The 278,059-nt window shown below is 40.8% G+C and overlaps 7 protein-coding genes and 1 long non-coding RNA gene across 13 annotated transcripts; 5 read left to right on the forward strand and 3 right to left on the reverse strand.

The window, feature by feature from the left end:
- The first annotated feature begins 22,343 nt into the window (after nt 1-22,343).
- KLHL7 (kelch like family member 7) lies at nt 22,344-48,404 on the forward strand. Of its 4 annotated transcripts, XM_053939156.1 has the most exons (12): nt 23,064-24,722; nt 24,813-25,290; nt 26,555-26,657; nt 27,634-27,727; nt 28,858-28,982; nt 30,723-30,898; nt 33,571-33,745; nt 34,922-35,064; nt 39,734-39,974; nt 42,957-43,158; nt 43,425-43,522; nt 45,109-46,374. In XM_053939156.1, the coding sequence occupies exons 2-12, from the start codon at nt 25,228-25,230 to the stop codon at nt 45,390-45,392; spliced, it is 1,704 nt and encodes a 567-aa protein (XP_053795131.1). In that variant the 5' UTR covers nt 23,064-24,722; nt 24,813-25,227; the 3' UTR covers nt 45,393-46,374. The 4 variants fall into 4 exon arrangements, with proteins under 4 accessions (XP_053796659.1, XP_053794406.1, XP_053795841.1 ...); XM_053940684.1 differs by lacking the exons at nt 23,064-24,722; nt 24,813-25,290; nt 45,109-46,374 and adding exons at nt 22,344-22,566; nt 48,366-48,404; XM_053938431.1 differs by lacking the exons at nt 23,064-24,722; nt 24,813-25,290 and adding an exon at nt 22,344-22,566.
- Nucleotides 48,405-48,438: 34 nt separating this feature from the next.
- LOC128783473 (nucleoporin NUP42-like) lies at nt 48,439-50,801 on the forward strand (the record flags this gene model as incomplete). The annotated part of the gene is made up of 3 exons (XM_053934246.1): nt 48,439-48,450; nt 49,577-49,661; nt 49,795-50,801. Coding segments are annotated over 3 exons (678 nt in total), but the record flags the coding sequence as incomplete, so codon positions are not given.
- A 3,169-nt stretch (nt 50,802-53,970) lies between these two features.
- LOC128800371 (nucleoporin NUP42-like) lies at nt 53,971-60,964 on the forward strand. Its single transcript, XM_053965482.1, has 7 exons — nt 53,971-54,085; nt 55,460-55,715; nt 56,392-56,486; nt 56,824-56,900; nt 58,764-58,850; nt 59,976-60,060; nt 60,194-60,964. The coding sequence occupies exons 1-7, from the start codon at nt 53,977-53,979 to the stop codon at nt 60,787-60,789; spliced, it is 1,305 nt and encodes a 434-aa protein (XP_053821457.1). The 5' UTR covers nt 53,971-53,976; the 3' UTR covers nt 60,790-60,964.
- Nucleotides 60,965-80,374: 19,410 nt separating this feature from the next.
- Nucleotides 80,375-98,135, forward strand: GPNMB (glycoprotein nmb). Its single transcript, XM_053958419.1, has 11 exons — nt 80,375-80,521; nt 85,426-85,575; nt 86,276-86,419; nt 87,725-87,904; nt 88,972-89,130; nt 89,591-89,899; nt 91,094-91,216; nt 91,907-92,009; nt 92,909-93,114; nt 94,616-94,703; nt 95,448-98,135. Exons 1-11 carry the CDS (start codon nt 80,452-80,454, stop codon nt 95,599-95,601), a joined length of 1,686 nt encoding a protein of 561 aa, XP_053814394.1. The 5' UTR covers nt 80,375-80,451; the 3' UTR covers nt 95,602-98,135.
- On the reverse strand, nt 93,087-100,273 carry LOC128796604 (uncharacterized). The gene is made up of 3 exons (XR_008433851.1): nt 100,015-100,273; nt 98,248-98,335; nt 93,087-93,175 (listed from the first exon to the last, which is right to left on the reverse strand). It is a non-coding gene; the product is annotated as an uncharacterized LOC128796604 (long non-coding RNA).
- A 130-nt stretch (nt 100,274-100,403) lies between these two features.
- On the forward strand, nt 100,404-108,654 carry MALSU1 (mitochondrial assembly of ribosomal large subunit 1). The gene is made up of 4 exons (XM_053964193.1): nt 100,404-100,581; nt 102,140-102,318; nt 105,033-105,114; nt 106,316-108,654. The coding sequence occupies exons 1-4, from the start codon at nt 100,404-100,406 to the stop codon at nt 106,492-106,494; spliced, it is 618 nt and encodes a 205-aa protein (XP_053820168.1). The 3' UTR covers nt 106,495-108,654.
- A 1,448-nt stretch (nt 108,655-110,102) lies between these two features.
- Nucleotides 110,103-222,865, reverse strand: IGF2BP3 (insulin like growth factor 2 mRNA binding protein 3). 2 transcript variants are annotated; one of them, XM_053962691.1, is made up of 16 exons: nt 222,814-222,865; nt 222,047-222,268; nt 220,737-220,797; nt 197,888-197,936; nt 153,085-153,136; nt 152,928-152,991; nt 144,447-144,731; nt 142,147-142,281; nt 141,456-141,578; nt 138,893-139,028; nt 136,945-137,076; nt 121,963-122,082; nt 117,874-117,948; nt 114,882-115,013; nt 113,647-113,760; nt 110,103-112,728 (listed from the first exon to the last, which is right to left on the reverse strand). In XM_053962691.1, exons 2-16 carry the CDS (start codon nt 222,219-222,221, stop codon nt 112,627-112,629), a joined length of 1,755 nt encoding a protein of 584 aa, XP_053818666.1. In that variant the 5' UTR covers nt 222,222-222,268; nt 222,814-222,865; the 3' UTR covers nt 110,103-112,626. The 2 variants fall into 2 exon arrangements, with proteins under 2 accessions (XP_053818666.1, XP_053818675.1); XM_053962700.1 differs by lacking the exon at nt 222,814-222,865 and having other exon boundaries at nt 222,047-222,273.
- A 26,620-nt stretch (nt 222,866-249,485) lies between these two features.
- On the reverse strand, nt 249,486-273,564 carry TRA2A (transformer 2 alpha homolog). Of its 2 annotated transcripts, none has more exons than XM_053936930.1 (8): nt 273,339-273,564; nt 264,309-264,442; nt 262,747-262,912; nt 260,184-260,372; nt 251,983-252,098; nt 251,412-251,516; nt 250,636-250,703; nt 249,486-250,464 (listed from the first exon to the last, which is right to left on the reverse strand). In XM_053936930.1, the coding sequence occupies exons 1-8, from the start codon at nt 273,372-273,374 to the stop codon at nt 250,454-250,456; spliced, it is 825 nt and encodes a 274-aa protein (XP_053792905.1). In that variant the 5' UTR covers nt 273,375-273,564; the 3' UTR covers nt 249,486-250,453. The 2 variants fall into 2 exon arrangements, with proteins under 2 accessions (XP_053792905.1, XP_053792896.1); XM_053936921.1 differs by having other exon boundaries at nt 251,412-251,519.
- Between the last annotated feature and the right edge of the window lie 4,495 nt (nt 273,565-278,059).

Here is a 278,059-nt window from a genome sequence, read left to right on the forward strand (position 1 = left end):
GAAAAACCCAAGTATTTTCAAACACAATTCTGTCCCCTGAGCTGGTTTACTTCTAGTTCTGCAGTTCTGAGAGGACCAAAGAACAGGCAATGGAGCAAAGATACAGCAGTGCAGGAGGAGCTTATTAGCCTGCATGCTCAAACCCAGTGTCAGGAGGGAGACTGGCTACTGATGTGGCTTGTGACATACTAAGTGACCCTGATAATTGCAAACAGAGGAAATGAGATTATGTTAAAATTAGGCATTCATTTTACTGTTATTAATGTGTTATACCTCTAATTATTATCAAAAGTAATGAATCATCTGCAAACAAAAGGCAGGCAAATTATTCTCGTGCAGCAGATAACTGTCCTTCAATGTCAGGTCACATTAGCAAAAGAAAATAGTTCAGCTTATATTACTTCCACAGATTTTATTTTTTTAACTCCTAAATTATTTTAGTGTTTCAGGCATTCTTAGCACATTAGCCTTAAATATTCTAGATGCACCAAAAACATGCAATAAATTTTGGTTTTAATGTGTTTAGATTTTTATGCAGAGATGTACACATCACTTAGTGCAGTTTAGTCTTAAGTTTAGGGCAGAGTTTTTTGCCATTAGCAATCCATTTCAAACTGTCCTCTCAGAGGAAGGCCACAAAGAATCAGAAGTCTTGTTCCACATTCACAGAAGTCAGAACTGCTCAGTGCTCTTTCACAAACAGTATTTTGAGGAAGAAGATATCTTCAGATTTCATAAAACATTCCCATTTCTCAGAAATATAATTTGGAACCTAGAGCTTCTGCCTGCTTCATAATTTTCAATCTCTGCCTATTCATTACAAGTTCTTATATTTAGATATATAATGGAGTTGTAAGCTTCTTTAAAAATAGAAATCCTTGATAAATAAATACTTAACAACCTTAATCTCTGTCATATGACCATGTTCTTAAAGCTCAATTCAACACAGAGACCGTTTTTAAAAGATAATACATCTGGACCATGGGAATAAAATAGCAGTTATTTCCACTCATCTGATCTCAGACCAAATCTGTAGCCTATGAGACACCAAGAAAGGCATGTTTAGGGAGAGAGACAGAATTCCAGAAGGGACAATTGCTTGGTTGTCTGTCCCAGTGCCAGCCTAGGCCAGGCTGGCTGTGACCAGCCTGTGCTCCATGCATGGGAGCAGCCCTTCTGTTTTGATTAGGATGGAGCAACACTCGCTGCAGAATTAAGAGCAGTCAGTGCTCTTGATTAGAAATTCAGCTAAGATTTTCAAAGATTCCCAGAACTCACCCTACGGTCCTACAGAGCCTTTGATTAACTCCCCTAATTGGGTCTGCAAGGAAGCATTGAGTCGTTCTTCAAATCAGCAGAGGTCCAAGAGCTTTGTATCAAATGCAGAAGGCTCTGGAGACTCCTGGTCTGGCATTCTTCATGAAAACAGTTTCAGTAACCAAAGCATGTAAAAAGTCAGAGAGAAAAAAAGTAAGAAAATCATGCTGAGCTAGGAAGTAAAAACAGATATCCTGAAGTTTCCTTTCTAATAGAAATAAGATGACAGAACTTTTTGTAAAAAAAAAAAAAAAAACACAAATTCTGCAATTTTTATTTTAGGACCTCTGAAACCACTGGCTATGATATTTTGACAGTGTCAGATGTTCAGTTCTGACTTATAGTTTTCTTCTTTATGTTCTTGTTTCAGCCATAAATAAAATATTTCTATAGCTTTATCTTGAAAACAGAAAATAAATCAATATCTTCCTACAAAATGTTACATTTTATCAAATCCATGTTTTGACAGAAAATTGCTCTAGCAGAAAGCTCTTTACCAGATCTTTCCAGAAACTGAAAAATCACTAGCTAACATCTGTTTGATTCTGAAACACTGAATATGTCACAGTCTTAGGTTTCTCATATAATCACAAAGCATTTTAAAGGAAACTGTTTGAGAAGAAAGGATTCTATAACCATTTTGTTGGTCAATTTTTTGAATAAAGACCTTTTACTAGAATTTCAAATTAAAAATAAAAATCATACATTACCATAGAACTATAAAGAAATATCCTTAACTTATAATTTGTGATAAGTTTTATATATTCTAAATAAAGATAGCTTTTATCTTACACTTCTTACCAGCTGGGAGTTCTCCTGACAATCTGGAGTTCTCTTTACTTCGCTTTTCATGACAAAGCTTACACACAGGCACAACACTACTACGGCTTGATTTGCTAATATTGCAAAGAAGTATTTATTTATTCACTACAGTAGAATCAAAACCAAAATAGTTAATTTATTGTACTATGCAAAGGCTTTCCAAAAGTTTAAATTCACGCGACTCAAATTTAAAACTGCATCTGACTTGCTGTTGAAGGGCAGTTAACTAAACAGTATGTTCCACATCAATATTTTGCACTAAGGGATGATGCTTATAATATCTGAAAATACAAGATAATGGATTCTGATTTTTATTAAACCTTAAGGGGAAAATGCTATAATGATTTGATAGCAGAAAAAGCTTTTTCTTACTATACCACTAATATAAGGCAATATTTAAAAACATAGCAACCAAATCATCATAAACATAAATAATATATAAACTATCCTCACTAGTCAAGAGCTAGGATGCCCATTACTTTTTCTTCCTGACACTTAAAAAATCAGAGGTTAAAAGCGTGTATGTAGGTTTGTAAGCACAGCAGTTCACAAGACTAATTGTTTGAGTGGAAAGACACAAGCATTGCATCAAAGCCTGCGTAGTCCAAAATCTTAGAAATGAGCCCTCAAGGTAAGGGAGGGGAAGAGAGGAACAGCGTGGAGATTGCTGTTATGAGATGTACAGTCAAACATACAGCACCGTGACAGAACTGACAGCAGGAGAAGCTGTGTTTGGGAGGGGGAAGAGATAAGGATCCACTACAGCAGAGCATCTCCTGTGAGTCCTGTGGCACACTGCCCACGCACTCAGCACTACAGTCCTTCCTGCTCAGCAAAGGACTGAAAGAAAAGCTGCTACTCACAGGCCTGCTACTCAAGACCTCTGCCTTGGTATTAGCAGCTCAATTAAAGTATCACAGCTATCTTAATTACCACGTCTGAGCTGGGTTTCCTCTCCCTAACCACAGCTGCAGTGCCTGACTGGGGTCTGCTCCTCGCTGTTTACACAAGGAGGAACAGAGAGGGCTGGCGAGGATGCAGTGAGAGACATGAGGAAAAGCGCTACAAAGCAATTCAGGGGTTTTTGAGTTTTCATGGTTCTTCAGATGCTTGCTAGTTGTTACTCCTACAGAAAATTCCTCTCCCACCCCTGTGTGCCTGGGCATGTTGGCAGTATTCTGAACATGTGTATTTATTATCTTGATGCTGGACTATGAAAAATTAGCAGCTCGGTTTACAAGGGCTGTCAGACAGCCTGGCCAGCCCAGGAGCTGCATATTCTTTTCGTGAGAAACTTACTGTCATGGGATGTTCTGCAGGGAACGAGCCCAGCCGTGTCCCCCTGGGGCAGCGTCCGGGGCCGGGGCGATGCCGGCTGTGTGCGAGGCTGCCGGGCTGCGCTCGCCACTTCCTCCCTCGGCGTGCGGTGAGCTCATGAAGGGTTGTGGCTGTGGTTGTACTCAGAGCTACCAGCTGACATTTCACTGCTTGCTCTTGGGTCACGCCTGTCAGCTTTGCCTTTGAATCCCAAGAGCTGGAAACACATGCATGCGTTTTTATGTAGGAAGCTCTCCCTTCTGATGTAGGCCTATTAGCCCCAAAGTTAGGGTGCTAGAGCCAAGCCTAAAAAGTTCATGGGTCCTCTGCTAATCCAGAGAAGCAGCCTGGACCCCCTGATGCTCAGCCAGTGTTAGGAAGTCCTCAGGCCATGTTCTGTGGTTGGCTCCACACAGAACTGTGAAGCAGCCCTGAAAAACAGCATCAGTGTGTCTGCACAGAAGCATCTTTTTGGTCTGACCTGACCCCACTGCCATGGCCACATCCTACTGTCAGCTGTAGCTCTTCCAGCAAACAAGAACCAGCACTGGCTTAGAGATTTGCATTTCAAGCAATTCCCCCAGGAAAAGTTAAGGCTTCAATTACATTACTACGTTTCATAATCCTGAGAGAGATTAATGTTTATTTTAAAGCAGATAGGATGACAAATTGCAAGCTAAGCTGCAAGGGAGACAGAAGGTTGGCATTAGGAAATCATAGACTCATAGAACAGTTTGGATTGGAAGGGACTTTAAAGGTCATCTTGTCCAACACCCCTGCAGCCAGCAGGGACATCTGCAACTAGAACAGGTTGCTCAGATTCCCATCCAACCTGACCCTGAATGTTTCCAGGGATGGGATGTCCACCACCTCTCTGGGTAATCCGTTCCAGTGCTTAACCACTCTCATTATAAGAAATTTCTCCCTTACATCTAGTCTCAATCACACTCTGTTACTGTAAACCATTATGCTTTGCCCTATCGCTACAGGCCTTAGTAAAAAGTTAGTCTTCATATTTCTTATACGCCTGCTCTAACTGTATTGACAGCAGTGCAGGTGCTGATCCCTGGGGAAAAATGTGGAATTACCATCAGCTCAGGCTTTTAAGAAGAGTTTGAGTATACTTGACCCTGCTCAGAGAGAGATACAGAGAACTGAGTGATGTCTCTTTATGATTACCTTTTGGAGCTTCTGGGCTTTTATCTGTGATACTTATTCTCTTCTCTCAAAGCAGTGAGTTAGAGACTAAATATCTTAAGATTTAAGTGAAATTAAATTACAGTGCTATGAAATGCTTTTAGAAAAAGTATGGGAACACTGCTAAAGGGAACATAAGTATTCTTAAATAGGACAATATATCTAACAAATATCTCAAATATTTGAAGCAAAATCCAAAGTGATTATGAGCTAGGTAGTTATCTTTGTAACCTTTTCTGATAGATAATAGCTAGATTTGTCTCCTGCTTTTATAGTTAATAGCTATATCTTCACAGTTCTTAAAATGTTACTGTAAGTTTTTTTACAGTTTGCTTTCATTTTTAATTTTGATAATGTAACATCCTATATTTTCTGAAGATAAAAGACATACATTTTTCCCCATGTTCTTTGACACTGCCCAGACGAAGTGGTAACTTATAAGCAAGTGTATTCTTTGCAACCCTTTCATTACCCGATTTATTTCAATAGAGCTTTATGGGGCTTTTCTGCTATTTTTGCTTACTCAGAATAGCCAGACAGATGTCTGTTTTTGTTCTGTCAAAAGCATCAGTTGCTTTGTTTTTATTAAATACATTGTTCTCCTGCCAGCAGAGAGCCTTTCCACTTGGTCAAGGACAAAATTCCAGCCAACATTTTTTTTAAGAATGTGAACAATGACAAAAATCTTGCCAATAAGAATTGCTTTCCTCTTAGTTTTGAGAGGTCATGAATTTGTTCTAGTTATCTGGCCATTTCCCCTAGAATTTATGTTAGCCACAGAGACTTGCTTCAGACTGGAGTAGGGAGGAGAAGCAGATTCTGAAGTTAATCAGGCCATTAGTGCTCTGCTTTCTTGCTATCTGCTTCCCCAAAGCCTACCATTTAAAAAAAAATAAAAACTTATTATTCATAGGGCTATTATCTAGACAAAAGAGAACATTCAAATGGTGTACTTATTATTTTATATAGCTGTACCCTGTTGATTTTTAGAAAGTCACATTTCAGCTCAGCAGCTTGCTTCACTCAGCTCAGCTTGTGCTATGTTTTATCTGATGACATCTTACATATTGTCAGTCTATCATGAAGAACACAGACGTAGCACTGTCTAAAATTAAAAAGGGACGACGCTCACTAAATACATATCACAATGTTCAAACAAAACTGTTGGGACTTCCAAGGTGGAGAAAGGTGTCTGATATTTTTTTCTAATCCTGAACATCATGACCTTTGTGAGAAACTCCAATCAGCTATTGAACAATAGCTAAATATATTTTCAATAAATCAATATGTGTTCAATATGTTTTTCAAATTATATACATGCGTATGTTGCAGCCTTGCAGCCCTTGTGCAGGTAAAATTGCCAATGACTGACTTGTCTCTTGGCTTTTCTGGGGATTTGTTCTCTGTTGGACAGATTAAAATTATACCTGGTAATAATACAGGGTTGTGGATTTACTCCCTGCTCAACGACCCACTCAGGCAGCTATGAACCTTAAAACTGACTGGACACCCAGCAGCTCAGGTGCTGATGGGTGTGGAGACATTAACTCATGGTAAAAATGAAATAGGAGAATCTGGATTTTCCTTTGGAGAAATTATTTCTAAAGAGGATTAGGGGAGGGAAGGGGGAAGTTGAACAGAAAGGGGATGATGCCTTTGAGCAAGACAAGAAACTGTATACACACAAGAAGCTGTATAGTTGTGGAAAAAAAAAAACAAAAATAAAAGAATCTACAAACTGAGTATTGCACATGCATTTCTTCCCATATACATCTATATTTACGACCATCTTCAGAGCATATAGACATCACTGCCATGGATCATGGTCTGGTGTTTTACTAGTCAGCATGTTTTTCAAAGCATTATGGAAAGGAAAAGCTCTCCATAAATGCAAAGCGTTGAGAGAATTGCCTTGTTTTGACAGAAATAAAGTCTATTACTGCAAAGCTTTCTTCCTGCCTTGGCAAAGGAGATGTCATTCCCAGTATCCCCGGCAGTATTCTCCATTGCCACGATGACATCTGCTGGAGGGGATAGGGTTGAACAAGGATTTTGCTGTCCAGGTGTGAAGGCTGCTATGAACAGGGCTGGTGTAATTTCACTCACTGAGAACTCCTACAGTATTGAAACGTGTGAAGAGCAACATGACAATGTTAGTGTTCTAGATATTTTAAATTGCAACTCCCTCAAGAGACACATGAGAAAAAAAGGATTAGAAGAAACAATTCAAACCTCATCTAATATGGGTAAATAAAACTGGCTCATCCAGATAATTTTAAATTATTATATGAAAAGAAACTTGTTAAATAGCTCTTAAAAGATTCAAATATGCATTAACTGTAAAATAATATGTATTATTGTGCACCCCAAAGATATGCTAACCTGAACCACAGGTTTGTTAAAACAAAGGAGATATTAGAAATCTGTTATGCAAAACAGTATAAATTAAAAAGAAAATATATGCAGTGCTTTGCATATGAGGTTTTTTGTTTTCTCCACAATAAAATACCAGATGCTGGCTAGAAAAAATAGTGTATATTCTTGGTACATTTTCACTTCATATTTGCAAATGCAAATAGATCTTCACAATAACTGAAAAGGAGTTACTCAGGAGAAAACTGAAAAGGAGAATTAATATGTTTTCTGAAGCATCATATCTAACTTCTTTTGTTGGAAATGAGTTTCTGCAATTTGTTTGAATGAAACTGAAGTCACTACTCATTGTAGATGTTTTCTCAAAATAAAATTTTGCAGGGAAACACACTTATTTTCCTTTAAGCCCATTCCACTGCCAGACTGTGGCTGCACTTTGGCTGCCTCCTTCCAGCCTCCAGAGGTCCACCACCTGCAAGAGGGGTGGCATGTGCCAAGTCATTCTATTGTCGTTTTGTTTCACTCTATTCTGTTCCTTTTCAGTGGACAGGAGCAGAGAATAATGATGTGGGGCAAATGCTGTGTGATAGCAGGTGCTGTCTGCAGGCTCAGTCTGTCTGGAATGGAGAGGGTGTGTGTGGATTCTGGCTCTTGCTTCTGAGTAGGTTTATGGAAAAATTTCCCAGGAAAGGAGTGCACACAAGGGGCCAGATTTTGCCATGAAACCAAAGGAAACAAAACTATTCCTGATCAAATAAATTTGCAAATAAATAACCCAAATCCTCCTGATTAAATAAACTTGCAAATAAGTCTGCACAAACACAGATTCACTGTAAAAGAGGGCTTTAATTAACAAAAGAGCTTGTTTGCCTCCTGGAGCTCCCGTTGCTTTCTTGTGCAGGAAGAGAAACAGTAATGGGTGCTTGCAGATGAGGAGGTAGTCTGAAATTAATGAATTCTTCAGAAAAATCACTATATACAAAATGAGAACATTTTTTCCACATGAAGAAAATTCACTGTAATAAGGGTGAGAGGTGAAGACAGAAGAATAACATGAAGGAATCATTTTTGTTGAAGCAAGAAGAGAAAAGATGAGACTAGAGTGAGTATCACAAGAGCCTTTTACAGCAAGGCCCTGAATTTTAAACTTGGCAATACTTAAAGAGACACTGAAAGCTTCAAATGGCAAAATTAGATCTTGGTAGTGACAGCAGTGTGAGATAATTCAGGATAAACTGGGAATGAAGCAGTGTCTGTGGCAAGCAGGCCAACAAGGGAGAGCACCATGTATGATATGTGCTGAGCAGTTGCTTGGTCTACAAATGGGTAGGAATCCTGATGTGCCCTTTATCAACCTTCCTGAGCATGCTTGTCCTGCACTTCAACTTGTCTAGAAATCAGAAACACATTGGCAAAGTAATTTGGCAGCAGATGACTGCTGCTAAAAGCAGCCATCTACTGCCAAAGGTATCAGGGTTGGCAGGCTGGGAATGTGCTGTCAGTGCCTGGCAGCTTAGGAACCAGTCACAAGCTGAAAATACTATACCTCTATCAAAAAGATAAGAAGATACTTCTAAAGATTTTACAAAAGGCTTTTTCAAACTACTCCACTTAACCAGCAATGATGTTAAATCACACTTCTAGGAAACACTAGTGAATTTTCTTTGAAGAATATCACCCACATAGCTGGAGGAATAGTTACAAGAGCTACCAGTACATGCAACTGTCTAACAGACTCATTCATAAAATGCTACCCTTAGGAGGATTATACATATCAAAAAGGAGAAGACAGCAAAAGGTAAAATCACAGATACGGAGTAGGAAAAAGATATGAAGGGAAGAATGTTCTTTCTTTCTTTCTTTCTTTCTTTCTTTCTTTCTTTCTTTCTTTCTGGGAAACATTGCTTATTATCATTGCTATACTTGAAAAATACCTCTGACCCCAGTCTGAGCAGGTTTTTTCCCACATCCCAGGTCTTTATTATCATCTTTTTTTGTGTGTGTGTGATGAAATATCATGATGCTTCTTCCTGCTGTGGTCCTGTCTGCACTTCCAGACTATTAGTTACAACTGTCTTAGTCCTTCACACATGACTGTGCTTCTGTGTGCTCCAGTGTCAGTGACGGAGGTAATGAATGGCCAACTTAAATCCAGGTCTATGACTTATATATGAAATATAAAAATATCTCTAAAACTGTGAAACTGTCCACACGTACAACTGGCAGGCTTGCCATTCTCCTGGCCCAGGGAGGCTGTGTTGAGGGAGAATGCCTGAGCATTCTCACACCATTCAAGGAGTTGTACACACATGACCCAACACTTTAACTGACAGGACTGGAATTCCTTTACAGAGGGCAGCTCCAGTGAGTCAATGGATGATCCCTTTTGACTCCTTGCTCTCACACACACTGATTCTCAGGTTGTGTTTCCTTCTCCTACAGTCTCAACGCTAGGTTTCCTGCAGCAGAGTCTCAGGCTTTGGATTTTTAAAGAATAAATAATTTAATAGAGTGATACAGCAGCAGAGTCAGCTCAATCTGAGTGTCTCCAGAAAGGGACTGCAAACAAAGGCACCCCTGGGCAATTACACCCTTATGATTTATACACCCATGCCTCATGTGCCCTGCACATGACTTTTTAGCTCAATAGTGATTTGTGGTCTGGGGTGTATGGGACTCATATGGGATATGTATGGGAACCATATGGGATTGTTTCTTCACCTCCACACAGGCAGGCCGTTAACAGTTCTTATTTTCTCCAGTTGCATCTTCTGCTGCCAGCTGTATCCTCTTTCTCTTCTGGTTTGTGCTTCTTGTGTACCTGCTCACCAATAGGCCATGGGAAACTAAAAAAGTCCAAGATCTAGGAAAAATAATAAGCAAAAACTAAATCACCAGTGTGTTATCAATTTTATCCTCATATTGAATCCCAAACACAGCACTGTACAAACTACTAGGAAAATTAGTAAGAAAACAATTTTTTTTTCCAGACAAAAGCATAGATGTCAGTGAAAGTTCACAGCTTGTGGCCTAAGGCTTCAGCAAATCCAGTTACTCATGCTAGGAAAGTAAAACTAAGCAAATAGCATACTAAATCATGAAACATTGTAACTCTAATTGACTCGTTCTATTTAAAACTTACTTATTTCATCTAAACAACTAACATCTCTCAACAGGTGGATATATTTAAATTCTCTTTGCAATCTCTCTCCTTCAGTTTGTCTCCACAGGGAACTTCTGAAAGGTTATCTTCCCCTCCTGTGTCTTCTCAAAGAGTTTGTAAGTCTTTCAACTCCTTTTGATATTCAAGGTCTCAGACTGAAGTTTGTTTCTCCTTGGAGATTGTGTACCATGTCCCTGAATCCTGGCTCATTATCTTTTCAATATAGGCTTGTCTGTTCTTGTGTGGGAACAATTACATGTTCTTTGTTTGCTCTTCCCACAGCCTCAGGCTAAGTAAGATGAAGATGGGACACTCAGAGTCCATCCTGTACATTCAGGGTTTTCCCTCGGTGATTCAGATCTGTATCTTTCACCACATCATTGCATCTCAGTGCTAATAATTTTATTACATACTCTCATTTTTTTTCAGTAACCCATTGTAAGCATCCCAAGCTGCTGTCATTCACACTGCTTGGATCAAAGGTCAGCCTAAATGTTACTCTGCACAAAGAACATCATCAATGGACCCTCATTGCTGATGTTGCATTATGCACATGTCAGCTGCTGAAAGTCCTTCTTACTTCACTGTATAACTTAAATGAAGTTTAGAACTGTGACCATTCTTGCACTGACGGAGTTTCTTTCTTGTACAAATGTCCATACAGAAACTCATTTTGACTAAATTATAAGCAGTCATATTTTCATTTCCCCTGAGAAGTCCTGTTTACTTATCTGTCATTTCAACACTGAGAATACAAACTCCTGAGAGAGATGAAAGTTCAATGGGAAGAACTGGAGTGCAACTCCCACGCAGCTGCCCTGATCAGGGAATGGGATCAGCATAATCTAATCTAATCTAATCTAATCTAATGTAGACACAGCCTATTGGAAGTAATTTCTTGTCCCAAAGGTCAAACAACTTGCTCCGCTGTGATTCAGAGACAGCAGTGTTGGTCTGGAAGTTGGTGCTGAAGCCAGTGGAGATCATTATGCCCTTCCAGTACTTTCTCCATTCCCATGTGGAGTTTCCCTTCTTCTCGAGAAAACAGAAAAAATTAGTCCTTGCAATCAGCAGTGACTGCTCTGGAGCTCCAGCTTCTGCAGTGCTGGTTCCCTGCTTCACTCTAGGTTAGCGTAACTCAGGGTCGATGGGGCTAATGTTTTTAGACACTGGGCAAGATCAAGCCATAGTGACTGCCACTTGTAAAATTAAGATCATTTTGAGCAGCCCTTTGAGCATTACAGTCATGCTTCTTGCTGGCCATGTAGCACCTTCACTTCTCTGCTATGCTGCATTGGGATATCATGTTTATTGGGCCCTTGAGATCAGAAGTTTTATTTCTCCTCTTACAATCGCATACTTGTCCATGATGTAGCCAGTTCATCCAGCCAGACTTTAATCTGCTTTGTAGAGAACTGCAAGAATCACTTATACGAGCAGCTGCTTGACAGCAAACTCCTGCACTACACAGAACAGGAAAAAACATATCCATCTAAAGAAAAACTAAGGAGAATTTTAGATAGATAGATGCAATTTCCCACTGAAATTTATCCAAAGACCCACTGTGAGCTGGACTCTCTGTTTTACTGAGTGGATACAGCTCTGCTGACGTCAGTGGATTTGCAGCTGTTCACAACAACATGAACTTGGCCTTGGATCTAACAATCTTATTGTTTTCAGGGAGGAGAGAGAAGGATTGTTTGTTTCAGATAAAACTGGGTCAGTGATTGTGTCATAGCCCTGCTCACTGCCCAGTGGAAACCAGTAAAGCCTCTATTATATCCCAGTAGCACCAGGGAGACACTAACACACTGCCACAACTGAATAAGGGAGATATCATAGGTCAGTGTGTATCAGGCACTGACTTTTACATACTCATAAAGACTTTTATTAATTTCCTTGATTTTCAGATGATTTTATAAAGGGATAATACACTACTGAAAGCAGCCGTACCATTCCCATCATCCGTGCAGCACGTACTTGGCACCATCTGGGCTTGGATACAGATTACAGCATCCTGTAACCTCCTGTCTAGTGAGTCTTTCAACCCTCTCTTGGTCACCTCCTCTGTCAGCCCCCAGCTATCTGTGCCAAGGATCAGGTCCAGCATGTCCTAGCTGCATAATCTTGGCTTGTATTTTTGAGAGAATTGTGAGGTTGTGAACAAAAGCTGTGAGACAGTTTAGGCAAAAGGAAGGGAAAATTACAGGTAGAGGTGCTGAATAGGGGTAATAAAGAGGTCCAAGAAAATCCAAGAGGAAGAAGACTAAAAGGAAAGGCATAAAATACTATAGGCAGGGAAATACAGAGGTACCACTGTCACTGGAGGACTCAGTGAAAGACAGCAATCTACCCACCCTCGTGATTGCTCCTGACTGCAGAGCAGCTTCTTTTAATCACCATTAATTGTTTCTTTCGAAACCAGCTTCTTCCTACCCACAAAACAAATGTGCAGTCAAATGAACATGACAAATACATCAGTGTCATTATGATTTCTCAAAGCTAGTTTCTCCCAATAGCACATGCATTAGCAACACCAACAATCTCTACTCCTCCAGCAGTCATTCAGCATCCAGGCTACTCCCAGGCTCTCAAGGTCCCCCACCTCTGTCCTATGGAAAACCTCCAAAAACCTCAGCCTGATGAGTGACTGGAGAGAGAAGAGCTGGAGGGGCTAGATATTTCATTTTCTTCAGGTAAATGCTGAAATGATAGAAGTTGCCTGCATAGTGCCTTCACTTTGCTAACCAACCAGTGTTTTCTGGGTTTCCTTCTAGAGCCCTTATTCGCCCTGGGAACTGTCAATTCCCAGGAGAGCGGATGAAATTCAGCTCACTCTTGTGCTAGCCCCAGATGGCACAGGTGTGTTAGCCCAGGAATGATGAGACCAACAGGACCTACTCCAGCAGTAGGATGGAACAACAGGAATAACAAGAAAGCGTTACCACTGTACAGGGTCCTGCTGACTGTAGGATGGATTCCACAGTCCTTCAGTTGATGCATCAGGTCACACCAAAGGATCTTTCTTCTTCTGAGCAAGGTGTACCCTTGTTTCTATTTTGTGAGACCCTCTATCCCGCATCTGCAACTAACAGGCTCTAGCATATACTTACCTCTTCTCAAAGCTTTCTTTTCTTGCATTAGTTCTCCCATACCTCTCAGAGTGGGAGAACTCAAAACTAGAGCCAAGGGTTTGAGACAGACAGCAAGCATTAAGCCCACGTATCACTGGGAATTTGTGAAATCTATTTTATAATAGTATTTTCATAATACAGAAAGGTACACAGGGAAAAAAAAGAACAATCTGCCCTAAGGTTTCCACATTAACCCTCAGAAAGTATTTTTTACATTCAGACATTCAAATAAGTTTTTAACAAGGAGTAAAAAATGTATGAGTCTTAAATGATCAGAGGCCAATGCTTCTTAACATAATCCAGAATAAACTATCACTGAAATGGCATTTTAATCTTCGTGTGATGTTATTCTAGCTTTTAACATCAACAACTCAACATTAATTCTTACTGTCATTAAAAAACCAGATTGTTTCTAAGGCCGTTGGGCAATTATGTGAGTAACATAATATTGTTTATAATTGGATATTTTAGATGGATGTACATGGCTTTGTTCCAAAGGAGGTGCCTCACTTGTAGGTCTCCTGAGGATGACTCACACATTGTTTCCTTGAAGGCATCCTCTTCCAGACAGCATTTGGAGTGGAAAAATATGATTTGTTTAAAAATATATATACACAACTATCATTTATGTAATATATATTTATATATATTATATTTGTGTTTATAATATATAGAACTATTGTTGGGGCATAGAGGCTGTGAGGTTGTTTAAACGATGGTAGAATTCAACATGACAATTCAGGCGGTTTTGTCGTTTCATCTTTTGTTGCTATTAAAAAATTTACATTTGTGCCCTGCTAAGAGCTTTCCTTATATGAGAGTAATCTTTTCTTTTTTTTTCTGGTCTGTGAACAAGAAGTAGTTAATTGGCTTATTCAAGTAGAAGGGCCTGAGGAATACCCCTTGTTTGCCCTGGGAAATCTGTAAAAAGTTGTGAATCGGAACTAACATCAGCTTTTATGTTTTGCAACCATTCTTTGGTAGGAGAGATGGCATAAACTTTGCTCAACTGTTAGTGTTACACTCCTTTTCTGTACCTCAGTTTAGCTGTGGGTGAAGCTCAGAGACAATCTCAGATCAACCCAGACCTTGGTGTCACTGTTCCTACGTTGCCCTCTATGTTCCAACTTAAAAAAAAAAAATAATTCTTAGTTATTAATTTATGTTGCAAATAGACACGCTTAAAGAGTTCATTTATAGATTTTTACTGTAAGGTCAGATAATGTTTATTATTTGGCTGAAAACAGATCTCTGAACTGATGGAACTCTTGTTGTGGAAGACTGATGTTCTCTATACCACAAGACAGCAGTTTTACCCATCCGTTTGGACTTCTGCACAAACAGTTCTACTACTGTCTGATCCAGTTTCCAGCATGGAGGTTAACCTACTGAGAGCTTAGACAAGTTCAGACACTTAAGCACATAGTGCCTGAATTCCCCTACTTAGAAAGAGGATTATTAACACTGAGAGCCATCCCCAAGAGGGGCTATTTAGGTGTAAATCATCTTTCCTGCTAGGTTTCTCCCAAGAAAAGACTAGCTCTTAAAAGGAAAGCACAGCTCTTGGCAGGGACTGGAGTTGTTAGAACATGCTGAAGGGCAGAACATGCTGGAAGAAGATGAGGCAATATCCTATTTTATGTTGTCTCTTCAAGGTTATGGTATTTCAAACTCGCTAAAAAAAATGTATGTTTCAGTGTTCATCAAACTGATGCCCAAGAACTTAAAGCAATAAAATCAAGGTTACTTTTTTTCAATTAATTCCCCTGTACACCTATTTTTTTTTTAATCCTATGCCTTTTATGACCTTGCTACAAAAATCTCCCTTACTAGGATTGCTTGCTTTTCCCTCTCATAGAAGAAGAAGTCAAGGCCATTTTGCAGCATTTAGAAATTTGTCAGCAGGTTCAGGCTCTGCAGTACCAGCCCCTGGCAAGCTCCCATGCATCACAGAGGGCAGGAGTCTGTGCTACAAAGAGACAGAAAAACCAACCCCAAATCCTTATACTTCACAGGTGGGCTTGCTATGTTCAGCTGCTCTACTGCTGTGTTGGTACAACCCATGCTACAGTAGTTACTGAACTGGCTTTAGGACACATCAAATATTATTTTTCCCTTGACAAAAGGACAAAGAAGTGGGCTAGCTAGAAGCATTGCAAACAGCCTAAGTATTTATTGTTCTTCAAAGCAGAAAATCTAAATGAAGGAAAAGGTCTGGAATTGGTTCCAAATTACACCAAAGCCCAGGAAAAACATTCATTTCCAGAAGATGTTAATGATTTTGTGTAACACCTCTTGTAGCAGAATTACCCACTGGCTGGGGTCAGCCAAACAGCACTATAGGGAACCCTCTGCTTTCTGTTTCTTGTTTACTTTATCTGTTCCTGAAAGGAGATTGTTTTCAGAGTTTTAATTTGTCACAGTTACTGCCTTTGGCTGGCTCTGGCAATAAATCATTCCACAATAATCTAAAATGGAAATGCTGGCATGAAAAAGGACAGCTGCCTGACAGAAGGCACGTCCTATCCTGGCTGCCAGGCCAAAGCAGCCTGTCACGTCCCCAGCCTGACCAGTGAAGTACAGAGCGGTTATATTACAACAACAGTACAATTAAACAGCATTAAATTCAGCTAGGGAGAATGCAGGAGGCATTCAAAACCAAATAATGTCTTGCTGGAAGAACTTCCCTCATCCAAACTGTTGGAGCTGTGAGCACCCAGGCAGGCTTTGGTGTCCTGACCACCCTGGCCCAGGACTCCTGCTGGCTGCCCAGGGACTCCAGCTCCTTGTCACCTCAGCTCCACAGATGACCTCAGGATCATCGGCTGGTCCTGTCACAGCCCTGGCTCTGTTCAGATGTGGGGGAAGGCACCCTGCCCAAGAAGGCATTCAGGTGTCAGGATAGGGTCTCCTCCACTGCTGGCTCCCTCCTGGGGCAGCCCGGCTCTTCCTGCTCCCTGGCATAAATGTGCTGCTTTCAGATAAGCACTACTTGCTTGGATGAACAAGCAGTAAAAATTACACAGTACACACAGCAGCTACACAGAGTGAAAAGTGCCAGTTGTGGCTTCAATTGTAAATTATTTAATGGCCCAAGTTTTCAAAGGGGACCTTAATCTTTAATGCAAAAAGGGGAAGAAACCCCCACACCTACCTTACATCATGAATAAACAAATAAAGTATAAATCTATTTTAGTCTCTCTTCCCTTTGCTTGTAAAGTTTAATACAACTGATGCATCTGTCAGAACAGAAAATTTGGGATGCCAGGGGATATTGTAAGCCATAGTTCACATCATCGTAAGAAAACAAGAGTTTTCCTTTCATTAGCACTGAAGGCACAAGTTTAAAACTTCAGAGAAAGAAAAAAGGGAAGAATTTTATTAAAAAAAAAAAAAAAGAGAGAAATAAAGCCATGTGAAAAGAGTATTTGGATTCTAGAAACAAGCAGTGAGAAAGCCTCCATTCAAAACATTAAAACAACTCTCCAATGAAAGAAATCATGACCTCTAGTAAACTGTAGAAGAAAGAGTATCCTGGAAATACTTCAAACATGAAGAAACTGTTCAGACCAAATTCCCCTTGTGTGCTGGCACAGCTTGGTGGGACAAGACATCTCTGCTCAATAGAGGCCACTGGAGCCCAGTGCTCCTGAGAAGACCAGCAGTAAAGAATGTACTGGTCAAAACAGGATTATTGATTTCAGGAAGTCTAAGTCCTCCCATTGCTCATGGGAGTACAAGGAAATAAACCTTTGATCTCCTTAATGTACACAGTAAGGCATCCTGGCTAATGTGGTGATAAGCTCATTTTCTCCTTGAAGTTTATGTCTCTTGTAAGCATCAATGCTATGACTTGTCCTGGCACTCCTTCTGGCATAACACAGTTTAAATTCCTATATGTAGCTGAATGGAAAAAAAATGACTGCTCTGGAATAAACAAAGAACAGCCCTGAGGCTGTTTCTGTAAAAAAAAAAATAACTGGGATGGGCTAAGATTAAAAGAATAAGAAACATTACAATTTGGAAAGTATCTTGCTACTGTGTTAGAAATATACCCGAGACCCTCATGCAGTTCACTTCAAAAAGTTAAACCTGCTGATAATCCCTGGTTTAATAGTGTCTCAATCAAGCATCTATTTTCTTCTTTGATGTCCAATTTCCACTAATCCAGTAAACTCTCATCTGATCATTTGTCACTGATATTTTTGCTCACTGCTGTGATAAGTTAATTTGTATTTCTCTAATCCACTGAATATAAATCAATGACAAACTCAATAGAACTGGTTTTAAAAGCAGTGTCTCCTAAATGCATAATTCAGGCCTCATCTGGGCAATCTTTCTTTCATGCCACGTATGTCAGCTCCTCTTCAGCCAACATGCACTGAACGAAGCCTGTTTCCGATCCCAAGTCACAGGTTTCTGTTTGATTTCACTGCTTCACCTGGACTGCTGGCTCTGCTTGTGACAGCAGCACTGCTTGTACCTGTCAGTCATCCATGCCAGGTGAGTAGAGGGCACCCAACCTGTCACAAAAGCTGACCAAAGGCATTTGAGTCTGTCACTATGCTACTGCCACAAATAAGATCATAGTGTCATATTAGAATGAAATCTTTCAGAGAGCATCACTGTGCTTTCTTAAGCAAGGTGACTTGGCATGGGAAGAGGGAGTCCTTCTGATCTCTGTGAGATCTCTGTGAGTGGCACTGCAAGTTGGTATGAGCTGTTCTCTCTACCCAGCACAACCCTCCTGTCCTCATTCACATTCCTTCTAGGACCCACAATTTTCCTAATCTTCCCTATCTTCTCAAACTCATACATTTTGCCCACAAAAGGCAGAGGCACTACAGGCAAGACAATGGGAAAGGAAAGGTGTGGCCTTGCAAGCGGTGCTGCTTCATCTGAATGAAGAAAGGCATGTAGAGATGGGTTACTAGCCACAGGCTCAAGGGAAAAGACACAGAACTGCAACAATGACAGATGAATTCATAGCATGCCTGCAGATTCCATACAAAGTCCATATCATTGTGACATAATTGATGTCCAGATGTCAGAAAGATAAATTACTTGTAGGTAGAATTGCCTAGTTAAAGTTTAGAGCTTGATATGCTTTAATGATCTCAGACCCAGGGGGAGGTTAACAAAGCCTAAGGGAGAAGGATTCACCACTGATAATGGGCACAAAGGATACAGAATTTACAGGCCACTAGGACATTTGGCAGAGCCCCCAAGATAAGGGGGTTTCAGCAACTGTGCTGATATCAGCTCTGACTCATTTCTCTCTGGGTAAAAGGTCATTTCAGCAGGGGGAGATCTGACCACTGACCCAAGAAACCCACAAATCAAAAGAAAAGGAAAACTGGGCATGCAGATTAATTAGCATGAGAAATGAGGGAATCCTTAACCATAAAAGAAGGAATACTAATTAATAAAAGAACGAGATAACTTGTAGCCAATGAATGCTAATTCCTTCATTTGCTAAAATGTATAAATAGCGAATAGTTTTCCTAGTCGTAGTGCTGGCTTTGGGGATTTCTGACCCAGCACCCCTTTCTGCACAGAACTGTCAATAAATTGACTCTGTGTGGACTGGCCTCTTGCACAATGGGTGAAAGAACTTATTTTGGTGATATTATGAGATATCTCATATATTCACATTCAGAACTTCTACCTCTTGAATTGTGAATCAGAAAAAAACAAGGCACAAGTGAACTGTTACTATTTATAAACAGTATATAACAAATTATTAATGTCAAAGTAACTGAGTAGCCTTCCTCCTGCCCAAAGAAGCACATGCACCCCTGAGGGAAAGGCATGCTGTTAATATCCTAACTTTCACTCCCAGGCTAGCATAAAGAGCTGAACATGTTACCCTGTGTCATTCTGGATCTGTACTTGCTGATCTTCTTATTTCAGTACAATATGTTCATTACTTCAGCTTCTTGATGGAAAGATCTCTACCGCAAGTATGTATTAGAGACTATGATTAAACAAACAATGTTTACCAAACATTTCAGGATATCTATCTATCTTGCACCAGTCCATTTAGCAGCATTAGCTGATGGCTTAAAATGTAATTTGATATGGTTTTGAAACCACAATGGATATGTTACTGTTTGTGTAGGGCCAATGGTTTTCCTATCATGAGCATTAGAGGATAATCCTTTCCTATTTTTGATTTTAACTTCAGTTTGTGAATTGAGGGATAAAATACCATTAAACTATTAGTGTTTGTAGAGTGCATTGAGAATACCAATGTGCTTAGAAGCGACACGGTACATTACAACACTTTCATTTGTATTAAATCTGTTACAAACTTCCTAATCATTTGGATTATTTCAATTTAATTTCTCTGTATTCACAAGGAGCTAACTTTTCTGTCCAGTCCTTACCTCAAAATTTTGAGTAAGAGACTTCTGTCCCTGAGATTACTGTCCCTGTATTTTCTGCCATCCCTCAAAGATGGTGATTTCTTGGTCTTCAAATCTAGTACCACTATATGTTTGGAAGTTTTGTATTGTAGTTTGTATTTGTTTCATTACACATGGCAGTGTGTGTATGCATATGTATCCCAACATAAGATGGACATGGAACTGTTGGAACAAGTCCAGAGGCGGCCACAAAGTTGGTAAGAGGACTGGAGTGCTTCCCCTATGAAGTCAGGCTGAGAAAGTTGGAGCTGTTCAGCCTAGAGAAGAGAAGGTTACGTGGAGACATCATAACAACCTTCCAGTACCTGAACAGGGCTTACAGGGAAGCCAGAGAGGCACTCTTCATCAGGAATTGTAGTGATAAGACAAAGAATAATGAGGAGAAACTGAAAGAGGGGAAACTTAGGCTAGGTATTAGGAATAAATTCATTACTGTGATGGTGGTGAGATGTTGGAACAGGTTTCCCAGGGAAATTGTGGATGCTCCAAGCCCCAACCCTGGCAGTGCTCAAGGCCAGGTTGGATGGGGCTCTGAGCAACATGACCTAGTGGAGGGTGTTGGCATTAGATGGCACCTTCCACTAGATCATGTTGCTCAGATCTTTCCAACGCAAGCTATTCTATGGTTCTGTGTACACACAATAGCTGGTTTTCATCAGAAAGGTGAATAGCATCTTATATAAAATGACATTTAACCCTGAAAGCATTCCAATTTAAAGTAAATCTAGAACTTTCTCACAGAGCATGCCAGCTTCTTATTGGTAAGGCAACTGCTCTCACCTGCCTTGGTATCATGCTCTGCTCCTGGCTCAAAATTCCTCTTGGGGCTGGTGGCCCTTGCTGTTCCCTCACAAACTGTCCATCTTGTACTGTGGTCTGAAGTAGTGAAAACTTCATGAAAGAAACTGGCTCTGTGGTATGCTGTCCTTTAGGGAGTATAGAAGTTCTCCACATCTCAGGTTACCCTCAGTGTCAAATCCCAGTGAAGCTGCTTGCAGAATTCAGGTATGGCCAACCCCTCATTTGAGCCTGATCTGGGTATGTACATCATGTTAGCTCCCTGCCTGTGTTACAGGCAGCTCCCTGGATATCTGATGCTAATCGTTAGGTCAGTAATGCTGCCCACCCCAGGCACAGAGCAGTACAAAGAGAGGCACCACACCGAGTGCTGTCAGGGTCTGGAATTGCTCAAGTGCTCTTTCTCAGTGTAAAAGGAACCAGCAGTAAATTCTCTGCTTAAAAGCAGCTCCCCAGGAAAAGGAGAGGGAGAACTCTGATTTTATCTTTCCTCACGACAGCTGGTGTGAGCAAAGGGTGGGACCTTGGGAGCAACAAGCTGAATTCCTTAACCTGGGCAACTAATCTTCCAGAACATGGCAGTGCACTCGGGACCCAGCACAGATATTTATCCTCCCACCACAGCTATTTCTGTGCATCCCATGGATAAAGCAGGCATCTTATGATTACCTTCAAGATGAAATTAAAACTCTACACGTAAACTCTTTATACCATGAAATCTGAAAATGGCCAGAAATACATTCCCAGTTTTCTCATTTTTTTTTACTCTAACATGATAAAATCTGGAAAGTCAAGTGATAGCCTATGTCGGTTTTGTTTATTTCAACAAAGCAAAGGTCAAGTACATTAAAATTCTTACAGCTCCCATGTAGTAGCAATTGTTAGATGGCAGAACCACAGAATATCAAAGCAAATTTTTAAAAATCCTACCATATGAGATATGGTATCAGGAACAAAGTGGTTGATTCCTTTTATTAATAAAAGTCACACGTTATTTCTGCAGGAATCTCTCTCCCTTCAAGTCATGGCATTAAGCTGTTCAACGCCTTGTTATCTGTGGAATTAATATTCGGAACATAACACAAATGCACAAACAGCAAACTCACACTAAAACCTTGCTTTGGCTGTCACTATCCTATCCAAACAACGAGAATCAAAGCACCAAACATTTTGGCATTATTTCTGGGAGAGGGGTGGCTGCAGCTCTCAGGACAAAGAGATTTTCTTCTGGATCACGTTTGTTTCCTTAGCCAGCCCACGTGAGACCGGGACACACGTCGCCACGGCTAGACGAGATCCCTCCAGCGGGAGCTGCAGGAGCCATTCCCCCCCTTGCTCACACGCGCGGGGCAGAGGAAGCCCCTCCACCCCACGGGCAGGGCAGCCCCATGCTCCTGGGCAGGCGGGGCACGGCAGGGTGTCCAGCGGCACGGCCAGACCCGGGGGCTCCGGGCGCTCCCGTCCCTGAGTCCCAGACCGGGATCGCAGCTCCCGGGAAGGAGCCCCGGCCCCACCCCTGGGCCGCACGGCCCCGCCCCAGCCACGCCCACTGGGCACGCCCAGATGGAGGCGTGTCCTCCCGGCAAAGCCACGCCCCCAAGGGGCCGCGCCCCTCCGGCTGCCGCGCGCGCGCTCTCCACGTGTGGCTGCCGAGCCCCGCCCCGCTCTTTGTTTACCCCGCGTGGCGCCGCGCGCCGGCCGATGGCGTCAGCGCGCCCGGCCCCGCCCCCAGGCCGCGTCCGCCGCGGCGACAGCGGCGCCCCGGGAGCTGCCCGCGCCCCCGGTGTCCCCGCCGCCGCCCCGTGCCGAGCGCCGGCACGCACTGTTCACCGCCCGGCAGCCGGCGGGCGCATGTTCCCGGGCGGGGTCGGCGCGCCGGCGGTGAGCGCGGGCGAGCATGGCCGCGCCCGGGTCGGAGAAGAGCAACAAGAAGAAGACGGAGAAGAAGCTCGCCGCCCGCGAGGAGGCGAAGCTGCTCGCCTCCTTCATGGGCGTCATGAACGCCATGCGTAAGCAGGTACGGGAGGCGCTCGGCGGGGCCGGCAGCCCGCGGTGTCCGTGCTGCCCTGAGGGCAGGTCCCGCTCCCATGCCGAGGGTCCCGCGGGTTTCCCGTCTCTTGGGCCCGACCGCGGGGAAAACCCAGCGGACCGGCACCGGCGGTGCCTCAGGTCTCCGGAGCCGCACAGCGAGAGCGGCGAGTTCCGGTTTCGTTCGCGCCGCTCCTTGTGGGTGCTGGAGGAAGAAGACGCCGTGGATCTGGTTTTCCTTATCTGAAAACGCCTTGCGTGGGGTCGGGCAGGAGTGAGGTTATTGATGGATGGCCCAGTGTCTCCAGTTAGGGCATTCACGGAGCCCTTTTCGAAGCGAGCCCTGAGGGCAGTGGAAAAGCGGTAATGCTGGATTTTTGACCAGAAACTCTTCTCTGAACAAATAGATGGTGTACCCTGTGAGCAGTGAAACTGCAGCGGGAGGAGAGGGATGAGTAGAACCATGGTTTGGTTTCACAGGTAGCATTTTTGTCTTGAATACCTCTGGCCATCGCACTAGGAAGCCAGTGGCAGTGTAGGAGTTTGGTGGCTTCCTCTGGCCTCAAATTGTGAAACTCTTGGGCTAATCAGCTTCCATGGTCAATAGTTTAATGAGTATTAAAGGTGACTCCTCTGTCTACCAGTAGAGCAAGAGTGGTAACCAAAATCACAGTCATACAAGTTCATTTCAGTTGAGCTGTCCAAACTGAAATAAATACTCATAAATAAAAACCATTGAACTAATGGTTTACTGAACTACAAGAGCAGAAGGTTGATACATGTAACTCTTTGCATATGAAGAAATCTTTCTTCTCAGAGAAGGATCTAGATTGGTTGTGGAACTTTGTTTAAGAATAGTGATGTGCAGCCAGAGTTAAAGCTGACTCTGAAGCCAGACCATGTAGGGTCTTCACACCTGGCACTGGCATGTGCTGTATCTTCTAGGGTTTAGTTCCTTGTCTTCCAGTGTTAGTCTTGCCAGAGGCTCGGTCCAGCTTTTAATGCTGTCTGCGCCAGCAGTCTGGGTCCTGACCTGACAAGTATTGGTGTTGGTTCTGCTTTTCTCTAGCACTTCAGCCCTGTTCTTCTCTCAGTAACAGACAGTCAGTTACGTGGTCTGCATAAACCATTTCATGCAACTAAGCTCTTATGTATGAAAAATTAATTTTTTTGCAATGACTTCAGGTAGTAAAGATTTAAGGCCTGTGATCTATGTTTTTTATGTTGGCTTTGTTTCTGGTCTAAAAGTGTAAACATTTTCCAAGGTGTGGCTGAATTCATAATTTGATTCCTCAGCATTTAGTTCATACCTCTGTCATTGTTTAAAAGGAAATGCCAGATGCTCTTATGATTTGTAAGTAGATATTGTCCTCCTGTAGATATATGTGCAGTCCCCATCACAGAAATTCACAGTGCTTTACCATGTCCCTGTTCCAGTGTGTGGTACCACATTGTTCTGTGTAAGTACCTCATCTTGCAGTATAGTGGAGTGCCAGCTTTCATGAGCCACTCGAAACAAGGAGGGAGAGGGTCAGGATTAAGGGCTGTGAAATTTGTGTGTACTTCTGATTCAGATTCCAGAATCTGTTATGCCCAGGGAGTAGCAGCTCTTAATTTTGCCTGCAGACTTCACATCTGACCTCAGATGAGCTTTACATATCCCACAGAGTGCTGACTAGTCCAGAAATTTTTGCAGATTTCATGAAACTCGTACTTCTTTTAGGAGTTGTTTGTAAGAGGAGCTCAAGTATTACTGAGGGAGTAGGGGGAGGTGTGGTTATACAGGATAAATTTGGGAAGTCAGCAGTAGCCAGAGGAAAACACACTAGTTTCAGCTCATTAGTTGTGCTAAAGTTGTAAGAAGATGTGTAGTCAGCTCTTTCCTCTTTTATTTTGGTAAGTCATGAACTATGCTGTAGTTACAAAACCTGAATATGAGTTAAAATTTCCCTGTGATGGAAATGTCAAGGTGCACATGCAGCTCTAGATATTTAGCTCATTAGTTAATCCTGTAGGAATCTGGGCCGACGGGAACGTACAGCTAATTTTAAGCAGGCTGCTTTTTGTGTGAGCTGGGATGAAGAGGAATCCTCCATGAGTATAGGAATTTAGAGTAAACCCTGGACATACCTGCATTCAGTACAGGTGAGATGTTGGGGCCAAGTGTGTTTCATGCTTGGAGGACTTGATGCTTGTCTCCAGCATTGATGAACCACATCTTTGTGGATTTTCCAGAGCTATTGCACAGCATGTGCATAAATGATTTGTTGCAACATTGGAGCTCAGGGGAGGTCAGCCAAGAATGAAGTCATTGGGAATGAAGCTGGGATAGAGCTGCAAGGTGTTGCTGAACCTGTTATTTAGAAGGTGAAGTGCTCTGCAGAAGCTGATGCTTGGGTGTGTCCTTTGGTTAACACCCGTCACCTGTTGCATCATGGAGGTGACCCAGTGACAACAATGGGTCCTTCTGGAAAGAAGTGCAGAAATCCTCAGAAGAGCATTAGTTGAAATGGAACCATCACACTCAGAAACATCCCAGGGAAAGAAGTTAAAATGATGGTCTGTTTGGGTTGGCAAATGCACCCAGACTGGCCTTAGAACATCTGAGGTGTTTCAAATGCTGAGCTGAGGCATTTAAAGTGTCTTAGAAATGCAGTGTGGAGCTCAAGCAACAGCTGCAACTCTTGGCAAAGCTTCGCCACAGGATTTTATGGTATCTTGTACTGCTGGTTTCCAATGCTTGTTTCGAATCAGAAATGTTAGAAATTTCAGCTTTTAAAGGATTTCCTCTGAAACTTTTCCAGAATGGTCTCTTTTTTTGTTGTTGTTTTAATCATAAATGGTTTAAAACTGCAAAGGAAGCTATAGGTCACCCCCATCTAACTTCCATGTTGATAATATTTTTGAAAGTATTGTTTATATTTTGTCTAGTACGTGCTTTGGAGTGTCCTGTAAAAAATAAAAACAGGCATGTTTAAATGAACTGTAAATGTGGGTTATCAGCCCTAGATAATATTGTCTCCATGTGGAAAACACTGTCACAGTTCTAAGCTAGTATATATTTCCCACAGTATAAATGTTCTTTTCTGGGGCTGGCCTTGGGATGGCTGTACATAGATGTTTTTGAAAGCTGTTCCATGAACTTAAGTTAATAGTCCAAAATGATTTTCTATTTTTTGAGGAAGCAATGCTGCTCAGTTTTTCTTTCTTAATACATAGTTATAATTAACTGTAATATGATATGCATTTATTTCACTCAATATGTTCTTAGAAGAGATAGCATTTCAGAATCTATTCAAATTATGTGTTTTTCCCCCAGTCCCTCCTGACAGCTTTTATAAATTCTGTTGCTTTACCTTCTCCTTTTAGAGCATGACAGTTCACATGCAGAGGAGAAACTGGCTGCCTACATATAAACAGCAAATAAATGACAAATAAATTATGTTTTGTTTGGAAGCTAGTTGCTCATCGGGTATGACCAGTCAAACCCTTCCACAGAAGTGATATTTTTTGATCATTTTCTTTAAAATGCTCCATTGAATGCTTTAAACTCATTCATCACTTTGACTTCAGTTGAGAAATAGGATGGCAGTCTTTTTAGATATGAGGTTCCTGTGAATTTTTTTGAAAATCAGCAGCAGAGTAAAAGAGAGCCACTGTTAGATGAAAGCAGTGCAGCCCCTCCTAGATGCTGCAGAGCCTACATTATTGTAGGCTGATATAAAACCTACAGGAAATACTTTGATCAGAGTTCATGTTATTTGTGACCATCCTGTACAAAATCATGGGTAAACTGATGTTTGCTAGTTCTCCAGGCTACTGAGCTTTGACTTCCAGAAAATCTTTTTATCACATAATGCTCTTGAGTGGTGTGTTTTTACAAAAAGCAATGAATTTCCATAAGCTGTTTTCAAAGAAATATTGTTGAAATATTTTCAAAAATGCTGATTTTTTGTCTTTTTTCCCCTCTGATTCAGAAAACTCTTTGTGATGTCATTCTTATGGTTCAAGAAAGAAAGATCCCAGCTCACCGTGTTGTGCTTGCTTCAGCCAGTCATTTTTTTAACTTGATGTTTACTAGTAAGTCTTTTGAAAATTGATTAATTTTAAACTTTCATGATGCTATTCTGTTAAATTTGTCTGTCAACCTGTTTATCTTATGAAAGTGATTCATTTGAGGGATAAGCATAAGTGAAGATATCTCATTTTGTGTCCTACCATTCATCTCTGTTCATCCTTCCCCTCATTTTTCCTTCAACTCCCTTTTGAACAAGTCAAGTGTTCCTTCATATATAAGCTCTCTTAATTAATAACTAGGGCCTATACAGTGTATTAGAGTTGATCTCCCTTCCTTAACCTGAAAATTGGGAATTTTATGTTCCCATTACAGAATTTGTTTGCCATCAGGCATTTCTGCTTATAAATTGGGCTGTCAGAGGGTAGAGACATGGTTTAGTGGCTGGAGTGGATGATGTTAGATCTTTTCCAACCTTAATGCGATTACCTTAATTCTGTGATTCTGTAATTCTTTCCTTTATGCTCTCTTTAAAACTTCAGTTATGTGGTATTTTATCTTTTGTATGCCTTACCCATGAATTGTAAAATTACTGTAAAATCAAAGTTGAGTGGAAGTGAAATAACCTTTCATTCCAGTGGTCAATGGTGGCCCACCACCTGTGGGCAAACCTAGTGCTGTGTCTGGATGCAGGGAGCTCGGAGCTGTCCCCATTGTTATCAGCTTGAATGTGGAAATGGCTTTTGACAGTGGTAGTGCTAACATGGCAGTCTGCTGCAGTCAAAAACGTCTAGGACTTTTTTTTCCTTAACACAGTTTATCATAATTTAGATAATACAAGGATGTACTCACACCAGTTATCTTGTTTGTTCCACTGCCTCCTTTCCTGACTTGCATTAACAGTCTTGGGAAAACAGCAATCAACTCTGAGCAGTTTTTAGCAGGTTACCATTTTGTATAATTGCTTTATTTTCTGCTGTTTGCAAAACATACAATAACTAGAGTGACTTCTTGATTAAAAGTTTGTCTTTTAATCTGCAGCAAATATGATTGAATCCAAGTCCTTTGAAGTGGAGCTAAAAGATGCAGAACCTGACATTATTGAACAGCTCGTGGAATTTGCTTATACTGCAAGGTAGTTTTGTTATTTAAAGCTCACACTTTTCTAGGAAACCTGCCAATTTTAAATGATAAAAACTTAAAATAATGTGTTTGTGATTCATCAGTTTTGTTACCATTAAAATTCTTTCTTTATTTAAAGCCTGATGTGACTAGGCATTCTGTCCTTCTTCCCTCTTCCTTTCTCTTTAACCAGTAGGAAGCCCTACAGACTAAAGGAAATTGTATTTGTCTCCAGAAAGCAATTCAAAGCACTTCAAGCTTTTGACTTCAGTGTTGGAGTCAAATGATGTTTCCCATGGTTCTGTAGTTCAGGTCCTTATTGATGTCAGCAGGGTCTCTCTTTATGGCCATAGTAGCTGTGGCACAGAGCCATTTCCAGGAATTATACCTTCATCTCAAAACAGGCAGGGTGGATAACTCTTCTGTGAAAGTGTTTCCCCCCCTATATCAGCTTGTCCCTGTATTTGGGGGTTTTGTGGTTTTTTTTTTTTTTTTTTCTCTTCCAAGCCCTCCTCCCCCCCAGAGCTCCTGCAGATGGCTCGGGTTGTAAACAGTACTTAATCAGCTTTAATCCAACCTATGGATGGCAGGCCTTTCATCTAATGGGGTTAACTCTCATTAGGGAGGCTTTCTCCTTTCTTTTGAGAGCCAACTTCTTGTATAGTCCATCAGTGGTAAGAGATGGTCTGTGTCATCAGCCCACCCCAGCCACATGATAGCCAAGCCCTAGACTGTGGCTTCCATAACTTCTCTTGAAGCACTGCAAAACTGGTTGTTCTGCTTATGCACTTTGGGCAAATCAGCCAGACCAGTCCTTATGGAGTTTAAACAGATTTTGCTGATACCTGTTCGGAAGTTGAAAATGGTCATTAAAAAGGTTCTGGGTTTGGGGTTTTTTTTACCTTTTGTGAAAGTGGTTAATCACACAACTCATATCAATAGTATAGGACTGCAGAAGACCTGTGTTAAAGGCTTTTTCTTCAGATCCTAGGACTGGTTATTCTTTACCTGCCTGTGAAAGATTCTTGGGTAAATAGGAGGGAAATCATTTTGCCATTTATGTGAATTTGTGCAAGTTGCTTTTTTTATTGTCGCAACTTGGGTAATTTCAATGATGCTAATTTTACACCTTCTGTTTTGCAGAATCTCAGTTAACAGCAATAATGTCCAGTCTTTACTAGATGCAGCAAACCAGTATCAGATTGAACCTGTGAAAAAAATGTGTGTGGACTTTTTAAAAGAACAAGTTGATGCTTCCAATTGTCTTGGTAAGAGAAGTAGACTTAAATTTGCAGTTTATTTTTTAACTTTGCTGTATTGTCTGTCTGTGGATAGCCATAACACTTGGCTAAATCCAGGCATGTAAAAATAATTTTTCTCTGAATCTGAACTGTTGCCCTTTGCCACAGGGTCTGCTGACTGTGCAAGGTCTCATCCAGCTTGTCAGGATGCTGGGGCTTCTTGTTTGTTAGAGAGCTGCATGTGTTTAGTGAGGTAGAGCTTTCAGTTGTTACTGTACTTGCAGACAGAATTTTACATATTTGTAACTTTTACAAAACTAGCATATCTTTTACAAATATAAACAGAGTACGTTTAGGCTACTTTTGGTTTTATTCACTTTTTGTTTTGACTGAAAACAATGTTACCTGGGCAGGTTTGATATCATGTTTTGTAGCTCTAATGTCTGGGTGTTACAGAAAAAGTAAACAATAGAACTACATACTTTTTCATGCTTAAGACTTGGTGCACTTTATATAATCAGAAATTTAAGAGAAACTTTTTTAGTGTTTTTTATTGTCATTGTTAGGTAATTCTAGTAACATCTCAATCATATTACAGATGTTTATAGCAGCAATAGAAATGTTTTGCAGAGTATATCTGAATTACAGTGATTCAGCTGACACTTCAGTGCAGTACAGCTGCAGCTCTGAAACAGCTGCTGAAAGAAAGGCACTACCTGAGGAAAATACCACTTAGGCTTGCTTTGAGGCATATTTCTACCCCGTGGCTTCTGTTAGGTGGAAAATTAATTATGGTCTCTAACACTTCCATATTTCGTTGCTAATTTATTGCAAAAAGATTACAACAATTTCTCCTTAAGGCATTGTTTTTAAATTGAAGCATGTTTTGTGCAGATTCGTAAGCAAGTACACAGTTAATTTTAAAAAAAAGTATTTGAAAGAAACCATGGCTTAATTTGAATATTGAAATTTTGTCATATATGTGGATCTTGTCTTTCTAGTTTGCATTTTACTACTCTGAGCAGCTCAGACTAACTGCAACCCATATGTTAGTGAGTTGCTCCTACCCCAGTTGCCATTTCCTTTGAGAAGGAAGACTGTGGCATGATGAGAAGTTGCTGCTGAAAAGCTCTGTGCTTACATGGTTTTTAATGGCAAAGTTGGCAGTGGTGCTTCTCAGCTGCTATTGCTGTTTATACCTTTATGCCAACCTTCTGTCCTTCCAGCAACATCCATTTGACTTTGTGTTGATCTGCAGCTGTCTGTGCTAGATCTATTGAAAGATCCCAGTTCACCATGACTCTTGAAGGAAACTGGGCTTGGTTGGTGACTGATGGTGCATGAGCAGGTCAGGAGAGGTTGTAAAACATGGATCCAGTTTCTCAAGCTGTTCTGGTTAGACGTGGTTAGTGTGGCTTGGCTCAGACTTGGTTACGGTACTGTTGTCTGCTTTGTAATTGGTCAAGAAACAGTGAGGAAATAGGGCTGGAGAGACAGTTAATACAGCAAGTGTTGCAGGTCTGACTCTCCAATTAGTTCAGTAGGAATAGGGATCAGCAGCTTGTCCCTGACTTAGTTTGCCTTGAATTGCAATGATGAGTTTTGATAGCATGTGTTTTAATGGGGGGAAAAAACCGGCATGCTAATAAATATTAAACTGGAATTGTAAGTATCACTGAAATTACAGTAATTGTATTCTATTTTAATATATTAAAGGTAATTGCAGTTCAAATTTAAAAAGGTTTTTTCCTTAATTTTCCTTCATAGGCATAAGTGTGCTAGCAGAATGCCTAGACTGCCCAGAACTGAAAGCCACTGCAGATGACTTCATCCATCAACATTTCACTGAGGTTTACAAGACAGATGAGTTTCTTCAGCTTGATGTTAAGCGAGTGACACATCTCCTGAACCAAGACACATTGACAGTGAGGGCAGAAGACCAGGTGAGATCCCTGTTTCATAGCAGCTAAAAGCATTGAAATTAACTATCTTTTTTTAATCAAGAACTGGCTTCAGGTATTCAAGTATCTCACTGATGTTTCTAGAGGATATGAAGCACATAGTGCTTGCTAAATTATGGAGTAAAAGGTGCATCCTAACTTGGTCAAAACCAAATATTAATAAATATTCACATTTCAAGTGTAGTTTATAGATGTGTTGTTTCAGCAAAGTTGGAAGAAAGAAGTCACAGAGGGAATAAACAGTTTCCTTTGTCAAGGAAGCCCTGTAGGGCTTCTTATTCAATAGTACATGAGCTAAATTGTTTGTCTTGTAGTGGTTGCTTCTAGATTGGGATTTATGTGCTTTTGGTGAAAGTGGACCACTCCAAAGTGATGAGCAAACTGCATCTTAATGGATACACATTTCTACCTGAGTATGGCCTAGCCTGTTCCAGAGAGGAGTTTTATGATGGAAACATAAATATATACATAAGCCTGGGGAACTGAGGGACGTGGAAGTAAGATGAGTAAAACACTGAAAACTACACACATTGTCAGTGGTGGATTGTTGGAAGACCTTTATTTAGGGACTGGACATAAAGTTTAGGTGGCTGAAAGGAGCCTGGAGTTCACGCCATTAAAATTTGTAACCTGTGGTAGAAATTATATCCGTAGCTGTGCCATTTGGAATGCTTGATTCAGCTTAGAGCACAGCCCTGAATGATTATTTGCCATCTTGTTCTTCCTACTGCAGGAAAATAGGAAGCATGTAGGTGTCTACACTGCAGCCCAGACAGGTGGTTGTAGACTGGCAGTAGCAGTTGAGTGGTACTTGTAGCTGCTGGGCACTTGTAGCTTCTTAGTTAAAACTGTTGAAAACAAAGTGAAACCTTACCTTTGTAGCTCTGCTGTTCTGGTGCTTGAATTAGGTCATTTAAGTTTGTGTGGGTATGGCATCATGAGTTGACTCATACCTCTGAAGTGCAGCAGAGGGATGTTGTAGCTGAGATGGTGTGTATATCCTCTTGGAAATGGATGTTCTGCTGACTGTAAAGTTTCCATTGACATTGACCTCCAACCGGTAGAAGAATTGATTTGAAGCATTAAGGTTTAGATAATTGTCTTACTATATGGTGATGTAACTTATGAAAATAAGAATTAGTATCTCAGGTGATTGAATATGGTAGTTGGTTTGTTACAGGTATAAATATGAGTAGTGTCACAGCTCAACATTCTTGTTGAGTGCTGGGAAAAGTTCAGACCATGGGGTAACATTCTCAGAGCTGGAAGTGTTGTTTGGTTTGCAGCCAAAATGACACTTAGGATTTACATTCTTGAAGTTCTATTGGTAAGGTAGGATGGCGTGCTTTAACCTGGCAGCAGTGGTAGAAATGTTATGTATTCAGCATGGCATCATTAAAATTCCTTTAGGAAACTGATAGTGTGCAGTAGGAAGCTACAAAAGTTTGACAATTGCACTACAGGAATCATATTTCTCAGGAGTACTGCTAGAAAGTTGACAGATACTCTAACTTTTGTTTTGGTGTGGAGCATAATTATATTTAGCAAATGGGGGAGGTAGCATTAAGTACTGTCTGTCCTATACAATGTTCATGTTCAAGTCATTCTGTTGAATTTCCTTAGCTGATGGAATTGAGCCTCTAATTATTTTCTTTGCTATCCCACATTGCCTGGTAATTTTGCAGAGTTATAGCTGGGATGGTCTAGTCCTGAATAATTCTTCCATGAAGTGTCTTTCCATGTCATATCTCTGTCACTCAGCACCAATCACTGTGACCAGTTTCAGCTACAGGTGTAGGCACTGCCTGTGCTATTGCTTACAGTGAGGTTGTCCTGCCACTTCAGAGTCAGTGCTACTGAGTAAACTTGCTGTGTCTGAGAGCAGCATGGAAGTATCAGAATATACATGAAATCCTGGATTTTTTTTAGTATCTTCCTGACCCAGTGTCCAATTGTAAATAGAGCAGATTTCTTGATTCTCTTTCCTGTTCTACCTTCCCTGGCCCCTAAGAATACCCATTATCTTTTCCTGTGAGGAGGAGAAAAAGAGGAGATTCTCTGGTAAATTTAAAGTAGTTTGCAGATGAAAGCTTTGATTTAAGTGGTCCCCTAAGACACAACAACAGCAATGTATTTGGATACCCAGCATGATGATTTATTGAGAGAGCCAGTTTATCACCCCAGGAGACAATATCAAGTAGAAGTTATTTCATTTCTGTGAAAGCATTACTAATGTTATGGCACAGAACTTGAAGAGTATTAGATTTAACCTGGTACAGGAGTTACCCACATAAATGTGATTTGCAGATTCATGTTTTCCATTTGGAGGGAAAAAAGTTAAACAGCAGAAGTAGTAGGCTTTTGAATTTTGTAGATGAGATTTAGTCAGTGGTTGTGCATTTGTTTTATTTGTCTGAGTGTTGTCTTTTTTGGGCTTGGTTGACTTTTGTTGTAGGTTTTTTTTTGTTTGTTTGTTTGTTTTGTTTTTTTTGATTTTTTTTGAAAGATGGCAATGGCATCCCCATATAATGAAATGTTAGTATAGATTAACCTCCAGCAGGCATTAGAATCAATTCATAGCACTAAGGTTCTGTTACTTGTCATGCTGTGTGGTGATGTACCTTATCCCTTTCTCTCCTTGTCTCTTGTTTAAGGTTTATGATGCAGCAGTCAGATGGCTGAAGTATGATGAGCCAAATCGCCAGCCGTACATGGTTGATATTCTTGCCAAAGTCCGATTTCCTCTAATATCAAAGAACTTCTTAAGTAAAACTGTTCAGGCTGAACCACTTATTCAGGATAACCCAGAATGCCTTAAAATGGTGATCAGTAAGTTGACCTCTAGCTGAAATCTTTGTGATGTTCTATATAATTTAAAAAATGCTTCGAAAATTTTTGAAAATTGTTTGCTTTAAAATGCTCTAACATTTTCACATTAAATCCATCTGTGTTTCCTCTAGGATGCTGTGTTTAGGTGAAGTTGGATTAGCAGATTATTATTTAAATAAAACTCATCTTATGTAACAGTGTGACTTTCATTTGTTTTCTCCTAGCAAATGGCATGAACTCCATGAGAAGTAATGGAATGGAGATTTTGTCAGTGACTCCTTAGGGTAACTGAAAGTTAGTCTGCCTTTGTGACAGGCTTGTAACTTCAATATTGTTCATGTTTGTATGTGCATTCGTAAAATAAATATGTCAACATTTTGAATAGTTTAAAGCTTTCCTAAGCAAATTAGAATTTTAGGTGTATGTTTTACTGGTTTTATCTATTATATACTGACCATTGATCTTACAATGATTGATCCTACATTTGCACTCTCAGGATGCAGATGAAACAGGAAACAAGCTTCCCTTTTGTTTTTAGATACCATTTGTAAAATTTTATCATGTAAGAAAGAAAAACAATTTCATTAGCAGTTAACTAGTTGGCTTCAATTTAGTGTAGATCTAAAAATCAGTACACAACTGTTTTCCTTCAGACTCAATGAACAGGATTCAAATTAGCGTATATGTTGGTAAGTATCTGCTGACATTTGACATCAGAGTCATACTTCTTGTGTGACACCAAGTTGGGTACATTGTATAGGAAATAAGGATTTTTGTCTGGTTTTAGTGACTTGTAATGCCACCGGTATTTTTGCACTCTTTGGAATGCTTTCTTTTGGGTTTGCTTCCTTTTGACTGTTTCAATGCAACAATCTTAATTGCTTGTTAATATTGGATAAATTAGCTGATCAATCCATTGGTCCATGCAGTCTGCATCTCTCCTGTGTTCACATGGAGCAGCCAGTTTGGAATAGGGTGTAAATCTGGATGTATGCTCTCACCCTCACATGCTGCTGTGCATTCTTCCATTTTGAATCAAAGCTGTTGGGATGTAATGTAGAAACTTCGTTTTCCTCTTTTCCTTCCCTTCCATCTCTCCCCCATCCCTGCCTCTGAAACCTCCCTATCCATGTATGAGCTACACTGGATCTGCAACAGTTGTTGTCTTCCTTGCAGGTGGGATGCGGTACCACCTTCTTTCCCCGGAAGACCGAGAAGAGTTAGTGGAAGGTACCCGACCAAGAAGAAAAAAACATGATTATCGCATTGCTTTGTTTGGAGGCTCTCAGCCCCAGTCCTGCAGATATTTTAATCCCAAGGTAATCGTTACCTCAGAATGCATTAAGATTCACTGTTTGTAATCTTACCTGTTTTCTCTGCTGATGATATTAACTAAGACATAATGATCTACAAAATGGTCTTAGGAAGGAAGTATTCCCTCCCTCCTGGGTATACAATTGGAGGAATATGGTTAATTAAGTATTTTTAAGTCTGTGTACCTAGATGTAATACTCCATTTTGAATAGAATGATTGTGTTTGTTTCTTAGCAATATTAGATATGGAGAGTTGATCAATCTGTCTGAGTTGAGCATTGATTGGTATGTGCATTTCTCAGCTGCAAATAAACAAAAGGTCACTAAAACATCACGCAATTGGTTAGGAATATATAAAAGTCTGTATGCATGTGCATGCATTTAGATGCATTATACATTAACTCAAAGCAGTTTTTTTAGCACATGTTAATTTACTGGCTTGTATGTTAGTGTAGAACCCAGTTTTTATTGGGTTTTTTTAGTGCATTTATTGTAAATATGCAACCACTTCTAAATCCCAATGGTTCACAGTTTTGTTTGTTCTTAAAAGTATATAAGGAGAAGAATGGGGAGCCAAGTATTACATAAGTGGAAGAGAGTGAATTTTTACAACAAAAAAAACTTAGAGCTGATCAATTTAGAGCAAGCAAGTTCTGTCTGAAATTTGTTCCTATGTTTCTTGAATAAAATCCAGTCACAGGAATGGTGTATATTTCAGCTATGCAGATTAAGGGGTCTAAAAACATCAACTGCATGCAGAAGGATTACCCATACCCTGTTTTACCAGGCAAGCCCATACAGAACAAATTTGCTACGTAAACATCATGGCTGTCATAAGTTATGAGATCCCATGCATGTAATATTTTGTTGAAGAAATTCTGGTTCTAACTCAGCATATTAAATGCTTGTTAAAATTTCAAACAGTTTTGTGTGCTGTGTGAACTTCATAGTCAATGTAAGCCCTGTCAAATCTAATTTTGAATGAATGAGCCTTTGGGATGTGTTTTGAACTTTTCTTTCACATTCCTTTTGTAAGATAAAATTCAAGCCGCCTTCTCTGAGTACCACTCAAGTCTGGGGGGGAAAACCCCAAACCTACCAGCTTTGCTGACTTAGCTTGAGAGACACTTAATATGTATTCCTATTGAGAATTCAAAATTCTTAACTAATGACTGCCTTTTTCCCTTACACACATACTCAAGATAAGCAGCACTTCAGATGGGGGTAAGGAGGTGAGGGGTACAGAGCAGATAATTCTCTCCTTTCCAAGGTCTAAGTTTGGGAAGCCTTTGATCAGGGCATTTGTAACTTTTCAAGCAGTTGCATGGTTTTGGCAAAGAATTCTGTTTTGTAGACAAAGAGTAGTGTCTGTGAAAGTCTATATAAAGCATAGGATAAAAGAGCTTTACCTTTCATAGACTACTTGTCCAGATATAGCACCAAAAAATAACTGAATTTGGAAGAAATTTTGAAGAATTGCCTCTTAATCAAGACTTACGGCCTTGCATGAGGAATAAGGATTGGGGGAAGAATGGGGCAGGAAAATTTTAAAAGTGGGTAATTGGAGATCTTTATTCTAACAAGCATGTGTTCCTTCAATGTTTTCCTAGTGCTTATATGCTTTCTTGGGTACTCTTAGCTTTGCCTGTCATGTCTTGTTGAAAAGCTTTTATTTAATTTCCAATTCTTAAGCTATTTAAAGGTCCTTTTCTGGATGTTTTGCTTGAGTATATTATTTTAATCATTAAACTCTGACAATAGCTCATTAAATGCAACAAACCAAGGATCCAGAACCCCCACTGAATTACCATTTAAGTCACTTTAATTGGTCTCATCAAAAGATGATTGGAAGGTCACAGAACAGAGAATTAAGCTTGTGTATGTACTTTTGCAAGGTTAGGTCCTTGGGAAAAATTGGAATTTTGCTTCTCTTTTGAGCTGATTGAATAGTGACTTAGTCCCTCACTTCTGATATGAATCAAAATCAGAAATTGAATTAAATTGTTACATGTCACATAAACAATTCAAAACAGAGGTTATATTTTTTCCTGAAAATATTTTCTTGGTTGCAATATGAGTTTCCAAAGCTGTTATATGATAAAACTAGTGCAAAAAATCTTAATTTTCACTGATTCCTTTGCACACAAAATTAGTCTCTAATGCTGATAGTCATTTCCTTGTTGTTGGAAGGGTTCTTTAAATAAGACTGGATTGGATGCTGTGTTTTATTTGTTGAGAATGTTAGCAGAATTATTTTAAGACTATATTTGCTATCTGTGTTGCACTGTAACTGGTATTCCTATTGATGCATGTTCTTCATCAAGAAAGCAAAATGATGCCATGGGACAGATGCAGATGGGCATAACACTTGTGGAGCAGTCTGGCAGTAATTTGAGTAGACATACATGATGTCAGAATACTACCAGTCCTAGATGTTCTATTAACAGTTGTGGGAAGCATTTTCTTGTTGAATTTTTCACAGAATTAAAAGAAAATTCCCTAGGTTGGGAATAAAATACTTGTTGCTTTACTTTATGAATTCTCAGTACAGAATTTATATATGATTGACATTTTGTGTCAGCAGTATGCTTATTCTTTTGAAATTACTATCTCTAGTGGCCAGAAATGGTTGGAAGTTCTAAATTCTCAGCAGTGCAAAATTCAACAATGGCACATAAAAAGTAACAGATGCCTGGCAATGCTATTTCTTGATGATCAAAGGAGCCAGCATACCTTTTATAAGGAGATAGAGCTGTAGTCAGTAAGCTATTAGTGGGGAGGTTGCCCACAGTGGGCCTGTCTGCTGGTTTTTATGACAAACTCGGAAGAGGAATCAATTGAAAATGAGGAAAAGTCTTAAAGAAAAAAAGGTACTTTTTCACAGGGCCTGTAATTGTGTGTGCCATTCTTGTCACAGGGTCTTGAGGTTGTCAGGAGTTCAGGTAGTTTTAATAAGTGATTCAATAAATTGATGAAAGAGAAAAAGGTATAGCTTTTGGTTCTGGTGTCCTGCATTGTAGCTTGATGAAAACAGAGATCAGCAGGGAAAGAGTCACCATATACTTACCTTGGTCTGTCTTTCCCTGCTCAGTCCCTGAGAACAGAGACTTGCACTGCCCAGGGCTGTGTGGATCTTGACTGTGGTGTAAAGCAACACTTCTGCATAATTCTTAAATGTGTTAAATTCAAAAATTGAAATAATTCTATGTGGTACAGACTAACATCGAAGAGCATTGCAAGAGGATGACCTAAATTGCCTCCTGCTGAAAGAGGAGGATACTGCTGAGTATACTCAAGTTATGGCTTTTCATTTGATAAAGGTACGGATGAAATGGATACATGAACGGAAGCCATAAAAGTGGGTCAGGTCACAGCCCTTTATAACAGTAAAGGAAAACAACGGGATATTTTGTAAAATTGCCAGAAGTTTGAGCTAGAAAGTATGTTGATCTTACACAATGCACTGAGACATTTTCTTAAGATTTATGCAGCTATTTATTTTGCCATGCTGTAGTATGGCTTTCCTTTCTAGGATGCCCCAGGACCTGTTTCTCACCATAAAGGGCCACATGCAGCTGACAGCTCTTCTTGATATGGGGGATGCTACAAGAAAAGATTGTAAGATGTTCTGGACTATAACATGCTCTGCCTCTCTTTCTTTGAACCCCCATGTAGGAGTCGCTGTTCTTCCTCATTGACCAAGGTGTTTGAAGTATGTCCTTGCTAAGAAAATGTAATGATGTAACGTCTTGTGTGAACCATTACAGTGAAGGTCATTCAGCAGGTTGAGGTAGAACTTCTTGAGGTGGCACAGATAACAGTTAAGGTCCCATACTTTCCTGTTCAGTATAGGATTCAAGCTATGCTCATGGAATATGTGAGATGCTATTACTCAAGAAGTGTTTCTCGTGCTGTATGCTATCCTGGTCTGCCATCAGTTGTTGAGTTTGGTGTTTTTAAGGCTTTGGGCATTACTGCTCATATTTGATACTTGCTGATTTTGCCAATCGATGCAAAATCAGTTTCTAGGCATCATAACTGCCAGTATTTGTGATGGAGCATTACCCTATTTCTCATGCTATCAACTGTGGATAGCTATAGAACATTTGTGTTTTGTAAATTCTGTAAATAAGCTTCTAGTTGTCATGGTAATAAAGTATGTATCAGAGCTTTTTTACTGAGTTCCTTGTCAATTTGGATATTATCTTCTCCTTTTTCCATTGTCTTTGTTTGGTATATTCTGTATTTTATTATTTTTTAGAAAGAATCTGTTACTATATGTAAGATGTCTTTTTCCATTGCTATAAAAGAAAATGCAATCCTACTTTTTTGGTTACATGCATTGTTTCTAACATGATAGCAGCAGGAGGTCAATTGTGTTGGAAAAAACACCAAAACTGTTTTTCAGGAAAGCTGTACTGGGTGCACACAGGGAATGTGGAAATAGAATTTCTTAATGTCATGGTTCATTGCAGCTAACTATGTCTGTGTCTAAGAGAATTTTTCAAGAGTACGCCTGAGGAATATTCTTCAATAAACAGTGTTCATGTTTGTTTTGAAAAGGAACTTAAAACTGACCATATCTAAATCTCTATGAAAAGCTCTGTTTGAAAACACTCACTGTACAGGTAAGTGTTATAATCTATTAGACATTACTTGTTCTTTGTAATGCAGGATTACAGCTGGACAGACATCCGATGTCCCTTTGAAAAGCGCAGGGATGCAGCTTGTGTCTTCTGGGACAACGTAGTTTATATTTTGGGTGGTTCCCAGCTCTTCCCTATAAAGCGAATGGACTGCTACAATGTGGTGAAGGATAGCTGGTATTCCAAGCTAGGACCTCCAACACCTCGAGATAGCCTTGCAGCCTGTGCTGCTGAGGGCAAAATTTATACATCTGGTGGTTCAGAAGTGGGTAAGACACTAAAAATCTTTAAAACAAACAAAAAAGCACAAAGAAAGATGGCTGGAAATTTTTCTGGTTTTTTGCATGATTTTGTTGACAAGAAACTGCACGTTGCCATGTTAGCCTAATGAGTTTATTTTCCCATATTTAGGATTTTATCCCCCTTTGCCCAGTCCAACAACCTATTTCTGTTGTGTTTTGAAAATGGTTTCACTGATTGAAAAGAATAATATTTACATTCACTGGAGTAAAAAGTACACTGCCACTCTTAAGTTAAATAGGGACAAGATTGGATGGAGCTGTGAGCAATCTGATCTAGTGGAAGGCATCCCTGTCCATGGCAGAGGGATTGGAAATAGGTCCCTTCCAGCCCAAACCATTCTATGATGGTGTGATTCAATGAAATATATTTTGCAAGTCCCACTCCTATGTTTCTTCTGTGAATCCACAGAATTCTGTGTAATTTAAAATTTTCTGGAATGTGTGACCAGAATAGCTGCATTTTGACAATAGCTTTCCTTTTATACAGCATATGTTGGGCCTAATGAGGTCTTTTAAAGGGGGTGAAAAAGTGAAAAATCTTTTACAGTTACTGCTTTTGGTGGTGAAATTGTACTTGGTCCTGTAAAGGAATATGTCCAATTTTTCTGTCAAATGGCAGAAGTTATCTTCTGTTATTTTGTTATTTTGTTGGCTTGCTTCCACAAATGAAGAAATTATACTTCCTTTAGATGTTATTATTCAGTATAGTAAAGAAAAAAATAATAAAAGACCATTGGGATTTTTTCACTCACCAAAAAGCCTAGAAGGTGACTTATGCTGTGGTGTTGTAGGAACATTTTATTTTGTATAAACATGACACATCATCAACAACCCAAAGGTTGAAATGCAGGCATGGTATAGCCATAAAAATAGTTATGGTACTAAAGCTATGTTCTGGGGAATAAAAACAAATGGGAAGAAATACTAGAAGGAAGATCCTTTTGAGGTCTGCCTTGCTGCAGAGGGAGGTGAACAGAGGAAAAAATTTTCATGATCAGTGCTTAACATTGATAAGTCACTTAATGGAGGTTGTAACACTTGGGCCATGTTGTCTGACCTCTAAAATATATTAAGAGGTTTAATGTAGCAGCAGAATAAGCAGTTCCCAGCTGCCACCTCGTGTAGTGAATGTGAAATAGCACCTTTCCCATTACTTGAAATAGGCTTAACTAAGGCCACATTGGGCAACTTGGAACACTACATCATCTCATAAATCTTCACAGTTTCCCATGTTTCAATTCATGGGGAATAACAGTAAAAATTTTTGATTGTACAGTGTATTTTCTAATGCATGGTAAATAGTTAACACAACTATAGTTGAAGTTTTAATGTAGCAGTTCTCTTACAAATACACCCTCACATTACTGCACAGTTCCACTTTGCTTTCCATAAATATTAATCAAGACAGAATAGTAAAAGCTAAACATAAATAATGGAGTTTAATTTGCCGGTACTTTTTCTTCAGAATTCAGTGAATACTGAAATTCCGTCTCTCCTGAATCTAGTATTTTCTAATTTGAAGCAGGCAATTATGTTGAAAGCATTAATCTGATAAAATGCTGCAGTGTGTTTAGCTGTAAAGAAATCTAAAAATTGCATGTTTTTTCCATCAATTGAAGAGGTTGGATTACTGTGCCAGTCCATTACAGACAATATGGCTCATTTCCCCTTCTTGATTTGATGGGAGTCCTTTTGTATTTGCAATAACTAGCAGAGTTTGGAAGCTGAACATACCAGATTCTTCCACTCTTGTTTCAGTGCAGGAGAAATACTTAACATTATACTGAAAATTAAAGCTTCTACCTGTTAAAAAAAAAAAAAAAAAAGACAGGTCTGCTGGATTTTCCATGGATGGGAATTTCTACAACTTCAAAGAATTAAGAATGTCTATTTAGATCAAAGAAAAAAAATGTCCCACTCTATACAGTTTTTGGTGATACTGAGAGTGTCAGGGTAGAAATGAACAAATGCACACGTTATAGGGGAGTGTGTTCATAGGAGTAATTTTGGGTCTGGAAACATAGTATCCTGTTGAAGGTTCAAATCCTCAGCTGGTGGTGCTGCTAGTATGACATGCTTAATTTTTAAAAGTAGAAAGCCAAAGTAAAACAGAAACAAGAAAAGGGACTTTTAACTGTTCTAGGTGAATATATCTTTTGAAACAAAGGGAAGAAGGATGTGGTTCTATTCTGAGAAAGTTGTATTCAGCCTTCCCTGCCTTGGCTATGATTTGGTCACTTACCTGAGCACGAGTTTTGAGCCCACGTCTATCTTCTTTAGAAAAATTGCTTTTGATTTCAGTAATAGTTTCCTTGGCTTTTGAGGGAAGAGTACACAGACCCTGCACTTCCAGGCAATAAGTATCTACCAGTCCTCAGGAAGAAAGTAAATTGGGCACAGGTAGCTGTTTTGTGGTTGCTAATAACTCCAGGAGTATGTTATGACATGAGCTATCAAATTCCAAAGGCAACAAGTGTTCTGGGTATTGGACAAGTCACATTGCTTAGAGGAAAAAGACTCATGAACCTGTAGTGAGTTTACAAAGCTGGTTTTGTCTTCACATTTGAAAGTTCAATATATTTCCAAGTAGAAAGAGTAGCATGAGCTGATGACAATGGGATGGGTAATTTATATACATCTCTATTTAACATTTATTCCTCTCCAAGAAAAAAAAAAACCCTTATCTTTTTTCTTGTTTTTAAACTCAAATAGCAATTTTATAAACTTACTTGCATATTTTGGAACAAAAGAATCAAAATAATTACAAGCATGTGCTTTCTGAATAATCCCAAATTTAAAGCTGGTTAGTTCTACTTTTGGAGACAGGAAAGCAGCTTTCCCTTTTCCACTAACAAACAAAGCATCAATTTGATAATTGCTGTTAGAATATTGTCTTGAAAGACAGCCATAAAGATTAATGCCACTTTGGTGGGTTTCTATTTTTTTAAGGCAATTCTGCACTGTATTTATTTGAGTGCTATGACACGAGAACAGAGAGCTGGCACACAAAGCCCAGCATGCTGACTCAGCGCTGCAGCCATGGAATGGTGGAGGCGAATGGGCTCATTTATGTATGCGGAGGGAGCCTGGGAAACAATGTTTCCGGAAGAGTCCTGAATTCCTGTGAAGTTTATGACCCAGCCACAGAAACGTAAGTGTTGTTTTAAGTCAGGTTGGCTTTAGTCACTTGTGTGTTAGCTCTGTAAATGGCTGAAGTGTAGATGGCTACAGGAAAAACTCTGGTAAGAAATTTTCCCTGAGTAAGCATTAAGAAATCAGTTATTTGTAGTTCTACTTGAAAGATGTTTTTTCTTAAGCAGATTTCTTTGAAATTTTATTTTCCTAATGATAGGTTATACTTACTTTCTATGAACCATATGGTGATTTGTCCTTTTCTGTTTGATTTATTTTCCCCAGGTGGACTGAACTGTGTCCAATGATTGAAGCCAGAAAGAATCATGGGCTGGTGTTTGTAAAGGACAAAATATTTGCTGTGGGTGGACAAAATAGTTTAGGTACTTTAATTCTATTAATTCTCTATCTGGTCACAAAAGGTTTCATGGCATCATTTTTCTCTTTTGGAATGAGTTCATTCCACTCTGTTCAGCTGAAAAGCTTTGAGCAGCACCATCAAACATGCCTTCTTGTCGTCACATCGGCGTTGCCTTCTTCCTTTCACCTCCCCACTTCACTCTTTCTTATTTTTCAAATTATTGTAGTAATGATAGTCAAATTCAGATATGCACCCCTACGGTAGCCCAGTTCTGAAGCTAAATCAGGCAGTGGAGAAGATTTTTTTTGGGGGGGGGGGTGTTTAAGTTATTCATATTTTTTCAGAGATTTTAGCATTCTTTTGCGAGACAGATAAAGGTCTTTTAGGAACTATTTTAGGAACTTTAGTCTAAAGACTTAAATCTAGTCTGATGTTGTAAAATGGTGAAAATTTGAGACCTCTTTTGACTGCTCTAGCTTTGAAATATGATTTGCTGTCACAGCCAGGTCAATTATGATCAATTATAATCTGCCTGTCTCCTTGTCTTTAAAACTAGAAGAACAATACTTTACAAGAAAAATTGAATTTTAATTGCACAGGGTTTCTGAAATGCTTTTCAAAATGGAAAATTCTCATTTATGAGGTTTTTTTAATCACTTTTATTTACGGTAAGTGGAATTCTTGATTTCAGATGAGTGCTATTTTCGAATATAGTTTGATTTTTAATTGGCTACTGAAACTATTCCATCGTGGTTGGTTCCTAATGCAAAAATAATAGATACATTTATTGCACAAACACTTTATCAATCCATAATCTGCCATCTTGCAAAATATAAGTGTATTCACTGAATGCTCCTCTTAGAATTGTTAAAATTGTTCTTACTGTAATAAAATGAGGAAGAGTTATGTCTCGGTTGGAAAACTCATATCTATTAATATGATAGATTTCTTAATCTCTCAGATCTAATAATTCAGTACTGGAAGTGAAAACTGAGTTAAATAGGGATAGCAGCATGTTTATAGCTATTTTCAAGTGTAATTACTAGCATATTTCATGAATAAGCAAATCTTAGTCACAAAATCTACTCTTCTCTAATAACTTCTGGTTCCTTTGGCCCTTTTCAATGGGAATTTGGTTTTTACACTTCAATGATTTTAGTATCATCATGACAAGAGACCTCCTCTATCAGTAAATTGCCAGTTTTGGTAAAAGTACCCATGAGCCCTCTAGAATGAAATGCCATTGCAATAGGGAAGTTTTAGGGAAGTTGCAGGTAATTCCTGAGTTTTAGCCATAAGCTCCAAATCCATCAGAAATTTAGCATTGAAGGTTCTTCTGTTCATGAAGTAACATGTTGGAATCTCTAGAAAGCATCTAGTGTGAATTTGTGAGAATACATCTTACTTTCTATCTCCTTTTCACTGTTCTCTGGTTTTGTATTTATACAAGGATAAGCTGCTAGTTTAGAAACTGGGGTGTATTTTCAGATTTGCTTTTTTACGTGTAGAGTTTTTGAAACCTTGAAAATAAAGACTTCAGTTTGCATGTTCTAGTGCAGTCCATACAGTGCAACATAATAAGCAGTTATCTATCTCATTGCTTTGTAGGTGGCCTTGATAATGTAGAATATTACGATATCAAGATGAATGAATGGAAGATGGTGTCTCCAATGCCATGGAAAGGTGTAACAGTGAAGTGTGCTGCTGTGGGATCTATAGTCTATGTCCTGGCTGGTTTTCAGGGTGTTGGTCGCTTAGGGCACATTCTTGAATATAACACTGAAACAGACAAGTGGACAGCCAACTCCAAAGTCCGTGCTTTCCCAGTGACAAGTTGTTTAATCTGTGTTGTAGACACTTGTGGGGCAAATGAAGAAACTCTAGAGATCTGAAGACTGTAGGAGACGCTGAGGCATTCTTCAAGGACTTGGGAAAAGATGGTTATTGGTGCTTTGCTTCCATGTTTTACTGAATCATGTTAAATTTAGTAACAGGAAAAAAAATGAGATGCAGTCTTTCAATTTGTATATACAGCATATTGTATAACGTGGATTTTGTCATGCCCATTTTCTTGTCTGTTTTAAAGAGATGGGGATGTGTTTTGAGAATCCACTTACCTAGGTGATATCATGTGGCATCTTCCTTTGAAAGGACTGTGAGTGTGGCCTTGTCAAACAGAGACCCAATCCAAATATGTAGAATGCCTCTAAAGCATTTGATAAAGAAAAAATTCTGGTTAAATGGCATTTTACCAAGATCAGTTGCAGAGACACTTCCTTTAATGAAGGTGAGTAAATACAGCTTGGCTCATGAGAAAGAGGAACAACAGTTTTTTCTCCTTCATACCTACCTGCAGAAATCTTACTGGGATGAAATGAAGATATTTTCTCAGGAAAGACCAAGGACTGCTGTCTAATAAAGATTCCCAATGTTTCAACAGCTCTCTAGGTCATGATAGTTGCCCTCTTCCACTGAGTTTCTTCCATCATTTGCATGACTGCTTGTCAGTTTTTTAAGGTTAGAGAGGCCATACATAAAAATTAGAGAAACACTTTGATGGTCTCTTTGGCATTTTGTGGAGCCTTCACAGAAAGACTTTTTGATTTTATTTTTTTTAATTACACTGAGGTAGGGAATGGTGGGGCAAGTCGACGACAATTGTGCACTATAATTAGCAAGTTGGAAACTTGGAAAGAATTTTTAATCTATCTTCCCAGGCATCAGACTGTACATACTGTAGATGCCAAACCATTAGCAAACATGGGAACAGGAGCGAGAAAAGCGAAGTCAATACAACAGATATACTGATTTTCTTCTTGAAAATTACTGTTTTTAAAATGGCATGAACCAAGTCATTAAAGATACTTTACAGAAGTCTTCAGAAGTTGCGCATGGTTATTCATCTCTGGTTTAGAAGCACGGAGTTCTGTAAATGCTTCCAGCCCACATGATGGCAAATTTCTTCATGCAGCCTCAAAGTCCAGCCTCTCAAACTCTGGGTGTCATCGACATTGTGTGCCTCTTCCCAGTTCTGGAAAACTATACAAATGACATCTGTTCTGCTCCCGTGCTAGTTTATTCATAGCTGCATTGTAGTTTTGTCACCTCTCTTCTAACTTGCTGATTTTTTCAGGTCTGTTTCTATGAGACTAGTGAGTTAACTTCAAAAGTTGGTGCTTGCCTACCTCTACCTTGCCCATGCTGTGGATGTTTAGTCTGTTTTAGTTCTGAAGTTCTCCTAAGAAAATCCTGGTTTTTCAAAGTCAGTGATTCTTTGTAGACTTGCTCCTCATTTCCTTCCTCATCCTGACAACTCTGCCTGTATGGACAGGACTAGATGTACTTACGGCCTCCGTTGTGGTTCCTGCAACTCCCTTCTTTATTCAGCAGTAAATGAAAGGCACGTGACTTTTTTTGTTTTCCCTTGCCTTTTCACTTCTCCTGGCCACGAAACGTGTCCCTGGTGTCTCCACTCCTTGATTCCGAACTGCTGGAATTCTGGAGGGAACTCTGTGCCTTTTAGACTGGACAGGCTCTTTTATCTGTTTTGAATCCGCTTTTAAACTCACGGCCCGCGTTGTCCCCAGGGGTGAGCAGTGCCCGGCACGCCGGGGCGGCTGCAACGCGAGGCGAACGCGCTCGTCCTTCGGCTCTGCGGGGCTGCGGCCGCCTCGGGGCCCGGCGCCGGGAGCGGCATCCCCGCTCCGGGCACCCGCAGCCCCGGCCCCCCGTGCCCGAGCGCGGCGGGGCGGGCGGGACGCGGGTGCTGCGGGCGGCTCCCGGACCTGCCCCGGTGCCCGCGCCGGGCGCTCCGTGCGGCCGCTGCCGGCGGGAGCTCCGGAGCAGAGCGGGCCGGGCGGGTCTCGGCTGGGGCTGCCGGCGGCAGCCTCTGGTTCTGCACTCGCAGGATTGTGCTCTGGCTAAAGGACTGCGGGATGGGCCGTGGGGCCGTGGGAAACCAATTTGGGCATCTGAGCTGCCAGGAGCAGCGTGCAGCAGCCGCGTGTTGTTTCCATTCTCACCGGCTTCGGCAGCTTTGGAAGGCGAGGGACTAAACGGAGAGCCCAAGGCTGCGGTTGCCTGTCTTTATTCCTGCTCAAAGAGCCGGCGTTTGCCAATTCATCTGGGGCGTTTACACCTCTGGAGGTCTTTAATGAATCCTTCGTGTCTCCGACTGTAACTGTTTCAGGACAACACAATGTACCAAGGCCCATGGCTTTGTAACTATGGAGGGTGGTTAGAAGTATTAATCTGTTTTCTTGGAAGTTTTTGATTTTTCCTGTCCTTGCAGGCTTTTCAGATGTCTTCTTTCAGAAGAACTGCACCTGGAGTACTATGACAGCAAACAGTATAATTGGGAAATGTGTAAGCAGTTTAAAAATGATGACTCCTGGGGACAGTCTTTGGGATAAGACTTGTTACCAATCTTCAGGTGGCAACTCTTGACTTATTTATCTCCCAGCTCTAGGAGATGATCAGAATATCCTTCAATTCCTGTGCACCAAAGAGAATGCCAAAATAGCAGCTGGTCCATATGGTCTGCCATACCACTATCTTTTTGCCTGAGATCTCTGGCTCAGAATATCCGATCTGATATTGCTCTTTATGTAAAGACATAAAAATTTGATAAAAGGGAAACAGTAAGAGTATTTAAAGGAATCTTGTATTAATACAAAAAAAATCATCTTTTCACCTTGAAGTGGAAGGAAAGCAAAATTCCTCTGTTGGATTAGTGAAGCTTCTTTTCTGATTCTAAATATCTTTGTTTGGTTCAGTTGAACCAAACACTTTTTTTTTTAGGGTTTTTTTTTTTTAATGTCTTCCCCAATAATAAAAATATGTACTTTCTTCCTCTCTCTTTTCAGATTGATGCTGTTGAACTCTTAGCAGAACAGTGGGGAAATTGGCTGATTCAGCTGAAAGCTTTAAATGCAGTAGCAAAAGCACTTGGTAGGTGATTACAAATGGCAACAAATGTCTCTGTGCCTGATGTCATTTTTTTAATGAAGTCATTTACACAGATGTTTATTATGGTTACAAAGACTTCTGAGATGTGGCAATTGTGATGTGCCACCTGGGCATATTCTCTGGACTCCTGAAATCAGTGAATTCCAGGTGTTATTATAAACCTCTTCAGTTAATTGAGGAAAAACGTGCATAGGGATGGTTCCATGTTAGCAAGGCAGCAGCTGGATCCCAGCTTGGGAATACCCTCATTGCAAGCCACGGGAAAACAAGCAGAGCTTAAGTTTGGGATCTGGTTGTGTGCATGACCAGGAAGAGGCCAATCATCCCCACCACACCTTTTTTCCCATGTGCTGAGGTTGACTCTTCCAAGAGAGGATCAACAGACTGGACCAGAATTCCCCTCCAGGACACCTTAGGAGAAATGGAGCATGTGGCCAGTGTCAGACTTGAGACATGGATGAGAGACAAGCTCTTTGGATAACATTTGAAGATAGAAAGAGTCATTGGTCCTGGGAAAGTGACAAACACTTGTGAATGGAGATGTTTTTTCCGAAGCTAATGCTTGAGTTCAAGCCCATATGGAAAAATGAGGGAGGCAGAGGAAGTGGCTCCATTTGAGTGCAGTCTGCATGAAGTGCAGGGAAGGTTGAGGAATGTGATCCCAGCCCTTGGTCTGTTCAGAGCTGAAGGTGGACAAGCAGGATTTGGGCTTTACCACAGGAGACAGTAACAGACACAGATGTGCTGAGGACAGGAGCAGAGTGAGTCAAAGCTGTGCCCTAAATGCAGTCACAGAGCACAGCCTGGAACAGTAAGAGGTGAGACTGAGAGCTCCCAGGGGGGATCAGGTCATTGACTGACAGGCAAAAGATGGATCAGTTGTAACAGACTTGCATTTCTGGAGGGTTTTACAGAGAAGAGCAGGTATGGCCTTAGAGCAGTTAAAGCACTGCAAGAACAGGCAGTTGTGAGGAGTGATCACTGTCCAGCATGGTCTGAGTTGGGTTCAGTAGGACTGGACAGCTCTGGCTTTGTTTCAAATCATTACTGAGAGAGAGTTCCCTGTTTTGGAATCTAGTTTCCATGTGTGTTTCTGGCATTTTTTCAGCTCTCTGCTTTCAAGTCCACGGGCACTCAAGCAGCACCTGCCTTTGGAATGGGAGGACAGCAAACCTCAGGCTTTGGGCTGTCAAGTAAGTTCCTGTTGTGAGAGCCAAAACATTTACACATTCTCTGTGGTTTGCTGCTGCATCCTTGAACTACAGCAGTTGTTTAGTGTCCTTGGGCTAACAATTCTAATATTTTTTGTAAATTCTCTACTTGCAGGCTTTCCTGTGAGCAGCAGCAGTACCAGTGCCAGCAGTTTCTCCTTTAAAACCAGTTCCAGCCTCATCAATTCAACATCATCTGGGAGCAGCCCTGCTGCTGATGGGAGGTCTGCTGCTGCTGCAAATCCTCCTGCATTTGGGACAACATCCTCTCCTAGCGCACCCCAATCCGTTGGCCTTGGCAGCCCGGCCGCTCCATCCGCAGCCTCCTTCTCCTTTAAAGCAGCTGCCACGGCTGGTGGCTTTGGGACTTCTGGCTTTTCAGGCTTTGGCAGTGCTTCTGCTGTCAACTCTGCAAGCACCACTCCAGCAGCCTTTGGAGCCTTCGGTGCCACCGTAGCCACTTCTGCCTCGCCTTCGAGCGGTGCTTTATTTGGACAGAGCGCCAGTGTCAGCTCAGCGTCTGCTGCAGCCACCAACTCCAGCCCTGCCTCAGAGAAGTTATTCACACCCAAGAGCGAACTGTCAGCTGAAGAGTGGCAACAGTTTGAAGCAAAGGAGTTCACAGTTGGAAAGATTCCTATTAAGCCACCACCATTAGAACTTTTAAATGCTTTTGACCTTTTACATTTATTCTGAAATGTTGTTAATTTTTATTTCCTCTCTCAAGTCTCTTTGCTGAATTAAATGCGCAAATATAAACTTTTGAACGTTATTTTGGGATGGACTTCTTACATCTGAAAGATGAACTGTTTAAACTAAAATGGAACATTTCCTTCTATATGCTGTCCTGTGAAATTCTGTACAAAACTGTACAAAAAATATGGTGTCAAAAGAAAGAATGTTTCAGTTAGTTATTTAAAACCTACTCTTGTATCAATGTATTGTCTCCAAATGTATCCTCTGTGGTATGTAGGACTGGCCACGAAAGCTTTTTTCCCCATTGCCCCAACAACTGGTATTGTAAATTTATTGGTGAGCCCTTACTGATAGTTATTACTGAATGTGTGCCTTTGCTGTCTCTCAAAAATCAGTTGTTTTATTCCCCAGCTTTACTGAAACGAGATGATCTGTGAGGGATGCCTCCAAAATTTCCTCCAGTCCCCTTCAGTCATTATCAAAATCCTCCAGCATCCTAATGTTTTCATCTTTAAGTTGACCCTTCCTGTCCACAAATGGCACATGAATTCAGGTCAAAAGGAGGGGCCATTTCAGACCCCACAGCTCCTGCCTATCATTTTGGCTTCTCTAATGCCATTCTCTTTTCATTCACATTAAAAAGGGGTTCACTATAGTCTGCATATCCCACCAACTGGGGTTGTGATTCAGCATAATAGTTTCCAAAAGCTGATTCCTTCAGGATTCTCTCATTATGAACCAACAGATCATTTCCAATTCAAAAAAATCAAAAGTAGTACAAGGAACATGTCCAGAAAAAAATGGCCGATGCTCTGCACCCACTGCTTCTCTGTGCTCTCTATTTTGAGCTGTATCCTTTTTATCCATCTCCCCTCTGTTCTTATAGGGGTGTGGAATGAAGGGAACTAACATTTTTACATAAAACCTCATCCCCTTTTCCAACATCCACTGTAAGATAATATTAGTCTGCAATGACACATTTTCCCCATACTCCAATTTAAAAGTGGCTACCAGTGATGACAATATCTCTTCTTTTTATCTTTAGTCACTGGATCTCCTCTAAACACATTCCAGTTTTTGGGGATGCGTCCTAGACAGCTATGAGGAGGAATTGTGGATTGGCAAATTCCCATCATTAAATTTAATAGCATTCAAGTTACACAATTCTTTTACCCTCAGGTCCAGACCTTCAGTAGTTACATAACCCCAGTCCCCCTGATTGGTTACACTGATAAACATACACCATTTGTAAGAGGAACACTAGTGCACCTACCAGTCCAAGAATCCTATTCCCCTTTTTGCACTTACTTGAGTCCCTCTGCAGCATTGCACCTTTGAGTTGCTCACCATCTTGATACTGGAGAGGATCTGATGGAGTCTGCCATCAGTTGGTCAGTACATGCTGCAGACGTGTCTCATCCAATTCTCTGTTGCCAGAGGAAGCAAGATGGTCTAGTCAAGGCTTTTGGCCATCCCACCTGGATACCCAGAACTCCCAAATATGGATTCTACTGGGTGCAAGAAGCAGATTTGCACACAGAGTTCATAGAATATCCTGACTAGGAAGGAACCCACAAGGATCATCGAAGTCCAATTCCTGGCCTTGTACAAGACCATCCCCAAGAGTCACACCATGTGCCCGAGCTCTGTCAGGTTGGTGCTGTGATAATTTCCCTGAGGTGCTTTCTCCAGCACCCAACCAGCCTCTGGCTGAAGAACCTTTTTCTAATACCCAACCTAAACCTCCCCTAACACAACTTCAGGCCATTCCCTCAGGTCCTGTCACTGGTCAGTGATGAGATCAGTGCCTTTCCATCTACTTCCTGAGAAGTTGTAGATTGCAACTCTGTCTCATCTTCTTAGACTGAACAGACTAAGTGCCCTCAGCTGCTCCTCATACAGCTTCCCCTCAAGGCCCTTCTTGATCTTCATTGCCCTCCTTTGGATGCTCTCTACCAGCTTTATATCCTTCTTATACTGAGGTGCTCAAAACTGCCCCCAGGACTTGAGATGAAGCTGCCCAGTACAGAGCCAAGCAGGACAATCCCTCCCTTGCCTGGCTGGTGATGCTGTGCCTGGTGCACAGAGATCTTTGTTACATGGCTGTTCACATGGGTGCTGGGTAGGGAATCCCTAAATGTAGCACAGCCTCTGTGTGCCAGCCAGCCACTTTTATACACTTCAAACAGCAACAGCTCAACATCTCCAAGCTATACTGTACCTACAGTGAGAGGACTAGAGAAAATGGCCTTAACCTGAGACAGAGGCGATTCAGATTAGATATTAAAAAAAGATTTTCACTGTTAGGGTGGTCAGGCATTGGAATAGGTTGCCCAGGGTGATGGTGGAGTCACTGTTGCAATATGTGGTACAATTTTCCTAAGAAAGGATGCTATTTAATGCTTGATCTTTATATATTTTCAAGCCTAATCAACAAGAAGGGAGATTTAATCCCTGAAACAGCAGCTGGCAAGCTCTAAATGATGCTCATATGTTAGAAAAACAAACTACTTGTAGGTAGAATTGCCTTGTTAGGGTTCAGGGCTGGACATGCTTCAGGGTGAGGTTAACAAAGCTTGGGAAGAAGGAGTTACCACTGATCGTGGACACAAAGAATGCAGAATTTACACGCCACAAGAATATTTGTCAGAACCCCCAAGATAAGGAAGAAAATAATAAAAACAACTCAGCAACTGTGCTGAAACCAGCTCTGACTGGGTAAAAGGTAATTCCAGCAGGGGGATCTGCAACCACTGGCTCGTGGACCACCAACCCAAGAAACCAATGGACCCACAAGAAGAGAAAGACTGAGAATGTGGACTAATTGGCATGAAAACTAAGAGAATAATTAACCAATAGAAGATAATAAGAATTAGTAAGAGAGCTATGTAACTTGTAGCCAAGGAATGCTAATTCCTTTGTTTGCTAAAATGTATAAATAGCAAAAAGTTTTGATAGCTGGTGTGCTTGATCTGTGGAATGCCATCTAGCACTGGGCTTGTGGAATTCTGAAATAAACAGTCTTTCAAATGCGTAATTATTGGCTTATCACTGGATAATAAATCCAATTTTTGCAGACAACATCACCGTCCCTGGGGGTGTTTAAAAGGCACCTGGATCTGCTGGGTGATGTGGTTTAGTGGATTACAGTGATAGGGATGGGTTGGTGGTCGGACTGGATGATCCTAAAGGTCTCTTCCGACCCCGATGATTCTGTAGCCATGGGCTATACATCCCTTAGTCTTCCCGTAAAGACACAGCACAGAAACGCTTTTACCGCGCAGGCTGTGGGGAGAAGAGCTCATGTGAGAGAGGGGCGGTCACAGCCGAGGGGCGGCTATTTTACTGTGTCCGTGACTGCAGCTCTGCACAGCACAAATCAAATCCGAATTGGCTTTACCAGCAGCTTGTTACTGCACTATCCCTTGGATGTATGTGCCGACCTACCGCCGCCTCTCGGTGCCGGCCGCGGGCCCGGCTGGCCCGGCCCGGAGCTGAGCCCAGCGCTGGCCCGGCCCGGAGCTGAGCCCAGCACGGCCCCGCCCGCGGGGCCCGCCCGGCGCAGGCCCGGCGCGTCAGAGCCGCGCGACGGCGGGCGGCCATGGGCGTCTGCCAGTTCTTCCTGCGGGGCTACTGCCGCTTCGGGGACCGCTGCTGGAACGAGCACCCCCGCGGCGGGGCGGGCCGCCCCGGGCCGCCCCCGGCCCACGGTACCCACACCGCGCCGGCACGGGGCGGGAGGGCGGGACTGCCCGTCCCGGGCGCTCCGTGCGGCCGCTGCCGGCGGGAGCTCCCGAGCAGAGCGGGCCGGGCGGGGGTCGGCTGCAGCCTCTGGTTCGGCACTCGCCGAGTTGAGCTCTGACGAAGGGTCTGGAGCACAAGTCCTGTGAGGAGCGGCTGAGCGTGCTGGGGGTGTTTAGCCTGGAGAAAAGGAGACTTGGGGGCGGCTTACCGCTCTCTGCAAGTGTCTGAAAGGAGGCTGTAGCCGGGGGGAGGTCGGTCTCTTCTCCCAGGCAACCAGGAGTCACAGCCTTAAGCTGCACCACGGAAGGTTTGGGTTGGGCACACAGAAAAAGTCACGAAACATTGTAATGGACTGCCCAGGGAGGTGGTGGAGTTACTGTCCTTGGAGGTGTTTAAGGAAAAACTGCATGTGGCACTTGTGCCGTGGTCTAGTTGACAAGGTGCTGTTTGGTCATAGGTTGAACTCGGTGGTCTCAGAGCTCTTTTCCAACTTAATTGATCTTGTGATTCTGTGACTGCGGGATGTGCCGCAAGGCAGGGGGAAAACAGCTTGGAAAACTCTGTTCTCATGAGCAGCGAGCAAGTTTCTAGCTGCTGTGTGTTGTACCCAGTGAAGGCTGTTTCTATTCTCATCTGCTCTGGGTGTTCGGGGGCTTTGGGAAGGAAAGGGGCACGACAGAGAGCTGGGGGCTGCCGTGATGGCACGGCAGGAATTCACTGCAGCCGCTTGTCCTTATTCCTGCTGGAAGGAGGGTCGGGGTTTGCCTGTAACAACATACATAGGTGTGTCCGAGGTCTCAAAATGAAACTCAGGAGCTCTCTGTGCTGGAGCAGAGCCCCTGCTGTAGCTACGGAGGCAGGAGCCCCTAATATAAACTTAATGGTGCGTTCAATTTAATATTTTTCTGCTGGGGTAGTTATTTCATCAAACAACCTAAGCAAAACTGAGCCAGTGTCTTTCTGCAGTGCCACAAGTTGTTGGCACGGTGATGTAGTTGAAGGCGTCTCTGCTCATTAAGGCACAGGGGAGATCGAACTAGATGACTTCTAAAGGCGCCTTCCAACCCAAACTGTTACGCTTGAGAAGTAAGTAGGACTTGAGAACTACCCTGGGTAACTCACTAGTTAAGCTGACTTAATAATGAGGTTAACTTATTAGGAATAAACTACGTTTTAATTTCAAACTTTTTATTGTCACTGTAAGACTACTTATACTTACAGTTTTTGTTGATGTTGATTCATATCTTAATGATTAAAATATTAAAATGTTTGTTTTTTCTTTTTTTTTTCTTTTCTTTTTTTTTTTTTTTTTTTGTTTGTTTGTTTGTTTTAATTGGAAGTTACTAGTGGAAGAGGAGGAGGAGGAGGATGGGGTACCTCTAACCAGAGATACAGTAATGTTATCCAGCCATCTTCGTTCAAGTCTGATACATGGGGTGGCAGCAGAGATCACGGAAGAGGATTCTTTGGTTCCTCTGACTTTGGATCATCAGGTGGCAGCAGCAGAAATGCAGACTTTTCACAGAACAGGTTCTCTGCCTTAGCCAACAGTCAGAGTGTTGCTGATGGCTCTAAAGACGAAGAGGAGAGACTTCTGTAAGTTACAGTCCTGTCTTACTGGAAGCATTTAGAATGAACACGTTGAAAGCTTACTGACTTCCTAGAGATAATGCAGAGGACAGGATCATGAGGAGAAAGCTGGGACATGGGAAGAAGCATAGAGAACATCACTTCATTTGGTTCTCTGGAATGATGCTGGCATGGGGAGGAAGTGATTCTTGTTTGGGACCTGGGCTGGGCAGATAATCAACTGTGATATTAGTAAGATGTTGTGGTATTTAAGTTGTGATCAGGAGGATAAGGAAGGAAACAGATTTCAGGGCTTGAAAATAAGAAATCAGAGCCCCTTTAAGAAAATGAATTATTTTACTTGTTTTTTTGGTCACTTAAGACAACAGATCTTTCTGCCAACAGCAAAACTATTGGTTTCACAGAGGTGTATTTTACAGTCAGTTACAAGTGACTAGCACCTGCAGGCAGGTACTGAGAAGCAGCAGTGTGATTTCCCAAAGAAGCAAGGTTTTGGAAACACTTTCCATTACTCTTTTTAAGATTACATTAAGAAAACACTTGGTTTTCATGATAGCAGGTTTTTTGACTCTGAATTTGGATTCAAACCAATTGTTTGAATTGATTGCTACTGGCATTTTTGGTTTGACAATAAAGTTTCGTGTGATTTTTCACAATTTCATCTGTGATTTTATTTTGTTAGTGAATGTGTAGTGAAAGACATGGAAATTTGGGAATCTTCTGGACAATGGATATTTTCATGTTACTCACCAATGAAAGAAAAGCCGAATGTCTCAGGTAGGTAATGTTACAGTGTTGTGTAGTTGTGTATTGCTGCTGTTTAGGATGTTTCTGTGACTTGCCACATTGTTGTACCTCTGAGCAGCCATTTACAAGGTGATGATTTGTCTTGTGATACAACAGAAAGAAATATTAGTTGATGGCAGATTCAGTTTGGAGGGTCACCCCTCTGACACTCTGTAATGAATCTTTTTTTTGTCTGTTACTCTCTTTTTAAACTGTAACTCTCCTAAGAGAGACAATGTATCAAGGTCCATGTCTTCATAACTGCAGATGGCAGTTGGAAGTATCAATCTATTTTCTTGGAGGTTTTTGACTATTCCTGTCCTTGCAGGCTTTTCAGATGTCTCCCCAGAAGAGCTGCGTCTGGAGTATTACGACAGCAGAGCAAACAATATCATTGGGAATTATGTAAGTATTTTTAAAATGTTGGCTGGTGTGGACACTCTTGGGGCAGGACTTGTTACTGTTCTTCAGATGGCAACTCTTGATTCATTTATCTCCCAACTCTAGAAAATAATCAGAATGCCAAAATATTTTTCAATTCCTGTGCATCAAAGTGAATGCAAAAATAGCTGCTAGACACTCCTTGACTTAATCTTGTCCCTGCTCCTGTGTGTTATTTGTAGAAGTTACTTGAATCCTGTCTCAGAAGCTTAATACCTTATACACTATCAGTCAGTTTGATTGTTATAGGTGGTTATTTGATACTTTAAATAGAATTTGACCTTGTTCTTTTACATACCTTTGTTGTAGGGAATTAATGATGAAAATAGCAGATACTTCTTTTCTAGAAGCAGATATGTATATACTCATTTGGAAGTAAGACATATGTTTTTATATAAAACATCTCTCTGTGTGTATATATATCATTCCTTCCTTGTAGTCCTGTCAATACCAAGGAAGCTAACAGAGTTTAGTGTTGTGCCAGGAAAGAAATTAGGCTGTTGGATAGATGCAAGTACAAATTAATTCAAACTACATTGCACTCTTTCCTCTTCTTGGTTCTGTGTTACAGAAGGAATTGCTCTTGTCACCACTCTTGCTTCATATGTTTAGATTTACCAGAATTGCATTTTTAGAGACGGGAGACACATAATATTTTTCTAAACTTCAATTAAAATAATAACCCAAAATAATAATAAATAATAATATGCTCTACATGGCTATTTAAATAAATAAATAAATTGCGATCTCATCAAAGCAGAAAATGCAAGTTTTCCTAACTCTCACTGTCTAGATGACAACTGTATGATACAGTTCTCTTATAAGATGTTTAAGTACAGCATGTCTTTTCCGTGTTTCTATTCTTAAACTGGGTCAAAATCTGAATTTTCCAGTTTGTTGTATAGGAGCAGATACCAAGCAACATGATCTTCCAGCATGTGATTAGACACAAAAGAATTATTGATGTTTGTGATGCAAGACTCTTTTGAAAAATTAAGGAATTTGTCTACAAAAAGATTACTCATAATTTTTGCAGGCATTTGTGACACTAGGTGTTTTATTTGTTTAAGGTTTAGGGAAAATTCAATTAGGCGAGGCATCTAATTAGATGTGTTGCTAAACTTAAGTATAAATGTAGGAAATTCAGGTTTGAAATTCCTGAAAGGTTGTTTGAAGACTTTTTAGGTTTTTGCTTAATACTAAATCAGAGTTATCAAGGGACAGATAGCATTTATTGCTGCACTGTTCTGTGCAGTTACCTGATGCATCACACTTAAGGGAGTTGATTTAAATTAAGGAAGTTAATTTCATCAAAAGTAATGTTTTAGGATGATACAATTGAACGGTTATGAATTACAGTGTTTTGAAAGTGGGTATTTTTTTCCTGAAAATGTGGTAGAAGCTAAGGTAAATCTTAGGCCTTCAGCTTAGTGACCGAGTACCTAAGTGGAAAGGCCGATTGAAGAGTCTATTCTCATACATATAAAACTTACATATCTTGTTTTGTGTCATTTTTTTCCCCAAGCATCTAATTCAGAAAAAAAATAGAACTTGGATTTGAAAAGTCCCAGAACTTGTTTGCATGTTACTCCGATGTAAAGTAAAAGGGTTGATGTAAGGACAATAGTCAGAGAGTTTAAAGGAATTCTCTGTTAAAAACAAAGACATCAGCGCCTCACACTGAAGTTTCAGGAAATAAAATATGTTATTGGGTTAATGAAATTTCTTTTCTAATTCTAAATATCTTTTTTCAATTCAGTTGCCAGATGACTCTTCTGTTTTTAAGCCTTCAGTAATAAAACCATGCTTTTATTTACCCATTTTCAGATAGATGCTGTCCAAAATTTAGTATTACACTGGAAAAATCGGCTACTTCAGTTGAAAGCTTTAAATGCATCAACAAAAGCATCTTTGGTAAGTATTCACAAATGGCAACAAATGTCTCTGTGCCTGATGTCATTTTTTAATGAAGTCATTTACACAGATGTTTATTATGGTTACAAAGACTTCTGAGATGTGGCAATTGTGATGTGCCACCTGGGCATATTCTCTGGACTCCTGAAATCAGTGAATTCCAGGTGTTATTATAAACCCCTTCAGTTAACTGAGGAAAAACATGCATAGGGATGGTTCCATGTTAGCAAGGCAGCAGCTGGATCCCAGCTTGGGAATACCCTCATTGCAAGCCACGGGAAAACAAGCAGAGCTTAAGTTTGGGATCTGGTTGTGTACATGACCAGGAAGAGGCCAATCATCCCCACCACACCTTTTTTCCCATGTGCTGAGGTTGACTCTTCCAAGAGAGGATCAACAGACTGGACCAGAACTCCCCTCCAGGACACCTTAGGAGAAATGGAGCATGTGGCCAGTGTCAGACTTGAGACATGGATGGGAGAGAAGCTCTTTGGATAACATTTGAAGATAGAAAGAGTCATTGGTCCTGGGAAAGTGACAAACACTTGTGAATGGAGATGTTTTTTCCGAAGCAAATGCTTGAGTTCAAGCCCATATGGAAAAATGAGGGAGGCAGAGGAAGTGGCTCCATTTGAGTGCAGTCTGCATGAAGTGCAGGGAAGGTTGAGGAATGTGATCCCAGCCCTTGGTCTGTTCAGAGCTGAAGGTGGACAAGCAGGATTTGGGCTTTACCACAGGAGACAGTAACAGACACAGATGTGCTGAGGACAGGAGCAGAGTGAGTCAAAGCTGTGCCCTAAATACAGTCACAGAGCACAGCCTGGAACAGTAAGAGGTGAGACTGAGAGCTCCCAGGGGGGATCAGGTCATTGACTGACAGGCAAAAGATGGATCAGTTGTAACAGACTTGCATTTCTGGAGGGTTTTACAGAGAAGAGCAGGTATGGCCTTAGAGCAGTTAAAGCACTGCAAGAACAGGCAGTTGTGAGGAGTGATCACTGTCCAGCATGGTCTGAGTTGGGTTCAGTAGGACTGGACAGCTCTGGCTTTGTTTCAAATCATTACTGAGAGAGAGTTCCCTGTTTTGGAATCTAGTTTCCATGTGTGTTTCTGGCATTTTTTCAGCTCTCTGCTTTCAAGTCCACGGGCACTCAAGCAGCACCTGCCTTTGGAATGGGAGGACAGCAAACCTCAGGCTTTGGGCTGTCAAGTAAGTTCCTGTTGTGAGAGCCAAAACATTTACACATTCTCTGTGGTTTGCTGCTGCATCCTTGAACTACAGCAGTTGTTTAGTGTCCTTGGGCTAACAATTCTAATATTTTTTGTAAATTCTCTACTTGCAGGCTTTCCTGTGAGCAGCAGCAGTACCAGTGCCAGCAGTTTCTCCTTTAAAACCAGTTCCAGCCTCATCAATTCAACATCATCTGGGAGCAGCCCTGCTGCTGATGGGAGGTCTGCTGCTGCTGCAAATCCTCCTGCATTTGGGACAACATCCTCTCCTAGCGCACCCCAATCCGTTGGCCTTGGCAGCCCGGCCGCTCCATCCGCAGCCTCCTTCTCCTTTAAAGCAGCTGCCACGGCTGGTGGCTTTGGGACTTCTGGCTTTTCAGGCTTTGGCAGTGCTTCTGCTGTCAACTCTGCAAGCACCACTCCAGCAGCCTTTGGAGCCTTCGGTGCCACCGTAGCCACTTCTGCCTCGCCTTCGAGCGGTGCTTTATTTGGACAGAGCGCCAGTGTCAGCTCAGCGTCTGCTGCAGCCACCAACTCCAGCCCTGCCTCAGAGAAGTTATTCACACCCAAGAGCGAACTGTCAGCTGAAGAGTGGCAACAGTTTGAAGCAAAGGAGTTCACAGTTGGAAAGATTCCTATTAAGCCACCACCATTAGAACTTTTAAATGCTTTTGACCTTTTAACTTTATTCAGAAGTAACATGTTTTGAAATGAAATAAAATGCTACTTTTAACTTTAGTTTCATCTCTCAAATCTCCTGCAGGAATAAAATTACCAGTAGAAACATGTGGACGTTGTATTTTATAATTTCTTGGTTGTTTTGGGACAGACTTTTTACATCTGAGAAATGAACTGTTGAAAATAAAATGGAACATTTCCTTCTATTTGTTGTCCTGTGAAATTCTGGGGAAACACTGTTTTTAAAAAGGTTGAGTCAAAAGAAGCAGTGCTTCAGTCAAGTGTTCGCACCCTTTTGTGAATGGAACCCTAGAAAAACACATGCAGTACAAGGCAGTTGGACAGCCTTTCCTTATGCCTCTTCAAAGGTTTCTGTAGTGTTGGAGGACTGTGTGTTCAGAGAGTGGATGGTTCCTGTGTGGTCTGTGCCACACTATGCCCTTCTGTCCCCTGGAAGCCAGTTCCCGTGCCAGTTGAGACAATTCAGCTGTTGTTAGTAGTTTTGCCTGAGGTCACCAAGCCTGCAGGAATGTCATATACAGCCCTGAAAGCATTCATCCTGCAGAAGGAGCTTGTGGGTTGTTATTTTGGTGCCTCTTAGGTGAAACTTGGCAAGCAATAACAAAACTGCCTTTCTGTGAATGATGGCATTTTGCTGTCAGGTTCTCAAAACTTGATGGGTGCATATACTAACATTACCTCTCCTGAAGTCGTGGTGTTAAGGGATCAGTTTTGTTGCCAAGATGCTCTAAAGCAGGCGTCGGGAGTCTTACGAGGATGTCCTAGACTCAGGGAAGGAGAACATTTGCTCTTGACCGGGCCCTCCCCTTAGTAGTCTATAATTGCAAAACCTTATCTTTAAGAGGAAAATAAAAGTTTACTTCAGGATACACATAACTAAATCAATGGTTTCTTTAACACTTGTAGATAACATTTCAGTTCTCAGTATGGACCTCATGGTCCTACATAAAACTTCACCTGTGTTGTGTATCCGACCACAGGTCCATCAGAGACTGGCTTGCTAGAGCAGTGGGAATGACTGGAACAACATCTAGAATGGTAGGCTGGGGTAGACACTCTGCAGCCTTCATGGAGATCCAGGTTCCTCAGTGTGTGCTCAGTACAGATGTAGCAGAAGCTTGCAGGTGTTACATATCTCAGCAGCCTGTTGCTGCTAAACTGCTCTAGGAGCTTCCCAGGCTTAAAAGTGAGCATGTGCTGTTTTAATGGATGTATTTTGCTTAAAAAAAAAAAATTGTAAGGCCATAAAAATCTGGATATTCTCCTGCACACACCCAAACAGTATTGGCTAGATGTTCTCAAACGTCCTTCTAACACATGGAGACCTAGAGGAAGAAGGGAATTTTTAAGTGTTAGGTCACATTGCCATTAATAAACAAAGATTAGGTGAGGTATTCCTAATTCTGATGACAAAAAATAAAAGTTTGAAGAAACATCATTTTTAAAATCATCTCCTCACCCTTAAAAGTTTTTTTAAAAATTACTGTTACAGAGGTATTAGGATTTGGTGTTTTCACAAATGGGCTTCTGAAAAGATGGCAGGGATATGACTTACCTGGCAAAAGGCAAGCTGGGTGTTTGGCTGCAGAAGTAGGGATAAGGATAGGAAAATAGCGAAGGGTATAATATTACTCTAGGGGGCTCACTAAACTGCAGAAAATAGGGAACAATTTATTAGACCAAAGAAATCTATCCCAATATTTGCTCTGTGTTTCTTTTTTTCTTTTTTTTTTTCTGTTAGTCCTTTTCTGCTTTTGGCATACTTTATATCAAAGTTGGTTGCAAGCACAAAGGAGGCTAAATAATACCTTCTATTAGCTACAATTCTTTCATTTTTTTAAACTTCTCCTTTTTGTAACTTTCTTTGTTTGTTTGTTTGGTATATGGCTGCTCCCCTGAAAGTGATAATATTGTGGTCTGGCATATAAAAACATATATAGGGTGGCAGCAAACTCACAGATGTCACTTACTGTATTTTGATTTAGAACAGAAAATATGAGGTGAGTGTCCAAGCAAAGATGTGTAATGTCCTGATTAGCTGAAAATCTTGGTCTGTGAAATAGGCTGGAACATTCAAGCTCCATGTGATATTTTCAAGTACTTCCCTTACTTTGAAATAACAGGATTTATGAGTCACTGAAATTCCTGCAGTGTGGTGCAAACAACCAATTTGAAGAATGAAGTTTTGGTTTTCAAGATATCCTGGATTAATCCCCAGACAGCAGCACTTAAAGTTGGCTGTATACAGGAGAAAAACTCTCCACTGCCCCAGCTGAGGAAGCAACCCAGCACCTAACAAATGGAATTTTCTCTGCCCTTCTTCCTCACATACTAGCAGCATTTGCAGATCTCAAAGTGTGATTTAGCAGCTGAGAAGGGAAAAAAAGAAATGTGTGAACCTCAGAAAGCATTACAATTAGGTCTTAGAAATTAAACATCACAGTAGCCCCATGCTCTGTAGTTTCACAATGTGCAGCAGCAAGTGGCATGGTGGCCTTACACAGAATGAGGGAAGATGGACTGCAAATAATCAGCTGGCTGGATTTAAGCCTCAGAGAACAGGCTAAGGGCATCCACAACAATAAATTAACAACGACCAGAAGGCTAAGGAAAGAAGAGCTTTCATAAATGTGCCTGGGGAGGGAAAGGAATATGAAAAGCCTATTAATACAGGAACACTGAATTGAGATTGATAAGACCAAAATGGTGGAAATCTATTTAAAAAGTATTTGAAATGAGGGATGGTTGAAAATCAATAAGGATGTCATGCAGTAACTGATAAAAACAAGTAAGAAAATATTTGTGAAATGTGAGCTTACTGCAGCATAGTGGGAGTCCAGATAATTTGCTGTATAGGTCAGTAAGGGAATCAGATAATGGACTTGCTACAATTTTGGTAAGTGATATCACTCAGATAAGTGGCAGAACACCAGGGATTTGCTAGCAGACCAAGGAAAAAACATACCTCAGTGAGCAAAGGTACTTAATTTGTTGACAGTTACAAATAATTTGAGGAGATTGTAAAGACAGATGAACTGACTTTTAGTAAGGCATTTGATACAAGCATTTAGGAGGTATCAGAGGTTTATGTGGCCGTGATTAGGGTTAGTGATTAATCAGAAACATCTATGAGTGAATGCTTTTGTTTCTAGTCCATCTCCCATGTCCTAATGTAGGAGAGAGACAGAGAGAGATTTACCTGGGCAACAGTGGAGGAAAACCCACAAATTCTATTTAGACAATTTATCTAAATTGATATCAATTTAAGTAGCCATCTAATTATATTTGACCCCATGTAAGCCTAATGTAAGCTGAAGGAAAAGTCTGGACGACTAGTGTTTAGAGAGTGGGAGCAAACTGTGGAGTAGAACGGTGTTGACAGTAAGTGAGATCTGAAGCCATGCTGGTTCAGATCAGGAAAATGTAGTTTGAGCTGTAGGAATCTCCTATAGCTACAGTAATGCTGTGCTTTGTTCTGAGCCTGCAACTGCCAGAGCTGCAAGATGAGTAGAAGGAGATTCAGAGCGCAAGCAAAGCCATTGGAAATGACAATTCAGGAGGGAACTTGAGAGCTGAATATTTACTGTGTGGTGAAAGCAGAGGCTGTGACATGCAATGACTGTCTTTTTGAAACGGTACCCTCTCAGGAAGGAAGAAACAGGACTTTTCTAGTAATGAGAATACTGAGCTACTTTCAGACTTATCTCAGACAGGAAGTTTCCCACCTGGAAAAGTCCTGTTCTACACCTCTGTTAAGATCTGGCCAAGCCAAAACCAAAACAGGAGAATCAAGTTCCTGCTTGTCAGGACTAACAGCATGTGTCCTCAGGGATGCAGCAGTCAGCGTTAAGTAGATTTGATCCCTTCCCTTTGAAGCAAAATACACCAATATTTTAACAGAGAGTGACAGGAGTGCAGCACTGAGCATTTGGGGCAGGGAGCTGTATGTGCCTGCCACCTCTCCTGGGAATGATTCAGGGTGCTGGCCACAAAGAGGCAACCCCCCTTCACTGAGTTTAAAGAGGCAAATTAACTCTTTAACCCTGGGAGTGAATACACCTCTTGGTCTTGAAACTTACACTTGCCTTGAAACTCTCACTTGCAATTGCCTGGTTCTTCTGTAAAGAGTAACTAAGTAAAAAACCACAGTTCTTAGCAGCTCAGCCTTAGGCAATATGCTTATTTAATCTCCAACACCCTTAATTAATCTCCAAATTTTCAGTATCATGCAGCAGACTCCTTGGTGGGACTTACTCTCTTGCAAAAAAACAAAACCAGATCTTAAAATGGAGGGAAGAAAAGCAAGAAGAACAAGATTTAAATGTCAGTAGGCTGATACACATTTTTTTTCAGGTACATGGATTGCTTTGTCTTTCCTCCACAGCCAGTAGGATTTGTTCTTACCATGTACATGAGGGATAAAAGAACCAATTTTTATGCCTTTCCCCTTCCAGCAAGCAGGTCTGTTACGTTGCTAATTGCATGGTAGTCATCAGAAATGCAATCTGGTGGTTTTAAAGTACCTGCAGCAATTATATCCTGTTCCACCTGAATTTCTATTTTGTTGTGGCAGTGGGTTCTTAGCAAACTAAATGCATTCTGGTCAACATCAAGGATGGCTTCTGTTCTTTGCAAGTCACATGAAATATTCCCTTTGCATATGCCCTACAAACTAACTAGATTAGTTCTAATTATACCAAATAAACCAACCCTCCTGCGTGAATCAAACAAGCAGCATTTGCATGTGTGCGTGTAAAACCATGTCACATCACATTTAAGAGAAGACTGAGGTACAGTTTTGATCTCTGACAGCTTTTCTATCAGAGAAAAGTCTACCCAATGCTGTGGTGTTTTTTTGATGAGCATCTGTGCATCTCTGGCTTGTGATGCATGTCTGTATTAAAGCACTCTTTATAGGCACATAAGATTTTGTTATTGCAGTTTACTTCTGCAAGTATGGCTTCTCTTGAAGTATCTGCAATGATGAAATAGAACTAAAATAATATAAAACTGAAATAAAAGTTTATAACCATGGGTTGCATTAAAAAAAAAAAGAAAAAAAAAAAGAAAAAAAAAAAAGAAAAAAAAGAGGCTGGTATCACTTACTGTTCCTGTATGATAAAAGGACAATAGATGAGGTGGAGAAGAACCTTCTGTATTCAGGACACATGAACTTTTTGGGGCAGAAGAGAGCCTTCAGCATTCTCCCACAGCCTTATTCAGGAGCTCCCATGGGCTGGGGGCAAGCAGGCCCTTGCAGAGTGAAGCACTGCTTGAACTTCACCCCAGGAGCTTGGCAGAGCCTAAAAGAGAGCCTCAGCCTGCAGGCGGACCTGCCTGACTTGAGATAAGACCTCTTCAAATTTTACTGCAGATCCTTCTGCCTGGAGTCTGCTTCAGACATCTCTGTCTCTATCTCACCTACCTGACTTGCTGGAGACTGATTCTTTACTCCCTGCCTCATGTGCCTCCCAGTCCTCCAAGCTCTTGCATACAAGGTCCGCCGCATTTCCATACATGGACTTGTGACTTCCTGAGCCTCCCTGTGCAGGTTTTGCAGAGGGAAATGGCCACCAGGAACCCCTCCTCTCCAGAAGTCTCTACTTCTACCTGAAGCCTGTGTGGGAACTCACATGACATCAGGACACAGTGCTCATGACTTGAGACACCTCCAAGCCAGCCTGAGCACACAGGCAGAGCTGGACATGACAGTGTGTGCTGACACAGCTCCAGCATGACCTGTCTTTCCAGCTGGTGCTGTTTCAAGGTTCTGTCCCATCAGTGCCCTTTGCTCACATATTCAAACTCCCTATCACATGGCATTTCTCGCAAAATGATTCCCACTAAGCCTTTGATTGTGCTCTATAACCTCTGTCAACTCCTCCTGCCTGTTCTTCCCTGACAGCTGCCTCTGCCTGCACTTCTCAGGAGTAGTACATCCAGAAACTCTGGGGTGCTAAAGCTCTTCCCTGACCCTGACAGGACAGTGCTTCTGCTTCTCCAGGCATTTGTCTGAAACACATCTAAAGGTTTCTTTTCCCCCAAAGAACACTGATACAGTGACGTACCTTCCTTCTGGCTTGTGCTCTAGTCCCCCACCCTTCAGTGCACTCGGGACAGAGGGGGCACACATTTTGTCATCCCTCAGGTGTACAACCCAGGAAAGGAGGAGACACCTCTGGGCCTCCATACAGGACTGACTCTAGTCTGTGTGCAAACAGTTGCTTAATTGTTTGTGTCTGATAATAATCAAATTAACTTTCTCCTGTTTTTCCCTTCTGAGCATCACTGTACAGAAGATGAGGAAAAGACAGGAGAAAAAGGGCACAAAATACTCAGGCAAGTTTGCTGAAATTCATGGTACTGTCAGGGGAAAAATCCCAGACACCCTAACTTTGGGTTATATGGTGAAACACAAGCCCATCCTCCTTTTCATAGCAAAGCTTCAGAGCAGCACCTATCAAAGAGCACACATTATACAAGTAACACAAGTGATCTAAGTTAGTTCTTGCAGAAGGAAATACATATGGTTGACAGTAACAGGTCCATACTGAAGTAACCAAAGTATTTGGACACCCGATGGCATATAAGGCTGTCCTGTCTGTTGAAAAAAACAAGGATCTCTCTCTGACCTTTTCTTATGTATTTATTTACTTTGTTTTGGAAAAACATTGGATAACATTAGAGATACTAGCAGAGCGTCTCAATATTACAGACAGCATTGAAGAACAAACAAATAAGTGCACAGAAAACTCGTGATCACAGCTGAAATAAACTGGTTCTGGCAGCAAACTTCTACTTAAGTGGTCACTGGACAGATTCCATCCTTACGATGATCTATTTTGAGAAGGTTTAGTCTTCCAACAATAACAGAAACAGTCACGAACAGAGGGAGTCCTATAAAGCAACTAAAGAGTACATGAGAACAATATGTGATTTTTTTGTTGTTGTTTTAAAAAATCTGTTGGAGTATGTGTGATTGAAATTTAGAGCTGTGCATCCAAAATAATTTACTTAGAAGTCTGTATATATTGCAGTACTTGGTGTACAGGAAGAGGAAATAAATTGCATTTTACAGCATTCCCACCTCTGATGCTGGCTTGTGATGATTCACGCGGCCCTGGAGGTCAGCCAGGGGACTCAGAAGCCACAAAGCCCCAGTGCACACTGTGCATCTTCCATGCTCAGCTCAGCTCAGCTCTCACAGGCCCTCAGTGTGGACTCTTCTTTAGAGAGGACACCCCAGGATTGCGGTGCTGGTTGTTATCCATCTGAAAAATTTCCCCATGAATGCAGGACTCCCAAATACCAATTTTAGTCTCTGACATAGAGCACAGGAGCAAGCAACCTGCTGAGGTCCAATCCATTATGCTTTCTGATTTATATCCAAATTACTCAATTGTAGCAGGTTTCCTAAAAATATTACATGATTTTGATTATACCATCTGATCCTCTGTCTGTGGTTCCCTCTGCAACAGTCTTTTTTTTTTTAACTCCACAGCAAATTTTCAGGAAATTAATTTTCAAAGAAGACCATATTCCCATAGCTATAGTAACAATTGGCAAGGAAGGAAAAGCAGGCTAAACTCAGCTGCTATGAATGCTCTTAGCAACTGGCTGGCTGATCAGCACACATGGAAATCTGGTATCTAGATTAGTTTACCAGACTTTTGCCTCATTGGAGTATTAAGAGGACAAAAGGCATCAAACTATAGGAAACTAGGTTTCATACACACATTCTGTGGCTCAAACCCATCTTTCAAGTATCAAAGTTTCAAGTATCAAAGCAAGATCCTTCCATGTTCAAATATGAAGTTAACCTAGGAGAAAGGAGCTATGTAAGTTGAGATGTAAAAGAACCAAAGTTCATGACTTCACCCTGGGAACTGCCAGCTTGCTGCCAGTTAATGGAAATCAATGAAATTATCCATGATCCAAGAGCTTTGCAGATGGACCTCAAGTGTCCTCTCTCAGGATTCCTAGGGTCCTGCCATTGTAGAACTTTCCAGCCTCCCAGAACTTAGGAGAAAAACAGAGTCATTGCAGAAGATCTTCTATGATGAAACAGAAACCATGAATGATCTTTCACTTAAATGAAACTGGAAATAACAATCTGATGAAAATAAAACAATTGTTATTAGTTTTTTGCCTTCTGATCAGTTTCTAGGAATAATTGTGCATGAACCCATTAATGTATCACTAACCTTTTATCCTTTCATGACACAGTGTATTAATTTGCTTGATCTTTCATTTGGCAGAGAATGGCATTTCTGCCAAAGCATGTGAAATTTTTCAAGACATTTCACATATCCTGATTATTTTGAAGAAATTGCTGGCTCAGTTCAGCTGAGAAAATTTGCATACTCATTCATCTTCTAATCTTAAATGTAACTTACTCCATAAGGCTTAAGGTACAGGAGAATGTGATTGTGACTGAACAAATCCAGACAATAAGAGATGTTTTTCCCTCACACACGGCAGCCTGAAGAAACCCCAACAACCAGTAATTGCCTCTGTTCAAACTGGAGGGAGTTGTCCGTGCATCAGTATATGGAGCCTCCTTTATTCCACAACCATGGCCCCCCTGAAAAGGATCCAAAACATTCAAGGCAACCCAAGTGTGAGTAAGAATATTTAAACTCACCAGTAAACTGAAGCTTGGGCAGACTCCAGAGCATGGCTCAGATAGCTTTTCACAGGAAACACAACTGAACAGTAATCACAAGTCCTCTAACATGATGCAGCTTCTGCCTGCTTGTGTTCCATCATCTCCAGATAGGGACTTCTTAGTTATCATACAAGGCTTGGTAAAACTTTTGAAACAGTCAGGCAAGACTTCACCCATTCAAGTGTAAGAGAAAGCAAAGAGCACAAAAATAACAGATCAAGCCTTCATCCCTCTTGCATCAATCCTGGAATACCTGCACTGCCAGGGGACAGAACCTCCTTCCTGCCTACTTCAGCTGTGGCCCACTATAGCCTGAAAAGGTAAAAGAAAGGAAGCAGGTGTTGAGAAGTCCCTTACAACGACAATGAGAAAAAGATGACACTGGAAGTTTGCTTGGGTCCCCAGCAGGGAGGGGATTGCATCTCTGTGCACCTTCTCCTCTGTGTCCTGGATCACCAAAGCATTGTCCTAACCACACGAAAAAGGTGTAACTGCGCTGCCCATTCTCATTCTCTGCTGCCACACTCTCCCTGCTCCCAAGTGCTGTTATCTGTATTGGCCAAACTGAAAACCACCAACGAGTCCCTGCTGACCCTATGGCTACCAGAAGAGCTTGGGTTAATGCAAGAGCACCCTTTGCCTACAATTAATGAATCATACAGATAATAGGAAAGTACTCAGTAGGGTTGCATTTGTCCAGGGCACCAAAGCTGGCATGGTGGAAGACTGGCTGAGCCAAGGTCATACTGCAGAACCACAAATGAAAGCACATGAAAATGCTCCTGCAGTTCCGGTGCTTGGCTGCTGGATGGTCACTACATGGTCCTGAAATGCTTAGCACAAAGCAGTGATAGCTGATTATGCCTGCTAAATACTGCTGTGGTTCCAACACTAAGTGGTTCTATTAGCAAGTTCGTTTTGTCAGTTCTTAATTGCAGTGAAACCTGGGAAGATAAAAAGATCAAAGGAATCCTTTTAGCTAACCAGATAAGTCTTGTCTTTATTCCTATAACCTTTTAAAATTTCTCACCCTCTTCAATTTGAAAACCTACTGTAGGCTGTTAGAATTTAAATTAATATATGCTTATTTGGAGACTTTAAAGGTAAATGAAAGGTTACATATACTGGACAAAATTACTTCTTTTTAATGGTTTGCAGATACATAAGAAATAGAATTAAATAGCTTTCTGGTTGCCCAAATTGTGCATTATAATTCCCTGGCCAGTAATTTTTTTAACTGAATTTAAAAGCTCTCACTAAAGACTGTGATGTATCTTGAAGATGTATCTGCCTGCTCTCAGCCGTATCTCTGCAAATTATTATTAGCAAAAAACCTGTGTCCATCAACTTTCTCTATGCAAACTTCTCCAAAAGCATTAAGGGACTGACTTAAAAACCAAAGGAGCTGGGAATCAGAAAGGAACTTAACCAAAGGTGACTGAAAGGCTCTAAACTGAGGCCTAGCAAAAGAACCCATCCAACAAGAATGCAATGAGTAAGGATGGAGTGTCTTTTAAGTTCCCTGATTTGTTTTAGTCCCTATTTGCTCTTATTTAAATATTGAATAGTTCTCATTTATGTTCTAACCAGAATTAGCTCCTAAGAGCCAAAGCCTTTCTTATCATGGATACTTGTTTTAACTAAAGTCATCTTAAAGCTCTGGATGACTTGGTGGTCCCCAGCCAACAGGAAATCACCTTTCCTCTTTTGTAAATAACCTGAACATTTCTTTTCAATTTAAAAATAGTATCCATTGCAAATACATTTTGAGAGAGAATTCTGTGTAATTGAAAACACATGCAAAGCGTTGAAATACCACAGGAATGAAAACTACAAAGCCTGTTGTAGATCAATAGAAGACAGAGTTTGCACATCCCTCTGCTTTCAGTGCAGAGTTGTGATGAAAAGCTAGCTCTGTAACGTGAGCAAAAATTTCAAGGAGACTGCCTTTTCTAGAGCTTTGGACTTCTCTCTGTATGAACAGACTATGTTGAAGCTTTCCAACAAATGCCACCTAAAGTCCAAAGCATGTCACTATGGACCAGCTTAAATGTCCTCCCTGTGCCTTTCAGCACAATCAAATAATGCCCCTAAGCCCTACTAAGTTTGACTTCAAAATTTTCATAATGCTCCTTAATTTTTATTTAAAGTTGCTGTAGCTCTAAAAGTCTTGAAGACATGGCACAAAATCCTTAATTAAATACTCAGTGATTTTCGTACAGTTTTCTACACAATTTAGCTGGCCAGAAACATTTTAGCTGCTTAAACAAGAGGAGGTGTTAGTGTTAGAGCAATCCCAAGCAGAGATTGTATTAGCTACTGGGAAGACCATGCTGGCTTATCCAGAGGGAAGGGGAACTGGTTCATGCTGTTTTGGTGGGCTGCTAAACATAATGTCACTTTCAGTCACTTTCTTTCAGAATCCTCCCATTTCATATGACCTGAAGAAATAAACCCAAGTCGCCTTCAAATGTGTTCAATCACTGCAAGCACGCGTCCTTAACAGAGCATTAGGGGTGCTGGGGGAATGCAGGGGTTCAGAAATACACTGCCATTCCTCAGCACAGTGAGCAGAGCCTCGAGGGTGATTATTGCTAATTACAGATACAGCTGCATATTGTTATACTTGCAGAGCTCATTTTCCTTAAAGTATTACTAACCCTCCCTTCATCTGGTTTTCCTCCCTCACTTGTGGAATTATTAATAAATTTTTTACTCAAAGACTAGAGTGGTAAAGGAGTTTCCTTCTTCATATTCATGCATCTTTTTCACAGCTGCAGAAGATGTTTGGAACACTCAATTGTGCTTTCCCTCTCAGTTTGCATGGCTGTGATGAAGAAGATGATGAAGAATCCTTGTCTTGCAGACACTGTGCAAAGCAGCCTCAGACAGAATTGTTGTTTTTAACATTTTTTCTGAAAATTCTCTCTCCCTTCTGTCCTCAGTCACGCAGCCCTGAGAATTTATTCTGAAGCTTTCCACCATGCTCCAGTTAGACAGGGAAATTTGCATTGTAACTCACTTCTGTGCTAAGTGTTAAGACACAAGCAAAAAATTAAAGCAAACAAACTGATCTCACTGTTCAGATAGTTCATCTGCAGTTTGACAAGAAAATTTTGAGCTGTCTTGTCGGGTAAAGACATCTACCAGAACCCAGAGCCGGATTTCTTCTGAGATATTGGTGAAAACCATACCCATGCAAAATACTGATCCAACGTGGCTGCTGCTGACAGTGCTCCAGCCTGGGGCTGTGGTGCCTCAGCAATGCTCTTTACTCACAGAACCACAGATTCTGTTGGAAAAGACCTTTAAGATTGTTGTTAATCCAACATTAACCCAGCACTGCCAAGGCCACTTCTCACCCCACTGCCAAGTGACAACACCACCACAGCAATGACATCCAATGGCATTTTCACTGTGGGGTTCATTTCCTCATTTTCACTCATCAGTGACCTTCAGCTGAGTTTTTCTACTTGGAAGATTATGCCTAAAATATAAACATTTGTATGTTCAAAATAAAAGTATAGGGTCATAGCAGAGGAATATAAATATGTATCTGGGTGAAATCCAGTGATTTGGCTGCCAAAACAGGTAAACAGTTTCATCATTTGCTCCTGGTTTCAGACCTTTGAATTTCATCCTTTGAATTTCATAGACAAATAAACAGCCTGAAAAGGTAAAGAAGCTCTGACTTCCCATTATATTCTAAATAAAAGAAATATAGCCATTTGGATTATATACTACATTTCTTTACTTTTGTCAATGTCTCAAATGAATTTCTTGATTTCTTCTTGATTTGAATAAAATTCAAACACAAGGAAAAGTATTAGTAATTAACTAGTGTTACCTCAGGACTCATCTGATGTAGTTTTTATTTGTTACGAGAACAACACCACAAAAGTTGAACTGACAAAAAAATTGCTCAGTGAAGAATTATTTATAACTTGAGTTTCCTTGGCCTCTATGTCTTAGCAAAACCTGATTTTTCTTGTTTTTATTTGTCATTCTACAACACACCATTCGATGGCTAGGTTTTCTTGCCAAAAGTTCTTTTGCATTACGTAATAATAGAAGAAGTAGGTACTCTGAAATGTAACAGAAAAACAATTAGTAACTAAGAGATCAAATAATATCTATTTTCATTTCATCCTTTTGTTCTTAATTAATAAAAACTTTTTTTTGCCTTCATTCAAATACCACTCACTACAACAGCAGCATGAATAGTCAATGTGTATATATAAAGGTTTGAATGTACAATCCATTTTCCTCCTCTTCACTTATGCTTCTCTTTATTTTCTTCAGTTCTATTCCATTTTTTACATTTTGATGCCACACACAGTACAGGACTAAATTCAGACTATTCCTATTGGGTATAATAACCTTTACTGAGAGGAATGGCAATGACCACATATTGGATCTGAATTTTTTTTAATAATGTTTTTCACCTTCTCTCCAGGAGCAGCGGAACCAAACCATTTGCAGTGTGAGCCATTTGCACTGAAGCCTCTTGTGTTGGGCACCAAAGAGCTCTCCCTTCCTCCCAGAGCACTGCATACAGCAATGCTCTGAGCAACCAGCTGCAATTAAGCAGCGTGGCTGAGGAAAGATTTGTTAAGCTGTTTTGCTCTTTTCAGGGAGACAATTTAAATAATAGATCTAAGAAGCAGATTTTTCTATTACAGGATGCACACACATTTTCTGTAATGATTCTAATTATGTTATATAGTATTTCACATAGCTCTGGTGACCAGTGCAGTCCACATGCTAGACAGATTTTACCCTCAGTATTTCACTTAAGCCAGGGATTGCAAGTAGGCTGCTGTATTAAATCAATTTTTTGGTTCTCACACGGTAACACAGTAAAGCCATGTTAGATTTTCCAGCATTGGCAAAGAGAGCTGAAATAAAATAACCATATTTCAATGCAGATTTAAAACAGAATCAGTGCAAATTTACTGCTCCTATTGCAGAGAATATGAATAAAGGATATGGATGTTCATTTAAGATGACCCCAGAAGACTAACTCCTATGTATTTAATATATTTCCCTGCCCATATGTGATCAGAACTTTTAAAGATTATTATGTAATGCATTTGGGAACAGGGCATTAAAAATACACGCTTGTCCCAGTCAAGCAGCAGTTCCTGTTGAAGTTTCTGCAAGCAGGAGCCCCTCCAGCTGTGGGGGAGAGCAGTAACCCCTGATTTGGGGCTCCATGAGCCTGGTGTCCTCCTCTGCCCTGCCAGCAGAACATCAGAGGCTGATCCTGCCACCTGTTACTCTGCAGCAGCTGAAGATGAGTCGAGGTGGTGATGGATGAGTGGGAATGGGCAAGTTATGGCACAGCTCCTCCTGTGCCTCCCTGGTTAACCCATGGCCCCGGCAAGCCGTGACCACACTGTGCAAATGGCAGCAGACAAACCTGGGAAAACCCAACCCAAACCAAACTCTGTATCATCTCTTTCCTTCTATTTCCCCCCAGACCCCTAATGAGTCCTCCTCAATGCTGTCAGCTACAGAAGGTGGAGCCAGGTGGATCCATAAGTCCTAAGGTGACGGCAACCCCTCCCTAGGAGGAGTACAACAGCTCCACTTGCTCAGTTTGCCTCCCTTTTATGCCATAAATGTTAGAATCTAAAAGGGGCATTTAGATAGCAGGCTTGTTGCTTTGTAATATATTCATCTTTTTTCTCCTCTTGCTATTGCCTGTATATTCACTGCTTGTTCTAGCCTCTAAGGAAGAGGTTACTCTCTGAATTACTGCTGTGAGTCAGTGGGAACACAGTCCAAAAAATGCAGCATTTTGCCAATTTTTTGATGTTAACACATTAAAGAGTATGTTACGCTGAAGTTCAGCTGCCAGCATTTTCATTATTTCTGACTTCTATTTCAGGGAAGTGCTGAGGTTATTTCTTAAGCAGTCAAGGCAATTTCACTGGACCATAAAACAACTGCATTTCCGTAATGAACTCTTATCCCTCACCCATAATAAGTGAAACACAGCACATACAGGGAGTAAGGAGCAACTGAGTATGTTCAGTTTACATTACTTCTTACAAAAGCTTTAAAGGAGCTTTGGCTGTGAAACTACTTCTCCTTCAGTGTCCTTCCACCAAGGAGACTACAGAGCAGATGTTCTTTTTAAGTATATTCCCTTTGATAAGTCACTTTTTTGGCCGGGGTTTGCTGGTTTGATTGTATCTGGACAACTTTTTTTTTAAAGAATTTTTCTCTTCTTCCTAGCCAAAATATCAATTAATGTTTTTAGAAAAACCAGAACTTTTCAGCAAAAATTGGATTGCTCTCTTGAGCTGAATGATACAAAATCAATCTTTTAACACCTGTCTGAGCAACAGGGAAGCCTGAATCAATTTCATTAAAATATGATGAAAAAATATGGGTCTCGTGCAACCATAACCTTGTGCTTTCACTGCAATTATCTACTGTCCTGATTGGAAGAGGTCTGTGCCTCAATGAATCATGGTGACTATAAAATACATCATTAACAATTCATTAAATCAATATGAGAAAAGTAGAAGAGTAAAACCAATGTCCAGATTGTAAATTAACTCTGGCAGCTGCCAAACTCAAAGTGGGTCAGCTGAGGTGCACATACAACAAAAGGCCAAAAGATTACAGAGACTTTGGAAGACCATGGGCTACCACAGCAGAGCCCTGGGACTGCCAGGATAGCTGCACCTCCTCCTTGCACTGTCATCATAGTGAAAAAAAAAAACACAGCAAACCTATCCAGAGGTAATAAATAAACTTACTTCCTTTACATACCTTCAGAAAAGGTGAGTTGTGCATTCTGGATGGTCAGTATCTGTCACTGTGCTTTGTCTTCAACTGCTGGTCATCTGCACGGATCAGCCCTACCATGGGCAGGGAAGATGAATCCACCTATGAGGATGAGTGGGTCAGGGCACTCTGTGGGTCTGTATTTCAAGGCTGAGCTCTTGTGAGGATTTGCAAAGTGCTGCAGATGACTTCTTGGGTTCCCCCACCTTCCCCACAAACTGCTTTCATGAGGCATTTTGGGGCACTGTCACACACATGGTTACGACTGAGCAGGGAGTTTAGCACTTGTAGGGAGGGACCAAAAGAAGCAGAGAGATGGCAGGTTCATTCAAGCCTTCCTTCAAGAGCAAATCTGCCCAAAATTATTTGTATCACAAAAGAAATTCTACATCCTTCATGGTGCAACTTGAGACAATTTCTTATTATCCTGTTGGCTGTCACCTGGAAGAAGAGACTGATCAGCCCCCGCTACAACCTCCTTCCAAGTAGTTGTAGAGAGAGATAAGGTCACTCCTGGGCCTTATCTCATGTTCCTATGCTGTGGTCAAATGCCAAGTTTGGAAAAGATCTTTAAAACATCTTAGAAAAGATCTTGGAAGAAATTTTAGATTGGATATTAGGAAAAATTTCTCCACAGAATGGGTTGTCAAGCATTGGAACAGGCTGCCCAGGAAGTGGGGGAGGTATTTAATAGATGTGTAGATGTGTCTCTTAGGGACGTAGTTTAGTGGCAGTGCTGGGTTAACAGTTGGACTCAATGATCTTAAAGGTCTTCTCCAACCTAAGCCACTCCATGATTCTATGACCAACCCCAACCCAGGAATTTGGGAAATGATTGACTGCTAGGAAACACTTTTAAAAAATAAAAAAAATATTAAAAAATGGTAAAATGCATAGCTTTAGCTAGTACAAAGGCAAAAATAAAGGCACTGGAATTACAAAAAGCCTGTTTGATCAGTTGCAAGGGTTAATTATTTTTACAGTGATAAAATGAGAGAGATGATACTAGAAACTGATCAGGAGCTTTTTTCCTTCCCAGTACAAGAAGAACTGCAGACTGCTAAGGCAGCTTTGTTTACATGTTTGGTTCAATCAGCTGATGCCACTGTCCCATGTGAAGTCAGGCACAGATGATTTCTTCCCAGGAAGGGAATTTGTCAAGCCCTGAGCAGAGTTCCCTTGAGAGATCACTGGTTATGGCAGACAACATTTACCTAAATGTACCTGGTTGTCAAACCAAGATTGTCTTGTTTTCCTTTACTTTCTTGGCCAAAAGCCAAGTTTATACTTCAAATACCCCTTTTTTCCCCCTTTCATTTATTTTTTTTTTCTTTGCACTTTTTTTCTTCTTCTTTTTTTTTTTTTTTTTTTAAAGTTCCTGTGAGCAGTGATAAACAATTCCTGTATTTGTGTTGTGTTGATGGTGGTGTGATAGCAGTGTGAGCATGCCAGCTCTGTCAGTCTAGACATGCAGGTACACATGATGTGTTCACACCCTGTCATCTGACAGCCCTTCAGGTAGCAGAGATGTGTATCTCCTCAATGAGATTTAATAACTGAGCTGCTAAAGCTGTGAAGTCCCAAGCACTTCCTGCCCACGCACTTTGTCAGATGAAGCCCTAAATCTCCCTGAATGTGTGTTTCTTTGCCGGGAGAATGTTTAGGATATATGTCAAACTTTTTCTCCTTTATAGCTGCCTGATTCAATTCACTTGTTTAAATTGCAAAGCTGTTTCTCAGAGACCAAGAATAATAATGTAGAAACGATAAAGGTAATTTAAGATCTGATGATGATCCACGGGTTTCAAGGAAGCCTTCAGAGTTTCAGACACTCATTTTCAGACACAGTCAGCTATGGCTAGAACACTTAAAGAAGTCAGCTCAGTTGTCAGACGGTCCCTTCACTCTTGACTTATCATATTTTCCTTAGCTTTTTATTCTTTTCACTTCCTTTACACTTCTGTTCCCCCTAGCTCTTTCTTCCCTTCTCCTCTCCTCTTGTGAATGTTGGCTGCAACCACACCACAAGTGGACCCAAATATTTTCTGTGTCAGCCCTGCAGGAATGTGTAATCTAAGGCCCAAGAGCAGAGGAGGAAGAATGTGAAGGACTGGAGTGTCACAGTAAAGCCACCTTTTAGTTATTACCCCAGCCCTGGTGGGTTTGGATTCCTTTAACCACAGGCCTGATCCTCAGTGCCTCTGAAGTCTATTTACAACATGTTTAATAATTTCTACCAGCTGGTTCTTATTCAGACTGTCACTCAAAATTTATGTAACAATTTCATGTATCAAATAACATGGCAAAAAACTCCATCGTAACCAACTTTATTGTTTTTAGGCTGATAAATTTTTGGTTTTAATTAACAGGCATTTGTTGTCAGCAGTTTTCCTCTGGAGGTTCTCAAAACCCTCTTGGGAATGAGTATTCAAACTTCCTTTCTCCCCAGCAGACTTTGGATCAGGCTCCCAGTGCTGAACCACAGTGTTTGAAGGCCACTTTTCACTTCTAGGATCAACAACCTGGAAACAAAGGAGTGCAATTAAAGTTAATGTCCCACATGGTTTAAAAAATAATTGTGAATGCCTTCGAAACCTGACATTTCAACTGGGAATGTAGCTGATTGAAAAACAACAAAAAAAAAGCAACAATCACATGAGGACACTGCAGTCATATGATTTTTTTTTTGCACAGTCAGTCACAGCTTTGACTTCGATTTATGCTCCCCCTTGTTTCTGTAGATAATGAGGGCTTAGTTTAAACAAGCCTGTTCCCCTAAGGCTACTGCTGTCACCCTGCTCCTTGGCTCGCAGTAGGAGGGAGGGTTGGCTCCAGCCAGGAGGATGCTGAACCATGGATTCTAAATATGCAAGATCCACAGGACTGGAGATCAGAGCCTGCACTACTGAGAGAAATGCTGGCTAGGGTGCTCTCAGTAGTGGTAATAACTTACACAATTAATAGAAAACACCAGAAAAATATAAGAAATTAAAAAAAAAAAAAAAAAAAAGTAGTCAGAGTTCTAAAATCCCTTTCCATTGGGCAGTGCCTTCATTCTGTTCATTCTGTTGACAGTGCCTTGGAGTGATGGACTTCCACCTGCCCAAAATAAAAATGGTTTACTGTTACCCAGCTCGCTGGTTTCTGGCTAGCCGGTGTCACTTATGAGTGCTGTTCTTTGGGATCACTGAAATTACTACTCAATTCTCTCCTGAGGACTGTACTTGGCTTTATGCCTTGACATCTTACCAAAGCTTGTTCTTCACTGCAAACAACAGCAAGAAACTTCACAAGGCTGCCAGGGCTGCAGTGAAAATCAGCTGCTGCACTGCCTGTAGAAGAACACCTGGGCTGGGCAAGCCCATTGAACCTGAATTTGAACCACTAGGTGCAGTGTTTGCCAATATACACTGCTCCTCTTGAGCCACTGGTTATACCTCATCATTAGGCTGGGCAGCAAAGTGTATTTTTTGTTTATTGCTACAATCCATGGAGTTTATGCAATCAATTGTCTGTGTGTGGGTCACGGCAACTTGGGAGCTAGATATTGAGTGGCCATCATCACACAGGGGCTGTGATGGCACCTCTAGCCATGGTTACATTGGATAGGCAGGTACCCACTAAATGTTTAAATAATATTTTCCTCAACAATCAACTCTGATCAGGAGCCAAGTCAAGAGATGTGCTGGAACTGGCCACTTTCCATTCAGTTTAGAGTTGTTGCCCAGCATATGGGATGAGCCGCGTGGTTAAGTAGCCATGGGTTCATCAAACGCAGTGAGCTGTTGCAGTAACACTTGCAAATCAGGCTGGGGCAAGAGTTAATTTGGATTTCTGGAAATAAGTATTCCTAATTTAAAAACAAATTAAGTACAAAAATTGATCACAGTGCAAAACTAGTATAAAAATGCCTGTGAGGTGAATGGTGTGGCTCCGAACAGGTCTCGCAGTAATCCCAGGGAACGCTGAAAGCAAAGGGAGTGAGTCATAAGCACATGAGCTGAAAGAAGCTGAAGACAAAATCATGCATCTCTGCTTAATTCCATCACATGATGAGTCCCGGGGCCCTTCATTTAATCGGGGAGCAGAGCAGCAGAGAAACTTCACTCTCACCTCGCCGAGAGGAGCGGAGGAGTTTCCGTGCGCAGGCCCCGGCCACGCCGCTCCCGGCAGGTGCTGCCCCGGCCCGGGCTCTCCGGAACCATGAGCGCTGCTCGCCGCCACCTCGCACTGCTGCTCCTGGCCCAAGCGCTGCTGTGCGCTGCCGCCATACGTGAGTGCCTCCCGAACCCCGCATCCCTGCCTCCCGCCTCGCTGTGTTCCGTGTGCCAAGCCAGCGCAGGAAGAGCGGCTGCTCCCAGCGCCCGTGGTGGTTGCTGGAGCCCTGCCTGCCACCCAGTAGGCGACAGCCGGTTCCACCCCGGGGTTGCCTGGCTTGGGGTAGAAAAGCTGCCTGAGCTGGAGAAGTGTGCTAAGAACTGCTCAGTAATCTGTTCCCTGTGCTCCACACGTACATGGAGCTGACTGGAGCTAAACCTTGGCTCTTGGCAACAAATTCTTAGCAGTACTTCCCCAGTTCAAGCATGGCTAAAACGACAGATGCAGAAGGGACTTTGCACAGTTGGCTTGGCTCAGCTGTGGCTGGGAGAGGCCAGGTCAGAAACAGTGCTCCCCACTGGGACACTTGGACCTGTGGATCCCTAACTTCAAGGAGCCCAGCCAAGAAATTAGATCTGCAAGCCACAGTGGGCAAGGAGTGGGTTGATATGCTTCTTTCCGGGCTCCCAATTTGACTCGAGTCTTATGATGACTCCCTGATTCCCAGGGCTGGGAATGTAGAAATGGGGTTTTAAGCTCAAATTCCAGAATGTACAGTATGGAAATTGAAAACCTTAAAAGCTGAAGTCCATCTGAGCATTCATCTAGCCTTGTACCTGGCTCCAGTGGAGAACAGTACTGGACGTATAACTGCGCAGGTCAGGACACTTTCCCAGCTTTTGATGATTTATGGCATTTATAGAATTGCCTCTGTCAGGTGCAGCATCATTGTATTTAACAGGTTTTACTAGACTTTTTCCATCTGTTCATGCATTTTGGGTTTTTACTGCAACAGGTGTAAATTTTTGGGACACACTACATCCTGCCAGCAAAAAAATTCACACCTTAATTGTACCTTATGTGAAGAAGTACCTTTAATGTGCTTAGAACCTGTAACCTGCTGGTTTCATTTGATTCCCCTTAACTTTTGTACCTTCAGCTTCTTCCTCCATGCTGTTCATGGTTCTGTTTTTATATTCACCCCTGTCACCTCTTCTCCAGGCTTCAAGACACAGTCTATTTAGCTGTTCCTCATATGGAAACAATTCTATCCCTTTGTAGCGTCCTTGCCACCTCTCTCTGTATTTTTTCAGTTCTTTTATAGTGATTGAGCTGCAGAGAACAGAGCATACGGTACTCAAGACATGGCATTATAAAATGCTGTAATGATGTTCTCATCTTTGTTCTCTATCTAGCCTTTTTCTAGGTTTTCAACTACCATTGAGTACTGCATTCAAAACTGTAAAGCTGCAAGATCCCATTTCCGAGTTTAGAGCTAGTTTAGAGCCCCTCATTCTCAATGTAAGGTTACATTTAATTCTGTTGAATTTCATACCATTTTATTCTTGAGTAATCTAGTTTCATACAGTCCTCCCCTCTATTACTTTAATGCACAATCCTCAGCAGATTAAAGAACTTTGCTGTTTATCTGTTTTCCAGATTATGAACATTTAAAATTATTTTAACAATGGAGAAAACTGGGCACTTATTCATAACTTTTTGTTTTTAATATCCTAACCAATCATTTACTCATGTGAAATCAATCCTTCGTTCTTATCCCACGGTAACTTAATTGCTTTATGTTCCTTTAGCAAGGGACCTCATCAAGTGCTGTCTGGAACTCAAGCAGACTGCAACAAGCAGGTCAGCCCTGTTCCCATGCTCTCTGTCTCCCTCGCAAAACTCAGAATATGTTTGTGAGCAATGCACTCCTTTTATGGCAAATCGTATTAATGCGCTGTACCTACTTGCTCTGTTCTTCACTGCTGTTCCTACCAGCTTCTCCAACTTGAGCCCTAAAGGGTTTTTTTAATCCTCTAAATCTTCCCTGGAAGTGTTTTTAAAAACTGTCATCACATTTGCCAATTTTTGTTTCTCAGTCACTGAAGCAGTGTTAAGCAAGATGTTACATGCTATGGTTAATAGCTCATTTATTTCACTCTTGAATAACTTCCATACTTGGGCCGTGCTATCTAGACAACTTTGTCATTTTGTTGATTTGTTCTATAATTGGGTTTTTTGTGCCAACATTTCATTTTGAGATATATTCTCTGTCATTGTAAAAAAAAAAATATATCACAGAAACTCCTTGTGTTCTTCCTTTGTGAATGAAAATATAAACCAATTGACCTATTTGACTTTTGTGCTACTCCTTTACCTTCCCTGCATGCTTCTTTTGTGTCTACATCATCTTTTGGCCCTATACATCCTGGCAAGCTTTCCAACTCAGTTTATATTTGGTGAAAAAAAACCCCATTAATTTGTAGTTTTTATGTTTTTTCAAGTTATTCCTCAAATTCTTTTTTGTCCTGCTATATTATGGTTCTATACATAACTTTAGAAAGTTTATGTTACAGTCTGGTGCCATTCCATAAGCCTTTTTACTTCTACTACACTTTCATCCTCTTTAGCTGGGTCATCTTTCTATTTCTGCTGTCCTAACATTGGCGCTTATTCTCTCTTTCATGGCTGATACACTTTCACAGGAAATACTGAACTTGTCTCTGCTACGTTTTTTACCAAAATGAGAGCCAGAATGAGAAAGAAGAAAGTCAATCAAAGATCTCTTCCCCTGTGATCACCTCACCAAAACTATTACAGGAATCTGTTCCTTGGAGCATAACATTACTCTGTCTATTTTGAACTGAATTGCTCTAATTTTGGCTATGACCAACATCTGTTCTTGAGTGGTTTTCATTGTTAAAAAAGAAATACATTAAAGCTTTTTGTTCCTTTAAATTCACCAACTGAAAATCTTCAGTTCCATGTGTTAGAGAAACCAGTGCAGAAGTCTTTCCTTGTCTGAAAAACCATCTTTGTCTTGTCCTGAAGCTTGTGAAATGTTTTATATTTGACTGAAAGCACATCAGAGAGGCAAAGAAATACCTAAGCAGCTTGTGATTTAGAAGCAGTAACAACAGCTATTACTGAACTAGAAAATTAATTCTGAATTCAAGGATTGTTAATGAAAACACAAAATTAAAAGCATTTATAAAATTAAAAGTGCCCCAGCTGTTTTTGATAAATTGCACATTTGGGAAAAAACAATGATTGAAAAGTTTTGATCTGACAAAATCAAAACATTTTTATTCATTAAATAATTTTTAGGTAAAATCAAGGAGAATGGGAAAAACAAATTACAAAAACTATGTAGCCATTTACTTTTGAATGAGACATTAATTTAATGATACCTAAAGTGTAATTGAACTTGCTAAGCCTTTGTGAAGTACTTTTATGGTTGCTAATTTGTTTTTTTCCTGAGCAAAGTTTCTGAACAACAACATTAGTAAATTCTTCTTCTGACCAAGACTCAAAACAATACAGCATGTGAACCAGGTCATTAAGTAAACACCAGTCATAATGTTATGCTTGCTCACATCAAAAAATATTAAATCTGCAGGAAAGACTTGATTCAAGTGATTTAAGTGAGACTGCAGGGAGTTCCTGGAGGGCAAAAGACTGTGGGAGATTGTGTCTCTGAGTGCAAAGTCTGTTCTTTTCCTCAAACTGTTCAGTCTTCAAGAGTGTGGCGAGAGCTACCATGATCATCTCAGAGTGGGGATGGGACTGGCCAAGCAATGTTCTTCCTGCCCAGCAGAAATCTCACTGGGCAATAAAACACCAAGAGACAGCAGCCTCTTCTTCTGAGCTGTTTCTCTGAGTCTCTCTTGCAGTAAAATTAGGAGACAACCACCTCTGAAGACCGTGCTTAAACTGGCTACACCTGCTCTCTGTCTTTCCCAAAGCTTGGAGAAATTCCAACACTACCGGTTAGGTTACAGCATACAGGGCAATTCTTGCTCTTCTTTCAGGCTCTGCATTTTCCCTGAAGTCATCCAGAACTTTGTTGCACTTGGGTATAAATCTAAGTAGCATTCTGCATCAGCTGTACCTTTACAATAAAGCCATGGAAAGCAGAAATTCTAACTCCCTTAATGTTGTGACAGAATGGCACACCCAGCAGTTAGCTTACCTGATTAACATGGCAGAGCTCTTCAAAGCCTCCAGGCTTTCATGGAATTATGTTCATGAGCCCTCTTATTAATGTACTTTTATGGCATCCTACAGTGGCCAACATGTTCCTACAGGTTACTTAGATATTTACATTGCTTTCCACTATGTGTGCTTTGTGGCAGAAAGAGGGATCCTAGAAGCCTGGGAAAAGTTTGTGCCCATCATTTGTAGTAATATGAGAAGAAAGAGGTTATTGAAGTTATTTAATATCGGAGCCATTTCTAAATAAAAGGCATGAAGCTAATATGTTATTGTTGTTATATTATAAACACATTGAATTTACTATTCAACTCTAAATTTCCTTTTCTGGAAATACCAGCTTCTGTTATAATTGGTTCCACCCCTCCCACCCAAACCACCAGCCAACTCACCAAAGGAGCTGCACTGGGTCAAAATTAATTCCTGGCAAAACTTCCACTAGAGCACAACTCAGACACAGAATGAATTTATCCCATTAGCCTTTTACTTGCAGATTTATTACCAGGCAAAGCATTCAGGAATCAAGCAACCTCTGTGCAGAGAGCCTGACTGTTGCAGGGTTATGTAAACTCTTGCAAACCATTGCTCTGATACGGTCAAAACATTGTAAACATTTTTATTCTTTGTCTGGGAAGTTTGCAGTACTACAAGTAGCAAAATATGTCAGTCTGACAGTGGAGGAATTCTCTTTATGTTGATTGTAGCTGATGTAAGTGTTTATAGCTGCAATGATAAAACTCCATAATTTTCTACTGGTGGAAAGTTTTCTACCAGTACATGACTAAAGTTCAGCACAAGAGTAATGTTTTTATAAAGTAGTAGGGAAAATTGCATTATATTAATACTGATGTTTGATTTTCTCTCTAGGGTTTCAAGATGTGTTGAACCATGGAAGCACTTCTCCTGTCACATCCTACAAGAAGCTACAAGGCTGGTCTAGTGATCAAAATAAATGGAATGAAAAACTTTATCCTTTCTGGGAAGAAGGAGATCCCAGATGGAAGGACTGCTGGAAAGGTGATAGCACACTTGAAAAACTGTAGTGGCCACAAAATCCACCACAGTGCAGAGTGCAGGTGCTATAGAGCATTTTCATAGGGGCAATATCCACTGCTGCACAGAATGGCAAGTTAGAGATAATTGGGTTTGATACCATTCCCAGTGGGTTGTCTGAGGAAGCAGAACAGTGAGTTATTTCATAAAATGCTTTCCCATTATGACTAATCTCAGACATTAATACTTACCAAGAAGTACTGATGGTCAGGGCTCCAGCACAATCGATTACATGAAACATGCCCTGGAGGACAGGCAGCTTCAATTGCTACCTCAGTAGGGCACGTGGGCTTCACACTGACAGCTTCAGCAAAGACCATGTTTATTGTCATCTGGTCTGAATTAAAGGCAAATTACTATCCCTGGGGAGAAACAAAAATTTTCTCCTTTGAAATGTATTGACCCCCACAGGTAGAAAACTATATTCTTAACTTTAGGAAGAAAATTAATGGCAGACCAGTAAGTGATCTAGGGGGAATACACTGAGTCCCTCTGATTGTTTGAAGCTGGGATTTTGGTAAGATCTCAAGTCACTTAGGAGCACAAAAGCCCTTAGAAACAGAGTAACCAAGAAAGCATTTCTACTGTAAAGGGTGCATAGTTGATGGCAGGTTCTGCTCCGATGCACCCCTTACTGCAGCAAAGACCATTTTCTTTTCTACAGGTGGAAGGGTGACAGCCAAACTGGACAGTGACAGCCCAGCACTGGTAGGATCCAATGTGAGCTTTGTTGTGACTCTTCAGTTTCCCAAGTGCCAGACGGAAGATAATGACGGCAACATAGTATACAGGAGAAACTGTACCCAGGGTAGGTAATGGCAATTTCCCTGCAGCATGCTCACTCATATCTGCCTGGTGCTGCTGTGAGTGTGTCACTGAGCTCTGAAAGCGTCACAGGTACACCCAATGAACAGGAGCCATGCTGGATTTAACTGATAACACTTACCTGTGCATACCCAGCCTGTGGCACACCAGTTTTTTCTTAAGATAACTGTGGTATTTTTAGTGCTCTGACCCACTGTATATACACTGACCAGGTAATTTGAGACTGACCATTGTTATAAACTTGCCTTCCCAAAACAGTCACATCTGACTTCCCAACAGGACTGTTACTGCTTTTCAGCTCAGGCACAATGTTGCACAATTACACTGTTTTATTTCAAACTTATAAAGCTGTCAATTTGTAAAATGGAGGGGTTTTTTTCAATTATGAATTGTAGAATTCAGTTACCATGTCTGCACAAAAGAGTAAATCTCACACTTCCACATTTTAGGAATTTAAAAATTAACAAATAAATATCTAAAAATCAAGCAATATGTTCCTCAGAAAATCACCCTTTTTCATCTTATTTACTGCTACATGGAGAAAAAAGCCTATCATAATTCCAGTGTTTTAAGCTGCTGGATCTAGAACAACACATGCTGTTGTACCTTTCATCCTCTGAATGCATAAATGTTCAACAAATTTTTTTACTGATCAAAGTAATTTTCATTTCAAGGCATATCAGCAAGTTTTTTTTTGTCAGCCTAAATTGCACTTAACTATCTAATATTTTGTTAACAGCTTATATCCATACTCTACTTAATATCTGCTGTGCTGTTTAGGGGAGGAAACTTCCTATTTACTATTCAGAAAATGACAGAAATTCATATCTAAGTTATTTAAAGGTGCCATAGAAAACTTTTCTGACAAAACAAAGTCACTTCCTTACAATGCTTTCACAGCCACTCTTTGTACTTAAAATTTTAGATTCTGCCTGCCAAATATTTAGGTAGTTCCGTTATCCTCGGTGAAACAGTAGCATCCTGTGTAGTCAAAGCAAGTTTTTGGGCAAGCACTTCTAAATTGTGTCTGGCACATGAGACAGTAAAGTTGTTTTTTTTAAAACCTTTTAGTAAAATAGCACCAAGACAGAACCATTTTGTATTTACATTAAAAACCAAACAAAGCACAACTTCGGGAAAAAAGAATTAACGTCAGTCTAAAAATACCCCACTTCACCTGTTGTTTAAATGCAGCAACTGCTATAACCTGTGGTGCTTGCCTCCTGTTTTCTGACCCTGTGCACATTTCTCAGTTGACCAAGAGAACATATCCTACTTCTGTCCTTAGATCCTCCTGCTTCCATGGATCAGCAAGTCTATGTCTACAACTGGACTGAATGGACTGACAACTGTGGCTGGGAAAACTGCACAAGCAACCACAGCCATAATGTATTCCCAGATGGGCGTTCTTTCCCTCGTAACCCTGGCTGGAGGAGAAGGAACTTTGTCTATGTGTTTCACACTTTTGGTTAGTACTGCAACACATGCCTTGGTTGGGGTGATGCTGCTAACCTTATATTCCCTTTGTACACAACTCACTTGTCAAGTATGTTTTACTAAAAGCGATTTAAAAATTATTCCACACTCTTGAGTGGAAATAATTAATTCCCCACTTTTCCAGAGGGGCCATCAGTTGTTTGGCCTAGAAATCATGGATTACCAGAAGATTCTCTTTAAACCTGCATTCACGATACTACCACTGAAGAAAATTAATTTCCTTTCAGTACTAGTCAAGATATTTTTCTAGAAAAACAGAGAGTCTGAGCAGGTCAGTCAGACAATTTATTGACAGCTCACTGCCATTTAAAACTTCTAGATTTAAGAGAGAACACAGTGCTGTGTATTACCAGTTTAACAGTGCAGTACTTCTTGTCTCTAGGGAGGTGAGAGCTGCCACTGGCTGTGCTGCTGCTCTGGGCTCAGATGTTGATTTTCAATGTTTCCTGCTCCTGAGTTGGGCTATTCCTGCCATTGGTTATGTACTAAATCCTAGTGTTCAGTTTGCCTGGCGAAATCAGTATTGTTGTCAGTATCACTATGAGTAATAATAATAATATTATTCCAAATTTTATGCAGAGGTGATACTATTTACCTACCTCAGTCAGCTGTTAAAAAGGACAAATAATCGAATATATTAAAATGGTTCTAGAGTATGAAGTAAGAGGTATTGTATTGTCCGGCTATGCTGAAAGCAAGCACAAGATTACTTAAAATGCCTCACACCATCCGCTACATAATCCTAATGACTTAATGTAATGTATCTGCTTTGGGAAGTTGTAGATGTCTTGGCAATTCTTTCTTGGATTAGTGAAACTGGGGATATCTTTTTGACAACTTTGAAAAACCGGAATTTATGTGAGTAAATGCACTGTGAAAGTATCGAGTCCTTCAAAATCACCTGTCAGATTATTGGAAGACATTGCTAAACTATTAATTTTGATTTTGACAATCTAAGATTCTCAGAGACTTTGCCTCTTATTAACCAACTTGTGGCGAGGCTGAGGGGGAAAATGTTAAGTTCATGTTCTGTTTCAGGTCAGTATTACCAAACAATGGGACGATCTTCAGAAAAGTTTTCAGTCAACACAGCAAATATCACTCTTGGTGAACACGGGATGGCAGTGTCCATTTACAGGAGAGGGCACTCAGGATTTGTTCCAGTTGCAAGAGCAAAAACTGTCTACACTGTAACAGGTGAGCGTGCTGGAATCAGCTATAGTGACATGCTGGGGGTATTTGTTGCTTAGCTGTTAAAAATTCAGCACAAGCATTGTCTGGCATGAAGAGAAGACATTGGCCTGAGAAAGGTTTTTAGCATGAAAGTGGAATCTCTGGTAAATTGCCTTGAGTATCTAAAGTAACCTTTTTGTCTAGCTCAGTAATGACCCCTCCACTTTGTAATGGAAAACTATTTACGAGAGATAATGCAATCTTCCACAGATGTCTGTGATTCCTCATTTGTTCCCATATTTTTTCTGGCTGTTTCCTACTGACATTCACTCCTCAGATCATAAATCAAAGTAGACACCTGTGTTAAAGATACCATGTTTGCATCTCTCATTCTGGCTGTTGCTGTTCAGGGGCTTTGGAATTGTTTATTGTTTGCAGCCAGGTATCTCTGCTTTATTTATTTACCTCTTTTTCCTCCCTCCAGACAAAATTCCAGTAATTGTGAGTATGTTCCAAAAACATGACCGCAACATCTCAGACTCCATTTTCATCAAAGACTCACCAATTACATTTGATGTGAAGATCCACGATCCCAGCTACTATCTGAATAATTCTGCCATCTCCTACAAGTGGAATTTCGGAGATGGAAGTGGCTTATTTGTGGCCAGTGGTTCTAGTACATCTCACACCTACACTCTGCAAGGAAACTTCACTCTGAATTTAACTGTCCAAGCCATTATACCTGTACCTTGCAGGCCAGTAACACCCACTGCACCACCGCCCACCTCAGCAGGTAAGCATTTATCAAATAGCACTGGCATTAGGAGCTATGCTAAAACTCTATATTCTGATGTTTTAAGTTAATATCTTTAGTAGTTTTACTGTCATCATGAAAGAGCTGCAAGCCTCTGGAAACGCACTATAAAATTGGCTAAGAGACAGAATCAATAAGCATTAACTCTTCTAGGATTCTGTGGTAGGGATCACTTACACATTTAACTCCTTATGCATCCAGTTCTACCACCACACTTACAAAGGTCTTCAGGTGAACATAAATGTAAGTTTGTATTCTCTCTGCCACACCTGGTCTGGAGATTCTAGCCTTGTCTACTCAGGCTCATTTTCTGAGGTAAAATGTAAATTTCAAGTGAGAAAAAGGAATTTCAGAACACTCTTATAGCAAGTTCCTTTCTGGATTGCATTACTCCCATCCAAAATTAAATGAAATTAGATTGAACTAGAAAAACCTAGTCATATTCAAAAATATGAGATTTCCACATGGCATTAACCCAGAACAGCTTTTCCACTTTAAATTTATTGACTAACATATTTTACATTTATTGACTAAACATATTTCAGAATAACTTTTATTATGTTCAGCATTGGTTTATCATCTCAGAGGGTTTTAAGAAGGCCTGCAGTTTCAGCCATAATAATACTACTGTGAAACTGTAAATGTGGCTATATTTTTCAAATTTCATATTTTAATATGTGCTTTTACCAAAATATGGAGTGAGAATGAAACATGAAAGAGAAGATATAATTTTCACCACTTCCCCTCTTCATTTTTCCACTAGCTGTAATGTAGAGCAGTGGGAAAATACCAGCTTTTAAAAAAGCATTTTAAATATTTTATTGGCCTTTGGATTTCTTATATAATTGATTTGGGGATTTTAAAGAAGTACTTAATTGTATTACAACTTGTAGTCTCCCTTTCATTTCACAGAGATGGGTGACTAGCCAGGTGGTTTTTGGAGTGAGGCTCCCCAGGCCACTCTAGGGTTCTAAAGCTGGGCACATGTGTTTTCTTTAGGGATTACTGCCATGAGCTCATAACAGAGATACACACACGACTGCACAGCTGCAAACCAAAGCCACTGACAACCTATGGAATGAAGGCAGTTGGAACATGTGGCTTTGTTCAGAATATCCCTAAGCAGAGCTTATTCTAAAGTTGTTGCACCTCTATTTCTTCTGCCTCGAACAGTTACAACCAGGCCATCTTCTGATTCTGACTCTTCTCCCACTGTCGAGTCGGTGGAGGATAATCCTGATGGAGGCTGCCATATTTACAGAAATGGATACTATGGAAGTAGTATTGCTGTTGTAGGTAAGGATGTGGGTCAACACCTGAACAGAGGAATGGTGCTAACAATGAACAACAAGGCATGGTAGAAATAATGTTTATTTAGATACATTTTTATCAATTACATGAGATGCACAAAAATATCCTTCTCATAGACATAGCTGAGAGTTTTAAGGATTAATGTACAGACATCTAACTGGCTGACTTTGGTTTCTGCCTGCACTCTGCCAGGGGTTATTTGCAGAGGTTATGACCCCTTGCTTTCAGACACGTGGGGCTGGACCTTGGTCTGGATCCCTGCTGATGGCTGACCCCATGTGCTGGTGGGGATGTGCATTGTGTCACTCCTTTCTCTGTCACCAGCTTCTGAACATGCCACAGCAGGAGCACATGGGCTGGGGAGGAGGTTTACATAAGGTTGAACTGACCTTTGAATGCAGAGAAATCTCATGTAGTGGGAAGTGATTTAGCAAAACAAGGAAGTAAATAACAATAATGAGGAAAAAAAAAGGCAGACCAGAAAGGAGCAGCCTCACAAGGAAAGCACTGGAAAATTTCTCAGCTTTCAAAGCCTTCAAGAGGAGTGCTAAGGGAGGGAGGAGGTTATGAAAAACAAGACCTGAACTGAGCGTCAGCCAAACACTTGAGGTTCAGTACACATATACTTCAAAGCTTGTCATGTGTCCTACAGTTGATATGTGTTTCCTCTCCCAGAGGGAATCCTCGAGGTAAATATTATTCAGATGACAAGCATCCAGATGACAGAAAGTCAAGCTGAAAACTCACTGGTTGACTTTGTTGTTACCTGCCAAGGGAGGTAAGTCTGTGAATGAAGCTGTCAATCTTCCCTGTTTAAAACTAATTAGGTGCTGGAATGCTGTATGCACTTAGATGCAGATGTACAAACAAAATTTGGGAACTGCAGTGTTTCTATTTCTTGATGGGAACTAAAGATAATGCAAGTCTCATTTTTAAACTGTGCCAACAGAGCCTACTGCCAGGGACTTAGGATTCAGAGCAAACATCCAGTCAGTGAAAATAAGGAACTGATTGAGGGGAAAAAACAATTTACAATCTCTTGGCCAAGACAAGATTTCAGCACTTAGAGTAAAGTGGGAAGCAGTTTACTGAAATTGTAAGGAAATCCTTTCTTTTTGGCCATGAGTTTTTGACACTTGGAGTACATGGGTGAGTCCAAGCAATTTCTTGGATGCAAAAACATTGGACTAGTATTCGTAAGTCTTAGAAGGTTAGAGTTGAGAGGACTAAGAAGTACAAAAAAACACTGTGGTAATGCAACTGGAATACAATTAGCCTCTCTTAAGGGAGTATTTTCTTTTCCAGCACATGATACTAGTTAAAAGAATCTGCATTCCTTTCTTAAAGATGTGTATTAAAGGTAATGGACTTTATAAGTTGATTTGATGCAGGTAATCCTGTGATCACCATAAAATGTTAAATGATAAGCAAAATAAGCAGATAATTATACAGATTGTATACATGCATTCTATATAAAATCCTCATGTACATATATAAATGTACAGGTATGCAAAAAACCCATACAGTATTAGTAAAATACGCTTAAATCACTATAGTGCCACTGATTTCAACAGGTAGCAGCATAAAACTGATGCACCAGTGCACTGTGTCTATGAACTGGGCTAACTGGGCTGACAGGACTCCACAGATGCAATGTGCTCTCTCTTCCCATGCCAGTCTCCCCACAGATGTCTGCACAGTAGTTTCTGACCCCTCGTGCCAGGTGTCCAAGAGCGTGGTATGTGACCCCGTCGTCGTCACGGATGAATGTTTACTCACCATCAGGAGAGCTTTTGAGGAACCTGGGACGTACTGTATCAACATCACCCTGGGTGATGACACAAGTCAAGCCCTTGCCAGTGCCCTGATTTCTGTAAACGGAGGTGAGTCCACAAAGAGCAGACGTGGGTTGTTGGCAAAAAGCTTCTCCCTGGGGTCATTTCCCTGCAGGGGGAAAGAGCACAGGAATACATAGCGGGGTTCTTATTGTGCCTAGAAGCCTCAGCTGAGACTGCAGCAGCTTGTCTAAGAGTCCATGCAAAGATAAAATGATGATTATTTCCCTGGGGGAATTTTAGCTGTTAGACCTTGGTTTGACTTCTGTTTACAATCCAGTGAGTACAGTAATTACACAAACTATTCAGTATCACAGAATATGAACAGTTCTTAAGCCATAATGTAATTTTCCACAGAAAAATGTTGGGCAGAAAAGCAGGTGGGGAACATGCCAGCCAGCCCACTCCACACATGGAGAGATAGCAGAAACAGAAGGGAATTCAGCTCAATTGAGACAGAATCAAAGCCTGCAGCACAGCTGGCTGCCCTGGGCCCTTCTTTACTGCCCATGGGCCTTGACATGGTTTCTATTTCTATATGAGGATAAGATGAATCATGTTCTGGAATGATCTGTGTAACATCCAGTGACTACAGAGTCTGCCCAGGGTAATTGTTTCTGAAGAGGAGCTTTACCTTTGGTTGGATAAGTATCACTGTGTCTATCTCATAGCTATCAAAGCAGACTTTGACAGAACCAGCTATTAAACTCAGCCTCAGTCAGAAGTCTAAAAGATAGTGCTGCCTCTCTGCTCCCACTTCATTGCCCTCCTGACTTCCTATTACAGTGTCCTAGTGACTCTTCTGAGCTCTCTAATTACTATCAGCCAAACAACTGACTCTTTGTGGTCATTTTCCATAGCATTTTTTGATGGTTTTATTGAATCTAGGTGTAAGTTTATCTGTACTGAAATCAGTTCATTATGAATAAGGCACAATGCCTGACCTCTAAGTGCATTCTGGCTCCTAAAGGTGAAACTGCAGAAGGGTTTTCCTCAACTGTATTCACAGAGACTAGCTTTACCCAATAAAGCTAGTCTGTCTAGGTTTCCTCCAGAGGGCAAAGCTGACTTGAACTTTGGGGCTTCTGCTATAATCAAAGCAGAATTAGGATCTAAGAGAGGTTGCTGCTTTAAATCGCCTTCTGGATGAGCCCATCCAATTTTGTCAAAGTTATCCTATAGTCAGCGTGAACATTTCTCCAGCATAACAAATGGCAGGGATCAAATTAGCTTCACCTTGTGGGGTGCCAACAGGGCCCTTCATTCCTCTCCATGCTGGAAGGGTAGCCATGTGTCTGAGGAGCACAGCTCATATGAGAACTGGCAAAGTACAACTCACACTCTGGTGGAATCAAGAATTACACGGATTAGGATGTGAAAGCACCACCTCCTGCCAGTCACTGACCTCCAATGCTTAGCATATTAAAATTACTTTACTAATTGTGCTTCAATTCATACAGCATTAAGTAAAATTGGCATTTTCTTTGGAAAGCCTATCTCACTGTAAAATAGAGACTAACTTTTAATCAATCAACTTTCTCAATTATAGGAGCATCATCTGGAACAACAGAAGGTGTCTTTATATTCCTTGGCTTGTTGGCAGTATTTGCTACCATTGGGGCATTTGTCCTTTACAAGTAAGTTGCTAGTTTCTGTGATTAAAAACAGTTCAAAGAACTGTCAAAATATTATTTAAATCAACGAACCAAACAATTTAAATTTGCTTTAGCTACATTTTTGTTTCTTTACTATTGCAGCTCACAAATATTCTGGCAAATATTCAATAAAATGAGATTACTGGTTCAGGCCACAAAACCATTGGAAAACGTGCAGATGTTAAGGACTTTCAGAAAAAAAAAAAAAGTTACATTCTGTGCCCATAAGCACAAACAGTAATACTAACAGGCCTGGGAACTTCATCTAAGCAGAAAGCAAACTCAAACTGCATGATGTGATTTATATATGCAGTGAAACCAAACAAATTCCTCATTAAATAATTGATTAATAAATTCTTTGGGGAAAAGATGCTGAGCATTCAGCCAGTAATTAACAGAAGCACATGTTGCTGCATTATTAGTTTGGAAGTTTCTGATGAGACTTTGAGACTGCACGAAGACTCCTGAGTCAAGTGTGTGCTCACTCTTCCCAGTGAGTGGTGAGAAACACACACTTCCATGGAGCAGCAGTACTCCAGTACTCCTTCTCACCAACCAGGCCCCTACTGACCTATGGCTGCCAGACATCAGATGTGATTGAACAGGGAAGGAGGAGAGAGAATGCATGATGAGCACATGATTAGTGCTTTTATGCACTGGTCACATGCTAAATGTGCATCCTCCTTTAAAAGTCTTTCAGCAACTAACTGTTCACATTTCTTGCAGGAGATACAAGCAATACAAGCCTATTGAGAGGAGTGCAGAACAAACAGAGAAGCAGGAGGGATTTACTGCTTACTTCAGCACTTTCAAAGCCATTTTCTTCCCTAATAGCACTGAGAGAAATCCTCTGCTGAAGAGTAAACCAGGCATTGTTTAAACTTTTAGTGTAACATTGACTATTAGATTAAGTACAGTATCTGAACTGTACTTCAATGGGGCTTTCTTGTTGTTATAAAAAAAACCCAGGGAGTAAGGTGAAAGCGCATATAGATGGGATGGTAACTTTTGGGGCTTGGTGCAATTAGCAACATTTAAGTAGTCTTTTATAGAAAAACAAGGAGGTAGTTTTAAGCACTTGCTGTTCTTGCTTGTGAGGTAGGATACACTCTTCTGAATTACTAATACCCCCCACCCCTACACCCTTATCTGGCTTTTCTTATTTCTAAATTAACAACCTGCAAAATTAATCACATCCATAATCGGAAAGTGGGGGGAAAAAGAGGTTAATTAAAAAAAAAAAGAAAAGACAAAAACCCCCAACAGCCAACCAACTTGTAAACAGCTTTTATTGCTGCTTACTGCCTTAGCAGGGTTCATGTCTTTGCTATAAAGAGAGACATGGGGGGCAGGCACAGTGTTATGTCTGTGGAATGAAACATGCCATGGCCTATTCCCAGGCATTGGCACTGAACTGCTGCCACTGTCACACTGTTCAGGAGGTCCTCGCACAGACTTGCCCCAGGCGGGCCAGCTCCCCACCAAGCAAGCCCTAGATTCTGGGAACCACCAGAGGCACAGCCCCCCACTGTGAGTTTGGCAGCAGCCACCATGTTTTTCAGGGTTCAATAGCAGGGGTGCAGCTCATTAAATGTCAGTTGGCCTCAGGGCCAGAAAACAGGGCTGGACACACTTAGCTTCCCACTGGACACGGCTACCAGTGCATGAGTCTCACTATAAACTAGACCACAGACACCCAAGCAATGAGATGAGGCCCATTGGCTTGGCTCTCCCTGTTGAAACTTTGAGTCCCATGTAAAATTCTGAGTTGCAACTGCTGATGCTGCCTTCGCCTCCTTTGCTTCCATTGGTCTTGAGACACTGGACTGGCACCACTGCTCCCAAGGGGCAGATATGCTCCATGTCCAATGAAGGGTCAGCAGAAGAAGGGATCTAGCAGGAAGGGGTAGCATTCAACTGCCTTTTCCTCTTCTCGTTTCATTTCTGTCTTTCCTGCTGTAAAGGCACATAAATTTCTGCTTGCTCCCCCATCCCTCTGACCACTAAATCAAATAAATGAAAACCCCAAGATAAATAAAACACTCTGCTCCAGTTTCTGCTTTTACATGGCACACCTTAGAAAATGTAAGCTTATGCAAAATCAATGTGCCTTCACTTGTTCACTTGTTCACTTGAGCTGCAATTCTGTTAAAAGAACTTGTTCTGAGGCCTTCCACAAGTGATCTGGCCTCATAGCCACACATGTTCATCACTGAGCATCATGGCATTTCACAGTGTGAGACCAGCACAAAGTGCTGAAGGCTGGCTCGCTGGATGATGAGAGAAGCAGGGCATCTTATTTGCTGGATGATGAGAGAAGCAGAAAGGGAAGAGGTTGCTAAAAAGGTTCACAGAGATGTGCAAGCAGACCAAAAATTCTTTATAGCTTATGTTTCAAAAAACTCCTTTGTTGTTAGCAAAGGTTGTAGCCAAAATAGAGGCTGGGAAAATGACCTTACACAATCCATTTCTAAACACTGAATTCTTTGAAGATCTGTATTTCAATGTAATTAGCTTATTTAACATGTCTTGAAACATCTCTGATACATACTGTTTTCTGTTCCTGTGGGAATACATAATTATAAATACACTTTCCTAGTGTTCTAGCAGATCTTCCAAATGCTTATAATTTGTAATCTGAATCTAGTCTTCACTGCCCCTTCCCAGTGTGCACAGACACCTTTCAATGACTTAAGGATAATTTTAAAAAATGCAGATTCCAACATACCTGTGAGATTAATTCTTTAGCTCTAAAATTCAACAGCCCCTTTTCTTCTTTTATTTCCAGGTTCTCCATTATTTTAATTCTTTTGTGGCTATTTCAGTTCTATTATTATAGGCAGTGTATTTGCTATTGTTCCGTCTTCCTCATACGTAACATCCTATTGTCTAAGAACTAGCATCTCAAATTATTTTCTGACTTAAACAGGAAACACATTTTCTGCAAAAATTACTGTTTATGTCCTGTGTTATCAGTCAGGCAGAACTGTAATTTGTATTTGTTGCTCTAGCTTGAGGCAGGACAGGGGTTTAGTGGAAAGCCTAAGATGACCTGTAATGAAGCATGAAAACATAAAATCTGTCACAGCTTAGGATCAGTGAAGATGCAGGCTACCACCTGGGCTACATGCAGAAAACATCTTGTTTCTGCAAAATGCTGCATCTTAGATGCTCAGAGACATCTTAAGCTTTTGCACAGGAAACAGCTTTTAGGCATATGTTAAGAACTTTTTTATACTTTAACCTAAGTATTAGGAATATCTTGCACTATCCCTTTAAGTGCTATGTCAGAATACTACATTTTTTTATTATGATTTTGCCTTTTCAGCTGTAACTTCTATTTCATACATCTTTACTTTTATACAATGGAATTTAACTGCTGCACTGACAAATAAACCATGTAATGATTTTAAAGAGTTCACTGCTTTGTCTCAGAATGACAAACTGCAACATAAGCAACTTGATGAGTTGCCCAATTATTGATCAAAAGAGTGTCTACCTCCATAAAACACAGGATCTGCCTTACCCTCAGTTCACACCTGGCTCTTCCATGGGTTATCAAGCTGATTTTGCAGTCCCCCTTCAAGTGTACTCAGAGCAATGGCATCACAAACCTGAGAAGCAAGGAGACTTTCTTAACACCCAGATGACACAATTTCAGAACAGATCAGGATACAAATGAGCCTCATGTCCTTCAAAGGCAAGAACAGCTGACAAACAACAGATTTGTGAATGTCAGCAAATGTTACAAGACAGGTTTCAAGCATTCCCTTTGGAGAAATAACATCAAGAATGACATCAAAGATAAATGTACATTGTCTTCATAGAAAGAACATCCTTTCAAACATGTCTTCAAGAGAAACAGAAACATCAGTTGGCTAGCAAGTTTGTTATGAATTGCTTTTAAAAACGAGCTGGTATTTCAAACCACTTATTTTGTTCCTTACCCCTTTTTTTTTCTTGAATATTTTTTATAGCACACAATTAAGGCTCATCAGATGTGACATTTTTTTCTTACCAGAAGTATTTTTAACCTGAAACCAAGGCTAAAAAACACCAGTCTCTGAAGGAATTGTAGAGGAATTAAACAAAACTGCAAGAGTCATCCAGCCACTGTGGCTTATTAGCACAAACAATCACTTCCAGCTTCATGCAGCATAGTCAAGTTTTTTTTAATGATAAAGCTTTTATCACTACAGGTCCTTATAATTCACACAGAATTCCATAATCCCAGATTTGTTAGGTTGGAAGGGACCTCTGGAGATCATCTAGTCCAGACTCCCACCCAAGGCAGGGTGACCTACAGCAAATGACAGAGGAGTGTGTCCAGGTGGGTTTGGAATGTCTCCAGAGAGGGAGACTCCAGGACCTCCCTGAGCACCCTATTCCAGTGCTCCACCACCCTCAGTGTAAAGAAGTTCTTCCTCATGTTTAGGTGAAACTTCTTGGTTTTAGTTTATGGTCACTGCTCTTTGCCCTGTTGCTGGGCACCACCAGAAGGAGCCTGGCACCATCCATGACTATGTCTCTTAACCCTTAATATCATTATTTGACCATCATACTTGGTGAGAGTGGGAAAAACATTCTAAATGGCAATTCTCTTAGTATCCCTGTAGATCCCAGGATTTCCAGGGGAAGGAGGTGGAGGGATATGTTTTACCCACATTACATACAAATGCTTAAAGTTCATAATTTCTCAACCCTTGACAACTTTCTCCATAGCAAACCAAGCATAACAAGACTATTAACCTGTGCCCATTAACACCATGCAGGAATTACACAAACAGAAAACATGTTCCACATGAAAATCATGTTCGTTTCAAACAAGGTGCAGTTTTTTAGGCAAAACTGTAGCCTATAAAAGGGGGCAAAAGTCTTGAGCTGGGCTACGTGGTTTAGGTGTACATGCAAGTGCCCATGTACTGTACCTGCCCCTTTCCAGCTGCCCAAAAACCCAGCACAACACAGTGGTGTTTACAGAGCAGGAATGATCTTTCCTCTCAAATCCAGACATGTCAAACCATCTTTAAAACTGATGTTTCTTCAACTGTCCTCTGGCCCACGTTAGTAAGCTATGGTTCCAAAAAGCCTCCTTCAGGGTGTATCCCCAAGTTAACCAGCATCTGTTTTCTGGCTCCAGAATCTATTGGCCAGACGCAGCTGAAAACACAACACATCAGCTGCACCTGGCTGGGCGGACAAGGGAGACCACAAGGTTGAGGAGCAACAGAACAATAGGAAATGGCTTCAAACTGAACGATAGTAGGTTAGCTATTAGGAAAAAATTATTTACTGCGAGGGTGGTGAGGCTCTGAAATAGGTTGCTCAGAGAAGTTGTGGATGCCTCATCCCTGGGAAGTGCTCAAGGCTAGGCTGGATAGGGCTCTCAGTGGAAGGTGTTCTTGCCCACAGCAGGTAGGTCGGAACTGGGTAATCCTTAAGGTCCTTTCCAACCCAAGCCGTTCCACGGTTCTGTGACCCCCGCTCGCTCCTGGACGCCGCAGCCGCTCCGAGCCGCGGAGCCTCAGGCCCAGCGGGGCCGCCCCAGGGGCGCTTCGGGGCCGGCGCCGCGCGCGCATCGCGGCCGGACCGGCAGCCGGCTGCGCCAATCAGGCGAGGGGGCGGCCCCGCCGCCGGCCAATGGCGGAGCGGCGTGCCGGGAGGGGCGGGGCGCGGGCCGGCATGTGGCGGGCGCTGGCGGGAGCGCGGCGGCTCCTGAGGCCGGTCGGGGTCGTGGCCGGGGGCGCCCTGCGGGCGGAGCCGCCGCTACTCCGGGCCCAGCTGCGTCGGGGCTGCGCGGCGACGGGAGGCGGAGGCGGGCCCGGGGCGCTGGGGGCGGCGGAGCGGTGCCAGCCGGCAGGTAGGGCCCAGCCCGGGGCCGCGCTGCGGAGGTGCCCGGCGGGACCTTGAGCGGCGTGTGACGCCTCTTGAAGAAGGGGCTGCCCGGCCCGCGTGGAATCGCGGCTGCGGCTGCGGAGGATCCTCGCCGTGGCCAGCGCGGTGGGATCGGCCGAGACCGCGGACCTCGGGGTCACGGCACCCGCACTGGGCCGGCACGGCCTCCGCAGCGCTTCTGGGAAGTGAGGAGTCGGGGCGGTGTGCAGGGAGCCCGTGCAGGGATCCGTGTGTGAGGGAGCTGCTGCCCGGCCGCAGGGCTGGCTGTGCCGTGCGCTCGCAATCGCCCCCCTAGGTAACAGCCTCACGACAGGTACAAGCCTTGTGTGCACAGGGCTGGTTTGTGGCTGTAGCTGTTCAGTAAAGCTCCTCTAGCCTGGATCTGACCGGGACGAGCAGTGCCTGGTGATGTTTAGGCCATCCGTTCTCCAAGCAGGCTCTGGAGGTTTCTCAGGTGGCTACCAGGCAAATACTTGACTTCGGTAACCGCTCGGTCTGGTAGACCTGTGGCCACTGCTAATTTCAAGATGCATGACCACAGCAAAAATTTGAAAGAGTGCCCTGAGCTGGACGCCTTATATTTACAGAGATCTGATCCAATTTCATACCCCCATTCATGCATATAATTGTAGCTATTGTTCCTTTGTTTGGCTTTTTCTTTATATTGGGAAATTCAAAGCTTGGCTTTGTGCTGGTGCTCAGTCTGCGCTAACGTTCATTTTATAGTGGCAGATTTGCACTGCTGACAGATTCAAATTATGCCTAAAGTGTGCATACAAGTTGCATCTACGTAATTTGGACAAATTAGAAATAAACTGATTTCATGGTGTTAACAGAACATAGTTTCACTGATTTACTGTTTTGTAAGCTGGCTTACTTAAACTGTTGAAGAACTAAAGCTTCATCTAAAATATCATAATGCTCTGCACCAGATCAGACTAGGGGAAAAAGAAAAAAAAGTGGCTTTACAGATAAAAAAATGCAGATAAAAAAATGTCTTCACTCTGCATCACGTCAGCGCCATTTTAAAAATATTGGTTTCTTCTCCTTACGATTCTAGAACAGTTGAATCACAATGTATTATCACAGATTGTTGAAAAGCATTGCTCTGAAATATTCTCAGTTTTGTCTGTTGTTTTAATAATGTCTGTTGGAGTACTTCACGTTTAATTCATCTACATAGACAAGTGTAATGATATTATTGGCTTTTAAATAGCAGCAACAAGAAATAAGTTAGCAAAAACCAAAGTTTCATTTAGGTAACTGTTGCATCTAGTGATAGTGTTGTTTACTGGAAGATTGCTTACTTCTCTTTGCTTCGCTTACTTACTTCGCTTTGGAGGCTGTAGAGATGATTTTGAAAAATCTGCAGTTCATGTTGCATTGTCAGTATCAAACCAAACTCCACAGTGAGTGACTAGCTTAGATTATAATTCAGTTAATTGTTATTTTATGGCTTTAAATGGTTTATTTTTGCAATTAAAAAGAAAATTTGCCTGTACTATTTTTTCTATGCGCTCCAGATACTGTTCTTCCAGAGTTCAACATTGACTTGGTTGTAGCACTGCTGAGGCAAGAAAATGCTAAAGACATCTGTGTCATCCAGCTATCTCCAGAACTCAAATACTGTGATTATTTTATAATTGTGAGCGGATTTTCAACACGGCATCTTCATGCAATGGCAAATTACATGCTGAAAATGGTAAGACAGTTCTTGCTGCTCTTTCTGAGTTTTGGGAATGGTTTTAAGTGTTGTGAGGGGAATTTCCCCAGGATTGCATGTGTAAGGATGTACCAGGTAAGATGAAACTGATGACATTGTCATTTAGGCCTGAATACATCTAGGAAGTAACTGTGGGTTTTTTCCTTTAGCGATACTACACAAAATACAGGTATTATGTTTTAGAAACAGATCTCTCTGTATGTAGAACACTGAGGACATCACAGTTGGGTGACTAGAACATGAATGATGTGAGATGGTGATGTGTCTACCTTTATGTTTGTCCAGCAAGCACCATTGCTGTTCCCAGTCATGCAAAATAGCTTTATCTGGCTGTTCTCAAACCTTGATCCTTAAAATTTCTACTTTCTCAGATATATTGTAAGGCTGGAAAAAAAGTTGGCCTCTTAAGAGGCACAGGATCCTCTCATGAGCTTTAAGCAAACTCGTAGTTAATTGTCACCCTGCTGTGCATGTACTGCAGGAGAGGAGAATCCTCTCATTGCACAGAAATCCTCTGTTGTTTGGCTTTGGAAGAGAACTTTTCAGTACAGTAATGGAGGTCAGAATAAAATTACCAGTCGAGCTTAGAGATGAGGGAGAGCTTTCTTGCCTGAGAAGAGCCATGCAACTGTTAAAAAGCACAGCATGAGGAATATGACCGGCCACATCAGTCAGCTGTCTGTACTCAGCCTGGAGTTTGCCTTCTCACCACCCACTTTATTTCCCTTCCTGACCCTGTTTTTCCTTTCACTTTTGGTTTTGCTTTCTTCCTTCCAATCCCATTGGTTTCAGCTGTGAGACTCATGGGGGAAAGGAGAGTGGGAGAGATGGTTTAGCTTTTCAGGGCCTTTCTGAGCAGGTATGGGGAGTTTCTTGTGTTCTCTGCAGGAACTGGTGCATCTTTGCAAGCCAAAATTTTGCCTTTAGCTGGAAGTTGTATTAATGTGATTTGAGTATGCTAAAACAGAGTGCTTGGTATGTACTCTATTCCTTGTATAACTTGCTAGTCTTAACAGTTTTTCATTTTGCCCAGACCAGGCGAGATCAGTGAGTACCACCTGCCTTGCAAAAACACAGCTGGACTTCATGGCTACACTCTCTGGTGTCTGTAAAAGCAGCCATTTTGGAAGGGCAGAGCCTCTTGGGAGGCATGGTGTCCTCCTGGGCATTCTGAGAAACTGGGAAGCCTGGTCAAGTACTTGGGGGTGGCTGAGTTCATCTCACATTGGAAATTTTCTAGGTAAAAAGTAACTGAAGCTTAAGATGTAAAACAGAGCCAGTGCTCCAGAGTGCTGCCAGGCAGTTGGCAAACTTTACCATCATTCCTAAGCTATTATGATTTACTTGCAGTAAAACAGAGAGGTGCTCAGGTGTAGCATGAGATCTTCTTTCTGTTCTGCTTCCAGGAAAAGGAATGGCAAAGGCCCACATCCCCATCTAGTTTCATGTCAGAGGAAGATGCTAACACTTGGCTGTATTGTAATTGTTCACCTTACACAGCCTCTAAAGACAAGGCTTGGAAGCTTGTAGCAGGGATCAGCCTTTGCAACCTGATGATAGCTGACGGCAGTTCTCACTGGGCTTTTTAGCATTTTGAGCAGACTATTGGAGTCTTTTGAAGATACCTCACAAGCATCTTAAAGAAAGGAAGGTAGAACTGGTTCTGAGTTAACATTTTGAAAGTTTTCCATGCTGGTTTGCAAACTAGCATCATTACCCAGCAGCTGATGTTGTGTGGAGCAACCAGGAACAGCTGCATTTTGTGATAATTGCATTCCCAGTGGAGTGAGACTCATTTGCCAGCCAGCCATGCTGGTACATGTTGTTTTGTGTTCTGTCTTCCATGGCAGAATGGACTGTTGGAGCCATTTCTGTCGATACTGCTTGTATTGACAAGGAGGAACAAGTAGGTTATGGCCAGATCTGCAAGTGACCATGCTTCAGCCTTGAGCTGTCAAATTTTTCCAGCTCTGGTGGGTATTTGGGTTCTTCATGTACTGACTGGGGAGAGCTGAGCCTCTCAAGCTGGCATCTACAAAAGCCACCAGGTGCTGCACAGAGAACTACCCACTTTCCTGACTGACCTTGCGCAGCCCTGCTTTGAGCTGCCCCCTCCCCTCTCTCAGGTGGAAGTCTGTGTGCTGATCCTGCTTCCTCCAGCATGCAGCAAGTGTTGGGTGTGTGCCCTCAAGGCGTAGGAGGCTGGTTTGAATGCCTTCCTCGTGGTGGGGGATGAAACTTGGTTTTGCCCCACTCCCTTCCATCTGAGAAGAGAATAAGCTCAGCATCTCCATTTCTGCATCCTCAACCTGCCAGTGTAAACCAGCAGTGAAAGGTATCAGAAATAAAACCTAGTGGTGGTGGCAGCTGTAGGGACCCAGTAATGGAAAGACTGTTGTAAGCAGTTGTATTTAGTATTCATCTTGATAAAAGATACCTACAAAATTCTTGGACAACGGTATGGGAATCCAGAGCATTAGGATTTCAGATCTGAGAAATCTGTACGTATTTTCCAGTACCACAAGTGTATATTAGCCTTTCTCTTTTGTGCAGACCCCAGGACCAGCATGAAGCAATCTAACCCATTTAAGCTTTAAAACAACTCAGCAAAGTCAAGCTTCTCTGTTAAGTTTGAGTGCTTTTTAAATAAATGTAAAAGACTTAGTTTTCTGCCATGCCTTTTTTTTCCTCAGTACAAGCATCTAAAAGAAGAAGGTGGTCCTCATACTCAGATTGAAGGAAAAGAGACAGATGACTGGCTGTGCATTGATTTTGGTAAATATTTGTGAGTCTGAGAAAAATAAAGTTCTGCACGAGCTCTTTGTTGACAGAAGCATCTCACCGTGAACCCTGGTTGCTGTGGAAAGTTCACAGTACTCTGCTGTTTGGGAATTCCAATTGTTGCTTGAAGTCACTGAGATAAGAAATTATTTTCTATTAAATATCTTTGGCACTGAGAAAAAAACAGTAACTACTCTTCAGTGGCTAAAACAGGTCCTAATAAAGTGAAGGTAACAATAGTGGGGGGAAAGAAGCTACTTCAGTCAGTTTCCTCAGGTTTCTGTAATCCATGCTTGGGTAAATGGGAGCTCATTGTACACTGTCTTACTAGTGAACTGTTGAACAGACTTTTTCACTGTCCAGATCATACCATCACATGGGGTAAAACCTCAATCCTAAGAAATTGAGTTTAATTCTTTATTCTACAAGTGTGAAACTCTACACAAATATAAAAGACTACATTCAAAAAGCAGCTCTCCTTCATGGCTACTTTAAGAATCTCACCCCCTGGCTTAGTGTTTTGACCTAAAAGATGAAAACTTCACTTATAGATGAGTGAGGAGCACTGCAGCCACAGACGTTAAGCCTTGGCTACTTAATGATAATAATTATTTGTGGAAATAACTGAAAATCAATTGGAATTTATGGGAATAACTACATAAAAGTGTATCAGACAAACACTGGAATTAACATTCTCTGCTGTTGTTTGCACAGAATTAATGAAACCAGAAAAACTTAGTGCATCAAAGTTCAAACCTATTTCATTGTAAAAACCACCTGAGAAGTGTGAGCAACACACCTAGGAAAAATTATTTGGCTTTAGCAGAATGCTGACAATACAAGAAAGCTGAAAATCCATCTGTCACCTTGGGGGACTCTTTCAAGTGAAATTCCTTTTGTGTTTCTTCTGTCCCATAGATGTCATAATTTCTGTGGTTTGGAACCTTGTGATAGTGTCTTATTTCAAAGTATTGTGTCTCATATCTTGTTACTGTAGTCTTGGAGTTTTTTCAAAGACTGACCAATTCCTAAAACTGCTTGACAACTGGAAGCAGCAGCTTAGGAAGGGACCTTTATCAGCTGCCATGTTGTATCTAGCCAGAAAGGGGGTGGAGGTCTTGAACTCTGCTCAGCAGAAGGTGTAGTAGTGCTTTACTGTTCCCATTAATTCATTGTGAATTTCTGTTCCGTGCAGGTAACATAGTGGTTCATTTCATGCTGCCAGAGACACGAGAAGTTTATGAACTGGAGAAGCTGTGGACTCTTGGTCCCTATGATGACCAGTTAGCACAGATGACTCCACAGTCCCTGCCAAAAGACTTTATCTTTGGACTGACTCCTAACAGCAATGATCGTCTTGAGACAAGAACTTGAAGCAGCTACTGTATGGAAAGAGGGTGAAAGATAGTCAGTACAGTTGATTAGTACAAAACTGTTTTTATTGGGTGTGCCCAGGTAGAGTTCTGAGCAAGCTAAAGTGAGCAGAATCATAGAATCATTAAGATTGGAAAAAATGCCTTAAGAGTCCAACCATGAAATGTCAAAGAAGGAATCCTCTCAGAGCTTCCCAGGAGAGCCATTGCCTTAGTGGAGTTTGCAGTGAGAAGAGTGGGGCAAAGACAGCTGCTTAAACTGGAACTCATGCTCAGCCTCTAGAGTAATTGTTTTTCTGATATCTTTGAAAGACACCCTGTAGTGGCAGTGCAAAACAGATTGGAGTGCTGCAAGGAGAAACTATGAAATAGTACAGTTGAGATGATGCTTCTTGTGTTAAGCCATTTGCTTCTGGTCACAATAAAACAAGTCATGGTCTGAAGGGGGGACAGAAAACAGATTGGTGTTACTGAGAACATAAAAGCTGAGAGCAACAGTGAAATAAATGTGCTTTGAGTTATCAGAACAGTAAATGAGTTATCCAGCCAAGGCAAACCTGGTTTTAATAATAATAAAAAAGCCCCAAACTGAAGTACTTAAATGACTTGTTTTCATGTGAGAGGATTCAGCTCATCCTGCATGTGCAGTTGACTCCTCTCCTAGCTTTCCTCTCACCTACTTTCTGAAAAGGGACACTGAGACAATACACTATGGCAGTGAAAACCTTCAACTTGAAGTGGGGAAAAAAGTTCTATAGGAAGCCCTTGGTCACTGAGCATTATGTGCTGCTAATGGACTGTTCAGCACTTTAAGAAGTCACTGTTCAGTGCATTCTTAACATGACTGATGCATGGTCTGATAACCAGTTAAAGAACTTCAAGGTGGTAACCAACTTGTCTGTGTTAAGACAAGATGCTTTTCTGTACTATAGGATAGAGGTTTCATCGCTGGATTAGAATCTCTTCCTCCTGGAGAAGTTTGCTCTGCCATGTATCAGAAGGCAGAAACAGGAGATCCTGAGGGTAATCACCTTTTTTTCCACATAGCCCCACAAATTAATGCAAGCCCTGTCTGCATCTCTGCCCTGCACAGCAGCTTCTGTTTGTAATGCTCAAAGCCTGGTTTTGTGCCTATAGCTGTGTTGTTCAGGAGGAAGAGTGTGTTTGTTTTAAAAAGTCCAAACAAACCAAACCCCACTTTTCCCTCTATTTCAGGTCATATTTTCTTGCTGTGTCTTACCTCTGTTTTTTAATGAATGATTGCTTTCAAGTTCACCTGCTCTTTGATGCAAGGCAGCAGATAGTTCTGCAATTACAGGTATTTGTTAAGTGTAGCTAAAACATGCAGATAAAACATCTTTGCCCACAAACCAAATATGTTGTTGGGAAATACAACTGCAGAGAAAGTTTTTCAAAATGCTTCATGACAATTCTTGAAAGTAATCACATGGGAGAAAGAAAACCTTGGCTTACAGCCTGATGGGTTCTAAATCAGGTATCACTCCTAGGAGTAACTTCCACTCATTCACTGAAACATTTCCCTTTTACTGCTGTTGCAGATAAGTAATATGTGATTAATAGAGGTAGGTTCAGCAAACATTACACTATTCTATGAACCCACATTTAGTAACCAGAGCCACATACAGTATCCTGTCTGAAAGAGCAGTTAAAAAGGGAGTACCCAGAAAAGAACAGCTGTGTGAACAGGCTAGGACTCTTAGAGGTGAAAAGGGTTGCTAGTCTCTAAGACAAGACAAAAAAGAAATAACGGGGAAAAAACCCACTAAAATAAACAACTATAGCTGACTTCACTAGCAAAGCATAATGTGAAAAGGAGTTCTATGAACATCCACTGGTTGCTATTAAACAATCAGAACTGCCAGCCTAGGGAAAGAACTTGGTCCTCATCCATTTAAAAGAAGCATTTCTAATCTCTGGTGAGCTACTGCAGCACCCCAACCATGTTACCTGCCAGCCTTGATGATACTATGGCCTGATAGTCCTATAAGCTGGGATGTAGGAATTAACCCAGACAGTCTGGATGATCAGTACTGTGCAACACTAAAGCCCTTTTGGAAAGAGAACATTTGGGAACAATTTCAGTTGGATAGATCAGGTGATTTCTGTGTAAAATAAAAATACCAAACAGTTTGTGCAATGAGTCTGTAGATTCAGCATTCAGTCCTTCTGGACAGGTACATGTTGGTTTGGCTGTGTGAAGGATCCCTTGATGAGATGAACGGGACAAACCACTAAGTGAAACCTTTGTCATAATTTCTCTGATTTCTTGCACTGCATCTGAGTAACTTCATTTTCAAGCCGTGTTTGAGTCCGTCACTTGAGCTAACATCTCTGTTAGAGCCCAGCTGGAGTGCTTTCTCAACAGTTTTTCATGTTTGTCTAAGAATCCTGCACCCTAGCACCATATCAAGCCCAGGCTGTCTTGCACAGCACACATGCTCCATTTAATGGAAAATGATACAAAGAGCGCATGCCTTGGAAATTGCAGCTTAAGAATAAAAGCTCTGGAAGGTTAGAAGCAAATAAGAATGTTATGATAAAGCAAATGCTTAAAACACTCAGGGCTTGAGCTGTCACAAATGCACCAGCAGTACAGAGCAAGGCTTGACTTTTTATGTTGCTCAAATGACAGGGTGCTTTTTCTGAGAAGAAAGCCTGATATTGACATGGAGAAATGAGCTTAGGATGCCCTGTGAAATGTGATACTCTATGCAGTATCTTCTACAGACATAATTTCTTCAATTCCCTCTTTCTGCTGGTTGGTCCCAGGAAATGAGCTGTGAAGTAGGAAGGTGAATGAGTTTGGAAAACAAGTTGGGCTTCCCAGTTCTCTTTGAAAAGATACAGATTTGTGTAATTCATGATGCTCCTTCATTCCCCAACTTGTCCTGCTCATGTGTAAGCATTCAGTTAAACATCTGGTCTCATTTTACTCCAAAGAATGTTAACAAGGAGCTAAATGGAGAGGTGATACCACCTTACTGGCAAGTGGTGTACTTGGGTGGTCATGGTAGGGGTGAGGGGTTGCCAGGACATTTGTTTGCCTGTGTGACTGGTCCAAGCTTCTAGGGCCACATTATTGACAAAGCTTCATCACTCCAAGACCACCACAGTACAGACTGGGTAAAAAAAAACCTGCCTTCCCTTTCCCCCCATGCCCCACCACAAAAAAAAAAAAAAAAAAAAAAAAAAAAAAAAAAAAAAAAAAAAAATTATTACTGCATTTCTGATCTCCTCATGTTTGCCCTGACAGGACTGTCAAGTCCACATTCCTTCCACAGCAAATGAGCCTAAGTGAATGGTGCAAGGCAAACCATGAACCATAGGTTGTCCTACAGGCCGTATATGGCATTGTTAGATGGGAGGGAGAAGATTAATTGCAAGCCACAGAAGTCACAGCTTGTTTTGAGAAGTGCAAACATTGTAACCTGGCTGTCCTAGCTGCTGTGGAATACCTGTAGGCTACTGCTTATCCTTATCCAGTTATTATGGACAGAAAACCAACTTGATCAAAGCACCACAAGTACTCAGGACAGTCTGTCCCTATGCCTCAATGATTTAAAAAAAACACCACACAACTTTATCTGATGATAGGAGTTAAACTCTTTATTCCATTCAGAGGCATCTGGCAAGTAGAGCTGCATTGGGGGGCACATTACAGATGAAAAATGATCCATACTTTCTGGATATTGAAATCATTTACAGTATTTACTTTCTAGCTATTCCCAAATACTCCAAATTACCAAGTCTCAATTGAAAAGAAAAACATGAGATATCATATTAAGTCTAAAAATTTAAGAGAGATGACAGTATTTAAATCAGCAGATGTAAATGCAGCGCCTATCTGTAAAGTAATTTTTAATGGAAAAGAACGAAGTCAAATCCTTCTCAAATGTTAAGAAAGGAACGTCCAACTGACTTAAGCCTCAACAAAAATTAAAATGCTATGTACTTTCCATACTTCAGTAATTTTAAATTCATTGTAAGAAAAAAAATTATCCTAAAGGCTAGATGAAGGTCACTGTCAAAAAAGGAAAAGAAACTCATTTTTCTTTGCTAAAACTACAACATAAGTTTGTGGTTTTTAAACCAATTAGTAAAGAAGAGATGCAGGAAAAACACTTCAGACCATTTTCAAAATTATCTAATCTGTACAACAATGATCTTTGGGAAAATTATCTAGTCTATGTAGTAATGCCTCTATTTCAACATGAACCTAAGAGGTAGATAACAAAATGATGAAACAAATGTTTTTGCTCGCTGTGCCCCTCAAATCAGTGCAGCATGGTGATTCTGATCATCTCATGCACAAAAAACATCACAAAAAAAGGTTCAGAGGTAATAGCATGGCTCTGTCGACCACACACACACAGGCGCGCACGCGCACACACACACACAGCAGTCTTTATGCACCATGTGTTGCCACATTTTTTTTTTCTTAAACTGAGGTAGACTGAAGTTTATTGTAGAAACTTGAATGTGTCACTATTACCACAATCATCATTCAAATTACATTTGGAAATTTAAAAATTTGGTAACTTTCCTGTTATCCCTGCCTTTTGACATTTTTTTTGTTCTCCTCTAATGGTTGGTTGCAGAATGTGCATAAATCCTGCTGCATCTATTATAAGCCAGGCTAGAGAGGTTGTTGTTTTGTTAGTTTTTTTTTTTTTTCCTTGTAATAATTTTCAAAACCTTCAAAGTGGCTTAGTGTGGCCCATAACAGCGGCTGGATATGTAAACTTAGCCTTTCATTATCTTTCAATGTGATCAAACACTGTTTGACCTTCCCCCATCGTGGTAACTGAAAGCAGTATGATGTGATCTGCAGACAGCAAAGACCCTCCTGGCCTCAAAAATGCTCCAGCAGATCAAGTGTTCTATCAAACTGAAGATGAAGCTTGCTCTTTGAACAAAATGGCAAAGTCCAAATGGGCTGCAAATGGTTAAATGTAGCATTATTAGGTAGTGATGGTCAAAGGCACAAAGGGTTCATGCATTCAATCAAGTAGCACAAAAAAAAAATTCAGCCTCTTGCAGCCTTCTAAATTTTTCCCCCAACCCCAGCCTCTTGCCATCACTTCCTTGTCCTGTTCCCAAAAAAGTACCGTCACAAACTTTTTCATCCCATCTTAAAAGAAAACTAAACGGCATTGCTGCTATCAGAATGTTGGCATCATTCACTATCTTTTGAACATTCATTGAATTTTTTTTAAACAAATGATGGTGTTGAAGCCCTCAGGAAATCTGAGGCTGTGTTTTTTTTACCCACCTTACTCCCATCAGCCAGCAGCTAGAAGTGCTCTACTATATTTTTCCCCGATAAGTCTGTAGTACTCCTGGCTGGTGGCTGATCAAATTTTAATTTTTTTTTAAAAAAATAAAATGCTCAAGAACTATTAGCTTTATAAAGTATACAAAATACCAAAAAAAAAGCAAAAAAGGAACAATTTCTCATTGAGGTACTAAATGCCTGAGGTAGTTTAGTAAAATGCATATTTATCTTTTTATGCCCTGGCCAACACCATTCAACACTTCCCTTAGGTTATTAATGGCAGTGTTATGTAAAAATGCAACCAAATTCTTTTTAAAAAATGCCACTTGTTTCAACATTGGGACTAACACTTAAACTCTTGTCAATACCCTTGCTCTAACCCTAGCCCACCCACAAATCCCACCCTCCAAATGTGTTTATTCTTTTACAACTGGACCTATAAGAGCAATGCCTTTTCTTTTTTTTTGTTGGTTTTTTTTTTTCTTTTTTTTTTTTAACCAGTGAACTCAGAAGAGAAAGCTTCATTAAACCAAGTTCTAAAGTTGTTGGGGAATAATAAGAACAATAAAAAAGACTAACGAGTTTATGTTAAATTGTGAGAATAGAACAAAAGGGAAGTGAAGGGGTCCTTATTTTAAAGCTGGGTTTCAAAAGTTTGAGAGAGCCTAAAGAATACATTCTCAGAGACAGCGTTCAACGGTTGCCTGGTCCTCGAACAGGTGATTGGCTTGGTGGAACTTCTGCATAAATCTTCAACAGGTGCTCACCACCTGTCTCTCTGTCACACAGTCTGTCTTTGGTCTGGCATCTGTCTCTGATGGGCCATTTCCTAAACCTTTATTTTCGTCTTGGCTGAGGCTGTCCGCTTTGCAATGTTTTTTGCTGCTGCTGCTGCCTTCTTACCTGAGCCAGTATTTCCTGAATTTTTCTCTGAGCAAGCTGAAGGACACAAAAAGAAGAAACAACCCATCATGAAGTCATGCTACAGTGATTGCTGGTTACAACCAACAAGAGATGCTACCGGGATTAAGAAAATCTGGAATGACTGAATTTCTAGTACTGACAAGATTACTTGTTAATTAAAATACACTTGAGATTAATCATTATGTACAGGCTAAATTTTACTTTTTCTTCTCTTTTCCACCTACCACAACTACTTGCATGGTCAGTTTTCTCATCTGTAATATAGAAAGCATGAGAATAGGAAGATGACTACCAATGTTGAGACTATTGAAGCTACAGCCTTCATTTTGCTCCTCTGGAAATACTAAGGTTTTATAAGAGCCACTGTTTTAATAAAGAGGGTACAATTTTTTTGTACACTAGGGTAACCAGAAGGTCAGACTTACAGGACTTCCCAGCCCCTCCCCCATCTCCTTTCTGAACTACAAGTCACCTGCAGCAAACTATCAAAAGGAATGAGTCTGAGTTAAGCGAAGGAAGGAATCTTGTGATCCTTTTCTTTATGATATTATGTCAACAGATTGGGCAATGTGGATGAATTATATATCTGGGTGTATTCTTTCCAGATACTATGCTATGGCTTGTGTCTCTGTTCCTTCTGAATTTCAGCCCAATCACAACTTGGGTTTTCTTTTGCTTTCAGCAAAGTTTTAGCAGTGCCAGAACCTGCATAAATTGACAGAAGAATTTAAGGAGACTGTTTTGCATATGTGAACGTGCAGTATTGTTATAAATCTCTCTCACAGGCATGAGGAAAGTTTATTGCAGCAAGACAACCAGAGGAGCCTGGCAAGCAGTGCTTTCTGTATCCTGAGCAAAATCCTACACATGGCTATAAAAGAAAGACCATGGAAACATCAAGGCAAATACAGAAAATCATTGCAGTCCTCCTACCTGGCATGCATAGAAGTGACCAGTTATTTTCACAACCACCTGATCATTTTCATCAGGTGTCTGGTCACGAGGGACTACAACTTCTGCACTTGTCAAGTTTTGAAGCTCATTTACCTATAAACAGATAGTACAAGTCAGAAAACTTTAAACTAACAAATGTTATACAACCACCAAGCCTCAAAGATACCAACCATTGAAACATCCTCTAAGCTACATTTTTTAAAACCCCCCACTAACAGAAAGCATCTTTATGCAGCAGTGTGCACTCTGCAAGCTGAGCCTCTTGTGCCTCTTAACATAAATTAGCACCAAGTCCTCTGGGTTTGTAGAAGTGTTTTAAAGACCAAATACAACACACAGGAGGTGTTAAATACATGACTTTAAAAAAGCAAATAGATGCTACAGTATTTACAGTTGAGTTTAAAAGCATAAGGTTAGAAACATCATATAATATAGGGAAGAAAAATGCCAGAATATTTTACACTTTTTCCTTCAAAAACCTACACAAGATGGAGAACTTCAGACTGAGCAGGTGAGAAGTTCTGTTTGTTCAAATTATTTTCAGCAGCTTATCAGGTTTCCATTGTGTTAAGTAGAGGTAAGGTTAGAGTCTTTGTCTCATTAAAACAAATTTTACTTTAGAAATGCTTATCATTGTGCAATTAAAGTTTTAGATTAACAGCTTCTCAGACATGTTTGTCCTTAAACCTCCTGCCACTGCAAGTAATGGAAGAGGCTACACTGCCTCCTGACACTTGACCTAAAGACCCTGTTGCACTCAGGATGGACACCCACGACTGAACCATGTCTTTGTAAATATTATCTAGCTACTGACTTAACACCATATGAAAATACCTGAGCACCAGCAGAGCACCAGCACCTTTTTAGGACTGAAAAAATCTCAGTGATGTTATTTTATACAACAAACTGAGCCTAAGAAATACCATCAATTTAATTGAAAGAAAGATAGGTACACTTTTTTTTGTAATACTGAGGTCTGAACATGTCTTAAATTCCTACCACTTATTTAGAAATGAAATAAATCATTCTAAGATTGGCTTCAACTCCACAGTAGAAGAAAGGAAAATGTAACAAGTACAGTTAAGAAAATAGTTCCTGCTTTAATGTAACATCAAAGAATTACAGTTTAGCTAAAAGTTTAGGCTTTATGTGTATATACACCCTAATATGAAACGTAACTGAGCAACACTAAGGGTTTTATTTCAGCTACTTACTGTTTTGCCTCCTTTACCAATAACTCTACCAGCAGCATAGGATGGCACTTTTATATGAGCCTCAAGTTTCACTTCTTCTTTAGGTCCAAAGAAATTTTCTTCTTTAAGTTTTCCATAGATTCTCCCTTGAGCCTGCAAAATTGCTTTCAATTAGAGAATGTTCTTCTTGGAATCTAGTTAATGTCAAGAAATTCCACAGAAGGGAGAATTCTTAGCACAAAGAAATCTTGACAAAGTGTTTTCCCTAATAAGTTCACTACTTTTCTAAAAGAAGTCTTTGTACCAAAGTAGGAAGTACCAGTGTCCAACTTCAAAGATTGCTTGACAAACCAGGGAACCACACAGCAATTTAACAGACAATTATTATTATGCTTTTCAGTAGAAATATTGCTTTTAAAGGAAACTATCACATTTCTGTAGAGGAAAGAGTGGTAGAGAGAAGAACTGTCAGGGAGAAGTTTTTTTATTACACCCAGATGCACAAAATTGAACTAATTGATTCAGAAACCCATCTTTTAAGGATGCCAAACTAAAAAAGTCACAACACCCCCAATAAGCCATGGTCTAAAGACTCCAACTGGAGCAAAGAGCTTACTTTTACAATACATTACAACATATTGTTTAAAAATTAATAAATTTACACTTGCTCAAATTTCCAAATTAAAGAATCAAACTGCCCAGATTTAAATAGTTCCATGGGAATAGTATTATTCCAACCAGCACACAGTTCCTTTCTCTGGGAAACACACAAGTGCCAGATAGCAAGAAGAATGTCCACTGACAGCGAGGTTGTAAATTTGTTCATTTTTAAACACATTTATTTCCTTATTCACAGCCATTTATCAGTGAATTTGTGAGAAATGGTAACCAAATCTTCTACTCTTTGGCTCCTAGATGCTTCAAAAGAACATACATTACTGCCAAATTATAAAGAAAGGATGTGGACTTCTTTAAAAAAAAGATTGTAGATGGTCTTCCAACATGTCCAATCTTTCAGTTCTTTAAAAAGTCTTTAGGAAAGGAAAAAACCTAACTGGGCTGCAAGCCCCTGCATGGTGAAATGGTGGCCGACATGTGTTGTCTACACTAGATTCCACTTCACTTTCATATATCCCAGATCCAAGGCAACACAGCCACGCATGAATAGCGGTGTCACACGGATGCCGGAACTCTAGGGAGCCTCTGCAGCAGAGGCTCTGAACAGCGGCATGTTCCCATTGCCTTGCTAACAACTAGCACTGCACACTGCAACATCCTCAGGCTGCAGCAGCAGAGGAAGAAAGGAATGCAGCCACTGCAGCTACAGGGGACATGAATCACAGACAGCAGAGCACAATGGAGTAAGGAAAGGATGCTGAAGTCATGGGCTCTGGGATAACACTGCCTCTCCAAGAGCTTACTACTCATCTGACCAGCAACTATTCCCTCTTCAAGTTGTTGAGCACCAGTTTTCATTCTTGGTGCCCCAACAACCACTGTCCTAGGAGAGGAGAGCCTTCTCCTAGGAGAAGCACTAATGAAGTGTGGACCTGGCCCTAAGGCCAGCTTCAGGTTAACAGTAGTGATAAAAGGAAGGACTGAGCTCTGCCTCTGCCCATCCCAGTCAAGAGGGCATTGCTCAAAGAGGAGCTATAATACTACAACGTCTGGAGCTGAGTAAAGTCCCAAGGAACAATCCCTTTCCTTCCTAAGACCCGCATAGCCCAGGAGCACTGACTGTGCTATTACACTGATGCACCTTTGCAAGCAGAGCTCAAGTGTAAAGTAGTGACTGATTGATGTGGTTTTAAACTACATATGAGGTGCAGAAAAGGGACACTTTCCCCCTTGCATGAATCAGGTTGGAGAGAAGAGCTTCCAGAAGAGCCCTGTGGGACTCCCAGTTTATTTTGGGGAGGAAACCTGAGAACAAGCCTTTGCCTACATGAAAAATCAGGATAAGGGATGCCCAAATTTCCTTTGGCATGCTTCTCCTTGAGGGTAAGTCTGGACCCAGACCATAAGAGTATCCGATATGTGAAACGTCCCATGTGGCCAAGCCCACATGTGCACAGAAAATATCAAGGAGATAGAGCTTCCTAGTCATGCTTTGCCTTCAGTGGCATCTCAAATGCATACGGTAACTGAGCAACAATCCCAAATGCATCTAAGTTTGTTATTACCACTGCAAAATACCTGCCCTGATAATTTTCCAAAAATCCTAAAGGCATTAATGAAATTGATATCCCTGAAGTTTGTGCACCTCCTTCTTGCAAGATGCCCTGAAGCAAAAATACAAAGTCAAAAACGAGAACAGGCAAGAAAATGATGCCAGGATACAAACTCTCAAGTGACTTTCTACATGCTCCAGGCCACATCTGTGATGATGCCAGGCTGCTGCACTGAGCTGCCCTGCATCACTGCTAGTGGTCAAAACTCCTTTTGGGGTAAGTAGATTTATCCCTTGACATTTAAGGCAGAAGGCTACTCTGAAACTTCATTTGAACACAGATGGGATAATAAGGTTGAGTATCTCCTTGTAGTTGCAGTGGAAATACAATTAGAAATCTTGCATTTTTCTGTAGAGCTACACAAAAAGCATTTTCCATTTGGCACAAAAGAGCAACCTGGGAAGACTCGATTTCGTCTTGTCAGCTTTGTTATTTCAATTAAGCACACAAAACTGTTGCAGATACCAAGATTAAAAGACTCAACTCAAAGGTGCTTGTAGATAGAAGAAAAATTTAAGAATGTAATATGGCCATGTTTTTAAGCCATATTTTTATTTTACTTCCATGAAACACACACGAGTTTTCAGGTGACCAGAATGTGGCCTCTAATAGTACTGTATTACTCATATTCCTATGAGACACCTTTGAGCAAAATTAAAGCAAAACCCAAGTGTTTACTAAAATTCTGAATAAAGTGTGCTTGGAGCCAAGAATTTTGTTTCCAATATTGTCCCTTAGGATCAAAAGGCCACTACATACTGACAAGTTTTTGTAGGCTGTACCTTGAACTGAGCTTCTGGAGGTCCAGTGATGATAACCATTCTCAGCTTAGCATCTGGTCCTTCAGCAGGGGCAATCTGGAATGGATAAACATAGCTATTGGTAGCTGTCTTTTGAAGGAATAGTTTAAAGCCACCTCCTCCCCATTTCAGTCTCACATTCTGTTCAGGAGTGAAAAAATATTCGTTACAGCAGCAGCATCACACTTCAGTCATGACGAGTTTGTTCTCTTTAAAGTGCATTAATTAGCTGTAATGAAATATGGAGAAACTAAACCATCATGAGCAAATTTACTTCTGAAAATTAAAGACACAGCTACTCATCCACACATGGCAGAATCCCACATGGCGTTTTCATGTGGCTATGAGTGATGTAAGACATGTAGCCTTCAAAAAGACAAATCTGGTTAATAAACTGAGATTCTCATCCCTACCCACTAGCTTGAATAGTCTTTCTAACAAGTTTTGCTCATTAGCAAAAGCTCGCATCCATTCCCCTGAGAACAGAAGATCACTTTACTGTAGTAACTAATCAGATCCAAAACATTCCTCTATACTGGACAATGTGTGACCCAAATAAAAATTAAGCTCCACCAGAGCTGAGACGGAGATGCCTGTAGGGTCTTTAGCATGTCATGTCACCACAACAGTAGGATTTCTGTGGGGGTTTTTCTCAGAGTCCAGTGGTATTGAATAATTCAAGCTAGCCTCCAACATTCCGAATGAATCTTTTGTTTATCACAACTGACATTTCCATTGTTGCATCTAGTATTACATAGCTGCTGTTGAATGAGCAATATATTAAACACTACAGAATTTCATCTCAGCTGTTGGCATAGGGATGTTATTCATATTTAACAGCTGTAGTTTATTTCAGACAAATTACCAGTCACCAGGCATAATTTTCACTAAAGAATTTTGCTAAGGAAAGTTTATAACATTATTCATATTGTACCCTAAGATGGAGAAAGCATTACATACTAGTTATCTGGTTTGCATATCTATTTTTCATTATTTATGAATTCCAATTGGATATATCTAAAAATACACATTAATTTTACAGCAGTACATTTATATGACATGACATTGTGGTAAGAACAAGCACAGACTAAATCCATTCATTCTTTGGAAAAAGTACTTCAGAGGGGCAAAATTTCAGGGCACTTTTAGAGGCAGCTGACTGAACAGAGCTCAGCCTGACAATTGTCATTCTTGTAAAGTGGACAGTTTTGTCTCTCAGCCACCTCTAATTTTCTTAGCAAACATCAGCACCTTCATTAAAATTTTAGGAAAAATATTTTCCATCAAGCCTTCATTACATCTTATGTATGTCTAAATGTTCTGGGATATATCTTGCTTTGATTTCATCCTAGAATATTCTGTTCTTAGAAGCTGGGGTAAAGCATGGCTGAGGGCTGCAAAAGAAACATATACCAACTAACATTTCAATGTCTGAAGAGAATTCTGTGTTAATTTTGTCTGTCTGCCCTTGGAAAAAGTATTTATATACATACAAATAGTATACAAGTGGTGAATTTAACTTCTGAGATTAAATAACTTTACATTCCTAACCAGAAAACAATCTTTTATATGCCAAGCCACAAACTGACAACTTTATACACCCAAACTCAGCTTTCATCAGGAAGGGCTGCTCTGGAAGGAATTCATAACCAAGGAGATGACAATTGTTCACAACAGGTCCAAGCAGCACAGGGTGGGCAACAGACAACTCAAATCTCTGCCTGGCTCTTTTGCTGAATAATTGAGTCTGCTGGAGTCCCACACTGAGCCTGCATTGCCAAGCAGTGACCCCCAGCACTGGGACACAACCTGCGCTCAGCAAGAGCCATGTACACCTCTGAGGTGACAGCCTGAACACTGCAGCCTCATACAGAACCCCAGTGCATCTGCAGTTCAGTCGTATGTCATGGGTTACAAGTTTTGCCAGATCTACAAAGCTCAGCATGAGCACAGAAGAGATGCAGGAGGGTGTAAAACGCTTTCAGCTGTAACAAGCTACAGCACAACTCAAAACAAGCATTATGCACAGACTTACTTCCTCCACAAAGTATGGTTACTGCAGTTTAGCAAGTTAGAAGTTACTCAAGCAGCACTTCCTCCAACTCTCAGCTAAAAGCACAGATTCCTTGATTCACAATTTATTATTTTGCTCCAAAGTTATGACAGAGGGCAAGTTAAAGTGGTCCCACTTCAACATGAGGGAATTTTAAAAGTTTTGAATAATTTACCAGTTGTCATATTTAATACTTTCACACAGAAGCAAGCCTGATGCTTCACACTGTTCTGCAAGATTACAGGTTAAGTTGCATTATTTCAATAGATAAGTACACATGCAGTGTCCCAATTTTGCAAGCATACCCTCTATCTGTATAGTTTTGTTAAGATTTAATCATATTTTCACAAAAAAATGTCTTTATTCCTACTGAAGGAACAAAAGACCAGAGCTCAAGAAAACTTTTATCTGAATTTAAATTAATACAGAAATGTTAAATGCATGGGGTAGAGGGGTGCCAGCCAGTAGAGGAAGCCTGAGGCCACTGTTAGCCGGATGCATGAGAAATACTGGAAATTCCCTTTCCAGTAAACTCTCTTCCAAGGACCAACTGAAGAACTAGTTTGGACGGGTTCTCGGAGGTCCAGGTTGTTTCACATTTCTCTCTCCACCTAGCAGTACCCTTCATACATTGCTTAAACTTCAGATAGAAGCTGCAGGAATGGAGAGGGGAAGAGGAAATACATGTGATACATCACAGCCCCATGCAAGACAGTTTTGATAAAGAAATATTGATACCTCTCACTTCTTCCTGTTTCATTTTCCCCCTAAAAATATGGTTATTAGTACTCAATTAATATAAACAATCTGGGTAGTATAACTATTTAACATTCTGCTCAAAAAAGGATGGAGTTGGGCAGTGTGTCATTGGTTGACTGGCCAGTAAACAGATCAGCACTAGGCAAACCACAAGACTCATTCATCAGGGTTCCCCAATTATTTTGCTCTGTATACTTAGATGAACACCTTCCAAGCTAAGCTCAGCTTCACCAAATTCAACTCAGCATCACCAGCTCCTGCCCTGTGCCCCAGACTTTTGGCATATCCCGGCCATAGCACTCACTAAACACATCACTCCTCTGAAACAAAAATAAAGGCGGCTGAGAATAAAACATTTGTTTTATGTGTGCAGTAAAATGTCCATCTAACAGCATACTAAAGCTACACACTGTACTTCAAATGTACTGTTCTCTAAACTTTTCTTTTTTCTTTTTAAATTTAGGCTAAAACATTTTCTTTACAGCATAAAACAGCAGAAAATATTATTTGTAAGAAAAAAGTGCTCAAGCGTCTAGAGAAGATACTCGTGGTTACAAGGGCATTCATGGCCAAAAGCCAAGGCCTTCCTATGACTGCAACTGGTACTAACCCTTGTACACAGAAAAAGATTTCACTAAATTGACTAAAACTCAAGCTTCTATTAGAGGTCAACCTCTGCAAAACATCCTGCTCTTAGCTACACTGAGGTGGTCAATACACAAACAGCTGGATGTTAAACCTTGTAACAAGGTAAACGTGCTGTTAAGAGCTGACTGGCCCCAGGAGCTTGGAGCAGCACATGGGTGAAGTTACAATACCAACAATTCAGCATGGAGCCATTTGAGCTTGACAGCCCACACCAATCCATCTGGCACAGAGCAAGGGCAGACACGAGAGCAGGGAACTTCAACCAGGCTGCTGTGTTTAGAAGGGGAATTTACCCCACCAATTTTCACTTTACCTAAAGCAAGGAGAAAGCCTTTAAGCACTGCATCATTAAGGCACAAGTCTGTTTCTAAGACCACCAAAGTAGTTTTCTTTGCAGCTTATATTTCACACCTCAGGAGACGTTTGAAAACATGCTTCTAATTATCTTGTCTCAGGGAAGATTAAAAGATGATTTATAAACAAATGTACTATTTATCACATCACATTCTAAGCACGGACTGGGGGAGGATGTTCACGAAAGCACGGCTTGTGCAAACTTGCTGAAAGTGTCACGTAGAATAAGCAGAAAGTTATAGTTGGTGTAATAATACCTTAATAGATGCGCCTGCAAAACGAGAAAGTTGTTTGATGTGCTGTCCCTGCTTGCCAATAATAGCTCCAACTGCCAAGGCTGGGATGAACAGATGAACAGTTTCAGACTCGGGCTGTTGCTGTGGGGAAGAAGGAAAAATGCAGTGAATGTTTTTGAACATTATGAATCAGACTGATAGGAAAATGGGTACAGAACAGGCATGCATGGAAATGAGGGGGAAATAAGATTTCCCCCTGTGATGTCTGAGTATTTAGGGTCTGGCTTTTTTTGGAATCACAAAATCCACAGAACAAGAAAACCAGTTTGAGCCAAAAGAGGATTCTTTCATCTTGTATAAAATACTCACAATTTTAATGCATAGAACTTTACAAAACAATTGAGGAGTTGCTTCTTTGTGAAGCTTTCACTCTTACCTGTGGCTGTCTGGATTCTCTTCCATGTGCAAAACCCTGCAGAAAGAGGCTACTACGGCCTGAGTAGGCAAACTCTTTCTAGTTTCCCACTTACATTTTTAATTTTAGATTGTGCTGAGAGCAGTACAAAAAGCCTCAGAGTTACATATATGCTACAATTTCCTTTGTGTGGGAGTGATCTGGAATGATAGCCAGCTTGAAATCTGCCAGTGATTCCTCCTGTGTAACATTATGCAACAGTTAGAGCTCTGGCAGCAGTCCTCACACAGGCTAGTAAATTAAACACCATGTTTCTGAAAAGTGAGAGGACCCCAGCATTGCACCCACTGGATATCAGGCATCACTGCATCTTCCTATAACTTTCAAGCAGACACCCCAGCTGGAGAGTATGACATAATGCTCAAGATCCTCTCTACATCCTGCGTAGCAGTGATCAAACTGCAGGGTTGCATCTGCCACGGTTGGTCAACAGCTATGTCAGCAGCCTCAGAAGAGCCTGTCCCAGAGGAAGGGAGCACCATCAAGTACACACCATGCTACTGGACCATTGATCCATCCACTTGCATCAGGGCTACGCCTAAAAAGCATTTCACACAAGCCTATCTTTGAACTTTGAAGTATTTAAGACACTACACACCTCTCCTTCTAAAGTTTTTCTTCCTCTGTGTGTCCCTCTTGTGTATTTTCAAAATTTGTTTTGCTCATCCTCAATAAGACAAGCCAACAAGCCCTTTTTGTGTGGAGGTATTTTGAGACAAAGCAGACATCCTCATCCTTGCTTTCTCAGTACCCACTATGCAGACCAGCACCAAGCACCAGCAAGCAGAGCATGTGGGACCAACCAAGCTCATTTAGCTTTGCTCAGTTTGTATCTTGATAGGGATAGAGGCATGTACAGAAGCTCACCTAAACAGCTTTTTCTATGATATTTTCAGAAAAACCCCCACACCACTATATGCAACACAAAGCAAAAAGCAGATGCAATCCCAAAAACAACACCCCCAACTTATTTTTAAGTTTCAGTAACTCCTTTCAAGGTTAAGTCTTTCAAGGCGAAGTCCCACTGCATTAACCATAACCAAATCAGAGCAAAATGCTTGTTTCCAAGTTTTACCACTTCATTTTCAGTAAACACAAGTCAACTGTAACCTCAGGGGATATGAATTCCAGGCACAGCTCCACGTACCAGGTGAAGAAACCCCAAAATAGGATATTGGGAACAGAAACACTTTAGGCAATTGCAACAGTTGCACAGTTTACCCGGTGTTTTCACACATTTAAGGCATTGCGATTCAGAGGCATTTCATGCTGGTTTAAGTCCACACAGATGCAGCTCTCCACTCCCAGCCTCCCCACTGCCTTGGATGCTTTGACACTAGCAGGTTTGCAGATCCAGCTGATTTTTAAGGCAGGCAGTAAGTCCCTCACCCAAATAAACAGAGCAACACACAAGTGGTAGTCTGTGACCAAGGGAGGAAGTACAACAATTAGAGAATGGGAAAAGGTAGGAGCACCCCTTTTCATCTGCCTACAGATCAGTTTAAAATTATCTCAAAACTACACCCTAAAACTATGTATTTGTAATGAAAGATACAGTCACTTCAGTATATATGTTAAACCACTTTCCAGAAGATTACTCATATTTTCCTCCTATTATTACGAACATCCTGAGTGTTGTCACAGTAAGTCCTTTTACATGTTCACTGTGAATCCAGCAAGATTTCCAGCAATTTGGAAATGCTACTGTAGGTACTCACTTGATCCAGCACTTCAAAAAACTGTTTCCCAATGGTTACAAGTTCAGGAAGCATGTGGGTTTTTCCAGTTTTGTTGCAAGGACCCATTGCACTGGCTGTAGAGGCAAGCCCTCATTCCAATCCTGAGAGCTTATCCACCCCCTTGCTTGCTCCTCTTCTTGACCCCTACATTCAATTGTCCACACGTGCTCCAGCTCCTGCAGAAATCCACTGCTGAAGTTTTCCCTTTCACATGCTTCTCCAGCCAGCCTCTTCCAGCTAATTACTACAACACTGCTGCAAATCAAATGTGTAACTTGACTTGGTTTTCAAGAATTTACACAGCTTCTACCTAAACCCACTTCCAGACACATTTCTGTACTATAGAAACAAATCAAACTTCATTATTTTTGTTTGCATATATTTCCTGCCTTCCCTCTGTTGCCCATCTGCCTGCTGAGCAGTTTTCCCCTCTCCTTCCCAAAGCTTGATTTCAAGCCACTTTCTTGGCTGGATTCAATTCACCACTGAAATTCCTTTTGCTGCCTCACCCTTAAACACGAAACATGGGAAGCAAAGGCAACAGAAGACAGAAGATGTACATGTGCCTTTCTAACTGTACAATCACCTCACTGTAGCACCTTCTTCCCATCCCTCCTCATAGCTTTGACTTTTTGATACAATTCAACTTCTTTTCTCCTAAAGGGCTTTAAAAAAGTATTTATGTGAGTTACTGAAGTTCTTTATGCTAAACTTGCATTTTGGTGTAATAGTGATACATGCTTAAGGAATAGTGGAGAATCTGTCAATATTCAGCTGTTCATACACTGGAATTTTTAAAATTCTTATCTGGAGTACCACACTGCCATATACATATAACCAATTAATCTCCAGTATAACATCACACAAGACTTAGAGAAATTATGTTATTCACACTGATTTTTAACCATTCAAAAACCATACTCCTCTTTTACTTCTGGCAGAAATCAAGTCACTAAGGCTTTTGAGAGTATCACAACACCAAGTTCAAATTGCTATCTGTCCATCTCCTTACCCACAATTTTTAAATCCTTTTCTATTTACTGGAAACCTAGCCTGCAAAAACCTAGCCTGGAAGCCTGCAAAAGAAACACATCAAAACATAATGCAATGACAACACCACCCATCAATCTTACAGATGCTTCTGGGGATCTCAGGATGGAAGAAAATCAGCTATAATTTAATCTTACCCATGCCATGCCACATAAGTCATAGAGCTTTCCAGGAACTCCTAACATGAGTTATATCAGAAATAGATTCCTAGACCTTAAACATATGTTAGAAGCACTAAATTTAGGGAACTGATTTCCCACTCTGTGAAATCTGAGCTTCAATGTTCACTCCCTTATAGCCAAATCTGCTTAAATATATACTTATAATTTAAAATCAAAAATATGTATGTGTATATGCTTTTTGACAAGAGTAAGGTCTCCTAGACAATTTTCTCCTCTTCCCCATTCAGTTTATTTCTTCCTCCACATAAGAAAATATTTTATTCAAAGTCAGCCCAGCCCTGGGAACTGACAGGAATGCAGAAAGAAAATCTTTTAGAGTAGCAGCCTAGGTTCACCAAGAGTTATAGTCCATACATCCACCCTAATTTGCAAGTAACCATCTCCAGTATCCGTGATGCCCAGACCACCACTTCTACCTCAGCAATATTTTCAGTATGGGCTCATGGCTAGTCCACCCGAATAAGAGAAGTTTGTCTTATGTAGCTGTGGCACACAGATACCACTGAGATATTCACTTCAGTGGAGAATCTAGGTTGTTTTGGGGTTCTGTGGTTTTTTTTCCAGGGGTTTTGTGTTTTAAGAAAAGAGCTCCAGAAATCAAGATTCTTAGATATAAGAAACAGATTCTTCAAAAGCATGGTGACCAGAAACAATTAGTTCAGTTCATAAACAGCTGAAGATACTTGCTTTATTTCTGCAAAAATCAGTCTGCTTTAGTCACAAAACAGGGTTGATAAGGAATTTTTGTCTATATCCAGCACACTGAACTAATGAAAACAATTTTAAATGCTGGTTTTGTTCATTAATTGGATTCCAATTTCCATCCAAATGTTGCCTGATGAAAATCAGAAGTTAAAATTAATCAAGCAAATAAGAAAATCACCATTCATCATTTTTTAACAGAAAATGGAAAAAATACATTACCCAAAGCAAATGGCAAATTGCATACTTGTATAAATAGAAAGATATATTCAGTCTAAGCAAACGTACAGACTACTCTAAGGCTTTCAGAAAGGTAACTAAAGTACACATGTAAAATTTGATAAGTCAACTTAAATCAGATTTCCTGCTTGCTCATTTAAATCATGATTGAAAATAGTGATCTAACACAGAGATGGAAATTAATCTACCCCACTGGATGACACTGAACAACTGCTGCAGCACTCTATTAGCTCTGACTTTTTACACTAACACAACTCTTTCCTGGAGCAGCTTGGATACACCTCCTTCCATACCTCCTGCAAGTTCCTGAGCTCCAGCCATCTGTCCCTAGCCTAACAGTGCATACCAACTATTTCTTTTCTTTTTTTAATATTTCTCTTTTAAATTCCCACCATCACCATCCAAGACAAATCCATCTGTTGGTAAATCCTGTAACCCCTGGCTGCTTCCCCATTACACTGGGCTTACCTGGAGCCCCTGCACTGCAGGCAGCATCAGGATTATCCCCTTCACTCCAGCCAGACCCTGCAGCCCTACAGGAGATTTTCCTTTCTGCTGCCAGCCCTACCATATTAACTCTTAGGAAACTGGCTTAGCACAGCCATCATTTCCTGGTTTCCAGAGCCTCAGCAAGACTGAGGTTCTTCCCTTCCTTGGGATATTGCCACCAGTCCTTCAGCATGATGGCTACTGCTCCACACTAGAGCTAGAAGCTGAGGAGTCCCAGCCAAGAAAATTTGCAGATTCACTCTTCTTTCTGCAATTCTTGCCTGCAGGGTTAGAAAGATTTGTAGAGACCATCTGCCCTTAGGATAAGGTTGTTATAACTTTTCTCTGCCAGCTCCTGGTGCATCAATCCTATAAACTGCAGAAAGCCACACAGGAGGAGAGCTTTTCCCTTACCTGTTAGATTGTCAGAAGGAAAAGCATTGCTGCTCATCTCACACTTGGGTAACAGAGCCATAGCACAGCCAGGCAAGAATGAAAACCCAGAAAAAGTAAGCTATGACCCTCCAGAGTAGAGAGTGGTAGGTAAAAAGCAGGTCCCAAGCCACTACAGCTGGGGGAATGGACATCCTATTTGAAAATGGCATTTGAAAAACAAAAAGAACAACACAGAACAACAAACAATACACAGAAAAGCCAACAGAGGTTTGCCTCCTCCGTTCTTCCCCAAGACGACCCCTCCTCTCTTGATTTTGGCTGATGCTGCTGCTAGGTCAGTCCATAGCTCCCTCAGTCAGCATGAGTCAGGGCTCATAAGGGGGTATGTTTGTTATTTATGTCCCTCAAGTTAATTTGAGCATTAATCTCAGTCTTTTTCTGCAAGCCTGCCAACAGTACAAAATTTTTTCCAGTCGTGTGCGTAAGTGTCTCCATAGACCCCTTGCTCCATCAAATGCATGTGGTTGGTAAATCCTTGGCAACATTTGGGATAAAGCTGTAAATCTTTAAACATGTTATACCCACTGAAATAAATAGGCTTTTAAGCCAGACATGAATGGGAGAAGGATCAGATCTTTCCTGGTTTCTAAGCCTGTTATGTTCCATGTTGCAAATTAATTACCTTAGCACAAGACATTTATTTTAAGTCACAAAGTCATGTTATCCATTTTGAGTCAGCATCAGGATTTTTAGTAATGAAGGGAATAATTAAGGACTGTTTTAAGACTGCATGGAGCTACCATCTAGCCTAGTGAGGTACTGGTTTTGTTGTTTTTTTTTTTTTTACATAGTAAACAAATCCACTTGGTAGGAGTAAATGAATACAGACAGTAAGTGACTGCATTAAAAAGTTCCTTTTTTGCCTTCCTACCCCCTTCCCAACAACCATGATTACCAAGACAAGGCAGATTTGCAGACAACTCATTCGGTCTTCAGAATACCCTGAGTTTGTCAGGAAGTGAGGTATCATATTATTCAAACCCTGTACCAGATCCAAAGCCAAAATTTAAACCACGTTTTTGCAATGTACTGTGAAGAATTATCCTGGCCCACAGCTATATTAAATGCTCTTATTTATTTAGTAATAAAAACTTGTAACAAGGGGAAATTAACATTAAGCCAAATATCCTTGAAGACATTCTAGCTGCATTCAGTGCAAAGATAAGAAATAAGCTTGAGATGATGGTGAAAGAAATCCTAGTGTATTCATTTTGCAATACTAGCGCTAAAACTTTAAGCCTTCATTGGAAGCAAGGGACTCATTAAGGAAAACAAGGTTTTAGTAGATAGGTCTAACATGATCCACAGTTTCACAACATCCTTGCAGATACCTTGTGGTACCATCTTTTACAATCACTGAGCTGAAGTGAGGCTGCCAGTGCAAATCAACGCACTGCAGCCTGAACTCTCTGCACTCTCCAAGTTTTTTAGTTCTACTTCAAACAGATTTAGGTCCATGCTGAGAGTCTAAAGCTTTCTGCCACATTCACTGCCTGAAAAGCCAGGACCACACTCAGAAGAATTCTGCACTGCTGAATTCAGTCAGTCAAGAAGTAGCAAAACAATTTAAAAGCAGCAATGCACATTTTTCACTTTGATCTTCACGCTAAAGCCTTGCTCATATTGCCAAGCATGAACTGTCCAGCCACCATCCGGCCAGGGTTTCACCTTCCCATGAGCCCCAGGTTAATCCAAGATGCTCCCCTTTAGTGTAACTGCTTCATTATGTGAGAAACACTCATGTCACTAGATGAACCAAGGGCATGACCCTTTCTGGGACACACCGCCCATGCAGCTCTACCTCTTTTCCCCACAGTCAGCCCCAGAAATTGTGCGAGTATCCTCTGTCCATATAACTGAGCTGGTCCTCTCCTTTGGTTGAAAATCTAAGAATGACCCACCCTGTCTACATTTCTATTTTGGGGACTACCACATTCTAGTTCTTATACAGTGGTCAGTACCTTAAGTGAGATGCTACTGAAATCATTTTACTTAGTACTACTCATTCCACTTCTTGGCTCTCAAATTTAGTACTTTTCATCACAATTGTCTCTGAACTGGGAATCTTCCTGGACTACTAGAAGTCACTAAAAGGACCACACATATCAGTAGTTTTCCCAAAATGACAACCAAGCTAGGAACAAGGGAGTAAAAATCACGGAAGCAGAGAAGGAACATTTTCTGGCAGGCTGGTTATAAGGCATTTTACAAGCAGGAACTGGTTTGACATATTTCTGAACATGGCATGAACTCTTTGTTTTTGCAAAATCTGACTGGCCACAATGCCAAAAAAAGCAATCTGCCACCTTTTATTCAGAACAGACAGCCAAAATCAGAAACCAACATAAGGAACAGATTGTGAAAATATGTAAGCAGGAATTTTGCTGGTCATTCACAAGCAGCAAGCATAGGTACTCAGTGTCGCAACACTGTATGACCACCAAAAAGTATATGTATAGAAACACTTCCACTTCAAAAATCATAGCTGTGACACAGCAGTCACATGGGTACTCAAAATCCATAGAAGCTGCCCATGAAATCAGTGGCTTTGGAAGATGCAGGTACTCATCAGCTCTGGTTTATAAAAGGCACTGCTCTCAGATTCCTTGACAGCTGCCAGAAAAACAGGTTGTGTAAACACAAAGATCACATATTTTTCCATCATGTTTAACAAACAAACCAGAGATGGAGCCAGATACAACAGAATGAGCTCTTGACCTACTTTTGTTTCTGGCCTGAAAGAGCTCAGTACACTCTAGTAACAAAATATTTGGCACCTTAAGGAATTCAATTTCCCATTCAGTTTAACATTCAGAAGGTTTGGAACCTGGTACTTAGAGCTTAAGAGTCTGAGATGGTCAAGGGAACTCCAATTAAATCTTCTCATAAGAATCTAAAAGCAGGGAACCAACAAATTCTAATTCTCTTGTTCCAAGAAACTACAAATATCCCTACAAGCATTCAAACCTGCAGTGAAGAATAAACCATTTTTATTTTAAAAAGCACGGATGGCTAGTGATAGTATTTGCATTATGACAACCTTAGAACTGTAAAAGAAGCTATAAGAATAACTGGAGGCTTCAACACCTCGAAAAATAACCACTGACTTGCCGGATCTTTGTACATCATACGGTGCCAACTGCATTTTTTTCTTCCCTCACTGAGGGGTTAGTCCATCTCCAGAGGCAGAATAGTCTGACTGCTCTGGACACATGTCCCTGTCAACACAGCATGGCAGAAACAGGAGACTTTCAATACAGTGGGAAGACCAACCATTTTCTCCACAGGGCAAAACAATCCCACAATGTTACACACCATGAAGTAAAATTTTTAGTTGCCAAAAATGCATCATTAATGAATGTAAGAAATTAAGCATCAGTAAAGGTGTATTCAAGGCACTGAGGTTACAATCTTCAAAAGAAGTCTAATTAGCAGGTAGATTTTTTTCAGACAGTGCTGTTGTCCTACAGTGCCCTCCTCAAGATTGCATGTGCTGCACATGTATGGTTCTAATTTCACCGATATAAAATCATTTTGTAAAAACACTGGCAAATCCTTCTTCGCCCCCCAAAACCACATCCTCTTTTGGCTGAAGGAAAGCTTCTCAAAAGTCATCTACTGCTTAGCAAGCTGGGCAAATTAGGGCAAAGCCGCTTGCAACTACACACACATCATAGATGTACAGACATTACTGCCTCTGGGTAGATCAGACATAACAGTTGCACGAGCTAATCCTATCAAACCCAGACATCCAAAGGAGCCCAACTTCACCAAGTAAGAGTCAAAGTACCTGGAAACATAGGACAGTTTTTCCTCTTCCTTGTGTTTCTCATCTATGCTCAGGGCATCAAATGAAGGCCCTCAATGAAGCAATTTTTCATTTTAAATTACTTTTCTTTCCTGCCAAAAGCACAATACAGTTATTTCTTCTCTTACTTATACAATATAGAAGATGTCTTCTTTCCTATTATTTTTTAAGAAAATGACTGGAGAATAAAGAAGGAATCTTTCTCTTGACCACAACATCTTCTAAGGAGAAAGTTTTCCATTGGTATGTTCCTCACCTGCAACAAAAAGCTTCAAGAGATGGCAAAAAGGAATAAAGGAAAGCAGCCTATCAGCCTAACTGTACAAGACTTTCTTTTTTTTTGTAATCAAAAAAAGGCGGTTTGATTTCTTGTTTTCATTACTATATAAAACTACCTCTTCTTTGTTTTTGTTGGTTTTGTTGGTTTTTTTTCTTTAATTTTCCTTTTTCCCTCTGCCTCTTCCTAGAAGCCTATATGCATATTACATAACCTGAAAGTTTACTGTGAGGCTATAGAAAAGGTTAGAAAGAGCGTTTTGTTTTTTTTTTTTTTGAAGGCAGAGCTTCAAGAAGTTACAACAGGTGTCCAAAAAGGGCAGCAGAGAAAGCAGTCCCACTGCAAGCAGAGGAGCATCTCTTCACTTTAGCCAAGTTTCACATGGCAGCAGTTCATGTATCTCTTCCATGACCTTACAGAAGAAGGAGAGCAGCTGGTGTGAACTTCTCTTATGGAGAAAAGCTCTCTACTTCTCACCTTACTTTATGCTTGAGTTTACCTGCCATGAGACAGAATTAATTCTACTACCCTGTTTCAGGGCATTCAAGGGCAGGATGAGGTCTCCACAGGCTATCCCTTCTTCTCCCATGCCCTTGGGATGCCAAATTTCAGATCCAGAGGCTGCGAAAGAAATGCAGTTGGATGTAAAATTAAACATGCAAAGTTCCAATTATAGAAGGAAGGGTGCAACCCACTTAACCCCAGTAGGTGGGCCAGGTGTATTAATTGCATGACTGTACACAGTTGGATTTTAAGATAAGGATTTCTTGTTTGTTTGGAACTTTAAAACTTTCAGTGTTGCATGAGAACAAAATTCTATTCTTGAGAGACAAGTATGTGCATATTCTCCCCACAGTTCAGAAGACAGAAGCAACAACTCCATCAAAACAGCTTTGAGCAGTACAACACTACATCTGAAGCAGTTTGACTGGCATACTTGTTAAAAGTACTTTTTTTTTTTTTGTGGCAACATATATTCTGGAAAACATAAGCATGGGTGATATTCCCTTTTGCAGAACCTTACTCTCCTCCTCATAGAAATCCCAGCACTTTGTGCAGGTGCTCAGGTCATGACATCTGTTACAAGTGACAGTGGGCAGACTAACAAAGCTCTTTGCAATCGTGTCAGAGCTGCAACACATACAAGCATTTAAGTGCACAGCTAAGGAGAAAGATTAAAGGATAAACAGAATGTGGTGGTTTTTCCAGGCCCAAAAACAGCTGGACAAGACATTGGGTACAAATAGGCACAGAAAGGCTACTTGTCCTTAATAAGGTCACACAAGAGCACAGATCAGTCAAAAAAGGACCATTAGCTTGATTGTATCACCAGGATCATAAGAGTAAAATTATACCAATTTGCCAGTAAAAAGATTTTTTAGCTCTTAATACTTTTAACTGAGACATTTAAATCCTACTTTTTCCTCAAACCGTAAAACATTTCAACGATTCTCATATGTTCTGATTTGCTTGTATTTTAGGAGTCCAGGAAAAAACCAAACAGATCTTGGATATTTGCAAGAAGAGAGAGGAACTTTTAGGAACTGAAACATAATATGCAATTCCATTGCATCCCTTTTCAGCAACAGCACAAAATAAGTGCTTTGAACAGGCAAACAGAACTTGGACTCTGCAAATAATTTATACAATTTCAATATCAAGAAATGTTGCTAGCAATAGGTAAAAATACAAGAAAATGGATGGTTAGTGGTGCTCAGACACTGTTAGCCACATGCAATGGCCACATGCCCATGTGTGTGTTTGTATCTGTCACCAGACGAGTACCAAGGACAACTTGTGCCTTCCTGTGGGGGCTCCACTGCCAGGACAAAGAGTAAAAGCAGCACCCAGATTATTAGTGCAATCTGCATCTCATTAGATTAACTTAGCTGAGGCTTTGGTGCTGTACATCAGGGTTAACCATCAGGGAGTCACATGGAAATCATTCTCCTGGATGTGACCCAGTCCAAGGAACTAAATCAAACTAGTGTTTGAGAACATCACAATTTCCTAAGTTTGTGATACCAGAGTGTAACTGAAGCAGCTGGAGAACAATGTTTATGCTCTTGTCCAATGTCTTAAAGGTTTGCATGAAGAGGGATAGGATGAAGCACCACACACATGTTAAAACAGCCAAACCTATTTAACTACTCAGCCCCAAGCTCCTGAGTTTCAGGATGCATGCTCCATGCATGCAAACATGGAGATGTTGCTCCATGTTTTAGGAACACTTGGCTCCAGCTGTGTGTATGAGCATTCAGACCTGTTGCTAAGCCTGTAACTGTAGCAAAATCCTGCATCTATCTACTATGCAGGTTTTTCCCCTCTTTATACCCATGTTAAAGCAGCAGCAGGAATGTGGCAGATAATTGTTTCAATAATTAAGAGGACGCTTCCGTTTCTTTGGGAACAAGTCCTACACATGGTCACAGCCACACCTTGTCACTTGAAAGAGGTACATATGAACCATCAGCTCCATATGGAGCTGCAATCAGTTTCCATATGGAAACCCTGCTGCAAATGCCCAGACTCACCCACCTAATTCTTCTGACCCAAGGGAGAGCCCCAGGCAAGCCCATCCCCACAATAAGGTGAAGAAAAGATCCATACAAAGATATGACAACAAGAACTTCAAACCCACCCACAGACACAGCAGAGGGGTGTCCCAAGGCTCACTGTATGGCTTGCAAGCCCAGCCTTCAGACACTTGGATGCCAAGAGGCCCCTTGTGATGGGGTAGCTGAAACTGCTGAGAAGCACAAGTTTGCTCAGTCAAACAGGAGACAGGGAAGAACCAGTCCTGTGCAGCCCTGAGCAGAATGCAAAATTTGCACCACACAAAAATAAGCAGGACATCAGCAGGATACACTTCTTTACACCCTGATGCCAGCAGTGTTTTCAGAAAGGATTTCCACTTGCCTGAAAGGGATATCCTCAATATCCACTAATCCCTGCTCCCAAGCATATAAAAGGATGTGCACTGAAAACAAGGTAAAGGGACTTGGGTTGCTTTTGTCAAAATAAGGAACTTGTAGCAAATAGATCATAGGTAAATGGACATAAAGTCTCCCTGGGAGTTCTTAGTTAATTTTTCTTCTAAAACATTCTTTCTCCAAAGCCTCTTTTAGATACACAGATTTCATTTTAGTTTTTAAATCTCTCATTAGTTCTTCTCGATCTCCCCCTTTGGTTACCTTTAGCCTTTCAAATTGGATAATTTTCTCCTTCAAAATACAGCCAGACTTTTTTTCTCTTTCTACCTGTGAATGCCCCAATAACCTATTTAATCAGTGTCTGAAAAACTGTTCCGCTAGGGGAAAAAATTAGAGGACAGTAAAGCTCAAATGTTACAGAAAATTAATTCGTACACAAGCAAGACTTAAAAGTCTCTAAAATGGAAACTAATGCAACCATTAAAGGAATAGACTCATACTTTTTCTTGTTTTCTCTCCTCAGAGAGCAACAAGCACTCCAAGTAATTTGAGGGGCTGACTCACCTGAAGCCCACAGAACCACCTGCTCTTTTCCAAATACCAACACATCTAAGTACAAACAGGTGAGATAATTCCCCTTGTTCATACATTTGCTTTAGAAGCCCTTAATATCTGCCTCAGGGGCCGTATTGCTATCACCCCCAACCTCCACAAAATCTGTGAGTTTATCCCTTCTTTCTGCATGTTAGCTTGTCACACATCTAGACTGCATGGAATGAGAGCCATTTCAGAGGACTGAGCACAAACAGAAGCAAGAGAGTTCAGACAGTGGTCCTTCCAGCTGCACAGTTTCTACACAATGACATTTGTTCCTTGATGCTTTTTTCCAGATGTTGCCATTATCTTATGTCCAGAAACCTGGATACTGCCAGAGATCTTGGCAGACCAAAAAAGGTGCATTTGAGGGGTACAGGTGCACTAGCAACAGAGGAACAGACAGGAGTAACCACCAAATTCAGCACTGTTTAGGTGCATATTTAAAGCAAAAGGAACCACAACAGGGGGGGAAAAGTGGAAAAGAAATTAAAATAAACCAAGTGTTGAACAGAACTGTGGGCTTACAGTATGAATCTCAAGAATAGCAAAATAGTCTGCAAATCTGGAGTAAAGAGACAGGAAAAGCCACACTTTTAATTACCAATAAAGAGAGTTTTATAATTTTAACAAACCACATCTAGTATCTCTTAAGAAAAAAAATTGAGGCAATTCGTTACCACAGATGGCATTTTCTATAATACAGTGAAGCAGAAACCTGTATTGTTTAGTTTAGTCTGCCAATCTAATTGAAGTGCAGAAGGACTGTGAGGGAGAGAATTTGTTTGTCATAAATGGAGGCTCTGCTATTGACAGTAAAATAACTGAGTATAAACACATTTCTATTGTAGCTTTCATTGAAGCACATTTTTCTGATAAAGCCACTATTATACTCAATATAGTTCATAATACATTCATAACACCAAAGTTGTTCGTTCTTACAAACAATGCTACAAGAGAGGAATTTTTCCTGCTCCTTGCAGTGACTCTCTCTTGGCTTCTTCCTCTGGGAAAAATATTTAGACCACAACTACCCATTAGTACAACACTGCTTGAGTTATTTGATGAAGTTTAGTGTGTTGTGCTGCATTTCCACTTTTCTAGCTCATGAAGAGTCGCAGACTCAGCTCTCTAGATGTCACTGTTGGGCAAAGAAGGGGACAGTCGAACCCAGAAGAGTTTGTAAAGCTCTGTCATCTGCTCCTTAAGAGATTTGTTATAATTGTTTAAAAAATTCACCTTGCATTGAGTTGCTAACAACCACCAGCATCAGAAACAGGAAAGAGATGAAACAATCTCCTTGTAAAGAGGTTGTCTTTTCTTGAAGGCAAAACAATATCTCAGTTCCAGTCAGACTCTGGAGCTTTCTGGTGCAATGAATCACCTTCTGCTCCATATCAAAAAACCTCATTTATGGTTACTAATCAGCACAGAATTTGAGTAAGTTTCTATTAAACTTTTTCATATATTTTTTAGAGAGCAAAGTGGCAAGTAAGTCACAGCTTTCTGGAGATTAATCCATGCAATTTACATCCTATATATTTAGCAGTGTTGCATTTCAACAGGGCATTTATAAAACTGCTACATTCAAACAAACAATTTAGCCACATATAGATCCACACTTCATGACAAGAGATCATTTCTTTTCCTTCCGTATCACAAGGAATAAAATTGCAGACTAGCATTATTAATTGCCAATTCCAGCAATTTTGAAATGCTATTTTATGTGAGAGTTTTTTTCTGCAATAATTCAAATTCCATATAAAATAAAATCTAGCACTTTTCTAGGCAGCACTATTTTTCAGTTTCACTGAGCATTTCACTAGAAAAGCAATTAATGCCTGCTCCCAACTGCAGCCACATGAAATACTTTTCAGTGTGCAAGCAGGAAGACAGACAACATTTAAAAAAATGACAGAACACATCTAGAAAAACACCTTTCCCAAATTTTCTGGGAAAAAAAGGCAAAAAATGCAGCATTCTTTTTAGTTTTGAACAGCAGCATTGCAGAGATTAGTATCACCATCCACTAACCATCCAAAATAGAGCTTCCCTTACCCCAAATGGTGGATATGAAGCAGCAGCAGCAGCAGAGGCAACACTCACTGCAGGAGGTGGTATTCCTGAAGAAGAAGGTGGGAACAGACCCAAGGCATTCAGATTTAATCCAGGAATTAAATGTGCTTGAAGCTGCAATGGCAGAAGTGTCAAGATTTAGAGTCCTGGTTATTAACTTTAATAAAATCCTAGTTGGCATATGCTAATAACCTATTGGGCTGTTATTTTAAAAAATAATTAATCTCCACTACCCAAAGGACCCTCCTTCAAACCTGTTTCCTAGATACATGTACAGACCAATAACATTAAAAACACATAGTAGGAAAAGCAGATGGAGATCACTTCCTACAACTTAATCATCATAACACATTTCAAATTTTACAGCAAGATATTCAGATAATAGTACTATTTACTTTCAGAGTGAATAAATTTATCAGAAAAACAGTAATTTCGTCCTTATACTAAAAAGACAGCCCTGTAGAAACAGACAGATCATGCACAAAGCCCTGCTTTTCTTATACTGGGGGAACAGATATGTGACACTATCACCCCATCCTCCCTCCATTGCAAAAGACGAAGTGAGATACCTCCAGCAATTGCTGGGAAAGGATCAGCTATAAAGTTGCATGTCCCTTCCTTGACCACACCTGAGAAAAGTGACATCATCACATGGTAGGAAGCATTTGTTGTCTGATACAAAACTTGTCAGAACCCTTTTCCAGATTATTACTCAAAAACATTAATGTGCTTTAGAAAGATTTCAGCTAGAGAGACAGACACTATCTTAGGCCATTAAGATAAGTCAACCACAAGACACCAAAAACCTCAAAGCTTCACCACCTCAGAAACTACCTTTATAATCACTACAAACTAAACTTGAAATCTATAAAGTAACAGAGTTAATTTTTTGACTTTCCATACCTTTATCAAATAGCAATGCAGTCTCTAACTCACCCCATGTTCCTGGTTGTTATATGAAACAAAAATGCACCACTATTGAATACTTTGTTTCTCATGTGTAGCTCATATACTGCAATTTGCTTTGTGTGGGGGAGGCAGGGGGGAAAAGTGGGGAGAATATTCACTTGGTAGGACAAGCATGAATAACAGACATTTCTAGAAAGTCAGGACTATTGTAAACTGAAAAAATATTTCCATTCTAACTCTAGACCATAAGATTTGGATACACATGCACATACAATGCTTTTCCTAACTATCAAAAATCTCAATCATTTCTCAATATGCATTAGTAATACTTTGGCAAACTAATGAGGTATGTTGTTTTCGTTATATAATCACCAAACATCTTCAAATAGCTAAATGTCTTTATCATCTATATCAAGAAAAAAAACTTCATAAGTCCTTCTTAAATTAAATAATTAAAAACAGGAGGGATCTGTCTTCCACACATTATTGTGCTATTTATGTGATGAGACTGAATCACTACTTTAAAAAACATGCAAGCCAGAGCACATAAGCCACAACAGCACAAACACACCCTGCTTCAGGTTCTTGCAACAAGAAAAAAGTTAAATGCTTATTAATTTCCTCAAGCTAAATAAAGTTCTCAGTTTTTCCACTCAAAAATAAACCAGAAGAAGACTCCATTAAAATAACACACAAATAAATAATAAAAATGCTTGCCCACACTCCCACAAATAAATGAGGTAGAGAGGCTGCAACAGAAAATTCTGATGTGATATTAGGAAAAAAAAATCATCATGAGAGCAGTGAGACAGGGCACAGGCTGCCCAGAGACACTATGGGTTTTCTATCCATGAAAATGTTAAGGAGAATACAAGTCCCTACACAACCTGGTTTAACTTTGAAGTGTGGGCTACATTGAGCAAACCCACTGCTACGCCAGGCAACCTCCAGGGGTCCCTCACACCCAAAATCCTTCCGTGGTTTTAGTCCCAGAAAGAGCCCACGCCCTAAGAAAACTCACATTCATAGCAGCAATATCATTTTCATAGGACTCCCTGATTTTCTTCATGATTTCTTCCTCAGCCTTGGCACAAGTTTCAATACTGCCTTTAACTGTAATGGTCCTTTCTGGATTATAGAGTGTCAAGTCTTGCAATCTGCAAATGACAAAGAAGCGCAGTTAATTAGCAAACAAAGAAGATAATCCAGATTTATCATTTGAGTGCGACAACATCCAAGCATGTTGAGTTTGCCCTCCAAAGACTGTAGTATCAATTCATAAGAGGGCTCAAACACAGTTCTCAGACAATCTGGGGAAACTCTGTCCTCATGGGGAACACAACAAAACCCTCACAGCGAGGTTTGGCCTGGGATGGCTGGGACATACTTAGGCGCTGACAAAATAAAGCCACCACACTCTGGAGGAACACAGGGAGCTGCTGCAGGGCAGTGCAGCAATGCCCCATTTCACACTCCACACCAGCACTACCAACAGGGAGAGGGGCTTCAGACACTCATTTTAGATATCCCAGAAACACACAGCAAGAAACATTCTTTCCTTGAGAGCTATAGTGTATTCCTTAAGGAAACTGGAGAAAAGCCCAGCCTCAGTGAAACTGCAGGTGATCCTCCAAACCCTCAAAATGGGGAAAAGAAAAGCTGTGAGCAAATCAACATTTGCTGCTGAACACTAGTAACTCCTTGGGGAAAATGAAAGGGTGACAGCATTAAACCAGTGCTCTATTTGGCAACAAATGCTAACCTGCTGTGATAACATGGGTTAAACACTCTGGGAAGCCATGGCATAGCCACGTACGGGGAAGAGGTAAAGGGGTGAAGACAAAGTCCAGAGCACGATGCAGGAGTGAGGAAGCCCGTGGCAGGAAGGAGGGAGGAAGCAGCATCCGAGGCCTTGCCTTCCTGCACGGCAGGCAGCGTGGCAACCTGCACAGCTCAGCCAAAGCAGTGGCAGGCACAGAACACATCCACTCAGCAGTCCTTAACTCTCCAGTGCATGAGCACTGAAGTACTGCCTCAGGAAGGAAAGCGTTGGGAAACATCCCAAAGAGAGGAAACACTTTCTCAAACCAGCTGCCTTAGTTTAAATTTATGGACAAGCTTACCAAAAAGCCTGAATGAAGAGATCATGAGAAAGACTAATTAGAAATAGCAAAATCAATGGGCATATATGCTCTCATTTTTGTACTGATTACACCAGATGACTTCAGGGGCTTATTTTAGGCATAGTACGACAATAGAATCTTGAAACCAAGATTTTAATGCAAATAAACCTTTAACTCACTAAATTAAAAAATACTCTGTAGCTGTTTACAGACAATGTGTTATTTGTGTCATCATCAATAAAGACAAGTGGATTTCATGGAAAGAAGACCATTTTTTCATGTACTCTGGATACATTTTTTCCTCTTTTAACATTAATAGTCTGTGTATTGTTTGCAGACAAAATGTTTGTGCAAACACATTCAAGAGAGCATGCTGGCCTTACAAAATCTATTCTTGAAACACACTTATTTAGGTGCTTTTTCTCTATTTGTTTCTCTTCCTAAGACTAATTACATGAACACTTACACACCTTTAAGGAAGGCCTCAGGTGCTTTCATCCAAATGCTTTCCTCTTTTTGAAGAGCTACATGGACTCCCAGCTTCCTTGTCCTCATTTGAGCTATTTCCTGCACTACTTTTTTTGTCTCCTGCATGTATTCACACCTCTTCATACATCTTCATGTGTCTTCCAAACCTTTTCCCTTTCCTACAGCCTGTAAGCCTAATTCTCACCCTTCCTGGCTAAAGCCAAATCCAGGATGCCTTCAAATGCTTGGAAGTCCATGCCAGAGCATTCATTATTCAGAACAGGAGGTTCTCTGAAGATATTACTCCAGGGTAAAACTACTATTTACTGCCAAGCTTCTACAGAGATGTTAATCTAATCAGTGATTTACAGATTTCCAGTAAAGGTGAAAACTCCTGTTTAATCTCAGCTAAATTTGAATAGGTCTCGGTTACCCTCACAGACTCAGACCAAAAGCTATTACTTTGCAGCAGACTAGCCAATGTATGATAATTTGGCTGCTAGTGGCCAAGAGAGACAGACCTGCTACTAAAGATAAAGATACCTACCATTTTCAGTATTCATTTGCTCTATTTCTTTCCTTCTAGTCCAAAAATTTGATATGTACTGGAAACTAAAACATCACTAATTTCACTCTTTTTCACACATAGCTCAGAACTGATCCAGACTTATAGTTTCAAACACTCATCATTACATATGGTATAATATGTTAAAAACAACTGACACTTAAAATATAGTGTAACACAGGCTCCACATAGCCTATGTTATTTTTAGCCTTGCTCTTGACTGAGTTTACCATGAAGACTCATTGTTTACATAAAATTTAACTGAGCTTAAGTAACAGTTTAAGCCATATGATGGAAAGGCCTCTGAAGGGCTGTTATCTCAGCCTTCAACACACAGAATATTTTTCTAAGAACTCTACCTGAATGTCCCACAGCAGCATTGCTGCCATTTGACATCTCACTGAAAGATTAAGCCACCAAAAACTTACGGTGATATTGTGATTTTAGTATCTGTGTCCTGTTCAATTTTCTTCAGGTTTCTTCCTTCTTTGCCAATAAGTCGCCCGACAAAGTTGTTGTGTGCCAGTATCTTCAAGGGAATTTCTTCTGTACTGTAATGCAAGTTTTACCTAGTGAGACTTTTGGAGACCAGAGTACAAGCTTTTATGCATGTTACAGATGAATTTAATTTTCATAGAAATATCCACAATTCCCATTCATATGTTTTCACTGGGTGCAGAATAAGTCCAGGTGCAATGGGCTTTTCAGCACTATCACCTATAGCTTAATTGCAATGCACCTTCAACTGAATAAAGCTCAGACTGAAGTAACCAGAGCTGTTGGGAGGGAAAAAATATATCTTAAAGCATTTAGTGAGGGCTCACAACTTGTTATGCTCACTCGGACTAAAAGCTGTCTGTTGCTCAAGAAACTTCTGTATTTGGTCCAGTTCACCTCAAAATCAAAGCCAGGCAACAACTGAAATCATAGAAGCATGCTGGGGGCTAATTAAGCAAGTAGACTGTCCTGAAAGGTAAAATATCTCAGTTCCTTTACCTACTTAGATACAGATAATAGCAAATATTCACTTGTTAATAGCTTTAAAGACGACATCTTTAAATGGAGCTAGTGAGAACTCAGAATTTTTAACGCTTCCACAATGAAATGCTTTTTACTCACAATTTAGTATCTTGAGCTTCCTTTTGCATGATCTCCATAATAATTTTACAAGCTGTTGAGCAGCCTTCAGGAGTTGAGTGGATGGTAATTGGTTTCTCAGCAGCACCTGCATTCTCTTTACGATGAATATCAATTCTTAAAAGAAAGAAAAACACTAACTGTAACCACATACTCTAAGGTAAGCCTTGTGTATTTCCAACTGTCATAAAACTAACTTATTTTGAGCTAACAGTGACTATATATTAGTAGTTTAATTTTGAAAAGCTTTCAACTACTTAAGTATATCCTAAATACAAATTTGTGTGTTATGAAGAGCCTCTCCTATCCTGATTTTACCAGCTAAACCCCACCTTTGTGAACACCGGGATCTCCTTTTCTTGGTAAACTCCCATCAAGATATTCAGGGGAGTTGTTAGACAGACAAGGTGGTAAACCCCTGAAGACAACATCTCATCAAGTTTTCCCAGTGCTCCATCTCCAGCCCCACTGCTGCACTTAGAATGACTGTGCAGCTGCAGGACGGTCAGGCTTTGTCCCATCTTAGTTTAAATACATCAGCAGCAGTTTCCCAGCATTCCTCTGGTAGTACTTTGCATCCATCCACAAGATTAGTTTCTTATACTTTTCCAGCCTGATTTTGTCCCTATATTACCTTTACTCTAGTCTAACCTCTACCACCCTGAAACTACTAGCCTTGTTCAGGTTTATGTAGCTCTAGGAATTTCATGAAAATGAATTATGACCTGCATAAAGACAAGGCCTTGGCTATTACTTTTCCCTGCCAATAACTGCAGCTCACATATTCTTTCCACCTCTGCTTTTTGTTTTTATCCCTCTTCCACATTTAACAGCTGTTTTCTAACTGAAACAACCGTGCAGTTTTTCAAGGAGCCCCTTTATTTTTGCTGTTCTTTCAAGTATTGAAAACTCATTTTGTTTCACGATGCAGCATTTTCCAAGAAACCCAACTTGGCAATCCTTGGTGGAACTGAAAGTAGATGAAATTTCCTTTTTTTAACCCCCAAACCCATGAAAGCATCATTCTCAAAGTCGTATATCTGTAAAGTTAGCAGCCTGCAATTATTTCTGCTCTACCCACCCTTCTTCTGGATAGAAAAGCTTTCCTTATGCCAATCTTCTAGGATTTTTATGGTCCAAGAATTAGATGTTTTATATATCACCTGAAAAATTGGTTACCCGTAGAAAAATTACAACCAAGTCTTGTCAGGAGCCCACAAATCTCTTAAACCTGTGTTGTTAAACATGCTAAATAGTCTCCTGGGTTGCATTGTGCTAATGAGAGTTTGGAAGGAGCATCACGATAATCCTGGGTTTGGGGAGGGGGGTAAGCCTGTTTGTTGGGGGTTGGGGTGTAATTAAAGAGGAGTCCCTTATCCTCATTAACTACTCTCAAAATGGAGGCTCCCACCCACCCTCACTCCCCTCACACACAGCTCATTCCCGGATCCTGCCCGCTGCAACTGCAGAGCTGCGGGCTCCTACAGTGGGCTGCTGAAAGCAGCATTTTAATTCTCTGCTTTTAGAGGTATCCTGGAAAAATTCTTGGAATAAGAACCCCACCTCCCTTTGCATCTGTGCTGAGCTCTTCCTTGTGGGTAGGATTTAACATGCACTGGAAACAATCTCTTCCAGCATCTCTAGACCCCAGTGCTCTAAGCTCCTTAGGTCACTTAGCAGCTTGCTTTTTGCCTCCCGTGCATTTCCTTAATCTGTGTTTTGGTGTGGTCTGCAACTTGACAGCAACAAATGTATTTTCCAGAAACAGAGGGGGGTAAGGTATAAGAAGTAGTGAGGGGAGATAAAAAGGTTCTTTGTTTAGGGCTTTTCCTCCCCCTCATCTTGAATTGACAACATTTACAAATCCTAAGAATGCCCTAAGCAAGCGAAAACTAGAATAAACACTTGAAGTACACCTGGGACACTTGGGTACATCACCACACTGACTGTATGTCCCCCAGAACAACATATAACAGCTCTTTCAGTTTCACTTTTTGTGCTAGAACCGTATTAGTACATCTGTAAGCAAAACTCTCCAACGGAGTACCATCCTGCTAGCACTCCTCTTTTACAGAGGAATAAAAAAGTCAGTTAGTATTTGAACACATATCAAGGACAGAATCCAGTCCTTAAATAAATATTGCAAAATATTTCCTGTTCTCTGTTATCTTAATTTGCTGTCTGACCATGCAGATTAGTAATGAAGTTTTACAAATTCCTCTTCACACAAGCAACAATGACACAACATTAAAGCTATTAATCAGTTTTGTAAAATAACTTACTTGGACTGTGTCTGCTTGGTAATGTTTCTGATTGTTGCTCCTTCTTTCCCGATAATGGCTCCTACAAACTGTGTGGGAACCAGCATCCGTAGAGGAACATCCGACTGTGGTTTCTGCCGTGTGGTTGCACCGGGTGACCCTTGCCTGGGAGGACCCCTCTGGCCAAATCCACGTCTTCCCTGGGGATGTTGTTGTGGAGGTTGCTGGGCTGCCATCTCATCAGGGATGTATGCAACTTTCAAGGAATAGTTTTCAAGCTGAAACCCGTTCAGTTTTTCTATTGCTCTGTTTATTTGGAAAGGGGAGGAGAGAGGAGATTAAAAAAAAGCCCCATGAGCACACGCAGGGCCTTATGAAATGATAAGTTATTCAGACAAAGACTTCTGTCCTTTCTAAAGGAAAGGAAAACTAAAAACACATTCCAAGATGAAAAGTTACATTTTAAATTCTTCAGCCAAAATTTTGATTACACAAAGTCACTGTATTAAGAACTACAAGTTAGCTCTTGCTTGTTCTGGGCTTCTATGCACTTTAAAGGTTTTGCTGGTCCAACCCTATCAGCAAAACCTCACAGGAGACAGAGCTTATACACTCAAAAGCATTCTTTTGCCTGATTTAATTTAAATCAATTTCCCAAATAGAATTAAAGCTGCACCAGAGGGAAAACTTTTTAGCTGCTATCACAGCACCTTCATTAGGGTTTTTGCCAGCACAGCTATTTGGCTGGAGCTTTCACAATAACTGATATAGCTGTGACAGGAATGGAAAAAAAAAAAAAAAACAAAACATTTCTATGAAAGAAGAAAGCACCTTCACCTCAGCAGGAAAGGAAGCACTCAAAGCCAGTAAATGGCATCTGAAATGCCCCTTAGACTGCAACAGCACCTTGCAATTTACTAATTAGTCACATTGTAGGTAGGTTTAAAAGCTAACAAGGAAACTAAAGCCCCATGTCTATGTTAAATTCTCCATAAAAGTAAAGTGTTAGAAGGCATTTAAAATGTTGTTTCTACTTCTCTTGTTCTTTTAGTAAAGCATCCCAGAGGGGTACTGCCCAAATGTACCCAACCCCCTCTCACCGTGGTCCCTCATGCTGAAAACCTCCTGGTCACTCAGCATTCCCTCTGCTCTGTCCCTCTTCCTAATCAAGGACAAATCTGCAGGTGCTCTTGTGCTCCTCTTCACAGGAGGAATACAACTCAACTCAAAAATGGCATATTTACAGAAGGTAGAATACCTTCCACTCACAGAGTAGAATTAATAACACTAAATAGCTAGCAAACAGTAGGAATAACTAAGCTACATGCAACACATTGGTAAACCAGTGGTATAAAATAAATATATCTGCCTCAAAAAGGCATTTCAACTTCTGCTACAACAAGCATTACTATTCAGATTATCAGCAATATACTGACCACTGAAATATGCACTGATATGGGATACTTTATAAATGCCAGAATTAATATTGGACCAAAGGTAACTGACAGATTTTCTTTAAAAACAAAATTTAAATTAAGGGCAGTAGTGGGAGGAAGGGAGTCTCCATCTTTTATTAAAGAACTCACCAATATTTTCATTAAAAAGCTCCAACCATATGCTCTGGAACAAGGTCTCTGAATTCAGAAACTTAACCCAGCCCCTCCATTCATGCACATTTGAAGGACTTTACAGCCAGTTTACCAAACATTAGCCTCAGCAACACTTTTATGCCTCTGCTACAGAGATAAGGAATGATGATAGCCAATTGCCTACATTTTCAAGGGCAGCAAGTGGAAAATACTATTTGTCTCCTGGATGTTCCATTTGACAGTCTGGGTCACAAGCAGTTGTTGAAGCCCAGTTAAGAAGTGGTATTTGGATACCAAGGATAACAGGTCCCTCATCTCCCAGGAGTTAAGCCAGCATCCTCAAAATACTCCAGTCTGACAGTGAAGAGCTTATAAGAACACAAGTAATTTGTGTCTTTGGAACAATGTTTAATAAGGGCTGATAATAAATAAGGCCCAAGGCAATGCCAATGAACAAAGAAAGTGAAATATTGAATAACTGATCACTGTTCATTAAATACTTCCGTTAACCAAATGAGACACAGGTCCTTTGGGAATTGCCAGGAGTGTAATTACTCCCATAATAGAAGAATCCTTTAGAGCAAGTGGCAAACAAGCTGGATTAAAATTTGGTGAGGTTATTTCAGAGCTCACATTTTTAAACTTTTACTCCATGGAGTTTGAAGAGCATTTTATTACACAATAAAACATGTTTACAAAACAGGAAGAGCATTGAGCAGACCAGTGAGTCTTGTGTTTCTATGGATTTGTCTCAATTTTTAATTTCTGCATAGATTTCCAATGTCTGAAAGGCATTTCACTGAACTATCTCTCTCTCTGGACATCCTACTTGGAAAAGTGGTCTGAGACCTTTCCTTTTTATACACCCTGAACATGCTAATTTCTTGTTGGTTGCAAATATCCATGACCTCTATTTCTACGCTGAGTTTCACTGAAATCAACCAGAAAGCTGAATTGCTATCAGGAAGGGAAACGGCACTGCCAGAACATCCAGTTGCACAAGCCCTGTTTCTTTTGGAATCAAACATCAAGATGTTGGAGAGATGAACACCAACAATTTTGCAAGTGTGCTGATAAGCTCCAGATTAACATCCATCCCAGCTCATTTCCCTCCACGCATTTATTTGACAAGTTCAGACATTGCTTCTTTCCCAAAATGCGTCAGCCTTCTCTGGCTTTAAAACATCTTTGACCGGAATTCCAGCATTAATAAAGAACCTGACAGTAAATCAATGCACCAGACTTCTCACTCTTCCTTAGAAGTGGTTGGGAAAGGAAAGACTAGGCTTATTGTTTCATAGCTTCATAGGCTTCATAGCTATCATGGTTTCACACAACACACTTCACATGAATAAATGTATATTATATATATATATATATGCACCATACTTTTCCTGGGAAGAAGGTTTTCTTCTTAATAACAATTTATAAATTGCTAAATGGTTCTGTATGTCTATAAGTACCTTAAATTCAAAGCAAACTGAGAAAAGTTCATTTGCCATTGTGGAAAATTAATTATGTCAACAGTGAACGATCTCTAGCCACCAAAGCCATATGATGACATGGAAAAATAACACACTAATTCACCCTGTAAGTCACTGAGTTCTCCATATTTTACAGCCTGACTTGTTTTATAGTTTGACTTGTTCAAATGATGGGAAGTCAGAAGAAGAATCAGTAATTAAATGCCAATCTTTCAAGCCTTTTGTGGAACTGATATTTCCTGGGTACATGGTCCCATATTCTACACTGATTTGGGTACACATAGTGGAATGCCAAGATAACTGATTTGCAGTGGATGTAGCCCATACACAGTTCTAGTGCATTTTTACAGAGGGAAAAAAAAACCCCAAGCTTTGGAAAGGTCCCTTTGGCTGTTGATACTGGCCGTCACATTCCAATATTTGACAATCTTCACTAGGTTTTTAAAGTACTGTCATACACTTTTCTTCAGTTGTTCTGGACTAATTTTTACCAATTTTGTGGCACAAAACATAGGGCTAGAATTAGTAAATGTGATGATTCAGCAGCGTTTCAGCACCATAACAAGCTCAGTTTTAGAGGCATCTAGGCATTGCTTTGGGGGCTGGAGAGACAGATACAGAAGAAAATCCAGGAAGAGACAAGCGGTTAAGAGCTGTCTTCTAGATGGATGCAAAATTCCTGTAGAACAGCATCTAGGACAGCACCTGCTATCAAGAGAGCCAGCCCTGCTCTCAGGGGAAGTCTGAGCCTCAGCTAAAAGCAAGTGACCAGTTCTTCACAGCACCAGGGACATCTGTTTCAGGCAAAGCTGAAAATTATAATTGTCATTGCTGCAGTCCACCAAACACAGGTTACATCAAGCTCCTTCTGTAAAGCACATACTCTCAGTGACTGACCACCTTGAGAACTCCAGAACACAGCAACACCACCTCTGTCCTCCCACAAAGACCTCTGTCTTCCCAAGTGCTGGGGGGTCTCCTTCCACAACCACACATTAATAAAGGCCATGCAGACTACCTCTGTCAGGGAGCACTGCTGAAACAAGCCACAAACCATCTTTTACACAGAGGCTAAAAGCCTAAAGAGTCACTCAATGAGGACAAAGATGGAGAAAAATTCAGTTTCCTGCCCCATTAAGAGGTGCCCTCCCCTCCCTGAAGTCATCCTTTATAATTTATACTTAGTAGAAACAGAAAATGTTTCCATTTCACACACCAGCAAGAGCTGGTACACAGAAATCTCTTAGCATAGTTCTGAATTTTTTAATAAAATTAATTCATTAAGAGACTGCAGCAACTACTGCCTATGTACTGATAAGATGGATAACAGCCTGGCTTATGTTCATGTGACACCTGCTCAGAAGCAAGAGTTCCTACATAAAAATTAAACCTTTAAATAAGTATTCTGTAAATTACTCTCCTGAGTTTTTCCCATCAAAATGACATCTCACCACTGTCCCCTCATGAGCTCCCAACAAGAGGATGCTCACCCAGCCTTCTTCTCCCTTTTGTGCTAGTGGAAGTTAAACACCCTAGATAAATTATTACAGTAAAAGCACCCAAGTCTCGTGCTGGAAATCATTCTTCCCCTGATAGCGTGATGACACTAAGCAATAGAAGGAGAACATATTTGACTCCCACATGCAGCTTTTACATATACCACTTTTCTTTTTTCATCCCTGAACAGATACAATTGCATATGAGAAGACATACATGGCAAATTTTCTTTAGCATAATATTTTTTTATATGAAATAAAAATATAGGTTTCACCAGTACTTCTGAAAACAAAACCAAAACGAAACCTAAACTGAATTTACACCACTACACCACTGAATTTTCAGTATTATCATTCCTATGGCAACATTAGCCCCAACCCACAATGGCATGTAAAAGTATTAGTTATGTGAATGAGGGTTCATTCATTCAAGGATGCATGTTGTGCACACACACACACAGAGATGTGTGCTTCACTGAAAGGGTAATAATTTTTTTGCAAGTATTCTGATTAAGAGGTGATCATCAGTTGACTTTCAAAATCCTGGAAAGAGCTAAATCTTGTAGCATATACACTGGAATCCTACACCCTGGAATCTTTGGGGGAGGGAAAGAGAAGTTGGTATAACTTTTGAAGATAATTTAGGTGGCAGCATGTCACAAGGACACAGTCAGCATGTCCTGCTGGTTGCAGTCAGGGATTGATATCGGAAGAAGGGGGGTTGTCTTTTGGCAAGAATGCCCCAAGCCACCTCAGCACCTGCATGCAGCTGGTTGGGTTGTTCAGGGTGAACCACAGGCTCCAGGCTCTATGCCTCACCCTCTCCTCTCTTCCAAATATTCCACAACCCACCACAGCATTCAGTCATTGCCTATGCCACAGCAGAGCACATGCTTTATAAAGCCCTCTCCCAGTTTCTGGGAAGGAGAGCAGCAGGGGCAGTTTGAGAGCTGGAACAAGTCTTTCCTCCTCCCAAGTGCTTGCAGGAGAGGAGAGGAGGGATGTGGTGTCAGACATGATAGTGCCAGCCTTCTCTTTGCTACCCACAGTGCTAGAGAGCAAAGGGCGGCTTTCCAAGGCCCACACATTGCTCTGCACATCGCTCCACAATGCTCCTGGGCTGCCAAAAAGTACCTGATCTGCCATGCTGGCTCCCTTGCTCTGGCCAGAAGCAGAATCCTGCTTTTTCTGACAAGACAGGCTGTGCCTCTCCAGCTAGGAAAGAGGTATCACTACAACAGGTCGAAGACACAGACCTATGTCCCAGCTAGAAGTCAGGAACTGTGCACAGCTCAGATTTTGAGTGCTGTGTGCTCTAAGACTGCTTTCTCAAAACAACTGCAGCAATCTTCAGTGCTTTCATTTTCCAAGTTAATTTTGGATGCAGACCTGAACATGCCACAACTGTAGTACCAGCCTAGAGGAAAAAAACCTCTGCCACAACTACTTAAATTTGCAAGACAGAAGGCAGCTCAGTTTCCCAGCTGGGCGGAACCACAAGTTTTATTCAAAAGTACTGTCCTCCAAGCAATGCATACCACACTTGCTTAGAACTGCTTATCAAAAGTATCTCCAGATTGTGTTACAGTACCCTCACCACACACTGCCAGTATACACTCCAACAGTCATGGCAATGCCATAACAGATATGCAGCAGGGAAGTAGCCAACTCTGCATGTTCTGTCAGCCAACACTACTGTGAGGTTAGTGTGTGCATTGCAAAAAGTACAGCAGAGGTGCAGTTAGAACTAGGGACCCACTGTATGTGGCAGCATAGAAATCTTCATGCCATGGTGTTTGATCCAAAAGCTGTGGCAAAGAGCACCATTTACCCTAAAGAGCTGAATTCCAAACTACAAAGATTGTTACCAGCTGCTGACTCTTTGCAACCCTAAACATCTTTCGATAAAGTCAGTTCTTGTTACTGCATGTCCTTCATAGGATGCCCAGCACTGCCTTTATCAGCTATCAACACTTGCACACTCCCTCTCCACTGCCACAGTCGTCCCCCACAGCCAGTTCCAAGCAGCAAAGCTAAGTCATGTCTGGGAAAACCATTTCACTGAAACAGCACTGCAGTCACTATGGAAAACCCACACACATGCAGATCCTCTAGTGAGCCTTCATTCCAATTCCTCAGGTTTTTTTTCCCTAAAAACACCTTGATCTAGCCATTTCTCCTAGGGATTTCTAAACAGTTGCAAGGTCACCTCCCAGACTCAGACAATCTCAGCTAACATTTTTTGAACATAATATGGACTCCTCTGCTTAGAAAACCTGTGTCACGTGAAAGCATTCACAGATGCACATCAATGCTCCTCCACTTTCCCTACCCATTCCAAGGAACCAACCTACTATCATTCAACCTGTATCGCTTCAGCTCCCCTACAACATCCATGCTGCGTGCCAATCTGCCTGCTTCAAACTCAAGAGGTTCTCAGTTAGTGTCACATGGTTTCTTATGAAAAAGAAAACATTATCTTAGACACTTCTTCACAGTCTTTGCTTATCCCAGCATTTCCTTGGGATGGACCTTAAATTTTGGCACATAAAGTTGGGGAAGAAACTGTTGTTTGCATCTTCACAAGGGAGTGCACAAGTCCAGGAATGCACATCACAGATGACAGCTCAAAAAATATATCATGCTTCTTTCCATGGTATTTTTAGTACTTCCTTCTTATATTTTCAAAGGAGAAACTGGAACATGTAGTATTAATCTGTTACACTGCACCATTGTAAATTTCTTCAGCACTAGAAATACAGCCTTTCTTAATTACTAATCAACAGAATCAAAAGCAACAGAAGAACCTGAAGAACTTGTTAGAACAATTCAGGTTTTGAGAAAAGTTAAAGATTGAATTCAAGGAAAACATTGTTTCCTTCAGCTCCAGCATACACAGGAGATACCACTGACACAAGTTTCCCATCACATTTGTTTATAATACATTTACAAGTAACCTAATGCTTTGAAAGATTAAATACATGTGTTGCATTCAAGTTACACACGGATGATAATTACTTAATTATATGTACAAATATTATTTCATTTGTAATTTTGAATTAATGCATACCATAAGCACACTCTGCATCTTAACTGCTGTTTTTAGTTTGCCACAAGATGGCAGAAATTTCAAAGTTAAAATAGAAAGACCATTGTAGGCTATTCCATGAGTTTGGTTTTGTTTGACCTGCTATGACTAGAAAGAGAGGAAGTAAGCTTATGTCACCAGGTTAAAACTTAAGAACCATACAAGTCTTTTTTGTGGTAGAGAAGCAAAATTAAATCTTTAGCATGGTACATAATACAGATTTTAAAAGGAAAAGTATGCACAATGATTAAGTAAAATATTTTTAAATTTTAATATCTAGATTAAATGTTCTCAATTACTGAGGATATAAGCAAGCATAAAATGTGGCCTAAATTTTAAAAATACCAAATAAATTATTTTAGGTATGCATATTACGCCTTTTTTGTGTTTGGAAACAAATTAAATTTTCTAATAAAAAAGCCCTGTATTCTGGTTAGCGGCTACATTTTTTCCCCCTGTTATTTTTGCTATGATTGTTTGTGAAGAAACAGACACAAAACAATGAACAGTGCAAGAGGGAATCACTAAAACATGGCTAAAAAATATCATTAAACAGTAACTCCCATCGTCTCTCACTGGCAAATTAATTTTCTGCTCTCCCCAATATAGTAAATGTCTTCAATTTTTCAATTTTTTGAGATTATTAATTTACTTTTTATCAAAATGAAAGAAAAGTTGATTTAAAAGATTGTTAATTAAGGTGAATTACAGACTTTCTTAAAAGTCAAAGCTTAACTTATTGTTAAAATGGTGATGTGATCAGAAGCAAAGTCGCATATAAAGACACAACAACAGGAATCCAAAATGCAAGTTAGGTGACAGAAACGACTAAATAAGATACTTACTGTCTAGCCTGGTCCTTATTGCCATATGTTACATTTACAACTGCAGTCTCCGTGTCAGTGTTCACTAGAAAGGAAAATGCAACAAAAGGAGGGTAAGTTCAGTGTGCACTCACTTCCTACTACAAATTTAAAAGCAAATTGAGAGTTGAAACAGTACCTTGCTCACAGTTCTCCACAGTTCCATACTGAGCTAACAGACTATCCAGCACCTATAAGAGGTAAAAGAAATTACAGATTTAAATTTCAAAGCTGATTGACAAAACAAAAAAGCCTCTAAAACCCACCAAAATTTTAAAAATGACTGTAGGAGAATACAGATAATTTAAGACAGCCATTCCAATAAAGAAGAAATTATTATTCCAGGAATAACACGTACACATTGCTTGTTTTCTCTCTCATATCAGAAAGTCTGCATTTAAAATTTCATTAATGTGAAAATACAAAGTATAACCTTAGGAAGGCACACTGGACTGTATATTCCAAGCTTTGAAAATAAACCTCCAAGTCACCTGTTCTCAGAGTGGACTAAAGCAGAGGCAGAAAAAATTAGAGAGCAGCAAATCAGAAATAAAACTGTCTCCATGTATTCCAAAACATATATCTAACTTTGTCCCAGTTTGGAGTTATTGGGGTTTTTCCTCCCAACACACTTAGGTTGTACATAAAAGTGTTATTTTCTTCCTTAGTGGGGAAGTGTCCATGTAGAGAAAGTAACAAGAATAATCAGCATGAAGAGCTGTTTCACAATTATTTGGCAGATTTCTCAAAGATCACCATGCCAGCGGAACCACTCAGAACAGTATCTTCACCATTATTTGAAAGTCACAATTAATGTTTCCTTTGGTAGAAAGCTAGGAAGAAACAGGTAAATGTATGTGACAAGGGGCAAAAGAAATCTAAATTAAGTATTTGTATTTTGTGTAGTTTTATTCTTGTCAAATGGAGGATGAAGAAGGGGGAAATATACAAGTTTCTAGGAAAAAATCAGGGCGTCAGAGTATTCCAGTAAAAGCATTAACACACCCACAGTTGTACCACATCTAAAATTCACATGGTATAGAGTTTATTTTCTTCCTGGTGAGAAATAATGTTGCAGAAAATGGTGACTCTGGCAGTAACTAGCACAGACATAAGTGCAGCATTGTGGTGTATTGCATCCTAACGTTTTGTCTCAAATTTAACTGATGCTGGAAAAGTCCACAATTTACACCAAGAAGTGAAAAAGGTAAGATTGCACTCCCTCCTGTAACCAAAATGACATTTCTTAAGCTAATCTCTTAAGGGGAAATGTAAGTAAGAAAGGGAGGAAACCCCTTTAGGAAAGGAAGAAAACAAGGAAGCAAAGATAAAAGGAAGGCAGTAGGCATTAAAAAAGCATCTGTGCTGCTTCCCGTTGCAGTACACTTCCCTTTGCTATAACCAGCAATCAAGTGTGCACAAACCCCCAGTCCCTAAAAATGTAAAAAGGTAAAATTCAGTCGACATCTTCATGACATTAAAATTCCTAAATTATAATCTATCAATCTACCACATACTTTTACTACATATTTCTAAGATAAACTGCAGTTTATATGCCAAACCTGGAGACAACCTATATCAGTGCAATTTCCACTCTTTACCACCTACTAAAGTTTAAACTGCACATAGTTGTTTTAAAAGTCAATGCAGTGCTCACCAAGTTAGAGCACTGCATTACTGCTTCTAACTGCAGAATTTCCTCATGCCTCGTGTAGGGACTCTAGTAAGTTTTCTTGGCAAGAGTTTTGTTTTCATAGACAAGTTGTTAATTGTCCTCTCAGTCTACAAGTAGAGATTAGCCTAGTCTGAGAGTTTGCCTTTTCAATCCCCTAAAAAATAATTTTTCTGCTGCTCCTCGGATCTGACAATTGGAATCTAAGTGAATGTTTGCTCTGAAATTTGCTAAATATTACTGAAGCAGATATGCTTCAGGGGATTAAAATATATTAAAAGTCTCTGGAAGATGCTTTTAAGACAATTAAAACACTGGCACAGATGAGTAGGAGAGTTATGAGGTCTTGCAGGTCTGCAGCTGTACCTCACACAAGCCAAGAGAGCCACAGCATGAGATTAGAGGAAAACCTTCTTCCACAGACTGCTTAAGGGATCCACTGAAACCAGTGGGTGAACAGAATCTCAGGTGGGGTCGGGGATTTAAAACAAGAAAAGCAAAGCTTTTCCTGGCTTAGAGATCCTTTCTGAGATGTTTAGTTGAAATAAGACACCAAAGAGTTCATTAGTCTGATAAAGCAATTCCTTTGTCCCTACAGTATGCCAACACCTGTGCTGTTCTACACTGCAGACTGTGCCACAACATGAGCAAGTGTGTTTAGCTGTTATTATGTTTGAGCTGTGCAGACCACCAGCTCATGGCCATTCTGCCCCAAAGCTGCATCATTTCAAAACACAATTTCATTTTCATCCTTATTCATACAGGCAAAGAGCAGTGCTAGAATACCAAATGTACCACAACAGTTTGTGGCACAAATCACCAATCAATTAATCAATATTTTCTATGTTTTGCTTGGTAATAACTAATCAATATTTTGTAAGGTATTTCTATATTAAATCTATATTCTGGGCTAAGCACACCTTTATATTGTGATCCACATATTAAAGTCACCATCTTCATTACAAAAAGAAATGCTTTAAAGCTAAATCCACACAACTTTTAAAATACATTTGTGATCAACCATCAGAAACTTCTTAACACACTATCCCTTGCATCTGCTCCCAGGAGCCTAAGAACCCAAAGACTGCTTTGCTGTTAATGCTGAGGAGCAGCCCAGAATGGTATATTCAGCATCACACCCCTCTCTCCAGCAGGAGTTCTCCACTTATGCTGCTCCTTAATCCTCTTCTGATCCATTTGGTCAGAGACAGTGTCCATCTGGGCTTTAATCCAAGTTATTTGGTTTCCCATGTTTTTTAAGAGTTGCTTTACTGAACAGATTTACGAGAAGTTTCCTCAAAGGATTGGAGCTTGCTTTAACCAAAAAGAGAAACAATCCTCTTTGGCCAAAGATACTTGCTCTCTACAGCACTGTCTTCAGAAGAAACTTGAATTTTCATCACCATCAGCCTCATGCAACAGGATTTTAAATGAGATCAACACTGCAGAGGTAGCCTTTCAACTAGACTGTACTTAAAATGCACTAGTACAAAAGTTTCAGCAGCAGTTGGGGTATGTGTGAGTGAGTGTGAGGACTAAGCTTCATGGGTAAGAACGCTTTTAAATGAACCAGCTGATCCAGTTGGGGAAAGTCATTGCAGTCATATTCAAAGCCAGATCCTCTATTGTAACTCACTTTCAAAGCACAGAACTCAATTCCAGCACGTGTTTCTTGCTTCACATGTATTTACTGCAACAGTCAGTTTCTGTTCACATTTTTCATTTCTTCATATGTCTCTCACTATCTTTTCCTTCTCCCCAAATTTCTCTCTCTAGCACAAAGCCCATGCTGCAAAACAAACACGTTTTGTTTGAGCTGCTCTTCCGTAACACTCTTCATGTACAGCCTTGTTGGGCAATCAGAGCAAAATTCAAAGCCAAGTTGGTGGTGCAGCAGCAATTCTGATGAGCAACTGAAAAGTTTATTTGTACAAATATTTAATCTAAGCTAGAAAAAAAGGTCTTTCCTTTTCTTGAGCTCTCCTTCTAGCAGTTGTCTAAATTGGGTCTCCTGCTCTTGTTATAGCACAGATGTCTCTTTCACAAAAAGCTGCAGTCTTATACTGTGGACTTTCATTCATCAGGCTCTAAAAGCCAATTCTGACTTCATTATAAACAGCATTACCCTACACCAAGCCCCACAAATCGAGGCTGCTTTACATGGAAAAAAAAGGAAGGAAACATTACTCTTCAGTGAAACCAAGCGCTTGATGCACACGTTAAAATAGCACAGTTCTCAAACAAATTTCACAGGTTTAGAAGTAGCACTTTTGAACATATCACAGCGGTTTTCTGCACTTTCAGAGCAGACTATTTTATACACATCATCTTATAGTGCTGTAGGACTTCTGCTGTACACTGTAAGGAAATTAGTCTCCAGACATCTGGTCTGTAAGCACAGTTATCCATACTGTTTCTCTCTCACACATGCACTTAGTGACAGGAATGTCACAGGGCTGTTGTGGTGCTTCAGAAGAACCTGAAGTTATTTTCTCCACTAATGTAGACCAAATCCATTAGACCACCACCACCCCCTTGTTTCCATGACTCCTGTGTCATGTTGACAAGGAATTAAAATTAGACAACACAACTGAAATCATAAATAGCAAGGGCTAAAAGAGACAGAAGTATTAGGGTAATTCAGTTGAAAAACCACATAGAAATTTTTGGCTGCAAAAACTTTGAGTGTACAATGTGATTTCTCAAACAAACAATTTTGATTTAATGGGGGGGCAGGGTGTGGTGAAGGAAAACAAAAGAGCCAGGTAAGGAAAGGAGGATGTGGATGGGTAAAGAGCAGTGCTGATATCACAGATACTGAGCCTGGCTAAAACACAAATGCCATCTGCATATTTCAAGTACTTTATTGATATACCTAAGTCCACAAACCCCCCCCCCAAAAAAAAACCAGAAAAAAAAACCCAAAAAAAACCCAAAAAAACCCAAAAAAAACAAAAACAAAAACAAAAAACAAAACAACAAAAAAAAAAACCACAAAACAAAACAAAAAAAAATCACCATAATGCCATTTTCCATTAATTATATTAATTGACACTAACTAGTGTGATGTGCCCCCCCCCCAGGCCCTGGCGTACTACAATTTGCAGTGCAGCAGGAGCAGACCTGGCATTTTGTGACTTGGAGGTGTGACATTACCTTGGCAGAGGTGCTGCTCCTCTCACAGCCACACCAGCTGCCAACAACTGACCATGGCAAAAAGGCTTCTCAAGGCACCTTCAATCTGACATTATTTTTGGTTGGTAAAAAGAAACAATATCCTCAACAAGGGTCCCGGTTAGCATGGCTTTACAAGGAAAATTAAAATGAAGAAGCCCCTAATAAATTCCTGGTGGTTATTTTTGAAAGGTGTAATAATTGGATAACACTGCATTGCCTGAATAGAGATTGTGGTGGACAGGTGAGCTCAGCTCCAGGTCACGCAGTGCATCTCTCAGCCTGGGCAGCCTCTCTGCATCACTGCCACCCCCCCACAGCCCAAATATAGCAACTTTGCCCATTTTCACCAAAAAGGTCAAAGCATGCTGGTTCCTTGTAAAGGCAAAGTAGCATTGACATGGAATACCCAATTCAGTCTGCCAGGACACAGTTATTTTTCCAAAGGCTTCGTGAAGGCATTTGAATAGGCATTGCCAGTCTGCAATGGCTCAATGCACTGCAGCGTGTGGTGATGGTGTTTTTCATCTTGTAGGCCCTCCAAAACCCAGTTTACTGTCTCATGAAACCATGACCATAGTCTGGAAGAATCAGAAAAATAAGCCTGGAAGCTGCTGAAGTCATTGTTTGCACACACCAGAAAGGCAGCGCCTGAAAACAATAACTCTGGCTTATTTACCACATCCCATACAAACCCTGGAGTGAATTCTTCTCCTGGGAACTTACAGTTATATCCAAATGTTCAAAACTAATAATAAGTTTACCCTATAATACAATTCTGTTTAGGTGGCATTACCAGGGTTTTAAGAATGTAATGCTGAACCACAGAGAACAAAGACAAAATTGTCAAAGGAACTACTAATTGAGTGACCAATTTGGACACCAAGGGCTTGATTTTCCATAGTGCTCAGCACATCTGTGTGTTCAAAGGGCAGCTTCAAAGCCACTTCTGGTAGTAAGGGGAACACAGCACTTCTGCAAGAAAGACCTCAGGCTCATCACAAGACAATCTGAAGACACTGTTAGCAACTAATAGCAACTTCTGCTTAGGAAGGTTAGCACAGAACCAGAGACCAGAACGTGCAGGATTCAGTTTGCCATGGCAACAAATTCAATTCCCCTAACCAAAAGGGTTTGTCTTCCTCAAAAGGGTTTGTAAAGTCCTCAACTGGCTACCAAATTAAGAAAGTGTGTGGTGAATAACTGGGTCACAACTCTTACGGACTGCTCATCTCCACTGCACAGGCTGGACTTGTTGGTGACAGCAGAGCCACCCTCTGGCCCCAGCCAACATCCCTCCCTACAGCGCTAAGAGCAAACACTAGGTCCTCATTTACCTTGCTGTCACTGTAGGACTTCTGAAATGCTCAATTAAAAGAAATAAGGAGGTAAGGGATGTTGTGGACTATTTCAATTTCAGTGTTTTGAATTAAGCAAAACATAGAAAGCAACTGAAAATAGGTCTCAGGTAGAGCATCATATGCAACTGTGAGTACAACTATTATAACTAACTCCACATACCACATGTGTTTAAGTATTTCCAGATAATACTGCTGGACCATTTAAATTTTTATATATATACACACACAACCCTGTGTATATTAAAAAAAAAGGTAAAGGAAAGAGAGGGCTAAATGCTTTAAAACCACATTAAATAATGTTTTAAAGGATCTGCCTTGAATCTGCTAAGTCAGAAACTGCTTAAAGTATAATTACTATAATTTACCAATAGAAGGTTGGTTTCTAAAAAAAAAAAAGAATCCAACAAATATAAGCAGCATGATAAATCATTACAGATAACATCAGTATCAAAACTCCCTTTCTCTCCTTTTTTTCTAAAAAATAACTGATACAATAGAAAAATCCACTGAGGGAATATTCTAATAAAGCTCTGAAAATAGAAGAAATTTCAAAAGAAATTTTTGGGCTACAAAATTAGCCCAGATGCTGAACACATCACACAAAAAAGTTCTCATGCGCTCTCATGTTCCCACATTACACCCTAAGCTGGAAATAGTCTCTTTAATGTCTGATAAGGAAGAAAGATTAGTGTACATTATGCTAAGGATGCATGAGATGGAGAAAGAAAAATCGTAGTATCAAGGCTGACAAATGGCATTAAATGGTCTGCAAGGCTAGAAAAGGTACTTGAGAAATGTTTACGAGAAAAGCAAAAAAAAACCCACTTATGAGATGCATGGGTGGCCTCCTTTGCAAAGAGATTAAAGGGAGCAGGATAATTCAGTTTGGAAAGGAGTGAGAGGGAACATGATACAGGTATTATGAAATAACGAATCATGTAGAGGTGGCCAAATTGGCAGCTTCTATTCACCCTTCATCTAAATTAAATGAAAACAAGTTTGAAAACACAGAATAAGTATTTATGCAACATTATCTGAATACAATTAAGCACCTCACAATATCTTCTACAATACTTCATTAATCTCCCCTCTCTTCACACTAAAGGTATAACTTCAAGAGCAGTTTCAGGTAACACTGGAGTTTATGAACTAGGTTAACACTAATGCTAACACTCCTGATTCAGTACCCATCCTTATTTCCAGAAAATTAAAAAGCACTGTCACACTGACTGGTTCTTAAGGCAGGAACTGCTGTTTTATGGAGCTAATCCCCATTCCCAGTAGCTCCTTGTGGGCACTGTCGGGGCCCCCTCCTCCTCAGGCAGACGGGCTACCAGGACGTTTCTGCGGCTCGGCATGAGGCAAGGATCACATGCCGAGCTGGCAGATGGGTGTTGTGAAACGTAGTAGGATGCAGCAGCAACACTAGCTCGTGTTCATCAGCCTCCTCTTGAACTGAGGAGGCCAGCTTAAGTGGAAACACTCTTCACTACTTCTACGATGTCATTTGTAGTTTGCCAAAGGGAAAGAAAAAAAAAAAGTTGTAAAAACATTACTATCCACTGAACACTCATTACCCAACTCTGATTAAATGATAGATTACACAAAAGCAAGGGAATCAGCAAATTTTAAAAGAATGTTTGGAAGATACACTGGGCTAAAAGATGATTTTTCTGCTTTACTCACAGCACTACACCAAGATACAGCTGGTGCCTTATTGGCAGTTTCAACTCATTCCTGTGGAGGCATCAAGCACTGGTCTCCACCAGGAAGGCTGTGGCCCAGCCTGACAGTGCAAGCTGCCATGTCCTGCTCTGGGCCATGAAAACTGGAACAAAATCATCTATGGTTTTTCCTTTCCCCTTCAACCTTTCAGTCCTCTCAATTTTTTCTACTTCCATGTCATTACAGAAAATGTGTTCTTTTTAATTGCAAACTTTATCAGGGAAAATTGTATTTCTCCTATGCACTTTACTCTCCTTTGTCTGTGTGTGCAAAAATAGCACTTTTAAAAGCTATTTTCTGTAGCTATTTAAAAGTCTTGATGCCACTTCATTACTGCTTTACAAGGCTGGTGCTAGCCTGATATTTTTAGTTTCAGCACAATAATAGTTTGTGCACTCAAAAAAATGCCTTCTGTAAAGCTGGAATCCTGCAATTATAACAAATATCTGTCAGACTAAAAAAAAAAAAAAAAAATCAATTTTCAAATCATCTTTTGGAAGCTATCAACAATTACAAATTCTGAGAAATCTCTCCACAAGGGCCCAGGCATAATTTCAAGAAGGGGCCACATGAATGAAAAGTGTTCCCCCTGGTACAGATATGACTGTGCTTTGTAGAAACAGAGCCAAGCCAGAGCTTGATACCAGGGAAATCTTTCCTAAGAAGGTTGTCCCATATTTTAACATTAAGAATTTCTGCTAAGATCTGCTTAACTATCCAAAAATTATAGAGGGAGTCACAGAGGAAAATCCTGCAAAATGGATTTAGTTCACAGATTAATGCAGATAAAAAGGAAGTATATTATAACTCAGATGGAGATCACATCTGAGACATTCCCTCTATTGTGCACAAGATGCAAAATTACAAGCTTTTGGGAAAAAGATAAGTCCTTAAGAACCACTTCATGAATATCTCAAATCTCTTTATAATCAGGAAAAACTATAAAAAGATTGAAGCATTTTTCTGGAGTTACAAGATTCCCTTTCTCCCTTTTTCAAATGGTCATCCATAGGATGCATGCCGTGCCTCTGGCTTGCCAGCAGTTCTACTAAGGAGAGCACTGCTGTGGATCAGACATTTCAGGTTTGGCCTCTAAGCAATGAGGCTCTGACATACAAGAGACAGCTGAAGGGATGGAGCTGTTGTTTGCTTTTACAGAGGCTTATAGGCACATGGGCTGCGGTGCTGGATATCCTCATCCAAAACTTTCCCTGAAGCCATCAGTATACACCCATATACTTCACCTCCCTAGATATGCTGGCATGACAAAACTCCTGCCCCTGAGTGCAGACCATCAGTAGCTGTCCTGTAACTCACAGGACAGTTACCCAAGCAGTTGTACCAGCCCAGTTACCCAAGCAGTTGTACCAGCTATACCTGAAATTATGCGAGTCAGTCCCCACAGAAGACTTTTTCCCTTTTCTTTTTAACCCACCTCTCCTCGTTTGTGTGGCTGTTTCCAGGGAAACAGGAGGAAAGAGGGCAACCTCACCTAGTCCCTACTGTGAGGACTGGGCACTGAAAAAAGTAAGTGGAAAGGAGTTGTAGGCAAGACTCAAGAACTGAAGCCTGGGATCAAACAAAGGCAAAAATTATATACACTTTATAACGAGGAGTGATCCTGGTAGAACAAATACACCACCTTCAAGTGCTGGAGTTACTTGAGCTGCAAAACTGAATTGAAATAAAATCCACAGTAAAGGTTTCCACAGTGCTAACACAGATGAAATCTTTGCAAACAACAACTACATGCTGTCAAAGCCTTCAGACTTTAAAAACATGAACCTTGGAGCAAAGGGGAAACAGGTTTTTTTGAGTGCAGAAAATTTCTCTGGTAAAACACGTAATCTAGTGGCTACCTAATCACTCAGTCATAAAAATTAAGATGCATATATTCTAAGCACTCAAAACCAAGTTACTAAAATCCCCCTTAAAGTTAAAGAAACATTATAATGAAATTGTTAAACACAAATTTACCAAGATCTGTGAGATTTTCCAGTCTACCTTAAAGAATCCCAGTATTAAGGCCAACTCATGCACTAATCTGACAGGTAAGGTTTAAGAGGATGTTTACAAATAGCCACAAATTTTTGAATGCAATTATCTAAACTAGAAATTAAGTTTTCAAGAGATGCACTATGTCAATCGCATTTGACCTATATGTAGCAAAACAAAACAATTCACACTGTGAATGCTGAGTATTAGCTGACAGCTTATGGACTATGAATTACTCTTAAGAGTCAGTTCTGAAGGAGCAGTCAAATGAAGAGTAAGATCACTGGAACAATTCAAGGAAAAGGGCCACAGTTAAATGAGTTAATTATACCTAGGGTGTAAGAGTGATCTTCACTTCCATCTACTTGCATTCAGAGCCTTCTACAAAGCAGTGAGTTTTCCATTTGCAGAATGCATTCAGTCCCCAGCAAACTCTCATACACTGAAGCTTATTTTTCAACCACATTAATAATAAAATTAGAATGTTTCCCATAATTTTAAAGGGGAAACAAAAGAAATGCAATCACAAAGGAAGCAAGTTTACACTGTTGTACTCATACTGCAGTAATTATTACTCCATAACTGTATAGGTCTAAAAAAACCTACCCTCATTCCTTACAAGCATTGGGATTCATAGAGGAAAGAGGGAATATTAAATAACATGGATGATATACAGGTTTGGGGTGTTTGCTGTTCTTTTATTCAGCAGAGCTGTCCTTTGCAAAAGTCGTCCTTGTGCAAGGATCTGAGCAGTTTGCTTACACTAGACTGGACTGATACACATGGTCTTAAGAAAAACCTATCAACACCAACCTGCTGTTTTCCAGAAGCCTGGACTCAGTTTTGATGCAGCCTCTTTCTTATGCTCTGAACAGGCACTACAAATATTTGTATAAGTATCTCAAGTTGTGTTTCATTGCTGCTCCATAAGTAGCTGCACAAGCCATCGTCTGCTGAAAGTACTATAACTCTCTACAGCAATGATTCCCTGAACATTAATAAAAACAATCTGTAGCAGTAAAATTTAAGAGTAAAGGTGAAGAATACTGCAGAGCATAGAGAAGTTGTATGCCATTTACCACTTTCACATTTACTATACAACAAACTATGTTCCCTTTATCAAAACAACTCCTTCTCCTTAAAAAAACTTAAAATTTAAATTTTTTGACATTTAAAAAGCCAGCACTGTTTAAAATAAGGGAAGTAGGAGTGTAAATCCTAGTATACGTCTGTATGAATGTACATTTCATTCTGATTTTTCACTGATTCATAGCTAAATACTCAGCTCAACAGAAGGGGAATTAGATTTTTAGGCACTGAGGGAAAGAGTACTTCAGTGCTGTGCTACTGACATGGAAAAAAAGAGGAGGCGGTGTAAGAGGAACTAAGAAATCTTGGTTATTCGCCTGTTGAATATTTAGGGAGCCACAGATCTTTAAATCCTTGCTCATGGCATCTGGATAAGAATGAGCATTCTATTCAGAGCTAAGGATAGCAAGAAGATGCAGAGAGCAGTAGTAGAAGACTGTTAGAACAGGGGAAAACTTTATTTTGAAGCCTTAGAGGCACTCACCCTTTGCATGAGATCAGCAGCTGTGCATGACAAGCAGCACCAAATCAGGGTTGCCCAAAGAGCCTGCAGGTGTAGCCAAGGGCTGCCCAGACATGAAAATGAAGAACAGGCAGCTGAAGGAAGTGTAGACTAGATGGGAGACTGGATGGACACAAGGACCAGTGGCCAGCCATTGCCAGGTCTTCTAGGGATGGAGGGGAACAGTGAGTCAGGAGTGGTCAGGAGAGATTTCTGAGGGAACTTGATCTGTGCCTTGTAGGAACGGACATTGATGAAGTCTCCAGCTACTGTGGGAACAATAAGTTCTAGAGGTGCTTGCAAAATGAGGGGTATAATGAAAGCCATCCAAAAAAATCTCAACAGCAGCATTTAGGGACAAGATGCATCATAACCAGGTCAGAGAAGGGAGCAAATGGGAAGATCAGGATCCCAGGTCAGTGGCCACACAAGAACAGCTTACCAGTCCAAGGAAACATAGGATGAACCAAAATGAGAAAGATGGAGAAACACAGTAGCTGAAGCCTTAGAAGTCACCTAATGCACAGTCCCTTATAACCATGTACCCTTACACAAACTACACCCCCTGATGCTTGGTTTCAAGGAGATAGAAATAGCTCAGCATGCTTAAACAGTCATATACCAGAAGCCTTGAAGCCAGAAAACACAAGACAACACTGACAACATGATTTTCATCACCCGGATACTTGAAAGCAGGGGAGCAGAGTGGAGAATCAGAAGCATGACAGACCCTCTAATAAACATAGCAGAGCTGTGCTCAGCACAGAGGTACTCCAAGATGGTCTTCAGACACAAGTCAACTGAATAAAGGGGACCTGGTTGCACATATTCTGCTGTAAAGAAAGGTTCTTAAATTATGAATAAAGACCACAAGACACAGAGCACAGCATCCCAGAGGAGATGAGAAATATTTAAATGCCAAGAAAATAAATGCAAAAGCCCAAACCATGCTCTTCTCCTCTGAAACTAGAAGCAAACTTCCCAATAAGCAATGAGAATGTGTCAAAGACTCTAAATAAAACATGGACACTGAATGTGGAGAACAGGCTTCTGCACCAGCACAGCTCCTGGAAGCACTACAAACGGCACCTTTCTGCTGACTTACTGCTCCAAACTGCAAGACAGGAGAAGCAGAGGACATCACAGGGGTTTTTTACTTTAAAAAGACAAAATGCTCCACGCATTGGGGACCTTTTACCAACATTTAATGTCTTCAACTTTAAATGAATGTGAGGGTTTCAGACTAACAGGCTGCCATATTGTCCCCTCCAGGACATCACAACATCCCTGGCAGCAGGGCTGACAACACTACAGGAGCTGCTGCCAAGTGCAGAGGCAAGCTTAGAAACCTGAACACCCTTGGCTAGTATTTAAAGTCTAAACACTCTGTACCACCCCAAAAACACATGCACACATTTGGCCATTCTGCCACATAGCAACAGTAAAATCACTTTTCCCTCTGCTTACTTGAGAGCATGGTTAACTTTCAAATCAGCACAAATAGTAAGCTCAGTTATGGCAGTAAAAAATTATGGGATGGGGTAACATGGCCGAATATGCTGCAGCAGCCTGTGGAAAGCAATACCCCATGAGGTCTGGCAGCAGATCAAGACCAGTCACTTCAGTTGCTTTTCAGATTATATAGCTTTGTGAAATTATTTTGGTAATATTCAGCCTTCTAAAAACCTCTCTATGGAAAGTGGTCTTTTCCAGTCCCTTATTGTTGAGTTCTTACCCACCAGTGCACAATGTGCTACTGTAGTTGTGCTGGCTACCATGCCAGCAGCACAGTAGTGGTACATGCTGTTGAACCAATGAGACCATCCCAGAACACAAGGAATGTCTCCCTTTCCAGCCTCCTCTTTAATTTTAGTGCACACACAGCTCTGCTGCCAGGGCAGGCCATGCCAGGCAGATATTTGATTTGTAAACAGACACTCCAACATGCTCATCTTAGCTGCAGGCTCCAACTTATCTGCTGTTATTCCCAACTAGCATGCAGAAAAATTTCTGCATGTAACCTTATCTGCAATAGTGAGCTTTCACAAGAAAAAGGCAGGTAGTTCAATACATTTTGATGACCATATTAGTTTTTTCTTGAAGAAGCGGGGGAAAACCCAGCCCAGACTTTCCCCTTGTCACCCTTCAGCCCAGCTCTGGGGTGTTCAGGAACAAAAAGCACAATTAAGGCAGACACACTTTGCCTCTGCACACTACAACATGCACAGGGTGTGCCCTCTTTGTGGTTAATGAAGGCTCTCATGCCTTCCAATATGATAAAGGAATCACCTCAGGGTTAACGCTCTGAAAATATGAATAGACCATGACAAGGAACCATGCAAACTTTATTTCTTGCATTGTCTCCCACCAGGACAATGCAGGGCACTCCTTAACCTCTATCAGCAATGGCCATCACAGAACAGCTCCTAAAGCACACACCAGGCATTATCACAGACAGACTTAACTCCAAGAAATTACCTTGGACCCTCCTTTTTCTGGCAGCCATTTCAATACACAGTCCTAGATATCCAATTCAACTGGCATCTTCTAAGGTTAAATGTATAAAGTGGTTCATTTAACGTTCATTTCTGCATGGCCAGAGACAGACAAGACAGATTTCACTCTCAGTTTTCCTGGTATTTTTTTTCCTTGAACCTTTCAGAAGAATCCTCACAAGAATGAACATTCACAAAATGTCAGCAACCTACTTCTAGATGAGAAAATGACCAGGCCTTCTGGACTGATGGACCAACTGCTCCACTTTCAATTTTTTCCTTGAAGTCATCTCAACGCTAAATTATAGTGCTTTTTTAATTTTTTTTTTCCTTCCATGAGTCTTGACTAAAACTAGAGGACAAAATTTCCCCTCAGTACATTTATAAGAACAGGCCATCGTATATGAAGGAATCTAACATGAGACAACCAAGCAGTGGGCTTTCCAGGGGGAATCAAAAATCACTTACTCCTCTTATCCTCCACCTCACCCCTATCCATATTGGTTTTTTTTAAGTAGAAAACTTACCTCTTTTCTTCCCAGTATCCACCTAACAAAGAAATTCTGATGTGACAATGATACAGAACCTAAGTCTCTGAACAACAATGCCTGTATGAGGTGATGTTTCTTACTGTTTTGGCTGCATTAAAATTCTTGTTAAAATCTTCAGTGCCTGTGGTATTTTTATATCTTCAGACAAGAAAGGAGGAAATAACTCAAGAGATCTCTGTCCAAATTCTGGGAAAAGGAAGCGTGATTTATCTGCACTCTTGACTACATCTGTGACTACATGTTACATAAATACTTGGTATAATTTTTTTAAAAGCCAACAAATAACCATTACCCACTTCCTCTCATCTGTTTCTTGTTATGGTACAGGTAACACCTTCGGCTGGCTTTTCATCACAGGAGAAATGCTAAAAGCAAGCTTTAACAAGAAAAACATGAAGCTAGTGAAGATACTGGTCATATTAACCGTGTAAATACATTCTCCTAAGTAATATTGGAATATGGAATATTGTTCTCCTAGAAACCTCTTAGAAAAACATTCAAATTAGTTTTGGCAGTTGGCAGATGTAAGCCTAAGCAAATGCATCCTTGGGATAACTTAAATTTGTTCACAGAAGTGGTCCAGCCCCCCATTTGTCTCCACACTCCTGCACAGGTCTTCACTGCCACTGCTAGAGATGTGGATGGCAGCTGCTTGTGCTTGAGTGCATGCAGCCAACTATATACTTTTTCTAGAAGTTAAAATAGTGTCCTACTGTGTATAAATGCATATCCACACACACACAACATACTATACATATTCATTCATATCCTTCCTACTTGCAGGGTAGCAGGACTCTGCATGGAAGAGCAAACTGACTCAAGAAGCTGCTTCAGGCATAAAAACACAGGTTGTGGGATGTGTTCACAGCACACACATCTCAAAGAACTCTGCACAGCATTAGCATAGGATGAATATTGGTCACTTCACTCACAATTGGTTCATTTTAAAAGTGACATCTCAAAGTCTGGTAGGACATATGGAATATTGTTTACTGAATTCAGCATTTTGTCATAGCACTGTGTTTATTATTATAAATACAGTTCAAGTGGCCTCCTAAAGGTATTCACAGCTAAATACTCCTCAGGCAAAACAAAAAATATGACTAGAACTCACATCAGCACCTGAGAACAGGTCTACCGGGGAAAGTTTTACAACACCAAAAATTACTAATTTAGGAAAAGATGTACAGCAGCTGTAGAGTACACAGCAGGATTTGTGCACCTCCTTTTATAAGACAGAAAACTCTGTGACCTGAATACTGTACTTTGGACATGTACACACCCTGTACTTGTGTTCCCTTATCTCAATATTGAGGCACCTGTGGTGTTTTCCCCACAGGCACTATTTTGAAGAAGACAATGCCAATATGGACACACACAAAGCGGCATGCACAGAACATTGGCTTAAAGTTCAAACACTTTCACTGGCCTTCAATAGCTGCTGAAGTCCAGTCAACCCAACCACCAGTGCTCATGTCACAGTAGGACTGCAGCTGAGGACCAAGTCTAGACCTTGCCCCTCAACAACTGCAGCTACCTGATGTCAGAACCAAGACTAGTCTGATGCATTAGACTGAAGTTGGTTTTGACTTTTGGTGGGGTCCCCAAATTCTTTAAGCAGTTATATGAAACACCATCACTAGAGCTATTCAAGGTTTAAATTCCAGGTCATTTCACCCAGCCTAAGGCACAATCATCTACACTTCAGTGATTTCAAGTCAACCTTTGAATCTGTACAGTCAGATGGTACAGTCAGATGAATTTGACAATCACCACTCCAGATATCCTTCCCATGTCACCATGGATTTTATACTTAAGACTTCTACCATTTCACAACAGGTACTGAAACATTTTATCCACTTGAAGACTTCCATCTTCATGAAAGGCAGTAGAAAGACTTAATGCCCTTAGGTTTTTCTTGGTCAGGTTTTACTTTTCCTGCTGGAGATACCCTCAAAGTTTCCATATACCTCTTACAATAGCACACAAAGAGCAAACCCAGGCCTCCAGAGAGACACTTGGGTAAAGAGACTAAAAAGACAGAAGTATCAGAGAGGAGGATGTTCATCTCAAAGGAGGTGGCAGTGTGAAATAAAGGGAAATACCTACAGCCATTCCACTCAGCACTGGGAGAATATTCTCTGTTAAAACTATTTATCTACAAATATAATTTGATATATCAGTAACTGACATAGAGTAAGCCTATATTCATCAAATCCTTGAATAAATTTCACTTTTAAATCATCCAAGATACTCCAGAAAATGAATGCTTAGATTCTGCACTTCATCATTCTCTATTGCTTTAGAAACAGTACCAAGGTGTTTGCAAGCTCCTTAGTTTTGTTCTCAGTTTGAGCCAACTATGAAGTGCAAGTTATGCAGCATTAAAAGACAGAAATGGGGTCATAAAGCAAAACATAATTTTTTAATATAAATCTTTACATGAGTGCATAGGCACAAAACATCATCCATCTTTCATATAGTTCACATACTGGGGGAGCAAATAAGTACAGCTGTGTAAACATATTTGCCCTTTAAATACAAAGTATGTAAGGAAAAAAAACATTATTACAAGAATTTTTTCTTCCCTTTAGTTTTTCCAAATCTACTTTCTATTGTGTTCTTAAATGGAAATTAAAATCATTGTAGAAGTAGGTGTGCAGTGATTTGAAGAAAAAGGGAAAACAAAGCTCTAGAGCTGGTGGATGCTAAGGGCACATGGAGCTGATCGCAGCTGTAAATAGAAAAGATAGCAAAGGTTTGGTTTAGGGGTTTGAAGGCTGATATTTTTTAAATATGATTTTTGCCTTTAAAAAAATGCCTCTAAATATGGCAGCGGAAGCAAACCATGAAAAGCAGAGTAGTGCAGAACAAGTGACAACACAAGACCTCCTTAACAATCACAGCAGTGTCATGAGCACAACAGGTGACAACCTGATTTGTAACAGAGGTGCAAGATGCAATAGCACAAACTACAAAATCTCTTAATTCTTAGCCATAATCAGCTTTGGAAAATAAAGTTCTTAATGAATTTTCTTTAAAAAGTTTGAGGAAACACTGGCAGTTTCAGCTTCAAAGCTCTGAAAAGGTTTAACTGCAATATGTAAGTACACATCACCAGCACATGACCCCCAAGAAGTGCTGTGAGCATACCAGGCAGGAAATCATCTGTATGCCTGTCCTTCAATTGTTACACCACGAAGAAAGAGCAGCCATCGGTCACCCTAAACTTTTCAATACACGCTCATTTTCTAACCATTAGAGAGAAGGCAAACGGTTCAAGTTCTGGAGTTACCAACTGCAAGCTCAACTAGAAACATAATTACAAAATTCCAAGTGGTAAATTATGTATGGAGAAGCTGAAATATTCTGGGTTTTTGTGTAAAATACAATCACCTCTTTGCACTGGCCAATAATAATAAAAACTGAAAAAATGCTCCATTGTATATACCTCTAAACTACCCCATGGAAGTATAAGTTGTGCTGTTGCAGTGGTTACAAACCACCAATCAGCTCCAAAAAAACACTCAGTTTTCTAACTTGGATATCAAAACTTAAATTCCATAATCCAGAACAAGCCAAGCAGCAGAAAAGCTCAGCACCCCTGCCCTTCCCAGCAGAGATAAATATTCTAGACCCTAAAAGTGTGTCTGAGCTTATTTGGCTTCAGAAAATCAAACCCTCACAACAAGTATATTGGGGTTTCTTTTTTTTTCCAGTGTCAGCTGCTAAATAAACAGCATGGTTCTCTACCAGGCATCACCAAGAAGAATTGTATCTGTGCAAACTTTAAATATGCAAGCAGCTATACAAACAGCACTCACGCACAGCTCCAAATCTAATAATGAGCACGCAGTTGTAAATCCGTACGAACCAGACCTCGTGAGGATACGGCCATCTGTGAGGATACGACTGCAACACACGGTACTGCTGAGGCATGTCATGTCCCTCCCTCATTAAAAACACCAGCACAAAACCATGGATGTGAAGCACATGCCTGTTTACAACAATAACTTCCCAAGAAAAGCTCAAAAGACTGCAGAACTGGCAACAGTGCAGTTTAGCCTCACAGCTGTATGAAGTGTCGTGGAAATCAGCTCATGCCCTGCAACACTCGTCCCTGCCGAGGAGGCTGCGCTCCCAACACACACGAGCAGAACCAGACCCCTGGGCTTCCGCGCAGGAACGCCTGGGAGTGGCTGCAGCAGGCAGTGCTGTCCTTTGCACTGCACCTCCGAGCACGTGAGCAGCAAGAACAGAGAGCCTGCCTTGTAATCAAGAGAGAGGAGGGAGAAAGCTTAAGGTGGGAGCCACGCGTGCACCTGCAGCTTCACCAGCCGCAGCCCATGTTCTCCTGCACCACATCTCCACACTGCAGCTCTGGCCAAGCCAGGGGCACTTGATGGCAAAAGCCATAGCAGATGGTGACAATGGGGTGAGAGGCTGCAGAGGGTGGCTGGCCACAAATCTCACCAAGTGAGTCCAGGCTCTGCTTACAAAGCTGTGCAGCCACTCCACCAAGGGTGTCAACCTGTTGGATGCCAACAGAGGAAGCCCTTTCATGCTTAGAATTTTTTTAAGCTGTGTTTCTTCTCCTTTTTGATTGTTGCTTATGAGCATTTGAAAGACTTCATTGAATTATATATTTTCATGCATCATGAGTCACGTTCCTCCCCTTTTCTTTGTCCCAACCATAGGCCGTTTCTGCTACTGATTCAAAAATGCAGGGACATGCATTTCTCTCATACAACAGGGTTTTCAGAATTATTCATGATTTAGAAATGTACAGCTTAATTTGTACTGCTTTACAGCCTGGTCTCTGTCTTTTAATGCCATGTAACTTGTTCTTTATGGTGGCTCAAGCTGGGAAAGAAACTAAGCACAGCTTGCAAACTCCTCAGTTCTGCTTCTAAAGCAATAGAGAATGATCAAGTACAGAGACTAAACATTCATTTTCTCAAGGATCTCAGATTATTTTAAAGTGAAAGTCACTCAAGAGTTTCATGGCTATAAACACCAAGGAATTCCATGCAACACCAAGTGTTGCTATAAGGAAGGATACCATGCAAGGCCTAAGAGCTATTCTGTTTGAAAGGGCAATCATTTTGACATAAGCCAAATTATCTTTGCAGAACCAAGGCTCCCTGCAAATGCTGCTTCCCAGCACTGAATCTCTGAGTCTTCCCTCTACCTGGCTAGTCCCATCAGGTTTTTCCCTGCAGCACTGGGCACTCTCCATGTGCCACCACTTGAAAAAACACAAACTGCTCTGAAGGCGTCTGCAGCACAGAAGCGAGAACCCTCCAAAGCCCACAAAACAGGACCTCCAAGGAACAGCTGAAAGACTTGCAGTCATACCAGCTACAAGAGAAAGGCCTCGAGCCTATGTATGTATGAAGAAGTGGAGAGAGAGGGGGCACAGGGAATTTCTCCACCTAGAGCAGCAGATCTGCTGAGCTGTAAGCTGGCTACCACAGTTAGCAGCTGTAACCACACCAAGAGAACTGGAGGCTGATTAGCAAGGCCATATGAGGAGGCCATGAGATAGACTACTGCTCTCTCATCAGCACCGACCTAGCAAAGCAAAGCCCTGCCCTACCAAAATCAGTGCTCTCATCTCTTACAATTTCACAGCCTGTCCCTGGCCCACGGATGCTGCTTGCTCAGCCAGCCCCACACACCACATTTCCGCTGCTGCAGAATTTTCAGGGCTGCCAGACCAACACGTTTCCACTGCCTGGGCTGGGGGGTGAACAGAGTCCTTGCTCACACAGCAACCACCCCCAGCGCTGTGCCCTGCTCAGAGCCTGCTTTGCCTGTGCCATCCTCACACCACTGTCCCACCACATGGCACAGGCATGTCCTCTGGGAGGACAGTCTGGGGCAAAATCACCCATTTCTTTTGGGCAGCAGATATAAAGACACACAGACTATTGTGTGCTCTTTCTGTAAAGGTAAAGCAGGGGGCAAAGGAAGCAGGGAAGGAAGGAAGCTACATTAAGCTTTCAGTTAGTTAAAATAAATCTCTCTTCCCCTCCCCTTCCCCCTGGCCTCACATACCCAGCTCTAAACATCCCCCTTCCCACACCCAGCACAGAGTTGTCTCTCAGGATCAGGCTCCAAATGCAGGCTTTGTGCTTCCCCCAGGCTGTGCTCTGAGGAATTGCTTCCTGAATGACCAGAGGGAAACACCACATGGTGTCACAGCACAGCACACAGGTCCAAAGCAAAAGTTTTGTGGAACACATCTGAGGGAAGTGCAGCAACCTTCACATGGTGCACCCAGTGTCATGCCAGTAAAACAGCATGAAATGCTTTCAGGGGCTTAACTAGTTCAGCTTTTTTGGAAGACAGGTATGACAAAAGCACAGTCAAAAATAGACCAGCTTTGGCTAATATAACTGATTATTCTTTTAACAAGGTCTCAACCACATCTGAAGTGGTTTCAGTAATGGCGACAACAACCAGTACAAAAGACAGCAATATGACTTCACATAGTCATATTTCACTTCACAAGTGAAACAAGTGCTTAAAATACTCAATAAAGCACAAATATCATAAAGGGCACAGATGCCTTAAACAGGCCAAAACCCACCTCTGCTCTCTTTCAGCAACATTAAAAAAAGTTACTGAGAGCATTACAGATATGCTGTCCAACTTTGCTCATACACAGAAGAAATAAAATTGGAAGTTCTATGTATGAGATTAGGACACAAAAAAACCCACTCCAGATCACCTCTTGAGTGAAACTGTGCCTATTTGAACGATTGCTTAAATGAGGGAGTGACTCTTTAGACAGCTAGGAAGCCTGCAAGTTTGTAGCAATGTCAAACTGCCCTATTTTTAGCATTGTGTGTCAAAGGCACATGCCTAGAAAGCGCTTTCACTGCTTCAGCAGTTTGCAGGAAAAACAAGGTAGACAACCACATGCTTATTTACAGACAGATGAGCCCAAATCTTGTGTGTGAATAATCACATGGGACTGCTTCAGTTTTACAGGGTGACTCACCAGGGCAGCATCAGGGCTCCTGACAGAGCCCCGGAGCTCAGCGCTAGCGGAAGGAAATGGCTGCATAGCACTCAAAAATCCTGAAGCAGCATGAGAGGGGCTGGGTAGTAAACTGAAAGCTAATGGACTACATTAATGTTTTTCAAGTGTAAAGAAAGTCTTTCAGATAGGCAAGAATGATAAACAGTCTGCCAAAAAAAAGGAAAAAAGTGAACTGTTTTCAAAGACCTTACATTCCCCACTGGTTTTCTATTTTAGGTTCTACATATGACTAATTTTCAAACTTTTCAGTACCTCTAGCATCAGCTATTCAAAAAAACCCCAGAAAAATGTTTCATCACTGGATGAAAGCATGTACAGCCACCTAAAGCAAGCAAGAAGCCTTAATCCTGATCACCATTTCTACTGTTATTCAATACTTCCAAAACTCTAACACTGTGCATAACACCATAAAGTCATGCTTTACCAGGTAGCTCTCATTTTTCAATACAAAAAATTATCAAACAACAAAGGTTTTGCCAATACATATAACACCTGACCCTCTGCTTTCAATTAATACTTATATACCAACTACTGTCTCTAGCCACTGTCACAGACAAGTCCATTGCATTTTCCACTACCAAGTGTCCTTTATTTGAAATATCAGCTGAGTCGTTTCAAACAAATTCTTTACTGCAAGGCACTGACAGACTCACTGAGCATCTTTACACATAGCTAATAATCTTTGCAGTGAGGAAGACAGCAAGGACTAAAAGATGCACAATTCCAGAAAATTGAATATAAGCTCCTTCATTCTCCACTCTAGTGGCATAGGGGCACCACAAGAGCTGTGCTTAGACCATCTACAAGCAATTAAACAAATCTTTGGTCAGCAGCAAGGTCAGATCTCCAAACCTTCACCAACTGCGTCAGAAAGCTAGCACAGCCATATGTAAACAAACAGAACTACTGTGAAGCACTGCATTGCCTGAAAACATGGCAATAACCAAATAAAATAAGATTTTAATAGTACCAATGTATGTGCAAGACAAGCAACATTCTAAGGTTACAGAAAGGTTTCTGTACCAGGGAGTTACTTTTCAAAGTTATGTGCATGCCTATCCCACCAAAAAACCTTACAACTTGGTATGTGGTCCGCAGCATCCTCAACAGGTTTGCTAAAAACAGAAATACTAGAGCAGATACTAATTAACAGCCCATGGTATGCTTTGCTCATTCTGAACACAAATATGAAAATTAGCTGCCACATGGTCTCCAGAGTTCTAGTGGAAGAAGTCATTCATCTGTTACAGGACTGAAGTCAGAAACTGGAAGAAAAACAACCTAGGTCAGTTTACTTGAGTTTTTTAATTGCATAGAAAAATCTTCACAGGTATGCTGACTTCAACATTCATTTTCACTAGTTCTGTTTAAGAAAAATCAGCAGAACTTTCAAGAGTATCTCCTTTTCAAACTCTCATTGATATTGAAACACTTCAGTGCTGTGTGCTGATCAGCATGGTTCATAGAATACAGATACTCCAACAGCAAGTACATGTGACAGCTACATCCAATGTTATCCATAGAGAGTTCAGAAGACAAGGTCAGCTAGCAAACAGGTCTGAAGGCAGGAGCAGATGGCACAAGATGTGGTCAGACATTTCTCTGAAGGGTTAACAATGACAGTGTTGCTTTAATGGTATGGCCTTGGCTGCTGCGACTGATGTGCAAACTGTGCTGTTCTTAGGACAGTAAATAAGGACAGCACCGGACCACTGTGTAAAATTCTTATTGCCAGCAAAGCAAGAAAACAAATACAGCTTGGAAGTGGGGGGGTGGGGTGGGAGGAACAGAGTGGAGAGATATTTGCATCTTTTTTTATCTGCATTAGTAAATAAGGTGTTGAGAAACAGAAATCCCACTAATTTTCCATAGGAACAGATGTTTGCTTAACACTACTTCACTTTCAACACTTGCTCATAGAGAATACATCACACAAAACATGCTGCTAAAAAAATAAGGGAAAACAGAATAAAACAAAAGACAGTTCCAAGTTACTGTGTCAGGATAAGCAAAGTAGGATATGGACCTAAGCCCCATACTGTACCTTTTCTCCTAAATATGATCGTAGTCCTGTGCTACAGCTCAGGTGATCTTTGTAAACCACAGGTGACATTTTCACAAACTAGCCCAGCACAACTGCTTTGTGAGCATCCACACTGCTGAAGTTTAGAGAGCTCAGCTCTAAAGGTTTGTGGATGTTCTACTGCTGAAAAATTACCCAGCTAAACCATACGTCTCAGGGGTGAAGGGTGCAGGTAATCTGCCCTCCAAGCTCAAGCAATTACTAACTGGGTTGCTGCATGTTGACCTCAAAACCTTGATTTCAGGTATGGCATGTGGCTACCTTTGTACTTCCCCCTTTCTCCCAGTCAGGCAAAGCACAAATTGTGTCACCCTAGGCCACCTTTAACCCTCGGTTCCAACCAAATTCTGCCTGCATCACCAGCCCTCCAGCTCTGACCCTCTGGGACTGCCTTACCCGGACAGGGTTTTGCACATGGGATCCAAACTGGTCAGTCAGTGCAGCACTCTGTTGGGAAGGGGACCAGGGAGAGCAGCTGAGACTCAGGGAAGAGAAGCAGCAACAAAGTGGAAAAGAAAAAAAACAAAACAAAACAAAAACAAACAAACAAAAAAAAAAAAGTAAGGGGAAATAGGTATATAACTGCATAAATCTGGAGGCATCAAGGTTATTCTCAGGGTTGTTTTTCATCACTTTGCCTCAAAATATTAAGTAAGTGAAATTGTTCATTCTGAAATAATTTGCCTAAAATGAAAGCAAATACTGTTTTTAAAAACACTCTCTTAATACAAGATGCAACAATCTTTCACTGGCATCTGTTGAAACAGTGTCACACCAAGTGTCCACCTAGTCAATAGCTTGCTTAAAAATCATAGGTCAATGTTTCTAATCTAACAGCAGTAATATCCTACAGTGTTATTCAAGGCAAAGGTTTTATTTTAAAACTTCAGTTAATAATTCTAACTCTTCATTAGAAGTGTTGTGGAAGTGTTGTTGCCTTTTTTTTCTTTCAGATAAGCAGAGGGTCTGACAGAAGGATCATCCAAAATCATGTACAGCTTTTAGATAATGAAAAGAACTATGGATTTCAAGACCTGATTATACACACATGAAGAGGCAAGGCTGAGAAAAGCAGACTGGTTTAGAACCTCCCACGAGTCACTGAATTTGGAGTTCCCATTACTTTAAGCCCAACCTATCTTTAGAATTAAGTTCTGCTAATTGGAAGATGCGAAAGTAACAATTTTACTAAAAGACACATTGCCCAAGTGCAGAACACACCTCGATTAGTAGTTTTTCTTGCAACTCCAGGCATAGATAAGTTTCTGTAGTAAAATGGACAGGAAATGACACTTCTTTGAAATTTAAATATATTACTTTTCTATCAGTGTAACTTAGTTCTTATATTTATGCACATTTTAGGAGGCATGCATACTGTTCTTAAGTCCAATACTCTCAGTAAAGTGCTAAATAAAACACAGTGATTTATATAATGAATCATAAAAAGAAGCCTCACTCTGAAGAACTAGTATATAAGAAAAGATACAGAGCTTTAAGTCTTCTAAAACTTAATGACTGCAAAATTTTTTCTTCTTAAGTTCAAGTACCAGTGTTCAAGAAGAGGAATTTTCTTGCACATAATGGAATTGGCCAGCCAAGAATCACTGAGGTGACACACTTAAAAAGTTAGAATTACACTGGGTTTTAATCATAACTTCAGTACAGTAGGAGGATAAGATCTGGTATTGTAACAAATATCAAAATTTACCATCATTTTGACATCACCTTCATTATAGCCCTTCTTTAAAACTGTAACTTTAGTTGGCTTTCCTGGCATCAATATTTCCCAGTTTGTTGCCACTGTATTAAAGGCAAAACCAAAACCAACGAGGTAAGCAATCACGGTTGCACTGTAGAGAACTCTTAGGATTCCACTGAAAGTAACTCCCAAAATAACTTTATAAAAAAATAAATAAACCACACACACAAAAATAGCTCTCACACAAACAACCAAGTTTCATTTTTACTATACTTCTTTTAAACCATTAATGAGTCATCACTTAAATCACTAGCTATGTTTATAAAGAATTATTCACACAGTAAACTAGAATTCATAAAATGAAACCATATATATTTCACATACCATCTTTTTTTCTCCATTAAACTAATTAGAGACACAGGAATTCACTGATTTGCAGGAGGCGGTGTTGATTTTTTTTTTTTAGATTAGCATTTTGAAGTGTATTTACCACAGAAGTTGTATTTCACCTCATGGCAAAAGCTCAATGTCTCCTACTTAGCCTACACAAAATTTTCCTCTTTACCAGAAGGGTTTTCCACCAAAAATGAGACCAAGAAAGATTGTGGTGTAGCTGAACAACATAAAATGCAATTAGTGGTAAAGTCTTTGTAGGTTGTGTCATTTCATATTCTTTCCGTGCCTTCATGGGGCAGCGAAGGCTTCATTAGAACAAACTCCAAGCAAAGCCTGACTCCTGCAATCACTGCCCACTTTGATTAGTCTTAATCTTAGTGGAAGCTCAGCAATTTTCACTGATTGCTTGTTTGAGGGACTCGCGATTTGCGCAATGTTTATTTTGGGCCGTCGCTGAGGGAAGGGTGTAGCCAAATGGGCAGTCTCCCAATCCAGATCACACAAAATCCGGCACTCGCACTCTAGGAACATCTCAGCCTCAGCCAAACCCAGGGAGCCTGCCTGTGTTGGGAAGGGTTGCGCTCGGCAAGACCCACCCAGAGAACCCTTGCGAGATGGAAACTGCCTCTCTACACCCTGGCAAACCCCACCAGCTGAAGCATAGCCCAGAGAAAGCAGGAGAGGGTGGTGGGGACAAACTTTGTAATGAGGTATCACAGGTTACAAAGTGAGGAGGAGCACAGATGTCCCCCAAGAACTGTAAGAGGCACCTATGAAGAACTGTACAATGCAAAGTAGACTCATCATGAACAAGAGGGAACAGTGCACAACGCACTTCAGGAATATTTTAAAAAACCTGTATTCCTCTCCTAAGCCAAACTAGAAAATCCAAATGACAAATACCTTTACTTATGGTGGACTGCCATCCACACACAAACCCCAATTTCACTAAATCAGTGAAATAGGCAGGACACATAAAAGTGCAAGAGCCCTGCTCATTCAAATGCCTCTGATGATCCCAAAACAGACTTTAATGTGGAGCACACCACTTCCAGTGCAAGTAGTATGCATCATGGTACCTGCATCCAATAGAGTCAGTATGATCCTGTGGGTTGTGTATTTTGGGTGACAGCACATGTTCAATGTTCTCACATTACTCAGTGAACAGTTTGATGAAGTAGCTACTAGAAATAAGAAACTAATTTAACATTCAGATATAACCCAAAGTTATTCTGTATATCTCATGTCACAAGAAAACAAAGGAAGAAGCTATGTCTTTTAGTTTCCCACATTTCTCTCTAACCTTCTGTTTTCTTGCTTCCTGGAATAAAGATCTTCTCACTGATAGATTGTGAAAGGCTAGGCTGATTAATAAATTTGACAGATACACAACAGAGGAGACAACAGCTACAATAGCATGGGACTGCAGGAAAGAGCAAAGACAATGTTAATGACCCCCTTATGACTGCAGCTGGAGTCAAGCAGCAGGATTTCCTTAGACAGCATTGCTACATCTGGATTGCTCTCCAAGGGAAATGAAAAGCAACTCTTCTACAAGATATTCTGCCAGATATGCCAAAGCTACGAAAGCATGCAAGAGGCAATGATGACATGAATTGAAATGCTAGCAAAAATAAAGGAGAAGTTAATACACCCTGGGACAATAGTTACCTCTGTTTCAGGTGGCCATCATACCTTGGCAAGGAAAAAGACAAGCACCACATAACAATGATCAGCAGAAATTAGTTACAATCAGATGATGGGTAGTTAAGCAACACAAGCAGTGAGGTGAAAAAAGCAGTTTCATGAACTGAACAAGATAAGGGAGACCTTAAAATGTGTGAACAAGCAAAGTGTTATTCAGACATTTTTGAACAGAAAATCAGTTTGCAGAACTGCAAACTAATACCTCTAGAACTTGGTTCCAGAAGTGGTTTGCAGAACAGTATGATCCACAATCAGTTCTGTATGAAACATTTGCTATGATGATAATATTTATATCCATCTCTCCCAAATTCAACTAATATTCTTCTAAAACCCTAGCAGACTATGACTTGATAGCAATGGATAGGAAATTAGGAGGTCTAAGCTCACTTATAGTCATTTCCCTCCTGTATATTTCACTTGCAGATTTTTGCATTCATAATGACCATGAACAACTGAAGGAAGCTGAGTATTCTATGGGCTATAGCTTTATACACAAGATAGCCACAACATAAAATCTTTAGGATCTTGTGTGCATCTGATATACATGCTGACATTCATCAAAGGTGCAAAGACTGCTGTTATGGGCTACTGCAGAATATGAAGGCTTTATATTAGGAATACCTCCTGGAGGCTAGCAAAATATAGAACTTCCTCGCAGTTCTCGTTGTACAGATTTTTTTTTTTTTTAGTTTAGAAAATTAATTCCAGTTTTCCTTAAAATTAAATAGAAGCAGAGATTTTAGAATTCATAGAAAGCATCCATGAAGTTGCAAGTGGTGAAGTAACCTCTTAGTTCTAAAGTAATATTTGCCACATCACCCACCAGGTATTTCTTATGCCTACAAACATAGGTTTATACAATTTTAACGTTCTCACTAGAACAAGAAAAAACAAAGGGATCTGAAAACCTACTTATTTTGGTGAAAGAATACTCACAATTATATAATTCCAACTACTTATTCCTCATACTCACCAAAAAGAATAGGTTTAAGATTTCCCACCCCTTCACTTTGGGCATCTTCAAGCACTGCTGGAATGCTAACTGTCTCTGTATCCTCCAAATTTTGGCTATCAAATGATTTGGAAAGAATGACATTTCCAGCACCAGGACAACACAAAAACTGGGAAAAAATCCACACACAGAAATTCAAAATTCTTTAGTTCAAGCTCATGAAAGACCTTCTCCATACCAATGTAACCAGGCACTGGTCCCTGGCAAGGAGGATAAGATGCCCTCCGTCCCCACCCCTGTCCTGGTCTTTGAGGGAAGCAAAAGGCCCAGGAAAGCTGTGTGTCCTACAAATCCCAAGAGGCCCTCTAGCACCCATGGAATACAGCATAAGGATGTTACCACATAGCTGCTGTGGTTAGAGCATGGAGAACCAGGAGGTGGGAGTCAAGAAAATAAAAGCAACTTCCTCCAACAGTTAGTCGAAATGAAGGGAAAAGGGAATCCCAGAGCACTCTTATTTGCCAAAAAGGACAGGATGCTTGGCTCACAGGCTAGGAGTCTCCTTTTGGGGCAGTAGGTCTCCAGGTATGAACTCTTACCCAATAGTTTGCAAGGCTAGAAAGCCATTGGGTGAACTGCCTGCTAAAAAAACACACCCCAGTGTGCACCAGGATGACGCACAGCACCTACACTTTTCTGCTAACACCAGCATCAGAAAGGTTACCAAGCAGGTAAGATAACAGAAGCTTATTTTTTAGCTCGCTTTTTGCTTAACTCAGAGAAAGATAGCAAACTGGCAAAAAGCAAGTACTTTGCAAGGAGGAAGACAGGGACTTCAAATGAGAGAATAATTCATGGACAACCGCTGTGGGGTTTTTTTCAGGTAAGGTTATGAAAATGCTTGTTAGCAGGTTTTAAATGCAAACAGAGAAAAGGTTGGGTTTGTTGTTGGATTATTTGGGTTTTATTTTTTAGCTTTTCTTCTTCACAGACAAAATTTGGGATTCAGCTCATGGTAAAATTTTCCTTTGCTGATTTATAGAAATACCCCATAACTGTTCATCTGGCATCAGCCTAACAGTCTGGGAAGATCTATTTAAAAGCATTTTTTAAAGTTTAAGTAACTGTGCATGAGATGTTAGAACTCAGCTAGAGACTTTAATTTTCAATCTTTTTATAATCTACATTTTTCTTTTGCCAAGTTTAAGATGTCAAAAAGAAAAGCAGAACTAATATTCAGTATCAAAATTAACTTCCTAGACAAAAATTGAATGTGATGATATCAATGTCCTGAAACCTAGTATTCAAATGATCCCTCACTTGATTATAAATTTACTATTGCCTGAATCAGAGAAAACTCTTGTGAAAGGAGGTGCCTACCTTTATCTGCCCTAATTAGATGACAAAAGATAAACACTCTTGAGAAGTATTTCTTTTTCCACATTAAAAAAAAAAAAATCTTCAAACTCTTAACTTCTACAACTAAGAAGCTTTTTCCATGACACAAAGAAGTGACAGTGAACCAAGTCAACATGCCGCAGAAGTCAGTAGGGCTTTTTAGGGGCTTCCCCACACACACAGATCTCTCTGGCAGAAAAAGTAATCAGTGCCCACTCTTATGATTTAGCCATTAGCTTTATCATTATTCATTGAAAATTTACCATTCAGACTGAAGGCAACCTTTTCTCTTACTTGCAAAACAGAAATTTCTTCTGTCCCAAACCCAATCACATGAACTTGGTTAGACATACGAAGGCAGGAAAGATCATATTTTCTACCACATACAGAGCAGAAAATAGTCGAAGTTCTGCTGGAACAGCTGTTGATAATTTCTGGTTGTACAGACTTCCACTAAAACTAGAAATCTAAAGAGAAAAACTGTCAAACGCCACTGCACCATGAAGATTTTTCATTCCACTAGTTACAGGGCAGTCTACAACCTGCTTACTCCTCAAATACAATTTTTTTGACTCAGTACAGAAAACAGCATATTACTTTACTTCCACTCCACCTTTTCACACAACCTGTACCACCTGCTTCTCTGAAAGGGGCAAATTCTGCGCCAAGTCAGAACCTCTGTGGTCTTTTCACTTACATATTTGATCTGGTGGTGTTTGCATTTATTAAAAATATTTTTAAAGGTCTTAAACACTGCAGAGTTCCATGTCTGTGATCTACCTTCAGCAGGGTAGAGCATGTGGGGACCCTTCCTGGTGCCAAGCACTGCAAGAGATGGGCTTCAGGAGCAGCAGCAGGGATCTCCAACAGACACTCCTGTGCTCTACCACCTGCTGCCCCTCAGCCCAGCACAAACACCTCTTGTCTTGCAGAATCCTGGGGTCAGCTCCAAGCAGCTTTGCATCAGCAGCCTGACATTGCCAGGAACAGATTTTCAAGTTTGCCATCACCCCAGCACAGGAAAGATCATGTGACCAAACAGACCTGATGAGTTTGCTCCTTAATCTCAAGGTCAGAAGGTCACCCTGCACTTGTGAAGCTCCCATCAGCTACTAAAACAGGTGGTCTCACTGCATCAAAAATGTAAGCAAAAGACAGCATTGTACCTTCCTTGCCAAGCAGAAATACATGTTACAAGTTTCATGTAGGAGGCAATGCTTTTAAGCCCACAAACCTCAGAAGAGAAAACCACACAGAACAATCAGGAGCAATGCAGAGTAGTCAATGCAATCCCAGGATGCTGGAGGCTGCAACTCTAACACCCCTTACACCTCCAAGTCTCAATGACCAATTCCTTGCCTCACATCTGTGAGGCTGCATTACTTCACTGTCTAAATGGTGGAGAAATTAACAGCCACTCCACAATGGAAACATGAACAATGGAACACAAGGGTGGCCACAAAACAGGTTGGTTATGGCAAATTAGCTGGAACTGTTGACATGCACAGTCTCAGAAAATCAAGTATTCCTACTGCAAGAACAAAAAAAAGTTGTTCCTCTCTTTGCTTTTCAGACTATAATGCTCCAAAAGGATGGATGAGGTGATTGCCTACAGACTTCAAACAGGAAGGCACACAGGGCAGTTGCAAGCACATCAATGCTTTCATGCATCCCAGGGAAGTGGCAAGAACAGACTTAGACAAGCTGAAAAAGAATTGCATAGCTTATATCTATTTTGGAAACAAACCCACACTTCCAGGTTGAAGCAAGTTAAGATATTTCATTAGTCAGGTGAAGACACCACTTTGAGAGTTCTCCTATTTGTTTTACAAAGGCAGAAGTTACTTTTAGAACATATGGCCACTCAAGAGTCACCAGCATGCGCATTTCCATAGGGTCCAGAGGTACCACAAGACATTGGCTTAGACTAGAAGCTGTCATGTTGCAAAGCAGTGGAAGTCATGGGCACTTATCTCTAATATTAGTTAGAAACACCTGATTTTTTTTCTTCCTCACAGCTGCTCAGCTGCAAAAGTTTATGTTCTTCTGATATATTTTGTAGTCCTTCCACCATCCTCCTAGATTCCACAATGAATTCCACAGCCAGTGAGCTCAGATACCTGAAGACTGGTTTTAGTGCATATACTACATATCCAAAAAGTTCATACATTTTATACAGCCACCTGCATGTGCTAAAGGTGCTCAGAGTACATCACAATTCTCAGAAGATCGCACAGTTGGGAGAGTCCTAATGTGATCTATCATGAACCCCCTCTGCACACTCCCACTGCAGCCCCAGACAAAAGCCACATTTTCAAGTATTTCCACCACTGTGCTGTTTCTTCTACTGTATGTTTGAAAAAAATGGGATGGCACCAGAAACAGATTACCTCCTGGGTATGGAACCCAAACCTGCTGATGGATTACACACATGCTAATTACTGAACATTAGCAAGGGGCTGAAATCAAATGGCAACAAGCAAGTCTATGAAGTTGCAGTCACTAAAGTATTTAAGTCATCCCAGCTTGTGACAGCAACCTAAACCAGCAACCATTAGGGCTGGTTTAACCAATACCTACAAATCACAAAGTTTGGGATAACAAGCTGATCCCACACTGCCTGCGAGAATGCTGCAGGTCCACAAGAGTCCTGTACCCAAAAAGAGGAAACAAAACAAAACTATTCCAATAGTTGGGATGTAATACACATCACTTCACTGTAAGCTTGCATGGATGGTTACTGTAAATTTCTATAGATTTGGACAGAAAACCAGAGACATCGGAAAACAACATGCCAAGAAAAGGAAATGAGTGCTGAGAAGGTAGCATGTAAGATTTGCCCAGACCAAAACTTTGCTGAATCTCCACAAAATGACACTAGGACATGCTAACAGGCAGATTAATAACCACATCTAGAAGGGCAACAGCTGCTATTCACAATCATGAAGGCTACAGGTTTAATTATAAATCCAATGCAACAAAGGGCTAAGCAACACCTTCCTAGAAGCCACTGGCACATCATTATAACCTCTCCACTTCAAAGTACATAGTTGAGGTTGGCCTCCTAGCTGCTGCTCATACTGGGTAACTATAAGTTCAGTAAAGGAACTATGTGAGCAAATAAGTTAAATTGTTGCATGAACAGCTATCTAACTACTCACATCACAGCAGACTGATTTTATTACTAAGAGCAACAAAAAAAAAAAAAAAAAACAGCACCCAATAAAAGGTGTTGATTTGGATTCATTTCTTACACATGCATTCAATCCCCTATTAGGTTTTATAACAAAGCAGCTGTTTGCAAGGATAGTTTTAATCTGTCTTCCCTTCCCCCAGCAAGTTAATGGTGGGCTACAGTTTTCAGAGTGATTTCCTGTTTGCATTATATTCTAAAAATCCTGCTCATTTGCTTCACTAAAAGGCATGTGCTTGGAAGTGGTTTTGATGGCTTTTAGTCACATCCCCCCTTTTTTGATTGCCACAACACTCAATGTCTGAAAATAAGGGAGCTATTTCAAGTTACATTCCCTTCCCTCCCTGCCCACATGTACTTGGCTACCAATTTGAGACACAGGATCAGAGGGAGCTTCGGGCTTTAGAATAACACAAAATTAATAGACTTTTACCTCTCTTCCCCCTGCTCAGCAGATTTGGCTCTGTTGGTGTTCACCTACATCTTAGAGACCTCCTACCTATTCTTCATGTCCTCATTGTGGGCTTTGAAGGCCTCAGCCCAGCAGCCAGTATCCAAATCACCCAGCTCCTGGAGTGAGCACTAGCTGCTGGGTGAAATGGCATGGTGCAGCTGCAGGTTGTGTTGTGTCTCTCTTGCCTTCCCATAAGACTGTGACATTTTCCTGTGTTTTATACAACAGCTTCTTTGCTTGCCTCAGTTGTATGTCTCCTTTTTTTCCTGCAGGAGATTCTGCAGCTGAGCTCACTTTCTTCCTTTATCCCCCTCATCCAAGAAATAACTCAAGATTTTCCTGTAGCACTGGATGAAAGCAAACAGGAGCTGCAAGAAGGAACACAGATGGGGCCTCAGCCTTGAATGGTCAAGTTCAAGGCTACAACCAAAACTGACTGTGGGAGGGAGCACAGAGGCAATCCAGCAGTGTACTTGTAAAAGTAGCGATGAAATAGGTTTGTGTCAGGAGTAGCCCCACAACAGACTTGTTCACTGGAGAGATAGCCCAGGAGCCAGCTTCTACTTGGCTAGCAAATGAGACAAAAACCCCACATGCCTAAGCACAACTATGAGCAGAGAGAGATGTGCTGACTACCGTTGCGTTATAGCATCAATAGGACTGGAACTAGCCAGACCCTTGGAAATAATCACGTTTTGTTTCCCTCCCTCCACAAAAGAGTCAGTTGCATAAAGTTAGGTCAACATGTGGTACACATATGATTCAAATGTAACATTTCCTGGCAACCAGCAGCATGCCCAGAGGAGGATCTGCACTACTGATAATGTCGATTTTTGCCATGGCCATCATAAAAAAGAAAAGTCTGCTAATCTCTTGAGACATAAGAAGCAAGCTCCATTCCACTTATTAGCTTTCCACAGGTTTTACTGCAGGTTTTTATTGGTTGGTTTGGAGGGGAAGGGGTTTGTTGTTATTTAAAGGAGCAAGGCCTAACACATACACAGAGTGGTCTGACAGCAACTGCCTTCATAAAGTGAAACAATGTAAAATGAGTAATGTGCAGATTTAGTTTCTCAATTCCAAATCAATAAAAATATCCAAGAATGGACAAAGATAATTAAAGAATGGGAAACAGCTTCCGGGAAACAGCTAAGCAGGCTCTACCTCTTCAGCATGAAAAAGAAAGGGCTGAGGAATAAAGGCCATTAAAACAGTAGGAAAAATAGAGGAGGAGAAAAAGTTAACAGAGCTATTTCTATGCACTCTTCCTTCCAATACAGGAGCTGGGAGATAGGTGGAAGTTCAAAGCATGTGAAATGGAATGGTTCTTCCTTCAATGTGCCCTAAGAATCCACTTCACTGCAGTGTATGGTGGATGTCAGGAGTTTGCATGGTTCAAGAACATGCTTACCAGAAGCTCTAGATTAATTTCTCAAATACAAACTCACTGGTTTTAGGTCAGTAGGTTTCAGGGCTGCAAAATGCCAAAAGCCAGTAGACTGCTCTGGTGAACTATCACTATATCCTTGCCCTTATTCCTGGACCCCTCCCAAGGCACAGCAAAGGTGGGTTACATGACTGTACATTAACCTCTCTTCTGACCCCGTGTTGCTGATTTCCTGTTCTTTATGCATAAACTGAGTAGAGTGGATTAAGAATCATTGAAGCTACTTGAAGTTAACATTTTTCTATTCCTTTAGCTACTGTGAACAAGAGCTCAAAGTTTCTTGTACTATTGCCTGAGGAACAACTCTTCCATACATTTCCTTCAATTCTTTTTCAAATTATACAATAGGTAAGTCTGAAGCAACAATCCCTGCTAGTGGCCTCTTCTTTCAAGGCAGGTAACAGAAATTAGTTCAGAACTTCCCTAAGAGCAGGGTAGGAATAACTATTTTCTTAACCACATCAATTTTACAAAATTTGAAAGGCATTTTTGTTTATAAAAGCATGCGGCTTTACAAGCAGTTTCATAGATGCCAACAGAAAAGGTATGGATGTCTAATTTCCTCAGAAGTCTTTGGGCTGTACTCTCAGCATCTAAAACCAGCACCTCAGCAGAAGACACAACACCAGTAGGAACTACTGGTTCCTTATTTGACAGAGAGAAAACTGAGTAAGATTTGGATATCAGCAACATGAATAATTAATTAGGAGACATTACATTTCCATGAAAAAGACAAACTATGTCAATAGCTTTGATAGGGATAAGTATATTTTTCTTATTTAAAAAGTATATTACTTTGTGGACTAAAAACCTACTTTGGGACTTCTGCTAAGAGGTTGCAAGATTCAGAACCTGCAATTTTCACCAAGCAGTCCCTTAGCAGTTTGGGGTTTATGCTGTTGGAGTACCAGTGTAAACAAGATCATGATGTTATGTGTGAAATGCAGCTCTTCCCAACAGTGTGGTGGCGCTACTTACTTGGTTTTTGGCCTGCCTCACTTAAGGATGGTTTGAACAATGGCTTAATTTATCATTGTGTTTAAAGAAATTTATCCAGCAAGGCATACAACCTCTAAGATGTATCTGCAGAGATGCAATACCATTCCCAGACAGGTTTCCCTGCTATATATACAGGTGACAGGCTTGCAGAGGTTCCACATCCAGCCTAAGTTCCAGTAACAATGCTATACTGAATAGCACTAGGGCCACCAAGGTGACTGGAGACTGGAACATCTCTCCAATGAGGAAAAGCTGAGGAAAATGGGCGTGTTGAGCCCAAAAAAGGACAGCTTTGGGGAGAGCATAGCAACAGCCTGCCCCAGAGGTCCCTGAGAAGATAGACCCAAGCTCTCCACAGAGGTGGAGGGTGGGTGAACAGGAGACACCAGGCTTAAGTAGGCACAACAGATGTCCTCACCAGGTATAAGGAGAACAATTCTCACCAACAGGATAATTAATCCTTTGAACTGGTTACCCAGAGAGGTTGCATGAACTCCATTTCTAGAGATCTCCTAGAGGGGACAAATCCTTAAGCAATGTGGCTGGAATTCAATACAGAGCTGATTTGAGCAGAAAGTTGGGCTATAGACCTCCTGAGACCCCTTTCAACCTGAATGGTTTTGTAATTCTCAGAACAAACATGTCACAATGCTGGATAAAGTAGTTGCATCATGATTTAAGTGACTCCTTAAGTAAAAATTATAACTAAGGAGTGCAACACCTTAACAACTGAGTCCTTGAACAAAGGTCTTAACTGACACCTTTCTAGAACTGCAAATAAAAAGGAAGGATTGGTGGCTGGTTTCCCAAAACGTTTTGAACCAAGAAAATTTTGTATGTCTGTTAAGATTTCTCAAGTTTTGGAGTCACTGTTAGTGACAGGGTAAACAATTAACTATTATTCTAGGCTTGTGAGCAACACATTGTTTTAACAGTGCCAAGCAACCCTATGGTGACAATGCCAAAATTCTTGCAAACTAACAGCTGTTTTAGGTATTAGAACACTTCTGAAAATTTAAGACATTACAAGTTGTGATTTCCTGTATCACAGAAGACTAAAAACCAGTAACAAAACCAGACTTTTTCTCATCTCAGTCACAGGACAATGGAGCAAATTTGGATGGGGGGAAAGTTTTTGGTCAAACAGTTGCACTGAAGCATTTCTTCCTTTTTCTATACCCTTGACTTGGTTATTTCTATCATTGAATTCTGAAAGGGAAGACTAGTAAGAAGAGGCTATAAAAGCAGTCTCAAAAGGCAAATATTATGCACATATTAGCTGGAATTTAACACTTAAAACTCACCAGTTTGCTGTGTTTTCACAATTAGAGCCCATCACAACCAAAAGCAGCTTACATTCTTAAAACAGATATATAGACAACTCACTGAATCACGAAGTTGTGTGGCTCAGATTAAAAGTCTCAGGTCCAAGTGAAAGCTTCTCTCCACTCCTTGCCCCCTACACAGGATCTCGCAAACCTTGCCCTGACATCACTGCAACTTACTACTCAGCTTGCTTAAAATCATGGCCAAAAAGCTGAGACACCTTATGGCACAGTTTAAAACTTGCTCAGCCAATTACTTGCCTCTGCCATATGAGTCCTGTGGCTTCCTGAACATCCACCCAACACCACATTTTCTGCAGCACAGCCCAAAATCTTCTACTTCCTCTTCTTTTGGCTTAATTACCTGGGCCACCTCAAGTAAGAAGAGCAACTTGCACACCTCTGAGTTAGGTCAGTCAACCAGCTCTGATCCCATGAGTCTTCTGATTTCTCTGAAACAGGGTTTTGTCTAGTTCCTCTGGTTGGAAAACCACCTTCTGTACTTTTTAGGTGCTCAGTGCAACAGAGCCCTGACCTCACCTCTAATTTCCCTACTCACTACTTAAGCTACTACAAGTTTCCTAGAGAAACCTTTGTGTTAACTAGTACAATGTGACTTTTCTAAGCCTACAACCATAATAGAAGAACAACAAAATACCTTCATTAGGGACTTCTAGGATATTAAGTCTTACAGAGGGGCAGCTGTTTGATAAAAGTATCGCTATCAACTGTTTTTAGTAGGACTCCGATTTAAATGAAAAAATGCTGCAGCTCAAATCTCAAAGAAAATTAACTTTCCTCATTGGATTTTCCCCTTTTGTATGACAATTATCAGCAGTGCTGTAACCGACACATTTGTGTGAATAAATCAATCAAAGTGAGAAATATGCTTATTGCATATTTATCCCAGGACCTCCACTCCAACAAACACCTGCAAGTGGTGTTGATTACCTCACATAAACCTGTAAATATCACCCTCTATAATTAAGCCAGGCAATTAAAATCCCAACATAAGCCAGTATGTCATCTGAAGTGAAAACTGGGTGGTCTGCCACGGTCACTTGTATATATCAGATTGCTTCGCCTGCAGCTAAGCCCAGCCAGATAATGGGAAATATATGTAGATCAGGAAAAACAGTTAATTCAGAGTGTGTGTCCCAGATCAGATAACTCAAAAAGATGATCACCCTCTTTTCTTTTTGTCAGAAGAGGAGCAAAGGCAGCCCCCCATACTCCCCTGGGTATAGATACAAGCCCAGGAGGAAGCAGTGCCTTTCTGATGTTCCACATTGCCCCCAGAAGCTACTCTGCCCTCTATCCTGTAGTTAGGAATCCAACGAAGCATGTGGTTGAGATTCAAATTTTGTTTGATGCACATAATTCTTGATAAATCTCTCTAGTTTCTCATTATAACAGAATTAATTGGGGAAAGGAAGGGAATCTCCCTTCCAAAGGCTTTTGACACTGTCCCCTACAACAAGCTCATAAGGCAAACACTGACAACAGTACAACAGCAGGTGAGAGGCTGACCTTGGCATCCCTGTCAGGTAACAGTCATTACCAGCCTACTGTCAAAATAAAAGGCTTGGTTTCACAGGGTTTGCAGGGACTACACCATCTAGTGTTGTATCAGGTTTCTGCTCACTAAATTTGAAGATGGTACAAAGCTGAAATGGAGTGACAATATACCTGGGAACGAGAGCTCAAAGCAATCCTAAACTACAGAAATTACTTTGGAGAAGCCTCATGGGAAATTCCCAGGTAAGAGACTTCACAATCAATAGCCTAGAAATAAGAGTCTTGAGAAGAAGTTGAAAGAACTTAAACTCACTCCTCAACCCTCCCAAAGCATCATAGATTTTCCAATATGTAAAAGACTGCAGCAGAGAGCAGAATAAGATGTTTTCCATTCACCTGCTGAGTAGGACAAGTAGCAATTGACAAGAAATACAGCTTAGTGCCTGATGTAGTACATTGCTTTCTGTCTCCTTCTCAAAGATCCCTACCAGAGATTCCCAGACCTAGCAAGCAGCAGCAGATTTGTGCATGCTTAGCTTTCTGCTAGCGTTTTTATAGCTAAATGTTATTTTTATAGCACTACATTAAGTTAGGATTCTTAGAGGAAGCTTGAGGTGAGAGATCATATTTCGATATATTGTATACATCTTTACTGTTGAGTCACCTTAGATCTAGAGTTCTTTTTGTTTTTCTTACAGCTCATTCCTGCATCTCCTATTTACGTTTTGGTTTTATGAGAAATATCTGCTTCATATAATCATAACTTATTGTTAATTGCTATCATTTCATTGGTTTTCTTTTCCCAAAACCCACAAAATCCCCACCTGTCCTCTTTATATCCTGCATCTTAAGCAGGTACCATTCATCAAGATTAGTTTTAACACTGCATCTCTGAAGAACAACCAGTCCACCCCACAGAGCTTAGCTGCTTTATTCAAAGCAGTGATACAAGCTACTACAGATCCTCAGAACAGTTACTCAGTGCACTGTAGGACTTACAAACATTTGCCCAGTGAGAATCTGTCTCTTCTTTTAATGATTCTCAAAGTTGTCTTACAAAATACGCAGATAACTTTTAGACATCTCCACCTTCCTTGCATGGTCAGAAATATTGATGCAGAACCCGCACTCACTTTGCAGCTCTAGAAATCCTTTTTCATTACTTCTCCTGCTTGGGGAATCTGAAACATTGGAGGTCTTAACATAACTATCAGACTTAATTTTTCATTTCCATGAAAAAATGAGGAAAAGCAAACCCTGTTTAGTAACATTCTTTTGCCTTCAGAAGAGCTAAATCAGACCATCCTTCCCACACATTTCTGTCCCCGAAAGCAACCTGCAAGTCTCACAGCAAAGCTAGGAATACACGTTCACAGCATTTTTCTTCTTTTCTTTGCTCACTCAACAGGTTCACACTTCATATGCTCGGCTTTTAGTCTACCTTTTTTGTTACCAAGTTCATCAACACTATCTGTTTATCTGCTCCATCCAAACCAATAAGGAAATAAGCCCACAGAAGATAAGTGGGAACTCTTCAACAGCTACCTTCCTGCTGAGCCAGCAAGTGCCATTTCTGGCACCATCTGTGTCCTGAAAGTCTGTTCTCTAGTGTTTTATTCACTAAACATGGAAAAAATATTTGGAGAGAAAATCTCTTGAAGCATCTTCTACACCCATAGATGCTAGTTTTAAAATGTTTTAAAAGAAAGAGAAAAAAGGGGTTGGCATTGCACAGTTCCTTCTCAGTACTCAAATCCCCATTGTGTTACACCAGAAACAAACTCTAGGTACTTCAGTTTTAAATCACCATACCTGTATCTCCTTCCAGAGGGCCTATAATTTTGTCATGCAAATACACCTCCAGTGCTCAATACACACAAGGTAAGGGAGAGAGTACTTGCCGTTATAAATTAGAAGTCAAATCAACTACAGACTGCAGTTCAGGAAAGAGTAAGACATTTATTTACTTTTCTGCAGCAACCACAGAGCCAGGGTACTTGTTTCCAGTGAGTAAGAGATGAGACTGGTATATGTGGAGAATGGGAAACAAGAGTTTACCAAATCCTTCACTGGTCATGATTTATAGCATCAGTTTGAGCTTTGTATTTCAAGAGTGAGGACAGAAAAGAGGAAGAATACTACCACTACGTATTACACTGCTATTACCCACATACTACCACTAAAAATTATGCACTAACTGTTTGAGAGTTTGCTTCACAAAACAGACTTTGTAACAAGATAAAATGATTTATTTAAACAATAAGATCTGGTCATGCATGAGTTCTTCAAATTACAAATTATGGATACAATAACCTCTATAGGCAAATTATGTGTAAGCAGCAAAAAAGGAAGATTATGCATGCAGAAGTCACGATGCTTCCATGGAATCTATCACTAATCCAGAATTCTCAGAGGCAGCCCAGTGAGGATAGGGGCAAGATGCAAGTGAACTCATGGATGAGTAGAACACATGACCCAAGCTAATTCTCTATCCCTCCAGACTCCAAATACAGTCTGAGGCAACGCCTAAATTTTCTTAGCCCATACAGAGATGCTGTCTTCCCTCCACCTTCAGTTTCTCCTATCTGGGCAAGGAGCACAAGAGTACCCAACCCACACATACAGAAACCTACAGAACCTTGCCAGAAATCTTGTGAAGTTCAAATTAATTACCAGACAAGTTTTGTACAAACTTAACCTTGAATGACTTGGAATAAATTAGAATTTTATCTTTTACAGCTGCACTTTTCAAGTGAGCTTTTCAGGATAGCAACCTTACGGTTTTGCTTCAAAGTAGTAACTCAGCAGATTATAGCAGTTCATTATCTGCCCTTTTCTCCACCACTTAGCTCTGAATATGGTCTAAAAGGGTTATCTTACCTTTTTTTGCTTATACCATGATGGTCTGATAAGTGCATAGTGAGGTCTTACATAACACAGAGGAACCAAGCCCAATTTCTATGGCTGGTTTTAAAAGTCAGAATTTTAATCAGTAATGTCAACCTACGTGAAGGAGAACACTAGTTGGAATATTTTTGTCAAAAGGGGAGACCAGAAAAGCAAATAGCTACTCTGAATTTCAGGACTTCATTCCTGACAAGTCTTGCTAATAAATGCCTATTACTCAGTGGGCATAAATGGCCACTGTTTCTCAGTCCATATGGGATAACTGTGGGACAAGTGTCTTACCATGAGTTTTTGGGACATGCAGTTACATCCAAGGGGAAGTCAACATTTCATTATCACTAAAGCTCAATGTTTTCTCTTGTCTAGTAGAGGCATTAAATTTTACTAAATAGACATGCATATCTCTTAGAAAGATAAGAAGGTACACCAAAGGAACAGTTTAAGTTTTCACCAGAAACAGATTTACTCCAGCATTTCATGAATCTCAAAAGCCAGCTTTTATCTACATGGAGAACAAAGCACCTATATCAACAGTGGGGCACCTTCCTCAGGTGATGGATTTCAAAAATTCTTGGTTCAAATTAACCTTCAATATTCCCTGAAAATTTTTCTAGTTTTGGGAACCAGGAGGCAAAATTCATCTGTGGTGGTCAGAAGTGGGAGCTGCTACCAAACTCTGTTTCAGATGAGCTGTATTTAAGAACATTATGGATGCCTTCCTTATAAGAGGGCCCTGTAGGTGTTTTGTTATGAGCCAAGGGCCATCTCTGTGCACAAAGGTACTTGCTGGTCCAAGTCCCACATGGCCCAAGGCATACAGGTACCACTGTGTGACACCCTGGCAACAAGAACAGCTGTGAATCACTGAACTAGAGGCAAGCACACTGACTTCTAGGGGCATTCTCATAGGCATTTTATAAAGAGCTTGTTTTTGTAAAGAAAAATAAATGAAAACAAGACAGTTACTACAGCTTTTGCAAAGAATGGCACCCTAACCTTCCCAATAGTGGCTATACCAGGGGAAAACAGTTAACAAGAACATTAATCTGCTGTTCTTTTCACGTATCCTGTGTCACAGTAAAAGGAGCGGTGTTGCAGAGTACAAACTGTGTTTTGTATTTCAATATGAAACATACATGGGACCTGGACTAACTAACCTAGAGACCTCTTTCATCAGTTGTTTTGGTCTGGTTTTAAGGATTTCACACCTATTAGAAGTCAGTCTTGATTCAAGCAATTAACAAAGGGGTGATGAGGCAAGTGAATTGGCACAGGGGGACTATAAAACACAATCTAAGTAAAATCACTCCAGCTGCTACACATGCATACATACCGTCCACACAGAAAATAGTCTGCAAGAACACTGCTTTGATATAAATACCTCTCTGAACACATACATTTCTACTCTCCCCACTAAGAAATACTTGTTTTAAGGGGGAATCATCAAAAACCTTCTTACAGAGTTCAAAGGAAGTTTTTCCAAGGATTTTAACACCAAAAAATAGATATCAGAATGCAAGGTAAACTGACATAAGACAATTCCCTTAATCACCAGTCGCTGTATTTTATCAGCACTATTTTAAGGACATACAGAGCTTACCTGCTTAAGTGCAGAGGCGCCAGACCACCAGCACTTACAAAGAAAAGCTTTAGGAAGTTAGTGGACAAATTGTACTTGCCAGGCAACCCTGATGTTGCAAGAGAATGCAAAAAAAGTATTGTAGAAACTTTTGGGTCTATAAATTCTGTGCTCAAAGGGTCAGGTCTGTAAAAGTAACTTTAGAGCATGTAGGCAAGGCTGAGATGATTTTAACAGGGACAATTTTGACTCTTCCTTAGGAACTTTAGGAAGACAAAGTGTTTCTAAAAAGATGGGCAGAGAAAATATCTGAGACCAGATGTCACAACAGAAACTGCAACAATGGAGAAGAGGGATCATTTAAGTCAGAAATCAGATGGGAAACAGGGTAGATACCTGTAATATACTAGTATAAACTACGTGTGTAAGGAGTCACGAGCAGGTAGATGCATTTTTAAGTATGCTGTTCAACAGCACTCCTGTTAAACATCCATTTATTCACATCTCTGAGTTGTATGCCTCTGCTCTGATACTTATAAGTCCTACACGAAATCCTCAGAGGAATTTTTTTGTACCAAAAAAACAAGTTAATTTTCAAATTAGTCAGCCTCAGCCATTTCTATTACTATGCTTCCCAGAAGTTTGACATAAAAAAGCAGTTATGAAATTGAAATAAGAGATATCAAGTGGATACCATTAAGTGGTGGGGTATGCAAGGCTTGGGAAGTGCGGAGGAAAAGCTCACATGGACAGCTGGCACCAGAAAGTCAGGCTGGAGCAATGAGAGGTGGTGTGATACCTGACAGAGACCCTGTGGGTGACAGCCTTGATTCAACAGACCAATGCCTCCATTTTCCTTCAAAGCTAGGAGGCAATCAGGCAGTGCAAACAAAGTAGCTGCAGATGGAAAGTCAGATGAAGGCAACAGACCAAACCCACTGGAGAACAATGCTACAGGAGCTTTATCCCCAAAACCACCACCCTCTAAATTCCCTCAGGCAAGAGGATGACTTAACACTAATAAAACTTGAAAAAACATTTTAAACATATACAAAGCAGAAAAGCAGTAAAGAAAACTTGTCTATCTGTTCTCACAGTTGGCAATTTACTGTAAAAATTAGAACACTATTTGTGGAGTGTAAATAGCAAGTACATATTATACTGGTGAGAGCCAATAATCAGAATACTGTGAACAAAAAATTTGCCATAATGCCACCAATACAGAGGAGCAAGCCCCCAAAAAAAGGCCCCAAAAAACCCCACACCCAAAAAGGAGCAGAACTAAATTTCTGCTTCTGTAAATGTTTTTCTGTAAAGGTATCTAAATAAGAGCTTTTATTAAGTTTGCTGAACTCATACACCAAACACCAGCAAGGTCCAAAATGGATGAGCTTTCAGTCAAAGAGAGTGACTGCATCAGGAAGTCAGCATTCACCAAGGAATCCATTTCAACATTTTTTATGGTTAACTTGGAAAACAGAAATGAAGGCAGTTATCTGAATTGCTTAGAAGGCTCTATTGTTCCCTCATCCAAAGGATTTTTCCCCAGAACAGAATGGGTGGTGTGTGCAAAGCAAGTGAAAGGTGGGGGAAGGGGAAAAGTCCTGTGGATAAAGAGAGAAACAGAAACACATTTTTTTAAGCAAAAATAATTTTAAGTAACTTCCTACCTCCCACTGCAAGTGAGGCGGGATATTCCTGATCTGAAGCTTCCGACTCCTGCAGATAAATTAAAGAAAATAGTTTAAAAAAAAAACCCAGAGAAAACATTATTGCAAGATAGACTATACATAGCAGTGTCATACATTTAAGCATCTGTCATACTAAAAGGGGCAAAACCAAATACAGAATTAAAAAAAACCAACAGATCGCCGAGGGGGGAATGTCAGGTCAAAACCATTTCAAGTCCAAAGAACTGTTACAGAAATACTTGTTACACATTTGACAGCTGTTACATTTCATGAAGCCTCCACTTTTCTTGAAGAGTATTTCTATTTTCGCTTTAAGGCCTTCAGTATCTAGTTCTCTGTTATAAATGGGTGTGATAATCCCATGTATTTGTGCTGGGTTCTCCTTTACACACTTTAAGAGTTTTTTGTTGTTATTTTGGTTTTTTTACTTCACCAAGATGATATGTCAGAATGTTACAATCCTTCAAAGTAAGGAATATAAATTTGAATAAATACATTTGTTTTAATATTAAGCTTTTCATTAATCTAATAATGGACTATTTTTTAATATTTACATTATTAACATTCTTCATTCCTTATTGGGAGGAGAGGATAAGAATCAGTAAATTTATTGTATCTTCACCCCAAATTTACATCAGTTTTCACTTATCTAGTAAACAAAACATTCACTTTGAAGTGCTACTGCAAAGGCTGGCAATGTGCTGGCTGCCTTCACAGCCAAGTCCTTTGTCTCCTCCCTTCCCCCAAAGTGAGAGAACAAATAAATGCCAGAGATGCCACAAACCCCTTGGGATTTACAAGAATGTGTAGATTAACACAGTTTCGGCTAGGCTCAGGTATGTTGAGCTACTAGGGACAGTCTGACCATCCTGGGGAGCTCTGGAGAAGGGAGAGGGGACAAGAGAGAGCAGTAGAGACTTAGAAGGTCTTGACTACATTTTGGTACACCAAAGCAGGTAAAGTAAGTGTCTTGTGTTCAAACACTTAGTTCTACCTCACACTTTAATTGTGCTATAACGGCCTCTCTCAGAAAAAAATGCTTAACATTTTAAGGACTTTTTATAACAGTTAAATTTATACAAGCCAGTGAAGTCTTCGAGCAAAACAAGTTTTAAGATGTTCCTGTCTAGCAATAAAATCAAAAGCTTTCCTTTTCGCCCCCAAATCCTTTTAAAATACACTCCTTTCCCTAACACCACCACCTACCCAGGCCTGCAGTGAGTGTTTTACATCTTAAAATGTCTTCCCAACAGGTTTTGTTCAAGGCACAAGCAGAGGTTACAGCACAAAGCCACTTGCCCAAACTGCTCCTCATGTGGAGGTGTCATCCCCAACACTACAGCGACCATGGATCAATCAACACACATGATTTGGCCAGAAAACAGACACGGGTCTTAGTTTTGTAGTATTTCTCAGCTGTTTTCACTCCCTCTCAAGCAAGTAGGAGCAGATTTCAGCATTTGATCATATAAATAGGCAAGGAAGGGAGAACGAAAACCCAAACCACGCACAACCCTGTCAAGGTTTCATTTTCGATAAAGCAGGGAAAGTCAGGAGCAGCTTCACTGTAATAGGGAGAGCAGAAAATTTCCTTGAAGCCTGCAAAGTTTCCCTTAGACCATCATCTCAGCTAGTGATATTGCTGAAAAAGTCACCCTAAAGTAGTGATATACTGCTCTGAAACATCAAAATAATCTCACACAGCAACCTGAAACTTGGAAGCTGGGTCCTGAGGTAGAACATAAAAGGAGATGTTCATACAATTCATACATATTAAAAATACTGGGAAATTCTAATACAGCAAAACCCCAAACCACAAAATTGGCAGCCAATACACTATTCAGTGTGCTTCAAACTGTGTTGTGCCATTACTCTCTCACAGTTGTAGATTCAAATTAAAATTCATGAGTTTCATAGTGCCATTCACAGAAGGATCCAAACCCAACAACCCCCATACCAATAGCAGGTCTCACCCTAGCCCCACACTCAAGTTTGGCCACCGATGCTGTCACTGAACAGGGTATATCCATTGTTGAGAAGGGGGCTGGAGGGGAGGAAGTCCTTTCCAGAAACACTTATACAAGTTTTACGAAACTACCTGCTCACATTTCATTTCAGAAGGAAAACCTACATATCTTCTCTACTGCTCAACACCTGAAAGATGGACCAAAAAACCACAATCTATGCTTTTAATCATCTAATGCTGAGGACTAGTACAAGGTTTGGTATTGGGTTTTTTTCTTCCCCTTCTGACTTCAAGTGACTGAAAGGTTTGATACAATTTAAAACTTTAGCCAGCTAACATTTATAGCACAGAAATAACTTGAACATTCTGAAAAGAAGAACGAAAGGAGATGAGCAAGGAAGAAATGCCACCTTAAAATTACTAGTTCCCCTGCCACATTCACAAACAGCAAAAGAAAATGGCAAGCTAAGTACAAAACAGGTACAGTCCTGTTGTGCACCTCAATTTATGGCAATAGTGAGACACCTATTGTACAAAACTGAAAGGTCACTTCAAAAGTACAAGAGTAGCTATAAACACACCATTTCATTTGGAGCTATTTGTACCTTCATCAGTTTCTTGGCTGCAAGTAATTTTAACTTGTCACCTAGTGCACAAGTTTGAAATCTGGTGTTTACTGATGCATGTGTAATTTTTTTTTCATTATTTCTGTATCACAATTAGCCAGGGGAAAAAATGTAACTGAATAAAGCTTTGCATGGCCAAGAGAGAAATCACACAGAACCAGCAAAAGAGATCACGGACACATTTGAGATTTTGCTATTTCATTTGCTATTAGCCCCTGTCTAAGAAGTCCTAATATATTCCTTAAGAATGCCTACAAGTCCACAGAGCTTGTACCTCTTTCCCCCTCTACACACAGGAAGGACAGCTAGAAATGACCTAGCTGGTTTTGTGTTCGCAGGAGCAGAACCAGCAGCGAGCAGACAGAGAGCGACCATCTCCCACGTGCTGCCAGGACTTGCGGATGCAGCTCCTGCTCGGAGATCGCTCCTCCCGCTTTCTCCCGGGCAGGGCAGAACGAGTGATCAGAGTCATTTCGCAGACACTCTCTCTACTGCTTGCGTGTGAGCCTGCAGAAAACCAGCTCTCAAACGCCTCAAGAAAAATCCCAAACCAAATGCAAAAGTGTAGCAAAGGGTAAGGGACAAAGCTGACAAATCCCGACTGAGTTTAACAGAGCAGCAACAGCTTCCACGAGGATGTGCTCTGACTTCGGCAAACACTCTTTAGCACAGGGTCAAAACTCCACACAATAGGTGGGGAAAGGAAGAGAAAAGTATAGAGTATCTTCCTGGAAATACACTCCCGTCTCAGGCAGTTAGCTCTTTCAGGATGCTTTCCATCTTCCTCATGACCCTGCTTTCTTCAGCAAGGTAGGAATATGCAAAGATCCTATAGCTTTTTTATCTCAGGCAGCAGAACCCTACAGAGGGTTTTGTTATATTCTGCTTTGAAATAATCTCAAATTTTGTTATGTTATGACTACTTTTGTTATGTTATGACACTCACACCAAGTGGGTAAAACAAAAAACAGTCCTGTCTCACCCCATGAAGGTATTTTATTACAGTAGTTTCATTTAATATTTAGCCCATCTAAATTCTTAGTAAAACCCTGCTAGCACCTCTCATCAATGTGACTCACATAAGTCTTGTGTATGCACTTTTTCCAGTTTAAGCAGATTTCTTAATTCATTTCCCCATTCTAAATAGGTATTGCAAATAGATGTCGACTGAAAAAAAGTCTGGGCAAATTAGGTTTGTGCTCTGTATCATACTAAGGTTCTGGAAAACTACTTATGTTCACAGCCTGTGAACAGGTATTCCCACTAGTTTCTCTTTTCCAAAGGTACCCAATAAAAAGTGTTTTGGGTAAGAAGAAAGGAGACTTCTCTGGTTTCTGTACAAGCTTAGTCCAAAAGCAATTGTTTGGCAATAATTTACTTTTCTTAAGAGGAATTGCACACATTCTGATTCTTCTTGTCAGGTACTATCCAGGTAACAGGATTCAGTTACTTTAAGCCACTGCTGACGACCATATACCAACATATTTCTTTTGGAGCTTTGTATTTGGGGGACATAAATATCTCTGCAACACTGAAAGCAACTAACAAGTTGCCACCATTGTGCCCCTTCACCAGGCAAGCAGCATATTTGTGCTGCACGTGTGTGCAGAGATAGAAAGGGCAAAGTGCCATAAAGATGGATAATTTACTAAAAGCCATTTTAGTGATCTCTGAAGGGGTCACCTCTCTTGCATCACTACACAAAACAAACATGCACAGGGAAACCCAGTGCTCCCAACCCACAAGAACCCTCCACACATATGAAACAGTACTAAATATGTCTTACAAAGAAGGTGGTGGGAGAAAGAAAATGCTGAAATTGTGGCTTTTCTTCTTCTCTTCTTTTATGTATACCCTTTCATTATCTCTCTGCCCTCAATATATACACTGGGATTTTTTCCTTCAATAGATCAAGTTCCCCTTTAGTTAAAACAGTGTCAAAATAAGTCTCACTATACACTTTCACTAATACAATGTCAATCTATGCTTTATATGACACTTAGCAAAGGCAAATCACATCAGATTGCACCTCCCTGCAGGGAAAAATAATTTTAAATAAGAAAAGACAGACAATTAAAAAGCAAAGAACAACAAAGTATCATGCTTTTGCTCACAGTCTCTTTTGGTGTTTTTTTTTGACATGTCAAAATTTTACAGAAAGAAACAAATTTCAGAGGGAAACAAATGTAAGTATCAAAGTGACTGCACTTTGACATGGTTGTACCTACACTCCCACCAGACCCCTTCTCGCCATCCTCCCTCCACCCCAAGAGACATGCTGCCTCCTGCTCCTTAATTCCCATTTCTCAACCATAACACCGCTTAATAGTCTCTTATTTCAGCAGCCATATGAACTACACACAACATTAATGCCTTAAACCCACAGAGCACAAACGTACTCCTTTTAAACAAGAGCCTATGGAAAAAGACTTAAACATGTTTGAAAGCAGATCAAGTGAACATCGACAATCTTAGTCCATTCAACTGTTTGAACTCAATACCTATGGGATAGAAAGCAAATGATCTACCTTTGCCTCTCTTAAGAACACGCAAAGAGCAAATGCTTGTTCATTTCCTGTGTTCTAGGTCTGTACTGCCATGCTGGTTACCTGGAAAAAGTCTTGGCAGGTCACACCACAGGTGCAGAGTATGCCAATACCCACCAGCACCAAGTGCTGGTAACCCCCCAGCACTGCCTCCCAGCTTGTGATGCCCCAGCTCTGACAGCTACACGTGATGCCACTGCAAACCCACTCACCAAAACAGCTCCTCTTCTCCCTGAGCTCCAAAGAATGGCACAAAAACAAAAATTGTCAGTTCTCAGCCTTACTTCACTGACAACCCAAACTGAACATAGACAGCTGGAGATGAAATGTTAAAAAAACACCACACAGCAAAAAACCTTCTATGGAGTGTGGGTAACGCCATACGGTAAGAAATCAGTGCTGTATGAAAAGTCTTGACAGGAACAGCCATAGTAACAAAGTTAGCAACTCTCCTAGCCAAATGGAAAACTGCTGGTAATCAACTGAATTTATAGGGGAAGGGAAAGAGGTGTCTTATTGTTTACTCTGTAGCCAGCAAAATAAAAACAGGCAGGGAAAATCCCACACAAAAGCTACCCCCACAGAGAGTTCATTAGTTTCTCCCCCTCGGGTTGCTTCAAGTAGCTGATGCTTGGGCACAACAGAGTGAATCAGTGTTTCTAATGCTCTTCTAGTGGGAAGAAAAAAAAAAAGAAGAAAAAAAGCCAAGTTTACAGGACAAAAGAATAATCCTTAACTCTCAATTCAGATCAGTGTGGTTGGGGGGAAAAGCAGTAGTTTTCTGGTTATAGGGTGTGGGAGGGGGAATTGTCATTATTTTCTTCATGGTAAATGGAGGTAATGATACAGACTGAGGGGATGGAGCGGCTCGTCCTGCAAGAGGTGCTGCAGTCTCTACCTGCCCCCCCTCTTCACACTGACATTTCTTGGACTTAAGCAATCTTTTCACTCTAAATTTTTCACATTTCATTCCTGAAAGAACTTCACAAACAGCAGTAAGTCTATTTAAATAAAGCTTATTGAATGGACATTCTAAGCCATTTTTATCTATAAAATTTTGTATGCATATACTCATGCAGTTATATATCTCAATGTGCTTTTCCCTAAAAAGTAGTTCTGATAAATACAAAACCAAATGATCACACTTCCTACCTAAAATGAAGGTATTCTGAATTTCTTTCAAAAGCAAACTCAGGTTCAGTTAACTGATAAACAAAGGTGTTTATATCACTTATATTAAAAGGTATTTAATTTCTAGTATATATTACAAGGCACCTGGCATCGTTACTACATTTTGTCAAATCAAGCCATTAGCTTGTGAAACAGCCAGTTCATCTTCAATTTACCTAGCAGAAGAAAGGAGAAGGGTTTCAAATACTGACTTGTTAAGAAACATCACCACTTTTTATTTCTACACACTGATCTGGTCAGTACAATACTTGAAGAGGAAATGTTATTGCTCCAATTTCAGACCCAATTCAGCAATTCAAGCAGATAAAACTTGGCTAAGCCACAGGCAAACTGCAGCAATACTTCTCTTTGTGTTGACTCACTTAATCCCAGACCCAGATTTAAAAGCAGTCTGTACTACCACTCAGAATAAAGACTTTCCATAAAATTTAGACAAAGAAATTTTTTTCTCAAAGCTCATGCAAGACATAATAGTTGGCTCCTAACTACACTTTTCCCCTTTCATCTTGCACGTACAACCCAGAAAAGCAGCCGCTTTGGAGAGGTGCATTATCTCAGCATTCAGAATGAAAATATGACTCTTGGATTACCTCACAGATCCCTCTGTGCTGACGATCAAATTTCCTACCACTGCCTGCAAAACATGGGGTTTGTTTACTACATCTCCCCGGGTCGAGCCGGCAGAAAGCCACGCACAGGGCCAGCACAGCCACGCAGCTCCGTGCCCAAAGCCACCAGCCCATCCGGGCTGCGCTCTCCTCGCAGGAGTAACTCCAAAACTTCTAAAGCATCTGCACCTTTGTGAATGGACTGATAGCTCCACAAGTACAGCCAGAAGATTTATATGGGCACGTCCAAGTCACATCGTGCAAAACAGGCAATAAGCAGCATAAGCCCTGCTGTAGTTCTTGTGTTTACGTGGATTACCTGGATAGCAGGCTCTCACCTGTTATCATCTGCTTTTGGATTTTAGCCCAACAATTCTTTGCATCACTAATTAAACTAAAAGCTTATATTCATTATTTGTGAATTCCCTCAAGTGAGCCATAAAGGCATTTTAAAAAGAAAATTCTGACAATTCTGCCACTACCATATTAATATTGAATTTTTCATTTAAAAAAACTTTCATTTTTCAGGTGTCGTTAACAGAAAAGGCTGTTAAGATTTTTTTTCTTTTTGTTTTTAAGTAAAGAATTAAACAGTGCTTTAAATCTAATGGGAACTTTTAGTGCCCTTTAGAAAAATGGGCCTATCTTTGCAGCTTATGCCATTTATGGTTGGGTTGGTTCTGTGCTTGGTTCCTCCCCCTCTTTTTGGTGTGAGGGTGTATGTTGTTTTTTCTAAATGCCGCTTTCTCTCTTTCCCTCCTCATCTGAACAGGGGTCTCTATTCCTTAAATAACTGTACAAGGGATCTGATTTTGTTTACCAAACTTTTTCAAGCTATGATCACTTGTCATTTATTCTCTCAACACCTGACAACTAACTATTCTCTCACAACTAACTTGCAACTAACTGGGATGTGGATAAAAGTGAAAACACCCATGGGGTGCATAAAAGATTGAAAATAAACACCTTTAAAAGCAAAAGGACTTCTAAGCATGCAAAAATATTTTGTTTACTTAATATCCTTAATGAAACACTGTGCTCAGCTTTTATCTTTCTTCTCCCCAACCCTTGTTTTCTTCAGCCACCAAAATAGCCAAAGGCTTCTTCTCTCCCATCACCTGTTTTCCTTGTGCCCCCAGGGCCCTGCTACTTGAAGCAGTCACTACTTCCATTATGAGCTAGCTATGAAAATCTACATCAGCCATAAGAAGCAGGCCCAGACTAAAATTTGCATAGGGTTCCCCTGCACTATGTGGCCACATAAGGGGCTAGGGAGCAGTAGGTTAAAAGAAAATAATTTTTGGGGGGTTTTTTGTGTGTTTGTTTTTTGTGTGGTTTTTTTTTGTTGTTGTTGTGGGTTTTTTTGTAATTTCCAGTGAATTCAGCTCCCTTCAAAGAACCCAAGCAGCAAAAAGGAATGGTGAAGGATACCTCAGAGTAATTTCTGAAGCAAAAAAAGGTACCAGGATTCCAATAATTAAAAAGCCAACAAGATACTTTGTTCTAAGTAGCTGCTGGATAAAGCCTCACACTGTTTTTATTTTGCACGTCTTCCCTACTACCATCTCTTACTTGGCAAGAATTTGCAAACCAGTTAGAAATCCAATGGAAATAAGTAACACATAGCACATACTATGTAAAATGTTGGCAACTTTTTTTTGGTATGGGAGGTATGGCACCAGATTAGATCTCATCTAACAATAACTCAGTGATTCACCCTTCTCAAACTGAAATATCCAAATAAAATTAGCAGCACTTGTAGACAAATTCAGTAGCCACCATGCTGCTGAGACCAACTGCTTAACCACGAGCCTGTGTGTGCAGAGAACATCGGAAATGCTTCCCAGATTCCTTACACCACAGCGATAGACAGGGAGTCCAACCTATTTTGGTCTCTTTCAGGTCACACTTAAGTGAAACTACAGTTGTTCATACTCAATTTGAGTTCACTGTATGCTCCAAATTAAACAAATTTAGCTGTAGTGGGGGGGAGGGAGTGGAGGGAAAACAAAATAGCAAGAGTTGCTCCTCCTATACACTTATAGCATTTAATTCCAATACCTCTGTTACACAATCTCAGCATTTGCTACTTTTTTTTTTTCTTTTTTTTGCTATCACATATCAGATTTAAAACATTCAGGTAGGGAACAACTTATTTCAGAACTTAAACTGAGCATGGCATTAGGGTAGTTCAGGGACTCATCCCACTTCACCACCACCTTGCTGTTTCACTCCACACATGCAATTTTTAAAGAAAAACCTGTTCACTGCCTCTCTCGGGCTACTCTACTAAAACTGACACAAATTAATGTCCAATTCCTAAAAAAGGATCTCAGTAAACTAAGATTCCTGTTGGGTCTAGAAAATGGAAACACAAACACTCATGCTGCTGAAAACACAATCTAATTTTAAAAAGCTTATAACCTATAACTAGAATAAGTGAAATATCTTTTTAGTCTGGTTTTAAGTGTATATGTGAACTTCAGCTACCATACTGGCTCCCTGGCATTTTCAAGTCTCTTCCATGATATAAAAGGATAGCAACAAAGGCAAACTACTTCATTTAGGCAACTGTATATATGATACTATCTAAAAATATTAGTACTACTAGTGCTTAAAAGAACAAAATAAGCTAAAAGTAAAATTAACAAATGCATAGAGCAAATCAACACTTCCAAATGTACATCCACAGATTTCAGGCTCTTTCCAGTGTTTAGAGCCACTCAAAGTATTTGGAGTGCATGTGTGCACATGCATGCATGGCTTCCACTCTGCATCTGTACTGACTGAAACTTCCATTTTTATTACTGTTTTTCAGAAATACATATATTAATCAATTTTGCAAGAGGACAGCTTAGACTGACATGATAATTGAGCATTTGAAAGATACTATGCTCATCATCTGATGTTCCAGCAAAGCCTAACAATGACCTGCAGGTAAATTGTTCACATGACAAAACTTTTTTTTTTTTAATTAAAAATAATTTCTACCTTTCAATCTCAAGGCAAATCAAGACAAATTTTGAAAGTAGTGGAAAGACAAACTGTTTCTTTTATATCTTCTAGACCACACTAACAGAAAAAAGTAAAATACTCCACCAGCTTTACATCAGAAATGTCAAGTTTACTGCACATTTCCTGTTACTTTTAAAATAAGTAAGTTCTTCTGTCTCAATAGCTTCAGTACAATAAGCCTTATTAACACAAGTTTAAAACAAACTTTTAAAGTATGAATTGAAACATGCTGTAGCCAAGACTGCACAGATACCAATTCTCACTTTGATGCTCTAGTCATCATTTCACTTGCACACTTTGTTGAAGTAATGGAATACCAGCAAGAAGAGCACTCAAGTGCTGTCCCTTACTAATGGCAATGCCACGTGGCCTTAAACTGATTAAGTGATCTAAATCAGATGAGATGTAACACCTTCACCAGAGCAGTGCTAGAACCTGTAGGGTTTGTACTATCACCACCAAACAGCTTCCCTTCCTTTCTCTTGCCCTGTCAAAACCCAAAAGTCATCAAAAGCGACCAGTCTGCTGTTTGACTTGTCATTTTTATGCTGAGTGTCAATAGACGCAGAAATTTCTTTTTTAAATGCCATTGCTTCTTCTATATTTCTGTTACTTCTTACTTCTATTACTTGTTACTTGCAAAGAGAAACAAATTTGGTGTATGGCTTTCAAACATTATTTTCATTTTTTTAGTAATTTTCTCTGAAGAATTCTCCTCCAACAATGATTTTCACTTGCACAATTTTTTTTTTGTGGAGAGAAGAGCACCAAATGAAATTATTTCATAACTGTACTTTCAGAAAAATGTAACATGTTATTTAGAAGACCTGCACAGTCTCCCATCAAAAAATTTTATACCCTTGAAGTATAGAATGTGCCATCCTTCAGCTGGTACACGAAACTAAAGAGACACACCTTGCACACATAAGTAATATTTTTTACATTAAGGTGTGATCTAAAGACTGGCTACTGAAAAAAATTAACTTTCTAATTGACATATTTTAAGAAGTTGAATTTATGCAGTAATAACCATGCCAATTTTTCTTTTTTTTTAAGCAATAGGTTTGGTCAGGGTAGGTATATCTACACTAGTAAATCCTCATGCACAGTAAATAATTTGTACTGCCATAGTTAAAGCATCACAGATTGTGTGTAAAGAGTCCCTTGCAATATTTTATATTGACTTAATAGAAATGCTGTTAATTATATCTTGCATTAAACTTCATTTTTCAGAATTACCAAAACAATCTTCTGCGCTTTTGTCATAGCAGCTTTGATTAGTGCACACAGGCTTACATAGTATAATATATGAAAGCAATCCCTGAGCTTTCATACCAGGGCTTGATTAAAGCCTTAGAGTATCATTTCTTTCTGTTCAACTGGAAAAGTCAACAACTAAAATTCAATTGTTCACTGACTTTAAATTATGCAACAGTTCAATTCTACAATTCGTTTCAAAGAGAAGTTATTCTGAAAAATTGTTTGTATATAAGAGGTGTAAGTGTATTTTCTTTAGCAACCTTTACAGTTAATATATAATAATTTCCCCCACATTAGTAATACTATTAAAAAAAAAAAATCTACCCTGACTTTAGGTAGTGGTATATAGAGCAATTATAGGGTAATACTATCACCTTGTAAATAATTTCATTATTTTTAATTTTTTTTTCACAGAAAACAGGATATAGCACCAGATTTTGAGGATGAATATCACAGACAGCACTGATTTTTTCACTGTCGTTGTAGATTTGAATACACTGCCATGACCAGAGAACAAAAAATAGAGTTTACAGTTCTGCACTGGAAAGTACACTCTTTACGTAGCATTTGACATTGACATTGCTTAGTTTAATGTGAAGTGAAATAAAACAAAATTGTAATTTTGGATTAGTTACTTTTAAAGAAGAGAAAAGGCTTATATCATGCTCCAGCTAACCAGTTAAATCATAAGTATAATTTATAAGTTAATCATCATTAATGTCAAGATTATTTGCATTCAGTAAGCTGCAGTTTTCAAAGACATGGCATTTTGTTGGATATTTAAATCAAGATTATGAGCAAAGTTCATATGAACGAAGATGATAATTCTGACCACATTTAATAAATTATTTAGCAGATAATTAGTTTGAATTTAGTTTGTATACAGATGTACAAGCTTATTATCACACAAGACAGTAATTACTATCTTATTTTTACAATCATATTGTACTGATTCATAAACAAAGATACCTAAATTAGGTGGTACTTGCCCCCACAAACAGATTGAGCTGCTTTTACCTGAGAGCACAGTTTAGCATATTTTAAATACGCCTGCCAAAGCTTCTAAATTCAGCCATTCCACCTGGATATAGATATTCCCAACAACTGAGGATTTAAGAACATTTTTTTTAAAGACCTGGAGAAAGTTAAAATAGCAAATTAAAAAAAAAAAAAAAAAGCTTAAGGAAGATCGTGGTGTTGTAAGGTATTTAACTACAGATATAAGTCATCCTTTGGAGGTTACTCACCACTTTTTGCTAGCACTACTCTTTGTCTGTCCTCTTTACTCCTCACCATCATCCCCCCCAAATCCAGCTTATTTCAAATGATGCTGGCACCAGATTTGTGCCTAGAGCTGGACTACGCAATAAGACAAAACTACCAGTAATAACCAGAACTGAAGCTACCAAGAGCCCCAAAACAAAGTAGTCACTCCCTCCTCCCTAAACCTCAAAGACACACGTTAACACTTCACCACCATGTACAGGTTATGCACAGAGAGCAAGGGAAGTTCACAGGGCTGAATGTTAGAGGGAAAAGAGATCAGGACACCTCCTCAACCCCCCAAACCAGGCCAAGCTCTCCTTCTCTTGCCCCAGGCTCAACAGGTGACACACCACAGCCACCTCCAGAAAACTATCACTGCTCTAATGCCATTAGTTCCCCTGGAATTTGCAGGCTTCCATCATGGTAAAATATGATTAAGTTCTAGATAGACTTTTCCATGCTTTGCCATTTGGTTTTTTTTTTCCTTTTGCTGCCCTTTTCTCCCAAAGGTGCCACCCAAAATGGTACATCCAGTAATACAAGTGAGAACTACCTCAAAGAGAGGCTTTCTGGAATACAAAAATCACATGTGATTTCCACCAGCCATCTCTAGCTTAAAAAGTTAATCTTAACTTCAGCTTTAATTTGAAAAAACATTTTTTGAAGTGTTCCAGCACAAAACACAGCACTGCTATACAGTGGGAGACTCAAATAACCACATGTGTGGTGCTGGATCTGAACAGAAGTCTCAGTTTCACGTTAAGATGCTGAGCTTAGCGTGTGCAAAACCAGTAACAGTCATTCTGGGTGAACTCTGTGGATCAGGTGACATGAGCCCAAGGGCCAGGAAGCTTATTATTTGCCACAGAGGCAGGCAAAACCCAACTGTGGCCAGTGAATGAAATTCCGTGATTTTAGTGAAGCTAGTCAAACACAAAGGTAGAACAATCCTTATAATTTCAAAACTTCAGTTAATGACAAGTCTTCAAACTGTTTTCCCAAGACTACTTTGAAGAAAAAATTGGTGGCTTCAACTATAAATAGGTTAAACACAATTCTGCTCATGTTTTGAGTTCAATTGAACAACTGTCACAAAGCCCAGTTGTACAAAGGGTGTGTACACCACTTTTATCTAAAGCTTACCATTCTATGTTAAATGCAGAATTTGGGACATATTTACATGTCAACAATCACTTCTTGTTTAAGACTAGCCAGTGCAAAAGAACAGATAGAAATCACATTATTTATAAAAATCCTCTCTCAAGTTCATGACAGGGAAAAAAAAAGAAAATTTCTAAATAGAGGCATATAATACATTCTAAATAAATACAATAAGCAGCAACCCTGAGCAAGGCATCAAATAGAGCAGGAACTCGCCATTTGCTATTAGGACTCAGACCATCACTGAGGAAAAAATTCTTAGTATTTAATAAAACAATATCCTCTACTTTTTGACTATTACAACAATGTGGGGTGTTTGGTTGCTTTAGGGGGCGTTTATTTTTTAAAAGAATTTTAGCAGAATAAGCATTCTGATGGATCCTCACATGAACTAGTATTAGCAGTACAAGAACAATTTTACACCACTCCTACTGAGTTCCAGAATTAAACTCTGAAAAGAAATTTAGTAATGAATGCACAGTATTTTTTTTTTAATCAACAATAAGAGCTGCCCATTTCTCAATTATTTCTCAGCCCATGTTAAAATTTCCTGTGCAGGTAGAAAATTCATACAGTCAGGCAACAAACAAGTATTGAGATACTGCAGCACTTCTCTTGGGTCAATAGCAGTGCCTCCTGATTAGCAATGGCAGTTTTTAACACTTTTGGTTAGCATAACACCAAGTTAGGCTGCTGCCCACCACCACCTAGAACTCGTTTAAATAATTGAACTCTTATTAACACAAACCTCACTGTGTGAGAGCTCTTGCTGCTGGTCAGCACCAGCACCCACTGTGATCGATACTGCTAAGAGACACTTAGCATCAAATCCCTCTCGCCTGACCCTGGTGAACAGCTCCCTCTGTACACCAGAGTGCTGGTTTTCATGAAGAAAGATGTGGTTTGTTCAGGAATCCTGTTGCCTTGGTAGGAAAGACCCCTGTGCTCTCTACAGCACACAAGTACATAACTCTAACAAACCAATAGCTCAGTGGTGAGGGGAGCCTGTGCAAGCTGGTGTACAGTTAGCAAAGTCATTTGAAAAATTACTTCTAAATTAACTGCAATAGTCCAAGATAGAGAATTTTTTCCCCTAGCCATTACCTGCATAAATTTGCCACCAAACTTTCACCAGAAAAATAATTTAAAGCATGTATATCAGAATTCATATTTAAAAAAAAAGTTTACATTATAAGTATGATGTACTGTCATGGATTAAACTGCTACCTAAATGCCTCTAGCATCCCACAAATTATGTTTTCCAAGCACTGTCCTAAAGAGACTCTTCTTTAAATTTTTTATTTTAGATGTAGGAGGAAAAATTGAACTATTCTTCCACGATAACCAGGAAGCCACCATCACAAAGAATTTCCCCAACGCATATAAACAAAATAATCCACTCTATCACCAAAAATAAATTCCTGGATTATCTGTTCTGTAACTGCTTTAAAACTACTGTTTTAAAAAAGCCAAACAAACAAACAAACAAACAACTGGTGTCTTTTGCCTTTGCTAGAAATATGCATTTTCCCTATCAAAGTTAGAAAGATTTTGTCAACTGTGTTTCCCCAAGAGTGTCCCCACCGCACACTCGGGATTCAGGATTCCCTCTGATGCCAGGGGAGAGGGGGCAGCAGGAGTGCAGGATAAGGCCCTGGGATGAAAGCTGTGTGGAGCACCTGCACAGCACAGCTCACCAGAGGCAGGGATTCCCTCATCCCTCCTCTTGCTCATAGCTAGCCCTCCTGCCCTGATTGTTCCTAGAAAATTAGAACCTGACCTTGATCAATGCATGCTAGATATTTAATGAATAATTCCAAATCCAAGCCCAACAAGATTTTTACTTCATCTCTGACTGCTCTTTAATATGACATTTCAGGAAAATAAGTAACTGCAAACCCAACGAATAACTTAAGCTTATTATTTTTTTCCAACAGAAATTGTTCACACACACTAGAGTTCCCTTTATTGGAAATTCTGATTTCTGCACTACAATTTTTAAGGCTCCATTAAGGTGAAGTAAGCTCGATTTTTGAGGGAAAACATATAGAACATGCACATTTAACATTTAAAAATTAAAAAACAATTTACCAAAACAATAAAGCATTTCTATTTTCAAAGAGGAAAAATGTATTAGACACATGGTGTAGACTACGTATTTTAAAATAACATTCCTAAAGTTCAGCTGTGCATGAAAGTTAATCTTTCAAAAGTGAACATTCAGCTCCAGTTGTGTTCAAGGGTATTGGCACTAGGAAAAAAAAAAAGCAACCCAAAAAAAACCCCAACCTTACTATTTTTATAAATTCTCCAGATATTTTTAGCTGGTCCCTTCTTAAACTGCAAATTATTTTATGGTAATACAATCTTTTAAAATGCATATGTGGATATATATACACACACACAAGAGACACACATATACGTACACATTCTCTTAGAAACTACTGATTGGTGAGAAATAATGCAGAGGCTACAGTCATGAGATAATCAAGACACCAAAAAAATTAAAATGGAGTAAAGCCCTTCCCAGCTGAAGATCCTCTATTTCAAGATAGTTCAATTTCTGTACTTAGTCCCATACCCAAGAAGAGTCAGATCTCTCTTGGACTCATTATCTGTGATCTTATCCAAATTTTAACTTAATTAAAAGCACAGAATACCTCATTTTGCATGTTAGTGGCAGTTTTCCCTTCATTCAGACCTGCAAAAGGACAGTTTAAGTAGATGCTGATTCCCCTGCTCCATGAAGAGGCAGGCTATAGGGGAAGCACATGGCTGCTCAGGCTGTGTTGAACAGGAGACATTTTATACTATAGGTTCCTTTTGTGCCAGCTGTCACAATAATATATGTCAGCAAAATAACAATTAATATTGTAATTTTTCATTTTGAAATTTCAATGCACTGGCAGAAAAAAAAAATTGAAAACTACCTTTTTTGACACCACTCTTTTTCTGCCATTACACATACAGTATTTTAAGGTTTACTAGGGTCAATATTAGGGTAATACACTTCACTTGCTAAGTATCCCACAACATATATCAAGATCATCTTCTCTGTTAAATATACCCATCTCTGAAAATACACTCACAAACCAATATTGCAGATCTGGAAAGAAGCAAAACCAGAAAATACAAAATTACATTTTTTTTTTTATACTTACCACAAAAAACACAGGAGCTCTTGCTCCCACACAGAAATTTTTCAAAGCCAAATCACATATTCCAGTTAATGACAAGGAACAACTGTCACTGAAGTATCCAGATGAACAGACATGCCCAGAGAGGCTGGATAGCACCAGTAAGCACTGGGCTAACTGGTCTCCCCAGCATACCCCCAACATAGGCACACAGGGAGATTTTTGAATGACACATTCAAGGTATTTTCCTCATTTGGACAGCAAAGGTAACACTCACCCAGCAAAGATTCTGGGTGAAAAGGAATTCAAGTGCCTACATTTGACATGCCCAAAAAAAAAAAAAAAGGAAAAAGTATGGAAGCCTCAGACTAAAACTATAAAATAATGCTCAAGTATTTGATTCCATCCTGTTTCTAGATGAAATAAGGGAAAGTTATGGTTTTATCTGAGCTTTCAACAGTAATTAGCTTATAACTTTACATAGTTCTATATTCTGCATCATTAGAGATGAAGAATGGACTGATGTGGTGATAGACATTTTGCATGTGAAAATAAAAGTGCATTAAAATATAATGGTCTTGAAGCACTCTAGAACTACATAAAGCACCTTGATATTGCTAAATGTATCAAACCTTCAAACTTTCTAATCCATCCCCCTCTATATACAAAGCATGAAATTGTCATCCATACTTAGAGCATTCCATTTTTTGCAGGTGCTCTCTAGCCATTTACTGATTCTGAATAATCAAATTCCAATAATAAATTTTACTCTTAAATGACAAGAAAAAAGGTCCTACATCAATGCTGTCCTGTGCCTATCTCACTGGGCTCACGTAAAGGTGAACTCACCAGAAGAAAGCATGTCTTTAGCTCTGTTCCATGCCACTATGTATTTTTTACCAAAATCCTGGGAGAATAAAATACTATAAAATGACCCTAAGGAGAAGAACAGGTTTAAGGAGTAAAGAATCTCTTTTGTGAGGTTCCCTGAAGGACTAGCCCTGTCCACGGCTAAGCATTAGGTGTATTTTAATTCTGTGTGGGTCCCTTTTTCACAGGCATTATGGGAAGCATCACATTTTCTGTTAGGTAGGCAAATCTCAGGCCATTTAAAAATTTTCAGGTCAAAACTAAGCATTTGAAGTCCACCCAGTAGCTAGACAGAAGCCATAAAAGGACTCCAGCACTGTAGAGTCCTATGCTCTGCACTTAAAAGAGTGACTGAAATGAACATAGCCCCATTTTATAAAAATGCCACCTTCAAGGTTTCAAAAATGTGGAGAATGTTATTACCAGATGCTTGAAGGGAAAATAAGGGAGAAATAAAAAAATAAAATCTTAAACATTTCCTGATCATATTTTTACTACCTTGAATTACGTTTCCAAAATGTTATTTTTTTATTCCACCCTTTTAAAATTTACCATATCTATGCACAATTTAAAGTCCACTACAAGTATATTCCTCAGGGTACCTTCTGTAAAGGGAAGTTAGCAAAACGAGAACAGGACCAACCTTTCAGGACACACATTTACAGCTGTTTCATGTGTTCCAGCTAATTTTTAAAAACTGCAACAAGAAGGGATTTTCTTTTAATTAATGATCAAACAGCATGAGGAACTATAAAAATTAAATTTCCCACAATGTAACAGCACAGTTGGTGAAGATTATCTGGTTTTGTCATAACGACTCATTGTCTGTATAGGAATAGTCACAACTGGTGTTTCGGCTCTAGTTGTAAAATTTCAAAGATTAAAACAAGAAAAAAATCCTCTGTTCACATCTGCAAAAACAAACGTAGAAACAGAATAAAAACTTTAAATCACTACGTGAAGTTTTGGCCCTGAAAAACTCTAAGTCTGCACACAGAAAAGAGAACAAATACAGCTAAGAAATGGCGTATTTTCTAACATGTCTTCTTTGAGCATATTTCTACCTACTTGATATTTACAGAAGCAAAACTAAAAATCAATGCCACTAATTTTTTTTTTTAATAACTATGACCATTGCAGGCACCATGCATACTTCAGCCTCACAAAACCATTTCCCACCATCTTGTGCACACAGGACACAAGCCGTCATTATACTGACAATTAGCAACACAATCCAATTCCCATCTAATGGTCACTCCTGGAACACAGGTGGCTGCACGAGGGGATCATGGGGCCTGTTTTCCTTAAATCAGCCTTTGGACACCTCAGCATCAGAGGTGAAGCCCAGCTGGCAGTCCATTGCTCCCCCCATAGAGCAGCATTACCTATAGGGCGCAGCTCTGTTACCCAATTCTGCTCCTTTCCCAAACAAATCCCCCAGAAGAGACACAGTGAATTTATTTTCTCAACAAAGAGCCCTCGAGGTGGGGAAGTAAAATAATCAACTTTTCAACTCGAAAAACATCTCATCATTACCACAGCTGAAGTGTTTGTGAGTATTTTAGGTACCTGAGGCCCCCAGGAGCAGGCAGAGTGGATCAGGTCTGGGTGGGAAGCCCACCCGGACATGGAAGCCAGGCCGGGAGGCTGCGCCAAGCACATCCCCAGGTGCCCAGAGTTAGCGTCTGCCCTCCCCCCTCATTACGCACAAGTGACATCAGGGCCATTTGAATAATCAGATTGCAGCCTACATCGCCTTGTGAGATACCAGCTGCTCTTGGATTGCGGTGAGGTAGTACCCAAGGCCTCGCACCACAAGTTCCACGTACGCCATGGGCAGCCACCATCCTCTTCCCGGCACTGCCTATTCCCCAGGAGAAAACTCATCTAAGTAGTGGATGTGACCAGCGGTGCCCTGCCTTCCCTCGCAGAGCGTGACTCGTAGTCAAAATCATTACAATGCCTCCTCTAACTTTTGCATAAAGTGACCTAAACCCTTAAATATTGCAATAGCCTTCTTCCACACCAAGGGGTCTGAATGCAGAAATGCTGCATTCCTTTGGCATTCCCTTGAGGTTTCAATAGTAAGTCAGGAATCTACTCCTGAGCTTATTAAATGCTTTGCACCTCCCCCAAAGTAATTCCCCACCCTTCCATCAAGAAAACCTTGACCAAGGCTCTTTTTTCCACCGCAGCATATCTCCTGGTCTGTTTCTTAAATACTTCCAGGGAAATGGCAGGGGGGAGGAAAGCCACACACAGGCTCTCTCCTTACCTCCTTCCACAGCAGGTAGGAAGGCAATTTTGCAAACCTGGGTGTGCCCACTTCAAATCAGAAGATCCAGCAAAGGCTGGAATGCAGTGACTACTGGGCCCAAGAATTTCGCCCTGAATAGCAAGCCAGGCACACTCCATGTCTTCCAGATTCTGCTCAACTTTATGGCAGCCCTAACTGACACCACCTCTTGACCTTCCTTTATGAGACAAGGATATGGATTACCAAACCCTTACCCTTTCCTCCTGTGCACCTCAGCTGTCTCTGGAGAAAGATGCCCACAAACTACCTTTGTCAGTGATAATATAAACACTCTGGTTAAAAAAAAACAAAACAAAAAAAAAAAAAAAAAAACCACAAAAAAAACCCCATAAAAATCATGTTTACAGAGGCTGTGAGGAGGGGAGCTAGGAGTGTCCATGAAGTAGCCTCAAAGCAACAGAGGTCAATACATTGTATTGAATAATTTTGTTGCACTACAAAACAACTTTTGCTCTTACGAAGTAGTCATTTGACCAAACTATTAATTGTACTCTCATGCTGAAAGACAGACTTGACTCATCCACCTTTTTTTTAAATGGCGTCACTTCTCCAGCCATATCTCGCCCGCTGGAGAGCATAGGGCTCTTTGGAAAGCACTTCCCGGCCTTACAGAGTGCAAACACACTGGGTGGGCCTGGCGAGCAGCACCCCCCACCACACCCCAGCTGCTCCTACACCTTTCCCTGCTGCAAAAAGATACAAAGACTTCAAATAAGTTACTTTGAAACCACCTTAACCACTTTCACCAACAATTCTCAACATTTGAAAACTGTGCTTTGACTTGTAATTAACAACTCTAAATATGTGCCCAGTAACCAATATCTAGAAAAAAAAGGAAAAAAAAATCTCCAACTTTTTGACATCCTTTTCCCCACCAAAAAAAAAAAAAAAAAAAAAAAAGACACCTATAAAAGGAACAAGAGAGTCACTATTATATATGGAGGCCACTGAATGAATTTTAAGTGGCTCTCTATATTAGATTTTGGGAGAAGGGGAGCAGAAACAAAGGGGAAGGAAGTATAGCCATAAGAAATACAATTTAATTTTCTGTTAAACAGCAGTATAAATCTGAACTATATCTAATGCATTCCAACAAGATAATGCACGATGAAACAGTGTTTTAACAAATAAGGGCTTTGGGAGAAGCAAAACGGGTATGCTGATACAATTACATTTGCCATTTTTTTCAATATGCCTATATGCAGGCAACCCATGCCTAGAAAAGTACTTGAAGTTCAGTGCAGAATTCTTTTCAACAAGTTACAGACAGATAAATGTTTGTGATAATTGCTAATTCACAAATAGGACACGGTGCTCAACAAAGAATGGACTTTTACACCATTTCAGCTGGCAGCTGAAAGAACAGAAAAATACTTTAAAACACATTAAACAATGATCTAAAAAGAAAAAAGTTGGGGAAGCACCAGTGATTTTAAATTTACCGTTATATGAGTGTAATGAATTTATTTTCAAAAGCATAAATAGAATGCTCTTTGTGCAAGCTTAAGATTAACAAGCATAACAGTAAATTTATTAGACTAATAGAAAATCATCAATTTTTATATGTGCCATGGAATTTTCTTCTTAAATCTAAAAGTATATTCCATCTACAACAGTATTTTTCTATACAAAATCTATTAAATGCAGGCTACTGTAATTCAAAACTATATGCATTGCATATTGAAGGAGAAAGAGCACATACACCATATTAAATTTCAATGAAAATTATCAAATAAATACAACCATAAAGAGTCACATGCAATGAATTTGTCCAGAGAGGGGGTCCTCCTTCCCTTAACAAGAGCAAAAAACCTCCATTCTTTCTCAAGTGAAGCTTTCTTCTAACACTAAACAGATGATCAAACTTCTAATTCTCAAAATACCATGATACAATGCCCATCGAGACAGATAAACCATCTTTTCCAATTAACTATCTTAAAAAGACTGCAATTTAAAAAATAATCCTGAAATAGTAGAAGTCCCTTGTAATAAAGTTTCACAGACAGACATACTTCCCAGATTGAATAATGGAGTGCAGGAACAAGCACGTGGAAAGTTTGATCTATTTTTTTTTTTACTCTGTAGTGCATGCCAGGTTTTCTATCATATAAATATTTGTGAAAGAAGCAGGCTGAATTGCTATGGGCAGCATAAAAATACTACTGCTTTATTCCAAATATTGCTTCTTTACACAAAGCCCAACAAAATTACTGCCTTGCAAAAATTAAATGTATGTTTAGAAATTAAGGATGCAAAAATCCTGCCCTTACTGGGAAGGAGTCCTTCTCCTGCTGCTTCTGTAGACCAGCTCAAAATAGCGATGATAAAATCCTCTCAAATACAGATGAGACTTCTACTATGTGCCTGTAAAATGCTGCAGATTCCAACATGGCAGGATCAAAAAAATATAACCACCAGTATATTTACAAGGTGCTTTTTGTTGCTGAAGCAGAGCTCACGTGCTTGCCCGTTATACAGTGCACAACACCACATTTCATTTCCTGCTAGCACACAGATTTTAACTCTTCTCACAGAACTTTAAATTTTAAAATCTACACAGTCATTTGCCATCAGACCATAATAATTTGCTTCTGCCACAGAAAGGTGCCGTTTTCTAAAAATAAACTAAATAGTACCATTGCTGCCTGGCCAAGACACTACATTAGAAATACATGGGGTGATTCTAGAAAACCTCTCGGACTGCACTGAGTGCACGCCTGTGGGTTTAAGAAAGCGGTCCATTTATCTACAGGGAAGAGAAACACAAACCTAAGCATTTTTCAAATTGCTTCTCACTGGATAACTAAGGGCAAGGGGCGGTGCGGGGAGAGGGGGGATGGGGGGGTGTGGATAAAAATAAATTACCTTTGTCTTTTCGGGACCGAATGTTCAACTTCTATGAGTTTCCCATGCAGCTCCACTTTACCTGCCGAGATAAACAGAAAGGGGAAAATATTCGAGCGCGGCTGTGCGTCCCCGTCTCCAGGAGCGGGCTCGCAGGGGTGCGAAGCAGGAAACAGGAGCGCAACACGTTAGCCCATTCATCGGCAGCCCCGGCAGCGGCGGAGCGGGGCCGCGGCGCCCGGGAAGGCGGCACAGCCCGGCGCCCGGGGCCGCGCCGCTGCCGCGGGGGAGCCACGCTGCCCTCGGCGGGGCCCCTTCCCCCGCCCCGCGCTGCAAACAGCCCGCGAAACGTCGTGTGCGGGAGCCGGGCTCGGCCCCGTCTCGGCGAGGGGGAGAGGGGGCTCCGCCACCCCCCGTGCCGCCAACTTCGGGCGATTTTCTGCGCGGAAGCGGGCGGGAAGAGAGCCGAAGGGAGGCGCGGAGCGCAGCCCGAGCCAATCTCCTCCGAAGCAGCCGCTCTCAGCAGACCTGAGCCCATCTCCTCTGAGGCAGCCTCTCTCGGCAAACCTCCGCAAAGCCGCTTCACGCGAAAATATTTTTTTTTTTTTTTAAGCACACAAAAACAGGATGTCGGGGCTGGGAGCCGGCGCTGCTGGAGGCGGTGATGGGTGCGTGAGAGCAGCGAAGAGAAACCGAAATAAATAGCAGGGCAGCGCGGGGCGGGGGGGCAGGCAGGGCTGCCCCCTCCCAACTTTGGAGCAATTCGGCGGCTCGCCCCCAGCACCGCGGCCTAAGCCAAGCCGAAAGGAGCCTCAGCCCGCTCCGGGGGGAGGTGGCCCCTGCGAGGGGCTGCGAGGGAGTCCAGCTGTTCCCGGGGGTGTGTACAGCCGCTGCCCCGCGCAGGGCTCGGCGCCCGCAGCCCGCCTCCGCCTCACTGCACTCACCGCCACCCCCCCAATGCAGCGAGGGCCCCCGGGCGGGCAGGGCTGGCCGTGGGGCTTGGAAAAACATGGGAACCGCCGCGCCACGGGTCCTCGGGCCCAGGCTCCCGCCCCTCCCCGGCCACTCCCGGGGGGCCGCCGCCGCGTAAGCCCCGCGCAAAGGCTCCACGGGAAGGCCGGGCGGCTCCGGCCGAGCTCGGAAAAAAACAGTTCTCAGCTCACCTGGGGGCGGAGGGAACAGGGACCCCCCTGGCCCCCCTCAGCACCCCCCAGACCAGCGGCGCGGCCCAGGCCGCCGCTGCAGCCGCTCCGCGGCCGCGGAAGAGCTCGAGAGGCGGGAGCCGTCGGGGCTGCGGGGAGAGGGCGGGGGTGGTGGAAGGGGCCGCTCACCTGAAAGTGCCTCGATGGCCTTCATAGCCCAGCTCTCGTCGGGGCAGTCCACGAAGGCGTACCCCGTCTTTACCAGGAACTGGCCCGAGAAGGGTATCTTGGAGTCCTTAAAGAGACTTTCCAGGTCGAGAGGGCTGACGTTCTCGCCGAGGTTGCCGATGTAGAGCTTGTTCATCTTCCTGGCGGCTCGGGGAGGCGCGCACCGCGGGCTGCAACCCTCGTCTTGCGAGAGGAGGTGGGGAGGAAGGGGGAAATAAAACAAAATGCGATGGAGGAAGGAGAGAGCGAGAGAGAGAGAGACAGGGAGAGGGAAAAAAAAAATCAGATCTGCAGCTTGTGTCCCTCCCTCTCTCTCTCTCGGGGTAAAAAAAAAAAAAAAAAAAAAAAAAAAAAAAAAAAAAAAAAAGGTTAAAAAAAAAAAGGAAAAAAAAAAAAAAAAAAAAAAACGTGGCCAAACGGGAGCCCTAAGTGCCTGCCGTGCTACCCGGGCGCATGGGGGGCACGGGGGAAACACCCAGCGCCGGGGCCGAGGATGGCGGGCTGAGAAGAGGAAAAGGAGGAGGGGAGGGGAAAAAAAAACTACTTTTTTTGTCTTGCCCCCAAGCCCCTTTGGCAGCAGCAGGCGGACTATGAAAATGTCACACTACGTGCATGCAGGCGCCGCCTCTCCGTATTAAAAAAAAAAAAAAAAAAAAAAAAAGAAAAAAAAAAGAGAGAGAGAGAAGGGGAGGGGGGGAGGGAAGGACGGAGAGAGAGAAAAAAATTACTTGAATATTCCGGCTTTTTGAATGAGCCACGTGTTCAAACTACAAATCAACTTCTCACGTGAGGAATCCCAGCTCTTCAATTAGCGAGTGGATGGGGCGCACACACACTCACGGAGAAGGAGGAGGAGGATGGCTGGGGTGAAGGACGGGGAGAGGGGTGGGGGGAGGCTGGACAGGACAGGACAAGTTTAGAGAGGGCCGGAGGGCGGGGGAAATGGAAACCAGAGTTGGGTGGGCTCCGGTCTGCGCCGCCTCTGCCCTTCCGCGGGGGGAGTTCGCTCTGCGCGCCCCCTCCACCCAAAAACGGCTGGGCGGCCGCACCTCCCCCCGTGTGAGCGGGGTGTGATCCCGGGGAGGGAGGGGAAAAGGCACCGCAATGCCCGCCCCCCCGTCCCGCTCCTCCCCCGCCGTGCCAGGCGGTGGGGATTATTCATCGGGGTCGTGCCTGGGCGATCCCGCTCCCCGGCAGCATGGGTTGGGGGGAGGAGGAAAAGGGAGAGGAAAAAGAAGGGGTGCGATGGCGGGGGGAGGTGGCCGGGGAGAGAGCGGGATCCGCTGCCGCGCAGCGCCGCCGCGGCTGCGTGCTGGGGGGCTGCGGGGCGGGGGCGGGGGGTCCCTCTAGCCCCGGAGGAGCCCCATATGGTAATGATCCCGCATTACTCGCCGTGCCCCTTGCGCTAAGTCTTACGGAAAGGAGAAAGAAGGGGAGAGGAAAAAAAAAAAAAAAAAAAAAAGACAAAGGGGTCGAGGAGAGTTGGGGGATGATGAAGAAGAGAGTCCTGGAGCGAGGGAGCTGCCCGGCCCGGGGAGGGGCGCGGGGGGGGCTCGCTCCCTTCCCATCTGGGCAATGGTGGACGGCGTGGGGGAAACGCGAAGGCACCGTTGCCCTCGGCTGGTAACGGCACACAAAGGGATTTGGCGACCCCCCCTCCTTTCCTGCCCCCCTCCCCCTGCCCGGTCTAAGGAACCATTCATAATTCTCCACATTCGTACAGATACAATGGTGGGCTTGTGGGGGAGGGGTTTGGGGGTGTGGAGCCTTTCCAGTGCAAACAAAACGTTGCCTGAAGATGAAGAAAGGATACGGAAATGAAAGCCAGCACTGTGTTTAATATAGCGATCTAGTAGGTTTTGTTTAATAATTCAACGCACTTTAGCCGAAGGTTTCATTTATTCCGTGGTAGGCTTCTTGTGGTACGTTTTAATAGGTATATCCATGCAAAATGGTTAAATATTTTTATTAGTAAGCAGTGACTGGATTTCCACATGTCCTGTAGTATGTCTGGAAATCTCTAGTAAAGAGGGACGCTTCCTAGCTTTGTGCCTAACTTCTAATAAGTATGCAATTAAAGAGGGGTGGTTTAAATCTCCTTGGAAGCCGTGCAGGGGTCAGGCTTTTGTTACTACGCACGCTGCGGCCGCCGCAGCTCGGCGATGGTGGTGGTGGTACCCAGCGCTCAGGGGGTGAGTCAGCCGCTGAAGATTTCTCTTGTGGTGGTATGATGATGCAAGGAGCCATGGCTCACCATGAGGCTGGAGCCCCAGACCATTGTGAAATTGTCAGGGGCTGGGGGAATGCTGCAGTAAGTTGGAAACATGGCCCTTTTGTTGTGTGCATCCAAGGGGCTGGTTGACCAAAACCCTAATGTTTGTAATTTCAACCCATTGTTTAATCTTAGGGTTATTTTAGTGAACTTTTAATTGTCAGGTTGTGATTGAGGAAATCGAGTGTTTTGTGTTTCACTAATCAGAATTTAATCACAACTTCCATTTTGTAGGAAATTAGCAAATAATTATCTTGGGGATAGAATTTTTTTTTTCCTAGGGATTTAACCTGTTTATGACTTTTTGATGTTGCATGTGGAATTCTTTCCTAAATGAATTTGTATTTCATAACCCCACTCTGTATAGTCTGCTTAAAATAAATAATTGCTTATCTAAGTTAAAAACAGCCCCCTCCAAACAGCTGAATTCTTAGTTAAACTTGTGAAAGGAATTAGTCACTGCTCCTGCAGATTAATTGCATTCTTTATAAATTTGATTTGTACTGCATCTATAAGGCATGTGCTGCATGTGCTCATTTCTACATGGTTGGTCTATAGCATTATCTGGTATTTCCTCTTAAATTGCTAAACATGGTGAATATATTTCATTTAATATTCTGGTCTGAAAATCTGTTTAGTTAGAAGATTTCTTTAAGAAATTAAGATTGAATGTTCATGATAACACTATGCATCAGTTGTCCAACAACATCATAAACCGCTTTGTAATCAGATGGTTGGGGGGGGGAAATCCTTACTTATTAGCAATCCCCCCGCTTTTTTTTTTTTTTATACTCTGAAAACCTCTTGCTAATAAGCTGAAATATTTTCTGTAAATCTAAATAATGTATAGCTTTGTTTGTTAAGAAGTGTGGGTTGGTTAGTGGTTTCAAGAGTAATTCCAAATCTTGAATGCCAAAAAAGGCAATTTAACAAGAAAAAATGGTTCATGTTGCCTGACAAATCTCCACTTCCCTGCACAGATGAATATAGCTCAGACCAGTTGGGCACCCCCCAAATGTTAACGTTATTGAGAATATAAAATTTGAGATGTAATTTGTTTTGGCAGTCACAAATCAAATGCGTGAGCACACAATACAGCATTCACACATATTAATGTATTTTTTAATTTACCTCTGTAAGAAAAGGCATTATTAAAAAATTTAATTTTTTTCCTGTATTTCATTTGTTTGTGTTTATTGCCCACAGAAGCCAAGAAGAAGTTGAAATAGTTACATAAATATTGCACACAAGGAAGCACAGCCAATCTTTAATTAGCAAGAGCTTTTACGACATTTTGCCGTTTAGAATTAAAACTCAACCATGTGCTTCTCCCCACCTCCGGGTGAGAATCCGAGGGCCTCCGCCGTGTCCGTCCCCCCCTCTCGCACGGTCAGGGGCGGGCAGGGCGCTCCCTCTCTCCCCCCTCCCGAGGCCCGAAGCCCCCCCGCTCCGCTGGGCTCGGCGCTCGCTGGGTGGGTAGCACGTCGGATCGCCCGCAGCCCAAATATTTCCCGTTAAATTTCTTTTTTTGGGCTCGGCTGGGTTTGGGTTTCGTGGGGTTTTTTTGGACTGCAGCCGCCCACGGAAGGCTCCCGCGTGGGCTGCTGGCCGAGGCGCGATGGGCAGCGGGGGCCGGGCAGCCGGCGCGGGGCGCGGCGGCGGCGGGCGCTCCCCGCGCGCTCCGGTGGGCCGCCGCCACGACGGCGGGGCCGCCGCCGCCCCTGCCTCCGCCGCGGCGGCGCGGGCGCGGAGCCGCCAGTCCTCGCGGGGCGGACACACGCGCCGACGGGACGGGGCCGGACAACAGCGCTGACCCGCCCGGCCCCCGGCTCGGCGCCGCCGCGCCCCCTGCCTCCGTCCGTCCGTCCATCTGACCGTCCGTCGGTCCTTCTGCCCGCCCTCGCCTCGCCGCCATCCCCGGGGCGCGCAGCCCCCGCGGGCGGCCATAGCCGCTCGTAGTAAAGCGGCGCGGCGGCGCCGCCTCCCATTGGCTGAGCCCTGCGCCTACCAGCGCCGCCCGCCGCCGCGGCGTGGCCGCCCATTGGCTCCCGCGCCGGCCCCCGGGGCGCGTGGCGCGAAAGCGGCGGCGGGGGCGGCGGGGGCGGGGAGGGGAGACCAGAGCAGACGAGACGGGCGGGGGGCGCGGCGCCACCGGCCGGGGCAGGGCAGGGCCGGGATGGGACGGGAGAGCCAGCCCGCTCCCGCCCTCCTTCCCTCCCGGCGGCGGCCCGGGGCTTTGTAAGGCGGTAAGTCGGTGCCTCGCCGCAGAGGTGCCGGTTCCGGGGGCCGCCCCGCCGCAGCAGTGCCGGGAGGGCCGGCGAACAAAGGAACGGGGGCGCGCGGCTCCGTATGGGCACGGGGAGCGCGGCCGGCGCCGCGGGATGCTCGCACCGGGAGCCGAGGGATGCCCGTACCGGGAGCGGCGTGGTCTCCCCGGCCCGGGGGGCGGTGGCGGCCCCTCGCCGCCGGAGCGATCTCCGCTCCCGGGCTTGGAGCGGCGCTCCCGGGGGCTCCCGCCGCCTTTCCCGAGGCGCGCACCCGCCAGCGCGCCCGGGCAGTTCGTGGAGGCGGCGACGGCTCGGCGCCGGCGGCTGGTTCCGCTGCCGGGGCTGAGAGCGGTTCGGTTCAGCTCGGCTCCCCCGACACACCGGGGAGGGGATCGGGGCACGGCGCAGCGCCTGCGGGAGCACCGGGGTCGGTCCCGCTCCGCTCCAGCTTGGAAGTTTTGATCATAAAATGCTACAAAACTCGATGAATCGGCAACGGAGAGTGTGGCGGTGCCGGCGTGGGATGAAACAAATAAACCGCACGATGCATCGGAAGTTTTAGAGCTTGAGATAAAACAATGTAGCCAGCTCTGTTCGAGTTTCTTTCCAATAAAAAAGAATTACAAAGAGGTTAGCTGTCTGTGCTCTTTTGCTGACCGGAAAGTTGCAGGAGTTCTTGATTCTGTAATGCAATGTGATCACACTGTTACTGCAGTAAAATAATACAAACATTTCTAAATAAGTAGTCCGGTATATGAAAGATGGTGACTGTGGCTTAGAACGAATCTCTACATGCTGATTTGAAAGTAAGTAATTTTTTCCCATTTTGTCCAGGATCTCTTTATTCAAGTACTGAATGCTCGGTGTATCTTGTTTTCATTTTTCAAACAGATCTTTGTAAACAGATCTTGCAAAAGAAAAATCTGATCACCTACATTTTGATTGCATGAAAATAATTAACAGTCTTTATATATATATGCACACACAAACTTTTCATCAGTGTTCACCTCACTTGGCACAGCTGGATTTAAAATGGGATTTTCAAAGGAGAGCTTAACCATATTTCAGGTCGATATCTGAAATCTGAGATCTTTGCAATTGTGTTGGAAGGAGCACATAGAAAAAAATACAAATATATCATATATATTACAGCCAGACAAAATCAGAACTTTATTTGTTCAAGTGACAGGAATAATTGCCAGTATGGCTTCCTCTAGCTAAAGAATATTTTGTGGGGCTTTTACAAGGAGTGAAGAACTGAAAATGAAGACGCTATTTAAGAAGTAAAAGTGTTTCTCACTAGTGACGTGTGTTTTAACTTGTTTCAGATGGGGTTTTGTTCTGGTTTTGTTTTCTTACAATTTAGGGAAATCAGAATATATTTCTTGTTTGCTCCTCCTTTCATCAAGGAGATCTTTTGCCAAGAGGAAAAAAATATCAAGTAAGGGAGTAAAATGGGGCAGCAACCCAAGCATGAAATCCCTTTGGCGAGAACAATGAGACCCTCCTCTCCAGAATCTGTTTTGCCTTACTGGTATGATAACGGTGCTTTCAGTGAACATTATCGTAGGTCTATTGTGAATTCAGCCCCAGCACCTTCCATATCTTAAAATTCTAGAGAAGGAGTGTTAAATTTGTTTTTTAATACCTGGTATTGGTTAGATTTTGATGCCCAGATTTCCTTCCAAGTAGCCATTATTTTTTAATAAGGATATATCCCCTCCCTTTCTCTAAGAACCGCTAGTGTAATGTTGGCCTTTGAAGACACCCTGCAACAATTTGGTTTTAATATTTAAAAATATCTTAATTTGGATACAAATTAGTTTTTTTGTTATATTTAGGCAAAAATTAATATAGTAGCTGCTGAAGTTTCATACTTTACTTTTTTTGTTTTGTTTTAATTTGTTTTTATAACTTAAAATACATTTGTTCTGTTGCTGGATCCAGTTCAGGCAATTGTTTGGTCTTTTAAAAAATTTCATCAGGAATAAGCATTCCAATTTCAATGTAACATTAATGAAAAGAGCTGTTTAAATTAGCCATTAATATGTATATCCTTTGAAGAATGTGGTCCTGAATGTTTGTATTTAAAGTGTGTTTTCCCACTACAATATCTGTTCTGTCATTTGCTATATATTATTTTTCTCAAAATCAGGAATCTTCCTAATGTTAATTATAGTCATGTTTTTGTTTCCTGTCTGTTTCTTAAGAAGACTGAATAGTTGAGTCTGTGAATTATGGATTATATGGCAATTTAAAACTACCTGTGAAACTGAAGGCTGAGCTTGTGGGATTGTTGGCCCCTCCTGCAGACATTAGTGCTTAGATATGAATGATTTCGTTAGGTCATTGTGTGTCTGGTCTAAAATAAATTAGGTTCAGTCTTTTGTGTTTCTCATGAAAGCTATACAATATAACTATTTAATTTGCAATGGATTACCTTAATATCTTGTACATGGTTTTGGTATTAAATGCTAGGGAACTTTGCAAGAGATCTTTTTGGGTTGGTATTGCCACTATAAAATGGCTGGCACAATTTTTTTATGTAAGGAAAACTCCATATTTTTCCCCCCAAGTTCTGGTTTTCTGACAGTTAAATGGTCAATGAAACTTGACTGTATTATTTCTAAAACATTTTGTGTAGAGTCTAGTTATTTCCCAGGGCAAGGCGAAGTAACTAAAAGTTCTACAAAAATAAGTATTTAAGTAGTAGAAGAGAGACCTGTAAAACAAAAATGCCCTGCAACCCCATAAGGCAAAAGCTGTGAAATAAATAGAAGCTTTAGTCTGATAAAATTAAAGTGCATATATATAGCATTAGTTTCATGCTAATGAATTCCTGTTTTAAAGCTCAATTTACATCTCAATTGAGCAATCCTTGATACAACTGGAGGCACACAAACATATCTTAGACTAAGTAGTTGTTTCTACAAATTTCAGATTCAAGTTTTTCTTCTAGAAATGTTTTCGGTTTCTTTAAAGTTTTGCAACAGTAAACAGTTTATCTGAGCCTTTAAAAGCTCTTAAAATACTACTCAAACCAAAGTTAGAAAATCAAGTAGGAAAACACGAAAAAAGTGATTTATTTAGGTAAACCCAAGCCTGCAAGGCTAGTTTGAGGCTGTTTTTTGCAAGCCTGTTTTGAGTCCATTGTTTGAACGTATAGTCATGCTGTAGGAGTGGGGCTGAGCTCACAGAATGCACACTAACAAAGTACCGTAATGGGGTCACAGAGGCCAGAGAAAAAATTCAGCTTTCTTGCATCAGACCTGTGATAAAGCCCCAGCCTGTATGTAAACAGTGAAACATTCTCACAGGCAACAGCTAGAGGCAAGGCTAATATCTGCCTTATTTGCCTTAAGTTTACAATGTAAAAAATATAGTCAAACTGCATTACCAAAGAAATTACAAAATGTGTTTCTTTTCGTTCTTTGGGTGGAAAAAAAATGTCAATTGCATGCTTCAATCTACTTTCATTGAATGATGGCTGCAGGAAAATTCAAAAGCATCTGTACCCCTTTGTTTTAGTCATGTTTGGATTTCTAATGTTAATATTCAATGCTGAAATGCTAATTTTGAACTGGAATATGGTTCTAGTCAAAATATGATCTTAATTTATTTCAAAACAAAAAGCTGCAAATATCTCTTTTATTGTCAATGAAACATAGATACAAGGTAACTTAATTGAATTCAGTGTTCAAGGTGCTTAAATAAACCCTGACATTTTCACAATTTTAGTCAAATTTCCTGCAGCTTTGACAGGTTCATAAAAATGGAGCTTTCTCTCTTGGAGTAGAAATAAAAATAATCAAAATAATTAAATCACTGTTTGTAAAAAGACAATAATAAATGGGGGTGTTTCATATCAGTCACATAATCTAATTATTCGATTGAATATAACTTTTTAATTTTAATTGCACCCTTTTAATACTGCCTTAAGCTTTAAGAATCTAAAACTCACCCAGGAACTGCTAGTTTTGGAAGCACATGTTTTTAGCAAGTCGTGGTTATTTACATAGAGAAAAAGTGTGGGCAGGGGGAGTTGAGAGGTGGAAATAACAAGACAAGAGTGTTTCCTGGCTCCACCAAGTCAAAGGCCAACAGGTGCCCCCTCAGTTCCTTAGGAAATCTCTCCCTGGCCTGGCTAAAGGTTACACTCCTGAGCTGCAAAGGGGATTTTCAGTTGCGGGCTTTTGAAGAAAGAGAACAAACCAGATCAGCTTTCTGGATGCAAAAGCTGTCAACCTAATTTATGGTTTTCCCTGTGTCCTGTAAATAACTTTCAGAGGTTCAAAACAAACTTCAAAGTAGTTCATGGGTGTATTCCAATGAGAAGTAGCAAAATGTCAAGTTTCAAAGTTCAGTTGTCTTAATAATTAGAAAAGATGGAACAACCCTTTCTTTTCCCATAGAAAAATAAAGTTTACTCCATATATATTTCCAGACAGCTTAGAAACTCTTTTGAGCAAAAAGAAGGAAAAAAACCCCAAAAACCTTAACAAACTGTAGCTTGAAGGAATATTTTGTTTTATCTATAAATTATGACTGAAAAAAATGAGTGAAAAAGATATGAGATTTTTATACCTGAAATTCCTACAAGAACTGTATTGTACAGACAGCCACTGTTTCCATCTGCTGCAGATAAATTTGCAATTGATTTAGTTTTAGTCTTGTACAAAATGTTGGGTGTTTTTTTGTTGGTTTGGTTTTTTTCTTTCACGTTGGACATCTTGTTGCAAACCTATAGCATGAGACATATCTGTGCAGGCATAGTCTCATCCTAAAGCTTCTGTGGAGCCTGGTGAAAACAAGCCAGGACATGCTTTGCAGTTCTGAAGTTGTAGGTCAAGCAGCAGAAAGCTCTGAACACCTTTGAGATCTGGTTATCAAATGACAACTACTGGTTGTAAACATCATGCTTGAAAAACTCATATTCAAATTTTAAAAACATACACAAAATCCAGAATTGTTTTTCAAAACTGCTGAATTTCTAAGCTAATAATCCTATAATTTTGTTTTGTATCTGCATTACACTTCAGAAGTGTATAATTTTTCTTCTGTATTAATGTTCTTGCTAAAGTGTTAATTTACTGATTTTTTTAACAAATGCATTTTCTGATAAATTGTTTTTGGTTTTTTTTTAAGATTTTGTAATGCCCAAACCAACTTAATTGAGTATATCTTTATTATTTTTAATTATTTTCTTTTTATACACTTTAGTAGGGATACAAACAATCTTAAAGTCCTGAAGTATATCCTAGATTAGGAAATAACCTTTTTAAAAAACCCAAGAAATACTAACAGCATATTAAAATTAAAACGGTGTTTGTTTGTTTTGGTGTGAGAGGTGAAGACTTCCTTGCAGTTAAATACTGAACACAACACTTAGTCTTTCCAGGGTATCTATTGTTTTCCATAACTCTTTTTACCTGATCCCTGAAATTAATTGGGAATAAGCTTTAGATATGGCAAAACATTATACTCCCGACTGCATCAGAAATCTCTATCAATGACTAACCAAGTAACAGATGAAAACCTTTCCTTGTCTTGGAATGAGGACCTGCACCATGGTTAGTTGCTATTTTAAACTCTGATCTAGGTGTAACTGAACTAAACAGAAAACAACACTGAGAGAGACTATTTTAACACAATTTTTTAAACTCATTTCAGCTGTGGCCAATGCTGTCTCCTAATAGTAAGGAGTTATCCTAAAATAAGAAGGGGTTCCTTTCTAGCAAAATTCTTCTTGAAGAAGTTCAACAATTCTCAAGGAAAAAACTCCACAGAGTAATGTGGTGAGAAATATCCTGGAGGGAAGTGGTGGGGCAGCCCTTGACTGCAGCCATCAAGTCCTATAGGAAAAGCAGAGCAATAGTGGCCGGTGGAGCTCATTAGCATCACAGATGAAATGCTGCCTTTTCTTTGACACATCCTAAAACACTTGCATGTGGGCACAGAGAACTGTCCTTTGGGAATGGGAGAAATTATCATTTTTCCACTCATCATGTAGTATTTCTTCAAACAGGACATCTATGCCTTACCAAAGGAGCCAAATCCACACTGGTGTTATGGGTACTAGGTGCCTCCAGATACGCCATTTTAATTTCAAAACGTAATTTTTTTTTTTCTATTCCTGGTTTACTTGGGAATTCCCTGATTGGATGCTAGGTAGAAACATGCACTACTTGCTGAAACTCAACAGATTTAATGGCATTTACAGGATCATAAAACAGGTTCTGCAAACACATGGCCAAACAAAGAGATAATGTAAGGACATAGTAGAACTTGGGGTTACATGGTCACTGTCCCCTTACAGTTGAGTGCTTGAATAGAAAACTCTGGGGTGCATCGAGTTCACCTATGTCCAGTGGAGCATAGGCAGCAAGGACACTGTGATGTCCCCAAAACACGAGTGGGGAGGCTGAAAAAATGAATAGAAGATGCTCTCCCCTCTTTTATTTCCCTTTCCAACAGTTGCTGCCTAACGATTAAATAATGAACCTGTCAACGTGCGGAGGACAGGCTCATCTGGGAGTCGAGCAGGGAGGACATCTGCCTGGGGAAGGGGCTTGGGCTGGAGAGCCTGGGCTGAGCCAGGGCTGAGGCACGGAAGGGGCAGGGCTGAGCCAGCCGGTGCCGGGGCTTTGACGCCGCTCTGGACTCCTCGGGAATGCGGGAGCGGTGGGTGGGCAGCAGCGGAGAGCGGGGATGTGGGCGCAAAGGCGGCCTGATGGCTTCGGGGTGTCGGGCTCGCCTCCCGGCTCCCTTCCCTCCGACAGCCGCTTCCGTCGGATGCTTTCTTTGGGTGGGGTTCACGCACTGGAAGGACGCGTGAGGTTCGGCCCGCGGGCGTGGATGCGAGGCGGAGCCGGCGGCGCTGGGGAAGCCCCGGCCCCCGCTCGGCCGGGGAGCGCGGGGCGCGCCCGCACCAAACCGGGAGCCCCCGCTTCAAACCAGGGCGATGCGGCTGCGGGCGGCCCGGGGCTGCCTCCGCTCGAGGGGCAGCGGCGAGAGCGCCGGCACCGGGAGCCCCCCGGGAGGCGCCGGCGCGGCCCCCGCCGCCTCTCCTTCCCCGCTGCCTGTCGCTGCTCTCCCGGCCCCCCTCGCCCGCCCCGTGTCCTTTCACACCCCGCAGAAATCCCTCCCCAGCCCCGTCCGCCCCCGCCCCCAGCCCCTGCCCGCTCCGGGGTCGCGGAGCGCCGGCAGATTGCGGCGGGGGGCCCCCGGCTGGAAAAGGGCCGGGAGGGCAGCAGCCACCGGAGGACAAGCACGCGGTGCCTTCTGGAAGATGCTCCTTTGCAGTAGCCATAAAAAAACAGGGATAAAGACAACAGAGATCCTGGTTTCCAAGCAGTGGGAGAAGGGAAGACACCAATATTTTCCTTTGCGCTGACCTCGTGAAAGATGCCCCAACATCACTGCCAAGGAAAAGCCAAACCGCCCCAAAATGTTTGAGCATGTGCAGGCTTTTACATTAACAATTCACACTTGGCTCTATACATATTTAAATTGGGACATTATTAAGCTTGTGCCTATTCAGACATATGCCCCTAGCAGGGATGCTGGCTCCTCACATTTTCTTTGTGGTGTTGAAGATAGTGGAGACAGAAGAAGAAAAGTGTATACATGTGTGGTTCCCAAGAAAGTGGATTTTACATCCCTGCGTAGATAAAACACACCATTCTTCCCAAGTGCTGTAGGTAAATCTGATCTCAGAAAGACTCATGTTCTAGGCAATGATTTTCAGAATGTTTCCTCTTCTGCCAGCAAAAGCCAAAGGGAAAAGGGTAGCAAGCTCTAAGCCAGAGAGCAAGTCACCCTGTGGGAGCTGCATCCCACAAACAGGCTGGATTCAGCCCTAGCAGGGTTCCGGCACAGTCCCTGCAGACCTGTTCAGAATCTCTTATTTTAATGAAATACAGTCCTATCCTTCCTGGTGCCTTCACATTCTCATTTTCAGGGCAACAGGATCCTTGCTGTTCAACAGAGGCAGCTAGTCCTGAAGTTTGATGTGTATTTACACAGGAAAAGCGTGACAAACCTCTGGTGCTGCTTATTTTCCTGCTCAGTCTCTACTCTTCTTTGCCCGACTTGTAGCCATGCCTTTTCTGATTTGTCTGTGTTTCTTTTCTACCCCTTCCTTCCCTTTACAACTCTTGACATTAATCTTCCACCCAGTTTTCTTTCCCCAGATGTTATTCTCTGTCTCCCTGTCTCTCTACCTGCCTTCCTCCCCTCTTCTCCTTATTGAACAGTATTTGGTGCCTCTATCCCTCTGGAAGCCCATTTAGGCAATGGACCATGGGATGATGTACCCCTCATGTAGGTTTCCCCATCTGCAGGGTTCCCACTTGCCCCTGAGAACAGATTTGAGGAGTGTCAGGCTTTGCTGGAGCTTTACTGCTGCTTTGGGGAATCCCTGTGAGTTCAAACTGGGTTTTGGAGGGGGCAGAGAAGAAGCAGCCCCAAGGGGCAGTGAAAGACTGGTTCAATATAATATGCTTGATTAGTTCCTTCACGGGATTATTCTTGAAAAACAGTGCTCAGATATCTTACTACTCTATTTTGATGAGTGATCTCCCATGAGTAGGACTTTGGTGGTGGAAACATCTCACCAGATGTATGGGTGGAGCAGCTGTGGGCTCGGGAAGCTGCTGCTGGTGGAAATGCTGGGGTCAGCATGCTCTGAAGCTCAGGCAGACACTGGCTACAGCAGAGGCAGTTTCTGCCAAGAAATTGGCACTATGCTGGGGAAGAAGCAGTGCAGACCCTGAGCTGAGAGGAGGAAGTTAAAAGCAGATGAGATCTTTGTGGGTTTGCAGTAACCGATGTCTGACAGGAAGAGCAAATTCATGCCAGCATAAAGGAAAGCAAAAAAGGAGGAGAGCAGTAGTCAAAAATCCATATTGTTCACTCAGTGACTAAAGCGGTGTCTGACTCCAGAAGAAAAACAGCGTATTAGCTGCAAGAAGAAAAATAAAACTCTTCCTGTCGCTCACTCTGAAACTGAAGTTTTGCTTCTTTAGTAATGACTTTTAGGACTGTAAACATCACCTTCTCCTCCCTGCAAATCTCTCTGCTGTTTATGTAATTTTACAAGTTCCATGGTTATTGATTCAAATGTTAATAGTTTGTACTCAGCAATATACCATACAAATGGATTCATCACAAATCAACTTTCTGTAATAAGAACCTTCACTGCAGCTGGAAGTGAGGAGGTGACAGTGTTGCAGAGAGATGAAGTAACAGAGAGGGATTGGCAGAAGGGAAAGTCTTAGCACAGGTTCCAGAAAGTGGATAAAACACTAAGCTCCAGGTAGTGTTGTCCACTGCCAGAAGTGACTTCTTGGACAAGCATAATTTCTTCTTAATTTTCATCTTCATCTTGCTCAGTCCCACTCTCTCCATAGGCAGAGATCACAAAATTTCCACAGCCGCCTGCTCCACAGTGTGTTTGTCCCATGGTGTGTCCCAGAATGTCCTTTTCCCACAAATTGTTTCTCTCCAAATTGTTGATTCCAGTAACCCCTTCCCTTCCCTTCCCTTCCCTTCCCTTCCCTTCCCTTCCCTTCCCTTCCCTTCCCTTCCCTTCCCTTCCCTTCCCTTCCCTTCCCTTCCCTTCCCTTCCCTTCCCTTCCCTTCCTTCCCTTCCCTTCCCTTCCCTTCCCTTCCCTTCCCTTCCCAGAGCAATTTCTGAATTTTCCAGTTTGCACTTCTGTCCTCAGCCTTGTACCTTGTATTCCTCTCTCCTTGCCCACATTCCAGTGTGGTTTAGCAAAGCAACAGGAAATTCCTTCCTTATACCTTCTTTCTCTCTTCACTTCTGCTTCATTCATTATTCCTGTTGCTGAAGCTCACAAATGTCATTTAGCTTTTCCCACACACCCAAATGACTGGCAAATCCTTCCTATGTCTTTCTTACACATGACAGTTTTCTTCTTCCATCCTTGCCAAGGAGGGACTGTACTTTGATTATAAAGGTGATGCTGATTTAGGTAACACTTTGTGTTGTTAGAGGAGAAGACCACCTTCCCAACATAGGAAGAGAATCAAAGCGGAGCTTTTCCTGATTAAGCCTGATCCAATGCACCTGGTGAAATTTTGGAAATTCTTGGGTACCTCCTCAGAGTTCTACTCACATTCCTCCTGATTAGTAGAAGATCATGGGAAGTTTTTGTATGGATATCACCATCAAGAAAGTAAGCTGGCAGCACTTTTCAATGAGCCGTTGTCATGCTGATATTTAAGAAGCTAACTCGTAAAATTATCACTGTAGCCAAGGAGGCTCATCTTTCTTACTCCAAACAAGTTAGAAATAATAGAATCAGAGAATCATAGAATATCCTGAGTTGGAAGAGACCCACAAGGATCAACAAATCCAACTTTTAGAAAGGAGAGTGTGACAAAAAGACTTTGGCAGTGTTTGGAGCTGTCAGAGTTTTTGGGGCTGCTTTTTCCCTGGGGCTGTTATTAATTAGGGACTCAACACTGGTCCGTGCTGATTTTCAGCAGCAAGCGGGTCAAACAGCTGCTCAGATACATTCAGTTGCCTGTGACGTGCCTTCAGTAAAAGGCAGTGAGACAGCAGGGTGTAGTCACGGTGGAACTAATGAGCTAAAAGTAGAAATCAGGAGGGGACAAGAGCAGGTGGCTTTAGCAGGTGGGAAAAGGAAGGTTTATATTTCCACATGCCACAGAGGATGATTTTAGCTATCCGGGTAGGTATTCAAATGGAAATCCTCTCTGCTGCTAGCCAGACTCAGCAAGAGATGAGCAGAGATGCTGCTCTTAGACCCTGGTTACCTCCCCATATCCATTTCACCAGTCCCGATGGGGTAAATGGGTGCTGAAGCCCAGAACTGGATACATCGACAGCTGCTCTTGGTTCAACCAGAGACAATAGCAACCCCCTTCCTTGGATTTGCTAAGCTTCCCTATGCAGTGTGCTGCAACAGAGGCAGCAGCTGCAATTTACTTTTTCCTTGAGAAGTTGTAGAAGGAATGAATTTCATCTTTGGGACACAGACTTTGCCAGAGACAGCCATAATTTATCACCTGCAGCCTCAGGATGACACGCTGGGCTGGCTCACAGGCTTGTGCTGCTGGGGGACACAGCTCCTCCCTCAGCACCGTGAGGCTGGGCAAGCTGGGACAGCATGGGGTGGAAGCCAGGTAGTCCTCCTGGGTGAGACAGGGATCACAGTGACACACACCACAGGTGTAGGGGGGTTGTGACTGGAGGTCTGTCCCAGGCAAACAGGAAGCCCATCAGGACAGGAACTATAAGCTTTCTGCTGCACTTCCAGGCATGTTTCCCCTATGCTCTTCTCCTCTGTGTGCTTTACAGGACAAGTAGGGAAGGACTAAGAAATCAGGTGTTGTAAAAAAATTTATCCAGACCAATCCCCAAAAGAGAGCAAGCTCTTATAGAAGCTCTAGAGGTTTTTATAGTGTCCCTGTGATAAGCATAGCTTTCTTGCCCATCAAACACCTTAATAACTTGGTGCTCATCAGACATCCCAGTTACACCTCTGGAACCACTGTTCCTGTAACAGTGCATGGACTAAAGGGTGCATCCTATACTCAAATCACCTTCAAGCAACAAGTGTTTCCAAACTTGTGTAGGCTGCAAGGGTACCTTCACAGCACTCAACAGCTAGAACACTCCTGATGCACTTCTGTATTTTATTTCTATTTTTATTTCTGTTTTAGCCTTCTGCCAAAAAAAATTAACACAGGGAATGGTTTTATTAATGTAAAAATATGTGGCTATCCAAAAGAGTTACGTCAAATGCTTGGATTGTTGGAGGTTTTGCTTAACTTCACATATTCAGTGGCTGAACTGGGTGCAGATGCCGAGGCAAAACTGTCTCAATTCAAGAGACAGTGCAGAGGTGGGAAGCCTTCAGACCTGCTCTACTCATTCTCTGCTAATGCAGCCCAGCCCATCCTCAGGGCAACACAGATCGTCTGCATGGACAGAGTGACGCTGTCTCAAAGGGGATATTTGGTCATTTGGGTTGCTTACTTTAGAGGGTAACACCTGTGACACCTTGGAATCTTGCTGTTCAAAAATGGTATTCAGTGCTTTTTCAGGGCAGAGGAGGGAAAAGCAGATGAGTCTCTGCAAGTGATTAGTCTGGGCAGTGCGGACTTGGAACCAAGCATTGTCATTTAGAAGATTACTACACTTTATATAAATAAAAACTGTCTGTTGAGGATGGCTAAATCTCACTAGTTTTGTTTAAAAATAAGAACATAAATAAACATTACAGACTGTTTTGCTATTGTTCCCAGTCTATTGCTCTAGCGAGTCAGAAGAAGCTGCAGTTTTCTCCAGGAAACAAGTTGTGGAGTGGATACATTCCTGCTCCCATCCTCCTCTTCCCCATCCTGCTCTTCCTCCTACTTTCTCATTACATCACCTCTGTTTCAGCAGACTAATAGTTGCCACAGGAATTGAAGAATCTGCACCTATTCCAAGACAAAGGGACTTGCCATTAAAATGTCCTTAAAAAACAGCTATTACCAGAAGTTCTGGTCAAGCAAAAAAGATGAAGATATGTTTTAAAAGATCAGAAAGGTTGGATCCAGGCTGGAGCAGATTTTGGTCCTATTCAGAGAAGCAAAAGCTGATGTTTTGCCCCTGGTGATACAAGGAGTTGCTCCCCATTCACTTTTGCTGTCTCCTGCCAGGAAGGAGGAGTCCTGATTGCTATGGATTGTGAGTGGGTTTCTGACTGCACGATAGGGGAAAGGAGGCACTATTTTTCTCCTTGTGCCAAAGTGGCACAATAAGAAAAAATTTTGAGTGACTTATACCACCAAGGGCAGGACATGAGAGTTCATCTATCTCTGTCAATAATCTAACTCTCATCTCCAGCCTTACTGCAGGAGTCTTCTCTGTGGGATTGTCAGTAGATCTGCCTCCTTCAGATCTCTGTGGTGCCTATCTCATTAAAAAATACCTTTCTCTGACAGTGACTTTCTTCCCCTGCTAAGCTCCAAAGCTGATGTTAAAGCTCTCCATCTCCTCAAAGATACATTTCTGCATGGGAACCCCAATGTTCTGAGGCAGGTTAGTGCAAAACCATCAGCTTTTCTACTCATTCCTCCATGGAGTTTGGGCTCAGGATCCTTTGCAGAGGGTTAGGTCCATGCTTAGAAGACAGAGGTTTTGCCTTTAGGTAAGTTTTGGTTTTTGCTGCAAATTTTAGAAGAGTTTTCATTTGACTGGTTCCTCCACACTCCCCCCACTGTGGATACTCCAGCCCTATTATCTACTTAATTCTTATTATATCTTCTTACTTACCCCTCTTATGCATTACAGATCTCTTGCCCACTTTCTCCTTTCCTACACATCTTGCAATACCCCAGAAAGTCAGACACTAGTGGCCACAAGCATCAGAAAAACTGAGAACTGTAAAATGTTCACTTGTGAAAAAATATTTTGAAGATGCTAAAGGAATAAATAAGCATGTAATCTGCCCACTGTGGGGACTTCGTTTAAAAAACAGGCATATCCTTTATAGGTCTAGCAATTTCCCAGCTACCTGCTTCTATTAGTTAATTAAACTGATTAATGATATTCTTTGTCAAAGAAGAATTGCAACAGTCACAAAGAAAAAGACAAAGAAGCAGGCAGATGCTGCTTTTGCATCCCTGGTTGCGCAGTTCCAACAGTTAATGGAGATTTCCTCTCTGTGAGTAGCTGGAAATCCACTATTCCCCAGAGAAGTTGTTTCTTTTTGCAGTTTGGGAACTCGGGTAAAATGATTTCATTCAAAGTCTTCTCAGTTTAAGGTTTTGATAGATTCTAGCCAGGTATCAGCCTCTTGATTTCACTCTTCTTGTCTCTCCCCTCAGGATTTCATGTACGCTGTCTGAGCAGTATTTAACCTGGCTGTGTAAGCACACCAGGGTTTGAGTGAACGCTGCTTTTCTGCTTTTGGAGACAGCTGAGATGCACATAGGCACAGAGATCCAGCTGTACCTTGGTGCCAAACTATCACCCAGTGTTTCACCTGGACACAGCACAGAGGGGAAGGGCCCAGGTGTGGCTGACCACTGTGCAGGCTTGCCTGGAGCCACTGCTGTGCTGTAGCATGGCTGGGACTTGGATGAAGGCTCCACTGACTCTTCCTCACTGGTGCAACACAAAAATATCTCTCTCAAACTGAAGAGACAATGTTGGAGGCATGGCAAGGTAGGGGTTAAGCACAGATGGAAGGGGGCAGAAGCAGTCTTAGATTCTCTTTCTCTGTACTCCCTGTCAGAGATGGGCACCAGGGACCCCATGAGGACAAAATGAACTTTTTTATTCATTAATTTCTGGACTCCTCTGGCCATTTAAAAAGAAATTAAAATGTGGAGCATAAGTAGCACCTTCTTCCCAAAGGATTCAAACAACAGGAGGGCCACAGTTCAAACTTTCTGAATACTTCTGCTTCCCACAGCCCAAACACAATACCAGTTACTTCCAATCCTACCTGCTCGGACAGCCACTGGAGCAGCTGGTCTTGCAGCACAGTGCAGTTGGTGGACTTGGAAGCTGCCCTAGAGAAGGTTGATGGAGCTGCTGAGTCTCTGACCCGGCACATTTCTCTCCCTCTTCACCTGGGACTGGCAAGGGCAAAGGATGGGGAATCCCCAAGGTGCTCCTGGCTGGCATCAGTTACTGCTCAGCTGCAGGAGGTCTTCAAGCTTCAACCCCCAATTTTGGCAGCAGTGAAATGGGAGAATATTTTGGCAGCAGAGAAATGAGAGAATATTTTGTCTTTCCTAGGGCTGGGAGTGGGTAGAGGAGCCCCCAGGTTTTGCCCACAGCAGTCCCCCAGATTTCAAGGTGGGGAACAGCTGCAGTGCAGGGACCCCTGTTTGACAGTGAGGAGCTGAGGGGTTGTTGGTAGGGGAGAGTGAGCAAAAATCCACTTGGGTGCTACTGGTGGGAGGTTTATGGTGTATGGTTGGTGTATGGTCAGCCTCTGAACTGGGCTGTACAACTGCTTTTTGATTAAACCAGGGATAATCACTGTCCTGAGTGACTCTGATTTCTGTGGTTAAGATCTCAGGTTTATCTGGTTTTGAAGACCTAAATTAACTCTGTTCTACAATCAAAGATGTGCTGAACTGCAGAAGTTTAAGGGAATATTAAAACATGGATTCTGTCTTGAGCCTGTGTTTCCAACTGCTCTGCAATGTGCAGCTTGCAGGCACTGTGTGAGTGCTCAGCAAGGAGGGGCCTCCCCCCGGCACTGGGCTGGGGACATCACGGGTGGGGTGGGATAAACATGGGCTGAGACATGGGGCTCAACCCCTTCCTCAAACTGAAGAAAGCTCTCTGTTCTTTCATCATCTGAATCCACATGAGAAAGAATCCTCTTGTATTTTTTAGTTCCAGAACTGGATCCTCTGAAAACTCATCTCCTGTGACATCTGCTTGGGACCAGACAGCCCTTAAGGCTATCCCTGTGCACGAGGCCACTCCTACGTGTTCAGCATCTGTCAGTACTAGCTTAGACTTTTTATAAACTTATTTTTCGATTATATCACGTTGTTTAATCATCTTTCACAGATCCTCTTGCAAATCGCCCACCATCTTCCAAAGCTGGAACAGACAAAATAAAAAAACATTGGAAGAAGAGCATTTATTAACTTCATACATGGAAAACGGAGAGAAAATCTTCTCTCCAAGGTTACCCATGTACCCATCCAGTTCTCCTATATTCCCACCACATCACATGACTCAATCCCAGTATGAATTTTTCTTTCCAGGGAATATTTTCAGCTATGTCAATATTTAGTCCAGCTGTTAACTTCCATAAGGTTTTGTCTTTTATATTTTGAAGATCTATTGTTCTTAACTCCTTTCTATTAAATTCGCAGGTGAGTTGCTGCATGGGTTCCCTTCTAGCCTCCAGTAGACAGAAATTAAACACACTGTATATAAAACAGTCTGGAAATCTAGACTTCAATAGAATGTTTAACTTTAAAACAATAAAACCCCCTGCTCTTTACATTCTACTCTGCATGTGAGCCCAGCACCAGGGATTTTTGGGTTTTTTTTGGTGAAGTTTTGCTCTTGCCACCTTTTCTCTCAAGTGCCAGCAGCATATATGATGGTATCACACACACCCTTGGCAGAGCCAGCTGCTTTGGAGGGATATTCAGGGCCACCTTGGCTGCACAGCAACAGCTGTGATTATTTGTGCTACTGTCACGGCTCAAGCAGAAGATTTGGCATCAGTCACCTTAAATATTAATTGTATTTGTTGTAAACATATGAAAGACACTTGGACACAAGCAAGAATCTGGTCTTCAGCTTGGCAAATAACTCTGCTTTACCTGCTCTAAAGAGGCAGCAGGGATGTTAGATGTTGCTTTGGACATGGTCCAGTGGGATGAGGCTGGCATCTTCCCTGTTCAGATGTCCGCTGATACACAAAGAAGAAAGGCTTTGGAATGTGAAATGCAGGTTAGGACCTGTTATCTCTGCTTTTTTTTCCCCTCTCTGCCAAGGAGAACAGAGCATTCAGCACACTTTTCTATGCTTCATACCTTGCAGTGGGGGGAGAAGAGAGCCAGTAAGAGCGAGAAGTGCTGAGCAGCAACCCCGCAGCACCTGGCTAAGGGCTGCAGCTGGTGAAGTCAGTGTTTATCTAATGGGAAACTTGACTACTTGCAATTAACCTTCCTCTAAAGTTAATTATTTGCTCTGAAGGAAGAAAAATATTCATGCCTCCTAGAACTAGAAACTGTCAGACTGAAGCTGTATTTGATGCACTGTTAAAATCTTTGGGGCTTGGGGTGGTTTTTTGTTGTGAGGGTGAGGATAAACGTTTTGGGGAATTTTTCAAGTTTTTATTATTTTTTTTTTTAAGAAACCAGTTCCTAAGCATTTACCACACAAAACTGTTAAAGATACAACACAGAAATCCAAATTAGCAGCTCTGCCTGGAAATGAGGATCACCAACTAGACAGAATTCAGCTCTAAAATAACTATGGGATTTAACATCTGGGATATTTCAGTGTGAAAAAGATCACCTTTTTGTTCCCTAGATGATACTCCTCTCTGCCCAATCCAGTGGTCTGGAGAAAGGGGAAAGCTGACATCTAGATAAAGGAGGAGACAAGAAATAGGAGCACTGGGAAAGCATGTTAGACTCTGAAAGGTGAGAAGAAGGAGACAGCTGCTGGCTGGCAAAGTCCTCCATTCTGTTGCCATCCTACCACAGTTCAGATCACACCAAAATATCCCAGCAGTGCACGTGAGAGTCATCAACCAGTTGAATGTTGCCTGGTGAAGGCAGTCTGCGTGTTTATTGTGAGATTAGATACTAGACAATATTTGTAATTATGTCTGTTGTTAGTGTAGTGGAATCATGTATCATCAAGAGTGATTTAGCAATCAATGCTCCATGGTTCCTGTCTCCTGCACTGCTGTGGGAGTTAGGCATCTGCTTCCACAGAACTTGTAAAAGACAGTAGAGTCACTGCAAATTATTAAAGCCCAATATCCTATAGGATATGATACCCTACCCATCAGCTACCTTTAGCCTTCCATCAGGTTGTCTTTATCTCCATGAGTTTTACAGGTTTTCTACCATGAGACAAAGAGGGCCATCTTACAGTTATTGAGGTAGTACTGCAAATACACATCTTCCTCATAACCTTGGATCCACAAACCAAACAGGCAAAAGGCTAGCTGAGAACAGGAGCAAAAATGGAACAGTGAGAGAAAGGGGTCCTGGCAGCCCTTGGTTCCTCCATCTAAAGAGTTGTAAGACTGCACTCCACACAGAACTGACCCATTGTTCTACCTCAGTTAGTTTATCGATTTTATTTATTTATTTTAAAGCAAATATAAAGGTCTATACAAGCCCCTGTGAAACAGCTGAAAGCTACTTGAGGAGTTCTCTGTCTGTACTTTCCTTTGGGATAAATCTTGAAAGTCAAAGAAGCATGGTGGAAGATTACCTTGTGCCTGTGCTGCTTACCACTGCTGCTATAATCCAAGTATTATGGGACTGGTTCAGCATGAGAAAATTGAGCCTGGAAGTTTTGGCGGATTCTAAATTACTGAACTTGAGATGCTGTGCAGAGAGTGCAGCCTTGTCCTAATGCAGTGCTGCAAGAAGAATGAGGGTGGAATCACAGATCAGAACTGGTGGAACTGTTACACCAATATTGGCTCTTGGTAACTGCAACTCTCCATTCTTGATCCCTGATGTATCAGATACCTTCACAGTTGGAAGGTACTCCAAAAACAAAGGAAAAAAAGGGAAAAAGGGGGGTACAGAGAAACAACTATGTTTTAAGCTTAAAAAATAATCTTACACAGGAAGCACCACTAGCCTTTTGCACAGTGGGACAATTATTTGCACCATAGCATTTGCATATAAAGAAAGGTTTGGAGACCTTTGTTGACAAATATCTTCTTTCATGTTTTGCCAAAACAATTTAGTTGCTATTTGAATGTGAAAGAGATCTACCATTAGATATCAAAATGTAGCCTCAGTTGCTACCACAAAGGTTAAGAAATCATTCTGTATAAGGTGGTCTCTCACTTCCTCAGGAAATTCAGCAACAGACTCACTGAAGTGGCTCATAGCCCTTCCAAGGCCATTAGTGTATCTGCCAGTTTTAATGAACATTTCAACTTCTCTATCTAAAGCAATAGAAGGAAAAGTATTAGGGTTTATTTGTTCCAGTATAATAACAAGATACCTCAAACTGAGAAAGTGTAATGATGGTATTTTTTGTACTCTCTGGACATATCGACCTACTTAAGGCAAACTGTTTTCTACCTTGATCAAGGTGTTGTATTCACAAATACAAGTGTATGAAATATAGAAAAATATTCCTCTGCTGAACCTAACAGTCCCTACCTGTCTATGTACAGATGCAGTGCTGAGAGATTTTGTGTAGAAGTAAAATGTCAGCAAGCAAGAAATGGTCTACAGGCACTGCAGGTGAGGTGGCTTAAGTACATTTTGTGTTCTCCTTTATGCTGCCGTTTAAAAGGCGAGGGCAGTGACTGTGAGAATGAGGGAAATTCATTCACATCATTGCCCAGCCAAAAACCCAAATTGCTTTTGTAGAAAGCAATAGAAAATGTTTATCCCAGATTGTTTTTCTTCTCTGGTTACTCACATTAGCTCTAGAGGACTGCAGCAGCCAAGTGGACTGATAGCAAAGGGTGGCAGTGGTGTTAAGTCTGCCTGACCCGTTGTTACTTTGTGAAGCCATGCAGCAGAAGGTGCTTTCCCAAAAAGCATGGTCTAGCTGCCTGGGCCTCACCATTTCCACATCATGCAGCACCACAGTCAAATGCTCTGCTGAGTACTGCAATACCAAGTCTTAATGTCATTACAGATTTGAAGTATAGTTACACAGGACAAATGACTAAACAAGAGTCTTGAAAAGCTTCCCCTCATGTACATTGTCTTTATACACACACCCCCTCTTGGAAGGTATTCTGTCTCCACATATAAACCAGTATGTCTCTTAACTGTTGTCATCGGGTGCAAATTTTCCATTACATACACAGTCTCAGACTAGCCTGGCTAGCAGCTGTTGTGAACTTCTTGTGGCCACTTCTTGGAAGCATTTGGGAACACAGCATATTTAAGAGCAAGTGTTATCTTGCATTCTCTAGGCTACGCCTAGAATTGAGGCTATACATAAACCTAGATAAACATCAGGTTTGTCTAAAGTCAGTATTTAAGTATCCCCTGCAGCTCATTCTGAACTTCAGTTTCTTGTGTACTAGCACAGAGTAACATCAAGTTTTTTTACTTAAGCTGACTTCTTGTCACTCTGTTGCGAAAGTATAGTCTTTGTTCAGAGTTCTGACTACACTAATAATTCACCTAGGACTAGAAGTACAAAAATGTCTAGAGAAAAGTATGTATGTTTCAGTAGCTGTGTTTGCAGAAACAGTGTAAAAAATTACTTTGGCTAATTAATTTCATATACAGAACCTGGAGCTTAAAGAAACAGTGCTCCTAAATCCATTCATAACAAAGCAAAAATGAGACTCCCATTCCTGGGGAGAATACAAGCCACAAAAGTTAAAATAAACCCCTGCTAACCCAGAGATCTCTGCCCAAGTGATCTCAGTTAAAAAAACCCAACCAACCAACCAACCAACCAACCAACCAAAAAAAACCCACCCACAAATGAAGAAACAGCTGCAAATTACCCTTTCCTTTTCAGGACTTTCCTTTTCAGTTTCAGTGATGGCCAATTAAGTCCAGCAATTATTCATACATTTCAGACATCTAAAAGTATGTCCAGGACAGTAAGAATTACCACTTTCACCTGTTCTTCAAGCGGACTGCCTTACATCACTGAACATGAAGCACAAAATGAACCATGTAATACAATGCTGCTACCACTGATAACTTTATATGGACTTGTGCTAAGTAGGATGCTTAGGTCAACAGATCTATCTGTTGGAAGCAACAATCTCCAAGCTAAGTATCGCAACACTCCTTCAGCTTCCAGACAACATATTTGCTGAACTACTCCCTAGCTGGCAAATACAACTTCTCAAGCCTGGACAATCACAGGCCACAAATACCATAAACTGCAATAAGTAGCCACCTTTCTCTCTCACTTCCTGTTACGCTAATTCCCTGAGCCTGAATGCCTCCCTCAACCTGCACTGCAGCTACTCCCCTGCTTTTGCATCTGGCTGCCTCACTGTTTCTGCACACTACTTTCCACGATCCACACAGAATGATCCAGGCTGGAAAAGACCTCTGGGATCAAGTCCAACCTTTGACCAATCACCACCTTGGAACTAAGTGCCACATTGGAACACAACACCTTCAGGGATGGTGACTCCACCACCTCTCTGGGCAGGGAATCCACTCCAATGTTTAACCCTTTCTGTCAAGAGATCAGAATGTCTGACCTGAATCTCCTGAGGCACAGCTTGAGGCCATGGTCCTCTTGTTGTATCACTTATCATCTGGAAGAGGAGACTAACCCCCAGTTCTCTACAGCCTCATTCAGGCACTTGTTGAGTGATGCAGTCACCCCTGAGCCTCCTTTTCTCCAGGCTAAAACCCCCTCAGCTCCCTCTGACATCCCACACACAGGACTTGTGCTCCAGACCCTTCCCCAGCTCTATTGCCCTTCTCTGGACACACTCCAGCACCCCAATGTTTTTCTTGAACTCACAAGCCCAAAACTGGACACAAGATTCAAGGTGTGGCTCTCTGGTGCTGCGTACAGTGGAATAATCACTGATCTTGCTGGCCACACTGTCCTTGATCCAAGCCAGGTTGCCATTGGCCTTCTTGGCCACCTGGGCTCACTCCTGGCTCATGTTCAGCTTGTGGACCGGCATCCCCAGGAACTTTTCTGCCAGGCAGATTTCCAGCCACTGTGCCCCTAGTCTGTAGCACTGTCTGGTGTTGCTGTGACCCAAGTGCAGGACTTCACACTTTACCTTACTGAACCTCAGCCCATCAATCCAGCCAGTACAGATCCCCTGCAGAACCTTCCTACGCTCCTGCAGATCAACACTCCCACACATCTTGCCATCATCTGCGAGCTTGCTGAGGGTGCACTCAATCCCTTCATCCAGATCACTGATAAAGACATGGAAAGGACTGGCCCCAGTGCTGAGCTCTGGGGAACCTCTTGAGACCGGCCAACAGCTGGATGTGGCACCATTCCCCTCCCCCCTCTGGGGCCACATATCCAGACTGGCTTTTTATTGTGAAGAGTGCACCAGTCCAAACCACAGGACTGCCAGCTTTTCCAGGAGAATGCCATGGGATACAGTATTGATCACAGGCCTTGCTGCAGACCAGGTAGACAAGATCCACAGCCTTTCCCACTAAGTGGGTCATGGGATGAGATCAAGTTAGTCAGGACTTGCCTTTCCTAAACCCATGCTGGTAGGGCCCAATTCCTTGGTTGTCCTGTATGTGTGATGAGACTCAAGATAGCTGCTCCATAACCATCCTGGGGACCAAGGTGAGGCCAGTAGGCCTGCAGCTCCCTGGATCCTTCTTGCAGTCCTTCTTGTGCCTGGGTGCCACACTGGCTAACCATGTTTTGAAAGAACAAAACCAAAATTAAATATACCAATAGTTCTTTATTTTGAGATACTGGGACTTTGGTTTAGAGAGAACAATTTTCTTAACATTTCCTAATTTATCTGGATCACCAATAAATACTGGTACATTTATCAGAGTTGAAAGATTTGGCTTCAGTGTTTCAACTACTCTGCTTTCAATTTACGAAGAATTTTCAGCTGCAAGTTATGGATAAGACATCATGGATTTAAAGGTATTGAGCAATAAGCAGTTAGAACTTGTTTTGTCACCAATTTCTCCTGGCATATTCTATCAAACGTTTAAGATGTGTGCTGATGTTTCTTTTAACTACTTGTTAATAGTTGCTGGCACCAACACTCAGAAACAGCTAATGCAATTACATTTCATACACTTACCCTCTTAAAATCATGACAAACTCCTTTGCTGGCCTTCCCTGACAATCAGGATGAAAATTTGCTGCAAGGGCTTTGTGGCTCTATTCCTTTTGCTGTGGCAACATCAACATTCAAACAGCCACTTGCCAGAAAACTGTAACAAAGTCAACAGTGTTTCTCTCACTCAACCATCTCACAACTCCAGCAAGTGACAAGGATGGCACAAGAGAAAGCTGGACTACCCACCCTGCTTAGCCATCCCATATAACCACATACTGATTCTCAGGGAAGACAAGGCTCCTGAAAAGACAGGTAAGAGCTGACTTTATTATCCACATCCCAGTATCAAGTATTGTTTAACCTACATTCCAAAGTGACACAAGAAGCAGAATGAAAGACAAGAAACCACATTATCAGTGGACTTAACTTTTATTGAGGGGGAAAAAAGGTTTACATATAGCTGTAGGTTTTTCCATTCATACTTCCAAAAGTTCAAAACGGACTGGAAACAAAACTTGCTCCATCATTATTTCAATACCAAAAAGTTGGCCATTTTTTCTTTCATGAACAGCAAATTATATAACTAATTGCTATGTTCAATAAATATTTTTTCTCCTGCACCAATTAAGGGGAAATATTCAATGAAGTACCACAAAGACCCCAGGAATTTAACAGTTTTAATTTCAACTGTTATCCACTGTGTAGCAATCCAGAAACTTTTTTATAGAAAACACACAGCCTTAATTTTGAGTGTACAAGGAAATATTCTCCCAGTCAGTCAAATACCAAACTCTGATCTAGCTCAAATAGTCTACTTTCAAAGCAACTACTTGACAAAAAAAAAAATTAAAAAATAATCTGGTTCATGACTATCTAAGCAAATTTATCATTACAGAAAAGACTCGAAGTCATTACTTGTTTATCAAAGTAATAGGTAAACATTTTAACAGAAAGATTAACAAGTTACTTGGAAATGCAGGTTTATGTTAAAGTATCCGAGTGTGTATACTACATATGACATGCAAGCTTTAAAAATATCAATGCTCTCTTCTGATTAGTCAGGAGTCCAACTGTTTTAGAAATAAAATAGGAATGACTTCCAAAATGTATCAGCACTTTGGGGTTCTCTATATTTTTCTCAAGATGTCTTACTACACAAAAACTACAACAATTACAATATTTAAGAGTATTACAATAAGAAGGGATGGAAAATAGGAATACTTCAACTGAAAATATGTATATTCTAAATGAACCAAAGACTTGTGAAAGAGCTGGAAGGAGGACAAGAAAGGGAAGATGGAAGGGAAAGCAGTAGGGATTCTAAAGATCTGAACTTTGTATTTAAAAATCAAGTCCTCAACTGTAACTCTTCTGATCTTCAGTAGCGCCCTGGAAAAAACAAAAATGACACAATTACTAATTACACAATCATAAACTAACTGTACACATTATCTCAATGGGCCCAGCTTTTTTGCTCTCACATTCAGAACTCCTATTGATCAATTCATATAACAATGTTTATGTCAGCCAGATTCTGTTTATTCACTTGTATTTACTTACTTGGACTATAGGAACGGGATCTTGATCGCGATCGGTATCGACTATAATAAGGCGATGGTGATCGTCTCCTTTAAAGGAAATTAAAAAAGAAACCAAACAACATCCATTATGAAAGAAGTCTTATTCACATCATTTCTACAGAACAGAACCACTTCCTTAGCACTGAAAGACTTGGCCTGCATGAATGATTTCTGCTTTATTTGGCTGTGGCTTATGGTTATTTAACAAATGCTTTTGTATTTCTCTATTTGATGTGTTTAAATTCTAAGATATTCCCAGACAAAGAATTTAATAAACTCTTACTAGCCTTACAAACACATGAAGTGCTTTTCCAGATGCCTACAATTCTTGTTGAACAACATTCTCTGAAACCAGATAACTTTCAAAACAGCAAGATGGTTATGAAATGTCAAGCATTAAAAATCCCATCTACAAATAATCCCTTTTTAAACAGCAGTGTGTGTCAGCTGTCCTTGGTTCTATATACAGCATAGAAAAATGAGTTCCCTTTTTATCTGTCCACTTGATTCCTGGGATACATGCTCTACACCTCCTTCACATAGCAAAATTAACCCCTTGCCCAACGAAAGACCAAATTACGTAAACACTGAGGATTCTGACTACTTCAATTCCATAAAACCTAAGGGAATGAGGCTCTGACACGTAACAGGCATGTATGCAGAATATTGCTACAAACTGAATAGTATGCTTTGTCATCTAACTTTCCAACAAATCAACAAATCCACTGTTACAGAAACGAAGTAAAGATAAGGTACCTGTATCTGTAGTCATATTCTTCATATCTGTCATATCCTCTGTCATACCCCCTATCATAATATGAATCCCGGCGACGACCCGCTCCACCACCACCACCTCCTCCACTGCTATTAGGGGAAGAGAAAAAACAAAAACAAAACCCCCTTTATATATCTACTCTTCATTTTGAGCTATATTATTAGATAAATGAGTTTAAATTATTTTAAATCTTTATTTTTAAAAGTGGTCTTCTAGTAAATCAGACGCTTAAGACTGTATCACAAAACTATGCAAACTAAATATTTAAATAAAAACACCTTCAAAATTCCTAGAAAAATGAGGGATTTGATGCTAATTCCCATCAAAATCAAAATTAAATGGGCACCTTAGTATTTCAGCCAGCTACGTATACACTAATTGATCATGCTGGATATTATTTTTTATTATCAGGTCATTCAGTATTTTTATAAATAAAGATATAATAAACCACAGTAGGTTTTAAGAATGTACGTGAACCACAGTACAGCATTCTTCATATTAGTAATTTCTTCAACCAGAATCCAGCATTCAGTTTACATTCATTGAACTTACTGTGTTGGCCTGCCCATGTAGATGCCTGGGGTGGGTGTATGTGCTCTTTTGGTGATTGAATAATCCACTCGAATCCTCCTGCCATCCAGCTCCATTCCATTTGCATGCTCCATCGCCTGCAGGAGATGGAGGAACAGGGATGTGAAATCTGCAACCTACTGGTAACTATGGAAGGCTACGTGCAAACACATTATTTTCCACCAGAAAAACAAGCCTGGAACTTGTCTCTTTTAGACTGGTTACTAGTGCCCCACTGTGGCGACTGGCTCATCTCTTGTCCCCATGCCTGTCGGTGGTGTTACAGGACTGCACTGGGGCGCTGAACTAATGCGACTCTCAATCCCGTCTTAAGGGAGCACAGGCTAACCACTAACACAGCCACTCTCCCTAGACTTTATCTTCTACCCATCTGAAAGGTAAACTGAAAGGCAAACCAGCTTTTTTCTGAAAACTGCATCTTTCCTACCGCCATCTCTGACCCAGAGGGGACGGGCGGATTCAAAAGCTGTGCAAAACAGTGGCTTCCTGTAGGGTGCATATGGCCGGATTACTGCTCGTCGGCTGCCATTTCATGCTCTCCCAGCCTCCTGCCATCTCCCTTACAAGGACCTACTTCAGCAGAGCTTAGTAAAATGGCGGGTTCAGCCTACATGGATACCTAATTACAACCTTCCTCCCCACTCCCTCTCACAATAGCAGCTCGCTTAAGTGATACACACAAGGGTCTGTGCTCAGACGCCCGTGCCTTCAGAACTGCCTGCAGCCCCTGCACACACTCGCTGGGTGTTCCAGCCCCAGCTTCTCCACTCTGAGAATCAATACAATGGCCTTTCACAAACTCAAACCATCAAAGCAAGTTTTTCAATGGAGCACAGCGTACTTTTGAGACTTATATTCATGCAAAAGTAACCTAAAAACCCAAACTTCAAGAAATCCACAACAGTTAATTTTAACAGCTAATGATAGACTTGAAAGGATTTTTAAAACTTTGTTTTTTGATTTTTAATAGTTTTTGTTATCTGCTACAGGATCCCTGAAATACCAACACACACCACTTACTTCTCAACACTAAGCACAGCACTTAGTCCAATACACATTATTTTAATTTTTCATGTGTGGAGAAGAGACACTGATACAACCTTGAGTTAAAGAACATAACCACTTTGCTATTTTTTACTGCAAAAAACACCACACAACCTCAAAACATGAAGGTGCCGCTAAGAAAAGAATTTTTTCTTCTTTTTAATAATGAAACATTTATTGAAAAATCTTAATTTTAACAAGAGCCTTACTAAACTTACATACAAATCGTAAAGAAGATACAGAAACCTGATATCCATATGATTTAACTGTTGTGTCCAAACTGGAGGTGACTGATGATCACAAATGTATTTATTGAGAGTGAGTTTGTATTTTAGTAATGCTGTTTGTGTCCATACTATATCGCCACCTAGTGATTTGTGTTCATTTAGCCAACTGCAAGGCACAGCAAAGAGCATTCCAAGTCTTTCAATATACACTCAGGTATATTTTGTGACTAAATCACGTTCCTCAGCTTTAGTCTTCTAGCCTTAACACCTTTTTTTTTCCCCCGCAAGGATGATGTAAAGGAAATAAATCTGTGCATGCATCCTAGGAAAGTATGTGTGCACAAGCCTAAAAATGAAGGCTGCAAATATCTGGCTGAAAAATTATCTTCAATGATGAAACACATCTTTCTGGAAATGTAGCAAGTGAAATTGTAAGAAATTTTCTGCTGCATGGCATTTTCAAGTCCAGTCAACAACTTGCAGAATAATAAACTTAGCTGACAAGAAGCCACCTCAAATCCATGTTTGTCTTATTTGGTTAAGCTAACAAACACATCTTCCAGAGGAAGAGTTCTTTGACAAAGGGAGCAGTACAGAGAAGACCAATATACCAGCAAGAGAAACGAAGAATCAATTTTGAGAGTTGCCTGTTTGTTTTAGAATACCAGGAAATGTGTTACATTTCAGTGGATAAAAGATCATTGTTACCAGACTGCACAGAACTCCTGACATCCTCGTCATAATTTCTAATGTCCTATTAAAACATTTTCTTTTAACAGCAGTAATTGTCAACTAAAAATTTTTAAAATAAAAAATATCTTTAATAGACAGACAAAACCAATAAAGCCTCTTAATAGTTCTGACTGCTTCCCCAAAGGCAAGAAAACGAAAACCTACAATTAATACTATGGACCACTCACATTCAGTAATTAGCAACTGGAAATTCCTTCTAAAGAGGTTCCCAGATTCTCTGCACTACTCTTAACATGCACACCTCAGGTATTGAAGTAAAGTACTTAAGCTGACATTATTAGGTAAGGACTGCTGCAAGATGACAAAAAGCTCTCTCTGAAAACTTGTGTTCATGTACCTGATACAACAGTATTTATTTTTGTATGAAGGATATAAAAATATATAAGTGATCCTAAACACTGGCATTTCTGTGCTTTATTGAAAATTAGTTTACAAGAAAATTTTGGATTTTACAGTCTTAATGCATGTCATATTCAAAACAAATTTCAGTTTCCTTTTCTTGCTGTTTTTGGGTGTGCATGATTGACACATTAAGAATATTTGAGTGTCAAAGAGAAAAAATTGCATATTCTTTCTAACAATGCTGAAGATACTCTCAAATATCATTTAAGACGATGAAATGAAACTTTAAAAAGAAAAAATTTAAATAATACTGGGGTTTAAGATACACAATGCCCTCTTAGGAGTATTTAACTGTCAACAATCTATTTTTACAACCCGGATTATTTTCCAAATACCCGAATGTCATTAAAAGACTTGCATGGCTTTTGCAAGAAGACAGTAAGCAAGAACACAGCATTCATATAAACATATAATATTAATTCTGGTAGCAAATTCTACAGAAAACTTTGTTTTTGTAGGCTAGAATATACACCTACATGTTTGCAGTCAGAAAACAGAACTAGCACTGAGAATGGCATAGGTTCAATCTTGGATCACATTTTTAAAGTTTTGGAGTTTTAAACCTTCAGCAGACTATCCATTATAAGAAAACTGATTATCTATAAGGTGTTAGTTTGACAAAATGAGCAGTTCCTGAACCACAGTATCATCTCCAGTGGCTCAAAAAAGTCAGAAAGCATTAAATTTAAGAAAGATTTCAATGTCATTTGATATTTAATGCACTATGTAATGTTTTCTACATGTATGACCAATTAGGTAGATAAGAGTAAAATAAGTTCGGAAACACAACTTTTGATTAAATGCAGAAATTTACATGGATGGTTGGTATAAGTTAATCAAGAACCCACTAAAAAAATTAAAGACTTTCAGTCTGGATAACTATTTCAATAACTTTCGATCACTACAAAGTTAGCAATATATAGACTGAATATGCTTAAATAGTCAAACACAAGCAGTTTATACTGTAACTTATTTTGAAAATGTCTTCTCATGATTTAAAAATAACTACATAAGGTACTGCCTTTTTTTTTTCCCCCTCACTGTAGTTTTGGGGGTTTCTTTGTTTTTTACTGGAAGTTCTTCTCTACTGCATTTAACGACACTGATAAAAACATCATCTCCACTCCATCACAGGAACAGCAAGGGATGAAAGACACAATGGATTAGATTCCTCTCTCCAGTAATCAATTACTCATTCACTTCTGGATTTACTGAGAACCACTGAAAGAAAACTGTGAAAAAAAATCTGATGGAATTAATAAAGAAACTAAGAAACTCATCTTTTTACACTGGCTGCAGTCTGCCAAGTTCAATTCAAGTGTCCATTTCACTTTGAACAACATTCAATTTACATTCTCTAGTTTGAGATTTCAATGGTAACTTTTAAACATATACAATTATGAGCTTCAGCATTGATAGATTCAATGTATTATCTTTAAAGCATACTTTAGAGCTTCAGAGTCAAGAATTACAGTATTTTAGAGAACCAGAATGAAGAACTGGATGTTCTTGCAAGTATTAGCAGGATTTCATGGAATTTCAGAGTCTCCAGAAGTATGTAACTTGTAATTCCAAACATTTGAGACCTTCTAGTGCTCTTTTCTGGTATATCAAGGGTTGTTTTTGATACCATGAACAATACTTAACCATTTCTTCAACAAGCCACAGGAGTTTTGTTCAGTAATGCTGGTTCTAAGCTAGTCTGCTTGCACCACAGATTATATGTTTTTCAAGTGGAACTGATAAACTCCATTATTCTGGTCTTTGCCAGCTGAATGTTGTTACTGGTTTGTGTTGATTGTTAATGAATAGCACTTCAGAAAATGGTTCTAGAAAGACACTCAAAACTTTTTGAAGAAGAATATCTAACTAGGATTAGAAAATTCCATATTGCCAAGAGCTGCTGTAGCTGATGCTTCTTAGATGAGTTCCTCCTACAGACAGTACGCTCACAGTAGCCTCAGTTTAAACAACTAACACTTCACAGTCTGAGCTACTGAAAAGCTGGTTTACTAGCATATGACATCCTTGGTAACTGTAGTAAGAACCACATCCCTAGAACAGCCAGCACCTTTCACTCATGATTTTCTCAACTTACTGTTAGGATAATAAATTCCTCCCCCATCAACCTATTTTTTTTTCTCATCAAGGTACATAGAAGTTTGTAATCCTCTTATACACAGGAGGAAAATCTTTATGTGATGGGCAGATGAATATCCTCTGTAATTTAGTGAAAACATTGCAAAACAACATTACAACGCTGGCTGCATGCCAGCGTTGCCACTACTGCTAACTATGTAAGAGTGTGAGAAACAAGTCTTGAACAGATGTTGACAGATATTGCCCTTTGCATATGGCACATGCAAAGGACTTGCACATTCTGAGGACTTGGAAAAGGGTGGCCAAGACAAGACTCTGCACTATCCAAGGCAAAAAAGCAATACCAAGTATTTTTAAAAACCAACAACTTCTTGAAATAAAACAACTTTACAATAAACAAAACCCACTATACCCATTCTAAAAACAGGTACACAATGACAGAAGCTTTTCAAAAAGGCTTTGAACAAGTTGACAGACAAGAACATTGGCACAGCAAATCCTCAGGTTTCCATACAATCATTAGACATTCACCAGTTGTTTCCCAGACATCCATCAGTCCTTGACATTTACTGTCTGCTATCACACTTTGAACTAAAGACAGTGTACACAAGCATCTTCAATATGGATCAAAACCTAAGAATCCAGTCCAGCGTTATTCTGCAAACACTATACTGCAATAAAAGACATCTGATGAAAAAGGAACCTTCTGTCTGATCATGAAGTTTCATCTTAACCTTGGCAGAGTTTCAAACAGAATAGAACATACTCTACAAGAAATTTCCTGGACTGGACACATGCTTTGAAAACTTCTTCCTCAGTCCTGTTACAGCGGAATGTCTGAAGCTACTGTGATGCTTTGGCAGCTTTTTTGTGTAGTAGTTATCAAAAGCTAAGCTTCTGTTCCTCTTTACAATCAAGATGCTCATGAACAGCTAACAACAAGGCTGCTATGATGTCGTAATCTGAAATTCTGAAACTGTAATAGTTTAAATAAAAATAAACTTTACAACTGCCCCTTCTGTATTTTTAGGACACCGAGAACTATCACCTTTAAGAAATGCAATTTTACATTGTCTTTGGAGTTCCAATACATTGATCTAGTTGACAGCTCAAAATGTCTTTACCATCATATGGACACTGCACAACTTGGTTTCAGAATCATGACTCACAGCAACATTTAAACTAGTTCAATAACTGATCCAGTTTGTAAAAGTGGTAACAGAAATGACAAAGATCCTGAGGAATTTTAGCTGCACGAGAATCCATGCACAACTGACATTATGGAAAGGGTCAAACGTTCAGACTCCCTGGATGGCTGATATCTCGGTCTGGTGTTCTGCTTCTCACGCTGGACATCCTTCCCCTTCTCCTTCTCCTCTGCTGGCAAATTTCTAGGTGCCGCCAGGCTCTCTGTCTGTAGTATTACCTGTATTTCAGAGTATGCCTGCTGAGAAGCTTCCCTGTGCTAGCCTTCCTGAAGGGTAACAGTAGAGATTATGAAAAATCCTCATTTTTCTCTAGAGTTCTAACCAATCTATCTTTAAAAGGGCTGGAATTTAGTTCAAAATATCATCTCTTTATTTAGATGTTTAGGATGTTGAAGGTTTGGGATTCTGGTTACTGGTTTTAGTTGGCTGGAGTTTTTAAAATTATTATTATTATTAAGAGGAGTTAGTTACTCAGAATGGAAGTAATTAAAGTGTCACTGCTTTTATGCATACTCAACTTTTCAGACTGTCTTCCAAATAAAGAATTACTACATTTCCTTCAGTGTTCTCATACACGGCCTGTCACAAAATTTCACACCTACAGCTATCTATCTATATGTCTGTATATACCTACATTTATATATCTCCCCTTTTTCTACACCAGCTGCCATTTATTGTCATCTTCAAATCTGTCCTCAAGGCTCATGAAATAAGTCAAATAAACAAGTTTTGCTTCTGTCTTTCTTGCCGAAGTATTTCAGTTATTTAAATTGCATGTGTTGGGAGAGTTTGCATCCTTTCCTCCTCTTCAGGCACCAACCCGTTGGAGAAAAGAAAAATGGGTTTAATTACATTCCAAATTATTTCAGTTCCTGCTTAAGGCCCTAACCTTTACTTCTGTATTTCTGAATGGAAGCAACATCCCTTTTTGTTTTCCTTTGCATTCCAGTTTCACAGCATCTGCCAAAACAGCTTTATACTAAACAAGTTACTTCATGCTACTTACACGGAACATTTTAAGAAATGCATGGTATCACGCATGACCATTGCCTGTGGCAACCAGGAAAAAAATCTACCTCTAAAGACATGTGAAGCTGTAAAACAGACAAGACTGGTATATGAATGTGCCAGGGAATACTGTGCAAATATTTCAACGTGAAATGTTCTACAAAAAACCACTTTTTCAAGATCCCAACAAATTCAGTATGCAAAGAAATACAATGCTAGAAGTTAGAACAGAGCAGGCCATTAAAGACAAATGGATATACAGCTATCCACCCCATTAACCTCTCTACCAACCTCTCCAACTGAGAGTGCAGGAAAATACAGAAGGGACAAAAAGGAAGTTTTGTGTCCTTTTATTTAGCTCTATAACCTGCAACAACCACACATATATATATCTACAAGACTACTCCTCCCATAAACTGATTCTCAGTTGGACCATACCAAAGTCAAACACAAGAACTAAGTATAGTTCAATCGAGTAATCCAAGTTTTTTGCATTTAAATATCATCGAGTAGCATCAGAGTTGTTATTTTTCAGCTCCTGATAGGTTCCAGAGCTGTCATTCTCCCTGCCTTCAATACTAAATGATTTATAAAGAGAGGAGTCATATTTAGTATCTCCTTATAAATAAACTTAGCAAATGCACACAGAATCAAACAGCACATCTGGCCAAACCTATTAATCCAAAAACAAGATGAAGTCTGTGACTCTGTCCCAAAGAAAGAGACGCACACAATGCAGGCTTAAAGGCATTTTTACAGAGTGTCTTTACTTTTAATAGCAACTTTATCTACAAATTTCAGTAAATTTGGTAAAGTTCATGGTATCATTACAGGGGTAAAAAAACCTATTGCTTATTGTATATTGTGGTGAATCATAACACAGACTGCTATTCATATTCTTTGTTTCTTTCCTTACAGATCAATTATACTAACAACTCAGTCTAGCTATTAACAGCTATCTGTTAAACAACCAGGAAAGCAATCGACCAAGGCACAAATCAAGACAAAACCCACTGTTTTTCAAATGTACAATGACATGCCTAAAAGGAAAAAATGCACAGGGAATCTCCAGAATTTTCCTTCAGAAAACCATGTAAAACTTCGACTTCCAAAATGCTTCAAAAATACTTTAGAAATAGAAGCCTTAAGGATTTATTTGCATTTTGAAGTAACAGACTAAAATCAAAGACCAGTGCTCATTGGTGATTTAATACAGACAGCTGATGCTCAAAATCTGCCCATGCATCTGAACACTGAACTCAAATTCTTCATTTTAGAAGTGCTTGAACAAAGCACTCCATGTGAGAATCTGCTAGTGAATACACACTCAAAAACTTGTCTTTTTTTTTTTTTTTCAGACAGTTAATGAAGATAATGCGTAAAGAGCACACCTGAAAAAAGCAGCAAAGCATGCATTTACCTCTTTAGAGTCATCAATTCTTTCAAAATAAACAAAAGCAAATCCTCTTGATCGTCCAGTCCGTTGATCATAAACCACATTGACACCAGTCAAAGGTCCGTAACGGGAGAAGACTTCACGTAAATCTCTCTCAGTAGTGTACAAACTGAGACCAAACACTCCAAGACAGGTATTTGGATCTGGATTAGCCTGGTAACACAAATGTTCAACTCAAATTAATTTTAGTTATAAATTTAGTTAGTAATTTCAGTTATAAAAAATTTAATCTGAAGAAAACTAAACAGGTAATACTCTTTAACACTTTAACAGTTATCATTCTAATTGTAAGATCGTTTCAAAAAACAACTACTTTCAACAGTTTTAATTTTAGAAAAAAGACCAAGACAAGCTCCTCATGTTTGTAAAAAACTCAGTTGATAAAATTTAGCATTCTGATTTACAGAAAAGCTACAGAACAAGAGGAACCCAAGCTATTAGAATTTCATACTGAAATTACCAACAAGGGGCAGACACCACACACAAATCTGTGCTGAGAATAGCTTGGCCAGCCTGAACTCCCACTGTCAGCCCTTTTGCATGGTCATCATAGGCACTATAGAGTGCACACTGCCTCCAGCTGCCCACACTACATGTAAGCACTTGAGCTCCTAAGCACAGACAATTGAACTATAATTTAGCTTCTACTGAAACTTCCTCCACCTCAGCATTTCCTATCCAATATACTGAAAGTCAATATTTACATTTGTGAGTTAATCTTTCCACTTGTAAACTGGATTAAAGGCACCTGATTCTTTCAGCTAGAGAGCAACAAGTGTTGAAGGCCAGTTCTGTGAAACAGTAATCCAAGAGCATGCATATCTCTTTAGCACAAAACTCTTCACTCTCTATCATGATGTGGGATACTTAATAAATTTCACTTCAACTAGACAAAGTCGAATATCTAACAGTAAAAGGTACAAGTCCTCTTTTAGGTTCAAAATTTCTCTACATGCCAGAGAATTAGTATCTAATGCCAAATCCTCTGTAAGAATTATTTTGATCAAAATCAACATGTTTTTCAGTTAGGTGTCTGGCACCCATAACACTAGATGCAGCAATTTAGAACACCAGCAACAAGCACAGAGATTTAATGTTTCTGCCAAAATAACAACTGGAAGCTGACACAGCTGAAATCTGTATTTCAGTTTCAGGTAAGTCATCTATGCATAGTAATTTATGGCTCAGAGCCTGCTTTTCAGCCTGATTCAAAGACTGAAAAGGTTTAGATCTTCTGTCATATTTTTTTCAGCGCATATGTTCAGGAACCCATTGTGAAAATAAGATGCCCGCACTATTCTTATATTTGAAGTTCCTTTCTTTCCATTTGTCAAAGTTCAATCTTCTGTTTTAAGACATGAATATTCTGCAATTCCTCACTATAGCTGAAGAGCACAAGACCTGGCAGTTTGTAATTCAAAAGTTTTAATTATACACATCAAGATATGTATTTTTTTACTCCATATTTCAATCCGATTGTTCAATGGCACTGGCAGCTATACTAATTTTATTACTGGAATCCTGTAAGTATATAGAAATCTGTCTTTTAAATAATTCTTTGGGTAAATTCCTCCACACAGCCATACCTGCTGCCCTTTTTTAACATTCCTCTTACATTTAAACCCTATTAATTTTTCTAAGGGAAGAGAAGCACTGAGATCAGTCTGCAGACCCTAAGTGCCAAGTGACAACTACATCACCACTAGAAGTGGTGATTGCAGAGGACTAAAGGGCAGCTTCTGTATTAGGTTTTTGTACTGCCTCACATCAACCCAGTATGCAAGCTCTCTCTACAAGAAAAGAAATGGCAAAATTGCCCTCCAATTTTCAACCCCAACCATTCTGTCATTACAAAGGAGGACACTGGGAGAAATCTCAGAATGACAAGATTAGTATTTTAGATTTTGGTTGGTGTAGCTATACTTCCTCCTGCTAATACAGAGACACTTCTCATCTACATTTTGAAAGACTTACTGCACCTCCTTTTCACAACTGTAAATTTTTCTAGTCTACCATGAAGACTTACAATACGGGGCTTTACTTCAAGGTAAATGAAATTAAATAATCAGAAGGATAAAATCACAAGCAACCTTCAACATATGCTCTATAAGCAAATAAACACTTGGAAATTTCCTTCTATGGATCCCTCTGTCAATCTTATCAATACTTTCAGGTTGCCAGCACACACAGATGTGGTCTCATTTTTGTAAATGTTACATATACTTTTTTTAAAAAAAAAAAAAAAAAATCAGAACAGCTCAACTTCTAGAGCTGACTGATGCCCATGTCACCATACCTGCAAAAGAATGTTTTTCAATTAAATTCTACAACTTCCCTGCCTGTGAGTTGCAGGTCCAAGAAGTAAGTGCTCAGCTGTAAAGACAGAGATTGCTCCCCACTCCCACCCAATTCCTGTATCCTCCAGTGACAAAACAGCAGGTCAAACTCAGCCTGCAGGTAACCTGGACTACACTAATACAAGCAGCAATTGTTTTGTTGATACTCAGCCTTTTTGAACATGACATACTCTGCTGCCAGTGTGCCTTCTTCTGTTGGACATTGGAGAATGACTACGGCTCCTGCGACGGCGGTATTCTGGTGTGTATGATCTGCTTCGAGAACGTCTCCTATGGGAATGAGAATGGGATCTGGAACGAGTGTAACGTCTGTGCGAATGTCTTCTGGACCTGGATCTTCGACAAAAAGAAAGCCTTCAGTCACGTCATATGCATATGGTTGTAATTTATTGAACTGTAAACAATACATTTTCTAGAGAAAAAGCACTGAGGATTATATTCATAACAGTTTTCAGGAATTTCAGAGCTTAAACTTACATCAGCTTGGCTGCTTATCCAACTAACAACTATCTAACTAACTATCTAACTAACAACAGTGGCACAGAAACTAGATATGCCACACTGTAAAGTACTGTTTTGACTGAAAAAATGAAATATCTGGCAGGACTACAGTGCTGCAATATCTACAAGCAAAGTTTGTCTAGGCATGAAAATTAATCCAGACAAAAAAAGCAAACCCCGAACATCTGCTCTACTCAAACACTTCTTCACAAATGTCTTGCTGATAATAAGCTAATTAAAACAGGTAGGTAATCACGTGGCTAAACATGGTGAGAAGAGAAACTAACATTAGTTGAACTTTGGCAATTCAGAGCACAGCAACTCTTTCAGTTGCTCTGGTATAAAGTGTATAGAGAAGATGTATTACTGATCTCTCCCAAGAACTGGGAAGGAGAAACAACATAAGACTATTCCTCTTTCCCCTCTAGTGCTACAAATGGTGTTTTCTGGTTTCTCTTGTGGTTGTTAAAGATTGAGCAGCTCTCCCCATTTTCATCAGTATGTTGCTAAAAGGGAATAGAGAAGATAGGTAGTATAAACCATGTAATTTATATGGCATATTTAGAGAAAAAAGCCCAAGACACTTCTTTTCTGATCAGAACTGAAACCTATAAAGCTTTACCTCCACACATCCATACTCGGGGTAGAGAAAGACAGAGAAGACACGTGCAGAATTGAAAAATGAATTTAAATCTTAAAACCCTCATAAATGAAGACCACGCCAAATTTAAGACATAGTTTTTTATTATATTTTTTAAGCCTCCAATGAAAGAATGTAAAGAACATTCACAAACACTGTTTTCCAATATTTCCAACAGTTAGACAGCTTACTCTTTTTATCTAACCCTCATACCTTTGCACCAGGCCTCACTTGACCTTTCCCCCCCACAAAGGAGAGGTCCACATAAGAATTCCCTCATGAACAATTTCGGGAGAAGGAAGCAGGAGCTTCACAAAATTGAAATGCCATGTATTCTCTCTCTTCTGGAAGAGAGACTCTTCAGTCGTGATTTCTACATTACTACTTCTATAGTATTATTCTCTATTCATACCCATGAAATCATTTCCCAACTTTGCCCACCTATATGAGCACAAACAGGCAAATTAACACATCCCTGTTAATACATCCCAAAAAGTCTGTAGTTTTTTACAATGGGGAAAAGAAACTTCATCAACCTACCAAAATAACCGCAGTAACGCTGAGCTGACATGAATAACTTTCTCGACATACCTTGATTTTGATCTTGACCTAGAGTGCGATTCAGAATGTTTGGAAGCCCTCGATGGACTGCGAGATCCTGACCTGCTCTCTGATTTTACACGAGCAGGACTCCCAGCTGGAGACTTTGACTGGGAGCGAGACTCCTAACAAAAAAGACAGTATTAAAAATGGTATTGGTTGTGTAAATGCCTAACTCCTAACATTTAAAGTACAGTAATTCTATTATATTGATTGCTCCTGAAAAACAAATGGTTAGGCAATACCCTCCAAAACAAATTTCATTTTGCTAACCCACTGTTAATATTGTATGCTTGCCTCAAATAGGTCCCTGCTTGAACCAGATCACCAATTCTCTATTAACTAAGTAATCATGCAAATTCATCTACAACTTGATCATACAGACACTGGAACATAAACCATACATTTACTTAACCTAGGACCCATTCATTCTTCCAGATTCTTTTAATTCTACTTCACTCTTGCTTTCTACTTTTCTTCATTCTTCATTGAGTTTTTCATTTTTCATACTTCGTGTATTCTTCCCCAATTCAAACAATTCATTATAGCCTTAAAAAAATATTCAAGTGCTTCTATCTGACCAATCTTCTGTTCAATTTTTTCCCCCATTCAATTTTAATTTTCTGATCTTTAATACTTTTCATTAGCCTTCTTTTATCTTGATTTATCTTCCACATTCTTGGAAAAAACTCTTCAATTTCTTCACGAACATTAACCTTAATGGAAAAAGAACATTTAGTATATTTAAGCACGTGGGGATTATAAAACTCTGCTGGAGTTCAGATGTTATCTACCAAATTGAAAAGCCAGCAGGTAAAGTGCAAGAAACTATTTTATAAAACAACTTAAAAAAGTATCTTTAAAACTGTATAAGTGTCTATGTTCTAACAATAAGCTTACTGAGTTCTAAGTGTTTTACTGTATTTGCAAAGCTACCCTCCTCCCCTCTGAGATTTTTTTCATAAGATACATAGATACTCTAAAAACTAATTAGCACAAATATACTGAACTGTTGATTACCCCCCCTAAAATAATAACTATGTGTTTCTCAGTATTAAATATCCCAAATTTTACTCCTACAGATTACTAAGACACTCAATTCAACAGAATGGTCAAAGATTTCCAGTCAAAACCTATCTATGCACATACTTACTCACATAATACATGCACATAGGTTTAAGTAACATCAATTATTATTCATCCTATTTTTTCTTCCTCATTGTTATCCTGTTTTCCTTATATAATCCATATAAACTAAGATGTAGAACCGTATAGTTAAAACAATCCAATAGAAGTAAAAACAGGAGGGGTTTTTTTCTTGCATGGTAAGGCACACAAGAGAAAAACTAGGAAAACAAGCAAACAAAGAGCAGGTTAGGATTTCCTCACATATTACAGTGTACAGCATTTCTAGGGAGCTTAGCTATAAAAACTCCTACAGAACAGTATGCTATATACATTTGTAACTTTACAAAATACTTAACGAAAAAATGCATACCAAGTTCCCCTCCCACAGGTGTTACATTTCATGTTTATTTGCATGATTTCTCCTCCTGACCGTGCCCACAATTTTTTCTCTTTCTTACTCTACCTATGTCCAGATTGCAGTTCCTTTTGCAGTTAAAATTCTTCACTACCTTGGGCTGGAGCTCTTTTTCAAAGAATGCTGTCTTCATAATTCAAGACATGAAATTCACCAGAAATGGAACCTGAGCAGCTTCTTACTAACAACTATTGCAGCCACACTACCATTCCTCTTTACCTCAATAAAAAGGACAAAGGACTCATGGAGAATGTCATCTACTAGGATGATAGTCCTGCCAAACTTTAACAATGAAGGCCAAGTTCAAAGCTTTGCTGTGAATGGTGGACCATGCATCCCTTATGAAGATGGCTATCTACTGAGCTAACTACAGGACTTCACTGAAATAAATTATGTACATGCCTTTAAATATTACCAAATTCGGTGGTTTAACATTTGAAATCCACTGTTTGCAATAAAGAAAAATGTCTCTTATAACCACTAACATGATTTTTTTATCATGTTACTCGCCTCTGTACTAACTCCTCTGTTGTTACCTCGCCTCTGTACTCTTCAATGTCTGACAGCCTCTTAATTTCTTCTCTTTGTAACTTAGCCCTTGCAACAATTGCCAATTTCTCTGAGAACTATTTGTATTTCTCTCCCTAGTAAAAATGATGAGTAATAAAGAAAAACATACGAAGTTACATCAGATTTAGAAAACACCCTTCAATAAAAAGACAAAGAATTCACCCTCCTCAGACACTCCTTCATAAGGATACTTCATTGTCCATACTTTTTACATCTGAAAGATCAATTCTTGAACAAGAACTCTGGAAACTTGAACAAAAGCAACCCCCCATCCCACCCCCAGATCCTGCACAACCTATAAGTGTTAGGAGGTGCCAAAAATACCATGGACACAATTGATCCCATACAATGTAGAAGTCAGCTTACTGTTCCTAGCTGTTCAACTGAAGCATCTTACAATACCACCCATAGTGTCTTTAATAATACCAGCTATGACACCAAATCTATATCAAGTTGACAAAAGCAAATATTACATAATTTCACATAGGTTAAGTCCTTTTGAAAGTATCTGTTTAAGATCCTTATGGGCTGTATTCACAAATACACAACTTGAAAACTGCAGTGACAGAGGGGACCATGTAAATTCTTAGAGATTTCAAACTTCCTCAACCAAGTAACTGTGGATGTAAACTGCAGCTGAAGAGAGATTACCTGATAGCAGTTGCACACTGTCATTGGTAAGCAACTACATCTCAACTTCTAATGCAGCATAGTTCACCTAGTTACAACTCCTACAACGCTTCTAAAGGAGACTAAGAGAATCACAATAACCTGCAAAAGTTTAAGGACTTAAGGACGATGCTGAAAAAGTGCCTAGTAACATCTGTATCAGCAAAACTACAGGCAGAGATTAAGGGATTCAGAGCTTCAAGGAATCAGAGAGATTTAAAAGAATTTTTCTTCTCTACTTACCACTATAATTAAACAATTAGCAAGCTGTATATTAGTCTACACCATAGACCAACCCAATTGTTCTTCATGAACTACTTATATCCATTCTGCAATACATATGACAAAAGTATTCAACACTCTTCATATGTCATCTTTAACGTAAGAAACCAGACAACTCTATTACCCCAAAGCACTAAAATAGCTCCATTTTGTACCAGTCTTAAAGCAACCTATACATTCTCATCTTAGCTCTGTTATTACCAAAGAAACTAAATATTGTGAAGGAGAGAAAAGAGTAAAATTGCACTGTGCATCCTCAGCATTTTTTAATCTTTCTGTTCTAAAGATCCTTTGTCATTTAAGGGCCACAGATGAGACACAGTGTAAACTCAGCTCCTCATCTCACCAGCTTCCTACAGAACAGTACCTATCTTAAAATACCTTGGGCTTCATTATGCAGCTGTCCAGCCACTACTTTCACGCTTACAAACTTGTGGGCAGAAAATTCACTATCCCCATGTCAAACTATCTAGATTTGCTGCCACTACAGTCTGCAGGAAAAGAAACAGAGCTTTGTAATATTCTTCAGATCAGACTTCCCTTTCAAAAAAAAAAAAAATCTGCATCTGCCAATAACACTTTTCCCAGGAAACACCTCTCCCAAAAAACCCACCCACACAAAAAACCCCATACACCCTCCCCCCCTGCCAATAATCATTACAAAAAACCCAACTCAACTGCAACAGTGTGCTTCTTCAGAGTAAGACGTAGTGGTTTCCTCAAATACACAGCAGGAAATGGGACTAATGATTCACCAGGAATTGGAACGTGGAGCCACAATTGTAGACAAACACAAAATCTACGGTTTGCAGCTTCAGTTACTGAATCTCTGGATAAAATGCACAGCTAGAAGCATTTAAAGAGAGTACTGAGGAGTATTTTTAATCCTTGTTACCTTCCTTCATCCCAGGAAGTAACAAACCAAAGTGACATGGAAAGGATCTCTCCTCCTCACCCATTACTCCACAATCATATAAACCCAGACACTGAACAACTATCAGCATCTTCAGATGATCCATCTGAGCCAGCCATCAGTCAGTCCACATATTTAATCCATACTGGTAAAACTGTTTAACTGATCAAAAAGTTCTATCTATCACTTAAATTCCTTGCATTTTTCAAAATAAATCCTACTTTCCAATGTAATTACTATTTTAAAAGCATTTAAAACACTTTTATGCAGAGGAGAATTGCAGAAGTCTTGAAGTATTCTTTCCATTTTCCACCCATCAAGAGAAAGTATGATAAAAAAACATGGGGGGGGGGAACCACAACAAACAACTGACCAACCAACCCCTTTATCAAACCAACCAAACAAAACAATCCCCTTTTCTTTCACACTACTCTTCTGTCCTGAACTTGTCATGCCTTACCCTAACTCTCACCTTACAATTTCAGAGTATGACTGAAAGGTTATCAAAATTTAAAGTGAGATGCTAACTAAAAAATAATTATGTAAGATTAAACTAAGATTTCTATATAAAAGCATGTGAAATTAAAAAAAAATCCCAAACATGAAACCACAGAAATTTCAGGTGAAATTCATTTGACCTGGGGTGAAAAAAAAGGACAGGACCAGTGGTCTAGCAATACCATTTCCAAAAATCTTGCTAAAAACTCCAACCCAAACTAAAAAAATAAATGAAGTTGAACTCTATTAGCAGGGGACAGAAAAATATAAGCAATCAAAAAAGAAACATGAATTTAGCAGCAGCCCACATTTGCTGGATAAAACTGTTAAGCTAGTGACATCTCACTTATGAGGACAAGACTGCATTTTGGCAGGAATCTACCAACTTTCCTTGAAAGTCAAAAGTTAAATCCTTTTTGCTTCATACTGTGATCTGTCACTACACTAAAAATAAAATGGATCCCTTAATTAGCTAATCTTCTATAAATATTACAATAGCATGCATAATAAGCTTCTGTATATAAAGCATCTTCTAAGTTGTTACCTAGAAGACATGGATATTTTAAAAGTTACTAACATAAGCAAACAATGTATTTCTCAATGATCCCACTTACAAAAAGAAAGAAAAGGCTTCAGCAATAAACTTTTTGAAATTACAAGCTCATCTTCTCACTGAGGCTTGAAAATACACCTCTTCAGGGAGGGTCCTGAAGTCATTCCACTACCACACATGGAAGACAGCGTTCAAAAGGAGCAGTCTTCCCAGCTGACAAAGTCCAGAACAATGCAGAATTTATTAAGCTTGATTAAAACAATAAAAATTAAAAATCAGACTTCCAGAAAAACTCTCCCACATTGTCATTACACACTGCAGGGTGATCACAGCACTCTCCAAGTGAATGCAGAACCACCGAGTATTAGCAGTCCATTGTCCTTGTGTTCGAAAAGGTGTGGGAAGCAGCATTCCTTCCTCTCCAAAGAGGTGGCAGAGGGCCACTGCAGGAGAGGTGGAATACAATAGCTAAGCAAGCCCGACCCTGACACCGTTGGGTTGTTTTTTTTTTTTTGTTTTTTTTTTTTTGCCAAAGAAATCATCACAAAGTTGATCAGTCAGGTAATTCCATAGGTATCTAGGTATTTTGCATCCAAACTTCATGAAGCAAATATAAGGCACTTTCACAGCTAAACTAATCCAAAAGCCACGTGTGCACCTATGAAATATGCACACTTCCTTGAACAGGATGGGCCACGTGCAAAATAATGCATATTTTCAAGTGTTTTATTAGATTATACTATTTATCCCACTGTATGATCCTAAGATCATTAGAATGAAGAGAATCAATATAGAGTTGTAAAATGGACTTCTGAAAACTAATCTAACATAATCTCTTTCCTAACAATTTTACCTTGTTCTGATAAAAGGTTTTGCCTATTTAGACAAACAACACATTAATACTGGTAGAAAACTAAACTGTTAAGATTGCAGAAATTAAATGTTAGCAGAAGCTCAACAGAAAAAACTTAGTTAAGTTTCGAGTGGAGCTACTGAAGTGCAGGGAGTCTGAACAAACTCCCTTCTGTTCATTGTTCTGGGAAACACCTGAAGTTGCACCACAGATTGAACACCAAATAAACAATAGCCTATAAAAAATAACAAAACTATGAAAGGAAGAGTTGCCTGCCATCTGACAGAAATAAAAGATAAAAAAAGCCTCATTTGTCTAATCTGCTCACAAAAAAACATTCAGTTGTGATAAAGTACTTTGATGTTTCCAAAACCAAGTCACTGGATAAGAAGCATGATTTAAAGTCTTTTTCTATTCTTAATGACTGTAAACTTAGCTCTAGCACATCCACTGTATGTTTAATTCCTCTGTCAATTTCTTTCTATTAAATCACCATGCTTGAGGAGGGGGCTTTCTTCTGTTCAACCAGCCACATTCTTAATGAAGAACTTAAGTTGAAACAAAATGACACAAAAACAGAGCAGATGTCGATTAGTCTGAGCATATTTAATTAACATGTGCTTTAAAAAAAAAGCTCAATAAAGGAGTGAGTTCAAGAAGGAAAAGCTCTACAATGATTTCACACCCAATACTTTAGAAATGGAAGTTTTAAAGAGTGCAAATGAAACAATTTCATTGGAAGTTATTTCCATAATTATTAATGGCCTGTTCATTAGTTAATATGATTTTAAAATCATAAATTAGAGGCAAAGCACATACAGTGTCTTAGTGTCGCAATTCTGCTGATACTGAACGCTCACTGAAGTGCTTTGGGACAATATGCATTTATACAGATGAAACATAAAAGGCCTAAAACTAAACTTAAAACACCCTTACTCCTTCTGCATTCAGTTATAAAAGCACATCACACTAATTAGCACTTAAACTGACAGGGGGTGGAAGAATTGAAAGGGTACTCAGAATTCTTATTTGTGCCAAATTCCACGAAAACAGATTCTTTACAAACTTTCTTCCAGTTTCTGCAGTTCTTTCTCCCAATAAAAACTTCTTTACTCTCAGGGCTCAGTGCCTGGATGTAGCAAACTGAAGCATCAGGACATTCAGTGCCTGACAGAATCCTATCCAATTGGGAACAGCAGACTAAACATCACAGCCTCAAAGTTACTTGTGCTTAATTTTGTGCCTGTGAGCACTTTCAATGGAAATGATAAATAAAACGTTACTCTGAAAGAGAATTTCTTATTTCAAGAATTTTAGTATCACTACAACAAAGCAGTATTACTGAAGAAGAAAAAAAAATAAAAAGGCTCACAAATATTCTTCAGTAGAACCACAAGACACCCAACTAGAAATCAATCAAGTACCTCCCATTATGCTCAGTTATGTCGTATTGATTGGAAATTTTCAGTGTAGGGAGCAAAACCAAAAGAAGTTTTCCAAATGAAGACTCAACATAGTCAGCAGTTCTTTTCAGTAGGTAAATTTTCCATCACCAAAGAAAAAAGAACAACTGATAAGCAGAAATCACAGAAGCTGCTTCTGTAGGACTTTTCAGATTTCATGTACTCTCAAAATATTTTACTGCTACATTTGGGAGGAGGTGGCGTGCAGAAATACTGAAAGTACAGAGCTGGAACAGCTTTGTAACATAAACAGACCCATCAAAGAGCCCAATACCGATGTTCTGACAACTAACCTGACATAACCTCTTTCCTAAAAGTAATTCACACTGGGAATACAGACAAGAAAATAATCCTTAAAGATATGAATCTTGACTGTAAAATAGGAGATTACGGTCATCTTAAAAAAAGAGAAAAAACCAACCCAGCATACTCATTGCTCAAGTTTCTGAAACTTAGTTGCTTCCCCTTCAGAGATCGGTTTATTTACCCCAACACTGCTTAGCTACACAGCCACCTTTTGTCCAAGCAACCAACACAAGGGCAGGTTTTGTTTACCTCACGCGAGGAAGCAGCAGCAGTTATTGCATAGCTAGGTAAAGAACTTGCAGCCTATGGATTTCTTTTTAATCACCACAAAAATGGCAACGATAGTAATGCAAAAGTAATTTTTTGGAAGGTAATGCCGTTCTTCCAAGATTTACTGCTTGTTTTCCCCAGACAGTAGGTATATATGTAACTGCAAGGCTGCTGTCACTGGATCATCAGAGAGAGTCACCAAGAGGATGCTCAGGTGTTCTTCTAAAGAATCTCTTAAAAGAACAAACAAAAAGAAAACCTCTGCAAAATTAAAAAAAAAAAAGTAAATTGTGATGAAGGGGCACACATTTCGTTCCTGTTTCAAGCAGCTTCTAATTCCTGCTTGCCTTGATCATCACTAAAAAAAAAAAAAAAGAAACAAAAACAAAACCACAAAAACACTGAAAATGGAAGGGACCTGTCACACGTGTACATGAAAACCCGCAGCCATCAGAGGGAAGACACAGGCCTAACGAAGTTACAAAGCCACAGCAGCTCGTTGGAAGCCTTCAGCTGCACGATCGATGACTTTCAATGGTTTAATAATGACGGCCGGACCTCCCCAGTGGAGGGAGGGGGCCCGGCCCGAGGCAGCTCCTGAGCCAGGAGAGACCGCTCACCTCGCACAAAAGGACGCGGGGTCCCTCCTCTTTCGGGCGGGAGGAGGCCTCGGCGGCCCGGCCAGGGGAGCGGGAACGGGCAGGACAGCGACCCCCGGGCCCGGCGACAACAAGGCGGCTCGGGACCGCGGTAAGGGAACAGGGCAGCGCGGAGGAACCCCGGGGCTACAGCACCGCTGTTTGCACAGGATCAGGCTGCGCTGGCTGGGCAGGGGCCGGGCCGCAGCACCGGGACCCGGCGCCCGCACCCCGCCGGGGCGATGAGAGCAGGGAGCGTGTGAGGGAGAGACGAGGGCAGCGGAGAGGGATGCGAGTCGGCACCCACGGCCCAGGCAAGCCTCGGGCGCCTGAAGGAGCCATTTTAGAGCCAACCTGCGCTGTCCCCACCTCCGCTAGGCCCGAGGACGCCGAGTGTCGCCACCCGCCGCCCCCGGGTCCGATCCCCACCCTCGACACGGCCCGCGCAGGGGAGGCCACTCACCCTCCCCTCGAAGTTGTTCTCCTCCACGTCGCTCATGTCGGCAGAGTCCTGGCCAAGGGGGCTGGGGCGAACGGGGGACGCTAGTCCCGATTAGCAGCAGCAACACCCACGGCCGCTGTTATCGCCACCGTTACCGCTACTGCCGCTATTACCGGCACTACCACCACAGCCACCTCCCGCCCGCGCCTCCCGCACCGCCGCAAAATGGCGCCGCCGCGGCCGCTCCGTCTGCGCCCGGCACCGCGCTCGGGGTGGGGCCGCGCCCGCCCCTCACAAAAGAAGCGACGGGCGCTGCGGGGAGATTCGCCGCGCATGCGCGCTCCCGCCGCCCCGGGAGCGCGCCTCCGCCGGCGCGGGAGCGAGCGTGCTGCCCCCGGCCCCGCCCCGCTCCGCCAGGTGCGCGGGTGTTGGTGCGAAGTGTGGAATCTGTAAACAAATGTTCTTAAGAAAGGGTGTTCTTTGATGTCTGGTATTTGTGAGCTTTCAAGCATAATGACTAAGAAGGGAGATTTAATCCCTGAAACAGGCAGCTGACAAGCAAGCGCTAAGTGACGTCCAGGCGTTAAAAAGACAAATTAGCTGTCGGTAGAATTGCCTTGTTCAGGGATGGACATGTTTCAGTGATGTCCGACCTAGGGGGAGGTTAACAAAGCTTGGGAAGGAGTTACCACTGATAGTGGGCACAAAGAACGCAGAATTCACGGGCCACAAGAACATGCAACAGAACTCCCAAGATAAGGAAGAAACTGTTAAAGACAATTTGGCGACTGTGCGGAAGCAGCTCTGACTGGGTAAAACGTAATTCCGGCAGGGGGAGACGTGTGACCGACTCACAGACCACCGACTCAACAAACCCACCGACTCAAAAGAAGAGAAAGACTGGGCATGCAGGCCAATTAGCATGAGAAGCGAGAGAATAACTAACCAATAGAAGATAGAATACTAATTAGTAAGAGAACGAGGTAACGTGTAGCCAATGAACATAAGCGCCTTTGTTGCTAAAATGTATAAATAGCGAAAAGTTGTGGGAGTCGTGGTGAAGGGTTTGTGGATTTCCCATCCAGCACTCCTCTCTGCGCAGAACTCTCAATAAATCAAATACCTTGACTCTGTGTGTGGACTGGCCTCTTGCACACCGCCTGAAAGGAACTTTGAGACAACACGGGGCAGCCCCGCACCCCTCCTGCCACTCCACGCACAACAGCCTCCTCCTCTCTCCTACGAGAACTGCTCCTTCACGCCATGGAAATTATCAGCCTTGCTCCTGTGTCCCCTCATCTTCCACCTCCCCCAGCACATTCTCTGGGGTTCTGCTCCTGCGGTGCAAGGAAGAACATTTATATGAATGTGTTTGTGCAACCATATGAATTTGTATTCTGTATTTGGGTCTGTGTCATCAGGGGTGTTGTGTTATGGCAAGAGGATATTTAATATGCAAGGCTGGAGGGCTGCTTTTATTGTACATACGTGGAGGTAAAGTCACAGGATCCAGTTTTGCGTGCTTCTACGAAACAAAGGCCTAGACTTTGACTTGCAATCATGAGAATTGCATTTTAACCGTGGTTTTATTAAAAGCTTTATCCTTTCTGCTCACCTCAGAAGGGTTCCCCTGATCCTGTATACTATGCAGTTTTGGTGCTTCCTCCTCCAGTATGCACCAATAGCTACAGCCGCTGATACCTTGAAGGCATTTGAGGCCAGGTATGCAGTACTTTAAGTCAGAAAATTTCCCAAGATGATGAAACAGCTAAACTTGCTCTGTCAGTGCAGGAAAGCACTGGGCTCCCAACAAGTGCTTTGTCCCAGTGGAGATGTCACATGAATATTGGTTGCCAATGGTCACCACAGCTTGATGTTCTAACAGAGCCCTGCCATACCCTCTTCTTTAAAGGAATGGTTCTGTTTCCTCCTACCTGGACCATAAATGGTGTTGGTTGTTTTGTGCTTCTGTTGTAAATGGAAGGCTGGAACTGTACATGCCAGCCCTTGCTCTTTTTTTCTTGGCGATTCAGAAGCAAATGATTGAAGAGTAAATTATCTTTCAGTGGTAAAGAAGGCAGTATTGAGGAAAAGTCTTCCTTGTCATCTAGGTCTGCAAAATATTTAATTTTGGGTAAAAGTTTCTTTCACATCACTTACTTTAAAAGTTTCAGTCAATTCCTTAGTCAGTTCCTGTTTAATTACAAATAAATTTTTATTCCTAGGAGGTTGGCCTGAGTTTTATCCTCTGCTGATGTAACAACAATTCTGAATCCATGTCATAATCTGTCTTTTATAGCAGCTCTACTCTGTTTAGCTCTGGTACATAGATTTGTTCATCTCCCTTTTCAAATGTAACTTTACTAATAAAGTACTTATTCTACTGCAAGATCACATGCTGTTCTGGCATATTCTGATGCTGTCTGATGTTGCCTATATTCTAACTACAGGAGCAAAAAGGAATGAGCATGAAGGACATGCTTAAATTCTGAGGTGAAAATACTAATTGGTCTTCTACCACAGAATGGATCAGAGAAAAAAAATGGAATATGAAGGACCCACTGAAAATACATAATGGTTACACTAAAAAAAAAAAACAGAACAAAACAAAACCAAGCAGGGGAGGGAGGGAAAGGTCAGGACAATAGAGGACAGGAATACAATTTTTTGTTAATATGTACATATATGAGATCTTGCTACAGTTCACGTTGTGATTTCAATTCCTGAAGGTTAGACTAGACCTGATGCACACATTCAAGACATTTGCATTATTTCAGCAGAATTTTTTCATTCCTGTTGTCCTAAAATGTTCTGGCAATTAAACCTAAAATAAAAAAGGCAGTTGCTTATACAAATACATATTTTTCAAAAGTCTAATCAATTTTACATTTTGAATTGAAATCTACAAACTGCCTTCACCATTTTTTCCTGTAACTTATCTGCCCTCATTGTACTCTGCAATGACTTTACTCTACACTGACTTCACCTGTAGTTTCCTGGACCATAAAGACAATTATTATTTTAGATTATATTCCAGCTTTCACTATTTATTAGTAAGACTCCAAGGTTGATCTGGGTCTTTGGGAGGGCCTCTCCTAAATGGAAGATGGTTTGAACACAGAAAACATCTAGAGATGGCCTAAAGGATACACTAACATGACATGTTCTTCAAGCATGCCTTATAGAGGTTTTTTAAGAAATATTAAGACACTGGTTTAATACAGCATTAGCTTTAATGCAGCAGTAAGTATAGTGTATTCGTGATTTTGGAAAAAAATACACTTTGGGGGGAAAGATAGGCCCAGATCAGGCCCATTCCCTAAAGGAAAAGGGTATAAACGACTGGTAAGGGGTCAGGACGAGGGAAAAATAGGAGTGGCAGTAAAGCAAGTGTAAAGTTGCATGTGTTCTTATCTGCATATACAGATTATAGGATTAACTGGTTAAGCAAGGAGGCAGAAGCTATGGTAATCTCAGAGCATACTGATTAGTGTGCTGTTCTCTAGCCATTTCCATTTAGCAGTTCAAACATAATAGGAGAGGAAATTCTTAATACATATTTGAAAAGGACAGAGCAATATCTATGCAAATTAAATTTGAAAGGACCATCTACATATAATGATTGGCAGGAGAGGAATGAAACAACATGGCAGCAGCAATCTAATTCTGGTGGGGTTTTTAAATTTATTATTATTTTGACAAATAATACAGAACACTGCAACATATCTGCAATCCTGGGCTTTTATCTACCCCTTGAAATGATACCAAGAGTATTATTACCCAGAAATATAAGGACTATATAAATACTTTTAAGGTTTGATTTTCATATGTCACTGAAAAGAAACACTGTGCTTGATATTGTTTTGTCATATAGTTTTTATCACACATCTCAGATACCTCAGCTGACATAGCACCTGCCAAGAGTTTTGTCTGTATACTTAGGCCTAAGTTAGGCCACTAACCCCTCTGATGTATCAATATCCTTTTTTCTAGAAGAGCATCGCATTTAAGTGCTGATTTTTCCTGCATCTAACCTGTGCAGAATATGCAGGCTGAAAAGCATGGAGAAGCCATGTGGCCTCTGATGCACGCTGGAAGGGAGGGAGGGAGACACACACTGAAGGGATCTGGATAAGGTGACCCACAGGTACTTCTGAATGCTATCAACTGTGCAGCTGTTGAACGTGTTCTTTACTTTACCCTTATGTTCACCTTTTCTTAACTCATACCAGCTTCCTTTAAACAGCTCCTTCCTTGCAGGAGGAGCCTGGGGTGACTCTCTAGCACAGTCCTGCACTCATAATGAATTTTATTTCGGCGATTATCACGGTGAGGGTGGTGGGGGGGAGGTTTATATACCACCCCAGCCACGAACAATCAGAGAATCCTTAGGATTGGAAGGGACCTCTGGAGCTCCCCTAGTCCAACCGCCTGCCATGGACAGGGTCACCTAGAGCAGGTGACACACGAACGTGTCCAGGTGGGTTTTGAATGTCTCCAGAGTGGAAGACTCCATGACCTCCCTGGGCAGCTTATTCTAGTGCTCTGCCACCCTCAACACATATAATTTCTTCCTCATGTTGAGGTGGAACTTGTGTTTTAGTTCACGACCTTTGCTCGCCGCCCTGTCGCGGGGCACCACCAAAAACTCTGGCCCCATCCTCTTGGCTCTCGCCTTTGAGATATTTGAAAGCACTGATGAGACCCCCTCTCAGTTTTCTCTGGACTAAACACGCCCAGAC

Source organism: Vidua chalybeata, chromosome 1 (genome assembly GCF_026979565.1).
Source record: "Vidua chalybeata isolate OUT-0048 chromosome 1, bVidCha1 merged haplotype, whole genome shotgun sequence".
In the NCBI taxonomy this organism is placed as follows: Eukaryota; Metazoa; Chordata; class Aves; order Passeriformes; family Viduidae; genus Vidua; species Vidua chalybeata.

Bases quoted from the DNA above. Each gene is read 5' to 3' on its own strand.
- MALSU1 (XM_053964193.1), top strand. From the start codon at position 100,404: ATGTGGCGGGCGCTGGCGGGAGCGCGGCGGCTCCTGAGGCCGGTCGGG. The intron at 100,582-102,139 runs GTAGGGCCCAGC...TATGCGCTCCAG, and splicing joins GGAGCGGTGCCAGCCGGCAG to ATACTGTTCTTCCAGAGTTC. The intron at 105,115-106,315 runs GTAAATATTTGT...TGTTCCGTGCAG, and splicing joins CTGGCTGTGCATTGATTTTG to GTAACATAGTGGTTCATTTC.
- IGF2BP3 (XM_053962691.1), bottom strand. From the start codon at position 222,221: ATGAACAAGCTCTACATCGGCAACCTCGGCGAGAACGTCAGCCCTCTC. The intron at 220,798-222,046 runs GTGAGCGGCCCC...TTATCTCGGCAG, and splicing joins GGCCATCGAGGCACTTTCAG to GTAAAGTGGAGCTGCATGGG. The intron at 141,579-142,146 runs GTGAGTAAAAAG...CTTGCATTACAG, and splicing joins GAAGCTCAAGATACTAAATT to TACAGAAGAAATTCCCTTGA.
- LOC128800371 (XM_053965482.1), top strand. From the start codon at position 53,977: ATGGGCGTCTGCCAGTTCTTCCTGCGGGGCTACTGCCGCTTCGGGGAC. The intron at 55,716-56,391 runs GTAAGTTACAGT...TTATTTTGTTAG, and splicing joins GACGAAGAGGAGAGACTTCT to TGAATGTGTAGTGAAAGACA. The intron at 56,901-58,763 runs GTAAGTATTTTT...ACCCATTTTCAG, and splicing joins ACAATATCATTGGGAATTAT to ATAGATGCTGTCCAAAATTT.
- KLHL7 (XM_053938431.1), top strand. From the start codon at position 22,447: ATGGCCGCGCCCGGGTCGGAGAAGAGCAACAAGAAGAAGACGGAGAAG. The intron at 22,567-26,554 runs GTACGGGAGGCG...CCTCTGATTCAG, and splicing joins TGAACGCCATGCGTAAGCAG to AAAACTCTTTGTGATGTCAT. The intron at 27,728-28,857 runs GTAGTTTTGTTA...TCTGTTTTGCAG, and splicing joins GAATTTGCTTATACTGCAAG to AATCTCAGTTAACAGCAATA.
- TRA2A (XM_053936921.1), bottom strand. From the start codon at position 273,374: ATGAGCGACGTGGAGGAGAACAACTTCGAGGGGAGG. The intron at 264,443-273,338 runs GTGAGTGGCCTC...CTTTTTTGTTAG, and splicing joins AGAACAACTTCGAGGGGAGG to GAGTCTCGCTCCCAGTCAAA. The intron at 251,520-251,982 runs GTAAGTTCAATG...TTCCCCTAATAG, and splicing joins TACATGGGCAGGCCAACACA to CAGTGGAGGAGGTGGTGGTG.
- GPNMB (XM_053958419.1), top strand. From the start codon at position 80,452: ATGAGCGCTGCTCGCCGCCACCTCGCACTGCTGCTCCTGGCCCAAGCG. The intron at 85,576-86,275 runs GTGATAGCACAC...TCTTTTCTACAG, and splicing joins ATGGAAGGACTGCTGGAAAG to GTGGAAGGGTGACAGCCAAA. The intron at 92,010-92,908 runs GTAAGTCTGTGA...TTCCCATGCCAG, and splicing joins GTTGTTACCTGCCAAGGGAG to TCTCCCCACAGATGTCTGCA.